At 41.9% G+C, this 243,793-nt stretch overlaps 1 protein-coding gene and 1 pseudogene across 2 annotated transcripts; both read left to right on the forward strand.

Moving 5' to 3' along the window:
* Positions 1 to 16,627: 16,627 nt before the first annotated feature.
* On the forward strand, positions 16,628 to 16,949 carry LOC118631888 (annotated as a pseudogene).
* A 94,349-nt stretch (positions 16,950 to 111,298) lies between these two features.
* SULF1 (sulfatase 1) lies at positions 111,299 to 243,290 on the forward strand. 2 transcript variants are annotated; one of them, XM_036264318.1, is made up of 20 exons: positions 111,299 to 111,399; positions 172,365 to 172,437; positions 172,771 to 172,992; positions 184,399 to 184,638; positions 193,981 to 194,132; positions 196,451 to 196,620; positions 207,402 to 207,552; positions 208,436 to 208,611; positions 210,024 to 210,152; positions 210,425 to 210,481; positions 211,231 to 211,360; positions 223,536 to 223,749; positions 225,910 to 226,162; positions 227,425 to 227,521; positions 227,907 to 228,001; positions 228,333 to 228,398; positions 229,303 to 229,475; positions 231,472 to 231,614; positions 231,709 to 231,832; positions 241,487 to 243,290. In XM_036264318.1, the coding sequence occupies exons 3-20, from the start codon at positions 172,821 to 172,823 to the stop codon at positions 242,266 to 242,268; spliced, it is 3,324 nt and encodes a 1,107-aa protein (XP_036120211.1). In that variant the 5' UTR covers positions 111,299 to 111,399; positions 172,365 to 172,437; positions 172,771 to 172,820; the 3' UTR covers positions 242,269 to 243,290. The 2 variants fall into 2 exon arrangements, with proteins under 2 accessions (XP_036120211.1, XP_036120210.1); XM_036264317.1 differs by having other exon boundaries at positions 172,808 to 172,992.
* Positions 243,291 to 243,793: the final 503 nt, after the last annotated feature.

Genomic DNA, 243,793 nt, shown 5'->3' on the forward strand with positions numbered 1-243,793 from the left:
AAACTAGAAATCAATTGCAACAAGAACATGCAAAGACATTTCAACACATGGAGGCTAAATAGCATGTTATTGAACAATGAATGGGTTACCGAGGAGATCAAGAAAGAAATTAAAAACTTCCTGGAAACCAATGAAAATGAAGACACAACACCACAAAATCTATGGGATTCAGCGAAAGCAGTTCTGAGAGGGAAGTACATAGCACTACAGGGCTATCTCAAAAAACAAGAAAAATTTCTAATAAACTATCTAACCTCACAACTTAAAGAACTAGAAAACAAACAAAAAGAAAACCTCAGAGCCAGTAGAAGAAAGAAAATAGTAAAGATCAGAGCAGAAATAAATGACAGAGACCAAACATACAATTCAAAGGATCAATAAAACAAAGAGCTGATTCTTTGAAAAGATAAACAAGTTTGATGGACTGTTAGCTAGACTCACCAAGAAACAAAGATAAAGAACCCAAATATGCAAAATCAGTAATGAAAGAGGAGAAATAATAACTGATACCACAGAAATACAAAGGATTATTAACAAATATTATGAACAATTATATGGCAACAAATTTGACAATCTAAGCGAAATGGACAAATTTCTAGAAACACATAGTCTCCCAAAACTGAACTGGAAAGAGATAGAAAACTTGAACAGACAAATAACAACAAACGAAATTGAAGATGTAATAAAGACTCTCCCAGCAAACAAGAGCCCAGGCCCGGATGGCTTCATGGGAGAATTTTACCAAACATTCAAAGAAGAATGAACTAAAACCCATTCTCCTCAAACTATTTCAAAAAATTCAAGAAGAAGGAAGTCTTTCAAACCCATTTTATGAGGCCAGCATAATTCTAATTCCAAAACCAGAAAAAGACACACACACAAAAAAAAAAAAAAAAAAAAAAAAAAGCAAGCTACAGGCCAATGAACATAGATGCCAAAATCCTGAACAAAATACTAGCAAATTGGATTCAGCAATACATCAAAAAAATTATTCACCGTGACCAAGTGGGAGTCATCCCAGGGATGCAAGACTGGTACAATATTTGCAAATCAATAAATGTGATACACCACACTAACAAAATGAAAGATAAAAATCATATGATCATATCAATAGGGGCTGGAAAAGCATTCGACAAAATCCAGCACCCATTTCTGATAAAAATACTCAGCAATCTGGGAATAGAGGGATCATATCTCGACATAATAAAGGCCATATATGAAAGACCTACAGCCAACATCATACTCAGTGGGCAAAAACTAAAAGCATTTCCGTTAAGAACAGGAACAAGACGGGGATGCCCACTATCACCACAGCAAGACAGGAAGAAAAAAAAAAAGAATCCAAATTGGAAAGGAGGAAGTGAAACTGTCATTATTCGCAGATGACATGATACTATACATAGAAAACCCCAAAGACTCCATCAAAAATCTACTAGTCTTAATAAATGAATTTGGCAAAGTAGCAGGATACAAAATCAACGTCAAGAAATTGACAGTATACTTATACACCAAAGATGAACTCATAGAAAGAGAAACTAAAAAAACAATCCCATTTACCATCATGGCAAAAAAATTAAGATACCTAGGAATAAACTTAACCAAATAAATAAAGAACCTATTCGCAGAAAACTACAGGTCATTGAAAAAAGAAATAGAGGAAGGTATAAAAAAGTGGAAGCATATACCTTGTTCATATATGTAGAGTGCTCATACAACTCCACAAAAGGAAGACAACCCAATTAAAAAATGGGCAGAGGAACTAAATAGACACCTCTCCAAACAGGACATACAAATGGCTAAGAGACATGAAGAAATGCTCAGCATCACTAATCATCAGAGAGATGCAAATTAAAACAACAAGGAGGTATCACCTCACACCTGTCAGAATGGCCACCATCAACAAATTATCAGCCCTGGCCAGTTTGGCTCAGTGGTTAGAGCGTCGGCCTGCGGTCCGGAGAGACCCGGGTTCGGTTCCCGCTAAGGGCACGTACTTCGGTTGCAGTTTGTCCCCGGCCCTGGTTGGTCGTGCGGGTGGCAGCCACTCGATGTGTCCCTTCACATCGATGTTTCTCTCTCTCTCTCCCTTCCTCCCTCTCCCTCCCACTCTATCTAAGCAAAAAATGGAAAAATGTCCTCGGGTGAGGATAAAAAAAAAATTATCAAACAAGAGTTGGAGAGGGTGTGGAGATAAGGGGACTCTAGTACACTGCTGGTGGGAATGCAGACTGGTGCAGCCACTATGGAAAATATGGTGTTACCCCAAAGAATTAAAAATTGATCTGCCATTTGACCCAGTGATATCACTTCTAGGAATATACCCTAAGAAGCCTGAAACACCAATCAGAAAGAATATATGTATCCCCATGTTCATAGCAGCACTATTTACAATAGCTAAGATCTGGAAACAGCCCAAGTGTCCATCAGTAGGCGAAAGGATAAAAAAGCAGTGGTACATATACACAATGGAGTACTATGCAGCTATAAGAAAGAAAAATCTCTCATCCTTTGAGACGACATAGAGCGACCTGGAAAGTATTATCCTAAGCGAAACAAGCCAAGCAGAGAAAGACAAATATCACATGATCTCACTTATTTGTGGAATATAATAAATGTAACAGTCTGAGGAATGGGGCAGTCCCAGAGACATGGAAATGGGGTACAGACTGACAACCCCCCAAAGAGGGGGTGGTGGGGGAGAGATAAACCACAGAGCTTATATGCATGTCTGCATGAACAACAGACATGGACAACAAAGCTAGGGACATGGCAGGGAGGGGTGGGGTGGGTGGTATCAATGGGGGGAAAAGGAGAGACATCTGTAACAAAAATTAATTAATTAATTAAAAAATAAAATAAAATAAAATAAATTTTTAAAAAACTTTTATTTGAATTTAAGTCTTGACTCTGAATTCTTTCTTAGCCAGACCTCAAGTACTGAGGTCCAATTGCCAGTAACATTCCGGTGCCATTTCACCATCAACAGGACCATGAGTTACTGATTTTCATTGTACTGTTAGAAGGATTTTTTTTTTCTTTTTCATTAAAACCATCTAGTGTACATCAGTATGTTGACAATATACCTTCTCAGAAGTTTGTGGCAATGAAATGTCCTGTTTAGAGGACATACTGATAATATTCATCAAACTTCTGAATGTTAATTAAAGCAACATTGTTTGTAAAAGAAAAGAAAGAGAAAGAGAAAACAACTTAAATTTCCAAAATAAGAATATGATGATTATATAAATTATGGCACATCCATATAATAAATTACCATGTAACCACTAAAAAAAAATAGATGTAGTTCTGGATGTGCTGACCTTGAAAAAGTCCATGATATATTGTCAAGGAAAACAAGTTTCAAAACTATGTAACTTATAGGAGCTCATTTTTATAAAATGTAATAAATAAATCATCTAGATATCTGTATATGTATAAATAGGCTATGGAAAAGATCTGGAAGGATATCAATTAAAGAGATAATAGTTAACTTTGGGTAGTGAAATTTGTGTAACTTTCACCTTGTACTCTATTTAATTCAACTGTATTACAGTTATGTATTAACAAAGAATAAAAAAAAATATATGTTATGGGAATACAAAAACAAAAGTCATTAAATTTAGATTCCAAAAACATTATATGTATTTAACATAATTACACATTTATTTTCCACAGATTATTTTTTAAAAATCACTTAAATTGTCTATATGCCTTAGTTTCTCCATCTGAAAAATGGGAAGGATGGTTCATATGTCTTACTTTTTAGATATAAATGAAAGTATTATATTTTGCCCAGAGACTGAATATGACTCTAAGCTATTACCACTTCAAATATTTAGTATGCATCTTAGTTTTAAAATAATGTAGTAATTTATAAAACATAATAAACTCATATGGGTTTCCTGATTTTGTCCTCTGGCAAAAGCAAAGCCATACCTCTTAGGCAAACACCACCTTCAAAGACTTTACAATTTATAATGAAAAAACAGGGAAGTGATATTCTAGGATATTTAACATGGAACAGTCTCATGTTTTTGAGAAAAAGTCCTTGCTATTGTTCCCAAAGATGTCCTTATTCCTTCAAAAAAAGATAAATGGTTGCAATTGTCCCCATTAGGGTGGAGAATAATCAAAAGGAAAGCACTTCCTCACTAATTCCCATCTCCATAGAAACCGCTCAGCTCCCCAAGCCTCTTGTCTACAGACATCAGTCCACAGTTTTCTGATATTACGCAGCCTGAGCCCAAAGCCTGCCTCCTCTCCCACTGTGATACCTTGAAGGGTACGCTGAAAGGGCAAAAAGACTTGTGCCACATTTTTAAAGACCCCACTACATCAAATTTAAATCCTTCTTGTAGTTTATTTTGTTTTTTGTTTTTTTAGGTTTCTTATAATCTGGCCCTAACATAAATTTAAGAGGCCCATATGGAATGTGTCTCTTATCACAGTGCCCTTAATCCCGAATATCCCTTTCTGTTTTTTACACTCAAATTGTGCATTGACAAGAATTTCCTCCCTTCCTTAAGTTGTTTTTTAATATGTATATTTTCCCGAAGAGTGCGACCTAGCAGTGGGAGCTTTGACTGTGAGAATGTGTCACTTTAATGTAGAAGTGATAGATAAGCAGCACTCACTCCCACATGTCCCTTTGTTCCTATTCAAGATCGCAGGTTGGGATGTTATGGTAAATAGCCTGAGGCCGACTGAAAATAATTTCACTCAGTGGCCAACTGGATCTAATAACTGCACCAGAGCCTTCAGTGCACTGAAGTCCATTGACCTGAAAAAGAATTATCAAACTAGAATTCTGGGGTTAGTTCGGCTGATAGAAGTTTAGAGATCATTTAAGTCAGAATTCTAAGCATAGGAACTTTAAAAAGCAAAACAAAACGCAGAATCAGAGACCTCCATCCCATATTCACTAAGTCAGAATCCACATGAGGAGGCTCAAGAATTTGTCTTTTTATTGCTATTGTTTCTATAGTTAACTAAACTTGGAAACTACTTTTCTATATTACTTCTATAATCAACTAAGTTTGGAAATTATTTCTATACTCAATTAAATTTGAAAAATACTTCTCTAGTATCACCTGTCACCCTCCCCACTGCCCATTTTACAGATAATAATATTGATCCAGGGATATCTAGCTCAGAGATTGCAAACGAGGACTAGGCCATGCAGACACAGGTGATAAATGAGGGAGCAGCCCAGGATGAGACAGTAGGGAGTGGTGAGGACCATGGTCACCGAGATAACATATGCTTCAGCTCAATGCAGGCCCAAGATCAATGGATCATCCTCTTAATTTTTTTCCCAAGAGAAACTGGAAATCCAGATTTTTAGGTAGAATCTTTCAGTTTCCTAAATGCTGTAGGGAAAACAAAACATATGTTTGGACTGAGTCTTGACCTTTAACTATCAGCTTACCACTCCCTTAGAGCAAAAAGTTATTCATCTAACATCATGCAAATGGGAGTTCACCAACAGGAACGCAACACTCAGAGATTAACTGAGGTGGTTTAGCTCTTCTATCCTGTGCTCTCATTTCTTCAAATTTCAGCAACTTGTGAAAGTCAGAGGGAGGACGATCTTAACATTTCCTCCCAACACTAGATTTTAGATCCTAGTCAACACCTACAGGTCTTTTTTCACAGTGACTTGTTATAAGAGACTTGCGTGGCATTTAAAAAGCCTAGTCTGCCCTGTCTAGTGTGGCTCAGCTGATTGAGCACCATCCCTGGCCAGGGTACCATGCTGAAAACAACTATATTTTCTAATTCATTAAGAACTGTAAAATTAAAGTATCTTCAAAGGATAAAACAAAAAAATAAATAAAATACATAAAAAAGCATAGTTTACCCACGGGTTCAAGTACAAGTTTATGTCTTAATGGAAGTATAGGACCCTTCCCCTAATTACGTCCTCTACTCCAGCCCAACAGTCAGAAGCCGGCTTCTCAGCGTCTTTGTTTTCATTAAACCTGTCTTGGAAAACAGTGAATTTTCGACGTTTATATTAACAAGAACAGGCTCTAGGGAATATTATTCGTGAGAAGTGTAAGTGAGAAGCGTAGATGCCAGCGCTGAGCAGGTCAAACACTGCTGTCCGCCCTGCTACGTCGGCTTCCCTGACACTTGGCGTGTAGCCATTTGTCACCAGCTCCTGCCCTGCCCACAGCCCCAGCAACACCATGTCCTCTGCTCCCTCCCACTTGCTGGGGTAGCAGAAACCCAACAGCAACACTCTGTGGCCGAGTAACAAGGTCCTGAGAAGTCTCCCAAGGCTGAAGCTGTCTCCTCAAGAGGCACAAAGTCCACACTTCACTTTCTCGCCCCCTGGAAATTCTACCCCTCAGATATGCATTTGAGTTAACTTGCCGACCTCTCTTCAAATGTGAAACCCCCTGGGAAGGCTGCACCCCAGGGTGGACCTGTTTAGCAATTTGCTTTAGTTGAGTGCTGCTGAAGTCGCGGGGTCACACGGCAGAGGAAAGGAACGAGGGGATCTGACTCACTGCAGAGGGTCACACACCAGCGGAGAACAGGGACACCGGGGAGAACAAACAGCAAAACTGGCTGGACACTTCGATGTGAAAGAAACACTAAGAAAAGAAACCAGATATAGACCCAAAGCAAAATTAATCTTAGCCCAAGTCTTACTTGAGGGTATCTCGTGGAGGACTCGGGAAGTCAGGCCTGGACACTGTTGCCTTCATATTGAGACAGTTTCAAAGCCCTAGAGTCCTGATATTTTCTCCTCATACACGTCTATTTTCCTCCCTGCCCACCATTATTGTTTCTCCATTTTGAGTCGGTAGCTCCGTTAGTCATTTATGTTGAAAATGTGCAAAGCTTACCAGGATTTGTTTTCAATCCATATAAAGTCCAGTTATGATTTTTCTATTAAGACCCAAACCAAGAAATAGCCTTATATCGATTACACAGGCACATTTAATTCATTTTTAAATTAGTGAATGATTTTTTTCCTTAGGAACAGCTCTGTATTATTGGTGTGCACTAGAAGAAAGAAAAGGCTCACCCCCTTTGTTGTTGTAATATCAATAAATGTCGAAATTACAATTAAAGTAGCTGACTTAAGAGAGCTTCTTCTTGCCTGGATGTCAGCTCAGCTCAGATTGACTCTTTGCTGCAAGGTGTTCCAAGTGCCTGCTGCCTATTCTTTTTTTAACTTAAAAATACTATGGGTTTGTCTGTTATAGTGAAATTGAATTCAATAACAATAACTTCCATGCTTGCTTGTTTTCCTTTTTTCTTTTGTTTAAAAATAATGTATTGAATGCCGGACATTGTTCTAGCTTCTTGGGATGCAAAAATGAAGAAAACATTCTTCTTGTTCTTAGGGAAATCGATGAGTTGATAAAAATCACCAAGCTGTTTGTTCGTTCCAGAATGAAGACATCAGCAAATTATTGTGTCAGAGAAGAGGAGAGAATGCTCACTCCCCACCAAAGGAGTCAGGAAAGTCTGCAGAGAACACCCGAGAGCCATGCTAAACGACGAGAGGGGTCTGCTAAGTAAAAGGAGAGAAAGGGCGTGAATCAGGAAGAGCAGGCTGTGCTGAGGCAAACTGTGGTCAAGGAATGTGTGTTGGTTCCATGTAATTGGAGATTAGTCAGAGACCATGGGAAGGGGTGTTGAAATAGCAATTGTAGCCTAAGAGGGAGATAGGGGTGCACAGATAAATTTGCCATGCTAATGAACTTGGACTTAACTCAGGAGAAATTTGGTAGTCATCGACAAATGTTAAGTGAGACCAAAACTGTATTTTACAACATTGCTTCTAGAGTGGGGGTGGGGAGCAGAGACAGACCAAAGGCAATATTTTCACACACATCTCTTTGAATCCAAAAAGAACTCTGAGGAAGGCAAGACTTCCTTCCCTTTCATCTCTGTGCAGATATGGGTTCAGGATAAGAAAAGGGTAAGCTACTTGCCCAAGGCCAAGTGGTAGACAGAGCCCTCAAACAAGATCATGTCCTTCTCATTCCAGTGAGAATCCCTGGTCCCTTCTGTCTTCAGCATTTCAATGGGACAGCAACAGCAATTATGGGCCAGGCACCGTACTGGGCACATCATCTTCATTATCTCTTCGAAATCACAAGCATATGTGAGGCATAAATTACTGTCTCCAATTTATAAATGAGGAAACCGAGGCCTGGAGAGAGTGAACAACTACTACATTAGTAGTCACAAAACTGGGACTCAAAATGGCTCCCTGGGATGGTGCCATTGTTTGTCCCCACGTTTAAGAACCATCAGTCAGACATGTAAGAGGCATTCACGAAGGTTGGATAGATGTTGATTGAAAGCTTGAATCATGTAGCAAATTATTGGCAAAGCTAGACCTAGAGAGAAGCCAGGTCTCTTCACCAGCTTTCTTCCCATGACCACACTTGGCAACAATCTACTTGGGTCCTAATTTAGCCAGACGAAGTTGTCAAACTCACAGAGAGAGAAGTTACAGAGTGTCTGATATTGGGTGCAAACCTCCGGTCTCTGAGATAAATCTTTCAAAACCTCATCTCCTTTCCGATACGCTGCCAGCTCAGTGGGGCGGCGCCGGCGGGAGCTGACCCTTCAGATGGCATCATCAGCCCTCGGAAAGTGCAGCCTCGCCTCTGAACGCTAGATGAGGTGGAAATAGCTACTTGTGACCTTAAAATAAAGAGCCCGAACCAGTTTTTAATTTTTCGCCTAAAATAGCCTCCGCAAAACAACAATGAGAGTACCTCACAAAGAGAGCCCTTTCATTTCCTACCAGACTTTGGACATTAGCTACATTTCTCATTAAAATGATTTAGAAACGTGATTATACCAGAAAACAAAACAAAATGAAGGTATACACTTAGGAGACAATTTGTCTTCTAGGGTTTTAACTATGAAATAATTAAATTCAACAGAGTGTGTAATTATACAAAAACAAAACCCAGTCACCCTAGAAATTTCCCCTCTGCTACCTCAGGGGATAAGCCAGACCCTGTGTTTTTTCTTGTTTGCATTTTCTGTATTAATCGTGTCATGATTTGTTAAAAAATAAAAAAATAAAAAAAGGATTCTGATATACGCAGATATCAGATATAGGCTTCCTATCCTCTGGAATTCCCATGTAGGAAAAAAATCTCTTCTGCCGTGGCCGCACGGATGGCATTTCAGGTGTCTCCCCGTGAGCAAAGTGGCGAGAGGCACAGTGACCCCTTGGCTATGGCCCACCTCTGGCCCTGAGACTGTGGCTCTTTGAAGAATAAAGACTTTTCTTATTACAGGTGCAGAAGCAATAAGAATGGCCTTTTTCAAAAACTACAAAATTCAGATAAATGTCTTTAAAATGTTCATGGGCTAAGCCCTTTAACTAACACAGAGTATGTCCTTTGAAAAGTATATTTCGTGATATCTTGTTTAACATTTAGCAGCTTGTTAAATGGGTAAGGAGATAAGAACGGAATTCATTTTTCAGATTCCAGACCGAATTTTTAGCCTTCCTGAAACTGTGCGATCCACCTAGATTTAGATTATATTTAAAAGGAAAACTTGATCTGCTTTTTCCTTTATATTTTCATCCGTACTTTGAGAAAAAGTCTTGGTCAGTATATATCAACAATGTCCCTGCATGTAATTGCTTTGAGTTAGTTTATTACTTAGGAATGAATATTTAAGCTACTATTTTCTCCCAGCTAAGTTTTCAGTCACTATGTGAGGAAGCGAGCAGCCTCCAATTAATAAGCATTTCTCTAAAAGCCATTCTTGGTTTTAAAAAAGGAGGAAGAGCCCGGCCGGTGTGGCTCAGTGGCTGAGCTTCGACCCATGAACTAAGAGGTCCCCAGTTCGATTCCCAGTCCAGGCACATGCCCAGGTTGTGGGCCCGATCCCCAGTGAGGGGCGTGTAGGAGGCAGCCAGTTTATGTTCTCTCTCATTGATGTTTCTATCTCTCTCTCCCTCTCCTTCCTCTCTCTCTAAAATCAATAAAGAAAAAAAATTTAAAAAAAATGGTGGCAGAACCATCTATTCTCTTCTCTCTGCTTGTTTATTTCCCCATTCTTATCCCTTTTCTCTATCTGTTTAGGGAGTGTTAAAACAGAAAAAAAAAAAAAAACTATTAATTACAACCCTAGCTCCAATAAGTGGAAACACTCAGGTACTGTACCACTTTTCTTGCATGGCATACATACCTACATCTGTCTTCCGATTGAAAGACTGGTGATATAGTAAAACAGGCATCACAATAATCTCCTATATCTATTTTCCTACTTTTCTTGAAAAAACATTACAGTAATTTGGAGATTCTAGAGGCCGCTGCTCTCAAACGCTAGGTGGGTTCTCTCTTCTCCAGAACTTTGCTGGATCTGCACCATTGGCTTTTCAGGACCCTGGCTTGGCCAGGAGAGCCTGAGGCCGAGTTTATAAATTCTGAAAAGCATTTGTAAAAACTTCCCATCTTCTCATCCCTCCCTAAGAAAAGCAGCAACATGGAGACGTTGGCCTCCAGGCTAGCTGCTTATCAGTTCCAGAAGAGACTGATTTTTAAAAAGTCCTTTGACATATATTTTAAAGCAAGACTTGGGAGTTCTCCGGAGTAAATTTTACACGGATATTTAAAACCCACAGAAACACTGACTAACCTGCAGCAATTGTGACTGTGCTACTGGAATGAATGCCCAAGTCAGACTCCTGCCTCCCTCCGGGAGGCCCGGCGTTTGCAGATTAGTCCGGTTGCCGTCAGGGTCTTTACTGCCATCCTCTTTAGGGAAATAAAAATGGCAGGAGCCTCTTGGCTTGCGCTGTTGGAGTGGGAACAATAGGTCTAATGAAGTTCTTTTTTTGAATGACTCCTTTTTTACTTCAGGGCAGAAAGTTTTCATGACAGACCAGGAAAAACACTCCTTGTTCTGTTTGTGGATAAGCACGTGTATTTAATAATTGTGGGTCCAACTGTATCATGAAAGTTTGGTCTTTTTTTTTTTTTCCTTTATTGATTTTAGAGAGAGAAGCAGGGAGAAGGAGAAAGATAGAAACATCGATGAGAGAGAACATCTACTGGCTACCTCCTGTCTGCCCCGCACTGGGGATCGGGCCCACAACCTGGGCATGTGCCCTGACCGGGAATCAAAACAGCGACCTCTTTGTGCCTGGGTCAACACTCAACCACTGAGCCACACTGGCCGGGCAGAAAGTTTGGTCTTTGGGGAAGGGGCTAAATTTCAGTCTGAAGAGGATGGTTAAGAGACAGAACTGTGGCCCGCTGCCTTGTCCTACTCTTCACAGGCCGAGAGCATGAGCTGTTCTCTCAGCAGGGGAAAAGGGTGTGTATTTTTATTCCTTGTCTTTTTTTTTTTTTTTTTTTTGATAAAAGAGTAAAAACTGTGAGTGAAGTGTCAAGTATGCAACGGTTGCTACACAGGTATCAACTGACTTTTTTCTGACTACAGGATGTCTGTGGGCTCTCAGCAATTTAAATTTCAGTTCCTCGCTGAATATTCCCTACATTACACTGTCTACATTTACCAGACCCCAACAGAGAACTCCTTATGCTGGTTTATGGTTTTCATACCTATAAATGTATCTATTAACTATTTTTTATTCATGAGCATCTCTGGCTAGAAACGAAATTTTCACATAGAGTCTAGTGAAGCTAAACATTAAATTTAAATGATTTAAAACTAGATGAGCAAGATCAGCAATAAATCTATTTTAAACTATTTCACTCCTGGACACTCTTCTAAACATATTAATTTTGTTTATCAATGTTTTCAGATTCTTAAACCACTATATTTCATTTTCTGTTTCCATAATTACATATACAAATGGTAAAACTTATGGTCAGAAATTGAGGGTCTGATTTTAACCTTGAAAAAGTCAGTTGTAGATTTTTCAATAGAAAGCATTCACATAGAAAAAAAATAATGAAATCCATTTTTTTTCCTGTTTGCTCATTTGATTTAAAGCTCTAAGAAATTTTGTAAGGCTGATTTAAGCCTCCTATGTTTGGTGTAACTTTCAAATTTTTGTGGATATGCATTACATTGATGTGCAGTAATTCAAGCTGATTCATTATTTGGTTCATAACTTCTGTATTCTTAGAACATTTTCTACTTGCTCTATCAATCACTATGAGAGTATATAAAAATTTTCCGGTTATTTTGAAGCTCTTGTCTGTTGACTTCAGATCTATATTATCTGTTGGCCTTTTGTTTGTTCTTTTAATTATCAGTCATATATTACTACTTCTTGGAATGATGAGTAATTCTATAATAGACATTGTATATGAAAGAACAGTAGAGACTTCAGATAGCGATTTCCTCAATTCAATTTAAAATAAAAAAGAATGCCCTGGTCAGTTTTGCTCAGTGGTTAGAGCGTCAGCCTGCGGTCCGGAGAGACCCGGGTTCGGTTCCCGCTAAGGGCACATACTTCGGTTGCAGTTTGTCCCCGGCCCTGGTTGGTCGTGCGGGTGGCAGCCACTCGATGTGTCCCTTCACATCGATGTTTCTCTCTCTCTCTCCCTTCCTCTCTCTCCCTCCCACTCTATCTGTACAAAAAATGGAAAAATATCCTCAGGTGAGGATAAAAAATAAATTAAGAAAAAAAAAGAACTGAGTCAAGAAGGAATTCCAGTCTTAGTAAGATGCATTTTGCCTCTGCATATTACCTTTCCTTGGGTATGGCCCACAGCCTCCTGGGTCTCTGTTTCCTTAGCCCTGAAAGTTCAAAAGAGAGTTAGTTCTGCTCTTTAGAGGTTTAAACAGCTCTTCCAAATGCTGAATATCTTGTCCCCCCAAAATTCATATGTTAAAAGCTGATCCCCAATGTGATGTTATTAGAAGGTGGAGCCTTGGAGGGGTGATCAGGGCATGAATACAAAGCCCTTGGGAATGGGATTAGTATCCTTACAAAATGAAGCCTGAGAGAGCTCAATCATTTTCTACCTGAAAACACAGCAAAAAGTTGGCCATCTATGAACTAGGAAGTAACTCTCACCAGATACCAGCACCTTAATTTTGGACTTCCCAGCCTCCAGAACTGTGAGAAATAAAAATATCTGTTGTTTATAGATAGAGATAAATGTATGTTGTATTTTGTTAAAGCAGCTTGAAGAGACTGAGACAGAAATTAATGGATTGAGCCTAAAAGGGGCTTGTTACTGTAACAAATACCTAAACACGGGGAAACAGCTTTGGAACTGCGTAAGGGGTGAAGACGGGCAAAGTTTGGGATGCATGCAAGAAAAACTTACATTGCCATTGTTACTGGAAAGGGGACCAGCCCCAGAGCAGGTCTGCCTCAGGCTGGCCTGCAGTGTGTGGGTTCTTGACTTAATGCAGGAAAGAGGTCACAATATGTCCAGAGGATTTCGAGAGCACATTTATTAAAGCTGGAGGCAGTGAAATAAGGAAGGGCCTAGGATAGAAAAAGCAATAGGAGAGCCCAGCCGGTGTGGCTCAGTGGTGGAGCGTCGACCCACGCACCAAGAGGCTACCAGTTTGATTCCCGGTCTGGGCACATGCCCAGGTTGTGGGCCCGATCCCCAGTGGGGGGCATGCAGGAGGCGGCCAATCAATGTTCTCTCTCATTGATGTTTTTATCTCTCCCTCTCCCTTCCTCTCTCTCTAAAAAAGATCAATAAAGGAAAAAAATTTCTTTTATTTTTTTATTTTAGTTATTTAATTATTATTATTATTATTATTATTATTTAAAGAAAAAGCAATAGGAGAGAGTCTAGGCAGGGCTGCACTGGCCCCTAGAAAGGTTGTGAGAAAAAAGTGAGCCAAGGCAGGGCTGCTGTCAGCCCACTGGGATTTCTGAGAAAAGGGGTCTTGGAGACAGGTTCGGAGTTCAGCCTGGGATGAGCTGCTGCTGCTCTTTGCTCCTCTGGTTGCAAGTCTTGGGAACCCTTAACATTTAGGATTTTAAAAAGTTCACTTGAAAAGGAACCTTGAGTGGGGGTGCCCCAAGGAGGGTGCACACTGGCTTCTTTGTCTTGAGAGGTTTTATCTGCTTTCCAAGTTAGGGATTTTAGGAGAGGTCTCAAGGGTGATCTTGATAAAATATTCATCAGCTTTTCCAGTTGTGCCCTTTCAGTATGGTGGTCTCCACTGATTGGTCAGAGCCAGGGCAGGGGGTCTTTAGTCAGTGTAGCTGGTCCCGGCATCAACTGCCTAGTTTGACTGCTGTTCTGGGCCTGGAGCTGAAATACAACTAAAGCTCAGATGTTATCTCTAGGAAGAAAAGGGCAATTGGGTCTAAACCGAATGACGAGCTACATGCCAAGGGAGGAAAGAGCACTCTTGGGGCCAGGTCTGGCACCAGCTGTGCCTGTTGCTAGGCACCTGGGGCTTTCCACCCTGGTGACCTTCTGTATCTGGCTGTAAACGGCTCGGCCAGTGTGTTCGGCGTCTGTCTCAGTCTCCCCACTCCGCTCGCCAAGGAACGTTCCTAGCTTCTTCCCACCCTGCCTCACTGTGAACAGACCTTTAAAGGTTATTTTAGTAAGGTCTCAGAAGGAAAAGAAAAATGCTGTAGAGAAAGCTTCAATCTTCTGAGAGAATACCTAAGTAATCCTGAACAGAATTTTAAGGATGAGTTTTCTGAATTGGCTCTTGGGTTTCTGGAATTGGCAATCTGATGTGATTAGATTTAAAGTAGTTTAAACCTATTACTAATAGTAAAGAGAACATTAATCCATGGTGTAACGAAATGTTTATGGAGCTATGCAAAACATCTGCATTGAATACTCCTGATCAGCTATTTGTAAGAAGAAAGAAGGAAAAAAGAGAGAGAGAGAAGGAGCAAGGAGTTAAGTGACTCTATATATACTTTCAAACATTTCTGGAAAATAAGGAATATTGTAACATTTATTAGTTTCTCCTAATGTTGCTGAACAAAGAAGTAAAGAAAAGAATGAATCAGTGATTGAGGTCCCAGCTCAAGGGACACAGATAACCCAGGAGCACGATGAGAGCCCTGATGAAGAGCCTGTCTTCTGCAACTGAGTGGCTAAAATTGCTAAAATCAAATGCAGACCCTTATCCTGGGAGTGGTGAATTACAACAAAACTTGAACTCCCAGACTGGCAGGGTATCTGTTAAAGGGAGGGCACTGATTAGGAAAGAATGGGATCCTATAAGGTGGGATGAGGGCAAGCGTAAGACCCTGATGAAGCTGGGGACCTTGAGTTCCTAAATTCTGAAATGTCTTCCTTGCCTCAATGGAAGAGGTCCTCCCCACCTCCAGGGGTCACCACCTCCCCACTCCCAGTAACATGGGCCTCAATACCTCAGTCTGAGGGGATTAATCCTGTATTGCCTAAGGGGACAATAATGGATTCCCCGAGGCTGTTACAATGCAAGACAACGCTGTTCTCCTCAAGACCTATCCACCCAACACCCCTCTTTGCTCTTAGATCTGTGATTAGACATATGTCTGAGAGGGCCCTAAAAATGAGGTACAAAGTGTGACCCTGATTGCCCTGGCCAGTTTGGCTCAGTGGTTAGAGTGTTGGCCTGTGGACCAGAGTCTCAGGTTCAATTCCGGTCAAGGACATGTACCTCGGTTATGGTTTGGTCCCCGGCCCCGGCTGGGGTTGTGCAGGAGTCAACCAATCAATGTCTGTCTCTCACATCAGTCTCTCTCTCTCTCTCTCTCTCTCTCTCCCTCCCTCTCTCTCTTTCTCTCTCTCTCTCTCTCTCTCTCTCTCTCTCTCTCCACCCTCCCACTCTATCTGAAAATAAATGGAAAAATATCTTTGGGTGAAGATTTTTAAAAAAGTGTGACCATAAGGAGGTACACTCCACTCCAAAATCACTATTTGAATTTTCTACATGTATAGAAGCAAAAATTGGGGGAACATGTGTGGGAATGGATACTAGAGATATTAGATAACAGTGGAAGCAACATAAAGTTGCATGAGGCCAAATTTGATATGAACTCACTAAGAGAGATCCTGCATTTAATGTGTAGCTTTGGGAGTTAGAAAAGGCTCTAACAGTTTGTTGGGTTGATTGGCTGGAACTTGGACCAAAAGATGGCCCACTGTTAACAAATTGGAGGTGTCCAACGTCAGGGCTGAGAAATATACATCCTTTTCCTCCCACCTTCTAAGTTCTTCAGGCTAATCGTCAAATTAGCAGAGCCAGATTTACAGGAGAAAATCAAAGTTTTAATACTGTGCATGAGGAATTCATGTAAGTGTGAAAATTTCAAAGACAGTGAGGCAACATTGGGTATATAAGACATTTTTGGACAAAGGAGAAAGGGGCATGGAGGATTGGGTATTAGATTTCAGAGGTGAGAATGGACAATTTGCAGGCAGTTGAGGAAGACAGGAACACACACAGCAGGGAAATTCTTGCTGGGTCACTCAGAGACCATGGGACACAGGGTACATTTACCTACCAGGCCCCTGCCTGACACCCTCTTACTTACCATACTTAATTCAAATTAGACCAAAGTGACATCCTAAATTCTCTTTCCTGAAGTGGGCTTCTCTGTCTGAATCTCTTGGGCAAGAAATGTGGGGAGTTGGGGTCAAAGGCTCCCCCTGAGTCTTATTTCTTAATAAAGAGCTTAAACTCTATATCATGCTTTCTTTGCATGCAGTAGCGCTCTGCAAGCATGGTGAACGTTCCTCACACCTGCCGAACTTTCCGTAAGAAGCGTGGCAAACATCAACCCCAGGAAGTAACACAGTACAAGAAGGGCAAGGATCCTCTGTGTGCACAGGGAAAACAGCATGATGACAGGAAGCAGAGTGGCTGCGGGTGGGCAGGCTAAGCCGATTTCCCTCAAAACGGCTAAAACTACAAAGAGGATTGTGTTGAAGCTTGAATGGGTTGAGCCCAACTGCAGATCTGAGAGAATGCAGGCTATTAAGAGATGCGAGCATCTTGAACTGAGAGGAGATAAAAAGGGTAAGAGCCAAGTCATCCAGTTCTAAGCTTCATATTTTGTTCTATTCTGACAATAAACCTTGAGGATCCAAAAAAAATAAAAATTAGTATCTCAAAAGGGCAGCTTCAGGGTGGCAGAACTTTCGCTCCCATCACAAACCTCCTTTGGTTTAATGTAGAAGAATTAGGCCACATTACGTTGGAATGATAGGGTGGATTTGTCATGTAAGACATACTTTCCCACACTAGGAGCATTCCGAAGACGTTCCTTTCACCAAGACTTTAAGAAATACATTTGTGAGGAGAACCCCCCCATCCTTGAAGAGTTCTATGACTGAATTTCCTGTAGGCCACACCTCACAGTGCAAACCAGAGCTACTCAACTGCAAAACCTAAATGCAATGGGGATAATTAGAGGGACAGGAACCAAGTGGTGGCACTCGACCTCCAAAGGCACAGTGGGCAGGACTCCTGGAGTGGAGAGTAGAGTCAAAGCAGCAATCAAAATAATCTGACTCTCACAGACCTATGGTGTTGGCCAATCATGGCATTCCTAAAAAGTGAAATAGACAGAAAGCCTACTAAATTCTTCTTTGATTGACATAAGCATAAAAGTTGTAGAGCAAATGAATAAAAAAAATCCAACTTGAATCATGAAAATAAAGAGTCAATGCCCATACTTGCCAAAGACTCTAAAAAACACACCATCACCCACCCACCCACACCTCTCTCCTGAACTAACTCCAGGCTTATATATGTAATTGCCTACTTGTTATCTCCACCTGGATCTCAAACATACATCTTTAACTTAATATGTCCAAAACTGAATTGAGGTTTTCCCCCAAACCTCCACCCACAGCCTTCCCCATTTCAGTTGATAAAATACGCGTCCCTGTGTCGCTCTGACCGAAATCTATGAAGTTTCCTTCACTCTCTTTTTCCCACACCCTACAACCAATCTGTTAGCAAATGTTGTTGTTTCTAGATACTATATAGGTAGCCATAAAAAAAAAAAACTTATCTTTTTAAAGTAATTTCCCAGAAGGCTCAGAAAATCATGACTATTTACATTTCATGGTATAGGACTTAGTCATATATGTGTGCCTAGATTCAAGGAAGGGAAGAAATGTGGCCCTCACTGTTCTTAAAAACAAGTCAGGTTTCTTTTGTTTTGAAGGAATCTAGGTCCTTAGAGTCAACCCCATCGCAGAGTCTAAAAATCATGAGCTTCTATATATTGATGTGTAAGCTGACAGTCTCTAGAAAACTAGCATTAAACCAGTTTTCTGAATATGAGATGTGATACTGGGTTAATATTACTGTGTATCCAGGACACTGTAGGAAGCTGATTTTTCTACCTATTCCTTGAGTCATCCAGACTTCCACAAGCTGTCCCCACAGTGGCCGATGCAAATTCCTAATCCTCACAATTCTTAAACATATTGTTTTATTCCACAAGTTTTAGGAACACTTATAATGTAGCAACAGTTACTAGAATAACTTTTCATCCATTAAAAGAAAGTATTGAGTTTCTAGTATGTCTTGGATGGGCATTTCTCGTCCCTACCAGGACCACTGGCTCTCTTTTAGGGAAATCTGAAAGGCTCTTCCTGATCCTCAGAGGACTTGCAGTGGCTTCCACTGCTATAAGTCTCCTTGGCTCTAGTTCTCAGAAAGTCTTTCCCTTGGCCCGGTCTGTCTTAGTACGTGTTGTTTGTCTGCAGCACAATAGCTATGCGGTTGCTAAGGCTGACCCACCCTCCAGTGATGCTGGGATTCTTCACCTATTATTCTAAGTTAATGTCAAAGCCAAAGCCTCTTGGTTGCCATTGGGTCCAGATGGGGAAAAACTCTTCCCGGGATTTTATTTGTCCAGCATGTTGCTTCCACATGCTCACTGCTTTTTTTGGCTCCATTGAGGGGATAGTTACAACTACATTATAGGATTATTTTGAGGGGTCAATAGGACACATATGTCACCTATAACATTGCCCAACACACTGTACGTACTCAACACATAATAATGTTTTTGATCCCCTCATCTCTAGTTCAAAAGGTCTCAAGTTCCCAAAGGATGTTCCAGAATATTCTTGTTTCTAATCTGAGTAATATTCTAAGTTCAAAGTCCATTTTCAAAGCCAAAATGATTGTCATGGTCTGTGACCAGTGTTCGATCTGGATAATTTTTTTTTAATATGTGGGGTCTCCACATATTTTCAGAATCACCCAAGCTTAGCAACATTATTAAATATTGTATTCTCGGCACTATGACAATCTTGTAAATAAAATTATTGCGCAGTGTTAATTCAGAGAAATCCTTATAAAGTTGATTTTAATTTCTTCACAGGCTACTTCTCTTATAGGGACCAGAAGTCCACAGACATGTTCTCAGGATCCTGAAGGAACTGTGGTTATTGTTTATTATTGTCATTGATGTTGTTTATTGTTGCGGTTGTAAAATGGACTTGATTCTTTAAATATCATTTTTTAGCAATGGTTTCACATCTGTGGTCACTAACTTTGAGAGGGACCAAGTCAGGGAAGTTCTTGAATCTATGTAGGTCCATCAAAACCTCAGACTAAATAAATAATATATTGCAAACAGCTTTTCTTTTATCCCTCAAATGTATGTAGCTAGTATTATAATTATCAAATTATTTTAAACTACTACTGAATTCATTCATATTAGTTTTAGCACAATTTATTTTTTCAGCCCATGGTTATGGAAAGTATAATAACTGATATAGAAACATAAAAAATATTTTCTGTGTGAAAAGGGTCCTTCTGCTCCCAAATGTTCCAGTGTCATTTCTACCCATCTCCTCCTTCTGATGTTAAAGATGATGGATTCAGTCAGCCACCTTAGGGAATAAGGGAGATTTCAGAATTACAGCTTTTAATACGAAGGTTGCTTAACCATACATAATACTCATAATATTCACCAAGGGAAAACAAAAGTTATTTCATAACATAGGCCACATTATATTGCAGCAACCCGACGTGCCGGGGGGAGGGGTGTGTTTCTGTACAGATCTCCGATTTAACGATATGTAATGTGATGGTGGGATGATGGGGGCACATTCATCAGTCTGTGCCTACCACCACAACACTGCCTTGAGTAAGATAGTCTTCACAGGGAAACATTCAGTTCCCCGAGAAAAGTGTTACTGTTAGAACAAGCCTGAGTTTCAGATAGTTTTTATCTTCCCACACTTACATGACAAAGAATAATGTAGCTAATCTTTTCCTATGATATTTCTGGCTTATTTCTTAAACAGAAGGATTCCTGTTTCAAGAAAATCTATAAATGTCCACTTTTCTCTCAAAAACCTGGGTGACCTCTAAAATGATTTCAGTTTCATGGGGGTGGGGCACAGGGAGGAATGGGTGATGGGAATCACTTAAGAGTTATTGGTTCGCTGCCATTATAATGAAAACCATGTGTCCCGGGAAATTTTCAGCCATAAATCTCTCAGTGCACATAACTTCTAATTAAAACCTCATAACAATCTTTTCCAAATAATGAACACAATTTTGAGATCTAGTTTAATTTCATTATTTCAGAAATGGTCGTGAGAAATGCGTGTCTGGGAATGTGTTGCTACAGTACAGTCACTGGGACACCAGAAGAGAAAGCCACAGCCACAGCCACTGTCTTTCCAAAAAATGTGGGATGAGGGAGGTTGTTGGCGTTTAAAAAATTGCATGTACTGCACACAATTAACATCCGGTGGGTCTCGGCTATCCTATTCAGTTAGAAAGGCACTGAATTTGGATGACTAGTCTTTCCAGTAAGTGAGTGTGCACACCCCACACAGAATTCATATTATGTTGAATGAAAAGAATCTGAACTATGTCTAGAACACAGCTCAGAGTATATGGTGTTTTGTTGGTCCAAGGGACAGAGTGTGTGTTGATGAAACCATGATTCCGTTCTTGGATCTTGACATCTCTTGCAGGCCCATTGGCCTCTTGGCAACTTCTTCTCACCAATTCAAAGAGTGTTCACACATTCCAGGGATGACAAGTGTTTTTCCAGAGGAAGACAGATTGCACTGAAGGGCACTCGATACAGGGTCAGTGATTCCAGGGTAAGCCAAATTTCAAAATCATTCTATGAATGATGAAGAAAAGATTTCCTTTCAGTGAGAATCTTAAAGAGAGAACAATAATGTGTCCCTTACAGTAGGATGTTAACTGCCTTCTTCATTGGGGATCGTTTCTTGTCTCAGTTGATATTGATAACAGTAATCAACATGTTTAATCTATGAATTTAAATGGAGCACTTATTCTGTCCTAAGGATTCCTCTTTGAGCTCCTTTTCTTTCTACTAAAAGTCATCAACAGGTATAAGTCACTATTCAAATACAGTAAATCTAATAGGTGTATATTAACATTAAGTTAATGCAACTATGAATATGCTCTAATAATAGTTGATAGATATTGTAAATGGTACTTTTATTGACGCAAAGTACCATTTAAGCATAGGTAATACAGGTGATAGACTTCCAGCACCAGCCTAACTAGAAAACATATGCACTGCCTCTGTGCCAACTCAAACAGAGTTTTATTGAATGCACCTGAGTTTAAGCCTCCTTTTAGTATTCCCTTTTAGTAGCTTAATAAGAACCAGTTATAGCCTAGCTAGCTAGTGCATGTGTGTTTAAAATTCAGAAAGCTACATCAGACAGACAAGCTTATCAGTTAATGGGAACTCATCAGAGGAGGCATAACATGGATTTAATGTTTTTTTTTAAAAGACCCTCTTTTTAAATTAACCTGGCCCTTTGTTGTCAATTATTTTCACAATCTGCTTAGAACATCTAAAGCCCGGCCTATCAAAGGTTTCCCAAGACCCTTAATTCAGGCCTGGACTTTACGTTCAAGAGCTCAAGCTGCTGTGTGCTCGCGCTGGGATTACGACTGAAGGAGGCTACCTAAGAGTGACCATTCTCCGCAAACATCTGCAGCCATTGAAGCAGTGACCGGCGCGGAGGGCCGGGAAGTGGGCCCTTATGGCCTGGCCTCTGTCCTCCAGCCGCAGGAGCACACGAGGGCCAGGTGCAGAAGCCTCGCTCAAGAGGAGACTATAGGCCAGGGTAACGGTCACAGCGACTGTGAACTAATAATTATTCCCTCCCTATTTCCCCATTTCAACCAACGGGTTGCTTCACTGATTATTTTCTCTTTAATGCGGCAACTGGTATCCTATGGCTCGAGGCTGATTACATTTTTCTTTCTGCAAGACTTTTATTTCAAAATTATGTAGCATGTAATTTGTTAGATTGTACCGATTAGCCACAACCCTGAAGAAATCACCCTATTGACTGTCTCGCAGTGGAAAGTTTGAGGATTAATGCAAAATACTATACTTCCATTTTTTAAAACTATAACTCCCTATGTGGCCCACTTGATTTTTTTTTTTTCTTTGAGCCTGATTGTATTAGTGAGCAAATGCTCAATTTATCTTTGTGGAGCTTTCCTCATTTTCAGACACAAATTTAAGAAGCTGTATTTTATTTCCACGCACCTGTTAAAGCTCGCCACTGTGCCTGCACCACAAACGCGGCACACATTCGAGCTGATACCATAAAATAAGCGTTTTTATAGTCGTGTGCTATATGGTCAGATACTAATTAAACACAGGATGGAGCTTTTATTTCCCCCATTAGAAATATGCGGGCCAAAGTGTCTTTAGCAGAACAATGCTTTTCATTGCTATGCAACATGGTTATTAAAGGCTGAACACAAGAGTGTCACATGAGTACGGAGCAAGTACAAGGGGCTCCTCGGTGATGTTAAACTAAGTAACTGCCAAAACTGAGTGCTGAAAAAGAAAGACGTTTGGAATGAGATGTTTAAAAAGTAAGTAATTGAAACAATTGTAAATGAACACAATGCTCTCACACAAGTGACTATAAATCCTTTCATCCACCCTCTCAAAACTCACCAACTCGTCAAGTTTTCCTCAGCGCAGGGAAAGCCCACATCTTACAGGGAGCTGCAACCCACGGCGTGATCTTCCACGGGGACTGAACGTTTCTGGGCATTTTGAAGCTTTGAGGGAAAAAACGTGTTTTCCATTTTTTTGTTTTTTTCCTCACTGTGGGAAGGAAAGAAGGGAGGGAGAAAGCAAACTAGTGAGAATATAAAAGTCAAGCACATTTTCTGGATCTAAGATGACTCTGCTAGCTCATGAAGATTACCTATAGTATGTAGAAGTTGGTTTGCTTACAAAACTATAGGTATTATATTAAATTTTAAAATGAATTCTTATCAGGCAGCACAAAGCAACGACTTGAATTTCTTTTCTTCTCTCTCTTTTTTAATAAATAAAAGCTCATGCTCTTGCACTGTATAGAATCCGACACTTCTTTTTTACTTAATTATTTCTAGAATATGAGAAGCAAACCAAGACTGTAATAAAGAAGAATCAATATTTTAAAATGTGCCCTACTGTGTCAAATGAATTCAGAAAACACTTATAAAATAAATAAATGGCCCAGCTGGTGTGGCTCAGTGGATTGAGCATCATCCCATGGACTGAGAGGTCCCGGCTGGATTCTGGGTCAGAGCACATGCCGGGGTTGCAGGCTCACTCCCCAGTAGGGGGAGTGCAGGAGGCAGTCGATCAACGTTTCTGTCTCACAGCAATGTTTCTATCTCTCTCTCCCTTCTTCTCTCTCTAAAAAAAAATCAATAAAAACATATATTTTTAAAAAATAAATAAAATAAAGTAAATAAATGGATTTGATCTCGGACATTTCTCATAGCAATGTTTTTTCTGATCTTGCACAAGGAAAACAAAAGAAAAAATAAACAAATTGGACTACATAAAAATAAAAAAGTTTTGCACAGCAAAGGAAACCATTAACAAAATGAAAAGACAACCCACTGAACGGGAGAATGCATTCATTGATACGTCTGATAAAGGCTTAATGTCCAAAATTTATCAGAAACTAATAAAACTCAACACCAAAAAACAAACAATCCAATTAAGAAATGGCCAAAGGACTTGAATGGACACTTCTTCAAAGAGGACATACAGATGGCCAATAGATATATGAAAGGATGCACAATGTCACTAATCATCAGGTAAGTGCAAATTAAAACCACAATGAGATATCACCTCACACCTGTCAGAATGGCTATCGTCAATAAATCAACAAACAACAAGTCTTAGAGAGAATGTGATAAAAGGAACCCATATACAGTTGTCCCTCACCACTTCACTTTGACTTTGGCAGCTTCACTCTATCAAGGTTTTTTCAAATATATTTATTAAAAAGTTGGTCAAGACAGTGAAAATGATACAGCGCATGCTCGGTTGTTTGAGTCAATTATAGACCCCTGTACTACAATTAAAATGAAAATTACTGTACATATGGACTGTAGGCCTATGTATTCGAGCACCCCGGGAATCCTTCAACACCAGGTGCAACTGCTCAACCACTCCTTGTGTGTGGGCAATAACCTTTTTCCGAAGAATCAGGTGTGGTGAAACCAAGCCAATCAGAACGTGCTGTTCACTGATTGGCTATCCTATCCTCTTCCTATCCTGGCCACTGATTGGCTCAGCCTCATGCAAGTTCATTTCTCTTATACACGCTTCTACATCGCTATGCATCAGAAGCATCTTTGCTCTTGTAAGTGTTTGTGATTTCTGAGAACCTTTATCTAAGCCCCATGATGGCTCCTACAAGTGCTGCTGCTTCTAAGCCTTCTGACAATGAAACTAAGTGCCGGAGGAAGATGCTTACCATCCAGGAGAAGATGAACTCTTGGATATGATCAAAGATGGCAAGAAAATCGTGGAGGTTGCCCGCCATTATGACTTGAATGAGTCTACCGTTCGCTCCATCCATAAAGATGAAAAGAACATCCGTGCTATGGCTACTGTCTCTTTCAACAAGGAAGCAAAGCAACAAATCGTAGTAAGTTCATAATACAAACAGAGTCTGCCCTAGCCATGTGGATCAGCGACAGCCACAAGAAAAACATTCCGTTAGATTTGCTGGTCATCCGGGAGATGGTGAGACAGCTCTATCAGCACTTTACAGTGGACGAACCTCAACCAGGACCCTCTTCTGCAATGTTGAGCAAGGGTTGGTTCGAGAAGTTCCAAAAGGGATATCATCTGAAGAGTGTCATTCTCCACAGAGAAGTTGCCTCTGCTGACCAGCCTGCAGCAAAGAACTACGTGAACAACACATTCCAGAAGATTCTTGAGGAGGGCAAGTATCATCCAGAACAGGTGTCCTTAACTGACAAGGATCTGGTGGAGATGACTAAGTCTGTGAGTGAGGAGGAGGAAGAGCAGCCAGAGGTTCCTGGGGGTCAAGAGGAGGAAGTTGGCCTTACACTTGAGTGTCTCTTTCAATTCGTAAGAACTATTAAGGTAGTACAGGACATTACTGGTGAATGGAACCCACAAATGATGCATGCATTGCGGTTCCAAAATGCACTTGATGGAGCAATAGAACCCTACAAAAGCCTCCTCACACATATGAAAAGACAGCGCCAGCAACTGCCTATCAAAATGTTCTTTACCACGGACCCAGACACCCACTGCCTACTCCTAGTGCTCCTTCAGCAGAAGACAATGACGACGCAACTGCTGAAGATACTGCACCACCTGAAGACTCTCCTACTGAGGTTGTGCCTTCAGAGCAGTAAACTTGCTCTTCTTTGCTGTGCAGTACATCTATTCATCTTTATCACTTCATCATCGAACAAGTTGCACTATTTTCATAGGTTAGTGGTTGTAAGAACTATGTGTGTGTGATTAAATGTACAATAATAATAATATGATATTTGTAACATCTAATATGTCTTATTTTCTCTAATGGGTAATATGAATGTAATGGTGACTAAAGGGTGTTATTTCGTGTCTAGAGGGCTCTAATAATGTTTAAAAAATGTATTTGGAAGGTCGTGAACAGGTTTTCTATGCTGTAACTGTGAAAATATTCAATTTATAAATAAAGAATCCTACTTCGAGGAAATTCATTAATCATGGTAGAGTCTGAAACTGATAAACTGTGATAAATGAGGGCCGACTGTACACTGTTGGTGGGAATGCAAATAGTCCTAGCCACTGTGGAAAATAGTATGGAGTTTCCTCAAAATATTAAAAATAAAACTGCCTTATGACCCAGCAATGCCTCTTCTGGGAATATATCCAGAGAAACCCTAAACACTAATTCGGAAGAATATATGCACCCCTATGTTCATTGCAGAGTTATTTACAATAGCCAAGATTTGGTAGCAACTCAAGTGCCCACCAGTAGATGAGTGGATAAAAAAGCTGCAGTACATTTACACAATGGAATACTACTTGACTGTAAAAAATAAGGAAATCTTTTGCAACAGCATGGATGGACCTGGAGAGTATTATGCTAAGTGAAAATGAGCCAATTAGAGAAAGACAAGTACCATATGATTTCACTTATATGTGGAATCTAATGAAAAATAAACTAACAAAGTGGAGACAGACTCATGGACACAGAGAACAGAGTAACAGCTGTCAGAGAGTAAGGAGTTGGTGGCTGGGTGAGAAGGGTGAAAGGATTAAGCAAAGAAAAGAAAAAGAAAGACTCATGAACACAGACAACAGTATGGTGATTGCCAGAGGAAGGGGGGGATAGGAGGAGATAGAAAAAGGTAAAAGAAGGGTAAATGGTGATAGAGACTTGACTTGGGATGGTGAATACACAATACAATGTACAGATGATGTATTATAGAACTGCACACATGAAACCTATTTAATTTTATTAAACAATATCAGTCCAATAAATTCAATAATAAATAAGTAAATAGAGTTGAGAAGAAAAAAGAGGAGAGGTACAAACTTCATTAACCTTTGCTATATAAAATACCATCTAAGACTCTCCATTGGAATGGTATAGTCCATAGGGCATTATTTTGAAATCTTATATTTTCTCTCTTGCAATGTGGAAATATTTCCATATGTTAGAAGTTAGTCTCACCATTTTGCTAAGGAAAATACAGCAAACAGCATTTTGTGGCCAACTTGACCATGAACACCAAACAACAAACATTAGGCACAAACTAGGACTCGTGACCTTTCAGAGTTAACTGTCCACAGCCCTGCAATTCCCCAGGCTCTGTCTCAGCTAAGATAGGCTTGTGAATTTTCCATACAACACCACATAGGAAGGGATTCCACTAGCACTTATATGTAGCTTGCAAAAGTGTGTGTTAATGAATTTAATACATATATTATGATTGTCTAATTCATATACTGTACCTACTATGATTCAGATGTCTAGGTGTTTTCACATACCTATTAATCTAAAGTTGATTTTAAAAAAGTATCAGAGGCACTTTTTTCTTTTCTTTTCTTTTTTATTCTTTTTAAATAAAAACAAAGTACCTTTTAGAAATATCTTGTAGGTCAACAGGCCAGGGGTAGAACGTTCCAATTTATTTTAGTATTTGCTCTTATTTTTCTGCCCTGGGTCATTTTTAGCAAACAAAGCAATATGTTTTTTTAAATTCTAATTTCTTCAAGAATATATGCTTATCATGTCCCTGACTTTCAGTCCAAGATCAAAACCTCTGTAAGTGCACTGAATTCTCCCTTCTTCCTTTCACGGAACGATGTGGCCATCATCTCTAGGCAGAGAAGCTTTGTCTCTGGCCATCTAGACCTCTGCAATGGTGTTGATACTCAGTGCACAGACTTTTATGAAAATGCATGCCTTTTGAACATTTTTGTTCTTTTCTCTCACTCTTTTATTTTCTTATTCTCTCATTGGAAACCAAACTGGAGATAACAACATCAACTCTATTTACGTTGTTTAAAACAGCACAGTTACCCTATCACACCCAAGTGCCTGGCATGCAATTCGGTAAGCAGACAAACTGCAGCACGCCACACCAAGGGAACCTCAGACTCAACATCATCTACTTACTGAGCAAATTGGGCTCCTTTAGCTACCCACAACTTCACTGCCTTGTAATTGGAAAATTACCCTTAACTACTTTTTGAAAGTAGTTCGTGCCATCTGTCACATTGTGATTTTTACTTCTTGCTGTATCTGGGGGTTGCCAGAGGTGGGGGATGCTAAACACATTAAAGTATGGAAAACCTTCAGAGGAAAAGTCTACTCTCATTTGTTTGTTGTGGACATGTTCACCAGTTAAGAATGCTAATAATATGGAAAGAATTCCCAGAAGCTTTTGGTAAAATTCCAGTTATATAGGAGTTAAAGATAATCAGTTGTAGGAGTCAAGTACAGGTCAAAAACAAACACTGTGCCTGCGAATTTGAATTAGCTGGTCTTTAAAGAGACAGTGTTAAGTGGTAACTCTTCCATTTAACCTATCTTGACCTCTACACTATGTGTGATTGGCAATTTTCTTAGTTCTAATGTCACAGTGTATTTTCCCTCCCACTTTCAGACCCAGATATATAATTAAATTACCCTACCTTCTCTCTCACCCTAGAAACACCCATACAATACCTCATTTATGAAAAACAGAATAATTACTTTGTTTACTTTTTATGTTAACTTGATGTCCTTGGTTTTCACATTTTCTCTGGAAATTCAGTGAGTTCCTCAGATTCACAAGATTATTACCTTTTCTGAAAAAGCATACATTAATAAGGTACTTGTTTCATTTAAATAATTAAATTTTATCTTATATTTTTGGGTGATCAAATATTAGAGTAGCCCTGGAGAGAAAAAATGGTGGCGGAGTGAATGGAAGCTACACAGACCATCTCCCAGGACCAAACTGGAATTACAACAAAAATAAAGACAAATTGTCAGGAAGGGGCAACCGAAAGGCAGCTTGGAGGACCACATAACCAGAGACACTGACTCAATCCTGGTAGGCTTGCGAGGATGCAAGAGGGGGCCGGGAGCCCATGTTCCTCAGCGGCCTCGGCTGGGACCTGCTGCGGCCTCAGCTGGGATCCCCGGACTTGGCTAGAGGCTGCGCCCTTGGCTGGATCCTGTGGCCTCGGCTGGGACAAGCAGCTGCCTCAGCTGGGACCTACAGCCACCTCGGCTGGGTGCTACGCCCTTGGCTGGGACCAGCGGCCTCAGCTGGAAGCTACGCCCTCAGCTGGGTCCTGTGACCTTGGCTGGGAGCAGCACCCTCGTGTTAAAGTCCCAGGTGACTCCACGGCGCAGAGCCCGGACAGAGGCTAAATTGGCAGCAGCCACTCACCTTGGGCTAAGGCAGAGGGAGGGCAGACTGGACTGAAACTGTGTGGAGACACTCGGGATTTGGAGGGTGCTCAGAGCTTTTGCTGAGTGCAGCCACACAGGACTGTGGTCATCTTACTTCTTCCCAGGGCACTGGGGAGAGGTGGCAGCCCCTCCCTGGGAGATTCAACCCCACCCAATGGCCATTGAAATGCTAATTGATCCCATTAACAACCAGCATCTGCCCCACCCTCTGAAAATCCTCATACACTGAGCACCTGAGGGAGTTTTTCAGTGAACTCAGAAACCAAGGTTCTTCAGGTGACCGCTACTAATAGCCGCCAGGCAAAAATACTAAAGGATAACTACCATTCCCTGGGCTAGCAACTCTAACCAGGAAAGTAAGACTTGACAGTGGTGTTTAAAGTGGGTCGTGCCCTGGCTGGTTTGGCTCAGCGGTTAGAGCGTCGGCCCGCAGTCCTGAGAGACCCCGGTTCGGTTCCCGCTAAGGGCGCGTACCTCGGTTGCAGTTTGTCCCCGGCCCTGGTCGGTTGTGCGGGTGGCAGCCACTCGATGTGTTCCTTTCACATCGATGTTTCTCTCTCTCTCTCTGTTCCTCTCTCTCCCCCCCACTCTAACTGAACAAAAAGTGGAAAAATGTCCTCGGGTGAGGATAAAAAAAAAAAAAAGTAAAGTGGGTCCTCCCTGCCTCATCCAAACCCAGGAGACGGAGCTACAAACAGCAGAACACCAACACCCACAGGGAAAATTTGGCAGCCTCCAAAGCTCACTGTGATAGCCAAAATGGTGAAAAACAAAAACAAAAGCCAAATGAAAGAACAAGAGACCTCTACCGAAGATGAGATAAATGAGGTGCAGTTAAGTAAGTTAACAGAACTAGAATTCAGAGCCATGATTTGGAGGAAGGTCAACAGCATGTGTAAGGACATGAGCACCATGAATAAAGACAGAAATGTTGAAAATCAACAAGTTGGAAATTAAAAACCATCAAGAAAAAATGAAGAATGACATATCAGAAATAAAAGTCACATTGGAAAGTCTAAATAGCAGAGTAGAGGAAGCTGAGGACCAGATCAGTGAATTAGAAGATAGAACAGAAAAAATCAACCAATCAGAAAACCAAATGGAAAAAATAATTAAAAAAACAGGAATACAGCTTAAGAGAACTGTGGGACAACTGGAAACATAATAACATTCGCTTCATAGGAGTCCCTGAAGAAGAAGAAAATGAGCAAGGGTTACAGAATATATTTGAAGAAATAGTGACAGAAAACTTCCCTAATTTGGTGAAGGAAGAAGGTATTCAAGTTCAAGAAGCACAGAGAACACCAAGTAAGAAGAATCCAAACAAGCCCACACCAAGACACATAGTAATCAAAATGCCAAAAATTCAAGACAAAGAGAGAATCCTAAAAGCACCAAGAGAGAAGCAACAGGTTACCTACAAAGGAAACCCCATAAGGCTCTCAGCTGACTTCTCTACAAAAAACACTACAGGCCAGAAGGGAATGGCATGAGGTAATCAAGGTCATGAAAAACAAGGATCTGAATCCAAGACTACTCTACCCAGCAAGGCTATCATTCAAAATAGAAGGTCAAATAAAGAGCTTCCCAGACAAAAAAAAAAAAAAAGGCTAAGGGAATACATGAGCACCAAACCAATAATGCAAGAAATGTTAAAAGGACAGCTGTAATTAGAAGGAGAAATAGGAAGAAAAATAGAACCACACTAAACAAAAATGGCAATAAATAAGTACATATCAATAATCACCTTAAATGGAAATGGTTTGAATGCTCCCATAAAAAGACATAGAGTAGCTGATTGGATAAGAAAGCATGACTCATCAATATGTTGTTTACAAGAGACCCACCTCACAACAAAAGACTCACATAGGTTGAAAGTGAAGGGATGGGAAAAAATCTTCCAAGCAAATGAAAAGGAAAAAAAAAAGCTGGGGTAGCAATACTCATATCTGATAAAATAGATTTCAAATTGAAGGCCATAACTAGAGACAAAGAAGGCCACTACATAATATTGAAAGTATCTATCCAACAGGAAGATATAACCTTGATAAACATATATGCACCCAATATAGGAGCACCAAAATATATTAAAAATCTTCTGGAGAACTTCAAAGGAGAAATCGATAGCAATACAATCATAGCAGGAGACTTCAATGCCCCACTGACATCACTGGATAGATCCTCTAGATCTAAAAAATTAGCAAGGAAACAAAAACTCTAAATGAAGCACTAGACCAAATGGATTTAATAGATATCTACAGAGAATTACACCCCAAAACTACAGAATACACATTCTTCTCAAGTGCACACAGGACATTCTCAAAGATAGACCATATGTTAGGGCACAAACTACGTCTCTACAAGTTCAAGAAGACTGAAATAATATCAAGCATCTTCTCAGATCACAATGGCATGAAACTAGAAATCAATTGCAAGAAGAACATACAAAGACATTTGAACACATGGAAGCTAAATAGCATGTTATTAAACAATGAATGGGTTGCCGAGGAGATCAAGGAAGAAATTAAAAACTTCCTGGAAACCCATGAAAATGAAGACACAACAACACAAAATCTTTGGGATGCAGCAAAAGCAGTTCTGAGAGGGAAGTTCATAGCACTACAGGCCTACCTCAAAAAACAAGAAAAATATTTAGTAGACTATCTAACCTCAAAACTTAAAAAACTAGAGAGCAAACAAAAAGAAATTCCCAGAGCAAGTAGAAGGAAAGAAATAGTAAAGATCAGAACAGAAATAAATGACATAGAGTCCAAAAAAACAATTCAAAGGATCAATGAAACAAAGAGCTGGTTTTTCGAAAAGATAAACAAGATTGATGGACCCTTAGCTAGACTCACCAAGAAACAAAGAGAGAGATCCCAAATACACAAAATCAGAAATGAAAGAGGAGAGGTAACAACTGACACCACAGAAATACAAAAGATCGTTAACAACAACTATGAACAATTATATGGCAACAAATTCGACAATCTAAGCGAAATGGACAAATTTCTAGAAACACATAGTCTCCCAAATCTGGACCAGGAAGAGATAGAAAACTTGAACAGACAAATAACAACAGAAGAAATTGAAGGTGTAATCAAGACTCTCCCAGCAAACAAAAGCCCAGGCCCGGATGGCTTCAAGGGGGACTTTTACCAAACATTCAAAGAACTAACACCCATTCTCCTCAAACTATTTCAAAAAATTCAAGAAGAAAGACTTCCAAACTCTTTTTATGAAGCCAGCATAATTCTAATTCCAAAACCAGAAAAAGACACTACAAAGAAAGAAAACTACAGGCCAATATCCCTGATGAACATAGACACCAAAATCCTGAACAAAATTGTAGCAAATTGGATCCAGCAATACACCAAACAAATTATACACCATGACCAAGTGAGATTCATTCCAGGAAAGCAAGGCTGGTACAATATTCGCAAATCAATAAAGGTGATACACCACATAAACAAAATGAAGAATAAAAACCACATGATCATATCAATAGATGCCAAAAAAAAAAAAAGCCTTTGACAAAACCAGCATTCGTTTCTGATAAAAATGCTCAGCAATCTGGGAATAGAGGAAACATATCTAGACATAATAAAGGCCATGTATAAAAGACCTACAGCCAACATCATACTCAATGGGCAAAAACTAAAAGCATTTTCCTTAAGAACAGGAACAAGGCAAGGATGCCTACTTAAACCACTCTTATTTAACATAGTACTGGAAGTCTTAGCCACAGCAATCAGACAGGAAGAAAAAATAAAAGGGATCCAAATTGGAAAGGAGGAAGTGAAACTGTCCTTATTTGCAGTTGACATGATACTATACATAGGAAACCCCAAAGATTCCATCAAAAATTTACTAGACTTAATAAATGAATTTGGAAAAGTAGCAGGATACAAAATTAACGTCAAGAAATCAGTGGCATTCTTATACACCAATGATGAACTCACAGAAAGAGAAACTAAGAAAACAATCCCATTTACTATTTTGGCAAAAAAATTAAGATACCTGTGAATAAACTTAACCAAAGAAATAAAGGACCTACTTGTAGAAAACTACAGGTCATTGAAAAATGAAATAGAGGAAAGTATAAAAAAGTGGAAGCACAAACCCTGTTCATGGATTGGAAGAATTAACATCATTAAAATGTCCTTACTACCAAAATCAATCCATAGATTCAATGGAATCCCCATCGAAATACCAACGGCATACTTCACAGAATTAGAACAAGTACTTCAAAAGTTCATATAGAACCAAAAAAGACCTTGAATAGCCACAGCAATCTTGAAAAAGAAGAACAAATTTGAAGGGATAACATTACCAGATTTCACATTATACTACAAAGCGACTGTAATCAAACAGCCCGGTACTGGCACAAGAACAGGTATATAGACCAGTGGGACAGAACAGAGAACCCAGAAATGGACCCAAGGCAATATGCTCAATTAATAATTGACAAAGTTGGCAAGAGCATACAGTGGAGTAAAGACAGGCTCTTTAATACATGGTGTTGGGAAAATTGGACAGCTACATGGAGAAAAATGAAACTAGACCATCAACTTATACCCTACACAAGAATAAACTCAAAATGGATAAAAGACTTAAATGTGACTCATGAATCCATAAAAATCCTAGAAGAAACTGTAGGTAACAAAATTTCAGACAGCATACACAGCAGAATTTTCACTGATTCATCACCTAAGGTAATACAAACAAAGGAGAAAATGAACACATGGGACTACATCAAACTCAAAAGCTTCTGCACAGCGAAAGATACAATCATCAAAACGGAAAGGTTACCCATTGTATGGGAAAACATCATTGCCAATGATATATCAGATAAGGGGTTAATTTCCAATATATAGAGAGTGCTCATACAACTCAACAAAAGGAAGACAAAGAACCCAATTAAAAATGGGAAGAGGAACTTAATAGACAATTCTCCAAACAGGACATACAAATGACTAAGAGACATATGAAGAAAAGCTCAACATCACTAGTCATCAGAGAGATGCAAATTAAAACAACAATGAAGTATCACCTCACACCTGTCAGAATGGCTGCCATCAACAAATCATCAAACAACAAATGTTGGCGAGGGTGTAGAGAAAAGGGGACTCTAGTACACTGCTGGTTGGAATGCAGACTGGTGCAGCCACTATGGAAAACAATATGGTGTTACCTGAGAAAATTAAAAATTGAACTTCCATTTGACCCAGTGATCCCACTTCTAGGAATATACCCTAAGAAGCCTGAAACACCAATCAGAAAGAATATATGTACCCCTATATTTGTAGCAGCACTATTTACAATAGCTAAGATCTGGAAACAACCCAAATGTCCATCAGTAGACAAATAGATAAAAAGGCTGTGGTACATATACACAATGGAGTACTACACAGCTGTAAGAAAGAAATATATCTTATCCTTTGAGACTACATGGAGGGACCTGGAAAGTATCATCCTAAGTGAAACAAGCCAAACAGAGAAAGACAAGTATCATATGATCTTACTTATTTGTGGAATATAATGAACATAACAGTCTGAGGAATGGGGTAGTCCCAGAGACGTGGAAGTGGGGTACAGATTGACAATCCCCAGTAGAGGGGTTGGGGGGAGAGATAAACCACAGAACTTATATGCATGTATGCATGAACAATGGACATGAACAACAAAGCTGGGGTCAGGGCGGGGAGGGAGAGGGATGGGGGAATCAGTGGGGGTAAAAGGAGAAACATCTGTAACAAAAATTAATTAATAAAAAAATAAAAAAAATAAAAAATTAGAGTAGCCCTGGCTGGTTTGCCTCAGTGGTTAGTACGTTGGCCCAGTCTCGGGTTTGATTCCTGATCAAGGGCACATACCTGGGTTGCAGGTTCAATCCCCAGCCCTGGTCACAGTCATGCAGGAGGCAATTGATTGATGTTTGTCTTTCACATGGATGTTTCTTTCTCTCTCTCTTCCTCCCTCTCACTCTCTCTAAATATCAATGGAAAAATATCCTCGGGTGAGGATTAACAAAAAATAAAAAATTAGAATAAACTTAAAACCTGAGGTTCTGGTAGACATGTACACCACTGTCTGGCCAACACTCCACTTTTTCCAGAACTACTCCTTTCCCTAATCCAACCATGTGGGTCCAAGAAAAAGCAGTGGTGATCTGTCATGACTCTACCAACCCCCCACAAACACAAGACCACAGCTGATTGTCCAGGAGTGGGCATCTGACCTGAAATAACCAATCAGATTTCTTCTCTAGGCCTTTCATAACAAATGCAATGTGGAGAGTTGGTCTATCTCTAGTGGTAGAAGCCACATAATGGGAAGCTCAGTCATTTTTAACACTCATGTGTCCTGCCCCACAAAGGAGCATGATCAGTTGTCCAAGGAAATGCAACTAATAGAGAAATAAAAAAGTGAGAGACTAAAAGAAAGACACCCGCCGGCATTCATGTCCCTAGTTCTGGTTTTCCTAAGACCCAGCCATACCTTTACCCTTGTGGTTTAGCTCTTGAACCCTTCCCTTTAGTAAGTCCCTCTGCCTATCTGAGCTAGTTCTGTCACAACTAAAACAAACAGAATTAACACACCTGTGCTAAATCTAAGTAATATAGGTTGTGAAGAAAAGGAAACTATGATCTCTATGGAAACCAATTCCTTGGCACTGGTGTTTATCTTCATTTACTCTTCAACACATAATAGAGGAAAAGCCTGTGAAAAACATCCCAGGATGTCGGAGGAGTCCAGCCCACTTCGCCCCCACCTCACTTCTAAAATCCTGTATCACACGCAGTGGGAAACAAGTCAGCACTTATCTGGTATTTTCTGTTTTCTCAACACTGGCACAGATATAAGAGAAAAATAAAATAGATCCCATTTGATTACATTTGCCTTGTAATATTCACTTAGTAAGGAGTTACTGCCTTAGTAATTTGGCTAAGGACACACAGGTAGCAAATTTAAACGTAAGCCAAGATTTAAATACAGGAATTATTTCAGAGTCTAGGTTTTTGGTTTGGTTTGGTTTTTAACCACTAACTGCACATTATCTCTTTCTAACCAGGATCATTTCACCACTCTTTTCAATTCCTTTTGTTTTGACAAATTTTCAACTCAAAGAAAAGTTGAAAGAATAGGACAATGAAAAGTCCATGTCCCCTAGGTTTGCCAATTGAGGTACATTTACTCATTCTCGCGATAGGTAGGTAAGTAAGTAGTTAATCAATAGACCAATAGATAGATTGATCGATAGATGCTAAACTACTTGAACATAAGTCGCAGATATGAAACCTCATGCCCAATACTTCAGGGTGAATCTCTGAAGACTCTAGGCTGAACAGGTTCCCTCCAGTAGCCTTGCCTTTCTTAGGATTATCACTTTTGAAAGGTCTAGGATAGTCGTCTTATAAGTGTCCTACAGTCTGGATTTGTCTGATCATTTCCTCAAGTTTAGATTCAGAAAAGGTATTTTTGGCAAGAAGACAACGAGTTATATTTCATGCTTCCCCCACATCACATCAGGAGGCATATAAATCTTTTTGTTTGATAGTAATGCTGCTAAATTTGATCACTTGGTTAATGTAGTTTCTGTCAGCTCTCCCATTTGAAGGTACATTTATTTCTTTGTAATTCATAAGTAATTTTAGCATCAATTGCCAAGCCTTGCCTAAATCAATTATTTTGCTGATGATTATAAATTAGTCATTATCTACTTGTGTTCTGCATTGCATTAGCTAGAGAAGAGTTTTTTGTCTCTACTCCTCACCTTATTTTAAGTATCATAATAGATTCGTGGATTAACTTGTGTTGAATGTGTTATGATCCCTTACCACTACTGTTCATTCTGAGGCTTGAATTTCGTAAGGGGAAGCCCCCATGAAGCCAGTTCCTGTGTCCTCTGACCATGTTTCCATTACTCTTCAAGCATTTTCTTTCTTTTTTTTTTTATTTAACTTAATTTTTCTTATTTTTATTGTTGAATGTATTACAGATGTCCCCCTTCCCCCCCCCCCCCATTGACCCCTTCCTACCTGGTCCTGCCCCGCTCCTGCCTTACCCACACTATTGTCAGTGTCCATTATTTATACATATATGCATATAAGTTTTTTTGGTTTATCTCTTCCTGCCCTCCCTCCCCCTTCATTTTGAGGTCCATCAGTCTAACAACCAATTTGTACTTCTTAATTCCTTCACCTTTTTCACCCATCATTCAAGCCCCCTCCCATCTGGCACCCAACAAATTTCTCTGTATCTATGAGTCTGTTTCTGTTCTGCTTATTCATTTTGTTTGTAGATTCAACTGTTGATAGGTATGTATTTATTGCCATTCTATTGTTCATATTTTTTACCTTCTTCTTCTTCAAGAAGACCCTTCAACATTTCATATAATACTGGTTTGGTGGTGATGAACTCCTTTAGCTTTTTCTTGTCTGGGAAACTTTTGATATGTCCATAGATTCTAAATGACAGCTGTGCAGGATAGAGTAATCTTCATTGTAGGTCCCTGTTTTACACCACTTTGAATATTTCTTGCCACTCCCTTGTGACTTAAGTTTTTTATTGAGAAATCAGCTGACAGTGTTATGGGAGCTCTCTTGTAGGTAACTAACTGCTTTTCTCTTGCTGCTTTTAAAATTCTCTATTTGTCTTTAACCTTTTGCATTTTAACTATGATGTGTCCTAATGGGGACCTCTTTGGATTCATCTTGTTTGGGACTCTCTGTACTTCCTGGACTTGTATGTCTGTTTCCTTCACCAAGTTAAGGAAGTTTTCTGTCATTTTTTTCAAATAAGTTTCCAATTTCTTGTTCTCTCTCTTCTTCTGGCACCCCTGTAATAAGAATGTTGGCATGCTTGAAATTGTCCCAGAGGCTCCTTACACTATCCTCTTTTTTCTTTTTTTTAATATTCTTTCTTCATTTTGCTTTTCTGAATGGGTATTTTTTGTTTCCTTATATTCCAAATTGATGGTTTGATTCTTGGCTTCACCTTCTCTACTATAGATTCTCTATAAATTATTCTTTAATTCAGTTAGTGCATCCTTTATTTCTGACTGGTCCATTTTTATGATTTTGAGGTCCTCACTAAGTTCCTTGAGCATCCTTATAACCAGTGTTTTGAACTCTGCATCTGTTAGATTGTTATCTTCATTTTGTTTAGTTCTTTTCCTGCAGTCTTGTTCCATTCTTTCATTTGAGATATGTTATTTTGGCTGCCTCCCTGTGTCCCTGTGTTTGTTTCTATGATTAGGTAGAGTTGCTATATCTCTGAGACTTCCTAGGGTGGCCTATTATAGTAGGTGTCCTGTAGGGTCCAGTGCATAGCCTCCCTGGTTATCCCAGCTGAGCCCTCAAGGAGGACCCCTCATGTGACTGTGCACCCTTTTGTTGTAATTGAGTCTTGATTTCAGTTGGCAAGTCAACAGGAGGGATTTACTCCAGCTGATCAGCTGCAAGGACTGGCTGTGTCCATTGACCACCGAACTCTACTTTGGAGGATCAGCTGTGCAGGGGCCCACCACACAGAGCAAGACTTACTTCAGCAAGGCTCTGAACCCACTAAATTTACTCCCTAAGTGTGTTGCTGGTGAAGGTGTTTGGGTGGTAGTGCTTCGACATGGTCTGAGGCAGTCCACTGGGTGTGCTCTGGGGCAAGGTCAGCCTCTGCCTGTGTCCTACCCAGGGCCATAAGCTACAGAGCAATCTGCAGATGACTGCTTCTTGTGCTCAGCTTGGAGGTGCCCAGGCAAAGCCAAGCTGTGAACCAAGGCTGGCTGCTTCTAGTGCCAGGCCTGGGGCCACTTAGCTAGAAAAATGGGGCTTGCTAAGGCCAGGTGCTGTTTGTTTGAGAGAATTTAGGAAAATCTGAAGCAGGATCCAAGACAGGCCAATCCTATGGTAACATTACTGGAAACAGCTTTGGGTGGGCCCGAAGGTTGGGTGGCGCAGGGCCTCAGGGAATCACCAGTGCAGGGCAAACAGTGTGCACCAGCTTGTTGGAGTCCCAGATATGGTGCCCGTCTGACTGCTCAGGGGTGGAAAGCTCATCAAAGGAACAACAGCCACCACCAGCACATCTGTCAGGAAGAAAGCTGCCTCTCCAGCTCTCACCACATTGCCAAACAACTCAGTTCTTGCCAGTATATCTCTGGTGCCTTTCAAGGTGCCTCCCCCATGCTGGAGCCTGGAGGGAGCAGGTCCAAGTAAGTCCAATCATGGGCCCTGTAGGACAAACTGCCTGGGGCTCCAGAAACCTCAGTTTCCCTGAGCCTCAGTTCCCTCTGGTTTTTCCAGCCAGAAATGATGGGGACTTCTCTTCCTGGCACTGGAACCCTGAGCAGGGTGCCTGGTGTGGGACAGGAACCCCTCACTTCTTAGGGAGGACCTTCACGGCCAAGGTGTCCTTCTGATTTGTATTTGCCACATGTGAGTGTGGGACCAGCCTGTCTGTGCTTCACCCCCTCCTACCAGTCTCGATGTGGCTTTTTCTTAATTTCGTAGTTGTAGGACCTCCATTCAGCTCGATGTCAGCTGGTTCTAAATGATGATTGTAGTTCAGTTGTAATTTTGATGTGGTTGTGGGAGGACGTGAGTACAGTGTTTACCTACACCAAGGTCCTGACCTTCTTTCTTGTTTTTAGTACAAAATATTCCAGGCTCACCTTGCACTTCCCTACCACACACCTGGAATCAGCCATTTTTCCTTGGAGCCTTGGTTTTTTTAATGGGGAGTAGTATTAGAGACCAAGATAGAGGTCTAGTTATGCTCATTGCTCCTGGAGTGGCATTCCTTTAGGCTCTTTCAGTGGACGGAGCCACGAAGTAAATTTTTATAAAGAGTTGATACTTACACCAGTAACTCAAATCCTAAACCACAGTGCTTTCCCCTCTTTCCGTGGCATGTTTGTGTATCCTCCCAGAGCCCTGGTTCCCGATGATATCAATGTCATTGACTTCCTTGCTCTATTCTACCATTCATATACAAGCAGTTAACTTCAGTGCCAACAACAAACCTGCTAAGTTCAAGTTGTCTTCGCAGTTGTCTTAGAATACGTACTGCTAACAGTACAGAAGCAGAGTACTGTGTATCCTGGGTGGTCAGGTTCTCGTTCTGAGATGTAGTCAGGTTCACGTGTCCATCACAGTCTTCCACATCATGACTTCCTCTCTTTTTAATTCTGAACTTTTGTCCACCTTTATTTTGGCTAAATTATGTCTCTAAGTAACTTTTTCAGAGCAATATATCTTTTCTCAGACCTTCCCATATCTCTGAACATTTTTGGCTTTCTTTGTACCTGAGTAAAAATGTGCATCTCCATGTTCCTTTTTTTTTTTTTTTTTTCCTTTGTATTGAATTTATTGAAGTGACACTGGTTAACAAAATTATACAGGTTTCAGGTGCACAATTCCACAACACATCATCTGTGCACTCTGTTAGGTATTCACCACCCCACACTCTTTGTGCATTTATTAATTTTATTCCAAATATGTTATAAATTTGATGAGATTGTTTAAGTGGAATTGTATCCTGTTGTTTTACTGCTTATAGTAATAGATATCAGTGTGTTTGTTTTGAAAAAGGCCACATTATTAAACCATCTTATATCTCAAATAGTTTTCTTTTTTCTTTCTTTCTTTCCTTGAAGATAAATATATCATCTGAAAATACAGAGGCCTCTCTACTTATGGATAGGCTCACTTCCAAAAAGTTGTTCATTGGCCAATATGTTTGCTAGTTGAAATTGATGGCATATGAACAGTTGTTAACAGCATCCAATGATGTCAAGAAGAGTTGAAGTACTGTTGTTTATGTGTTAAAACCAGCTCACACACATAACACTAAATTTACATGTTAAATACCTGCAAAAATAAAATCTGATAGACCTTGAAAGGAATACAAGATACAATTAGATCAAGTTAATTATTTAGTAGCATTGCCAGTGTCTTTAATAAATTAAACACTAGTAACCAACTGGAGTTAGGAAGAAAAATTAAAAACAAGCTAAATAATTTCCCAAATATTATGGGTATGTTCTTGACTTTGATTAACAAAAAATTAAAGATTTAGATTCTTTAACTTTCAGATCATTGCCAAATGCCAATGTAATATGTTTGCTATCTTGTTTGAGAATAGTAAATTGCTACAGAAAACAAGCAAAATAAATAGGATGAAGGAAACCCATAAGAAAGGTTAAGCATAGTCATTAAGCAAATAATTCATGAGTTATAAATGAAACTCACAGGATGTATTAATTATAGATAATGAGTAAGAAGGAAGCTGGAGAGACAGAGGCAGCATACATAAGATTTATTAAATATAGAATAAGTTTGTAACATCTAAGGTATGTTACGATACATAAAATAAATGGAACATAGGACAGAACAAACAAGAATAATACTTATAGATAAAAAGAGATGGAAAGACTAATAAATTATGGATCATGTCATCTCTATGCTGACAGCTATGTATGTCATGTATAAATTAGCCAGCTGTTGGTAACATCCCATCATGGTCCCATTCTGGTCCTACAAGTGCTTTGCTCAAGAAATCGAGATAAAACCCAGAGTTGTTCAGTAGGTTAACTGCACGTCACAGGACGGGTCAGCTATATTAACCTGCCTCTCTCAGACTTAGTAAATGTGTTGACCCTGTAAGTTCCCTCTGTTGGACTTCTTTAGAACCACACCATCAGCTCGAAGGACTTAGGAGTTCAAAATGATCAGGCACCAGGCAGTGTAAACCTTCCACCCTGTTTGCACCCTATCCTATGTGTGTTAACTTCCCCCACTCTTTCCTCTTGTTTCTCACCATGTTTTTAAGAAACCATGTGATTTGAGCATTTTAATGTGGTTGATGAGCTTCTCTGCTCCATGACCACTGGGATATTTTGCCTAGTTAAAATATTTTGAGGCATCGTTGCACAAGAGTAACTTTTCATGACAGTAAAATGACAAATTAATCTACAAATAGACTAATCCCTATACTTATTTTTAATCATTTAAATGGTAAATGGGCCTCAACTAAGTTCTATTTTTAAACTCTAAGCATTCCCTTTATAAGATAAACAAATTACCATAACAAATTAAAAGTAAATGCCTGGACAAACATAAATTAAGCATGTATTAACCAAAGAAATCACATTTGTGAAGTGGATGATAAACTAAAGTCCAAGGAAGTTGACTTCAAGTGTTTAGCAGGTCTCAAATTCTGCATTGTGTGTCCCAAATCTGTGAGCGAGAAAGCAATGGAGTTGCACTGAATGTCTTCTGCTCATTCATAGGCTCTGCTACCTGTCTTATCCAGACAGTGGCCAGAAGAAAACAACTCTTTCCAATGAAAGAAATGCCTGCCTTCAAAATGTCATCTCTTCAGCCCTGGAAAAAACACCTAAGTGCAACTCAACTGACTTTTGAAAAAATTAGAGAAATGTGACAATGGTTTAATATCAGGAAACTGAATAACAAACATCATCTGACAAAATAGATAAACTAGGTTAAAATTTTATTATTATTATTATTTAATCACCTGAGGATATTTTTCTATTTATCTTCAGATAGAGTGGGAGGCAGGGAAAGAGAGGGAGAGAGGGGGAAAGAGAGAGAAACATCGACATGAGAGGGACACATTGGCTGGTTGCCTCCCATACGACCCGACCATGGCCAAGGACAAGCCACAACTGAGGTATGTGTCCTTGACCAGAATCAAACCTGTGACTCATTGTCCGTGGGCCGACACTCTAACCACTGAGCCAAACCAGCCAGGGCAAACTTGGTAAACATTTTAATGAAAACAACAAAAAGTTACTGATGAATGTATAACACACGTACCTGAGATTTTTAAAAAGTCTAGGTTCAAAACTTTTGAAGAGTATATGTTGAATAGATCTTTTCTTGTTGCTCCAGCATTAGTGATGATCATGTTCTCAATTGGAAAATATACAGCAGGAAGTATTAATCAGTGGAGAGCTCTCCAGGTCCCAACCTGTTGCTGGTGGGAGTGGGCTTCTTGTGATGTCACAAGGAAAGGAATTTTCTGAGACTCACAAAGGAGGATAAGATATTGTAGAAAGCTTTATATCTGTGGAATTAGACCCCTGAATTTCCAAGGTCCCATTTCCCTTCATCCCACCAAGGAAAAAGTCCAGCTGTGTCTTTAGCAGCGCTAGGATTGAAGCTGTTGCCTAGAGTTTCTGTTCCATGCTGGAGCATAGTCCAATCCAGCATCAGGCTAGCTTAGTTTGTTCCCAGCTGCAGTCCATCAGTCCACTGTGTGTGGGGTCCACATGGCCGTGGGCCATGAAGCTATGGAAGGAACATGGGCAGGAGCAACGCCACAGGAACAAAAGAGCCAAGACAGCCAAGAGAAAATTCCTTTGTCTGGGGGATTGTGTATTTCCAAATTTCTGTGGGCTTGCCGTGGCTCCACCCCCTCTAGCCAGTCCATGGTTCCCCAGGCTAGATTGACAGGCCAGTACCTTCCCTACCTCGCCCTAACTTTACTGTGCATTCTTCCATCTTCTTCTTTTGTTGGACCTCTTCCCCCCAGTGATTTCCAGGGAATGGACAGTGGGTCCCAGGGGAGTGTGAAGTTGCTGCTTCCTGGTGAAGCTGCCCAGATAACACCTATAATGTCTGGCCTTTCTTTTGCTCCTTTCCTATTATTTTTTTTTTATTTTTTTTTTCTTTATTGATTTTAGAGAAAGGAAGACAGAGAGAGAGGAAGGGAGAGGTAGAAACATGAATGAGAGAGAACATTGATCGGCTGCCTCCTGCAGGTCCCACACTGGGAATCAGGCCCACAACCTGGGCATGTGGCCTGACCAGGATTGAACCAGTGATCTTTTGGTGCATGGGTAAACGCCCAACCACTGAGCTACACCGGCCAGGCATCCTTTCCTATTATTAATAACTAGCTCATTACACTAGTATCAGAAGTACCCACATTTGAATGAGAACTACCACAACTGGATCCAGGCAAGGCCCCTTTTACCAACTTTACTAAGAAACAAAGAAATGCACCTGATCAAAATCAAGCACCATAACCCCACGTTGTCCTATCCACACCAGTCAGTCTAAAGAAAGACCTAGGACAGAGAAAGGAATCAGTTGGGTCACCAGCATTAAACAGTTGCAGAGTTGATGAAAAGAAATTGTCCCCAGAGGATTCCAAAAGGCTGAGGAGTGAATGGAAGCTACACAGACCATCTCCCAGGACCAAAGTGGAATTACAACTAAAATAAAGACAAATCGTCGGGAAAAAGCAACAAAAAAGCAGCTTGAGAGTACCATATAACCAGGGACACTGAACCAATCCTGGTAGGATTGTGGAGGCATGAGAGGGGGGCTGGGAGCCCACAGACAGCAGCAGTCTTAACTGCGAGTAGCCCCTTCGGAGTTAAAACTCCCAAGCAGCTCCACAGCACAGAGCTGGGACAGAGTGCTAAAATAGCCACAGCCACTCACCTTGGGCTCAGACAGAGAGAGGGCAGACTAGACTGGAAATGTGTGGGGACACTTGGGGATTTGGAGGGTGCTCAGAGCTTTTGCTGAGTTGCAGCCACACAGGACAGTGGTCATCTTACTCCTTCCCAGGGCTCTGAGAAGAGGCAGAGGTGCTTCCCACAGAGATTCAACCCCACCAGGTGAGCTATTGAAATGCAAATTGAGGCCCATTAACAACTAGCATCTGCCCCTCCCTTGGGAAATCCCCTTACACTGAACAACTGAGGGAGTTTTTCATTAAACTGAGAATGAAGGCTCTTCAAGTAACCTCTACTGATAGCCTCCAGGCAAAAAGATAGAGGATAACTGAACCATCCCTGAGCTTACAAATCTATCCAGGAAAGTAAGACATGACAGTGGGGTTAAATGTGAGCGCTCCCTCACTCATCCAAACCCAGTAAAGGGAGCCACAAACAGCAGAGCACCAACACCCAGAGGGAAAATTTGGCAGGCTCCAAAACCCACTGAGACAGTCAAAATGGTGAAACAAAGAAACAAATCCCAAATGAGCCCTGGCCAGTTTGGCTCAGCGGTTAGAGCGTCAGCCTGTGGTCCGGAGAGACCCGGGTTCGGTTCCCGCTAAGGGCACGTACCTCGGTTGCAGTTTGTCCCCGGCCCTGGTTGGTAGTGCGGGTGGCAGCCACTCGATGTGTTCCTTTCACATCGATGTTTCCCTCTCTCTCTCTTTCTCTCTCTCCCTCCCACTCTGTCTGTACAAAAAATGGAAAAATGTCCTCGGATGAGGATTAAAAAAAAAAAAAGAAGTCAAATCCCAAATGAAAGAACAAGGGACCACTACCGAAGATGAGATAAATGAAATGCAGTTAAGCAAGTTAACAGAGCTAGAATTCAGAGATGTGATCTTGATGAAGCTCAATAGCATGTGTAAGGACATCAGCACCATGAGTAAAGACATAGAAACATTGAAAATCAGCCAATTAGAAATTATAAACCACCAAGAAAAAATGAAGAATGACATAGCAGAAATAAAGAATACATTGGAAGGCCTAAAGAGCAGAGTAGAGGAAGCTGAGAGCAAGATCAGTGAATTAGGAGACAGGGTAGAAAAAAATCAAACAATCAGAAAACGAAAAAGAAAAAACAATTAAAAAACAGAAAGACAGCTTAAGAGAACTGTGGGACAACTGGTAACGTGATAACATTCACATCATAGGGGTCCCCGTAGAGGAAGAAAATGGGCAAGGGTTAGAGAATATATTCAAAGAAATAGTGACAGAAAACGTCCCTAATTTGGTGAAGGAAGAAGGCATTCAAGTTCAAGAAGCACAGAGAGCCCCAAGTAAGAAGAACCCAAACAGGCCCAAACCAAGATACATAGTAATTAAAATGCCAAAAATTAAGGACAAGGATAGAATCCTAAAGGCAGCAAAAGATAAGCAACAGGTTACCGACAAAGGAAACCCCATGAGGCTCTCAGATGACTTCTCACAAGAAACACTACAGGCCAGAAGGGAGTGACAATGACATGAGGTAATCAAGGTCATGAAAAACAAGGATCTGAATCCAAGACTACTCTATGCAGCAAGGCTATCATTCACAATAGAAGGTCAAATAAAGAGCTTCCCAAACCAAAAAAAAAAAAAAAAGCTAAGGGAATACATTAGGACCAAACCAGCACTGCAAGAAATGTTAAAAGGACTGCTATAATTAGCTGGAGAAATGGGAAGAAAAATAGAACCACACTAAACAAAAAATGGAAATAAATAAGTACATATCAATAATCACCTTAAATGGAAATGGATTGAATGCGCTGATAAAAAGACATAGAGTAGCTGACTGGATAAGAAAGCATGAATCATCTATATGTTGTGTACAAGAGACCCACCTCACAACAAAAGACTCACATAGGTTGAAAGTGAAGGGATGGGAGAAAATCTTTCAAGCAAATGGAAAGGGAAAAAAAGCTGGGGTACCAATACTCATATCTGATAAAATAGATTTCAAAATGAAGGCTATAACCAGAGACAAAAAAGGCCACTACATAATATTAAAAAGATCTATCCAACAAAGATATAACCTTGATAAACATATATGCACCCCATAATAGGAGCACCAAAATATATTAAAAATCTTCTGGAGGACTTCAAAGGAGAAATTGACAGCAATACAATTATATCAGGGAACTTCAACACCCCGCTCACATCAGTGGATAGATCATCTAGACATAAACTTAGCAAGGAAACAGAGACTCTAAATGAAGCACTAGACCAAATGGATTTAATAGATATCTACATAGAACTACACCCCCAAACTGCAGAATTCACATTCTTCTCAAGTGCACATGGGACATTCTCAAAGATAGTCCACATGTTAGGGCACAAACTAAGTCTCTACAAGTTCAAGAAGACTGAAATCATATCAAGCATCTTCTCAGATCACAATGGCATGAAAATAGAAATCAATTGCAACAAGAACATGCAAAGACATTGGAACACATGGGGGCTAAATAGCATGTTATTGAACAATAACTGGGTTACCAAGGAGATCGAGGAAGAAATTAAAAATTTCCTGGAAACCAATCAAAATGAACACAAAATCTATGGGATGCAGCGTAAGCAGTTCTGAGAGGGAAGTTTATAGTACTACAGGCCAATCTCAAGAAACAAGAAAAATTTCTAATAGCCTATTTAACCTCACAACTTAAATAACTACAAAGCAAACAAAAAGAAATCCCCAGAGCAAGTAGAAGGAAGGAAATAGTAAATATCAAAACAGAAATAAATGACATAGAGACCAAAAAAAAAAATTCAAAGGATCAATGAAACAAAGAGCTGGTTTTTCAAACAGATAAACAAGATTGATGGACCCTTAGTAAGACTCACCAAGAAACAGATAGAACCCAAATACACAAAATCAAAAATGAAAGAGGAGAAGTAACAACTGACACCACAGAAATACAAAGGATCTTTAACAAATACTATGAAAAATTGTATGGCAACAAATTCAACAATCTAAGTGAAATGGAAAAATTTCTAGAAACACATAGTCTCCCAAAACTGGACCAGGAAGAAATAGAAAACTTGAACAGACCAATAACAACTAAGGAAATCAAAGAAGTTATCAAGACTCTTTCAGCAAACAAAAGCCCAGGCCCAGAGGGCTTCACAGGGGAGTTTTACCGAACAATCAAAGAAGAACTAACACCTATTCTCCTCAAACTATTTCAAAAAATTCAAGAAGAAGGAAGTCTTCCAAACTCTTTTCATGAGGCCAGCATAATTCTAATAAAAACACTCAGCAATCTGGGAATAGAGGAATCATATCTCAACATAATAAAAGCCATATATGAAAGACCTACAGCCAACATCATACTCAGTGGGCAAAAACTAAAAGCATTTCCATTAAGAACAGGAACAAGACGGGGATGCCCACTTTTACCACTCTTATTTAACATAGTACTGGAAGTCTTAGCCACAGCAATCAGACATGAAGAAAAATAAAAGGGATCCAAATAGGAAAGGAGGAAGTGAAACTGTCATTATTTGCAGATGACATGATATTATACATAAAAAACCCTAAAGATTCCATCAAAAACCTACTAAATTTAATAAATGAATTTGGCAAAGTAACAGGATACAAAATAAACATCAAGAAATCGTTGGCATTCTTATACACCAATGATGAACTCACAATGAGAGAAACTAAAAAAAAAAACCCCATTCACCATCGCGTCAAAAAAAGTAAGATACCTAGGAATAACCTTAACCAAAGAAGTAAAGGACCTATTTGCAAAAAACTACAGGACATTGAAAAAAGAAGTAGAGGAACTTCCGATCAAGATGGCGGTATAGGTAAACGCGGTATCACGTCCTCCCACATCAAAGTTACAACTAAACTACAGAACAGCCATCATTCAAAATCACCTGAAATCAAGCTGAATGGAAGTCCTACAACTACGGAATAAAAGCAGCAGGCACATCCAGACTGGTAGGACGGGCGGAGGCGGACGGGCTGGTCCCACACCCAAGTGTGGCGGATAAAAATCAGGAGGATACCTCGGCTGTGAAGGTCCTTCCTGAGGACTGAGGGGTCCCCGTCCCACACCAGGTGCCCCGCTCAGGGTTCCAGTGCCAGGAAGAGAAGTCCCCATAACCTCTGGCTGGAAAAAACAGCAAGAACTAAGGCTCAGGGAAGTTAACGCGGCTGGAGCCCCAGGCATCTCCTTCAAGGGCCCGCGCACGGACTTATTAGACTCTTTCCCTCTAAGCTTGGAGGGGAGGCAGCTCGAGGGGCACCAGAGACATACAGGGAAGAACTGAGCTGTTTGGCACTGGAGCGAGGGCTGGAGAGGGGGCTTTCTCCGGGACAAACGTGCTGTCAGAGGCCTTTGTTCCTTTGGTGAGCCCTTCCCTGGGGTGGCAGACAGTCTCCATACCTGGCACTCCAGCAACCTGGCTCACACTGGTAGGCCCACCCTGGTGATTCCCTGAGGCCCTGCCCCACCCAACTTTCAGGCCCACCCAAGCTGTTGCCACTTGCTTAACCATAGGATTGGCCTGTCTTGGATCCTGCTTCAGGTTTTTCCTAAATTCTTTCAAACAAGAAGCATCTGGTCTCAGATAGCCCCATACCTCTCATTAAGTAATACACAGAAACAAACACAGAGAGGCAGCCAAAATGAGAAGACAAAGAAACAGGTTACAAATGAAAGAACAGAACAAAACCCCAATAAAAGAACTAAGCGAAATGGAGATAAGCAACCTAACAGATGCTGAGTTCAAAATACTGCTTATAAGGATGCTCAATGAACTTAGTAAGAACCTTAGTGAACTTATTGAGGGCCTCAAGAGCATAAAAAAGGACCAGTTAGAAATGATGGATGCACAGTCAGAAATGAAGGAGGCATTAGCTGAAATAAAGAATAATTTACACAGACTCAATAGTAGAGTACGTAAATCCAAGAAGCAAACCATTGATTTGGAATATAAGGAAGCAAAAAACACCCAATCAGAACAGCAAAAAGAAAAAAGAATCCAAAAAAATGAGGATAGTGTAAGGAGCCTCTGGGACAACTTCAAGCGTGCCAACATTCACATCTTGGGGGTGACAGAAGGAGAAGAACAAGAAATTGAAAACCTGTTTGAAACAATAATGGCAGAAAACTTTCCTAACTTGATGAAGGAAACAGACATACAAGTCCAGGAAGCACTGAGTGTCCCAAACAAGATGAACCCCAAGAAGCCCACACCAAGACACATCATCATCAAAATGCAAAAGGTTCAAGACAAAGAGAGAATCTTAAAAGCAGCAAGAGAAAGGCAGCTAGTTACCCACAAGGAAGTTCCCATTAGGCTGTCAGTTGATTTCTCAAAAGAAACTTTGCAGGCCAGAAGGGAGTGACAAGAAATATTCACAGTGATGAAAAGCAAGAACCTACAACCAACATTACTCTATCCTGCAAAGCTGTCATCTAGAATCGATGTCCATATAAAGAGTTTCCCAGACAAGAAAAAGTTAAAGGAGTTCATCACCACTAAACCGTTATTATATGAAATAATGAAGGGTCTTTTTGAAGAAAAAGATAAAATATATGAAAAAACAAAATGGCAATGATACATATCTATCAACAATGGAATCCACAAACAAAATGAACAGGTAGAACAGAAACATTCTCATAGATACAGAGAACATTTTTTTGGTTGCCAGATGGGAGGGGGGTTGGAAGAATGGGTGTAAAAGGTGAAGGGATTAAGAAGTACAAATTCATTGCTAGACTGATAAACCTCAAAGGAAAAGGGGTTGGGAGATGGGAAGAAATAAACCAAAGAACTTATATGCATAACCAATGGACACAGACAATAGTGTGGGAAAAGGCGGGAGGGGGCAGGAGTGGGGAGGAGGGAGTCAATGGGAGAAAAATCAGGAACATCTGTAATAAAAAAGGACTACATTCAACAATAAAGATTTTAAAAAAGAAGAAGAAGAAGAAGAAGAAGAAGAGGAAGATATAAAAAAGTGGAAGCACATACCCTGTTCATGGATTGGAAGAATTAACATCATTAAAATGTCCATACTACCAAAAGCAATCCATAGATTCAATGCAATCCCCATCAAAATACCAATGGCGAGACTTCCGGTCAAGATGGCGACGTAGGGAAACGCAGTATCGCGTTCTCCCACAACCACATCCAAGTTACAACAAAACTACAGAACAACCATCATCCAAAACCGCCTGAAATCAAGCTGAATGGAAGTCCTACAACTACGGAATTTAAAAAAAAGGCAGCTACATCCAGACTGGTAGGAGGGGCGGCGGCGCGAGGGGTGGCGGCAGCGGCACGGCGGCGGCGCGACGGGCTGGTCCCACACCCAAGTGTGGCGGATAAAAATCAGGAGGCTCCCGAGGCTGGGAAGGTCCTTCCTGAGGACTGAGGGGTCCCTGTCCCACACCAGGTGCCCCGCTCAGGTTTCCAGTGCCAGGAAGAGAAGTCCCCATAACTTCTGGCTGGAAAAACCAGCAGAAACTGAGGCTCAGGGAAGCTGACCTGGCTGGAGCCACAGGCAGCTCCCTAAAGGGCCCGCGCACAGACTGGTCGGACTCTCTCCCTCTAAGCTCAGAGGGGAGGCAGCTCCAGGGGCACCAGAGAAATACAGGGAGGAACTGAGCTGTTTGGCACTGGAGCGAGGGCTGGAGAGGGGGCTTTCTCGGGGACAAACTTGCTGTCAGAGGCCTTTGTTCCTTTGGTGAGCCCTTCCCTGGGGCGGCAGACAGTCGCCATATCTGGGACTCCAGCAACCTGGCTCACACTGGTAGCCCCGCCCTGCTGACTCCCTGAGGCCCCGCCCCACCCAACTTTCAGGCCCACCCAAGCTGTTGCTACTTGCTTAACCATAGGATTGGCCTGTCTTGGATCCTGCTTCAGGTTTTTCCTAAATTCTTTCAAACGAGCAGCATCGGGTCTCAGCGAGCCCCATACCTCTCATTAAGTAATACACAGAAACAAACACAGGGAGGCAGCAAAATGAGGAGACAAAGAAACAGGTCCCAAATGAAAGAACAGAACAAAACCCCAAGAAAAGAACTAAGCGAAATGGAGATAAGCAACCTAACAGATGCTGAGTTCAAAATACTGCTTATAAGGATGCTCAATGAACTCAGTGAGGGCCTCAAGAGCATAAAAAAGTACCAGTCAGAAACGATCGCTGCACAGTTAGAAACGAAGGAGGCTTTAACTGAAATAAAGAATAATTTACATAGCTTCAATAATAGAGTACGTAAATCCAAGGAGCAAACCATCGATTTGGAATATAAGGAAGCAAAAAACGCCCAACCAGAACAGCAAAAAGAAAAAGAATCCAAAAAAATGAGGATAGTGTAAGGAGCCTCTGGGACAACTTCAAGCGTGCCAACATTCGCATCTTGGGGGTGCCGGAAGGAGAAGAGAGAGAACAAGAAATCGAAAACCTGTTTGAAACAATAATGGCAGAAAACTTTCCTAACTTGGTGAAGGAAACAGACATACAAGTCCAGGAAGCACAGAGAGTCCCAAACAAGATGAACCCCAAGAGGCCCACACCAAGACACATCATCATCAAAATGCAAAAGGTTCAAGACAAAGAGAGAATCCTAAAAGCAGCAAGAGAAAGGCAGCTAGTTACCTACAAGGGAGTTCCCATTAGGCTGTCAGCTGATTTCTCAAAAGAAACTTTGCAGGCCAGAAGGGAGTGGCAAGAAATATTCAGAGTGATGAAAACCAAGAACCTACAACCAAAATTACTCTATCCTGCAAAGCTGTCATTTAGAATCGATGGACATATAAAAACTTTCCCAGACAAGAAAAAGTTAAAGGAGTTCATCACTACCAAACTGTTATTATATGAAATGATGAAGGGTCTTTTTAAAGAAAAAGATAAAATGTAGGAACAAACAAAATGGCAAGAATACATATCTATCAACAATGGAATCTACAAACAAAATGAACAGGAAGAACAGGAACATTCTCATAGATACAGAGAATATTTTGTTGGTTGCCAGTTGGGAAAGGGGTTGGGGGAATGGATGAAAAAGGTGAAGGGATTAAGAAGCACAAATTCATTGCTAGACTGACAAACCTCAAAGAGAAAGGGGTTAGGGGGGTGGGAAGAAATAAACCAAAGAACTTATATGCATAACCAATGGACACGGACAATAGTATGGGAAAAGGTGGGAGGGGGGCGGGAGTGGGGAGGAGGGGGTCAATGGGGGAAAACTGTGGAACATCTGTAATACATTTTACATCCAACAATAAAGATGTGGAAAAAAAAAAAAAAAAAAAAAAAAAAAAAAAAAAAAAAAAAAAAAAATACCAATGGCATACTTCACAGAATTACAATAAGTATTTCAAAAGTTCATATGGAACCAAAAAGACTCCAAATAACCACAGCAATGTTGAAAAAAGAAGGACAAAGTAGGTGGGATCACGATACCGGATATCAGGTTATACTACAAAGCTACTATAATCAAAACAGCCTGGTACTAGCATAAGAACATGCACATAGACCAGTGGAACAGAACAGAGAACCCAGAAATGGACCCGAGGCAATATGCTCAATTAATATTTGACAAAGGAGGCAAGAGCATACAATGGAGTAAAGACAGCCTCTTTAATAAATGGTGTTGGGAAAATTGGACAGCTACATGCCAAAAAAATGAAACTAGACCATCAACTTACACCATACACAAGAATAAACTCAAAATGGATAAAAGACTTAAATGTGACTCATGAATCCATAAAAATCCTAGAAGAAAATGTAGGCAACAAAATTTCGGACATCATACGCAGCAGAATTTTTACTGATATATCACCTAAGGCAAAAAAACAAAGAAAAAAATGAACACATGGGACTACATCAAACTCAAAAGCTTCTGCACAGGAAAAGATACAATCATCAAAATGGGAAGGCAACTCACTGTATGAAAGAGCATAATTGCCAATGATATATCAGATTAGGGGTTAATTTTCAAAATATATAGAGTACTCATGCAACTCAACAAAAGACAAAGAACTCAATTTAAAAAAAATGGGCAGAGGAGATAAATAGACACCTCTCCAAACAGGACATACCAATGGCCAAGAGACATATGAAGAAATGCTCGACATCACTAGTCATCAGAGAGATGCAAATTAAAACAACAATGAGGTATCACCTCACACCTGTCAGAATGGCCCCCATCAACAAATCATCAAGCAAGTGTTGGTAAGGGTGTGGAGAAAAGGGGCCTCTAGCACACTCCTGGTGGGAATGCAGACTGGTACAGCCACTATGGAAAACAACATGGTGTTACCTCAAAAAATTAAAAATTGAATTGCCATTTGATCCAATGATCCCACTTCTAGGAATATACCCTAAGAAGCCTGAAACACCAATCAGCAAGAATATGTGTACCCCCATTTTTATAACAGCACTATTTACAATAGCTAAGATCTGGAAACAGCCCAAGTGTCCATCAGTAGACAAATGGATAAAGAAGTTGTGATACATATACAGAATGGAGTACTATGCAGCTTTAAGAAAGATCTCTTAACCTTTGAGATGACATGGAGGGACCTGGAAAGTATCATCCTAAGTGAAACAAGCCAAGCAGAGAAAGACAACTATCACATGATCTCACTTATTTGTAGAATATAATGAACATAACAGTTTGAGGAATTGGGTAGACCCAGAGACGTGGAAGTAGGGTACAGACTGACAAGCGTCAGAAAAGGGGTGGTGTGGGTAGGGAAGAGATAAACCACAGAACTTATATGCATGTATGCATAACCAATGGACATGGACAACAAAGCCAGGTATGGGTTGGGGGAGGGGGAGGGTATGGTGAAGAGGGTGTCCGGGGAAGAAAAAGAGAAACACCTGTAACAAAAATAAATTAATAAAAATTTTTTTAAAAAAGAACTTGTCCCCCAAGGGAGACAGGGCACTGAGGGTAATCACTAGTAAGACTGGGTTCGAGGATTGAATCTGCAACTCAGGTACTTGCCCTTGACTGGGAATTAAACCTATGACCCTTCTGTCTGCAGGCTGATGCTCCAATCGCTGAGCCAAACCAAGGCCGGCTTTCCTTCCTTCCTTCCTTCCTTCCTTCCTTCCTTCCTTCCTTCCTTCCTTCCTTCCTTCCTTCTTTTCTTCCCTTCTTCCTTCCTTCCCTTCCTTTTTTTCCTTTTTTTGTTCCTTCTTTCCTCCTTCCCTCCCTTTCTTCCTTCCTTTTTCTCCTTTCTTTCTCCTTCAACATACATTTATTTGAGTACCTATTAAATTCCAGAGACCATGCTGAGGCTCAAAAATATAGTGTTTAGCTAAACAAACAAGTAATTTCCTTCTCCTCTTGGAACATAACATAGGGTAGAGTCTGGCTCTAATTAAATAAGCTCATAAATAAAATTAATAGCAAACAATGCTGATAAGTATTGTGGAGCAAAGCCCATGGTATGTTACATTGAGCAGGGCTGACATAACCTAGCCTGGGTTGGGGTAAAGGGAAGGTCCCCAATGACCTGAGAGCTGAAGGAGCATTGCCATGAACTTGGGGCACAATGACAAGAGCCAGGAGGGGCCTGGGCAGAAGGTAAGTGTTTGGAGGGAGGTTCAAGGTATTCGAAGGTGGGTGTAGGTGAGAACCGAGGGCAAGGGAAGGGTGCTGCAAAAAGAAATTTGCGCATTGTCCATTTTCATTTAATCTTTTCATTTTTTCTTGTCCTTTTTCTGTTTTGGTTTTTCTTTTCTTGTGTGTTCTTTTGTTTCTGTTAGTTGATTTTATTTTTATTTTTTGATAGCCCCAAATTGGAAAACCAATATAAGATCAGTGCATTTAATTGCCTTCCCAAGATTTAGGTGTGTGCCCTAAATGAAGATTTTGGAAACCTTGGAACTTGGAAAAGAGTTCATGGGGATTTATATTCTTAAAGGCTGAAATTACATTTTAAATATTTGAATAATTTATACCTTAAAGAGTAATGATTTAAGAAACCCCATACATATTGAGGAGGATGTTTAGTGAATTAGTGAGGAAAATTTTAAAACCTGTTTATGTTTCAGTTTCTTTTGATTTTCCATCCACCTGTACACCATTATCAACCATGGAGCTTTTGATGATTGTGCAGGTTTTAATTGTTTTGATGCATGGTATATATTGTTCAATTTATACCAATAATGAATTGTTGAAAATCTAAGAACTATAAGAAACACATGTTCAAATATAGAACATTAATGAAGACCATAAAAATAATAAAAATTTTGTCTGGCCTGTGTGACTCAGTGGTTGAGCATCAACCCATGAACCAAGAGGTCACTGGTTCGATTCCCGGTCAGGGCACAAGCCCAGGTTGTGGGCCTGATCCCCAGTGAGGGGCATGCAGGAGATGGCCAATCGATGTTCTCTCGCATCAATGTTTCTATCTCTCTCTCCCTTCCCCTTCCTCTCTAAAATCAATAAAGAAAAATAAATAAATAAAATAATAAAAATTCTGCACAGTCATCCCAATATATTTACTAATTATCAGATCTGTACAATGAATTTAGTTAATCAAATTGTTTACACCAAATTGTGTCTGACAATTCAGAACTAGGAATAAAAGAGTGAATATAGCGATTAATATTTTTAAATTGACTTTACATTTATTATAAGTAAAAATTATATATATGCACAATATATAATTTGTGGATAGCTGTATATAAATTTCTTTACAAACTTTTGAAAATGTTTTAGATTCATAAGAAAATAATTTTTTAAACTTCTTACAAATTTCTATCATTTAAATTTTTAAATGTATGAAAATAAATCAATTGATGAATTAAAATTTACAACAGACATTTCAAAGATGTTACAAAAAATGTTTCTCTATATTTTGAATGCTGAACTATATCAAATATATTTCAGTCTACTTTTTAATATGTGTTAAATCACTAAATTTTAAGTAATATATTATGTTTGTTTACAAATCATTACTTTTCTTTCATATTTAAATTATATTAAATAACATGGTTCTCTTGAGAAATGCAGACATTTTGAAATTTACCTCTATCTTATGGAAACTAAACTTTATAGATATAATTTAATAATATGACATATAATATTTTTACCTAAAATCATTTCTTTATAAATCACTTCATAAAAATGATGGAATAATCACAAAAATTCATAAAAGGGGTCTGTGAGATTATATATTATAGTGAAAGAAATTCACTAATCAAAAAAGTTGGAAAACCGTTCTAATCTTCTTTAATTACTTTCCAAAGAGTTTGAGTACACACAGTAGCTACATCATTGAAGAACCAAGCACACCTGCTGAGCACATAACACTGTCCACAAACTACCACCAGTTGTCTTATCTTTTCTAATATACTTAGAAAGTTAAAGTTTAATACACATAAGCATATACACCTCAGTAAATAAAAAGGAACTCTGAAAAATCTTTAAGGGCATAATCATCCTGGAAACTCTTTAAAACTTGAAACAATAACTATAGAATTGATTTATGCTCCAAGTATTCAAGCAGACAAGGTCAAGGTCAGCCTTGATTGGCATGTAGAATTTTATGTATTTCAAAATGTGTATAATTTTAATTAAGTCCTAAGTCACTTTAGATGAAAGTATGCGAAGAAAATTATTTTCCTACTACAAAATCACAGAGATTTAGTGTGGCTCCCTGAGGTCTGTACAAATCACTTAATCCCTTTTCCTCAGTTTCTGGTTGGGAATTACATCCCCACCATAGAGAGATGGGGTGATCAAATACTCTAACGCCTACACCAAGCTTTGAAGTTTGGTAATGCCGATGTACTGGTTGGGGAGCAGCACTTTTGTTTTCATTGTGTTTCATTACTTTTCTGACCCAGGCTCTCTGTGGATCTGCACCTGCCACAAAGCATTCACGGTGTGTGTCTTTCAAACGGCCACATTGGTGGCTGCCTGTGTTTACACACAAAGCGTCCACTTGCTCTTCAGTGAACTTGCTCTTACTGCAAACTATTATTATTGGATATTTTCCACTACGTTAACTTACCTCAGAGTCATCAGAACTATTTCATTAATACAGCTCAGAAGTGCTCTTGATGTGCACTCCCTACATTGGGTACAACACTTATTTCACAGATATAATTTGACCAAAAAATAGTGGGACTTTTTAACCTACCAAATGACTATGTCATCAAGCAAGGCTGGTATTTAAAGTGGCTACATGATGAAGTCAAATATTGCCAAATCTATATAACTTCCTGAAATCCCAGTAAAAATGAAAGCGGGAAGATTATTTCACTGACATCCATTAGAAGAAGTACCTTAATAAAATAAGACATATTTCTCTTCTCCTTTCTTTGTCAATTTTCATTTCAGAGTTGTATGAAGGCTCATGTTTTAAACTCGAACTGAGAAACACCTCTCTATTACCATTGAAATGTAGACCATTTTGTCAGACCACTCTTCCACAGGACTCACACAATCCCTTCACCTGCAGTGTGTGTGTGTGTGTGTGTGTGTGTGTGTGTGTGTGTGTAAATTTCATTAAATTAGTTTGTCACACAAATAAGCACTTATTTAAAATATTAATCTATTTAAAATATTATTATCTTTTTTATTCCTAAATTACATTTACTCTGAAACTTTACACTAATGATAATTAAAATTGGTTTAATTAGATATTTTTGTTTATGAGAAATGACAATATACTGACTGCATTCTACATAGAAAAAATGAATTCAGTCACATCAATGTAATCTTATTAGGAAACTACACATGTATTCTAATGGTGTTATTTGAAATAGTTTTGTAGCTTTTACTTTGTTTATATCAGGTGTTCATTTCTTGCTAAATGCTGAAACATGAATGAATGAATGAATGATGAATGAATGAATGAATGAATGAATGAATGAATGAATGAGTTGTGTGGCTTAAATAGCAGAAATGTATTTTCTCACAGTTTGGAGGCTGGAAGTCCAAGATCAGGGTGTCAGTGTGGTTGGTTTCTGGTGAGGTTCTCTTCTGACCTTTCTGCTGAGTCATCCATGGTGAAGAGAGAGAAAGTACTCCGAGCTTTCTGATGTCTCCTCTTATAAGGGCACTAATCCTGTCAGATCAGAGCCCTGTTCTTATGATGTCATTTAACCTTATTTATTTCCCTATAAACCCTATTTTCAAATGTAGTCACATTGAGGGTGAGGACTTCAACATACAGATTTTGGGGGGACACAGACATTCAGTCCATAACATCATGTAACCACTATTATAATATCATAAAATAAAAATAGAATAGTTTCAGTATATAGTTGAAATGATATGATATATATAGCCTTTTCAGATTTGCTTCTTTCACTTAGTAATATGCATTTAAGTTTCCTTCATGTTTTTTCATGGCTTGGTAGCTCATTTTTTAGCATGGAATAATATTGTATTGTTTGAATGTACCATAGTTTATCAATCTATTCACCTACTGAAGGACATCTTGGCTGCTTCCAGTTTTTGACAGTCATGAATAAAGCTGCTATAAATATTGTGTGCCAGTTTATGTGTGGAATAACTTTTCAACTCATTTGAGTAAATGCCTAAGAGCATAATCGCTGGATCAAATGGGAAGACTATGTTAAGTTTTGTAAGAAACTAACAGACTCTTCCAAAATGACTATGCCATTCCACGTTCTGATAAATGAGAGTTCCTGTTGCTACACATCCTCACCAGCATTTGGGTTTTAAGTTTTTTGTATTTTATCCATTCTAATAGGTGTGTAGTAGTACTTCATTATTTTAATTTACAATTCCCTAATGATATATGTTGTTTAACACCTTTTCAGATGTTTACTTGCCATCAATACATCTTCTTTGATAAGGTGTCTATTCAAATTTTATGCCCATGTTTTAACTGAGATGTTTTCTTACTGTTGAGTTTTAAGAGTTCTTTGTGTGTTTTGGATAAAAATGCTGTATCAGATATATGGTTTTCAAACATTTTCTTAGTCCAAAATTTGTCCTTTAATTCTTGTAAGTGTCCTTTATTTTTTTTTTTAAGGGTCTATTATGTACCAGGCTCTGTAACTATAGAGACCAACACTACAAAAAGTGATAAGATATAGCACCTGTCTTCAAAAGATCCATAATCAAGTTGGGGAATAGACATTAATAACTATTGACATAGTGCTTTACTCTTATTTTTATTTATTTTTTATCCTCACCCAAGGACATTTTTTCGATATTTTGTTCAGATAGAGTGGGAAGGAGAGAGAGAGAGAGAAACATCGACATGAAAGGGACACATCGAGTAGTTGCCACCCACATGACCCAACCAGCCGGGGACAAACTGTAACAGAGGTACGTGCCCTTAGCGGGAACTGAACCTGGGTCTCTCCAGACCGCAGGCCGACGCCCTAACCGCTGAGCCAAACCGGCCAGGGCATGACATAGTGCTTTAAAAATATGTATGCAATGTGTTTTGGCATAAAAACAAACTTAGGGTTATTGATAATTTTTCTCAGAGAAGGTAAAAATAAAGTAGATTTAAAGAATGAGTCAGGATATTTTAAGTAGAGAAGGGAAACGAGCATTTTAACAAAGAAGAGCATGTGCTAAGATGGAAACATAAAAGAAAACGGGATTGTTCAAGGTATTGCACATAGTTTTACATCCCTAGAAGTTAAGGATAACCCATATCATGAGAGGTCTTGATCAGTATTTTAAGGATCTCAGAGTTATCTTGCAGTGGACCAAGAGTGTTCCAAACATAAACTTGTTATAGAGGGGGAGAGACATACATGGTCAACTCTGTGATCACGTGGAAGATAGGACTGTCAAAACAAAAGGAACAGAGGGGCCATTTAGGCATTAACAGTGGCAAGGAAGAGTATATTTTTTAAATATTTATAAGATAAAATTGACAACATTTAATAATCAGTTGAATGTGAAGGTAAAGAAGAACAAATATTTGAAAGCATCATCAGGGTTTTAACTTGAAATGATTGATGGATAGTGTTGCATCTAATAAAGAAAACAAATCCTCTTGAGTTAAATTGAGATCGCAGTCTCCATTTTCCAAATAGTGAGCTTGGGATGCCTAGTTCGGGGTCTAGAGCTTTTTTGTCAGGGTCCCAACACAAGATATATGGTATACTAAAAAACGGTCTTTGAATTGACTTAATGAAGAAACTACTTACAGAGCTGTGAGTAGCAGTAGAAGAAACCAACAAGAAATGATGAAGCACCCAGGTCTAACAGTCAGAGGTAAGGCTCCTCCACTCTCAGGCATGAAGGGATAAAGGAAGGGAGCAGTTACCAGCCCAAAGAGGCCTTTAGCTATAGCTGTAGACAAAAGTCGTGGCCATTGGTATAGGAACACAACCACTAACAACACACTGGCTGAGAAAAAGGACACCAAGAAATGAATATGCTCTCTTCTCTGCTCTCCCGCAATTCCTTGTCAGTGGTTTTCATTGACCAAACTCAAATGGAAGGAGAGAACAGGAGAATCTGTTCATGAGCCACAAAGGTGGGCCTCCTGGGGCCCATAGCAGGGTAGGGAAGAGAGAAGGTGGATCTGGAGATTCAGAGATCTGGAGAATATCATCCACAGAGAACATTCTAGAATACTCTAAGTCAGAGGGAGATTGATAGATTAAGTTTGGGGGTTTATTACCATGTAGGTTGCAATTAAAATAATGAAATGAAGATGAGGCCCATTTCACAGATTAGAAAACTTAATTCATAAATAATTAATTCATAAAGTTTCAAAGTTATAATCATTTATAATACATAATATAATAATTATAATAAATAATTTTAAATTATAAGTACAATTCATCGTTATTTGCCAAAAGACTATCAGGTAATAAAGACCCTGATCTCCTGGATCCTAGTCCTCTCTCTCTCTCTCTCCACTAATGATCTTGAGCGATGACAACAGGCATTGACCATAAACTCGTTGATGCAATTTTTTGTTTTATGCATTAGAATATTTTTTTTCTCCTCTATCCCAGTCTTCATGGATCAGATGGAGATGAGCCTGTGTCCTAACTTCAAGAATGAGTTCTGGTCCCAGACTTAGCCAATGACAATATCCCATTCCTCAGAGCATGCGTAGGTAATTGATTCAGGAGTCACTTGTCCCAAACTATCACAATCAGAATAAATGGCTGAAAATGTTGACAAAGAGGCTTTCTCCTGAGATTACTAAGGTTTAAAGATGTCAGCCCAGAGTTACCAAAGGCCTCTCCTGCCACTATTGGGAAAAAAAACATCTAAGATTAAAACTGAAACACACATCTAAAAAGGAGGAAAAAGTGGAGGAAAGAAAGTTTCTACAGCCTGCACTAGTGAAGCCAATTGAACCTCTGGACTTCATAGTCATGGAAAGAAGAAAACATGCCTTCCTTCTTGTGCCAATGCTGGGGAGGGTTTCTAGCTCTCACTCACAACCGAAAGAATGTAGGTTAATATATGTATGTTGACTTTCATTAATATATAAAATTGGTTTCAAAATTGTATCTGCAATTAACCATTGAAGATCTTCTATCAATTCAAGGTTATATAAGTTGCTATTTATTTAAGAGATTGTCATTAATTCATGAGCCCTTTAGTTATGATCCACAAGGCGGAATCCACACAAAAGTCTGAACTAATGAGCTCTCCCGAAACTTCTGGGCCTGTTCATTCAGGCAGATTTCATAATAAAAGAGAAAATGGAGAAAAAAGCGTCTTTACAGAAAATATACACTTCAAAACATTTGGATAAATCTGTCCATTTTATTTTCACGCTTTTGTCATGACTTAGAACCTCAAAGCCTAAATAACATAAAGCAAAAAATGCAGTAATGAAAATTCTATACCCTGAAAAATGTCTTCTGGAATATTTAAAAATTCAAACAAACTAATGGCTCTCCGTTTTCCATTTGCTTTTATGTTTTCAAAATGCAAATGGGACTCCATTGTTGACAGACTGCATTGTATAATTTATTAATTTATATATAAAAATAATTCATGATATTCACAGTTGAAATATAATGCCTGATATAGTAGATCTCATGGCAGCCGAGTTCCTCTAAGTCACAGAAATGTCTTTTAAATTTGCAGCGCAAAGTTATTGCAACATTATAAAAATACGATTTTGTTGAATGTGGGTAGAATTACTTTTAAGAATGTGAGATGACTTCAAGATTTGGGAGGGGAACGAAGGGTAAAGTGATGTTTCTTGAAACATGTTTTTCTTCCTGACCTACCAGTGACAACGTTGAACCTGCCCTCTGTAAATTGTGTCCTCTGGTCCTGGCCAGAAGAGGCCCCTGCCTACATGGCGGCCACAACCTTCTCCCCTTCACGCCAATTTTCTGGTCTGAGTGCCCGTGCTCTGAGGCGTATAAACTGCTTTACTTTCCTTATTAAGACGTTGACACAAGTGTCCCCGCAATAGTGAAGAAAGACTTCAAAACTGAAATGAACCGCCCTTGGGGGTTCATGTTCTTGTCCTGTAGGGTTTCTTCTTTTCTTTCTTCTGTTCTCTTTTAATTTTGATGAAGACGATCACAGCAGGGAATTTACAGACCCTGAAATCGCTAGAAAACAATGTATTTCCACAGCACTAAGAGGCATTTAGTGTTAAGACAGAAATTCAGGTCCTTCTATTGTTCTTTTGTAAGAAGTTTTTTAAAAAAACACAAATGAAATAGAAATAATTTCAGGGTGATGGGAGAGCCCATGTTCCAGGACATGCTGCTCTCTTAACATTCTTAGGATGTTAGGTGATAAAAGAAAATGAAGAAAAGGGAAAATTGCCTAATCAAAGTCCCATCAACTGAGTGGATAAACATGAAAATGGACAGTTTTTTACTGATTAAAATGACTTCAAAAGAAGAGATTTTGGAATCAGTGATACTGAGCACCTGTTGCTAAATTCATTGTTAATTGTTACTTAGAACTGTTTGTCTTATGTTCCGTTCTCTGTTTTCTTCTTCTGTGGCATAGATTCATAATATATATGTACATAAACATATATACACATATGGCTATATCTTTTTCTTTCCTTTCCTTTTTTTTTTTTTTTTTTGCTTTCAGATTGCTGATATTTCATTGTTCTAGTAAATCACTTTCAAAAGTAATTTAGGAGGTTACACTTTTTTAAAGCAATGAATAATTCAATAAATAGATTTTTTATTAAAAATATATTTATACATTTATTCTCAAAAAGTTCTCTGATATTTTTCGTGGGAGGGGGGAGGAAGAAGGCTGTTGGTCTACCTGAGCATAGACAAAAAAAAAAAAAAAAAAAAACATTTTAAAAACATCGCAGACAGTCCATAAAAATAGAAAAGCCTAGTAGATCGGTGTGTAGGAGGAGTAGGGTGAGGAATACTCAGGGAGCAGAGCACAGGTAGATCAGGAAGGTGAGCCATAAAAACATAAAATTCAGGAAAGAAGGGTTGGCTCTGATAATTCTGCGCATCTTGATTTACTTTTCCCCATACCCTCTAACTCCTAAATTACTCACTGCCTGCTTTTAGGCATTTTGAAAGGGTTTTAAAAGAACAATTCCAATTCTAAAAATGGACTTGTGCAGAAGCAAGATGCCTCTCTTGGTTTTTCTGCTAGAGCATCTGACACCTGGCAAGGTGCTAGGTGGATGACCTCATCGGTGCCCTGGGGTGAAGAAACCCTCCCAGAACCCAGCTGTGGACCCTTGCGTGATGGTCTACCGCTTCCCTGCTGATGCCTTTATTCATTCTGAGGGCAGAAATGGGAAGTTCAATGTTTCAAGGGTCACCTGTGTTATAGCATGTGTTAGTACTCTGTTCCTTTTAATGGTGAATAATATTCCACTGCATGGATAGACCATGTTTGTCTCTCCATTCATCTGTTGATGGACATTTGGGTAATTTTTACCATTTAGCTGTTGTGAATAGTGCTATGAACATTCGCGTACAAGTTTCCAGAGGGACAGAACTCAGATCAGTGGTTGCCAGGGCCCGGGGGAAGGCAGAGTGGGGCGTGACTGTTTAACGCATTCAGGGGCTCCTTTTGCAGTGATGAAAAATTTCCCAGACTAACGGGGGGCTTGCACAGCTTCCGTGAATCTGCTTAATGCCATTGAATTGTGCCCTTAAAATGGTTAAAATAGTCAATGTAATATTATGTGTATTTCACTAAAAATGGAATAGTTTACCTTTTCATCTCTCTGTCAGAAGTCCCAATTCCCGCCCTGGCAGGTTTGGCTCATTGGTTAGAGAGTCGGCCCTCGGACCAGAGAGTCTCGGGTTCGATCCCGGTCAAGGGCAGGAACCTCGGCTGCGGCCCTGGTCGGAGCCCTGTGCGAGGCAACCAAGGGTGTGTCTCTGTCCCGAGGATGTTTGTTTCTCTCCCACCGCCCCTCATCTGAAGACAAATGGGAAAATATCCTCAGGTGAGGATTTTTTTTAAAGTCTCAATTCCCTGCTTGCTCCCACCACCTCTCCCCTGCCCGGGCTCCTTCCTCGTCCCGCCCTCAGTGAAGGAAGCTCTGGCCCTGGGCGCACGTCCCGCACTGGGAGCCCACTCCCCGCCCTGGCGTTGGGAAGAGAAGCGCCCTGCGTGCCGCTGGACCACGCGCCCTCCCGGACCAGCGGGCGGACCGGCGGGCGGGCCGGCTGAGGACCCGCGGTTCCCGCACGTTGCCAGCAGCAGTGGGACAAGGAGCTTCGTTCCCTCCGTTACCCGGGATTCACAGGACATCAGCGCTCCTCCCGCCTCCCTCCACCGCGAAGTCTTTTCAGAAAAGTGACAGTAAACTACCCGGCCAGCTCACTGTTTGTCAGCGTTTGCCCTTTTCTGCTGAGTGGGTGAGACTGTTTCCGAGGAGGGTTTTTTAACCACCGTGGGTAAGATTTTTCACGGTGCCTAATCATTAGAACAATACTAGCCAGAAGAATTACAGAAGGATGTTTAGACACTTAACATTAATAAATACATGACTTGCAGTTACCTGCTACACACATTATGGTAAAATCAGTGTAAAATTAGTCTCCCGGGTAGGTTTGCAAGACAAAAATATATTCTAAAACAGAAGTCGGAGGTCCCAGAATTAGCTATTTATGTGTCTGCAAAGAAGGAAGAAGTAGACAATTACCACATAAACTCATAGATTACTTGGGTTGGCTTTATCAGTAAAGAGTTTTGTCTTTAGGAATTACAATAAAGTATTTTGAAATTTTAAATTTCGTGAAGATCAGTTGTAATGGTCAGAATCCTCAGTCAGATTTATTTATTTATTTTTTTTGTTATCCTCACGCGAGGATATTTTTCCACTTTTTGTACAGATAGAGTGGGAGGGAGAGAGAGGAAGGGAGAGAGAGAGAGAAACATCGACATGAAAGGGACACATCGAGTGGCTGCCACCCGCACGACCAACCAGGGCCGGGGACAAACTGCAACCGAAGTACGTGCCCTTAGCGGGAACCGAACCGGGTCTCTCCAGACCGCAGGCCGACGCTCTAACCGCTGAGCCAAACTGGCCAGGGCCAGATTTATTTTTATTTATCTCTAGGGAAAACCTAAGATTCCTTTGGCTAGTTACCTTAAATTTTAGAGTAAGTTCCATATTGCCACCTACACAATGACAGAATTCAGTTGCTGATATCCTTCTGCTTTTGTCTCCAGCCCTCTGAAATGACTTCTTTTGTCCTTCACAGAAGACACCAAGATCTCTTCCTGGCTCAGTGTTGACTTATATTTTGAGACCAGCTTGTTTTGTATCACAGGAAGCGCCTTAGAAACTTAGGGGGAAACTGAATGAGTCACCATTTTGTTCATCATCTTTTCAACTAGAATTTTTTTTAACTAACAGCTTTATTGACTTATAATCAATCCACATACTGTACATATGAGCCATTTAAAATGTACATTTTAAAACTATTTGGTACAGTCACAGAGTTGCACAACCATCATCACAATAATTTTAGAAAATTTTAATCACCTCCAGAAGAAATCCCATACCATTAACAGTCATTCCTCACTCTCCCCTCCCCGAGCTCCTGGCAACCACTAATCTACTTTCTGTCTCTATGGATTTGCCTATTTTAGACACTTCATATAAATGAAATCATGCAGTATGTGCTCTTGTGTGACTGGCTTATTCCACTTAGCATAATGTTTTCAAGGTTTTACCATATTGTAGCACATAGCAGTACTTCATTTCTTTTTATAGCCAATTAATAGTGCACTGTATGAATATTTTATTTATTCATGCAGAACTTGGTGGGCAGTTGGATTGCTTACACCATTGGCTATTATACAAATGATGCTCTGAACATTTGTATACAGGTTTTTGTGCAGACATATGTTTCCATTTTTCTTGGGTTCACATCTACATTTTAGCTTACTAGAGACTAGACTTCACTCTGAATAATCTGGGCAGATACTCCGAGTGTGGGAGCGAGTGAGAGCCCGAGAAGAGTGAGAAGACGATTCAAAGGGTGGCAGTAAAGAGCAAGCGATGAGGCTTAGTTCACTGGTTTCCCAATTCCAAATCCCTCTAAGATAATACCATCTAATATCATAGGATCTTAGAATCACAAATTGACATGTGGGAAACTGAGGCCCCAGTAAAGTTGAATAATTTGCTCAACAATTTGTTGAAGACCAAGAAGGACCCAGGGCTTGTGGTTTATAGTTTCTAGAACACTGCTTTTTGTGCCACCGCGTTGTATCAGCACACTTCGTGATCTAGCTGCTGTGGAATTAGACAAATTTGCCAAGGATCCTATTGGGGGGGGGGGGGGCTGTAAAATTGGGTAGGCTTGTCTTCATTTCACCGGGAAGAAAAATAACAATTTCGCTGTTAATCAAAGATGTCTCTTAGGAAGGCTTACTGTGTACTGTGTACCAAGCAAAATGCTTTGCTTGAACTACCGTATTTAATTTGGAGTCATTTATTGAGTTATAATCCACATACAGCCCCATTTTGCAAATGAGGAAACCAAGGCTTAAAGACAGGAGTTTACACCGTTTAATACATGATGAAGAAGAAAGTTGAAGCCAGAAGCATCTCAATCAACATGATTTGGTCCTTAAGTGTTCTGTTATGCTGCTAGAAATAAGCAAAACATTTTCTGCCTGCCTTCCTTGTCCTCCCACTCCCTACTGCTGTCTTCATAGGTTATGAGTTTTAAACAACCCACAGACAGAACATTTGTAAATTGGGAATGTCTTACCTATACAGTTATAATTATGTTTAAGCAAAAATACAAGTCATTCCATTTCTAAATAAAATCTCATATATCCTTCTTCAAAATCATCAATAGAATCAAAATGTTCTTCCTGTAAAGCTAATAGGCAAATGTTTATTACACTCGAGTGCAAACCATAATCAAATGTTACTGTCTCCTGGAATATTGTGTTAAGAAGGATTCAGAAGTCTTGACCAAGTTTAGAAGAAGATTGCCGAAATCTGCTTATGAAGTTCCATCGGTGTAGGAATGGGCACACAAGACATGTGTTTGCCTTTCCCTGGTGTTTAAAAATTTCTCACATCATGTTAAGAACAGTAGAATGTAGTTTTATACATGTTTCTTCTAAACATTAATTTTTCCATAGGTATGATCACTTGTATTTTTACTTTAAAAAATAAGGTTCTATCGATGTTTCCTTTGGGCATGTTGTAGCTAAATAAAGAAGAACAAGAAAACCAAGGGTGGGAAATAAATAGTGTATTAGCTAAAAATGCCTCCAATGAAATATTTTAATAATTTTTATGGTGATAATAGTAACAGCAACCAATTTAATGAAAAATCTGTTTGAGCATAGCTTGGTTGTCAAAGGAAGTCTGTGAACTAGTACAGTGACCATATTTTCTTTTTTTTTTTCAATCATTACCCAAAGATATTTTTACATTTATCTTCAGAGTGGGAGGGAGAGAGAAACATTGATGTGAGAGAGACATATCGATTGGTTACCACCCACACGACCCCAACCGGGGCCGGGGACAAACTGCAATGAAAGTATGTGCCGTTGGTGAGAACCGAACCCTGGACTCCCTGGTCCACAGGCTGACGTTCTAACCACTGATCCAAACAAGCCGGGGCAATGGCCATATTTTCTTAATCTAAATTGCAACACACAATCCCATAATGATCTTTTTTTAAATGAATAACTAAATGTATTGGTATAAAGATATTTTGCAAAGATACTAAAATTAAACAGCATTCAATCATACTTTAAATAAATCACCTTTATATTAAAGTTGATATTAAAAAGATATACAAATATATTTGGGAAAGGAACTGGAAAATGCAGGACTGTTGACTTAAATAGCAGAACAAGGATTATTGAGCCACTGCTCTCTGATTTCCCCAAAGTCCCATTACACTTTGCCAGACCCATCAGCTCCCAGAAATTCACTTACTCCTTTAGCTTCTGGCTGAAATCCACATATAGAAGACCAACGTTCTGATTAGCTATAACCATACACTTCTCTCCAGAATGAGCTAATATTCTTAAGAACATACTGTCAGTCAGTTTTTAGAGGTATAAGAACACCACTTCCTATATGAGCTGTAATTCCAGGATCACTCACATCAAGATTCTAGGTTCTCACCCTTTCATCCTCCTTAATTCCCCCTTTTAATTATTTGCTTATTCTCCAGGGTTGGCTTAGTTTTAGCTTTAGTTTTAGTTTTCTTTTTCTCTGGTGACTAGGCAATCTGTTGTTTTCATGAGTGGTGTAGGAATTCTTCAGTAGAGTATGAATTCCTCCAAATTCCAGGTCTATTGTCCTTGCTTATGACCTTTAGCCCCAGTTTAAGTCTTTTTTGGTAGTCATCTGCATTTAGCTTCAGGACACTCTGCCAAACCCAAAGGCATCACTTGTCAGCCTGACCCTGAATGACTGGGTTTTTTTTTTCTTTTTCTTACAATAAATATAAAAATGGGTGCCAGCTTAACTAAGTTGAACCTCAAGGTAAACTAACTATCCTTACTTTAATGCCCATCAATAATCTTTTTATTTCATCATATTTTCTTGCCTCTTTCTAACCTGTTAGATATTTGTGCTTAAAGGTTAAATCAAGCTTCTCTATTCCTCGACTTTTTTTCTTCCTATTCTTTGATCCTGCATTGAAATCATACTGCTGGATTTGTGACGTCACTCTCAATTGTTTCCAGATGGTTTCTCATGATCAAAAAGAAGGTGAAGCCAATATATGTTAGTAAAAAAAAAAAAGTAGATCTTCAAAAAGGGAGACGGTTGAGAAAAAAAAAAAAAGTATAATTATAATAATGTTGAAAACACAAAACAACTATAGGTAAATTGCCTTTTCTCTCCGTCTTAAAATAAAGTCTTTGATCAATTGTGCCAATGTATGAAAATTTGAACTCTAAAGAGGCTAGGCAGCTTTCTAGACTCAAACATCAAAAGCTTTGCCTCCATTAGAAAAAATTAAACCCATGATACTTTGAATGGATTTGAAATTCTCTAAAATGAGCTCTAATAATAACCTTTACAAACAGAAAGGAAAAAAACAGTAGGTTATGTGGCTTCGTGCTACCATTTTCTCTGGTACATTAGTTTTCCAAAGATGGCATTTTGGCTTGTACCAAATAAAAGGGCAAAGGTTACCAAATGCAAGCCTGGGGAAGCCAGGAGAGAAAACAGCTATTACAATGGAGGGGGAAATCCAAGCTGTTGGCTCTGAATGGACAGAAATAGCATGTGTGAAATTGACAACCAGCAACAGCATGGCACCTTAAGAAGGGCCAGGAAATGAATTTAACCAGCATTTCTATTTACTGTAATAGAGTTGCAATGCTGGTGGAAATTTATTCAAGTGCATAAAGAGAAATGTCCTGGTCTTTGATAACTCTAGTAACATTCAGTTGTTCAGAAAGCAATTTAAACAAATAAAATACCAGAATAAAAATGTTAAGAAAATGATACTGAGGAAAACAGAAATAATGAATAAAAATCACCCCTCATGCTTCCCAAGAGGCTCTGTTAACAATCTGGTACATTTGCCTCCTCCTACACACCTTTTTTCACAAAGTTGAAATCAACTTGTATATATAATGTTGATTTCTGCCTTTTTATTCAGTATTATACCATAAATATTTCCCATCTCATGAAAATGTCTTCATAACCATTGTTGTTAATGTTTATAGAACATTCTGTCATATGAATATACAGACTTTAATTTACTTAACCATAATTAATTCAGCTACTCTTTCCCCATTCTTCTGTTCTATTCCAATATATTTTGCACTTAGCAACTAGAATGATTTTTTAAATTAATTTATTTATTTTTGTTACAGATGTTTCTCCTTTTCCCCCCACTGATTCCCCCTTCCCCTCCCTCCCCACCCTGTCCCCAGCTTTGTTGTACATGTCCATCGTTCATGCATACATGCATATAAGTTCTGTGGTTTATCTTTACCCCCCCACCCCCTCTTCTGGGGACTGTCAGTCTGTACCCCACTTCCACGTCTCTGGGACTACCCCATTCCTCAGACTGTTATGTTCATTATATTCCACAAATAAGTGAGATCATATGATACTTGTCTTTCTCTGTTTGGCTTGTTTCGCTTAGGATGACACTTTCCAGGTCCTTCCATGTCATCTCAAAGGATAAGAGATCTTTCTTTCTTACAGCTGCATAGTACTCCATTGTGTATATCTACCACAGATTTTTTATCCTAGAATGATCTTTTAAAAACCCAAAGTTGATCTTGTTATTCTCCTTTTTCAAGCCATTCAATAACTAATTGCTCTTAGAAAATATCACTACCCTTAACAGGCTCTTTGGGGTTTTATGTCCTTGCTACTACATCAGCATCAGAAACTTAGAAATATAAAATCTCTACCTATTCCCAGACTTACTAAACACTGAACTTTTTAAATATATGTTTTTATTGATTTTTTTAGAGAGAAATAGAAATATCGATGTGAGAGAGAAACATTGATCAGCTGCCTCCTGCACACCCCCCACTGGAGACCGAGCCTACAACCCAGGCATGTGTCCTGACTGGGAATGGAACCAGGGCTTTTCAGTCCATGCGACAATTGTCAATCCACCGAGCCACACTGGCCAGGCAAAGCACTGCATCTTCATGAGAGCCTGGGTGATTCTTATGCATGTGAATTGAGAAGCACTGGTCTTCATGACCTGGCCCTCCTGCCACTGCACTCTCCTCACCGAGCCATCATCCTCCGGACCTCTGTGACCCAACAGCAGGCATATACCTTCAATGCCGCACTCTTATGCCTCTTTGCCCAACAGAGCCTTCGAAGGTGCTACGGACGGAATGTTTGTGTGCCTCAAAATTCGTATGTTGAAGCTATACCCCCAGTGTGATGGAATTTGTAAATGGGGTCTTTAGGAGATGATTAGGTTTAGATGCAGTCATGAGGTTTGAATCCTCATGGTGAGATTAATGCCCTTATAGAGCATATTCTCTCCCCCTCCCCCATGTGAGGACACAACCATCATTGAGAGAAGGCAACCATCTGGAAGCCAGGAAGAAACTCACTAGAACCTGACATTGCTGGTACTCTGAGCTCACAATCCTGGCCCCCAAAACTGTGAGAAAATACACGTTTGTAATTTTAGCCAACCAGTCTTTGGTATTTTGTTATGGCAGCCTGAGAAAACTAAGACAGCAGGTATGCACTGCACTCTCTGCCCAGGAAGATCTTCCCAGGACTCTCTACCAAGTTAACTTCCACTTTTCCTTCAGAGCTGAGTTTAATAGGGGGAAGGGAGGTCTAGTATCCTGATTACATCAAAAGCTCTTACAACTCAACAGCAAAATCTCAAACAACTCAGTTTTAAAATGAGCAAAGAACATAAATAGATGTTCAAAGACCATATCAATTGTCCGACAAATATATAAACAGATGCTCAGTGTCATTAGTTATCAAAGAAGTGCAAACAAAACCACAATGATGCACCACTTCACACCTACTAGGATGGCTAAAATTAGAAATAAAATAATACCAAAATAATGAGAATTGGTGAGAATGTAGAGAAACTGAAGCCTTCATACATTGCCAGCAAGAATATAAAATGTGAAAAGCAATTTGGTGGTTCTGCAATGAGTTAAACAAAGATTTGCCATTCAACTCAGCAATCCCACTCCTAGGAAATACAGACATATGTCCACACAAAAACTAGGATGCAAATATTCAGAACAGCATTATGGGTAATAGCCAAAAGGTAGACCACCCAAATGTCCACCAATTTATGAATGGATAAATAAAATGTGGTATATCCATACAATACAATATTAATTGGCCATAAAAAGGAATGAAGTACTGATACATCCTACAACATAGACAAATCTTGAAAACATTATGTTAAATAAAATAAGCCATTTATATTAAATATGCAAAATAGGCAAATCAATAGACAGAAAGCAGTCTATGATTGCCAGGGGCTGTGGAGAGGGAGGAATGGGGACTGACTGCTTTATGGTATTTTGCTTCATGGGTGAGAGGCTACCTCTTGAGGTAATGAAAATGTTCTAGAACTAGATGGTGATGATGGTTGCACAACATTAAGAATGTAGTTAATGTCAGTAAATTGTACCATTTTGAGTGGTTAAAACAGTGTTGTGTATATTATACCAATTTTTTTTAATTAAAGAAATCGGGGAGAAACAGAAGGAAAATAAAAAAGAGATTAAAAAAAAAAAAGAGAGAGACCAAGATAAAAGAAGATTCTAAAATAATTATCTATTTACTGTGAAGCCCAACCATCCTCATTTTAGGGGGGTGGGGGTCAACTATTAATATTTCCTACTGGTCATCAGAGCTTCTTAAACTTTTCCTGTGTTCTCCCATGTGGAAAAGAAATGCTTCTTTCCATCTCAGTCCTTGGACAGAGGCCTGCTCTTTCTGTCTTCCCTCCCTCAAAAGCTTCAACTCTTCACATGCAATCATCCAGCAGGCATTTTTAGTCCTCACCTCTCTCCTGAGCTCAGAGACAGATATTTCCAACTTTTCACCATCATCTCATGCTTAACACATTCATAATTTCTCCCTGAAAACATCTTCCATCTGCTACTTTTCTCTTGTACCATTTTAGCTAATCATCTGAATTTACAGAGCCCAAAATCCAGGAGATGTGAACTGTTAAAGCCACAGACAGCTGCTTCACTCAACTCTGAAAGGTTGCAGTCACCTTTCGCTCAGTATTTTCCTTCATCAAGAATCACCCCTGGTCAGTAAATGGTGTTGATCTTTCCTTCAAATGGTCTTTGTATCTACCTACACCCTTCCATACCCACTGCCAAGTCCCAGATTCAGATTTCCAACACTCCAGCCTCTTTGCCTGTGGTACCCTCCGGGCAGGTTCCAGTGAATCCATCCTGTACTGAGTAACCTAAGGACCATATCTGAAATCACAGCAAGCTTGCGTAGAAACATTATGGGAGATCATCAAATATGTTTAACTAAACAGAGAGAATGTGTATGCCAGAGCAAAGCTGTATATCCTGTTTAGGTCCATGTCAATTCTCCAACTATTAAGATAAGGGAGGGAATAAAAAGTAATAAAGGATGAATCTCAAGATAATCATGGCCCCAGCCTGTCAGTAGGGCCATCTCTGCTTGAAGGGACTACACAGTCACAGAGTCCTATAGAATCACACAACAGTGAACTTAAGTACACCTCTGTGTGGGGTTTGAAGAACTTCATAATCCAGGCACTCACTACGTGTGCTCCTCCCACTGAATGGGTCTGCAATATCAGTACAAAGGAAATATAAAATTTGACCCAAAGTGAAAGTTCCCAGGATTAGTTGTGGGGGAATTTGGGAGCCACACTTTGATAGTATATGGCTGCCTAGTGAAGACTCCTTGAGCGCCACTGGGTACCAGAAGACTTTACAGTGGAACTTGAAGTGTTCAAACATTTTCATTTTAAAATGCTAGACCCTTTACATTTACCTTTTGGCTCCCTTTAAATCTAATATCTAATCCCATAATTGAGTTCATAATAACTTAAACTGTAATCAAACATCTTTTGGGGAATAGAACTCACTCTGATCCAAATGAAGTATCACGCATAATGTAGTCCTGAGAACGTAATGCATACAATTAAAATCCCCCTGGGATTAATGAAAGGCATTGGAATGACTAAGAATGGGATTTAAGGATTGCCATGGGGATACTTACCATATTTTAAAATGTCCTAAGCATGTGGCTATAGGCCCTGAAAAAGATGTCGAGGCTTAGAAAAATGAAAGATGACAAAAGATCTAATATAGGGAGTACAGGTGTACATAGACAGATGTACTTTCCTCCTCATTATTTAATATTACTTGAGCATCTTCTGGCTCCTGAGTGCTCCACTGCCCTGGGGTTGGCTAGATGGGGGAATGAGATTCCTCCCACTGAATGCAAAACTTAGATCATTCATTGTGGAGAAATTCTTCTTTAAGGTTGTTAAGAAAATTCAACTGAGTAAATTTTAAAGATCTTATTGATTTTATTTAATGATTCATAAATTGGGCAGCATCCAGATTAGCAGATAGAAAGAAACTCCAAGGAGCTGTAAAACAAATTTTTTAAAAGATTTTTTTCATTGATTTTTAGAGAGACAGGAAGGGAGAGCGGGGAGAGAGAGAGAAACATCAACGCAAGAGCAAAACGTCAATCGGCTGCCTCCTGCATACCATCTACAAGGGATTGAGCCCAAAATCTGGGCATGTACTCTGACCAAGAATCAAACCAGAAACCTTTCTATGCATAGGATGATGCCCAGCCAACTGAGCCACACCTGCCAGGGCAAAATGATTTTTTTTATAGGCAAAGTAAAGCAGGAACAAGGAAGTTATTCTAAATCAAAAATACAGGTTGCTTATTGCAAGGTTATTTTTCTTTAAGGAATGGCAGAGGTTTGCCAGGCAGACGACCTCATCAGTACTGATCAGAGGACTCCTAATAGACTGGTTTAAGATGTTATTCCTGAAAGGGCCAAAACTGTAATTCAGTTAACTCTCAGACTGGTGTTGGGGGGCTTAGCATAAGTGACTCTATTTGGGGCCAGTTGTCTTGTTCTGACCGGGTTCACTTGCATCCCTCTTTTCAGAGCAGTAATGGCTGTGGTAGGCTGTCAGATTGGCATGAGCAGAGCAGGACAACAGGCCAGGTACAGAATGTCACCAGGGAAGAAAGTCCTGGACATACCTGGCAATGGGCAGAACTGGGAGAGCGAGTATTGGAAATAAGTATTGTTAAGTAAGATCTTGCCCCTGAGGTACACTTTACTCCCCTAGATCCCTGGTCATGTGGGTCAAAGCCTCCTCCTCTTCTCTCCTGGCATGTAGTTAGTCATGCAGTAGAGTCCCCACCCCACCCCCTTGGAGAAGAACAAGGTGACTGGAGAAAACGCCATCTGACTTCCATACAAGGACAAGAGATGATGGCACACGTCCTGATAGTTCGGCTTAAAGAAGAAAGCAGTTAACATTCCTCAAGGGTTTAGAAGGAGACCGAAGTCCAAACCAGGGGCAGCTGTTTGAGACACCTGCTGGAAACTTTATTTTGAGTGTACTTTTGCTTTGCTTACTGAATAAACTTTCTCTTGCGAGTTTGAGTCTTGTCTCTGAATTCTTTCTTAACCAGAACTCAAGTACCAACGTCTACTTTTGCCATTTACATAGGAGTTATTTCTACAATTTATAGAAAGCTCTCCTTGGATAAGGTTCCTTTAGACTTACTTAATAAACACATATAGAAACACGAGGAGAGTTAGGCTTTAGCAAAGTGATAGAGACTTTTAATGAATGATCCTACCATCTTGAAATTTGCATAAATAGGAATTACAAAGTTGAAACAAGAACAAAGTCATTAGTGATATAAACTCTGAAGGTAGGGGTTCAAATCCAGAATCTGCTTCTTGCTGGATGTTTGACCTGGAGTAGAGCACTTTATATTTCTAAACCTCAGTCCCTTTTCTGTAAAATACAGATACTATAGGATCCTCCTCATTGGAGTATTGTGATGACTAATTAAATTAACCTGGTGAATGCATTAAAAAACCTCACTGATAGTGAGTGTTCCAAGACTATTAGCTATTATTACTATGGTAAGAATTGGAAGAAGAAAGTACTTTTAATGATATAGGTCAGGGGGAAAAAGGCAAGACTAAATAAAGAGCAATAGCCTTAAATGAAAAGGTCACTGCTTTCAAGGTTTACTTTATTGAGAAAAAAATGAAATAAATATTTTAAAAAATAAAATCCTTTTAAAGAATAAAGTTAAAAAACCAATTTTATTTGTTTTTGTTTTTTTTTAAATGAAACCTATACAGTGTGTTTTATAGCTTCTGGCCTTAGTGTTGTAATTGATGACGTTAGCGGCAACTATTAATTGGAAATCTGCATTGATGCAAATCAGAGGAAAAAAACTACTTCAACTTGAGCTTCTGACTTATTTACGCTTGAAATCATGGCTTTTGTTAAATTAAATCAGAAAGAGCCACTTAGCATAAGAAAGAGTTAACACTGGTTTAGGGATGTCCTATTTTTAAAAGAGTTTTATTGAAAAATACTTGACAAATTTGCCTTTTAAAGCAACTGCAAAAATATTGTGACTACTCTTTTGACAGTCTTCCTAGGAAACTTAGTCAATGTGAAAAATAATTGTGGTTGTCAAAATAACAAGCAAACTACATTTTGCAAGTATCCAGAAAAAAAGAAACAGGGTTTTCTATTTTATACAGTTGTGGGTTTTGCATATTTTACTGCGTAGTAACTAAGAAAAATTAGCATGAAGGATGAGTTAATAATCTCAATTTGTTAGATATCTTTCTAAAAAGATCTAACAAAATCAAAGCTTTTATGTAGCTTGCAGAAATTACATTGGCCTACTGAGTAAGCAACTGTAGACTGATGCTCATTTTAAAAACTATATATTTATGGAAATAAATGTTTTTATTAACATCTGTAAGCTTTGGTTTCTCAGGAAAGACTGGAACAGTAATAAGTAGGCGTGTGCAGCTGTTTTCCATCTGTTACTCAGAAACTTTGCACAAGTACTTACTTCCCAGTAATGTTAAGTGAGTACCAGACCATATTACTCTCTTTAAAATGAGAAAGACAGGTATGTAAAGGACTAGACTCTGCTTTTGAACAGCTACGGACTCAGCAGGTCAGCGATGTGCTCAGAAGTAAGGGTCTTCAAGCTAACTACTTACTCTCCTTAGACAAGCTGAGCTATGTTGTTCAAGCAGCACTTGGAAATTCGACCAAGACAAGCGACCCACTAGCATTGGAAACTTTTCATTGCAGATGTGTTGTTGACGAAAGAACATCCAGCCTAAGAAAAAGTCTTATGAGTTTATTTGAGCCAAATGGATGACAATTGCCAGGAAGCAAAATCTCCACAGATTAACAAAATGCTCCAGAGAAGGGCAGCTTTGTAGCTCATTTTATACATTGGGATCAAAGTAAGAGCCGCGAAGAGGGTTATATGAAATTTATAGGTGGTAGATTAGGGGAGCAGAAGAAAGCAAACTGGAGAAATCTCTGGGTTGGATAAAAAGCTAAAGGAAGAGACACATACTTCTTTTACATTGGTGGGTATAGAGTAGTTAATAATTCACATTTCCTGCACACAGAGGTGGTATTCGGGGAACGAGATAACAATGAGATTTCTGTGGTCTCTTGCTCTGGTGGGAGGTTGTGCTCTGAAGGGTCTGGAAAAGGAGATTACTCTAACATTTCAAAGATATGTTATCTTAGATGCACAGAGACATTAGATAATTTCAAAGGTAAAGAAACTAAGGCCTAGGACGTGACTACTTACCATGACCAACTTTTAGTTAGAAATTTTTGCATTCACACCACCCTGTGAAATTACTTTGGTCTCTGGGTTTGTAAGGCCCCCCTTGAGCTTGTCAGGTTCAATATGTGGCCTCTCTTTAGTCCACACTCTTTATGTAAATGCACTGTGCAAAGTCCTAGACAGAAGGGACACAAAGATGAATAAGACAGTTTTGCTCCCAAAGACTTTGTGATTGTAAAGTGGACAGGCTTGAGGACCCAAGAGAAGAAAACTCTCCCCTTTTTTCCCTCTAACAATGGTTATTTATTTTTATTTTTTATTTTAGGGAATTGCTTTTGCCCTATGTGTCTATTTTTTTTAATTCTCTTCTATTGTATTGGTTCAGTGATTACTGGTTTGCCACTCAATTATTTCACTTCTTCCATTTGTTTCAGGCTCAGCTTTACACTTTAAAGTTTTCAAATACATGTCAGAAAAGCTGTGAACTCTACTCTTTAAAATATGATTCTAGTTGAGGGCCAATGCGCCTGTGTTAATTTTCCAGACATTAGGCAAATGACAGGGACATGCTCCTGCCCTAAGTTCCAGTTGTCGGATGGCCCTAGCAAGGAAAAGTTTCAATTTAGAGTCTGATGTCTATTTTTTCCAAAATCTGTATAGCATTATCTCGCTGACATATCCCCGAATCTACAGTCCTGTATATTGAAAACAAACAAATGAAAAACATGAAAGTAAGACATGAAGACGATGTGTTCCATTTTAAAAGTGGGATTAATCTCACTTTTTACAATAAAGCATGACCGCAAGAAAAATAATTTTATCTAGTAATTATTAATTAAAGCTCTGTGCATATATCTATTATATCTATCTGACAATTCTCATGTCTTTAAGCATTCTGGAGGCTTAAAGAAGAAATACTGCAAAAACAAAGGTATTCTGTGCATATGAATTCATTGTAACTTCTCAATTATGTAATGTAACACCAATAAAACATAATTACTCCAGTTTAAGAGAATCTTTGCATTTTTAACTTTGTTGCTAATAAAAGTACATGTTACCATGGAGAGAAAAACATGTGAACTAATAGTTGGAATCATAGGGTTTATTCCCTATTCCAATGACTTAGACATTCCTTATCCTTCCCAAGCCTCACTTTTCTTATCTCTAAAATAAGAAAATTAGATTTTTTGATGGGGGACAGAGGTGGGGAGGAGCTTTACTCTACCCTCTGAGGTCCTTTGGCTGGCCTAATAATTAAATTTACATTTAACAGATTAGCAAGAGAAAAGCATCAAACTGAATTGCATACATGCATTGGAAAACCCTACATACATGAGAGAGTTAGAGACTCCGCACATAGGAAAGAGGCGGAGACAGAGGGGAGTATGAAGTATATATGGCATTCGGAGCCAAGGATGAGGTAAGCACCTCGGGGCTTCAGAGGGGAGCAAGGTCATTCTCAGGATGATAAGAGCAAATGTTCAGTAATTAGAAGTTTGCCCTGCCCTATAGATAGGTCATAAAAAGTTATTTGTGGTAATAAGTCTTATGGACAAGCCTCCTAATTTGAATTCTTTAAGGGAGAGGTAAAAGTTTCTCTGGAGCCCATAGGGTCTTAACTGCCTTCAACTCAGAATAATCCACATGTCAAAATGGCATATCTCGGAGAGACCTGTTCTGAGCCCCCTCAATTTTATCTCATTTTTTCCCAAAGCAAAATTCTTCTGTACTCCATCTCTCCATCCAGTTTTATACCTATGAAAAATAATTATCTGTTTTTGACTCACTAGATTTAGTATATAATCCACCCCAAATATCCTCAACCCTACCTCCAGGGAGATCAAACAAAACCTCAAGTTCTTATTACCAAAATTCACATTTTTCTCTTACGTGCTATCCATACTTCCCAACATTATGTCTTATAAATGTAATTATCTGCTCCAATGAGGACTTATACCTGAGGCCCCAAACATTGATCTCCACTGATATGTATTTAAAATAGATTTTTAAAAATTTTACTACCTTGTTGCCATAGTCTATTGGATCTAGTATCTTTCATTAAACTACCTTATTTGTGGGTCACTGTTTTATTGTAAGTGCTTTAGCACCCCACATCTTCCTTCTAACATTATTTACAGGTCAGCTACACATGCCTTTTCTGCATTCTTAGGCTTGTGCTTCCTGGAGGAAATACCACTTCAGTGATAAAACCATTCATCGGGTATGAAGGTCACCACTGTCCCGGTCACCTCCCATACAGATGGCTTACGCAGTCATTGAAACTATGAGCAAATCTAATGCTTGCCCCATAGCATGTGATTTAATTTAACAAGCAATAATTTTTCCTTTTTTTTTTTTTTTTTTTAGAAAGAGTAGGTTCAATGTGAATAAAGGCAGTAAAGTTTAGTGGAAGGACAGTAAGTAAGTGTGTGTGATTTAGAAGTGCAGGATATTCCAAATGACAAGATTTATTGTGTGTCTACAGACTCTTTATGTGATATGAAGAGCAACGGGCTAATTGTTAGAGATATTTTTAGCATCCTGAGATTTTAGATGACATTTGTCATTTGTTTTAAAGAAAAAAAAAATCAAAGGGAATGTTAACATCAAAGAATTCATGTGTATAAGAAGCTTCGCAGATTTCCATATCCTATCAGAGAAAACACTGGTGATCAGAACTTGTCCTTGACTAATACTTAGATCACAGATGACTTCAGACTCAACCTCAGACACAATTTTAAGACTAAAGCATTTCACCAGAATTAGGGGAATCTTATTCTCTATCATTATTTGTATGTCAAAACAGGTGTTGGAAAATTGGTAGCAGCAGCGGTAACATGAAAAGGAGAAATCTCATGTGACCATTTGGTCTTACTCTATCCAAGATGAAACACAGCTTCTAAGCTGTTGGTATCTCCTGAGTTCTTGTAAATAAGAAACGGTTTACCTCAAAATAACACTGAACAGAATTGAGTTGTGTCCAAAGTGAAGTTGTGTCCAAAGCACAAATAATGAGCTAAATTATGGCTTGCTGATTTCTCACAATTTCAACCATTTGCTGAAGCCCCACCCCCACCCCTACACACACACTCTACTGCAGATTCTTCCCTAATCACACTACCTTCCAGGGACTCAGCAGCATCGCCGGCCACAGTCCCATGGCACAGGGCAGCCTGTGACAGCCAGGGTGCTGTAGGCTCTGGTTACCTCCCTCCCCAGCAAGTGAATGGAGTGCTTCAGCCCCGCTGATCATTTGTTTACTGGGCTAAGTTGGGATTCTTGGCCAACAGGCAGCACAAGGGGAACCCGTGATGTCTTAAGTGCATTAAATCTTCATATTAGCCCCCTGGCTTGGTCAATCTTTATGTTGGCTTTGTTCTCTTTTTTTGAAGCATGACAAACAAGTGGTTTTTCTTTTTCACTTTAATGATTCTTTAAACAAAAAGGGGTAGTTTAGGGCTTTCTCTGAGGCTGATAGGTGTGTCTGTTTAATGAGGTTTTTATTGTACTGTATTGGCTTCCCTGAAAAGAAATGACAAGCAGCAAACAGCTGATAATAGAACAAGACTGGAAGAAACAATAACCAAGAGGGGAGAATTAGCGCAGCAGCAGCAGAGGCTGCAGTGCAGGTTGGGATTCAATGCCACTTGCATTCTCCCTCGGCCACTGTCCTAGTAATCCAGTGGACATGGGCACCTATGTGCCAGTTATGGGTGCGCTGAAGATATGGTTATAGATACAGACCCAGCTAAACTGCCATCTGTGGAGGAAGAAGGGTGATGAGCTCAGTCTAGACAAAGATGAGTGAAGCTCAGAGTGTGGGTTTACAAGGGCTGGTCGGTTACCATGGAAACTAATTGGCGCTAATAAGTAAAGGGACATTTTAACTGTGGGAACAGAATAGGAGGGCCTATTTTTCCATATCACTGTTACCTATAATTAATCTTTCATTTTTAGGAGTTTCCTTACTTAATTCCTAGGAGGAAGCCCTTCCCTCCCTCCGCACACAGCCTCACCCTGATCAACAAAACATCACATTCGAATGCGGAACGTTGTTTTTTAGAATGCGCTGTAGTTCGGGTTTAGATCTTTTAAGACAGAATCCATTTCACTTTTTTTTTTTTTTCTTAAAAAATAAACTGTTTGCAGATGGCAAGGAGAAAGGAAGGAGGTAATGGAAAGTTCTTAACTTCTAAACTGACACTGTTGATCACTAGAGGCGGCTGCAGGGAGAGGGAAGCTGGGACCTTATCCTACAGCACCAGCTTCAGGTTTTTCTCTGCGTTGATTTTCCCTAACAAAAGCATTTCAGATCCTCAACCAAAAAAAAAAAAAAGGTCACTGTGGACTCATTTTGCAAAGGTAATGTTTACAGACACTGAAGAGAGCGAGAATTAAGATCACAGCAAATAGACAGTAGCTATTGCCCAAGGTGTACTTTTTTTTTTAAGCAAGTTTTAAGTAGAACAAATAGCTGAAGTTCTCAAAGAGAAGTAGTGACTATGATTTAATGAAAAGATTTGCAATTAAGTTAGAAGCCAAGTGTGTCAAAAAGCACTTTCAACAACAATGTGGGTCAGAGTCAGGGACACTTGGGAAATGGCTTTTAAAAGGTGTGTTACGAGTACAGGGTTGATAAAACATGGTTCAACACCTTCCCAGTTTCTTAGGTTTTACTTTTGTAACTCGATTTCCAGTTTAGGAGAATGCAAGCTACCTTAATAATGTCTCCGGGGTCTTCAAAATCTATGCAGTTGAGGTAATCCAGATTTCCAGACGTGAGTCTGGTTGGATTAACCAAAAAGAAAAAGAAAGAAAAACTTTTTTAAAATAAGAAAAAATGCCTTACATTAATTGGCACAATTAAAAATGTTATGGTGCCTAAGAGAAGTTTTAGCCTCCTGGGGCCTCTTGCCATTGCTGTCTCTGCATTGATTATGTATTTGGATTTAGCTGATTAGTTGGTGTGGGTTTAGTGAATATCCTATATATTGTGAAAGGAACGCCTCACGACCACTTCTGGGAAGAAACTGAGCAAATGAGTCAGGACTCCAGTCTCTGTCTAATTCTGCTTTTCTCTCCTTCTTCCCTACAGCCCATAGAAAATTATGGTTCTCTAATCTTGTGCCTCAGAATATTGCACCAGGAATCATTTTTAAGTATTGTAACATAATATCACACAAAATTCCTTAAAAACAACAACAACAAATAAACATGCTAGTCAAGTCAGTTTTGCTAGATATTGAAGTAATTCTGTTTGTGATACTGGCACTCCAAATATTAGATAGCTATCTATTTATAGTCTAGATTTCACTGTTTTAGGCACGTTTAAAGGTTTTTTGGGGTTTTATTTCAGTGATTCCCCCACACACACATTTCAAAGAAATTCAAATTTTTAAATGTTGGCTTCCCACACACACTGTCAGGGAGTTGATAATATTTCAAATTCCTGATTTTTAAAATTCCTTAGAGGTCTGATCAACTTTTCAAAAGCTGAGATTTGCATCAATGAGTTTATTTTCAGATACCTCTTAAAAGTGGTGTAACGAGTATAGCCATTTTCTGGTTCGGGCGACTATTAAAGCAATTTGTTCTATAAAACAGTTTAAAGAAAGAAGAAAGAAAGAAAGAAAGAAAGAAAGAAAGAAAGAAAGAAAGAAAGAAAGAAAGAAAGAAAGAAAGAAAGAGAGAGGAGAGAGGAGGAAAGGAGAGGAAGGAGAGGAAGGAAGGAAGGAAGGAAGGAAGGAAGGAAGGAAGGAAAGGAAGGAAGAAAGAAGAAAGAAAGAAAGAAAGAAAGAAAGAAAGAAAGAAAGAAAGAAAGAAAGAAAGAAAGAAAGGAAGGAAGGAAGGAAGGAAGGAAGGAAGGAAGGAAGGAAGGAAGGAAGGAAGGAAGGAAGAAAGAAAGAAAGAGGAAGGAAGGAAGGAAGGAAGGAAGAAGGTATTGAAATGACCCAAAACCGAAAACATTTCAAAGCAAAATTGTTAATGAGCTGTTTGAGCGATATGGACATTATAAGTGCAATTAACCAGAAGCCAATAAACATAATCGATGACAAAGTGCAGCCCTCTGGTACCAAGTGCTTTTACAAAGAGATGTCTGTGAAAGCAGCAAGTGATTTAAAAAGCCACCTCTATCTCTAGGCACGCGTGCTATTTTCCACGTGTAGAAATGAAAATGATTTTCACTGACTGTTCCTGAAGTTCAGCCTGTGGCGAACAGTGAAGCTGTATGTGGGAATAGAGAAGTTTCTGCTCTTAGCTGCGCCCCCACCCCCATCCTCCCAAGGAATGCTGGAGGCAGCCACGATTTAATCAAAGGAAGGTAGGAGTTTAGATTTCAAAATGTAGATGTCACATTTCAGTGCAAACTGCTCCTACATGAACACTTTATCGGGATGTCAAGATGAATCTTTGATTTCAGAGGTGGGGAGGGAGCGCTCTCGGAGGAGATTGCCCTCGCTAGGTCGGCAAGAAATGATTTTCAGGGTTTCTGTGCATCCCGCAGAGGGTCCCAAACGTCCCCAGGGAGCGCGGGGAGTTGTGAAAAGTAGCACAACTGGCCACCAGGAGAATCCATTCCCCCCACCTTCTCTCTAGCACCTCCCACTTCTCTTTTTATAGCAGTCCTTTCTCTGAGCAAATCTCAGGTTACTTGACCGGGAGTTCTCAGACCTCCAGTTTCAGCCCTGCCCTCAGCCCCCGTCGGTGGGAGGCACCAGCCCCAGCAACTGGATTGGGCAGCCCGTCTTGACACACCACTGTGCTGAGTGCTGGAGGACGTGTTTCACCAGATGGTTGGGGTTAGTGTGTGTCATCACGTTGGAGTGGGGATTAGGAGCAGGAAGGCTGCCTGGCTGGAGCTGTGTGGTCTCCTCCAAGGGAGAGGTGCAGGCATCAGAGCGACTTTGCTCGTGGAGCAGGAGGAGGGATTCATTTTCTGCAGCCCCAAGAAAAGCAGGGTTTGTTCCCCAGGTAAAGTCAAAGAATGCCTCTCTCTCTCTCTCTCTCTCTCTCTCTCTCTCTCTCTCTCTCTCTCTCTCTCTCCCGTTTGAATGGAATGCTAGCACAGGGCACTTGTCAAAGCCGGTTGTTACTATCTGCTCAATGCTGCTATTGTACGGCTGACAGATAACAGGGAACGTCGCTTGTGCTTGGCTGTCTTTGCAGAACTAACGCTCCTCCTGCCTGGCTCTTGAAGGTGTAGCTAAGAAAATGTCTTTGGGAGCCGTGTTTGTATCCTGTAACATCCTCGGTACCTACTCAAAACGGGAGTTATACATTGTTCATAAAGGATGACGAGGCCAAGAAAGCCTTTCTTTTAGCTTTCCAAATGAAAATTCCCTTTCAAACTGTTGCATTTCACTACTCCGGTTATAGAGATTCTTGTCAGGGGCTATCACTGTCTGGCTCACAGAGATGAAGTGCTTTCTTAACCGATTTTTGTTTTGTTGATGGTGTCGGATTTGTGACGGACCAAAGTGTTTTTAAGCCATTTTGGAGATGGGGCTGTAAAGTTTGAAAACTCCTGAAGGGCGGTGGTGGCCCTCTGAGCAGCTGATAGAATAGCCTTAAAACAAAAATGCTTAGAGCTGGGAGAGAAACAGGAAAGGAGGAAGTGGGAGCAGGCGTCTTACCTTAGCCCTCAGCAGCTGCAGGGGAGCAGTGGGCGGCAATTCTTTTGCAGATCTGTTTGCGAAAGTTTTACAAGTCATTGAAAACTGAAGCAGCATCTCTGTAATAGATCATTAAAGTCACTACATTTACGGGCTTTCAACGGGCTATCTGAAGTGTTAATTAAATGTAAGTAGATTTTCTGGCTTGGTTATAAACAAACTTTTTTTTTAAAAAAAAAAAAGGTCTTAATAATAAATTAGTCATTGGAAATGAATGGTCATCCGGTGCCTGAGCAACAGAAAATGAGTCGTCATCATATATGTGAGGAGCCTGTAACATAACCACTCTGCCCAAAGCACCCACCAAAATTAAATCGAACCGAACACAACAATGGAGTTTCTATGCTATGTTTAGTTTGTGGTATAAAGAAGGCCTTTCGAATGGATGGCCTGTTTTCACAGGAATCAAAAAATAAAAATTTCAGTTTTCAAATGTTTGATCAAGCGAGGTGAGTCAGAGTTCCTCTTTTGCATCCGAACAGACTTGCCTTCCTACATCAGTATTCCTGTACCTGTGGTGCTCATGACTGGCTCCCACTGGACTTGCACATTTGCTGGAGAAACCCAATACTATTCTCACCCGCCGCAGGTGAAAAGATTCAATGAATAATACTGTACATAAGCTATTCTGAAATAGGAGCTGGTTAATAGGTTGTATAACAGGATTTATGGCTCGTGCTTTGTGATTTTTATATTCATCTGAATAAAGATGCCTGTAAAATTATGTTTCAAGTTGCATTATGTATGCTTTTTACAACCAGACAGTCAATATGTTGAATTCCCTTTTTAAAAAGTTATGATTCAAACAATATTTTAGTGTAATGTTTACTCGTGCGTCAGAATGTTCTCCGGTTATGGTCTCAGCAGTTCAATGAGAAAATCGCCTCATAAATAACCAGGCAGCTATTATGACTGAGCATTATCCGATTCCCAATATTACATAACCATATCAGGACTAAGTTCATCAGCTGATGTCTTTTGGAATTCCAGCCATTCCATTTGGCTTCACAACAGAACTGATGTGTAAAAAAATAAAGGCAGAAAGGCAAACTTCTGGCCCCTGCTCTGTCAGGGCCAGGACTCTATACCGCGCATGGCAGGTGGGCTGCTGACTAGTGATACCATTTTGTCACCATCGCAGAAATATTCAGAAGAAAAAGGTCCTCCTCACAGATGGGCTTCTCCGTGAGATGCGGCGTGATGGTGCAGCGTGATCTACCAAAGACACGTGGCCTTTTGCCACAGGAGCCCCACAAGCGTATGTTGTTAATGTTGCAGCCTGACCACCAGGCTGCCTGTCCAGGATTCTGGCAATAATGGAGACTCGCTCCACTCCAAGTCAGTTGTATGCAGGACTAGGCAAGATGGAAGCAGGAAAGGAAGTGTTGAGGAATAATCAGTTCACACCTTGAGAAGGCAAAGTTGTGTGTTAGTCCCCCTACTATGAAATAACTGAGCAACACTTGAAGGGTCTGCTTGAAAGACAGTGCCCACAGGGCAAGCCCAGTCTCTTGTCACATTTTGAATCAACTGTTCCAGATGGTCGGCATTCAGAGACATATTTATGGTGACTTCTGCATACCTCACTTTGACATTTGGTTTCTTCCTGACAGCACTTGGGCTGGTAACACACATGAATTTCCCATCAGTTTTCCAACAGCTGTAAAAGTGTTTGAGCACCGGGGGTCTCTGGCTCCGGGCTTGAAGAACAACTGGGGTGCAGATCTCAGTTCGCACTGTTGGCGCCCCGCTATGGTGGCGTGCAATTCGAAGACGCATCCTCAAGGTGAAAAGCGATCAGAAAGCTGGATTCATTAAGCTACAGAACCCATTTTTATGGTGGGATGGAAAACTAAGACACATTCATCCAGGTAGTCACTGAACTCAAAGTAGATTATGAGTAGGGACCTTCATCAAAAAAACTAAAAGTGTTCTATTGTTTCTAAGGAAATTTATGTGACGCCAGGGACATCGTTGTGGTCATTCCCACTGTAATAGTAGAGACAAGTGGCAAATGTGAGACTTTGCTTTTTTTTTTTCTTAAGTATACCTGTATATGCATATAAGAATCAAAGAGCTTGATTCTTTTGTGTTTAGATTTAAAATGGTTTATTTTTAAAGATTCATGAAGTTGATTTCTGATACTGGGTATTAAGCTCTCCCCAACCATTGTCATGTGAATGGGGCCAACCAATGGGTCAGGTCAAGACACGGGGTCCTTTTTTTCCTCTGTAGTATTTTTGTATGGAGAACATGGAACAAATTTAAGGGGATTAAACATTTTTAAGAAGCCGATTCTAAATAGATTCTTATTTTGATTATAATTATTGACTTTGAGGAAAAAGAGGCTCATGTATGAAATTAACATTTTGGTCATATGGTAAATTTATCCACTTTAGGTTAGATCCATGAGGGAAAATGGTATTTGAAAGAAGATATTTTTTGGAAAAAGTTTGTCCTGAAATATGTTTCCTATTTAAAATATTTTCAGTTCTATCTCAATACACTGGAAAGGAGAATTAGCCTGTTAGCGCTCTCTCTCTCTCCTCTCTCTCTCTCTCTCTCTCTCTCACCCCCATAGCTAATCTGTCATCAAATTCTGTGAGTCCTTCCTTTCAAATGCCTCCTACATCTGGCCCACAGCTACTGCTCCAGTGTGATGAGCGTATCACACGTGGCTCATTACAACCTCCTCACTGGTTCGCTGCCTCCATCTCCCTCTTCTGTCCCCCTGGTAGACTGAACTTCCAGAACACACCTTCCATCAAAGCCTTTCCCAGCTGAGAAATCCCACATGGTCCTCAGTACCCACAGGATAAAGTTTGAATTTCTCAGTCTGATGGGCTGGCCCTCTGTTATTTGGTCCCAATTTTCTGATTGTTCCACCAAAGTCCTGTAGCAATAGCAGTCCATCCTTCCCTGCAGCTCAAGGGGCCAGCTCAAGGTCTCCATTCCTGGTTCCTAATCCCTAACCCCTCTGGTGTTCTACAAAATGAGAATTTATCATCATGTACATGATTTCTTCTAATTCTATGTTTATAAGACTGTGTGTAGAATATCCTCCTCACTTCTACATCCTCCAAGAAGCCTCCTCAGACTACTGAATCTCCTGGCGATATTTCCCTTTCCTTGAAGCAGACCATTAGTTATCTATGTGTTGCACTTAGTTCAATTGCCCTGGGGTTTTTTCTGTTGTTTTCTGTTTTGTTAATCCTTAAACGGGGATATTTTTTCCATCAATTTCTAGAGAAAGTGGAAGTAAGGAAGGGAGTGGGAGAAGGGAACATCAATGAGACAGACACACCGATAGGTAATCTCCCACATATGCCCCACACGGACCCCAACTGGGGCTGGGGATCGAACTTACAACCCAGGTACATGCCCTTCACTGGAAATTGAATGCGTGACCCTTCTGTGCACTGGCTGATGCTCTAACCACCGAGTGAGCTACATTGGCCAGGGCACAACTGCCCTGTTTTTTCCTGCTTTCTAAAGGGTGAAGTCTCCTAAAACACAGACTGGCCTGGTCCACTCTTGGGCTCCACAGAAGACATTCATAAATGTGTGTTGACAAGCTCACAGGGACATTTAAACATCCCAGGCTGTTTTCCCTCTAGTTCCCCTATGACTTGACTGGTTGTATTTTGGGGTAGCTTAGGGAAAATGCCACTTAAGCAGAATGTAAAATTATTGCCCCAAACTAAACTTGTGTATTATATGAAAAGTCTTATATATTTCAATTTTCTACAACTGTGGTAGAAATGACATCTATTAGCTGCCCTTCTGTATTATAACATTTCAAATATGATTTTGGAAGCAGGAAAGTGCAGTCTTTGGGTTGAGACAGACCGGTGTTCTAATCCAGGGACCACCTGTCACTAGCTGTGTGGCTGTGGACCTGTGACAACCACTCAGCTCCTGGTCTGTAAAGTGGCGATAGGAATACATCCCTTGAGGATGTTATGCAGAAAATACATTAGGCACCTGGCTCAGCGTATGTGCAATAAACGGAAGAGAAAGACGGTTGGTAGGTGCATAGAGACTGATCTAGGTTGCATGAATGCATTCACCTCAATTATGTCCATCATGAATTCTGTCTGTTTATGCTGTGTCTTTAGCCATTTCTTCTGCCACCAAAAGCAGGGGAATGGGGAAGAGAGAGAGCCAAGAGAGTGAGAAAAAGGGAGAGAAAGAGAAAGCGAGTGAGAGGGAGGGGGCTGCTTTGGGCATTTAAGGATTTGAAGCAACTGAGTTAATGGATCTGTAGGGACAATGGTGACAGCTGAATACACTTTGCTGGAAGGAGCAGAGTCCTGGGTCCTGCACGAAAGGATGATAAAGGACAGGCACTGGGCCGCAGTGCTGGGGACACAAAGGACCGAGCAGTGGACCGCAGCAGGGGGTGGAATTCACCAAAGGGTCATGTGCTCCTCTTCCTTCCTCCTGGCCTACTATTTAGAAAGAAATAATAACTTGGCAAAACATTGTAGAGAGTCAGGTCAAGCTTCCAGAAGTAATTGGTAAAGCAAGATACCATTTAGACAAAATGAGGGGCTGGGACCTTTGCTGTCCCTCACCTCCAAACCAAATTTAATAAACAGCTGAGCTGGTCAGCTCCCAAACTCTGCCATCAAACATGCCTACAGTCGTGGCTTCCCTACAAGGGCAGCTGGCTGAGAAATCACCCAGCAAAGCGCTAAGGCCATCGAGGAAATAGGTCCTTGGACACTGGTCATTCAGTTTCCGTTTTCAGGATCTTGGGTTAGATCAAAGGATATTCTTTCTGATCCTGATCATCTGGTCTGCACCTGCCCCACAAAGGGCAAGGCAGTATTTCCAAAGACCCCTCCTGCTCCCCAGCAAATGTGCCTATAAACCTTTCAAGCCGAAGCATTAACAGTTATGGTGCTTGAACTCATCTTCAGCTGTAGCATCTAAACTGGTTCTCATTGCCCTCAAAATGTGTGATCCATGTTCAATAATGTGTTAAAACCTAGTTAATTAAAAAAGTGGGGCTCTCACCCTGGCTAGTTTAGTTCAGTAGTTAGATCGTCAGCCTTTGGACCAAAGTCTCAGGTTCAATTCCAGTGAAGGGTACATGCCTCAGCTGCGGTTTTATCCCCGGCCCTGATTAGGGTCGTGCAGAAGGCAACCAGTCAATATGTCTCTCTCACATTGATGTCTTTCTCTTTCTCTGTCTCTGTCTCTGTCTCTGTCTCCTCTGTCTCTGTCTCTCTCTCCCCCACTACTCTATCTGAAAATCAATGGAAAAATATCCTTGGGTGAAGATTAAAAAAAATAGTGTGGCTCTCACCCTGACCAGTTTGGCTCGGTGGTTGGAGTGTCAACCCACAGACCAAAGGATTTCGTGTTTGATTCTCAGGCAAGGGCAAAAACCTGTGTTGCAGGTTCAATCCCCGACCCCAGTCGGGATTGTGCAGGAAGCAACCAGTTGATGTGTCTCTCTTGCATCAATGTTTGTCTCTCTCTCTCCCCCTTCCTTCCTCCCTTTCTCCCTTCCACTCTATCTCTAGCAAAAAAAAAAAAAAAAAAAAATCAATGAAAAAATATCCTCCGGTGAAGATTAACAACAACAACAAAAGAGTCGCTCTCAACTTTACCGTCAAAGGCAAATCCTTTTCTAATCTGATTTTTTCAAATACGCAGCTATAGATCGGTAGGAAACTATTTCTACATTTTCTAAAATGTGTATCTAAGTGACTGGGACATGTCACGGTTTAACAGTAGTGGGTGAGGTTGATATTAAATTGTGATGGTGAATAAGTGAATAGTCACATGTTTCTGGGTAAGAAATCTTCATTGGAAAAGGTAGAATCTCCCCACATTAATCTATGCCATTCATGTAATAGTAATCACATCTCACACGGTCAGGTGGCGGGCCATGGGAGCAGAGCTTGGCAACTGGAAAAGCGCAGATGGCTCTGGCTGAACGTAAAATAAAGAGGTTAAGTTTCATCTGGATAATAAACTCATGAGCAAGCTCAGACACTTTCATGAGAGAAGAGTGCCATAGTCACAAGGGGACCTGATTTATCACATATCCGAGCACGGTATTTTCTGTTCCTAAGCAATTGACTCCAATGGAGATTTTCATTTACCTTCGTGTATTTTTCTTTCATTGTATTCTCCTCAGTTTCACCTCTATCATTTGTTGCATTGTCCAAATCTTCCATTCAGCTACAAATTGCTGTTGCTGGATACTAGTTATGTTGCTACAATTAACTGAAACCCTGAACCAGCTGCTTATTACTTTGTGTTATGGTTTTCCCCATCTGCAAATAGGGCTACTAATGAATATATGCAACATGTCCATGTAATAGAATACAGGAAAGGCCGGAACAGGTTTGCCTCAAGAACTCAGGAAAATCCTTCTGAATCCATTCCCTTGATGAAAGAGGACCACAATATACCAATGTGTGCATCATCCCATTTTTATGAGCAATAACAGGATGTTCTTATTAAACAAAATGGAAATCTGAATTACTGAGAGTTTTGTGTATTGGCCAATATTGTGGTGTGGAGGTATAAGTCAGAGGCAACACCTGCTATATTAATTTTAAATAAAACAGAAGGTTAGACCCTTATAAAATATCCCAAGGTCATGGTGAGAAATGATTAATTGCATGCCGAGTGTGCCTTTATTGATAAGTTAATTTAGAAGTGTGCACCTGTGGATATTATCTTCAAACTCATATCACTAGTAGAGCTTAACACCAAAATCACCTTTCTATAATCTAGCATGTCCTCTGAGTAGACTTCCTGCCAGTTTAAGCCTCCCCTTTAACCCTCACCTGCCAATAATCAATCTTCCTCTAAATAGAATGTCCTAGTAAACAGATGTGCTTGGCATTGCATCCAAAAATTCTTGAAACTTCGGCTTTTAACTTTCACGTAAAAGAAACGCATCCCAGAAAAGAGAGGCCCCTGCAAATCATATGCTCCTTGTTTCCTCTTGAGAGCGTCATGCTGCTAAAAGAAAAGAAAGTGTTCTGAACATAGCAGATGAATGAAAGCACAGGGTATGTACTATTTTTCATTTGAGACACCTCAAGGCTTCACATGTGTTATCACCTTCTTTTACATATGTGACATCTATATTTAGTTAAAGAGACTTGGGGGAATATACTCAATATCAAACAGCTGAAATTACTTTTTAGCAGTTGAGTTGTTGCCCTAAGGGATAACCATAATGTACCTTCTAAATAGAATCAGAGCCAAAAGGGACAGGCTTAAGAAAGTTCCGTCAATGTGTTAATTCACTGATTCCACATGGATTCGAGAACTTCCTCTGTATGCATTTCTGCCCCAGTGCAGAGAGGAATACCTTGCTCCAAAGACATATCTACCTTAGCTGTGAGGGGAAGACATGAACACTAGACAATTCTTAGTCATCATGAAAAGAATTTTGTGGTTAAGTATCGATTATTAGTACTAATTAAATAAAGGAAGTAAACAGAGCTCCCCATTGGAGAAGCTGGAACCTAAATTGGGCAAGATTTTGCTCGATGTTCGTAAGCAGTTGAATCAGAACAGTGATTCATTTCCACCTGTAAACTGTGTGGGAACGATTTGTTTACCCTCTTTTTCATTGTTTCCTTCTCTATAAAATGGATTTGCGGTTATCACAAAAGGCTGTTACAAAGGTTAAATGAGATAATAAAAATAAGATGCTTAGCACAGAACATAGAACATAGTAAGCACTCAAATAGCTGTATTTTTTTCCAAGTGAAAGAAATGTCTGGAGCTAGAGCTTGGAGTTAAGCTGAGTATGGCATTTTCAAATAAAGACATGGTATTTTTTAATCAGAGGACTGGCAGAGATGCAGTTTGGGGACACAATGAAGGGAGGCACTGGGCACAGAAGAGAAGGAGGGAAGGATGGAAGATTGGGAGAAAAGAGGAGTGATGGAGGACAAGAAGAGAGAGAAGAGAAAGGAGGAGGTGAAGAAAGGATATGGTCCTCTGATACCACCACTCTGTGTCCTTTTCTGTTCTAGTTAATGTCATGTCCTAGCTAAATTAGAACAGATTATAGAGTGTTCTGACACAGCAGGTAGAGAGGCTAGACTTTATAGTTAAACAGATGCTTAGGACATTTAAGCAGCAGAGTTTTCAGAAATGTCTAAACAGACATAGACATAGACAGACATAGACAGACATAGACATAGACATAGACATAGACATAGACATAGACATCAACATAAACAGACATCGACATAGAGAGACATAGACATAGACATTGACAGACATAGACACAGACAGACATAGACACAGACAGACATAGACACAGACAGACATCAACATAGACAGACATCAACATAGACAGAGTAGACACAGATATAGACACTGACAGACATAGACACAGACACAGACATAGACTTAAACATAGACACAGACAGATATAGACATAGACATCAACATAGACAGACATAGACATAGATATAGACAGACAGACATAGACATAGACAGACATAAACATAGACATAGACATAGATATAGACAGACAGACATAGACATAGACAGACATAAACATAGACATAGATATAGACAGACAGACATAGACATAGTAAACATAGACATAGAAATAGACACAGACAGACATAGACAGACATAAACATAGACATAGTCATAGATGGACATAGACATAGATATAGACATAGACACAGACAGACATAGACAGACATAAACATAGACATAGTCATAGACGGACATAGACATAGATATAGACATAGACACAGACAGACATAGACAGACACAGACAGACGTAGACATAGATACAATTGAGAGGGTATCAAAACTTTTCAAAAGTTGCCTAGTCTCATTGATGACATTAACAATGAGGTAAGGGTGGATGTAGAAATTTATGAAGAAATAAATAAAAATATCAACAACTTGGTGATTGATCAAATAGAGGACAGCAGAAAGACAACTGACACAGAGACACTGACGTACCAAACCCGGGAAATGAGAACGGTGATACCACCTAAGAAAAATGGGTGCAGAATTTCATTTTGCAACACCATAAATTCCCAACGTGGCAATAGTCTTTATGGAACAGATGTTTATGTTATTTGCAAATTAATAGCTATGCTTGGGATAAGTTTATAATGCAAACATGGTAAACATACGTGTATATAAATGGTTAATAATATGATTTAAACAGATAAAATCTAATTTTCTGATCATCAATAGACATTAGAGTACATAACTGTAATTTTTTAATGACATATTTCTCGTTAGATTAAACAAAAGATATTTTCTCAGATTAAGAAAATGGTTGACCAAATAATTCTAGTGTTTTTAAACTTTGGGGAAATAATGAATTTTCAAGTCAGAACAACAAAGTATTTTCACAAACTACCTATAATTCTCTTCTTTCAACTAAGAAAATGGTGGTGGTGGAGAGGGACATATAATTTAAAGAGAGTCTAGAGGCAAGAAGAGATGAAATATTTAAGTTGCTTCTGCTCATAAACCTTCAGCCTCTATTTTGGAAGAGGGGGGTTGGTATCCGGTTGCAGAATATATGAATAACTTATTTTACAAATGACATAGGCACTTCTCTCTTCACTCTGACAAATCATTCTGAATTTTAAGGTTTGAAAAAGGTTTCCCCACCCCCACCCCTCTTTTCTTTCTATTCCCTCGTGCTTGGCCTATTCTTTTATTTCCTTCAGCCACACTTTATTTTAAGATCCTTTTCAAAATGGGAGAGCTAATTTTTACTCACCTTATTATACGATTTTATTAGATGTCAAAGATGGTATTTGCCATTTCAAACTCTTGCACTAGAAGTTGGGGAGCAGCGCGACTGAAAGACCACGCTGCTTGACTCAGCAAGATTTGGAATTAAAATGTAGCCCGATTTCTAGAAATTTGTGGGAACAGCACCGACCTGTGGAGGCTTGACAGCATTTTGGTTCCTCAAAAGAGACTTGGGTTCTGTTCAAGTTTTTAATGAAGACTTTGGCCTGATTTGTTTTACTCAACTGAGTTTTCTGAACCACGTTCCCTGGTGCCTATGGGAGAGATGCCAGCCCGAGGATCATTACCTGTGATCTGTTTCTCGTTCAGGGTTGCCACGCATGAGGGTCTGATTAACATGAGCCAGTTTATATTTGGAACCTATATGGGGCTAATGACAGAATTGGTAATTCTTGAGATCTCCAGTTTGAGAAACCAAGGGGGAAGGATACATACAAGTTAGAGGAACGCATGTCCTTGCCAGCAAGCTTAGTGCTAAATCAGCTCTCTTCCTCTGGTGCCCACTGGGGTCAAATGCCTCATGTGCTCTCGTGGATATTCGGGTGTGGACTGTGAGCAGATATCCCTAAACTACTTAATTTCAGACTTTCTAAATGTATATTTAAATCCAGGATTCTACTCATACATGTTCACCATCTAGACCTGTCTCCGAGGTACTGAGAAGCGTGGTCCTTGTAAGAATCAAAAAATAAATAAGTAGAGAAGAAGGGAGAAAAAAGAATATCACTGTAGTCAAAGCATGTTCTGTCAGTGAGTCACTTTTTTGACACAAGCAAAGGAGCACAAACAAAAACAGAGAAATAAGCTATATGCTTCATGCACAGTCATTGTCATTCTCATTAGCCATTTTGCCCCCCAAACCGCAATCCACTGACGTGCATTCTGGTCCCCCCACAGCTGTCTCAGACGTGGAATCGGAGGTGTTCCTGCAACTGTTTCTGCCGCTGTCATACCCCTTTGCAAGCCTAGGACACCTACTGGACCGACTGGTCAGCCGCATCAGCTTCAGGTAAATCATATTTCATGCCAGGCAAATTATAAAGTAAAGTGTTATTAGCAATGAAATAAGGTTGGCTGAACAATGGGAGCCATGTTATGTTAGGAAAAGGAGGCAGAGTGGTGCAGTGGAAAAGCATGGAGACCTGGATTCCAGACCTCGCTTACCTTTAACAGTCTGATATTGAGCAAATCCGTTAACCTTTTGGGAACACGCCACCCACCAACACCTTTGCCTTTATTTTTCCGTTCCTTCCATGTAGATTACATTATTCTCCTCTACTTGGGAACTCTGTTCTTCCCTTAAGACAAACCTAAATAAATACAACAACCCCTTGAGACCAAAAAACATGGGGGGGGAGGGGCTTTGATCCAGTTCTGCATCACTCATGCTTCTAAATCTGGTTTTATACACTATTTCTTTCTTACATGCCACTGTTAAACTTATCTTCCTTTAGCACTGTTGCATCCTGTCATTCTATTACTCTAAAACAGCCGTCCTCCAAATTCCTACAGCACCCAGTCTAAATAAAATACCAGCATTTAAGAACTTGCGTAATCTTTTCCACTATAACCACCCCTTTCCCCCTAAACTTGCTGTCTGCTCTTTAATCAGCCGGTCCAGCATTCCTGAACTGACACCACTCACTCACTCTACTAAGCATTTGCTCATACTGTACTGTTCTCTAACAGAGCTGGGCTGCCCTTCCATCACGGTTCTGAATGTCTAAATCTCAACAGTTTTCGCTCTTAATTAGGTCCAATTTTGCATTTATTGCTATTCTTTATAGATGTTTAAGGGTCGCAGGGATAGAAAGTTGCATTTTAGTCAATGAGAAAGTTTAGGAAACCGATCAGCAGCGAATCCACAGCTACAGCAGGCCATCCTTTGACAATGCAGAAGGCATCCTCTTCTGCTCTGCGTCTCTGGCTTAATTTCTTTTTCGTCTTCTGTCCACATCCCTCCCCAGGGCTGAATTTGAGCCAGCTGGATGCCAACGGATTCAGACAGACAAAAAGTCACCTAGAATTCCTATCCTCCTCGATTAGATATGAAGTGGTATGGCCAGTGTCACTCACATGCCAGCCTCTCAGGGTCCTATGTTACCAATTAAGTTCTCTGGAGAGCTCAACAGAGGAGATTGTGAGAGCTGTTTGTAAGGACCTGCGAAATCATGGCTACACCAGAATTTCAGAGAGGGCGCCAGATTATAGACCTGTCCCACCTGAAAGAATGTAGTCACTGTCTGTGGCATAGTGAAAAATTAAATGCCCGGTAAACGCCATAATAAATCATCATTTTGTGGTGGGATCTGACTGTAGAACTTCTTTTGGCAAGGACTCACAATCTCATCTGTAGGACAATTAGTCAATGAGATGAGCAGCTTTAAATTACTTAGAAGCAAAAGAAAGTTATTGCACATTCTGCCAAAGCTACCGGATCTTATTTCTTAGAATTTTCTTAAATCGTTTAGAATTAGGGATGATTTTTCAGGTAAGGTATGTAAGATACCATAGAAACAGAGTGTTAGAGGCATACCTTAGAGATCATGTAAATAAAGTCCCTTTTTTTTACGTCAGAAATCTGAGACCTGGGCAAGGGTGGGGGTGGTGTTCAAAGACTTGCCTAAAATCACAAAACTCATTCTCACCAGAGAGTTCTACAAGCTACACTTTTTTTTTTTTTTTCAAGTGCAAATCAATGAAATTCTACCAGGACTAAAGGGAGTTCATGTGTCACTTGTACTTAGGACCTAACAAGAACCTGAAGGTAGGAACGCAGCTCTCTCTGTGACCATAGAACTTCTTGCTGAGTGCTAGGATGAATAATTAGGTACTATCGTGAATTCTGGGGATTGAAACGAACACCAGAAAAAAGCATTTATTGTTCATATGAATTCCTTGCGGAAAAATCCATCCCAACACAAATACCTGTTGCTATGGATGGTCTGAAAGTATGTCGCTTCATTACAGAGAACCATCTTTTAAAGGCATTTTCTTTAACCCTTGCCAAAAGAATGCTACCTAAATTACGATGACAATATTAGCTATGACTCATACGCCACTTGTGCACACCAGAAAAGTCAATCTCAGGAGAGGACGAGCTGCGTCTAAAGAACTAGTGAGTGGAGTAATCAGTGTTATAACTCACGTCTGCTAACTCCTCCTTCCCTGCCCCATGCTTCAGGTGGTTCAAAATGCATCACATGTTCTCACTGTTAGGGAACCCTCTTCTGTTAGAACAGTTCAGCCATTTCTCAGCAATGTCACCTCATTGAGAAACACTTGAAATACTTCCTCCAGTATTGGCATTTTCCCAAGAGAAGTATAAGAGCAATAGTCTTTGTAGCTTAATAAATTACATGAGTTGTATATGTCATTATGTATCTATATAATTTATGTTTGAAACTGATTTATTTGTCAAGGAAGTAAAATCAATCATTATTGGATTATAAATGTATTTCATAGCAATTCATTTACATTTTTTTATTTTGCACCATAAAGAATAACAATTTAATAATTCAAAATAAAAGACTCATTTAGACTACTTAAGTGTGGTTTTGACTCTTTGAAAAATAGTTTTGTTTTTAAAACATGCTCTATATTTCTTTGCTGTTGTTGTTGTAAGAATCTAAATGAAGCCATTATGATTGTCAAAGCAGTGAAAGAAATATGTCACAGAAAAAACAGGATTTTTAGTCATATTTTTTTAAGTTATTGGTCATATTTCAACCCACTGGAGAATGTGATTGCAAATCTGGTTAGAATTAGAATAGAATCAAGCTTAACAGCATTACATCTTCTGATGAAAGGGAAGGACTCTATTGAAAATGTGAAGATAATGTGGCAGAATTATTATCTGTTTATCATATAGCTAAATGTATTATAGTGAGTGCTGAAAAGGGTCTCCATGAATAATGATGTCTTTGGTCCATAAGAACACTTTGTTCATACTATTATCAATTAAGCCTCTGCACTGAATACTTCATAAAACATGCTTTCCTATTTCCTATTTGTAGCCTGGTTGTTGTCTTCAGTGAAAATAAAGCAGGACACTTTCACTGCTCAAAGGGAGGACCAGAAGAAACAAAGCTGAGCTCTTATTAAACTCTTTGGAGTTCTATTGTTTGCCATTGAGTAGCAACTGCCCTTCAGTTTCTATAACCTTTTCTCAGACATGCTCAAAATCTCCACCCAAAATACCACCTAAAATGACAAATTGTTAAAATAAAAACAGCACCAAAAAAGATGCAAGTCCTGGCAGGAGAAACATAACTCAAAGGTATGACACAGTCTGAGAGCATCTTTCTTGTCTTTCTTACTCATCACAAGGACTCTTAAGTAGCTCTAATCTTGTTATGCACAGAGACAATGGGCTTTCTTGGTTTGCAATCAACTACAGTAATTTGTGAGTCCTCTAAAGTTTTATGTAATTTGATTTTTCTTAAGTTATAAACCCTACATCCTTTAATTTTATATAACAATGTCTACTTTCCAAAATGCTTTCACTTGATTTTGACAACCCTGTGAAGCATGTCACACAACTAAGTACCTGTTTCCCTTTTAAGGGATAAGAAACTGGGACAATCTCAGGTAATATACACTGAAAAATATTTATGGTATAAGACCATAATGAATCTAAGTAAATGGTATATGAGTGTTTTTTCTATTATTCTTGCAACCTTTTTTTTTTTTTTAAATTCTTACCTGAGGATATGTTTTCCATTGATTTTAGAGAAAGGAAGGGAAAGAGAGAAACACTAATGCGAGAGAAGCATTGATCAGTTGCTTCCCCTACACATCCGGCTCGAAATCTAGAGATATGCCCTGACCCGAAATCAAACCCACCACCCTTCAGTGTATGCTCCATCCAACTGAGCCATTCCAGCCAGGGCTCTTGCAACCTTCCTATGGGTTAGCACAACTCTCTAAACTTCAGGGGTATTTGGTAATTATTTTCAAATATCAATTTTTTAAAAAAGATACTGAGACACAGGGGAGTTAAATAATTTGCAGAAGCTAATAGAGCTCATCAGAGGCAAAGCGAAGAGCCAGAATCCAGGTCTTTTATTCATCAATATTTCCTCCAAACCTATAATCCATTTCTGTATAAACTAAAAGTAATTTCCACTTAAAAGTATTTATAAACCATAATCACACCTTTTGCCAATCAGTCATCAATAATCTATACCGTAGCCCAGGGAAAACTCATAATTATTATTTAACTGTAACTTTTATTTATATATCATATTACCATTGCAAATCATTTTTACAACCCTGTGTTATTTGATTGTCATAGCGCTTTAAGTGAAGTAGATAGCACAGGCATTGTGATTGGAACCCCTCTCCAGATTAAAAATCAGACTGTAAAGATTACTTGTATCATTATTGTTCCTAGCTACCAAATGACAAAGTCATATTCTGCAGACAGATACTCAAGTCCTGAAATTCCAGCTCCAGTACCCTTTCCAACACCTCTCCTGACATTCCAGTGCCTTTTCATAACTCTAACGGCATATCTAAAACTTCTAGAGCTCATGCTGTATTTAGCAATAGAAAAAATAACATTATCTTGAAGAACAAATCAAAAGGATTGAGAAGGATGCCCATGTTTTATTTACTAATATTATATGTAATAGCTAAGATTTATTAAGTACCTACCTGCAGTGTGCAAGTAAGTGCTTTATATGCATTATCTAATTTAAATTTTCATCATCTCTGTGACATGGAATTCTCATAGTCCCCATCACACAAGCAAGGAAACAGGGTCTGAGAGCTTGAGCTTGACTAACCTTTTTTTTTTTCCTCCAATTTTTGTTAATTAATTTTTGTTACAGATGTTTTTCCTTCCCCCCGCCCCAGATACCCTCCTCGCCATCCTGCCCCTAAAACCCCCTAACAGTGTTGTCTATGTCCATTGGTTATGCATACATGCATATAAGTTCTTTGGTTCATCTCATCCATCCCCCTACCTCCGTACTCTGAGGTTTGTCTGTCTGAACCATACTTCTTTCTATATCTCTAGATCTACTTCGTTCATCAGCCCACCTTGTTCATTATATTCCACAAATAAGTGAGATCATGTGGTATTTGTCTTTCTCTGATTGGCTTATTTCACTTAGCATAATACTCTTGAGGTCCCTCCATGTCATCTCAAAGGATAAGAGATCTTTCTTTCTTACAGCTGCATAGTATTCCATTGTGTATGTGTACCACAGCTTTTTTATCCACTCATCTATTGATGGACACTTGGGCTGTTTCCAGATCTTAGCTATAGTGCTGCTATGAACATAGGGATACATATATTATTTCTGATTGGTGTTTCAGGCTTCTTAGGATATATTCCTAGAAGTGGAATCACTGGGTCAAGAGTTTGACTAACTTGAGTGATGCGATTGACCTCTAGGGACCAAGGCAAGACTGGACCACTGCAGAGAACTTACCATTAATTAAATAATCCTTAGTCCACATTTTCCCTGTTTTTTTCCTTTTAGCTCAGGTAATGTTTTAACCAATTTCATTTCCATACACTCAGTACTTTTTAAATTCTGTAATTAACAGAATCCTTTTCAGGAACATAGTTCGTATGGGAAAACATATGTATGAAAATCAGGTGCCACCTCTTATTTGCATAAACGTCAGCACTTGGCACACATTAAGCATTCAATAAAGGTTTGTTAAATGAATGAATGACGTTTGGAGTTCTCGAAAGCTTTTAAGAAGTCATTATGTAAATACTTAAACACAAGACCTAAAAATTAAGTTGGTTCAGTTTGCCAAACCTCAGATTTACAGCAAAGCACAGTTTCAAAGCCAGAAAAAATAATAATAATAAAAAAAATTCTCATGGGTTTAAAAACAATTTTTTTAAGCCATCCTTGGAAAGTTGAACTGCTCTGTCGATAATCTGACTGCCTGGGTAACTTCTTTGGGATTATAAACCCTTGTCTACATGACAGATTTGATGCTCAGTCTCACCACTGGCTGGACTTCATGATTTTTCCCTTTGCTATAACCAGTTCGGATAAAAAGAGATGAGCATGGCTGGCTTCCTAAGGTGCCCTCAGAGGTGCCTACTGAGCAGTGAGGCAGGAAGGGACCAGTTTAGGAAGACATGAGGTCAAGATCAGTGGCAGGATACACGGGATACCATTTTCCACCCCTTCTCTTCCAACCCAGGCTTCCCACCATCCTTTTGTGGTTTCTTCCCTCTCCAAGGTTTCTGATAATATTCATTTGTCTACATTTTTCAAACCAGATTGGCTAGGTGAGCTGAGATGACCGTTTTCACTCCCTCCTTCCTCTGTTGGTAACACGGCCTCCGCCCTGCCCTGTGCATTCCGGTACTGCAGACATCTAAGTGCACAGCTCAACCTCACTGCAAAGGAAGGGAATTTCAGGGTAAAACCTGCATTCATGGAAGTCAATCACACATCGCTCTCAGGTTACTCAGCTTGGCACCACTTTAAAGCATTAAAGCAATTCCTTTCAGGCGCTGCCCCTTATCACCCTCTTGCTGTCCATCACCCCTGCCTCAGGCTCAGGCTCTTAGCCCCTGGTTCTCCTTACTAATGCACCTGCCAGCCTCAGACAGGAGTACTTGCAGGTTCTGCAGAACGAGGTTTTTTTTCCTAACTGGGTCTCAGCACATCCTCTAGCAGTGGCTCAGGCAGAGCAACCTCTGCCTTCAGCTGTGTCCAGGGCCTGTCCCCACACCTCCTGCTTTCCCTTCATTGTCTCTGCCCAGTCTGTGCTCCTATCCATTGCCCCAGCTTCCCCTCTCTGGCTTCTTTGTTTTTTCACTTGCAATTTATTCCCGCACCTGCTCACAAAAAGACTAGAGGGGACACACTGGATTCGGCACATACCAAATTTCTTGGATGGTATTTCCTCTGCTCATTTTCTCTCTCTCTCTCCCCCAGTGTTTCCTAGTGAAAGCTTCCTTAGGATGTCTCACACCAATCCTGCTTTCCCCGAATAACTGTCTGTCCCAGGGGCTGACGTCACAACAACAACATTCAGGTTATTGTTAATGATCACCAACACTGTCTTAAAGAGATCCCTATCGTTTTTCTTTGTCATTTTATATATACATATATATGTTTTCATTGATTTTAGAGAGGAAGAGAGAGGGAGAGAGAAACATCAATGTGAGAGCAGGACATCAGTTGGCCGCCTCCTGCTCGCCCCCTACTGGGATTGAGTCCACAGCCAGGCACCTGCCCTGACCAGGAATCAAACCAGTTGATGCCTCTTGGCGCACAGGACAACACTCAACCAACTGAGCCACACCAGCCAGGGCTAATATTTATATTTAAACACAGAAAGAAACCTAGGCAACTGTTGTCAGGGTCGCCCTTTGACTAATGCTCAGTGAAAAAAGAAACAGATTTTTTACTTGGGGCAAATAATCCTGAGCTGGCACTTAGGACATGAACACCCCAAAAGGCAATCAGGAAAGGAAGGAGAAACTGCATGTCACTGAGCACCCACCACACGCTGGACACTGCTATTCACTTCCAGACTAGGTTATTCCTGTTCTAGTCATTCCAGTTATAAGTAACAGACCTAGATTAAATACTATCACACACTGACCAAGCTAGGATTTGAACCCAACTCACTTTGTCTCCAAAAGCCAATGCATCTCTGAAAAGAAAGTTCGATGTAAATGCTAAACAGTAAAATGCGGTGCTTAATTACAGGGAGGCAGTTTACATTTTCCTGTAATTCACACCTTTTTTTCCCCAGACTAATTAATTTCCAAAGCTGGTAAAGTGCTTCTTCTCACAATTTACTAGGCTTTGGGGTAAAGAGCTAAATGAAGGTTGGCTGGGAAGCTGGCGAGCCGGAGAAGACGGAGACTCCCATAAAAACGTGTTAACTGGTGTACAACACGGTGCCTATTAAGCCAGAACAACTGCTCCAGAACACAGACGGGTCTATACCTTGCTCGGGAAGGGCTGGCCTTCATGCTGGTCTCTCTTAGACTTGCCCCCTGGGCGCAGGCGCAAACCAGCCCTGAGAGGGTTAAACAACCCCCCGGGGAAACACTTGGTTATCGAGAATCGAGGGCATCGCAATGAATGTGCTGCTCAGTGCTTCCATGAGACATCATTACTACTGCTCCAAGTAAGCCACGCATAACGCTCGCTTACTTAATGTGTTTCCCGTCCATTTACATGTCCTTCTTAAATCATTCCAGAAAGTCTTAGGAAATGTGAAAGCAATTTATCGAGTAAATGTGTTATCTTTTCGCCCGACAGCATGTCAGCTCACTTCTTGAAAGATCCTTTCCAAATTCTTCTTCGGCTCCAACCGATTTTAATATCCACACCGTAATTAGGAAGCCAATTTATTCAGTTGATTTGCATCAGTCTAAATAATTTTTCCTGACAGACGACTTCCGTTCTGAGTACCAAGTGCTTTTTAATCCCAGTCGGGTTATTGCTAAGAATAAACGATTTCACGTTTCTCATAAAGATGCCAGTCATTAAGAATATTAACACAAATTCCTTCCCCTTGAGCAGAAACGAGATGTCATTTTAGCAATGTTGCTGCGTCAGCCTTTCTATTGTCAAACACAACAAATGACGAGAAAATCAATTTACCCTTTAGAATTAGTCAAGTGAGGAATCCTTTGAAGTGGGGGTGTAGGGTTTTGCTTGGATCCTATAATCACAGCAAAGCGAATACTGTATATCTACGTTGGTAAAATGTTGTGAAATTTATTAAGAATGATTTGCTGCCATAGACCTTCCAAACAGACTCTATCTCTGGAAAAGAATTCCCCACTCCTAAAATAGACGTTTCATGAGCAACAGATGTGGTTCCAATGGACCCTTGTTCAGCAGAACTAAGAATATATTTTGATCTGTATGAAGCACAGTCCAGAAAAAAGCGGAAGTGACTGTGGCATGACCTTGGTGTTGAGGTTGGTTGTGGAGTTTGAATATAGTTATTTACTCCATAAGGTTTCTCTCATAAGGCAGAATGCAAATGAATTTGTCAATAATAATTGCTAAGCATCGGAGGGTGCCATACGGGTTGCTTACGAAAAAACGTACAGTGTTTCGTAGTCTAAGAATGTGTGGAGAAAAGCAAGTCAATAGGTAGCAACAACCTTCCAAGTGATGCATGTCCTGGCAATGATTCGCAAGTTCCACAACTTAGTTTCTCCACCCATTAAGGGAACATTAGATTATTGTTCAAAAATGACAAGCATTTAAGATTTGGAAATGAGTAAATAATGAAGTGCCTGGACTCTATAGAAATGCTGAGAAGAAAAGACGATTAATTTCAAACCAGAAGCTAGTACAAACATGACCTTCTTATTGTAAATCTCATGAGTAGGAAAAGAAATTACATCCTAAGCTTTGTTCCTAGGGCTGAGAATTTGAAAATATATCAGTATTAGGGTGTTACAGATGGGGGAAAAAAAAACCGAAAAAGATCTGTTTATTATAATCCCTTTGTCTGTGGAGATGAGAAAAATTATTTCCTCTACCTTTAACTGAAAGAATGCAGTTAGTAAAGATTTAAATGACAGGACTGGAAGGGTCAACTTTTTATTTCTTTGCCTTTAGGCAAGACTACAGTTAAGCCATCTCAGGAAAGAGAACAATGCTTTGCTCCCAAAAATATCCAGGTGAGAATGATAAAAATTAAAAAGAGCAGATGGGAAAGCCCAGGGGCCTTTAAATTAATAAAAGTCAGTTCCAGCTAATATAATTTCAGTTAAAATTCATTTCTATTTGCAAATAGCCTGACACTTAGCAAAATTCCAAAGGGTGTGAGATTTGCCTCTAGTTCTCTGAAAATTCCATTTAACATTCGTACTAATGCCTGGCCATTGTTCTGGTCATCTCGTTGGTGAGAGAGAGACCGGCTCTTGGGTCCTCAGATGACCAAACACAGGACATCTGACACTGGACACATGGGATAAACAGCAGGTTATTAGTCACCTGTACTAACAGCCAAGGAAGGAGGGAACTCCATGCCATGTAGTGCCACACAGAAGATGAATTCAGGAACAGTGAACAAGAAGGAGCAATTGGGGGCAGGCTTTGTAGTAACAAGAGGATGAGGTGTACCGTTTTCAGTGGAGGGTGTGATTGGCTTGTTTCAGTGACTTTGGGTTGTTAGGGAAATGAAACCTGTTTGGTTGAGGACCAGGTGAGTGCAACTCGTCTAGCTGTAGAGGAACGAGCCATGCGGGGAGCCTTTTCCACTGGAGTGGATATCAGGAAATCACAGGCCTAGGGCCCCCATGAGGCTCCAAGATGTCAAGGCAGCCCATGAAATCTTAGGCCTTGCAAGCTTGTCATTCATACAAGCTATATTGGCATATATGGTCATCTTCCTTGGGTATACCTGACTTCTAAGAGGAATGTCTTTGCATACCTGTTAAGTCTCATGTGAACAGAGTTGCATCTGACTAAATAACTATAAACATGGGGACTCACACAGTTTTGTAGCAAGTGTGCTCACAGGCTAAAGCTATGTAATTAGCTAGATGATTCATGCTTTGACATGAATGAACACAGGAAGAGAGATCTAAATCACCCAGACAAATTGTATGTTTAACTCCTTACTTGATTTTAATTAGTCATGAGGTGAATGTTGACCAACTTCAGGCTTACAGCCAAGGGCCAGAAAATGGTCTGGCTTGCCAAAATGAAGATATACCTGCCTTTTCAGATGGAATATTGTCAGGAAACACAATCAGGTCAGACTCTCGTTTCCCCTGAGAGTTCACAAGTGAGGAGAACGCCATGAAGAGGCCAGCCGTTTCAGGCAACCCTGGGCATCTGACGTTAATGGTGGGCCTGTTAGAAAATCTCAGGTAGCCCTGGCTGGTTTGGCTCAGCAGTAGAGCGTAGGCCCTTGGACCAATGAGTCACGGGTTCAATTCTGGTCAAGAGCATGTACCTCGATTGCAGTTTGTCCCCGTCTCCAGCCCTGGTCGGAGTCATGTGGGAGGCAACCAGTCGATGTGTCCCTCTCACATCAATGTTTCTCTCTCTCTCTCCCTCCCGCTCTATCTGAAGATATAATAGAAAAATATCCTCAGGTGAGGATTACAAAATAAATAAATAAATAAATAAATAAATAAATAAATAAATAAATAAATAAAATCTCGGATGAAGAATTTAATCTCTCTGGCCCTGGCTGGTTTGGTTCAGTGGTTAAGAGTGTCAGCCTGCAGTCCAGAGAGACCTGGGTTCAGTTCCTGCTAAGGGCACGTACCTCAGTTGCAGTTTGTCCCCAGCCCTGGTTGGGGTTGTGCGGGTGGCAACCAGTCAATGTGTCTCTCTCACATCGATGTTTCTCTCTCTCTCTCTTCCTTCCTCTCTCCCTCCTGCTCTATCTGAAGATAAATGCAAAAATAAATGTCCTCGGTTGAGAATTTAAAAAAAGAATTTAATCTCTCTGGATCCCAAGTTCTGTACCTTTTTAATGGGGAAATGAAACTAGATCAAGAGTTTTAAAGTATTTTTAGTAGCCAATCTCTTATTTCAAATACAACTTAAAGTCACTCTATAAAACAGATAGAAATGAAGCATCTTTGTTTGAATCTAATAAAGGGAGCCCAAGCCCAATTGACCTGGCCTCCCCTTCTTACATATGCTCCTTCCCTATCTGCCTATTCACCCCAAGATTCCTGAAACACTTCCTTGAAAGCTTAGGGCTCCTTGGAACCCAGTTTGAAAACCAACAAGTGAGATACTCTCCAAGGTTCCTTCCTAGTTGCAGTGAATGGAGAAAACCATAGACTATGGAGTCAGACAGATTTCGGTTCAGATCCTAGTTCTGTCCCTTCCTAAGCTCCATGACCAGTTTTCCCATCTGTAAAGTGAAGGTAAAAACAGTTCTACTGTTTACATTCAACAATAAAGAGGAGTTAAACAATAAAATAAAGAAACAGCTCTATTGTAGGACAATTGCTAGGTTAAGAATGCATGTGAAGCATCTCGCCTCAGCGTCTGCAACCCGCGGGGACTCACAAACAGTAGCTGTAGTAAAGGTTACGACTCTGACTTCATAGAACCAAGTGTGGGAAGATCCTATACTTGAACTACTAAATTGCAATAAGACCCGTCTTTCCTGAAGCCCACACCTCAAGAAATTGAGGCTAAAACGCCTCTGTAGAACCTGAATTGGGTTTTAATTGTTCCAAATTAGTGGAGGCAGGAAAATTCTTCTAATTCACTGAACAGTCTGTCTACCTGGGAGAACATGTACCGTGTATACACACCCCAAGTCTCTTAAATGACACTACAGTCAATCCCACCACCACTGATGGAATTTAAAGCACACTGCTTTCACCAAAGGATACCAGGGGAAATGTCAGTAAGAACCTTTAAGGCTAACCCACAAGACACTCGGTACCTAACAGCTCATGTTCAATAATTCACTCCGGGCCATAAAGCAATGCAGTGGAGATGCCTCCGATCACTTGGCAGGCGCTGCTGTGATGTAGCCTGCATTCTGCCAGCAGGGGAGGAGTTCCCCCAGAAAGCGCATCCCAGAAAGTCCGTGAGTCTGCAAACCGTCTTTGGGGATCTTCCTGGCATTCTGTTAAGCAGGCGCCTCTTCACAGGTCCCGTGATGCGCGGTACAGGGCCCGGTCGCTGCTGGCATTGCTGTTCCCTCACGACCTGACAATGTTTAGACACCCTTCGCCAGGGAAGTTTAGCCGCTCCTTGCCACATTTCAGAAAGCTTTTTGTTTAATTTATGAGAATTTGTAAACAGACACAAAAGTGAAGGCTGTCACCCCCCAACCAAGCCTATTGCACAGTGTCAACATCAATGCTTCACCACATGTGGCACCCTCACCTGAGCCCACGGAGGTGACTGATGGCCCAGGGAAGACCAGGTCGGCTGTCAGTCAAAAGCAGTAAACACATGAAGTGCCTGCTTCAGACAGATCCCAGTCCTAGCCACCCCGGAGAACCACTCAGGTCCCCAAACCTATGAAGTCAGACATAGGTTTATTCTTTTTTTTTTTTTTATCCTCACCCGAGGACATTTCTGCATATATCATTATATAGAGCTGGAGGGAGAGAGGGGGGAAGAGACAGAGCGAAACTTCGACGTGAGAGAGACACATCGACTGGCTGCCACCCACACGACCCTAACCTGGGCCGGGGACAAACCGCAACCGAGGTATGGGCTTGAAACTTGCCCCGGCTTGTGTACACTCTGTGGGCTTGAAACTTGCCCCGGCTTGTGTACACTCTATGAAATGCTACCCTTAGCGGGAACTGAACCGGGACCCTCTGGTCCACAGGCCGACGCTCCAACCGCTGAGCCAAACCAGCCAGCGCCAGACATAGGTTTATTCTTTAAATTCCGTCAGTGCTGTGAGGAATGACAACAGAAAAGCAGAGTGGACAGGGAGAAAAGAGAGCCTATTTGAAGGCTTTTGTGGAAAAGATGGGATTTGAGCTGAGCTTTGAAGGAAGTGGGAGGGAAGACATTGCAGGCTGAGGAGGGGGATGTGAGGAAGGGTGGAGGTCAACTGTTGGGACACTGACCCCACCTGAACGTGCTGGGTCAGATGACAGCGGAGTCAGTGTGGAGGCCGGTGGACGCTCTGAATGCCAGGGAAGGAAGGTCCTTGCTGCTGCGGAGCGGTTCCGGGAACCAGGATAATAATAATCTAAAGAAAACAGGAGGTCCACGGTTGGGGCAGGAAGGTAGCAGAGATGTCCCAGGCTCTGGGGTAAAAAACCCTCCTCCTGGGTTATTGCTGCCACCAAGAAAAGAGCAGACACGGATGCAGGATTAAAATAGAGGTTTGGCCCCGGCACAGGGAACTCCCCACAAACCGTCATTAAGAAAACAAGAGGCCAGGAATCCAGAGAAGCGGCAGAAGCACCTGGTCTGCCTCTAAGAAACATCAGTGTTTACTAAGCACTTGGTGTCTGGAACGCCCGCCTTTCCAAATACCGCGTCTTCCTCATCCACTCGTCCTGCCACAGGCAGCTACTGTGCAGGGTGCGGGGAAGGGGCCAGACCTGGAGAGCTGACGCCCCTCCCTCCCCCGCCCCCAGCAGCCTCCCCACCCCAGCCAGCGGCCAGCTGCAGCTCCGTTTGTTTGCAGAGGTTTGCATACACAGATTGAGTTGCCTTTTTTCCAGTCAGTTCAGCAGTGTCCCGAAATTCACCCCCAGTGTAACTTCGCCTCTGCTCCTCCTCTTCTTGGAACTGCCTTTTGTTTGGCAGCCTTGGTTCTATGGGGGTGTGTGATGATAATAATCCTCAGGCTTATATAACTCTCTTCATCTTGCAAGCACTTGGCAGACAGTCCCTAATGAAGCTTTGGGCCAGCGTCGGGCCTGGTGGCTGTAGCGGCAAATAGGAAACCTCAGCCCGAGGCTGGAGGCCAGGAGACCAAGAGGGAGGGCAACGAGGGCCAGAGGCCAGGCCTTCCTGGCTCCAGGTCCAGGGAGGTCAGGGCAGATAACAATGACTCTCGCCTCCTGGAGGAAGGAGGCCCGGCTGCCACCTTCTCTCTGCTGCTCTGCAGGCTGCCAGTGCCCAGAGCTTGTCCTCTAGAGAAGATTTTGAAGGCGGCCCTTGTAAGTATGATGCTCGGTTTTTTTCTTTAAAGAGGAAAGAAACAGACTTTCCTTGCTGTCTAGTCCATTTTATGTTATTTATTCACTAGAGTCGTTTTCCTCATTCATGTTCTTAGATGATGAAAAGTGTGTTTCGGGCCAAAGTTCTCTACCTAATTGGGTCCCTCCAAAAAGGATTAGGAAGGGGATGAGGTTTCTGTGATCATTCACTTACCCAAATAGCACCCAGGAGAGGTGCTGGAATTGGCCGCCTTCACCGAGCCCCGGTGGTGCCCGAGGGCCGTCCACACTCCTCACCCTAGATCGGAGCTCGGTCGTCGTCTGGCGGGTCAGGCAGGAGAAACAATGCAGCAACTTTAGCTTCAGGTCTCTGCTCTCGTGCTCACAATGTCAGACAAATACAACTCTTGGAAGTTTCTCTTCACACTGTGAAATAGATGCCATCTTTCCTTATGGGCTTGAAACTTGCCCCGGCTTGTGTACACGCTATGAAATCCTGTAACTCTGGTGGACCTGCGAATTGCTAGGTTTTTCCCTGCATAGCCGAAAGGAACACAGATAGACCGGCAAAACCCAAGTCTCTGTTACTAAGGCTCTGTAAAGAATGCTGAATTAACAGTGCTTTTCTCAGGCACCATGCTTGTTGCTTTTATCTTTCAACATAAGGGGAATTTAAAACTTTTGAATAATACTGAGAAAGTGTGCAATCTCTGCACACTTAGGAAGTATGGTTTGCCTATTGAACAAGCCAAGAAAATAAAGTTCTGTTTGGGGTGGTTGTATAATTTGCCTTTATAAAACCACGATGATAACTTGGTGCACTATGAGAAACAGGAAATCTGACTATTTCAGGTTAAAAATATAATTTGGTAATAACGTAACAAAGTAAGACCTCTCACTTTTAGTAACATAGTGCTATAATTAATTCACTGAGCTTGTCTTTCTCTTTAGATAAACAGATGTACAAACTACATATAATGTATATATGTGTGTATGTGTGTGTGTGTGTGTGTGTGTGTATACATAAAATACATATATTTAATTATCCTGAACTCTTCCATTTGCTGGATCTGTCTCATGCTCAGTATTTTGCATGGTAGTATAATATCCAAAATGGACCAAGTGGAAAGTTTTCCTGCTAAGTTTCAGAATGCCGTAAAGCCATTTTTTCATCATTTATTCAATAAACATGGGAAACCTAATAAAATTATGTCTATGTTTAAGAGTCTGTTTATATGACATTTCCACTTAGAATTCTCTGGGGCTTCCAAGAAATTCTAAGGCATAATTAAAGTTGAAAATGAGACTGGATTTTAGTTGTTTTTACCCCTAAATTTAAAAGTGATCTGTCAACACTAAATTCTATACTCTAGCTAATTTAATTACCAAGACCAGCCACATAATCTCCACGCTAGCCTTAAAGGCATACTTAGTCATAGGAGAAAGAACACAAACTCTGATGGGATCTGAGCAGAGGCTTATTTTTGCCATCACCTGATTATATGACCAGCAGCACGATCTTTAAGATTTTCAGTTTCAGGTTTCACATCTGTTAAATAAGATCAAGACTATTAACCCCAAGGAGAGGATTGTTGAAAGGAATTAAAGGAAGTAATATGTGTAAAATATCTAGCACAGTGTCTAAAAATTGTAGTGTTTCAGTCCATTTTAGGGCTTTTCCATTAACTGTATTTCTTCATCTTTGATTCAATTCCTCATTTATTGAGCCTCTACTATGTACTACATGCTAAGCTGAGCACTAGTGAGTCAAAGGTGAATAAGATTAATATCCTGCCCTGGAAGAGCCCATAGTCTGAGGAGACAGAAAACTTTCGTGACAGTATAATACCTACGAAAACAGAAGTGAGTTTAAGATTAAGTGGCGGAACTGAGGCCAGAGTGATTCTCTCTCCTAGTGAAAGTCAGAGGAAATGTCACGGAGGTGATGTTGATTGTGTGCCTTGTGAAGGATCAGCAGGAGCGTGGAAGGACTTCCCAGGTGGGAAGAGCTTTGGAGAGCAGAGAGTATGAGAAAGTCTGGGGACAGGAACTGGTTTTAATCGGTGCAATCGGTGCTCAAGTGTTGAATCTAGCGGGGCTGGAGATTTTGTCAGAGGCCCAATCTTGAGTGTTGTGATGCTTCATGCTGAGGTGTTTGGGTCAGTTACCCTAGTGAAGCTCAAACTCATGCATAGAGCAGATCATGATTCACACACACACAAAAAAAATGCGTGTTTTATAAGTCCACATCCATATAAAAAGCTTGGCTAAAATGTACGTCAACTACAGCGCATTGTTTGCTTCAATGGACTGTTGTTTGTTTGTAGCAAACCCATCTCAGTGATGGAAGCATTATAATGCCAGCTCTTAACTAACTCAGGCTGGGCACTTCCAGGATTAATAATCATTGGAGAGACAAGGGAGGACTTGTCATGGGGCTGAGCGGGTGCAGAGTAGATATTATTGATGTTTTAGGAAGATTTTATATAGATCATGTCGTATCCAGTATGGAGTGTGGGTTTGGCAAATGCATGAGAGTGACAATACTATAAGCTAAGAGACCAGTTAAAAGAAGGTTGTAGGGTACGAGCGAGGAACGCTGAGATCCGAGCAGGGTACGTAGACAGCAGGGCAGAGATCCAGAGATGTTTAGAAGGTAGAACATTCTCAACTTGGGGACCAAATAAAGGAAATAAAGGAAAAGCAAACATCTGTGATGTTAGTTTGGGCTTGGGCAACTGCGTAACTATAGTGGAATACCATAAAACTAGCGGAGGCACAAGTTTATAGGAGAAAACTGAGTTAGTTGGGTTAATGTTGGGTTGAGATGTCTTTAAGCAGTTAGATTGCAACACTGAGTAAAAATTAAAAGTAGTCTTTTAAAAAGCATAAAATTGCCAGATATTTCTTGTAAATTTTAAAGAGAAAGAAAGTCTGGGCTTTCCTTATTATGCTCAGTGTCCTCAATAAATGTGCTTGAATGGTACAAAATAGGTAACATTTGCAAATTTTTAAAAGGTGACAAGTAGAAGAACTTTAACATCTAGACTGAATAGAAAACAATCTCATTAGCAGACAGGAAGCTGTGACTTTTTAAGTCTTTGAGGTCTGATTACCTGATAACCTTAGTTTTCTTATAACCTTACACCCAGCTCCACTCAGCACTTAATCTTCTATAGCAAAGCTTCTATCAGATTTCCTGGATTTCAGAGTTCTTACCCCACCTAAACACTTCAGAGCAAATGCCACTTATTATGAAAGGGACTTAGTCCCAGACTTCATGGCTAGTCTCAAAAAGTCATATAAAATTTCTTTCTGGTGGGTAAACTGTATCAACACATTTACAAATAGATTTAAGAAACTCTGTCTACCTGCAAATATAAAGAGTTTCATCACTCATCAGAAAAACAGTACTCGGATAAAAAGGGAGGGAAAAAAGGGATAGTATTTGGTTAAAATCTGAATTGTATCTGGCTTCCGATGGCTCACTTCCAAAATTCCCAAACTCCAGAAGTTATCTTTGGCTTTGAAAAAGGTTTATATTGTTGCTAAAATACTTTTTCCATGAACCAACAAAAAAATGAAGAGTCCCCAAAAGGAACTATTGCTATCCCAGTTATACAAAAGAATCACCAAATATATACTTTAGAATAAGATGCATTTGCATCATAGGAAAACTTATTGTTTAAAGAAGGAGAAGATATACTTGGGGAATTCCCATTAGCCCAGTTGAGAGTATGAAGAACATACTGAGCTTCCATGTATGGTGCTGGCCATTCCACAGTGAAAGTCTTGGCTTCGTCAGCAAGGGCTACATTTTCACAATCTTTTTGAGTTTGCTGACATAATGATTGCCTCCAGGCTGGGTGCCGCCTGAGCCAGTGTCCCTGTGCAGTGTCTGAAGAGAGGAGAGGGTGCAGCCCTGCTGTCCCGCAGACACCTGAGTTCGGAATATTTTTGCATTTTGCTTTCTTTCTGAGCACTGTGGAAAGCTGGAAGCTCCTCAGCCCTCTTGGGTTTGGCTTCCTGTCCACATGTTTTCTGGTCTCATGTCATTGTGCATGAAGTAATGGTCCCACGTGCATGCACCGTCGCAACGGCAGGATCTGTGCGGTTCGCTGCGACATTTCTAACGAGGACATTGTGGACCTTCCAGCAACTCCTTCGGGAAAGCAGTTTGGAACTGGCTATTTCTTCCTTACCAAGGCCAAGGGAGCAAGGACAGAGTGCACTTCTGCACCAAGACTAAAGCCATTTGTAGGAGACAATTAAAGGACAACTGCCTAAGAAAAATAAACTTTTACCTTACACATCTGTCTCAATGTATATATGTGTACAGCATAGAAAAATGCCTCCAGTTCACAGTTTAAAAATATCAGTTACTCTTTCAGCATTTCACTCTGAATGGTGCTAGTGTTTTCCACTGAGGACTGTTATTTTAGTGACATTTTTCTGCAGCAGAATCTGATGAGTTTACGGAGTTTGAGAGCCAGGAAATGCGGCTCAGTTTCTGAACAACTGAGAAAGCCAAGAGAGTGGAGTTCAGTCATCAACTTGCTTTATGGCCTGGATCCCTGAGTGCTAAGTGCAAGAACACTAATAACAGAGAGAGAAGCCAAACCAAACTTTTAAAGTACAGCTCTTAAACCATCGAGCTTAACTTCCCGCCGTATTATCAGCAGGTGAAATTCTGGCACACCCACACATAGTTGTGGATGGTAATGTCAAATCAATGGGCGTACGTGCCAAAGTTTTACATAATTCTAGAGCAGGACGGGATTTGGAGGTCTTCCAATCTTACACTTCATTTTACCAACAGAGAAACTGAGACTCATGAGCGTTCTCTCTCTCTCTCTCTCTCTCTCTCTCTCTCCCTCTCTCTCTCTGAACACGTGCAGACACAGACACACACACACACACACACACATTTCTGAGTCATGTGCTGAGTCATTGCTTAAGAAAAAGAAAGGCAAATGACCCAGAGCTAGGTCAGTGTTCCCCTGATCCATTCAGGTCTGTGTGGCCCGGCTTCAGAGCTGTGGACCTACAGTTGATCGAACCATTCAGGGTCTCAGATTACATATTTTTTGGCTGAAACTTGAGTAAACGCCAAAACAAACTAAGGATCAATATGCGACGAGGTCCTGACTTTCCAGCGATGCTCAGTCAGTTCATGGAAGCTCCTGGGGGCGCAATGTGGTGAGAGTGTAACGTAGACAAAGCCTGAGATACAACCCTCACAGTGAGGACCCTTAGGACCTGCCTGGAGGAGATGAGACCTTCATTCACCATGCAGGTAGCGGAGACTATATAACTAAATTCTACATCATGTGGCCCAGATTTTAAGTGTTGTAGGACTTCTAGTGAGAGAAATTGCAAAATGCAAATTGAGGTTGTCAGGATATGGGACTTCAGCTGATCCCAGAATAGTTCTTACGATTTGCATATGTGGAGAAAATAACGGTAGACTTCTCAAGGTGAAAACAACAGAAATAAAAGCCTGAAGCACTCGCAGGTGGAACCCCAGGGGAGCCAGGCCGATGGTGCTCCCCAGCATTGCCCAACCCGATCCATGGCCACGAAACCCCAGCGCTGACCCACGTTATTGTCCGCTGAAATGTTCCTGAAATAAGTACCCCCTAAACCTAAATATAAAGTACTTCTATTTTATTTATATAACTATAAATCCACAATAATGATACCATTATATTCAGGTCATTGAGAATTCAAAATAAATTGCCAATGAAATAAAAACAAAACCATAAACCAATAATATTCTGTTGAGTAATACTAATTATTTTTCCAGATGATGCTGTTTTACTGAAACTAAAGAATAAGTTTGTTTTGGCCAAGGGTTCCTTAATGAAATTATAAAAATAAATATTGTAATAAACAGTTCTACTGCACATTTAGTACTCTGCTCGTTTATAATGAATTATCACAGGTTGGCACATATAAAGGAGGAAAGGATCCAGGCAGGGCACCTGCTGGGGTTGAGACTACGGATCTGGGAGCTGTGAGGTCTCAGTCATCCCATCGTCTTACCCTGTTCTGGCAAATAAAACTTCATACAGCACAGCAGGGCGTGTTTGGTTCTTACGCGCATACACATATTAAGCAGATATTTAAGCTGCCTCTATTCTTTCTTTAATAGCCTATAGCAATTTAATTATTATGTTATTCTCCCATCTGTTATAATTTTCATAATGATAAAACAAAGACTCCATTTTTACAATTTATGAAAACTCTGGTCTCATTCAATAAAATGTCTTTATTGCAAATAACCCACTACAAGGGAAGTTGCATAATTATTAGTGGCTAAAAAATAATAATAATTCAACCCAAGTAATAATGATTGTCAGTGTCTATTGAACAATTAGGGTTGGTTAGGGTTAGGGTTAGGGTTAGGGTTAGGGTTAGGGTTAGGGTTACAGTTAGGGTTAGACTTATCATGGGTCACAAACCCTTCTAAATTTTTTCATACGAATGTTTGCATGTAATTCTCACATCAACCCTATGGAGTAAATATTATATTTAATCTCTTTTTTTCAGAGGAGGATACTGAGGTACAGAGAAATTAAGTAACTCATTCATGGTCACACAGCCAATGAATGCTATAGCCTGGAATTCAGGCATCTAATTCCAGGGTCTGCTGCTCCCTGTAGAAGATTCAGAATAATCGCAGAAAGTTGTTATTTTAACTTTGGGCTGTGCCAGCATGACCACAGCCAGATGCTTATAGCATCACATCCAAATGTGTGCTTTTACTTTGGGAAATCTTGAAGTGCCACGCATAACCATAATACAAGCATTTATATGTCAGCCTGGAATGTATTTAAAAAGTAGACATCTGCCTGATGCTTACAATAATTTGTAATATTATCAGAGACACAGAACTAGAGAATATAAATGTTCTAGAGCTCATCCACTCCCAAGAGAGAAGCACAGGGGCATGATCAAAGGGCCGACTGGGCTGGGCGCACCAGATGACAGAGGGTAGCGTAAGCGGGCGGAGGAGTTGAGCTTCCCGTGGGAATGGAAAGAGATGTGAGAAGGGTGGCATGGGAGGAAGAGTCCTGCAGCAACAGATCAGCGCCAGGGAGGCCCTGCTGCAGCAGTCTGCCCGTAAGAGAGAAGCTTCTAGAACAGAGGGGAAGGACCTGGGACTGTCCACATTTATCCTGAATCGCCAGGGCCGGTTCAGAACAGGAAGAGATTCCAGGTCTATTGTACTGAGGGAAAGAATCTCCACCCACACCTCATTACCTCTGAGATTCTCTGTATATCAACAGTGAAGAGGTAGTAAACAATAACAGAAAACTCCCAATGAAATGTTTTAATATTTACATGGGCAAGAGAAATGTTTTTTAAATGTAAAGAAAATTTTGAGCTGTGTTTGTCATCTTCCTATTCTTATATCTTATATTTCCTTATAAGATATATGTTATATATCTTATATTTCCTCTTCTAGCTCATATATCATATCCACATTTATATATACGTGTGCGTGTTAAAATGTGCTATTCGTGGCAGTAAGATTGCTTCATCAAATACTTAATGCGTTAAAATAGGTGTTTCCTCTTAGCCAAAGTATCTAGGTTGATTTTAGTCACTTACAGTAATTTTCCAACTGCCACAAATGCAGAAAAGAAACAAAGCTAACCCACTGCAAATGCTTACTTTGCCGTTCATCAAATGATAGCTCGCAGCCACTAGATTTTATTATTCAGCACATTGTACTTTAAAATAGATCTCATACCCTAAAATGAGGCATCACTCAACTTTTAAACCTGAAACACTTTGTAAACTGTTAACAAGAAACTTTTCTTTATTGTTTTTATGAAATCCAAAGAGTAGTATGAAATGAACTGAATGGATAGTTTTTCCCTTGAAGAGAGAGTCACATGGAAACGTCTACAAAAGGACTGAATTACCCACAATGCTTCAGAGTTTCTGGCAAGTGATTGTAAAAAAAAAAAATTTACTCTGGATGAAATTTGGAGAATATTATTGCTAATGATGTCCTCCCTTGAAGTTGTGAAAGGGTGACATCTGAAAGATAAGAGAAATCATGAATAAAACGGAACTGAATGCACTTGCGTCCTCCATTGTAGGTGTGGACGACCACCTACATCATCTGAAGGTGAATTAGGCAAATAATATGCAAGTGTTCCATGACAGATTAATTACAGAAAACCTTCAAAGGTACTCCTATCAAATATTTATCTCTTAATTAATTGAGCCAAGGCACCCCCAACCAGAACTAATGCAGTGGAAACTGCTGCATTCCTCTTGATTTCCAACGGCAGCTCTTCAAAACCTTTGCCCTATGCTTGATTTTATTCAAACCATGTATTGGCTCAGGTTGGCTTGAAAAAAAAGTCTTTTAATCACTAAAAGGTTCATGAACTTCACACAACAAAACAAACAAAACAAAGCCTTTAACAAGTCTGACCTGAATTTCTGGTTTGTCTTTTGAAGAGTTAGCCAACTTCTTTTTCCAATACTTAAGGAAGTAAACATCGTGTCCTCAAAGTACAAATGGCAAGTGAAGGCGGGAAATGGCTAAACATATATGGGAGGCTGGCGTTAGTTCCTTGACATAAAATCATGATCACTTGCAGTTTTTCTGTAAGTCTCAGAGCTTTGCAGGTGGTCTGGGGAATCACCAGCAATGTATTGGACACTGGTTATCCACAAGCTCAATCAACAGTAAGAGAAGACAAATTGAAGTTTAGGACTTGTTACTTCAAAACTAAACAGGAGAGGGAAAAAAATTCTAAAACAGACACTGAAAAATATACTTGTTTAGGAATCATTTCAATAAACAGGAGAACTGATTTCTTAGGAGTTCTTCATCTTCTTGAGTCCGTTTTCCAAACCTTTTCCTGTGACCCTCAAACCCAACACATCTTTAGGAAAGACAGAAGGGGCCTTCAAGATCATGCCTTTTAAAAGTAACTGTACACGAGGTCTGGAAAATCCTTAGTACTGGAGCTCCCCTGTGTCTTCCCAAGAGGTCGCCTGAGACCTGATCTGTCTTAGTTTCTTTGTATACTGGGAGGCCAGTTTCCAGGGATGCCGTGCTGTTTCCTATCTGGCCAGTAGTCTTCCATTACACACTCTCCTCCCTTCAGTGGGTAATTTCACCACTGTACGCATTATGTCCTTTTCCTATCTCGGCATGTCCTTATAATGAGAAAATAGAAATGTGTTTACTCAAATATTGAATCACTTTAGAATCACTTGTTCAAATTTAACACATATGATACTTTTTTTTTTCCCCTAAAAATCTGTGGACCTCCTATGAGAGCAAGCTCCAGTCTGCTTTTTTTTTTTGTCTTTGGACTGGAAAATTCAGAGTCTGACCAGCTGCCAATGTTAGAGATCTCTGCCCTTCCTCATCTGTCATTTGAGAAGGATTAGATAGGTAGCTGAGTCACTTCCTACCACCACATCTGTATTCATAGATCTACAAGCCTCCCATTTGGTAAATCCTATAGAAAGAAATCAGTCCTTTCTGTACACGCTTCAACAGTCAGGTTTATAAAATAAGGATCACTTTGTGGGCCTCAGAGTTCCAAAATCTGCCCCGTGCATTTTTGATTGCCTGTCTGCTCATGTCATCTGGATGTAAAGTTCTTTCCTTTAATATTTTCCAGCTTTAAAAACTGCTTACCTGCAGTTCATTGAACTTGGCCTCACCTCCAAAATACACAATGCAAAAAACAGAACCAGGAGATGTTATTAGTAAATCTCAGAAGCTGTCCAAGGGTCTCCTGACTGTTTCATTTCCAGAAGATACTCTCTTGTTCCAAGCAGAAGTAGGTGGTATTCACCTAGAATAAGATACCAAAAGGACAATTAAATTTCACAGTTTGGGGGAGATGTGTGGAGCCTAGTTTTTGGCTTGAGATACACCTGCCAAAATCTGAATGGCCACTATTGTCCCTCTGGACTCAAACACCGCCCGGTCAGACAAGGTTGGGTGTACACAGATGGATAACTTAGAACAGCAACTATGTGGTTTGTAAGGAGACTAAGATGTTTCCTAGCCCTATTGATGCCTACTCGGGATGGAAAATTTTATCCTAAGCCCACCTCAGTTGTGCCTGCCTGGTACTTTATTATTTTTTTATGTTACTTTAATTATTTCAGTTATACTCAATACATTAATTGCAATTTAAATGATTTTTTAAAATAGTCCATAGACTATAATAGTAAACTAAAGGTTGACAAGGAATTGATTTCAGATGTGGACCCTGAAAACTACTAAAATTTTCTTCATCTTGGTATCCAGTGAGCATTAAAATCTTGGTGCAGAATATTAGGAGCTGAATTGGGGTGCCAAGAAATAGTCTCTTAACTTTGTGATCACTTCTCATTAACATTTCTCTATAAGATGGAAATTTATTACACAGAATCCTAATGTTAGTTAAAATAATGTATTTGCTGCAAAAATATAATATCTAGCTAATGTGTAATTTTTTAAGAGTTCAAAAAAAAACCACACACTTAACCCAAGACCATAAGTCTTTCCTATATGATTATATGTTATGTGGAATCATAGAAAATTGCTGTTATTTGACTATTTTTGATTTACAAAAGCAGCAGTTTCATAGGGTGCCCCCTAATATTTCACATCATGGAATCTTGGAGAAGGTACAATTTTATTCTGATTTTTTCATTTACCTTGACATCAAACCGTTGTCATTTCTGCATTGTCTACACGGTTCACAGTTAAAATGAGTGCATCATTTTCACAATGGATATGGGACATATAAGTCGATGTGGGACATGGTAGTTGCTGTTGCCTTTCTCCTGTGAAAGATAACACAGAAAACTCCACCATCGATACTTTCCTTCACACAGCCATTCTATTTGGTTGCCTTCTTAATGCCAGTTTTTAAACTCCTGTCTTGGCCTGGGGCAGCCTTTCATCCCTCTGAAGCTGAAGACTTTCATGTGCGAATCTGTACACAGACCTAAGTGACAAGGCAAGTGTCGGTACGCACAGACGCACACCTGCACACGTGGGCAGACACAGTTAAATGGGTCTGGTTAGACGATACATCCACAAAGCCAACCAGTTTGTGTTTAAAGAAAGTACCAAACTCCAACGGGATGAGAAGCGTTGTCCTCACCAGGCTGTGTGCCTTTAGCTGGATCCTCTCCACCCTCATCTGACCGAGGAAGTCCCAGCAGATGGCCCTCAGTATGCTTGGGCTACCAATAAAATGGTGCTTTGTCTAATATGGCGAGGAAGCAAACTCTGGGGACGTGGACCGACCAGAGGAAAACCCTTTTGTCTTGTACTAATGATACATTCAGGCAGGAAGTGAAGAAGAAAATAGCCATTCCCCTGGGGATGAGGGGTGGAGAACGGGAGGGAGAGAGCCAGCAGTTTAACTATGATGAGGGTGGGGGCTTGGGGACTTGGGGACGAGACAGTCACAGTGGAGATCAAGCAAAAAGAATGGGATGATGTCATTCTTTATACTGAGACAATCACATAAGTGAAATCAGGTCACACACAATGGTCTTATTCTATGCCCAGAACCATAACCATTACAAGAGATTACTCTGTAGTTACACTTTTTAAGAAGGGTGGAAGGGCCCTGCTCACATCGAGACAGCCCAAGGCCACTTTAGGACGCACATGGAGGGCAGAATCAGCCCATCCCGTGCTGAGGTGGCCTGCACTAAGTCACAGCATTTGTTGAAGGTCCCTGAGCCACAGTACAGAACAGAAAGTGTCTGGATGGCCACAGCACAGTGAATTTCAAGAAGCAGAATGCTACTGGGCAACATGGTATTGGGCCAGATAGTTTAAATTGGTGCCTTTTTTTTTTTTTTTTGCAGGATAATTTTAAAGGTAGTCTAAAGTTAAGACAGAGCATATCTCTCAATACAAAGTTGGCACTTCCTTGGGGGAGGAAAAATGCCTTGTGCCATATTAGGGCAATTTTAGGACTGATTAATTCTGCTTACAGAGAAAGCATTTGATCTGTGTTATCTTGAGTTCCTAGAGCCACCGGGGTAGACATATTCAATTTTAGGTTCCTTCTTCTCGATGGTGCCCTAATGTAACCTCATTCATCTGCTTAGATTTCACAAGAGGGCATCACCATTACAAATGAAGATTTTCTGAGAAGTTGTCCCTGGACTGGTTAGGCGATAGGGTCAAATCTTGTTATTAAGATTCTGTTGTTTTTGCATTAAAAGGGCTTAAAACAAGTAAGTCATTGGTGGAGGCTTTTTTTTTTTTTTAGGATATTTTTGCTGTGTGAAACTTTCTAATGGTAAAAGTGGAACAGTGTAGGCTTTCTGCATTGATATCCACCGTTTTGAGAATTTGCAAAACACAATGGTCAGGTTTGGTAAACCACAGGTCTTCAGGTGCAAGCACGTATTCAGGAATGGGGGCCTTCTCTCTCGTAGACTATACAAAAATGTAAAATAAAATTGGACTACAGTGGGAATTCATAGTTCTGTGATTTTGCTGTCAAATGATTAGGGAGTTTTGTGTGGTGACCTAGGATGAAGGGAACATAGGTGGTAGATTGTGGCTATCAAAATGGAAAGAGGCACATCTTGAAGGAAACTTTTTCTGGGAAGTCTGCCTCCCTTATTTTTTTTTAATCTTCACCCGAGAATATTTTTTCCATTGATTTTTAGAGAGAGTGGAAGGGAGAGAGGGAGGGTGAGAGAGAGACAGACAGGCAGACAGAGAAACATTGACGTGCGAGAAATACATCGATTGGCTGCCTCCTGCACGTGCCCCATCTGGGGCTGAGGATAAAAGAAGCAACCCAAGTACGAGCCCTTGACCAGGGATTGAACCCGAGACTCTTCAGTGCTCAGGCCGATACTCTAACCACTGACCCACACTGGCCAGGGAGTGCCTCCCTTACTCTTAAACTAAAGGTCATTAGGCTATAGGGCCTTTGAAATAGAATAATTATTTAAAAATAAAAAGGTAACCAAAATATTTCAAACAAATGGTCAGCACCATCAGAAGTTTGCAGGTTTCTAGTGTTTCATCTTTTTTTTCTGTTTATTTTCTAGTAGGCTTGAAAGAAATCTAAGTCCATTGCCCATAGCCAGTTGAGTGTAGCATCTAAAATGCAGGTGTTACTTTAAGCAAATCCGTTATATATAAAGCAAATAAATCAGCCATGGCTTCTTCCAATGGGATTCACCATAAAACTAATTTGAAAATTAATTTGTTTTTAAAATTGCACACACCCCCTCAAACGATTTGATGCGTTTTCTGCATTAAAATGTACTTAGTTACTACATGAAGCAAGACTCCCCAGCAGATTCCCCATCCTGTGTATTCCTAGGAGTCGGTCTAAGCAGACACAGCGGTGCTCGGCGGTGCTCAGCCATGCTCAGCGAGGCCCGCCGGCCGTGGAAGAAGGCCCAGCGGCCATCTGGAGCAGTCAGAGCTGGTGCTGCAGGGGTACAGGTGTTTTGAGTATCTGTCCCTATGGTCACTGTGCCATAATGTATCCAGTCATGAAATTCTGCTGTCCAAAGAACACTGCTCTGAGAGTTGGCTCCAATTTTAGACGTTTTATTTACTGTGTCGCTTTCCACAAAATTAAAATATACTTGTTCCACTGCCCTTGCCGGGCTGTTGTAAATTTCAGGCAGGTACGTGTGCATTTGGAGGGAGGACGGTCGGAGCCGCTCAAACACGACCTAGCGCTCGCAACATTAAGAGGCTACGGTATGCACGGCAATCGTTAGTTCCCATCACACTGCTATTCCCAGCACCTTATTTCTCCCTCATTATTTTTTTAGTTTTATGTCTCTGCCGGTAAACTAATCCCAGTGTGTATTTTTGATGGTTGGCAAAAATTCAAAAATGTTTTGCGAAGAAAGTAGGCTATGGAATCGCTCAGATTATAACTATGTGTTCAGCGCATTTTAAAGAAAAGCTCCAGAGTGAAGGTTTTTTGGTTTTGTTTTGTTTTCTTTTGCTGGCTGAAGTTTTAGACATACAAGTGAGAAAAAAATTAGCATGTACTGTGTGACACACTTGCAGGTGTTGGAATTCGTCTAAGGAGAGACTCCAACTAATCTTTATGATTAGAAGGAAGATGTGTATGATTAGCTCACCACAGAAGGGTGCTGCTGCTTTTAATATCTTGATGATTGTCTCCTGTTGTGCCGGAACACGGAGTGAGAAATTGTCATCATCTGTGTTCTGCAGGCAGAGGCCAGAGACAGAAATTGACATCACGCTGTTGTCAGCGCCCATCACAAGACAGCCTTTCTCGTAGGGAAATCTTCAATTTTCTGGTTGCGTTTTCCACCCTCCAGCGTTGATTTATAGAGGAATTTCTTTCAAATGCCAACTCCAGTCTCGACTTAGTAGTTTGTAAGTGCTGAAATGTCCCTTCTGCGTTGAAGGAGAGGAGTGTAATTTACATTTCTCATTTGGAAGTTCATCTCCATTTAAAGAACTTTCCCTCTGGTTTGGAACTATCAAGACAGAGTTTGTATGGTGACCTGGGTATATATGTATGAATAACTTCCAGTGACAACCAGTTACTAAATGTGACAATAATTCCACTATCAAAACACTGATTTTTTTTTTTTATCCTCATCCGAAAATATTGTTTTGCATTTATCTTCAGATAGAGCAGGAGGGAAAGAGGGAGGAAGAACGAGAGAGAAACATCGACATGAGAGAGACACATCGACTGGTTGCCACCCACACGACCCCAACCAGGGGTGGGGACAAACTGCAACTGAGGTACGTGCCCTTAGCGGGAATCAAACCCAGGACTTCCCGGTCCATGGGCCGACGCTGTAACTGCTGAGCCAAAGCGGCCACGGCTGATTTTTTTTTTCCTCCGTGACTCATGTACGTTCATGAGTCTTCCTGGCAATCATGAGGCTGAACCTTTGCGGTGGATGTCCAAGAATGCACTCTGTGATGTTAGGGTTGATATAAAAAGAGCCTTTCCTACCTGAGGGAGCCTTTGGGAGAATATCAAGTGCTATTACCAGCAAGGTGATCTTGTCTTCTAAAACACAAAACTCTTTTTTCTAATTTGTAATGACACATGAAAGAAGTGTAGTGTAGTGGTTAGGAGCACCGATTAGGAGCCAGACTGCCTGGGTTTGAGTCCCTGCTATGCCATTTGTTAACTATCATTGAATTTATTGGTGTTGCAATCAGGAATATGGGGGCCAGTAATAATACCAACTTCATTGGCCTGTTTAGGGAATAGATGGTTTCATATGTCCAAAGGGCTCTAAATATTGCCTAGCACTTAGTAAAGAGCTTTATGTACATTAATTATTATTTGTGAACATTTTAAAAATCCACAAATGCACAAAGTAGGTAAGTCTTCATAATGTTATTCTGCCCACGATTCCATACACTGTAAAGAAAACAGTCACAGGCCACAGTCCCCACCCTGTGGAAACTGTGCTGGTCAGGAGTAGAATATACATGCTTCACAAAATAGCACTGACAATACTCTACGTCCACACAGTTAAAAGGTAATTTGCACACTTGTAACAGTTGTTGAGAGAGTCGGATGACATGATGAATGGGAAAGTACTTTGGGAGTATATTACCAGCATACATATGGAAAGCTTTTTTTAAACCAGATTTTAATGTTCTAATTCCTGATTTCCCTTTAGATTTGTTTAGCCTTGGATTCAGCTTTTCCCACCACTCGACCAAGATTCGGCCAACACTAAGTAATAAAATCTAATAATCACTCAAATCCAGTGCAAAGAATCTCCTTGTGGAGTCTCTGATGATTCCTTGCTCCCTGATTCTAATCCCCAAGCAGGCTGGACATTTATTCCCTAGTCTAGACTCTCCTTTACAGCAGCTTTATGGGGCTGGATGCTGAGATCCACAGAAGTGTGAAATGGGTTTGCCTTATGAAAACTTGACTTGGTCCTTTATTTGTAAATTATATACAATTGATGACTTCTTACAGCTATCACTGTTTAAATGATGATGTAATTTCAAAGCTCCCAGTTGACAACTATAAAGCATCCTATTTTTCTATTTATGCCATTATTAAAATTCCTTTGTTGAAAGGAGAAAAAATATATATATATTCTTAAAAATTATGGACAGAAGTCTCACAAAGAGGGGTTTCCGATTTATTTCAGACATTTTTTATAGTGGAGAACACTAATTCTGCTTGTATTTTATATTTCTTTTTTGTTTTTTTTAATTGATTTTAGAGAGAAGGAGGAAAAGAGAGAGAGAAACATGGATCTGTTGTTCCACTTATTGATGCATTCATTGGTTGCCCCTTGTATGTGCCCTGACTGGGGATCGAACCCGCAACATTGGTGTATCAGGATAACACTCACCAACTGAGCTACCCAGCCAGGGCTATCCTTCTTAAAAAGGATATATATATATATAATTCAAATTTTTAATTGCCACGGAATCTTAAAATAATAAACTTGGGGTTTGGTTTTTCCACTTCTCTGCCTTGACTGTCTTGACGGTGAAGTATGTAGGTGTGCCAAGCGCCGGCGAGCCTCTGCTACATTGAAGGAAGTAGAGCGAGCACTTGTGAGCAAGTGTTGTGCACCCCATCAGCTCGCCCTGACATCTCCCAAGTGCATGTTGAAGGTGACCATTAGCATGGCTCTACACGAGCAACAGAGCAGCAGCTGCCCACGTGTCAAGACGATGCAAACCTGAATCAGGCCATCTTAGTATGAGAGAGGAATGTGGTGCTGGGAAAAGATGGGAGATGCTCTGCCATTTAACTGTAGGGTGGAGCTGGGCAGGCTGCATAACCTTTTGAGTCACCGGGTTTTTTTTGGTAAAATGTGGGCAAATGCATTTAGCTCCTAGTGTTATTGTGAGGGACCCAAAAAGAAGGTGTGTGCAAATGCCAAGCCCAGGGCCATGTGGATAGCATGCATCTGAGAAACACTCATTTCTCCCCTCCGGTCTTAGCACATAGCACCCCTCCTCCTCCTTCCCCACTCATGACTTAGCCCTGCATTACTTCCAGCCTGTCCCTGCAAGGATCCCTGTGCCCCTCCCTCCCCTCCAGGCTGCTCAGGCTTCCTCAAGCACATGCTTCATAGACCAGAATGCGCAGGACCACAATGCGCTTTCCTCCACGTTCTAGCAAAGCTAAAATGCCATACATGCCCTAGTCAGTTTGTCTCAGCGGTTAGAGCTTCAACCCTCAGACCAGAGAGGCCCGGGTTCGGTTCCTGCTAAGGGCTAGTACCTAGGTTGCAGTTTATCCCGGCCCTGGTTGCGGTCATGTGGGTGGCAACCAGTTGGTGTGTCTCTCTCACATCTGTTTCTCTCTCTCTCTTGCACCCTCTCTCCCTCCCACTCTATCTGAAAATGGATGCAAAAATGTCCTCAGGTGAGGATAAAAAAAAAAAAAAAAACATATATGACCTTTGTAAAACATCCCTTGATTCCCTCACAGCCAGAATTCTTTTCTTTTGAACTCCTGTGGACTTTATACTTTAATTATGCTTCATATTTATGTAAATCTTGTTTGTATCATACAGGCACTTGCCATATGGGTTCGTACCATTTCTTTCTACTTTTAGCACAGTGCTTTGCAAGTTCAGTGCACAACAAATGCTTGTTTTTTATTTCAAAAACAAAGTTGCAACTTCTGGTTTAAAAATATTGAGATTTGTGACTTGCCCAAAGGAGCCATCCGTGCTTTGGTTCACCTAGTGGTTAACTGCAAAAATCACTTATACGTTTTTTCCTGTATTTGTTTAAGTATCTGAATACTTACAAGGCTCCTGTGCAAATAAACCCAGAATTAAATACTGAGCAGGCCTGTGGCCTGGCATCTGTCTTGTAGAATTTAGTGAAAGATACCAGCTACAGACAGAGCTGTTATGAAAGGCAAGAACCTCATGGAATAATGAATGAATAATCCCCCAAATCTCTTTGCCATACATCAATGGCTCTTAAAAGTAGCTTGTTACAAGGGATCACTCTGAAAGACCAGAATCTTTGGACATGGAACACTGCAGAGACAACTACAAGCCTACTGGAATCACCATTCGTGGCTGAGAAACACCAAGATGGAGGCGGTAGGAAAGCCACTTGGTGGTCAGTGCCTGACGTGGGATGATTTTCAGTGCACGAGCACTCCAGGGCTAGCTGGCCCTACTCTTGAGGCTTGACCGTTCTGAGTACTAGCATGGTACCAGTTACTCCCTCTTGATGGGAAGGGAGTCTCACCACATTTGTATTCAAACTTGCTTTATCTTCCCCCTCACTAGTCAGTAAGACCTTTCAAGGCAGAGACAGGGTCACATTCAACTCTGTTTCCATTGCCTAACAGAGTTTAGCACATAGCAGACATAATCGATGTTATTGAATGAGAGAATGAATGACTCCTGTTCAATTGATCCCTAATATTTAAGGTGTTTATATGTAGTTGAGACATTGATGTATCTAAGAATGTGCTTTTTTAAGCAACAGAGAAAAATCAGTTAAATAATTGAATTCATGTGAGCTAGAGATCAATGCTAAGGTGGACTAGTCCCGTGTTAAGCCTACTTACCGTCCCTTACAGCTGTAACATGTCAGTATCCAGAAACAGATCATATGTTTTCAGGTACCCGTAGGATAGTAATGACAAGTTATCCTGGAATTAAAAGCAGTGTTGCCTGTTTTTAATATTCAGTCCATGAAGTTGACAAATGCAGTTATATCCCTTTAGGGACATCTGCCACTATGCATATACCAGGATTATAAAGTTTCAGGCTATAGTTTTACTTTTTAGTCTTTTGAAGAGACTGCGATGGCTTTTCATTTAAATAGCACAATGCATTGAGTTGGTCTTTCAAGATCTATCTAGCTTTCTTCCTATGGTCAGAAAGTAGATTTACAAATTAAAATTATGATCAAACTGCTATTAACTGCACAACTTGAGTGAGAAAGAAGTCCTGCATTCACATGCTAAAGATTTCTCTCTGAAATCTTAATATAATACCTCTAAAAAAGTTGTATATTAAAAAATCTGTATGTGAAAGTGTCTTAAAAATTGATGATACTTAAAATCTTTGGACATGGTTGCATTTCTTATAATTAGAATACTTTTACTTATTTAAAGAGTTCCAAAAGTTTGGAGTGTTCCAGCCCCATGCATGTGTGTGCATGAACAAATCACAGTACTGATAAGTTATTCCTAATCTGTAAGTCAGTTCAGAGTTTGCACATCATTTTATTATTAAAAATAAGTCTTTTAATACTTAATCTCATTTGATCACAGGATTTTTAAACTTAATCTCATTTGATCACAGGATTTTTAAATTTCCCTTTTGTTTCCTTTTTAGTGTATTTCTAGTTTCTTGCAATGAAAAGCGGTCGTTTTTGGGTTAAGGAACTCAACTGTGAATGAGGTAGCAAATCAGTTGGTTCATCCTTCTAGTTACCTTCGGCAAGTCACCTTTTCATCTGTGTTCTTTGATTACACAACCAATCAGGTGGAAATAATAATTTGATCTCCACATGAGAGTGAAGGATGCCTGAAATTCTAATATAGGATAACAAAAAACTGGTTCATTATTGAGGGAACCTTTTCAAAATAATGATTGTACTTGTGCAAAGCCTGAGTGAGATGACGTTTGAAGAGCAGTGATTTAAGTCTGTGGTCCCAGAGCTGTTTGGAACGAAAGGTTTTATTTCACTTTGTTTTTCTCCAGCATTTACCCCCTTGGTTTACATTCCCCAGTTAGGAATTTAAAGTGAACCTTTGCCAAAGCCTCAGGTTCCACCTGGTTTGGGGTTGAAACCACATGAAGCCACTGAATTTTACATAGTTTCCATCTGAAATGATATATCAGCTTAGGTTCTTTTTCAATGTGAGCCAGGTTTGCAAGAAACTTGGCTAAGCTTTAGATGAACCTGCTCTGAGTTTTGATTTTTATATCAGACCCTAAAATGAGCCCACTCACCTAGTTCAGTCTTTTAAAAAGCTCTTATTATAATGTCCCCAGAGTGTATATAATCGTGACTGGAGGCTGAGGTGCGGCAACACCTTGTTTCAGTGTAACGTGGGGGAGACTTTCTCAGCTGCTTGGAACCCATTCTAATTGGGAAACCAGACAGACTCAATAATAGAGGCTCTAGCGTCGGGCATAACATTTAAGCGAAAGAATTTCTTTTGAAGTCTCAGCAAAAGGGTTTTCAAGTAAATAGCTCAGAGAGACCAGGTTAATTCACTTTTTCCTTTGTCCTTTCCTTTACTTATGCATACACGAATTCAACAAATATTCACCGAGCACCTACCACGTGACATGCCAGGCCCTGTTCTAAGGTCTTCATGATACATCAGTGAGCAAAATATGTAGAAATCTCAACTTTTGTGGGTCTTACCTCTAATAGCAGAAGATCAAAAATAAAACTAAGCATAATATATAGGTCAAATATATATAGTATATTAGAAAGTGGTATTAGTTTATAGTAAAACAGAGCAGGGGGTAAAACTAGGGGTCAGGGTAAGTTGCAGCATTACAAAGAATTCACAAGGAAACCTCAATGAGAGGCTAAGACTTGAACAAAGGCTTAAGAGAAGTGAGAAAATAGAAACCAGATATCTTGTGGAAGAACATTCCAGACGGAGAGAACAGCTGGAGCAAAGGCCCCAGCGTGGAATTATTCCTACGTGTGGTATTCCTACCACAGTGAGACCACTGTGACGGACAGAAAGGATTGAACAGACAGAAGTATGGCAGAAAATAAGGTCAAACAAGCAACAATACACCAGCACGTGATCTGCGGGCCAAGAGAAAGATTTTGACTATTTCTCTAGATGAAAACATGGTCATTGAGGGATTTTTGTATAAAGAAATCATGCATTTTGACTTCTATTTTAAAAGGCTCCCTTTGTCTGCCATGTTGAGAGTAGACTAGAGATGGGAAAGGTAAAAAGAGAAGATTCATTACAAGACTGAGAAAAGAGTGCTGCAGATTTAGTGATAGCCACGGAAGTAGGAAAAAGTAGTCAGATGCTAGCTATTTTTGAAGATAGAGGCAACAACAGCATCGCCTAATTGATTGGGTGTGGTAGGGGACAGGTGGGGAGAAAAGGAAAGAATCAAGGATGCGTCGAAGGTTTTGGCCCAAGCAACTGAAAGGATAGAGTGACCATCGACTGATTGGAAAGGCCACAGTTGGAAGGGTTCTGGGGAGTAAGATCAGGAGTTCAGTTTTCGAAATCAAGTTTGAGGTGTCTAGACCTCCAAGTGGAGATAGCATTGAGTAGGCAAGTAGACTGATAGACTGATGAGTCTGGATTTGGGAATAGAGGTTTGCATTTGAAAGTCATTAATTAGTGTGGTATCAGCAGAGATGTGAGTATAGACAGACAAAAGAAGACTAGGTACTCCAACATTAAGAAGTCAAAGAGAAGAGGAGGGATCATCAGCAGAAGACCCTGAGGAGGAGCCCAGTTAAACAGGGAACACAGCCCTGGCCAGTTTGGCTCAGCAGTTGGAGCGTCGGCCTGTGGACCGGAGAGTCCCGAGTTTGGTTCCCACTAGGGGCACGTACCAAAAAAAAAAAAAATGGGGAACACAACAGGCGGGGGAGTTCCTGGTTTCCCAGAAGTTGAATGAAGACAGGGTTTCAAGGAGGAGAGAATGACCAAGTATGTCCAGTGTGATGAGGATTGAGAACTAACCATTAGACGGATCTCCTTGGTGGTCATTGCTGACATGTATGAGAGCCACTTTGGTGGAGCAAAGGGCGAGAAAGCCTGATTGTAGCAGTCAGAACAGAGAATGAGAGAAGAGAAAATACGACAGAAAGAATTATGATGGCTCTTCCAAGGGGCTTGCTGCATGGGGAGCACAGAAATGGGGCAGCAGCTGGCTGATGAGAGAAGCTAGGTCCAGAATGTTTTTGAAAGGTGGGAGAAATAACAGCATGTTTATATGCTGATGTAATTTTTGGAGGAAAATGATGATCGGAGTAGAAAAAATGGGGGAGCATTGCTGGAGTATGATTTTTTGAATAGGTGAGAAGAAACAGAACTTAGCACAGAATTGGCTTCAGACAGAGCATGTAGGTATTTCACGTACTTAAAAACTTAGACGGCAGAATATAGGGGAGCAGATGCTGGTAGATGAGCAGCCTGAGGAATTGGGGAGAATGGAAATTCTCCTCCAATTGCTTTTGTTTCCTCGGTGAAGTATGAACTGAGATTATCTGTCAGAGGTGAAGGTCAAGGAGGAGTGCTGTGGGCTAAGGAGGGAGGAGGTAGTGTGAAAAGGACATAAGACAGAGAGAATGGAGGAGTCACAGCACCGGGGACATCAAGCGTGGTAGCCTGGCAGCACTTAGGGCCTCCTTGAGGTTAATGGCACTGAATATGGCGTAAGACCATTCAGGCTAATGTGTTTGTCCCCAGGCATGTTCAGCTGCACAGGTGCAGCTGTGGAGGAGGCAGGGAGGTGGGTTTAACTAGGACTGAGGTGTGCCAAGAAAGGATGGCAAAGTGAGTTGAGAGTATTCACAAAGGACTGGTTATAATGACTAACTGGGATTTCGTCTGATGAGGAGGGGAGTGAGGACATTAAGGGGAGGAGGGCCAGTAAAGGAGTGGTAGGATCAAAGGCTCGAAGAGCCCTGCTGTGGCAAAGAATCGTTGGGATTGGCACATGCAGAGGCCAAGAGTAACATCGGGAGGGCAGGATGCCTGAATTTGAGATGACAGGAAGGGTGGCAGCTACCAGTACTGCTAAGGGCTAGGGATTGACTAGGTTGGCCTAGAGATTGGAGGGCAGCTGATCCAGAGTCCAGAAAGAAAGAGGCTATGGTGCTGATGAGCTCACATTCATGAACTTTGAAATCTCCAAAAATTCAGGCAGGGTTAATATTGGAGAGAGTGAAAGTGAGGCAGGAGCTAAAATCACTTGCTAAATGAGGAGAAATATTCTAGGGTCAGTCGATAACTATGGAAGTAGTAGGCTAATAACATGAGCTAATTATTTTTATTAGAGGAGAAATAAGAAAGCACACAGATTTAATTAGAGGGAGGGAGGAAGGGAGGAAGGAAGGAAGGAAGGAAGGAAGGAAGGAAGGAAGGAAGGAAGGAAGGAAGGAAGGAAGGAAGGCTTTAAGAGAGAATTTAGCATTACACTAGTACAATGGATAACCCAAAATTTTATTCAATTTTCTAGAATTATGTTATTCAAAAATAGTTATACGCAAATCTGGACAAAGCATTACATTTCGTGTAAAGGAACATTTTGCCAAAATGAGCTTTCTTCCCTTCCCGACCAGAAACTATCAAGTGCCCAATAATTTGCTCCTTCTTGTTTTGTAATGAAATAAACAAGAAAGTCCTTAGAAAAGTGTCAAACAATGGCATAGAAGAAGGAATCCAATTGAAGTATAGATGGCCCAGGCTTGCTTTATGGCAATAATAAACCAAATTATCTTCCCTGGAAAAAAGATCTGAAATCTCCAAAGGACGATGGATAGTGCTTCATATGTATAGTGGTGGCTTTATTACCCCTTTTATGGCTTTGAGTCTTGTCCTTACTTTGACAGGAGATCATTCCGATGTGAATTTATTTTGATGATGATCCCTATACAGACTTTAGGCCTGCAAAAGTAATTCATAGTATTCATCCTGGTGAAGGCTCAGAGAAGATGATCAGATTTTTATATTGTCATGGTTAACCCACATTGCATTCTTTTTTGTTTTGTGTTATTTCTTGCTTTTGTTTTCTTTTTGTTTCAACTTTTTTAAAATTTAACTTCATTGTTGAAAGTATTACAGATGTCCTTCCTTTTTTTGATGCCATAAGAATATTTGGAAACTATTTCCTGGAGGTCAGGAAGAGCCCCTTGGCCAGGTTCTGTCCCAGTCCGACCCCACAGGGGCTCAGAAGGTGCTCAATGGCACTAAGTCACTTGCCTGTCAATCTTGTTGTCAGTTCAGTTTTGTAGTGGAAATGAAGCCTATTTTCTTTGGACTGAAATCGAGAAAGATGTCCAGGTAGAATTCCCCTGGAGTAATTTTTCTTTTCGTGCTTATGAGTTATCTCTTTGCCTGTGGTGATTGATGGCAGGGATGACACCAGGTATGCGTGTTACGTGCCATTGAGTCGGCCTCCACTCCTGGAATGATGTCCAGGGTCCTGTCCAATGGCCCTGCTCAGCTCCTGCAGACTAGCCAACGGCTTCTTGTGTGGAGTCAATCACGTCATATTTGGTCTTCCTCTGTTCCCGCTGTCTTCTATTTTTCCCAGCATTATTGTCTTTTCCAGAGAACTCTTCCTTCTCATGACGTGCCCAAAGCAGGCCAGCTTCAGGTTTGTCATTTTGCCTCCAGCCATGTTTCAGACCCTTGTTTCAGGTGGACCGATTTCTCTCCTGCCAGCCATCCTCACTGTCCCACGCTCGCACCGGAACTGAGAGTAGGAGGCTGGGGTGATCTAAGCCTTGGTCTGTAGTGACACATCTTTGCTCTTAGAGATCTTCCCTAATTCTTCGGCTGCTGCTTTTCCAGTCTCAGCCATGTTTTGATTTCTTGCTACCATCTCCATTGGAATTGATGACTCAGCGGAGGTATGCAAAATCTTCAACGATTGCAATGGCTCATTTCAAAAATCAGTCAACCAGAGGAGACCTTCTTTCTTGTGCTTTTCTAGGCAGTCGGTGGGGAGAAATAAATATTAAAAAGGAAAAAGAAGGTTCAGAAGAGGATTTTTAATAAATTAGGATCTTTACTATAAATGGTAATAATATTATAAATTGCAGTAAACTTCCCAGGCAGCTGATACTATGTAAAGTGGATTTGATGGGCTTCGCCTGAAATCGCAATTGTCAATCATTCATTCACTTAACAGGTATCAACACATGCCTTCCATGTGCAGGATATTGTTCTGAGATCAGTGACATTACTGAGGTCATAATGTCCGATGTGACCTGTACACTCTGTTCTTGGGGAGCTTACATTCTAAGATGACCACAAGACTAAAGGTCCCTGTCGAATTGACTGCTAAGGACCAGGCATCTTTAAAAGGGTAATGAACAGTCTTCAGCACTTAATACATATATATATATATTTTTTTATCCTCACCTGAGGACATTTTTCCATTTTTTGTTCAGGTAGAGTGGGAGGGAGAGAGAGGAACAGAGAGAGAGAAACATCGATGTGAAAGGAACACATCGAGTGGCTGCCACCCACACAACCGACCAGGGCCGGGGACAAACTGCAACCGAGGTATGTGCCCTTAGCGGGAACCGAACCCGGGTCTCTCAGGACCGCAGGCCGACGCTCTAACCGCTGAGCCAAACCGGCCAGGGCTGATACATATTTCTTAAGCTCTTCAGAGAATGATAACTCCAACTCCATTGTCTGCTAGAATATATTTCAGAAAACTGATAGAAATTAATAATTAAAATTTGCCAGATCCTGCCCAGACCTACAAAAAGTTTGTAAGTACAAATTGCTACATAACAAACACGAGGCTCCTGCCCACCCTTACCAGCTTAAGGATACTTAGGAGATAGCCGGAAGAGTGTCCCAGCCCGAGCAGGTGTTTTGAATACAGTGAAATCCTTTCCCTCATATGGCCATGTTAGAGGAGCAAACAATGTCCTGTGCAGAGAGCTCTCCTTCAACACTCTTCAAATACAAAAGACTGCAACCCAAGGCTCTTGGCAAAGGAGAATTCAAATGTATGGACTTCTGTTCCCAACGATCAACCTACCTTTTCTTACATTTTATTTTACTAGTCAGTCTGTTAAAATGATTGACCCTTAAAAAAAATAACATGCTTCTAGGTCCTGGCTCGGTAGCTCAGCTGGTTAGAGCATAGTCCCAATATGCCAAGGTTTGAGCTCCAGTCAGGGCGCATACAAGAATCAATCAATGAATGAATAAGTAAGTGGAACAACAAATCAATGTTTCTCTCTGTTTTTCTCTCCTTTCCCTCCTCTATCTAAAATCAATGAATAAATTTTTTTTAATTAAAAAGGCCCTGACTAGTGTGGCTCAGTTGGCTGAGTGTTGTCCTGTGCACTGAACAGTTGCTGGTTTGATTCCGGTCAGAGCACATGCCCCGGGTTGCAGGCTCGATCCCAGTAGGGAACGTGCAGGAGGCAGCCATCTGATGCTCTCATATAAATGTGTCTTCTCTCTCTCTCTCTCTCTCTCTCTCTCTCTCCGTTCCGCTCTCTCTAGAATCAATGAAAAACATATCCTTGGGTGAGGATTAATAAAAAATTTTCTTAATGTTTCTATTTCAAAATACTTGTTTCCTGAAACTAATAGAAGCTTCTTGAGTTCCATTCAAGTCATAGGATTTTGCTTCATGAGAAAGATAGCAAAACACAAAAGTTTCTTGTACGGATCTGAAAAGCAGGGCTGATCCAAAAGGACTTTAAACACTCTAGAAATACAAATAATAAACTGTCAGCGTGCACAGTTTTTGTCTGCCTTCAGCGGGTGATTTGACGTTCAGGAGAAGTCCTCTGGTCTGCCGACCGCGCCTTGCCCCAGGATGCCATCACGGCAGGCAGGGCGCGTCCGCGCTGCTCGGGACGGTTCCCACGCACAACAGGCTTGTATTCAGAGCTTTATTTTATCAGTTTACAAACATATTCTCAGTCTGTAAGGTGGCTATACACAGAAAAGACATAAAAAGAAAATAATGGAGAAAAAAACCTTTAGTTAGCAATAACGGAGGGGAAAAAACCTCTAGCTAGCAGATTGTTTCATAGTAGAAACCAAAATAATACAAAAACCTTACAATAGCCGTGTCATTGGGGGACAAGGTGAATGGCCAGCAGACCCGAGGAAAGAACCAGGGGTCAGGAAGACAAAGGGCTCTGCGGAGAGGGCGGAAGACTCATTCCACATGCTCCGAGACTGGGGCTAAGCTCAGGGGCTAAGCAGGCACAGGGTTTTGCTTTACGTAAAACACCAGTTAGGAGAAAACCAGAATCGCAGGTGTCTCCAATGCGTGTATTTCTCTACACATTCCTGAGTAAATAGAGGATAGACAGATTAAAGGGAAAATAAACAACCATTATCCATACAGATTTAAAGACTTAAAAACGAATGTGATTCTCATTGTGTGGTTGCTGTCCATGTAGTGTGTGTGTGTGTGTGTGTCTTTTTCTTTAGAATTGCAGGGAAAGTGCATGATGAAAAAGTATGCTTGACTAGCACATCCTTCTGTGTTTCACAGGAGTGGGGCAGAGAGATAAGGATAGGGGAAATCGGAAAAGGGAATTTGTAAATAGTTTGGTTAAAAACTCCTCACCCCCGGTATAATGCAACAAACTAAAGGATAAAGCTTTTACGTTATATAATAAAAAGGTGATCTATCCAACCAATTTCTTGCTTTCTCCACTAACTCCTTATGGTCTCTGTCTTCCTCTAATCCTTTCAGCCCTCTTGCCCTTTGGCCCCACGTGACCTTTGGCACATTGCCTCCTAACCTTAAAGATGAGGAGTTCAGAGTTTCAGGGAGCTTTTGATGAAGCCACCTGCTGCTCTGCTCTGCCCTAGCTCCCAGGCTGAATTCAAAGAGAACGGAAGAGTGTATAAATATGCTAATTCGCTGACCCAGCCTAAATCCCCAGTTCAGCATTCCCATAAGATAAGACAGTTGAAGTGATCAGTTGGATCATAGTTCTCCCACGACTACCCAAATAGGAGTGAGAGTGAAAGATCACAGTAAGAAGTAGATTGTTTTCTTCTCCCAGGTAGAAAAAGTAAAAAAGACCAAATTCTCCAAAGGTAAGCCAACGTAATGTCGTGCTTTGGAATTGAGGTGACTTGGTTTTTTGGGTTTTTTTCTTACAATATTGAGTAGAAAACTAGAATATTCAGTTATCTAAAATATTCTTTCAAAAATTCAACAGTGGCCCTGGCCGCTTGGCGGTTAGAGTGTTGGCTCGCGGACCAAAGAGTCTCGGGTTCAATTCCGGCCAAGTGCACATACCTCGGTTGTGGTTCATCCTCGGTCCTGGTCGGGGCTGTTGCCCAGGAGGCAACAAATCGGTGTGTCTCTCTCACATCGATGTTTCTCTCTCTTTTACTTCCTCCCTCCCCTCCAATCTATCTAAAGATAAATGAAAAAAACACCCTCAGGTGAGGATTACAAATAATAATAAAATTCAACTGTGGATGTACAACTCTTAGAAGAGAGTCATGCCTGTATTCTGAGAGACGGTGTCCTTTAGGTATGGGACTGAAACAAGACTAAACATGACTTCTGACCTGTCACTGCGATGAGACACACTGTCAGCTGAAGAGGCAGGAAGAAGCCGACGACATGGCTGAGGGACCACAGCGGCCCTCTCAAAGAGGACGTTGTCATCTATGTCGGTTGCAGATTCAAGTTGGAAAATATTCTAGCTGATTGAAAGGCACATGAATTCAGCTAAAATCTGGACACGTAATCTGGTCCCTTTCCCTTAGGAAGAGGAAAATCTAACTAAACCTCGACACTGGCATTGACCCATATCTAAATGAACTTTCTGTCCTCTTTGACCAACGTATTGAATTCGACAACTGTGCTTTCCAAAGGAGTTGGAGCTGTTGGTGTCCCGCAGAAGTGGGTGCTGGGGCGGGGTGCAGCAGGGCCAGGAAAGGAGAAGTGTTGAGGGCCTCCTGTGGGGGAGGCGGAATGCTGGCTCCCTCATACCCATGCCAACTCTTTAATCCCCACAAGAGTGATATGAGGTAGTAGGTGTGATTATTATCCCATTTTACAGAAAAGAAAGCTGAGAAGGACACTCGGAGATCAAGAAGCAGATTTGGGACTTAAGTCCAGGTCTGCCTGGGCCTGTATTCTTACCAGCCAAGCTGTCCAAATACAGGTTTCCCCCACTATCCAAAAGTAGAAACTCGTGAAACCTTTCGTAAACTGAAATGGCCTAAAGCAAAGAAGCAAATACCACATTTTGCCAACAAATGAGAAAAATAAATTGAGATGGAGCGCAGATGCTCACAGACAGCTCCGAGCTCCGGCGGTTTAATGCTGAGCTGCTGAGAGTGGTCCCAGGAAGGGGACGGGAGGCCACCTGCTCCGGGTCCGAGTGCCTCTACAACTGCTCACTGCCTGACAAACGCTGAACACTGCTTTCACTTTCTGCCTTTTTCCGTAAAAGTAAAAATTCTCTTTGAATTTCTGTTGGTTAAGGAAAACAGGTGCCAGTGTAGGTCTTTCATAAAAGTAAAGTGGCATGAAGTGAACTGCTGAAAAGTGGAACACACCTGTCCCCCTCGACACTGGCTTCTCAGACAGGCCCTGCTCTCTCCTCAGAATGCCCCATGGTGCTCTGTAAGCTTTTGAGTTTTCAAAAGCAAACTTATCTTCATGCTTGCATATAAGTATCAGTGAATTTCCAAATATATTGCCATCTCTTCAATAACAGTATTCCTTGTTAATTCCCCTTTTCCTCACCAGTAGGGCACTCTGGCCACAGTGAGCTTTGAAAACAGCTTTTGTTCTCATGGCAAATTTTCACCCAAACCACTACTATCTCCATCATCTCCGTCCCAACACACAGTGTTCCCTTCTAGTGGAGAAAAGAAGTGATTTTTCATTTTTTAAGGTTACGTATTTCCTCCCGTAACTTGTACATATTGTGCATCCCCCCCAAAGCCCTTCTTAGACAATACGTTCGTCTGCTTCAGAATTGTGATTACAGTAATTAATATGGAAGCTGAAAATCCCATTGCATTGTGACCAAGAGATCCCTACGGAAGGAACCCTAGCTCTTCATGTCATCTTAGAAGTATTATTTATTCTGGAATCACTTTTTAAACGCAGGCACATTATAATCAGTGCTTTCTCTTTCTCTGTAATTACCATGAAGACGTTTTCTTCTTTGTTTCCGTTTGTGTGGTGACCCATAGCTCAGCATCAGCACAGGAAAGAGAAAATTCTAAGCTGATGAAATACACCACCACCCGTCTATGGGGGGCGTTCTTGCTGCCAAACTCAGAAATCCACATCCTTCAGGGCGGAGGCAGCCCTCAGCGGAGGACCTGAGACTCACTTCCGGCCGATGACTCTCGATGGGGTACTTTTTAGTTAGTGTTGTTGGGACTCCGACAGGAACCCAGGAACCCGGCAGGGGTGAGAAGTGTCCATGAAGTCGCTGCTTCTCCATTAAGGGCCAAGGAGAAACAAGCCTTTCAAGGAGCACATCCATTTGGATTACAAACTGGTCTTCAGGTCATCATATAGCCTCAAACTTTGGATCTTCCCATTAAAAAGCCTTTTGCCCGAGGGTCTTGCAAGGAAACAAGTCCTTTCTATGTTTTAAAACGATTGTTTCAAAGCAAACACATCCATGAGAAAGCTTTAAGCTTCACTGAATCTTAAAAGAATTTTTAATATTTAGGGGGCAATAAACAGCCTTCAACCTTTAAAAAAAAAAACTGAGCAGCAGTATGAATAGAATAGATTCATTAGCTTTGTGAAAAACAGGTCACTGACTCCTTTTCCCCCAAACAACAACAGATACTTTGCTGCTGTTAATAACTGTTAGAAAAGTCTGCTCATAAGCAAAAAGGGCTCAGTGCTTTCAGAGCCGGGAAGAAGAGAATACACAGTAGCATCTGTAAGTGCATTCTCCAGTAAGGAGTTGGAAAAAAGAATCCAACAGGAAAGTAGCCAACTACCCACCGACCTGTAGACTTGTAGGTTTATTACGAATTAGAATAATTATGAGTACAAATAAGATTTTAAGTGTGCAAATTGATTAATCAGGATGAACAAATATTAAGGGAAAATATCATGAATTAGATCCCCAATTGGTCAAGTGATTTAAGAATGCTTCTTTGGTTCTTACGGTTTTTCATACAGTCCTTTACGTGCTTGGTTTTGCGCAAGAGCTGTTAAAAAATCTGATCACGCCCCTGGCCGGTTTGGCTCAGCAGTTAGAGTGTCGGCCTGCAGTCCAGAGAGACCCGGGTTCGGTTCCCGCTACGGGCACGTACCTCGGTTGCAGTTTGTCCCCGGCCCTGCTTGCGTCGTGCGGGTGGCAACCGCTCGATGGGTCTCTTTCACATCGATGTTTCTCTCTTTCTCTCTCTCTCTCCCCCACTCTATCTGAACAAAAAATGGGAAAATGTCCTCGGGTGAGGATAAAAAAAAAAAAAACCTGATCACTGATACCTATAATCAGCGAGGACAGTCACATTAGGCTGCGCAGAATGGTGAGACCCAGCTCTCAAGGCCTTTGGGCCATTTGTTCCAAAACCAAGCTAGTTGGAAATAATATAGTTATTTTCACTTCCAATCTGTCTTCTCTTGTGACATTAAAATCAAAGGCTTATTGGGAATCACCCAATAAACAAAGTTAAAAGTCAAACAGACTAAGAAAGAGTATTTGCAAGATCACTTGTAAAGTTGATTATTTTCTCTGGCCTAAGGGAGTTTTGTTCTTAGCTGCTCTAGTAATGACAAAAACCCGTGACTCAGAATGGGAGTGATTAGGAAGCTGTGGAAGGTTTCGGGGAAATCTCCTGTTAATGACGTTCGTGAGAGCCACATGCTGGAAGTTCATCGTGAGGCTGTATACACTTGCTAATGTACATTTCACATTATCGAGCTCTTGGTTTGCTTACTTGCATTTCTTGCAGGAAGTAGATATTAATTAAATACACAATCTTCAAGTCCAGATGAAAATGGAAAAAATTCAAGAAGCATTTACCAATGGTCTAAATGTCTGTGATGTAATAGCACATCTTGAGAGCCAAACAGCTCTTTAAGAAACTCTTTAATTTAGAGGTACACAATATCTACATTCACTAAATCATGCGTGCTCAATTTCTGGGTGATTCACCATAACTCAGTTTTTAAAGGAATTATTTGTATGCCAGAAGACACAAGAATCAAGGCACTTGAAGATGCCAACTCTGAAGGATAGAGATATATTTCTGGAAACATCACCAGTCGTTTGAAGTTTTAGAATACTTAAAAATAAGTGCCAGAAAAGCAGGGATATTCTATTCCTTTTACTTATATCTGTTTTATTACCAATTCAAACCTCAACATTGGTGAGGTCAGCTTGGTCTGTGTTCCCTTGACAAATGCATACATTTTAAGACTTTATTTTACCACTCTTTTGAGACTTAAGAGAAATGAGACCAGATAGTGGTATCCGAAAGGCAATTTGAGAGGTTGGCAAGATTACAAATTTCTCAGACCTGTGAAATTGACATAATTGATGTCATACATATTTAACATGAACTGTATTTTTATGTTGTTCTAAACACAAAAGTCATTCATAGTTCATTAATACTTAAGTGAAAAATGTTTAAATAATTCAGATAAGAATGTGCTCATTGGAAGCTGAATAGTATTAGACTTCATAAGAATTATTTCTATGCCCTGGATGATTTGGCTCAGCGGTTAGAGCCTCGGCCTGAGGTCCAGAGAGACCCGGGTTCGGTTCCCGCTAAGGGCATGTACCTCAGTTGCGGTTTGTTCCCGGCCCTGGTTGGGTTGTGCAGGTGGCAACCACTCAACGTGTCCCTTTCATGTCGATGTTTCTCTCTCTCTCTCTCCCTCCCACTCTATCTGAACAAAAAATATAAAAAAAAATGTCCTCAGGTGAAGATAAAAAAAAAAATTATTTCTATAACAAAAGCAAGCTGTTTTTTAAATTCAAGTTTTACATGGGGTGTGTGTGTGTTGATTAGAATGCTTTGAGTTGATATAGGGGGGAAATTGGCCCAATTGCCTTAGGCAACAAGGGAATGTTTGTGCTCACAAATGATAATTCCAGGGAACAGGGCTTCTGTAGCTGGAGCTGGGCTGTAGGTCAACATAACTCTCCTACTCTGCTTCCTTTCCTACGTCCCTGGACCCCAGGAGGGCTCTGTGTATAGGCATGTTTACATCCTCGTGTTTGCAACATGGCTGTTGCAGCTCCAGATTCACACCCTCAGTCTTAGCTCGACAACAGAGCACTGTCTTCCTCCGTGGCTCAAGCAACAGAGCCTCTGAAGTGAGTCCCCTGGCTCTGAATGACCTGGTTTTGGTTAATTATGTCTTTGAAACAATCACTTTTGCTGAAAGGAGGAGGAAAAGCAGATAGTGTGCCCTATGGAAGAAGGGAGGGAGGTGTAAATACTCCTGGAAGCACACGCAACACCAAGGGGGGAGAAATGAGAGCAGCCCCGGATGGTTGGGCTCAGCAGTTAGAGTGCAGGCCTGCCAAATGAGGGTCTCAAGTTCAATTCCAGTCAAGGGCTCATACCTGTGTTGCTGGTTCCATCTCCAGCCCTGGTTCTGGGTCGTGCGGGAGGTAACCAATTGATGTGTCTCTCACATTGATGTTTCCCTCCCTCCCTCCCTCCCTCCCTCTCTCCCTTCCACTCTATCTAAAAATCAATGGAAAAATATCCTCAGGTGAGGATTAACAAACAAAGAAGAAGAAGAAAGAAAGAATGCAGTAAATCAGGGCCAGTTACAAGAATAGGCTAGGCCTATGAGGTAGGGTCCAACCTTATTTATACACCTCTTAATATGAAACTGGCTTAGATAAGACTAAGGTTCCAACTACAAAGAGCCAGTTCAGAGCAAGTACTAGAAAATGCATGCATTCTGTCAGGGAACAACACAGCCACCCTCATCCAAGGCGAAACCACGCGATTCCTGCGCACGATCACCAGCAACTCGGTCTTCTAGATGATGAAAATCACTGGCATACTAGAAAATGGCACCGATTTGATTTGATCTTGTATGTTTGTATAGTATTCATGCCCAGGTGTTTTACATGCATCATCTCACTGGTTCTGGTGGTCTTCTGGTTCACAGCCCCACCCTTTCGTATGTGGTGCGGAGAATACCAGCAGCTGTCCCTGTGGGTGTCAGGGAAGCCCGTGACGTGCTTAGCACATAGATTCATCTTGTACCTCATCAGAAGGGATCATCTAGCTCTTACTCAAACAGTGTTTAGAGGATCAGAAAGCCCACGCTCTCCCCTCTCACCAGATGCTACAGAAATTCATTCTGTTTATACTTTGTATAAACTCCGGGATCCTGAGTAGCATTTGCTATTTAAATTAAAAATAGCTGATGTCCTACCATTAATATTATATATCAAAGGACGTTTGGATTTTCTTTGCTGCCTGCTATTTGTGTTTATTCGTATCTGTTGTAAGCAAGACACCTCCCCACGAGGTACATTTGGTGGGGGGAGTGACAGAATGCAGTCCATTAGCCACATTCTCCAGGCTAAAGTGGTTGCACTTCAAAGTAATCATTTGACAAACATAAAATTACTGACAATGGAGCCCCAGAACAAAGACACTGGGGGATATTTCCTTTTCCTAGGGGGCGCTTGGTATGGTGATTCACTAATTTCTATTCATTTAGAGCAGTATGGCAGATATATTATCCAATTTTTATGCCAGTGTCTCAGGAGAATAAGCCACAGAAGCAAGACCGAGAATGGTAACTGCCAGGAAGTGTAGTGAGAGGAAGAAAACCATGTTCCTTCTGCTGGAAGTGCAGAAAGCAGTCCTACCTCCTCGGCTTGTGGGGAGTTACTGCACCGTTCCCGGCACACGCTGTGTTCAGTAAATGTCAGCTTTGATCACTAGCATGTCTGACCCCCATTGTGAACCTCTTTGCAGGCATCTGTGCCGTCGGGAGACAGCGAAGTGCTGGAGTGGGGCCTTTTGGAAGCTTCTCTGTTTCTCTCTGTAGGTGGAAGGAGATTAGCCAGCAAATGGGGGGCAAGTACTTGGATTTCTGGGCATCCCTGACAGCACGTGGTACCTAGCGGGGCTCCTTGGAGGTTTGTTGAGTGAATGCTGCTACTCTGGCTGAAAACTGCTCCTCATTTTGTATCAATTGCTTGATAGATTCATACATTTCATCTTAATAACCTCAATGACCCTGATGTCCAACAAATGGATTTCTATTGCCAGAAACTATCATTAAATATGTATAATTCTGTTAAAAGATTTTCTTCATCCAGCTTCTGGTTGCCAAGATCAAGAGTATATACGCCATAGGAAATGTACAGATTTTGAGCTTTATCTCAGCGTGGGTGTGGGCTTGTGGGGGTACCTCGGAATGTGAGTCATTCAACAAGATTCCCCTTCATGACCAGGACAGGTGTGTGCTTCCCTTTCTACACTCAGTGGCTGTGGCCTGCAGAAGTGTGCGTGTCCCGCCAGAGCGCCAGGGGGCATCGAGGCCGACGTCTGCGGCTCTGGAGTGAGTCTGTGAAACGCAGTGGTTTGTACGATATAACAATATAAGATGGCAGCTTTGCCCTTCACTTCTGGCTTCGAGGAGGGGAAAGGAGACGTAATTAGCCTGCTTTCTGTTTTTGTTTGTTTGCTTATTGGCTTTTGGTTCATTTTGCCTTTTTTTTCTTTGAAACAGACATTGCAAAATGTCCAATAGTTTTAAATGCAAATTGTTCAGGGAATTTTTTCATCCATCTGATGTGGAAAAAATGAATTTATGTTCAACTTAGAGGAAGAGGGTGGAAAGAGAAGGGGAAATTCACCCACCCATGAACAACAGCTGGTGCACAAGGCTGAAAACTTGTGGCTTCGGAATCTCCACTTTCAAATGCCTTCTGACCACACTGTTCACACGATTTCCCATCACGTCTCTCCAACTTGTTTTATTTTTTTTTAAGACATCCTCTCTCTTTTTAAAATTTTTTAAATATATCTTTATTGTTGAAAGTATTACAGATGTCCCTCCTCTTTTTTGAGCTATTAAGCTCCTTTTCCATGCACAAGCTTCTCACCCCGACCTCCCAGACAAAGTGCTAAGGGCTCCACACCTAAGCAGCCCGCCCACCTGCCTGCAGCGGTGACTGTGACCGAGGCTCGAGATCTCCAGGCCAAGCGTGAGGATGCTCTAAGGCCACACCCCTTTCTGGACGACGTGAGCAGGCAGCAGTCTACCCTGCGCAGTGGGGAAGCTTAGGGAGTTTTGAAAGCACTTGTCCAGAGGGTGAGGGAGGGATACTTAATAATGGTTTCTATGGAGAGGAGCTTGGAAACCAAGTGCGGAGCAAAAAGGAGACAATGAGAGAAAAGAGAAAATCCTGCCAGGTCTAAGCCTTCCCGCACTAGTCTTCATTTCTTTTGCGAGCTTCAGTTTATTTCCAAAACAAAGTGAAGTAAGCCGGGACTGAGCCCTGCAGCTGGGTACCTGCTCCTGCCCAGGGCTATCTCTGAGAGAGACACATCTGTCAGTGAGTGCGGCCCACAGCCCACACCACCTGCTGTGGGCCAGCATGCAGTCCAGCAAGGGGCCTGCATCGGACTCCAGACACCTGAGCCTGTCCCCTCGGAGGGTCAACCTAAGACCTAAGAAATAGTTTTCAAACCCATTGGGGGAAAAGTCAGCCTTTCACAACTTTTCATTCTTTTTTTTTTTTTGAGTCTAGTGGATGAAAATGATCTTTTAGAGAAATTGAAACTCATTGAAAAAAGAAAGGCTTTTAAAGATAAAAGTTCACACGTTATTTGAAAGAAGCATTTAAATGCCCTGGTTGCTCTCACATGACACTATGATATGCAAATATGAAAAGATTTTGTCCTGTTTAGGTGTGACTGAAAATACCAAAGGTTGAGGTAGCAATTCATTCTTTAAAATATTTTACATTCGGTTGAAGAAACCCCTCTAAAGCAGTCTATTACCATCGAGACAATTACTTTCGTATTCCACAAACATTTCCTGAACGCCTGTGTTGTGCTCGATCCTGGGTGGGCTCTGAAGGCACAGTGGCAGTCCGGATGCACAGGGTCTCACTCGAGTCCAGAGGAGGGACACAGAACGTCTGGGAAGGGAAGTAAGTGGGGGGCGGCAGAGGAAGGAAGACTTGGTTGATGTCGGAACTGTCTTAGGGAATACAAAACAGTGGGAGTGGAGTTGGTTGGGCAGGTATCGTACTCGACAGTCAGCAGGTGCTTGAACCTAGAAGGTGTTTCTGGTACGAGGGCCGTGGTAGGGAAGACCCTGAATTCGAACCAGGGAAGAGACGTGGCTGGCTTCTAAGAAGCTTGCTCTCATGCGTGGGTGAACTGAAGATGAGTTCAGGAGGAAGCAGACAGGAGGCAAGAACGACCACGTGAAGTTGTTACAATGATCTGGAAAAGAGATGGAGGTATGAACTATGGTAGTGTAAAAAGGAATGGAGAAAAGGGAACAAACAGATATTTAGATGACAGAAGTAGCGGGGTAAGTGACTGATTGGATCTGATGACTGGGGAAGGTGCCAGAATGGGTGGAGAGAAGGGATGCGGACCTCCATATTCACCGGGGATGTGGGGATGTCATTCACGGAACGATGGTCGTGCCACCAATGGAGACAGAGACACTGACAAGTCACTTTTCCCCCTTGACATAGTGACATGGATTATTTTTTGTAGACAGAGACCAAAACATTAGACTGCCTAATATTTATAAGGCATTAGCGTGTTTCTCAAGTACTCTGCTAATTTTAAGCCATTTGACAATAATAGCAACCCTGCAAGACAGGCAGGGCCATTCCATTTTGGAGATGAGAAACTAGGAGACACAGAGAATGTTGCCTTCTCCAAAATCTTACAACTAGCAGGTGGGAGAGCAGAAACTCAGAGTCATAACTTTCTTCCAAATCCATCCCCCCTTCTCCTACAGCTGCCGAGTTCTCCGGCGAGGGGCAGTGTCCCCACCAGGACAGGCCCCAAGCTGTTCCTGTCGTGGTATGGCGCCTCCTGCCTTCTTGCCCAGCTTGCTGGGCCTGGTTGCATGCTTTGCCGAGCGCGGTGAGCAGTGTATGTCCCTGCTCTAGGATGTCACTTGAGGTCTCCACTCTAAAGAGATACTTGTTATGCCTTCTTTTGCCTTTTGTCGGATAGAATATACAAATGAAAGACCAGTGATAAGTTCCTAGAGGAACTATACTCTGTTTAACTTTCACAAGAAGTGGCACATAGTAGGTGATGGCAAGCATTTTATATACCTCTGTTAGAATCCCTCTAACTCAAATTAATCTGCACATCAAAACTCTGTGATTTCAGTAGGAACCTATAACTGAAAATCTCATAGCCTTACCTGCATGGCACAGCTCCAGGAATCCTGAAAAGGGGAAATTCGGGAAGAGAGGAGGGAAGAAACAGAAAGTGTGTGTTTAGGGGAAGGGAGATGGATAACGCAGGGACGAGAGTGGAGAGGACAGGGGAAGAGTTTCAGGGAAGACAGGACAGCGTCTCCAGGTCCGTACAGTAATTCCCCACTGCATGCAATCAGATAGACATGACATCCACGTGATGCAGAAATGCGACATTGACTGGACATGCCTGCCCTGTGACCACAGCACACCGTGTAGTCTTACCCGAGGTAAGGGCAGTTCCTCGAGAAGCATGGTGCCCGCCAGCTTGCCCGGTGTCGGGGACAGTGTGCAAGGCTCTCGAACTTGATCTGCGTCTTTACTCAGAAAAACTGAAGTAGTGGAAGTAAGGGAAATGCAGGGAAGTGGAGGATTCACTATTATATATTTACTCTTCTAGCAAAGGAGAGAGACAGACCTGGCTCTGGTGAGGGAATATATGACCTTGTTTTCAAATCAGATGTAATAAATGAGAAGGAAGAAAACATAACATAGACAGGACAGATACCACTTCTAACTGTTATGTTTCTAAGACAAGCACAGCGATTCCCGAACATGGGTTTGAAAGCAAAGATGGTCCTGTGTAATCAGGGTGTCCCAGCTCGCAAAGGCAGGAGAACCTACAAACGGTCTTTCCTTCTGAATATTTGTTAGGGGAACAAGACATTTTATAAAACCTGTGGGTACTGTGAGTAGGTGCGTGTGTGGCTAAATAGTGACATTTGATTTCTAGAGCAAAAGATTTTTAAAAAGAGAGATGGAAATGTTTTGAGCTCAGAACTGTGGAGCCACTGGTTTGCAGATCACTAAAAACATCTGACTTTCCATTCTTCTTTCTCAACACCCCTGGATTCAAGCCATTGATGAGGAGAAACTGGGGAAGGGGTGGAGGAAAGAGTATGAGGGAGGGGTGTCTGTCCTTAAACTTGGGGCTTACCGACCTGTAATCGTGCACCTCCTTTGCTACGGAGCCGTTACCTGGAAGGAGCAGATGCTACACGCTCCCGAACACCTTCTGTCCAGAGAGCTGACACCGGCATTTCCTTTCCCTCCTCTCACACCTTCTGCACTGGTGTAACTTCCCTGGGGGCCCCTGCTTTCAAACCAGGGGAGCTCCACATACTCTGAGGAATGTTGGGAAGGGTGGCACACACTTTAGGTATTCAGTTTGCTCCTTGGAGCACGTCCATTCCCTCGAGACGAGCTGGCTTCAGTGGAAATAGTCACAGAACTAGAAGGAAGCCGCCCTCGATTCGTTTTGCATCAAGTGCAATGGAGAGCGTGAATGGTGATGATGGAGCGTCCTGGGCCGGCGCAGGCGCAGGAGAGAAGCACCCGGACGTGGTGCTCCTCCTCCACGGGAGGAACCGGCATCTGGCGTCAGTCATTTAACCTCTCAATGCACCCGAGGGTGTATGTGTTCATCCGAGTTTACGAAATCTTCATCTGAGCTGATATACCTGAAACACAACGCGAAGCAGATCGTTTTTACATTCCGAAAGCATAGAAACCTTGAGTTTTAGGACTTTGAATTTTTTAGGAAATCCTTGGTATTCAAGTAAAGGTAGAATCCTATTTTCAACCAAAAAGTCCTATCTGCACGAGTTAGAAGGGAAAAAAGGGAAGGTCTGCAGGTGAGGCAGATAATTAAGAATACGCATGTTCCGACATTGCTGCAGAGGAGTTGTTTTGTTATCTTTGTGTCCAACATTAACATTTTGCATTTAGGTAAGAAAATGACAGAATATCTTAACCAATGTTGTCTGAAAATATGAAAATTCCTCCTTTGGGTATGAAATACGCAAATCCATCATTGGTGGTGACCATTTTTTTTATTATTATTATCAATTAATTTTTGTTACAGATGTTTCTCCTTTTTTCCCCCCACTGATTCCCCCTCCCCCTCCCTCCCTACCCCTTCCCCAGATTGTTGTCCATGTCCACTGTTCATGCATACATGCGTATAAGTTCTGTGGTTCATCCCTCCCCCACCTCCCCACTTTTTAGGGGATTTTCAGTCTGTACCCCGCTTCCGCGTCTCTGGGACTACCCCATTCCTCAAACTGTTATGTTCATTATATTCCACAAATAAGTGAGATCATATGAAATTTGTCTTTCTATGTTTGGCTTGTTTCACTTAGGATGATACTTTCAAGGTCCCTCCATGTAGTCTCAAAGGATAAGAGATCTTTCTTTCTTACCGCTGTGTAGTACTCCATTGTGTATATGTACCACAGCTTTTTGATCCATTCGTCTACTGATGGACACTTGGGCTGTTTCCAGATCTTAGCGATTGTAAATAGTGCTGCTACAAAGATGGGGGTACATATATTCTTTCTGATTGGTGTTTTATGCTTCTTAGGGTATATTCCTAGAAGTGGGATCACTGGGTCAAATGGAAGATCAATTTTTAATTTTTTGAGGTGACACCATATTGTTTTCCTAGTGGCTGCACCAGTCTGCATTCCCACCAGCAGTACACTAGAGTCCCCTTTTCTCCACACCCTCGCCAACACTTGTTGTTTGATGATTTGTTGATGGGGGCCATTCTGACAGGTGTGAGGTGATACCTCATTGTTGTTTTGATTTGCATCTCTCTGATGATTAGTGATGATGGTGGTGACCATTTAACCTATTTCAAGAAAACTCATGTAGCCTTTTCCTGTTGCATCTATGAAGGCAAGATGGGTCACCAGCAGCTCAATAAGAGGCCTTCGAGAAAATTCAGCCAGGATTCTCACGCATTTGCTCAGACTGCCACAGTCTCACCTAGAAACGTGCAGAGGATGTAGGTCCGTGAGCTAGAGTAAGTGAACTTCCTTGAATGGTCATGAAATACACCTACCTGCAGAAATAATGTTAGCGGCTCTTTGTACATGAAAAAAAATTCTTGAAGACTTCAATTCTGAGTATTTTAGTGTGAATGGAATTCTCAATTGATTATAGAAATCTCTTTTTTTATAATTTACTTTTATCTTCTCAACGGATTTACCTTCAAATATATGACTTATTTCCCCTCAGTAATATAGAAGCATTCATGCTGGGGAAAAAAAAAAAACCTTCAGGTAACTACTGGTATATTATTTATATAAAGACTACAGGCTTGTTTTATTTTTAAGAAGCTAAAGAGCCATTTATGCCATAATAAAATGCTTTGAATCCCAAGAAATTGCCAAAACATAGAAGAATCTATTTCTGTTTTTTATTTCCATAGCTAATGAGAGATTTCTAACATTCTTTAATTGACCCAGAAACCTTAAACTGGCTTAAATATTAGTTGAACATTAGTTTGGAGATTAATGCCTGCTGAGAGAATTCATGTTTCCACTTGTCCCCATGGACTTCATAGCACTTACCACAAGTTGTAATTACACTTTTATTGGTGTGGTTCTTTATTTCTTCAAATCTCTCATTTACCACAGGTTTTGTTTTTTCCTATTTCGAAAATAAAATCTACTGGTTTGGATTTAAAAGGCCCAGTTTTTTTAACACTTTGAGTCAAGGAAGGTGGTAGAATTAGGGGAAAAAACAAGCATGTTAGTCAAAAGATATAATTGGGAAGTTGACTATACCCAGCAAAAATCAAAATAGTGCCTTAGCTACAACTGGATTCTCCAATAAAGAATCCAGAGTCGGACGGTCAGGGCTGGGACTGTTGTCCCCAGGGACCAGGGCTTCCTTTCTGTCTGCTCCTCCATGGAGCATCCCATCAACGAGAACACCTCATGGTCCAAGATGGTGCAGATGCTCCGGCTGTGTCACATGACAAATGGCCACTCACAGTCTTATAGAACCATCCCAGAGGTCCCACACAGTCTTTTTATTACATCTCATTGGAAAGAATTCAGTCATGTGGGCCCATAGAGTAAGGAAGGGAGCAAGAAGGTGTCACCGAAAGCTGGGCATTTTGCCACTGCAAATAAAATCGGGATCTTGTTGTACATGAAGAAGGTAATGAATGATTAAGTAGGCAATGAGAAGTCCCTGCCATATAATTTGGAACTATTTACATTCGTCAAAAATAAAAATTCATTGCCTGTCCGGTGTGGCTAAGGGGATTGAATGTCCAATGGACTGAAAGGTCCCAGTTTGATTCCCGGTCAGAGCACATGCCCAGGTTTCAGGCTTGATCCCCAGGAGGAGGAGTGCAGGAGGCAGCCAATCGATGTTTCTCTCTCTCTCTCTGTAAAAAATCAATTTTAAAAAATATTTTAAAATAAAAATGTACTTTTTCTTTCAACTAATAGCAACAAAAATTATATAAGCTCAGAATTTGGAGAAATATAGGTTGTTTCCATCAGACAAAATAGAGATAAGTTGTGCCTTATCATTATTGTATCGAATACTGCTTTGGCCTCTACATTCAGCTCTGTGGTTGGGCAAAGCAATGACTCCAGGTGAGGCGAATTTCCAGGAATAACCAGCACTTTCCCACATTCCTGCCTAGAAAACTACAAGTTTTCCAGCCGCTGTCCACTGAGGAAGGTGCTAACTTCCTATACACCAGCCCTTTCCTATCGGCAGTCCACGGCACATACGAATGCATGTTTAGCAGGTTATCAATCTAACTTTCTAGTCCGTTTTTGTAAAACGACTATCAAAACGTTAAAATCAACATATCTTCAAAGGTTTCTTCAAGTTATTAATTGAGTAATTAATCCTTAAATTATTTAATCTAAATTATCTCATAGACATAGTTTACTCAAAAAGTTGTTTTTCTCATTTTCTAAATATAAGATTCTATGAAGGGTACTCTGATCAACATAATAGTGTTGCTAAAATTATTAGAGACCAGCATTCACACTTTAACTCAGTCCACTCCCATTACTAGGGACATTATTACTTCTTTGTATTTTTAATGGCTGGTGGGTTTGTGCAGAAAGAATAAGGAACCCTAAAACCAATATTCTATTTGCTTGAGTTGTAGTGAAAAGTAGCAATGAAAAGTTTTGAAACTAGGGCAAACGCATTTTTCTTTGCCTGTTTGTACATTAATTGTATGTTTTTAACATCTATGACCATGGGTAATCGAGTTGGCAATCAGTCATAAAATAGCAAGATAAAATGGAAACGTATTGATTTATTAGGGTGAAAAGCTGTCAGCCTCAGGAACAGAAGATCTGAGTGTGAGTTTCAGCCTCAGCTTTTTGAGCCTCTTGTGGGGGGTGGAGATGGACTGGAGGAAGAATGATGATGCCTGCTCTTCCTTCTTATATGAGCAAGAGCAAATACTAAAGAGGGAGTTTGATCATTTACACCAAAGTCTTCCCTAAGCTGTGAACATAGAAGGAGTTATTTTATCCATGAAAGAACAAATGTTTCTTCTAATGGGACTTTGGATGCAAGAAACCGCCTAAGCATATGAAAAATCTTGTTCACAGTTCAGCTATTATCAGGGTAAGGTCAGGAATTCAGAGGATAATTAAAAATATATTGGAGGAAACTGTTAGCTGAGAAATAGATGTCCACTCACCAAGCTGGAAACATTTGACTTTCCTGTGCCTTGACTGGCTAATGGGGCTCTCTGGGGTTTATTGTTATCAGACTCCTCTGTGGCGTTTAGGGTAGTATCGACCCAAAGTGAGTATCGTGCACAATCCGGGGTGCCCTGTGGCCTTTCAGAGTGTGCTGTCTGACCTACCTTGACAAAGAGGACAGCTGCTGGCACCACGTGGAACTACGTCATACCCAGCACTGCACTAACTATCCAATCGAGAGCACAGTTCTTCTCTCATCCACTCATCCATTAGCTCCAATAGAGCTGAGCAAAGTACCTTACACCGGTGTTCTACCAAAGGATGTTGAATTAAACATGGATGGCAATGGAAATCAATGAAGTTGAACAAGAAATAGCAGGTAGTTTTAACGCTTAGTCAACATCAACGCTCTAAAAAAGAATTCCTGTTAAATATTGGAAATAGCAAAACAGGATGTTCTTGTGAAACTTAACCCCAAACCCAGTGTCTCCTAACTTCATTGATCTAACACCCTCAACTAGCCAGACACAGACAAAAAACACCCCCCCACATACACACACATACACACAAAGAAATCTAATAACCCTATGAAGCACCCAAATGTTTGTCACAGAGTCGGTGCACCAATCATAATTGATAGCAAAGGAAGTAAAAACAATGCTATGAAAAACATCCACAAAGAATTCTGAACAGTATCGTTCCAGTGTCTTGGGCAAACAGCTTTCTACACCCCAGTATTCCCCTAAGGGAACGTCTGAATTATAACCAAGGGCAATATTTACATGAACAGTGATGACCCAGAGCCATAAAACATAACAAAACAGTGACATCATTCCCAGTATTCTTTAAAGACAAGGAAATACTTGATTAACGTTTGCAAGTTCATGTGGTAGATTAAATCACAATCCCCAAGTATCCCCGCCCCTCCCCCTCCAGAGAAATGCACGTAGTTTTAATATCCTCACGCACCACAATGGGACTTCAGAGCCTTCTGGGGAGCCACCCCTCCGGGGCTCCACCACATGGTTTGCCTTGGACAATGCCAGGTAAGCAGGTGTGCCGGATGCCGTGTCCAAGCAGGTGTTTGGGGTGGCATCCAAGTTTCCACCAGCACTCTCGCTGCTGGTGTCTGTCATGGGGATGGCACATCTCGTGTAGGCACTGCTGTCTGGGGTGAGAGATCTGAGTCCTGGAGTGAGAAGACTCTGAGCGCTACAGCCTGAAGCAGGGCCCGGCCACCAACCCTGCAGCCACCAAGGGACCCAGGGAGCAAGCATCCCTTTCTGTGATAAGCCGCCGTGCTTTGGGAGGCCTCTGTGCAAATTCAGGTGCTCTTTTTGGTTCCTGTTGGTTGGTTTGAAGCACCACCTATAAAATAGTTCAAGTAAAATACCATGGAATTTCACATATTTGGAGACCCTCCTTCCCCCTACTGGGATAGATAATTGAGGCATTTTTGTGGCTAGCCTGAGTGAAAATTGCACTTGAGGACATGTTGGGAGAATGGCCACAAGCAGCCACATGCAATCAATTAACCGGATAGTGCCTCCTCCACCCAACAAGTCAGGAAGCCGAGCTCAGGGAGGGCTCCCATGGGCATGCCTCCTCGGGGCTGGGCAGCAGGCCTGGGGGGGAAGGGGTCCAAAGGAAGGGGTTTCCATGGAATGGGGATCTTGAGGATGATGTCATAAGGGTGTGGGGTAAGGACAGCAGGCAGCCACCTGCCCTCCGGTTAGAAAATGTCCAGGGTTCCCGGGTGAACCTCTCGGATCAGAGGCACAAAGCAGAAAGTCAAGTTCAGTCTCCTTTCTGCCTCTGGAAAACGCAGCCCTCCAGCACTCCCTCGGAGCCTGAGAGGACCAGCCGCGTGACTGTGCACAAATTATTTCACCTTCTGCCTCAGCACCAAGGATTAATTAATCACTGCAAGTTGTCTCGCGACTCCACAATGCTAAATACAAACAGAGGAGACCCTCGAATTCACGGAGTTGTGACTTGTGGTCTTGAATATTCATGTTCAGCCACGCCAGTCCACTCCCTCACCCAGCAACGACTCTTTGTGTCATCGCGCTAGGAGGGTCCCCTCTGTGTGTAAGGTGAAAGGGGACCTGTGCGTGGTGTGTGGCTGCCATACTGATGCCCTGCTTTGTTCTGGGGCAGATACCGTGAGGCACCACGGCGGATGCCTGGAAACACCAGCGGCACCTGACCCCCATTTTCATCCCCCACATTTCTCCTCGTGAATTCTGCCAGTTTAGAATTCTTCAGGCACACTAGATCTTTTAAAGTGAACGTGCACTTCAGGAGGAAAAAGCAGACAGGGAACAGTTAAGAACAAAGATGCTGGTGGCAGTCCCAGTCCTACCCTTGTTCTGTGGTTTTGGACACACTCCCTCTCTTCCCTGAACCCCAGTTTCCCACAAACAATGTTAGTACCTACTCCATAGGTATGCAACTGGGATAAAGCGAACTGAGGACCACGAGAGGTTTAATCCAGTCATGCTCAGTGGATATTCACAAAGGTATTGACTTCTCGATAACATGTAAGGTTTCCTCCACATGCTGGAAGTGGTGGAAATTTGGAGACTTGGGAATGCAGAAGAAAAGAGTGGAGGACTTTCGGTAGTCCAGGGGGAAGAACGGGATGGTAGTGTCTGAGGAAGGAAGGAGAAACAGACGATAAAATGAGGAAGGGGGAAAGGAAAAGGAAGAAAAGGCCTCAGATTCCAGATGTGCCATTTCTCAGCAGCGCCCGGATCCCAGCAGCAGTCCACGCGGTAATGAAATACACTCGCTGACGTCGGACACCTGGGAAACCGAACTCCAAAGCTCTTGCACCTTCTCAGCGGGACAGCCGACAGAAGGTCCTGATCTGGGACTCTGAGGAGTGGCTGCTGCAGGAATTCAGAGGCACAAAGTCGTTCGGAAGGTTGCAAACCCAGCATTTGCTCTGTTTCTACCCTCTCTACACCCAGCCCCAGTGATTTCTGTGCAACTTTCCAGCTCATTTTATGTGACCACACATCTTTCCCAACTCTTCCATAGTGTAAGGAGAATCCAGCATGGGGTTCCCTAGAATCCCTAATGTATCCTGCACATCACAGTGGGTTGATATGTATATTTTGGTTCATGTTGCTGAATTGAGGCCGTTTGTTTTTTATGGCAACTATATCTGTCTACCAGAGTCTTGAGGGAGGTGATGGATGGGGTAAAAGGCCCAGGGTGGGTGATTGGGACAGAATTGGAAAAGTGAGGAAGGGATTCATGAAAACAAAAGCAAGGCCCTGGCTGATTTGCTCAGTGGTTAGAGCCTCGGCCTGTGGATCCAAGGGTCTCAGGTTCTATTCCAGGTTAAGGGCATGTACCTGGCCTCTAGGTTCGACCCCCATGCAGGAGGCAACCAAATGTGTCTCTCACATTTGGATCTTTCTCTCTGTCTCTCCCTCTGCCCCCGCCCCCCTCCACTCTATCTAAAAAATCAATAGAAAAATATCCTCAGGTGAAGATTAACAACAACAAAGAAAGCGAGTAACTCACTCTGCCTCCTTATCTCTAGGAATAATTTATTTACCTAACGATAGAAAATAAATCATGGTGATGGTAAACCTATCTTTGTACATCACAACTGTTTAATAAATGTTGAAATTGCACTGGGCCACGGTTAGACTCCATGAGTTCATGGATGTCGAGGATTTGTGGAACCTAGTTTCTTCAGACATTGAGAATACGTAGAAAGGGATATTATTAAAGGGTCGTTTGAAAGCGGCTCGGTGGAACATTTCTGTTTATTTGCCGAGGGGAGTTTGACGGCCTTCCACGGATAGCTCTTCCAGTTGCCGAAGCCTAGCAAGGACCGAGCGCACTGGAATGTTTGCTTTCCCGTCAGCTGCGCAGACGACGGCCTTACAAAAGTCCTCTCAGCTATGAAATCACTGCAATAGCAACAGTCTTGTTTGTGAGTGCTCAGCTGCTCCAGCCGATGCAAAGTCCTGAAAGATCAACCTTCATGAAAAGACTTGAGCACCTGCCCCAGGCTTAGCACTAGCCATCTTCCTTCGTTCGTGCTAGTGGATCGATTGCTCTACCCTGGACCAGTACCAACAGCATCAGCATCACCTAGGATCTTGTTAAAAATGCAATTTTTGCCCTGGCCGGTTTGGCTCAGCGGTTAGAGCATTGGCCTGCGGTCCATAGAGACCCAGGTTCGGTTCCCGCTAAGGGCATGTACCTCGGTTGCAGTTTGTCCCTGGCCCTGGTTGGTCGTGCGGGTGGCAGCCACTCGATGTGTCCCTTTCACGTCGATGTTTCTCTCTCTCTCTCTCCCTGTCTCTCTCCCTTCCACTCTATCTGAACAAAAAAATGGAAAAATGTCCTCGGGTGAGGATAAAAAAAAAAAATGCAATTTCTTAGGCCCCACTCTTGAATGGGGAACTCTGGAGTAATTAACAAAATTATGATAGACCCCTGTTCTACCTTATACATTAAGTACTTGAGCTTAGGCCTTGGTTTAATAATGGAATGGTTGTTCTTATCTTACATAGCTCTTGTAAAGTAGCCAGTATCCCGAAGCTGGAAGTCAAGTGTGGTGAAGTTGGAAGTCAAGTCAGAAGAAAGGCTTTCTCAAAATCTAGAGAGACATCAATAATTAAATTGTCAAGTAATGACAAAAGTCCAGTGCTTGGATTATGACTCTTAGCCTGGATCTTCCTCTTTCTTTTTTTTTTTTTTTTTCCTCACTCGAGGACATTTTTTGTTCAGGTAGAGTGGGAGGGAGAGAGAGGAAGAGAGAGAGAGAGAAACATCAACGTGAAAGGGACACATCGAGTGGCTGCCACCCACACGACCAACCAGGGCCGGGGACAAACTGCAAACGAGGTACGTGCCCTTAGCGGGAACCGAACCCGGGTCTCTCGGGACCACAGGCCAATGCTCTAACCGCTGAGCCAAACTGGCCAGGGCAGATCTTTCTCTTTCTTGTCCAGCTTTACTTGTCAATAAAACTGATTACCAAGTTAATTACACAAATTATGGAACCTTTTAAAATTAAATTTAGTCCAAACAAGAAAGTAGTGGTACATAAGAAAATTTTTCTTAGTGAATTTGAAAAACATGGGTTAATAGTCTGGTAGTCCAAATTCTTTTGAGCCAGATGGGCATTAAATATGCAAAACTCCTACAGCTCTGTAGGAGCTATTGATCCAATACTTAACTAATCAATGGCCAAATCCAAAATAACCCCTTCACCACTCTCTCATAATTTACCACTAAACTACCAAATAATGTAGGTATGTTGTGTAACAGAAGAAGATTTAGGAGCTAAATGAAAACAATCTTTAGATATTGAAAGCATTTGTTACATACAGAAGAATATAGAATTATTGTGTGTGACTCCGTAGAACATGGTTAAACATAAAGAAGAGAGGAAGGCAGGTATTTGTTCTATAAAAGGGAGAATTTTCTAACCTTAAATGCTGCCCCAAAACAAACAAGTGGCCTACTGAATTCTGTGTTACCTAGATGGGCATTTTCACAGATGCCCTAGAGATGTTTTATTCATTAGTTAAAAGTTGATCTAGGTAAACTTTAATATCCCTTCTGTTTTAGCCTCTTCGGGTTGCTATAACAAAAATACGATAAACTGGCTGGCTTAAATAACATTTATTTCTCACGTTTCTGAAAGCTGGAAGTCTAAGATTAAGGCTCCAGCCAAGCCAGCATCTGGTGAGAGCCCACTTTCTCAGTTCATAGACGGCCATTGTCTCAGTGTCTTCCGACGGAACGGGGGTGGGTGAGCTCTCTGGGGCCCCTTTTACAAGGGCACTGATCCCATTCATAAAGGTTCCACTACTTCTCAAATGCCCCCACCTCCTAATACCATCACATTGGGGGTTAGGAAAAGCAGCTTGTCTGTGTGCAAGGTGTTGCTTTTTGCTAATTTCAAGACTGGCTGATGATTATGTACATGGGGTGTGTGTGTGTGTGTGTGTGTGTGTGTGTGTGTGTGTGTGTTTCAAGGATATAAAGCTCTTTGCAGGAGATCTTGAAATGGAGAACCAGAAACATACCAAATCTAATCTTTTGTATTCTCATCCATGATTGAAGTGAAGTACAAATAGGAAATAGGAAAGAGGTCAAGAAAAACTAACAAACAAAACCTCCAGAAATCCACCAAGACTGGAGGTCTTGGTAAACTTCTTAGGCAGCCAGACTTACTTAGTAAGTGTATGAATCCAGTTCTACAAATCATGACAACAAATATTTTGTAGTTGTCAAATGCTGTTATATGACACATTTTGATCATTTTTCACCATAGCAAGCCAAAAGAATGATCAACTGGGGATTCACAAGTTTATAAAGAATTTTCTAAAGCTCCTCACTGTTTATAGTTATAAAATAGTTCTGTGCTTTGCTAATCCATCCATCAGTGAAAACTATTTGAATTTCTGTCCCATTTTTACATGCAAATTTAAAATTTAGGTAACATTCTTTTTTTTTCTTAATAGTCAATACCATCTACCTCTGTATACATAATGCTTTAGTAAGCTTACAAATATAATTAAAAGTTGCTTTCCTTTCTGAAGACTCGGATATTAAAATCAGCCCCACCCTGTTGCGTTATAATCTATAATATCACATCAGGTTTTAATAAACCTCCTTTTTGCAGAACACATGTGCTTAAGACTTCATAGAAACCAAATCAGTAGAGAGAAGGGATTACTGTAGATTACTTTGAAATATGCATTGTTTGAAAGAGCCTCTAGTGACCAACTTTTATGAATGGTTGATTTTACTTGTAGGGTGTATACTTTGGTTTAATTACATCAGATTCTTTGACAAGTACTGCTCTTGTGCGTGCTGAGAAATGAAAGTTAAAAACAAAGTAGAGTACTTAATGAAAAAATAAATTGTGGAAGTGGAACACCATTGGCTATCTGTAGAATAGAAGTCTAGATGAAACCTAAGAACTTGTCCAACTATAACTATATAATAAAGACACTCCAATGACAATAAACAAATTTGCCCCAAATGTCCATAGACATAGACCATAATCTGAGTCTTTTAAGAAAGATTATTTCACAAATAACTGTTTGGAGTGATAATATGGCCCTTAAAATTTTTCACTCTATAAATTTTGACAGTTTATATTTTCATAAAGTGCATTCTTTTATTACAATAGAGGAAAATATTAGTTTTCATGAGCTAAAGTATTACCCAACTTCTCTCCAGACAATAAACTAAGATAGAAGTCATATTTTAAATTTCAAGTTACTACAAGTCTGTTGATGCAAACAGCACCATGCGAATCAGTAAATTTTAGTGAATTTATGGTTCTAAAAATCTCCTACTATATCTCTTCAGGTGATAATTTATCTGAAGACATTGATAAATAATGATTTGAGGGTAAGAAGATAAATTTGATTGGGCAAGAAGGCCATATATCAGACAGATAGCAACAAAAATAGACAATTAGCATTCATTATATGCATTACACATACTTTATGGCTAAGATTAATAAATTAATTTCCCTAGAAAGACCTCTAGTTACTTACTTTGTTTTGCTGCAGTGATATTTTCCAAGATTACAGGCCTAAATTTCACTTGAAATTTTAATGGAGTTGCTCTTTTTTTTTCATAAATGTACCACTATGCAAGTTAATCATCCGGAGATAGTATACAGCTAAAGGAAAATTGGTCATGGGAGGATAGTACAGGGATTTACGTACATATAAAGCACACTTTTAAGATGATTTTGTCATTGAAAGACTTGGAATTATATATTTAACCAATAGTAAAAAAAATTGCAACATAATATTTTCCAGTACAACTCATGAAAGTATGTTTGAAATATCAATACATGAACTAATCTGAATCTTGGTTTCCTTGGAAATGTCTCTGAGCAAAGGAGTTGACTTAACTATCGATGTTTGATTTTTTTAAAGGTTCTGCTGTAAGTAACATGTTATTTTTTAAAAAGAAACAGAGCTATTTACCATAATTTTTACCCCTAAGACTTAAACCAGGAAGTAGACTTGTCTTTCGTTGTCTTTTCAAATGAGTATTCATCCCTTACTCTCCATGGCCCACACTTCTTTTTCTTGATCATCACATGTGAGGCCAGCGGGATCCCTCAGAAAGAATTTGCATCTCCACTCTTCTGTATTTAAACCCTTAGAAGATGATAAAGAGCATTATTGGTGGTGAGCTGGACCACACTGAAGGTAACCCAGTGAAACTCTCTTGACTGTGGATTCATTTAGAGTCAAGTCAAATGTTCTCTTTCTTCACATAGATTTTAACTACAAGAAAATATTTGGAGAAATGCTTTTGAAATATAAATTCAGCATATAATTATCTTTTTCAAAATATTTTCTTAAACTTAAATGTATCACAAGAATTGTGGAATTGCAAAAACATGTGTATTGTGCCAGACTGTGTATATGGTAGGGGGTGGGGAGGACTAGAAGGACACATATCCAAAAAAATCCCCAAATATGTTAAAAGTGCATTTTTGGTACCTAGGAATGGTTGAACTTTAAGCTGCCAAGAAGGCTATATGTTTCTTTATTACTTGAAATATGTATCTGTCTGTGTGTAAATATCTATACATGTATCTTAAGTGTACATGTACACGTGTGTGTGTGTGTGTGTGTGTGTTTCAGACAGACAGATAAATGCATAAGGTACTGGTGAGACCTGATGCTTGTGGCATAGTGCTAGTGCTCAACACACACTTGCTCCGCTCCACCAAATGCCCTGCCTTCTGGTGGCTAGTTGGGGCCACGTGACTAGTTGCAGCCAATGAAATGTTAGAAGTGATTGAGTCACTTTCAGGTTGAAGCCAAGGAAAACTCCTGCAAGATTCTCCAACATTTTCTTCTTCTACTTCTTGGTCCAGTTACTGTAGCAACAAGACAACAGTGCCCTGTCAGCCAGCATCCGTGCTGCTCCATGTGTGACTTGTAGTATGAGTGGTCATTATACTTCTATTGTGTTAATCCATTTGATATTTGGAGTTTATTTGTTATTACAACAAACTACTTCTACTGACCGACGCATTACCTCAAGATACTTCAATACAACTAAAGTGTACGTATGCAAAACCAATGGTAAATTTAATGAAATTTAATGTAATAAGCCACGCACTGTAAGGGCTAGCTAAGATGCCTAAGACCACATCAGTAGTTCCTTTCATCAATATTGCTATTGTTTCATATTGACTGAAGTTTTCAGTGCCCCCCCTTTTTAAAACTCCAGAAATCTCTTTGTTCTCATTCTTCTGGATCTCACTGCCACCACTGAAACTAGTGACCATTGTCAGACCCTTTACCCTTTAGATACTTGGTAGCATTTGCTTTAGAAATACCAGCTCCTTCTGGTTCTTTTTATAATTTTAGATCATTTTGTTTCCTTGTTTTTTTTTTGGTAATCCTATTTGAAAGAAGTCAGACAAATCTGTCTTAGACTTCGTGCATTTGTTAAAATGCCCTCGGTACACTCGTTTTTATGTAGTTTTAGGTACACTCATTTTTGTGTGGTTTTAGTTCCTACTTTGTAGAACTACATCTCAACACTACATTTGCTGCTACAGCCTCTCACTTCATTCTTATCACCACCCAACTCCTATTGCTTTTCTTCCTCCATGAGAAGACAGAGGAAAACCTAGAAAATTTAAATGTACTTATTTCTATTTTTATAATGCAACAGAGCATTTAAAAAAAAATACAACATAGGCATGAATGAAGTAAAAAGAAGTTCGCCTCTCATCCCCACCATACCCTACAGATAATTGGCCTAATGGTTTTGTGAATAAATGACTTTTCAAGGTTCCTTCACCATGTTGGGGGCAGGAAGAGGAGAAAGGGAGAAAGGGGAGAAAAGCAAACGTTATTCAAGGAGGAGCTCATCATTTAGCCAAGTATTTTCCCGAAGGTGCTTCAGGTCAGAGACGCACAGTCCTCAGCCGACAATGGCTGTTGGGAGAGATTTATGGTGAGAGGGTACAAAAATGTTACTGCACCAGGAGACTGTGGTCTCTCTTCTTTGCTTGGAGTTGTAATAAATTAGATTGGGAAACAGGCTTTCTAGGGATTAACCGTAGATGAACTTTGCAAGCGAGGGCGTTTTTAAAACAAAGAAATTAGCTCCTTCATGGTTTCACATATATCATAAAGAAAACAGCACGTCCTGAAGGCTTTCGCTAAAGAAAAGAAGTCACAATTAAGGGAAAGGGGCTGTGCAAACTGATGTTAAGAAATGTGAATATGTAGATTGGCAGTGAGTGCGGACAGATATGATTACCAGCTTTTGCTGGTATAATCCTATTTTGCTTCACTCTGACCCAAAGTGACACGCGTTCTGGCTGAATTCAGCTTCTAAGCATTGCATGTTACTGGCCCAATTTCTCTTGCTGTTTCAATGTCTCGTTTTTTTCTGTCCTAACTATGGAGTGAATTGCTTTGTTCTAGAAACAGTTCTTTGCTCCATCCCTGGGAGGTGTGTGTCTGGGCTGAGTGGGTGTCTGATCCTGCCTCTCGTGAACTTCAGCTGAGTGGGCATTCATTTGTAAGGTTTGGTGTTACCCTCATATTTTTTAAAAAACACAGAATGTCATCACTCATTATTAACTCCTATGTGACACCAGGCATCTATGTGAAACTCAGGACAGTTTCAAGGCTTTATGGGGAAAAAAGTGACTGAGAATTTTGTGAATGGGGCCAGATCTATAACTTTCAAAATGAAAGTCTGGGCCACACGGTGGAACCCGATACACTGTACCCCAGCAACTCTCAAACCCTTCGGACTCAGGACCCCTTTATATTATTAAAATGCATTGAAGATCCCCATGAGCTTTTGTTTATGTGGATTGATACTTCAGGCATTAAAGCTGAGAAATGAAAGCATATTCGTTAATCCTTTTGAAAATAACAGTAATAAATATATTATATGTTAACGTGAATGGTATATTTTATAAAAAATACCTGTATTTTTCAAACCAAAAAAATATTGGTGAGTAAAGTGGCATTGTGTTACATTTTTGCAAATCTTTTTAAGTTTACCTGAATGGAAGAGAACTAGTCTGGTACCAGCCTCTGCGTTCAGTCTTTTGAAGTATGTTATTTTGGTTGAAATACAGGAATAAAATTCACATGGATAAGTAGTTGGCCAAGGAGAAATACATTAATAGCTTATTCAGATACCTAGAGATCTTCTTTGATATTAGACCAAAACTTGACAAGTAGTATTTTTTTTTCTAGTTTCTTAAAGGTTAGAAGTGGTAAGAAATCTGAAACCAAATCAGTGATCATTTCAATACTCTATTACTTTAAAATCCAACGGTCACCTCACACGTTGATTGTAAGTTTTTACTCATGTATGATTTTGTAACATTATATTCGGTCATCTGGGAAATATTGGGTCACTAAATTATGCAAATATTCTAAATGTTGACATACTTCATTTTACCCTATGAAAAAATAACACTTGTTAATATCAACACCAATGTCATCAGAAACATTCTATGTGTCGGGAAGCAGCCAAGCTGACACAGGCCCATACAAGTTTTCCAAAATTCTGAGTTTAACTTGAAAGCTAGATTTCTATCCTTGGCAACAAACACAACAAATCCTGCCAGTTGTTTTCCTTGAAAACACAGTCTCATTTCATTCACTATTTGAGAAAATGCCTGCCAAACATCTAAGCCCAAATAATTCTTTCAAGTAAAAGTGGTGTTTATGAAAAAAGCTGTGTCTAGTTCAGCTTGCAACCTAGTCACACAGGTGCTTTTCCTCGAGACAGTGGTCACACCTCCACCGGCAGCAAAAGCCTTGATACGTGCCTCCCACCTCCTGACCCAGAAAATGAAAGAAGCTATGTGCACTCAAGGGTCCAGGTTTAATAAAATTAATCATGTTACTGCTACATCTTAAGTGAAACTGGCTTTTTAAAAACTGTGTATGACACGCCCTTCATTCATATTGAGACCAAAAAAAAGCAACTAACGTCAGTATTTATTTTAACTTATATTTATTGTTGAATGTATTATAGATGTTCCTCATTTTTCCCCCATTGACCCCTCCTGCCCACTCCAGCCCCCCTCCCGCCTTTTCCCACACTGTTGTCTGTGTCCATTGGTTATGCATATATGCATAGAAGTTCTCTGGTTAATTTCTTCCCTCCCCTCAACCACCTTCCCTTTGAGGTTGTCAGTCTAGCAACCAATTTGTACTTCTTAATCCCTTCACCTTTTTCACCCATTCCCCCAACCCCCCCCCCCCCATCTGGAAACCAACAAAATGTTATCTTTATCTATGCGAATAATTCTGTTCTGCCTGTTCATTTTGTTTGTAGATTCAATTGTTGATAGATATGTATTCATTGCCATTTTGTTTGTTCATATTTTTATCTTTTTCTTCAAGAAGACCCTTCAACATTTCATATAATAATGGTTTGGTGGTGATGAACTCCTTTAGCTTTTACTTGTCTGGGAAATTCTTTATATGGACATCAAATCTAAATGACAGCTTTGCAGGATAGAGTAATCTTGGTTGTAGGTTCTTGCTTTTCATCACTCCGAATATTTCTTGCCACTCCCTTCTGGCCTGCAAAGTTTCTTTTAAGAAATCAGCTGACAGTCTTATGGGAACTCCCTTGTAGGTAACTAACTGCCTTTCTCTTGCTGCTTTTAAGATTCTCTCTTTGTCTTGAACCTTTTGTATTTTGATGATGATGTGTCTTCGTGTGAGCCTCTTGGGGTTCATCTAGTTTGGGACTCTCTGTGCTTCCTGGATTTATGTCTGTTTCCTTCACCAAGTTAGGGAAGTTTTCTGCCATTATTGTTTCAAACAGGTTTTTGATTTCTTGTTCTCTCTCTTCTCCTTCTGACACCCCCAAGATGTGAATGTTGGTACACTTGATGTTGACCCAGAGGCTCCTTACACTATCCTCATTTTTTTGGATTCTTTTTTCTTTTCGCTGTTCTGATTAGGTGTTTTTTGCTTCCTTATATTCTAAATCGATGGTTTTCTTCTTGGCTTTACCTACTCTACTATTGAATCTTTGTAAATTATTCTTTTTTCTTTTTTTTATCCTCACCCAAGGACACTTTTTGATATTTTGTTCAGATAGAGTGGGAGGGAGAGAGAGAGAAACATTGATGTGAAAGGAAGACATCAAGTGGTTGCCACCCACACAACCCAACTAGGGCTGGGGACAAACTGCAACTAAGGTACGCGCCCTCACTGGGAACCGAACCCGGGTCTCTTTAGACCACAGGCCAATGCTCCAACCACTGAGCCAAACCGGCCAGGGCATAAATTATTCTTTATTTCAGTTAGTGCCTTCTTCATTTCTGACTGTGCATCCTTCATTTCTGATTGGTCTTTTTTTATGCTCTTGAGGGCCTCACTAAGTTCATTCAGATTTTCACTAAGTTCATTGAGCATCCTTATAAGCAGTGTTTTGAACTCTGCATCTGTTAGGTTGCTTATTTCCATTTCGCTTAATTCTTTTCCTGGAGTTTTGTTCTGTTCTTTCATTTGGGACCTTTTTCTTTGTCTCTTCATTTTGGCTGCCTCCCTGTGTTTGTTTCTATGTATTGCTTAACAAGAGGTATGGGGCTAGCTGAGACCAGACGCTGCTTGTTTGAAAGAATTTAGGAAAACCTGAAGCAGGATCCAAGACAGGCCAATCCTATGGTTAAACAACTGACAACAGCTTGGGTGGGCCTGAAAGTTGGGCAGGGCAGGGCCTCAGGGAGTCACCAGGGTGGGGCTACCAGTGTTAGCCAGGTTGCTGGAGTCCCAGATGTGGCGACTGTCTGCCACCCCAGGAAAGGGTTCACCAAAGGAACAAAGGCCTCTGAGAGCACCTCTGTCCAGGAGAAAGCCCCCTCTCCAGCCCTCGCTCCAATGCCAAACAACTCAGTTCTTCCCTGTATGTCTCTGGTGCCTTTCAAGCTGCCTCCCCTACACTGGAGCATGGAGGGTGCGAGTCCAAGTAAGTCCGTGCATGGGCCCTTTAAGAGAAGCTGCCTGGGGCTCCAGCAGCCTCAGCCTCCCTCAGCCTCAGTTCCCACTGGTTTTATAGCCAGAAGTTATGGGGATTCTCTTCCTGGCACTGGAACCCTGAGCGGGGCACCTCATGTGGGACAGGGACCCCTCAGTCCTCAGGGAGGACCTTTCCAGCCGAGGTGTCCTCCTGATTTTTATCCACCACACGTGGGTGTGGGACCAGCCCTTCAACCTCCGCCCCTCCTACCAGTCTCGATGTGGCTGCTTCTTTAATTTCGTAGTTGTAGGATTTACATTCAGCTTGATTTCAGGCAGTTTTGAATGATGGTTGTTCTGTAGTTTAATTGTAACTTTGATGTGGCTATGGGAGGATGCGATACCGCGTTTACCTACGCCACCATCTTCAACATCAGTATTCTAATTAATATAGTTGTAGCCTTATCAACCCCAAAATTCTCAGGTTACGAGAACTGCTCTGTTGGACAAAGCAGGACATTATCAGAATAAGGCCACCTCAGCCCCAGCTGCAGGGACAAGGGGGGCTTGGTGAAGACAGCGATTCCCTTAATCCCACTGGGACACTGAGTGTGGGGTATGGTACCTGAGCAATTGTGAACTCAACTTTCCAATTAGCTTAAACTCTTCCGATCTTTTTTTTTTCTTTTCGTTTATATGTAACTTGAAACTTTTAATGTCACATTCAGAGTTTGGCTTACTGCCCTAAACAAAGTCCTGTACACTCTGCCCACTGATTGGTCTTAACGACAATTGGTATTTTCACTCTAGGGCTTGGAGACCGGTCCTCAAGCTCCCTTCCCATGTGAGAAAAACCTCTTTCTACATTTCTCCCATTTTCTAGTATTTCTCAAGACAAATCGTTAGTCTCTAAGGACACTTGTCGTCCCCTGCAAAGTATCCAATTCAAACATTGCATCCTTGTCTCCTTTGTCAAGTTCTGCATTTTGTCTGATGGTTTTTTTTCTTCTGCTTCTTTACTTCTTTTCCTGCTGGAGCTGGAAACCAGGCAGTGAGAGGATGACAGGTTTGAAAAGGTCATTTTTGAATAAAGAATTGTCTGTGTGCGGCTTGCGCACAGTGGTGTGTTTTGTGTGTCTGAGCGAAGGGGGTGGGATAAAGCAAGGAGCGCTCCTGCTGGCCAGACCTGTCGGAAAGTTCTTTACTGCTCAGCTTCCCGTTTTTACACACAAATCCCCTGAATCAGTAACAAGCCGTGGCAGAAGGCATGTAGGTCTCTTCTGTACCTTCAACTCTCCAGAAGGGAAGGTCACTTTATAGGTAAAAAAAACAAAACAAAACAAAAGAAAATAAAAACACTCTGTCTCCCTTCTCTTTATTAGGAAATGATTTTCAATGTAATTTATATAAGGGATCATTAATACTAATTTCCTCTTTCCTAAAGGAAGAAGTAAAGTAAATAAGATAAAGAGAAGAATAGCCAGTAATGTTGATTGGGTTCCAGGGAATGTTATCAGCATCTTAATTGTCAAGACTTTTCAGTTGCCGGTGTGGCTGATTAGTTAAACTCCGCACAGTGAGTCTGACAGGGCCCTCCCAGGTCACTTCCATCAGCAGAGTTTGGTTTGTAGATAGTGGATGCAAGGAAGCCCTGCTCACTCTCTTCACACACCCTTGCTTAAAGGACTGACCCTCTGAGACATGCCTGTATTTAATGGAGCCTGGTACATGCTCTGTGGGAGAAAGCCATTGTTTGACACCTTGTCTTTCGTTTTCCTGCCCTTTTGTGCTCATATCAGTTTTCTCATGATTTAAAACAAATGGTCAGAAACCAAAAAGTCAGTTCAGAACAATTGTGGGCTTCCAGTGTTCAGCATGCCCAGCAATCCCTGAAATAGCTCTGAGTTAGTACCGAGAAAACCCTTCCACGGAGCCACAGGGCCAGTCGGGACTGCCTTGCTGCAGACACTAGATTTTTGTTTAAAAACCTATTTCTTGTTGAGTCTCTCTCTCTCTCTCTCTCTCTCTCTCTCTCTCTCTCTCTCGCAGTAATTACAGGCTGCAGAGTGAAAAGCATTAGAAATGTTTACAAAACAGCTCATAAAGTTTAAAATAATAGGGGGATGTGTTTATGTAAACAAAATGCTGTGTGTGTGGCTGGGGCAAAGAGTACACAGTCTTTCTTCTTTCGTGGCCCATGCCACCCTCCAGAAGTAAGGCGTGGACGTGAGCGAGGCAGGCCCTTCCCTCCTGCTACGCTGTGCTCACACTTAATTCATTATGTTTACTTATCTGATGCAGATCAAAATACAGGCCCCTCAGGTGTGTGGGGACAGAGGAACTGATGAAGGGGGCTGGAAGGGGGCTGCCATCTAATTAATTTTAGGGCAGCCTACATTCCCATACAGACGCTGCCTCCAAGAGACAGATTTTTTTTTTTTTTATGAGCCCTTTGCCAACTTTCAGAAGCCTAAGAGAAAAGCTTGCAGCAGGTTAGCGTTTTAAAGTGAGAGGGGCATTTCCAGCCCTTTCAAACTCTCTCCTCTTGTACAGACTGGCAGAGACTGTGCTCTCTCTGGATTTTATTTATTTTTTTTAATGTGGGAGGGTAGCCTCTAACCCCCAGCCTTGGAGCCAATCAATCATTTCGCTTTGCAGGTTTAGATCTGCGGCAGCAAAGCACAACCTCTGTGCTGGCGGCGCTGCACCGGGTCTTGATAATAGTGAGGCTGGTGCTGACAGTCAAAGGAGGGCTCTGTCCCCTTAGGCGCCAGCGCACTGAGGACACGGGCCGCACAGAAGGACGAGCCTTGCTCGGACGAAGCGCCTCTTCCCCTGGTGATTGATGGAGGACAGTGAGGATGTTTCCAGAGGCTGGGAGAAATTGCCCTCCTTTCTGTGAAGTCTTTGTCAGCAGAAAGAACTCTCCTGGGTAGTGAGAGACATAGTGCAGATGACAAATGACAGCTTTGTGTTTCATTCTACTAGACAAGTGCTCAGGCTCATGCGGGCGAGTGAGCGCTCCTCCAACCCTCCGCTCGCGCCTGACTGCCCACCAGGTGCGCTCTGCACATGCGCAGCTGGCTCTTCCCGGCCCTCCTTTGCCTACTGGGGAGGTTTCAAGTGTAATTAGGGTGTGAGTGGGGATACCCTTATCGCCGTTTTATGGAGCTGATTATGGAATGAAGATGTTTGAGTCATTCGTTAATAGTTCTGAGTGTTGTTTCCTTATGTTTCTCTCTTTTGGAGTGCAGATGGAAAAAATACATATATATTATATATGCATATTTTATATATATATTATATTATGCTGTTTTAAGCATACCAAAAACCTGTATCAAAGCCCTTGACCAATGTTTTCTTTGTATTTTTTTCTCCCCCTTCCAGGACCCCATCTACAGATGTTCTGAACACCTCCGAGCAGAGAAATTTATTTTTCAACCAGGATACCTAATTCAAGGTATTCGCTCTTATCAGAAAGCTTTTGCATTCGAGCCCTGTGCTGGAAGTGGTATTTTGGCAATGCACTGAAATAGGAAAAGTTGGAATGAGAATAAAGGACAAAAGTGAATTTGCAAAATAATCAAGTGCTTAAAAAAAAAAAAAAAAAAAAAAAAAACCGACCCAGCGCCTCTGAGGGTTTGCCGGTTCTGACTCATGCGCAGCCTGTTCTCTGCCTGCAAATGTGCCAGGTCTCACTTAGCTGAAGCCCTTTTTCTGCAACTGTGTTTGGGGTTTGGATTTCATTTCTGTCTCTCCCTCTCGCTTTTTCTCTAACTGCTCAAACCTGCAGAAACCAGGAGCTGAGACGTTTTGTCTGTTTTCGACAGTGGACCAAACATAATGAAGTATTCTTGCTGGGCTCTGGTTCTGGCTGTCCTGAGCACGGAACTGCTGGGGAGCCTCTGCTCCACTGTCAGATCCCCGAGGTTCAGAGGACGGATACCGCAGGAACGAAAAAACATCCGACCCAACATTATTCTTGTGCTCACCGATGACCAAGATGTGGAACTGGGTGAGACCCCCGATTTTTCTCTTGTTAGTCTCTTGCTCAAGTGATTTGCTGACCTTTTTCATGATCAGTAACTGTCAGTGAACATTTGGGAATTTGGCATGTAATTATACCATTTTAACCAACGACCTAGTTTGTAAAATGAACTTGTATTGAATATGAGGCATTTGGTTTGTGTTTCAATGTTACTTTTCTGGTCTTAAACTTTTTTTTTTTCCTATCACTAATTTAAGTATTTTCATAAGTGATCTTAAAGTTTTGAAAGAGTCTTGGGAAGGGACTTGGAGAACAGGAGGATGGAGGAAGGGAATAAACCCAGATTAAATGTTATAGAAGTCAAGGATTTGATGGTGGACCTTGGGAAATCTTGGTCAAAAATTGTTTTTTAATATTTGGGCAAAGTTGTTTCGAAGACTATGAGATTATGACTGGAATTCTATGCAGTATAGGTGAACATAGATATAGAGGAACTGTCGATGGTTTATTAGTATTAGAGCAAATGATTTACTCACAGCTGGTAATAATAGTTAGGTAACTGAAATTTACAGTATTCTACATACCTGCCGGTAGTTGTTCACGACTGCCACCTTAGATGTGGTGCCTTTCTGAAGACTTAGCTCATCTGGGTTAATTCTAGAGCACTTGGAGAGCCTGCCAAAATCCAGTGGTTCCAGCTGAGCTTCTGTATCATCTAATTGGGTTTCTCATCTTCTCACCTTCTGTATTAGCCCAGCCCCAGGGTGTTGTCTGTAAGCATAGGGTCAAGTTCTTCAGGTTACCCCAGGACAGATTTAAACACTTGCCCTGAAAAGTTGTCACCACCTCTCATTTCCATTCCTGGACCCAGATTCCTCATTCTCAGGCATCACTCAGCTGGGCTTATCTATCCACCACACTCAACTCAACGTCACTAGAATCTTCTAGCCACAATGTTAGCAGAGCACCCACCTTCTTTATAGACCTTTGTAGCTTGGAGTTTTGAGAGATAAAACCCTCCATGCTGGAACTTGATCTACATGTAAGAGAACTTTGACTTCCCTTTTGAAACCAAGGCATGGAATTTCATCAAAGTTAATTCCTCGGGTTTATCGGGAAGCAAATGCACTAGGAGTCAGCAGAGGTAATGATTGTTGAGGATGAGTCACAGAGTCTGCTCTTTGTCACTTCACTCTTTAAGTGAGAGCATAGTTTTCAGGTAATGTGCCAACATGAAACATCTTGCAGATATGACTTTAGTATGCATGTGGCTGGTGGTTCCAGGTTTTAGTCACTTACAGAGCAACTAAAATAATGTGAACACATTTGAATTCGCCACCCTCAACATCTCTCATATCCATCCTGTTTGCTACAGCCAAAATCTATAGACCTTCCTTCCCAGCTTTTTCCTTACTTCTCTGCAAGCAAATGAGCTCCAGGTCATCTGGCTCCTGCCTGTGCCTGAGGCTACTTTCCTTCCTGGCACTTTGCTCTGTGCTTCCTGGAAACAACGGACATTTCCCTGAAGGATCTGGTGGTTTCATCTCCCTCACCTGTGTTTCATGCCTTTGCACATCTGGTCCCCACTGTCTTTTTCCCTTTCTCCACCTGGAGAAGCCCTATCTGTTCTTCCTGACCCAGTTCAAATGTCTTGCCCTCGGGGGGTCTTCCCTCACCAAAACCATCCTCTCCTCCAGCAGGGTTGATGGACCTTCCCTCTGCACCACCTTGGATGTGCATCCAGTGTGGCCCCTAATGCCCCATGTGCTTCCATACTTGTCTCTTCCACTTGACTGGGAGCAACTAACGGGCCGGGATGTATTTTGTTTATGTTGTAGTGCTGATGCTGAGACTGTGATGGGAATATAGTAGGTGCTAAGTAAACTTAAAATAGACCCACAAGGGTCTGAAAAGCTAAGATAATTCCCAGAAATGAATACATGTTCCTGTCATGATCTACTGAGTCCTTGTCTTTAAAATAAATTAAGGAATTATTTGATAAATTTATGTTTAACAGAATTCAGAATTTCACCCTTATCCTATAGTTCATTAATTCATTCAATAATTATTTACTGAAAAAATTACTAAGCACTGGTGTCTTCTGGAGGTACATGGATATAATGGTAAATGGTCATAGACCAGATCCAATCAACCCAGTTGCTTCTTACATATTTACCTTTACCTCCTTCCTTGATTTTTCTAGCCAAATACTATGCTAAGCAATCACCCATTTAATCTTCACAAAAACTCAGTAATGAGGCCTAGAGAAGTGATGTAGGCTGTGGTCAGCTAGTAAACTAAGACCTGTGTTAGGTCTGGATTGCCACAGTTACACATGTAATCACGGTCCCTTCCATCAGTCAGTCCACCGACAAGTATTTATTGAGCCCTTCCTAGAAACAACCTGTAAATGCTTAGTAATGTTCCAGGTTCTGAGAGAGACAACAAAAGCACATATGGGTCTTAGTACCTTGTTGGCAAAATAAGTTGGTGATGAACCACGTGAACCGTGGATAAAACATTCAAGAAGACCTCTTTTAGCAGCAGAAAAGCTACGCTTGTGGTCGTGGGTGCTGCTCGATGGAGACTTTGCCCGGCTTTTGTAATATCCTCATAATTTTATATGAACCTTAATGCTCTAGACTTCATTTGGTTTGGGGGTTGCTTTTTTTTTTTTTTTTTTAACTATCTTTACCATTTTTTAAGTGTATAGTTTGGTAGTGTTAAGTACATTCACATTGCTATATAACCCATCTCCAGAACTCTTTTCATGATTTTTTTTTTTTTTATTCTCACCTGAGGACATTAGAGTGTGAGGGGGAGAAAGAGAGAGAAAAAAAATCAACGTGAAAGGGACACATTGAGTGGCTGCCACCCACACAACCCAACCAGGGCCGGGGACAAACTGCAACTGAGGTACATGCCCTTAGCGGGAACCGAACCCGGGTCTCTCTGGACCGCAGGCCAACGCTTTAACTGCTGAGCCAAACTGGCCAGGGCTCTTTTTATCTTATAAATTTAAAATCCCATACCCATTTAAGAGTAACTCCCATACTCCTAACTCTTAGTAACCCCCATTCTACCCTATGCCTCTATGAATTTGACCATTCTACGTACTTCCTATCAGTGAGCCCTACAGTATTTACCTTTTGATGACTGGTGTATTTCATTTACCATGATGTCCTTCCTCAAGATCCATCCATATTGTAGCATATATCAGAATTTTCTTCCTTTTAAAGAACACATATTATTGAATTGTGTATGTATAGACCACATTGTGTTTGTCCATTCATCTGTTAATAGAAATTTGAGGTGCTTCCACTTTTTGACTATTGAGAATAATACTACTATGAACATAGGTGTATACATATCTTTTTGAGACCCTGCTTTCAACACTTTGGGTTATATACCCAGAAGTGGAGTTGATGAGTAATCTGATCATTTTATTTTAATTGCTTTTGAGGAACCGCCATTGTGTTTTCCACACCACTTTACAATCCCACCAACAGTGCACAGGGTATCCATTTCTCCACAACCTTGCTAACATTTGTTATTTTCTGGGTTTTTTTTATAATAGCCATCCTATTAGGTGAGAGGTGGTGTCTCATTGTGGTTTTGATACGGGTGGGTTTGGTTTTGTTTACTTGCATGTAGTCATGTTCAGGTGCTTGAATAAATCTTCACCTAAGCAAAACTTTTGCACCTGTAATGCTCCGGGCAGTTTTGGCTACTGTGCCTCCAGAAATATAGAACGGACTTAGAAAAGGCTTAGAAAAACCATTTGGAAAATTGTTTAACAGAATACTTTTCCTTTGGGGAAAAAATAAAATAAAACAATTCTACCTCTTCGTCTAGAAAGACAAGGACTTAGAAGAGTTTTACCCGAAGTTTATGAAATCAAGCTGGGAAGGAAAGCTCTTGATCAGGAAGAATGGGGGCCACTCTGTCAATTCTGTCTGAACACCAATAAAATAAACTGGTACTTTGTGAAGGGAGTTAGACATCCAAGGAATTCATTAATAAAAGTCTTAGAACCTTGCAGGTGGGCGATGCTTTATCTTTTTTCCAAAGAACATTTGTTCTTATTATTGCCTTTTATTGTCATCCCATCCAAGTTGGGTGGATCATCATTCCAAAAGAAAACTTAGTACATGGAAAGATTAAATAAGGCCAGTGGTCCCCTTACTTCTGGATTTGTTTTTCTACATCATAAGAGGTTGTTCAGGTTGTGCCTATACCTGTAAATAGTTTAGGTTTTTAGACTAAGTTAATGGGCAGAAGAGTAACACTTTTTTAAGCCAGGAAAACATTCATGGACATGATCAACATGAAGTTTGGGGTGATGGTGCCTCTGGGGCAGGAGTGGTAACCAAGAACATTGACAAGATCCACATTTTATTTTAAAATTTAAATATGTATCTGAAATAACTATGATGTTAAGCTTTGATCAAGCTAGGAGACGTGCTTTTTATACTGTTATATCCCTACACTTGGAATATTTGAGGAATCAAAAAACAAGAAAATCAGAAATGGCCCTGGCCGGTTCGACTCAGTGGTTAGAGCATTGGTCCTTGGACCAAAGGGTTATGGGTTTGATTCCCAGTCAAGGGCACATACCTGGGTTGCAGGTTAGATCCCTGGCCCCGGTCCAGGTCATGAGGGAGGCAACTAATCGATGTGTCTCTCTCACATTGATCTTTCTCTCTCTCTCCCTCCCTCCCTCTCTCCCTCTCTCTCCATAACCTCTTTTCCACTCTATCCAAAAACCAATGGAAAAATATCCTTGGGTGAGGATTAAAAAAAAAAGATAATCAGAAATGCCTATGAGACTACCCTAACTTCTAACTTTCGGGGACTAGAGTCAAAGAGATCAGTGTCTAAACCTATCCTAAATGCTTCCTTGGTGCCACTCTGAGAAACAAAATATTGAACCGATTGAACCATTGATGCGACTCACTATAGCATTCTTTATATTCTTAGGAAATCGGACTGATGCTAACATCTTAGAAATGCTGACCCCACCAATGCTTCTCATGGCGGAACTGAGCGACCATGAATATGTAAAGCAGAGGTCACAGATGGCATCTAGAGTGCCGAGCTAGCCTGTCGATCTGTTTCATTATTATTATTTTATAATCCTCACCCGAGGATATTTTTCCATTTATCTTCAGATAGAGTGAGAGGGAGAGGGAGAGAGAGAGAAACATCTACATGAGAGGGACACATCGACTAGTTGCCTTCTGCACGACCCCGGCCAGGGCTGGGTTTAACCGTAACCGAGGTACGTGCCCTTGACCAGAATGGAACCTGTGACTCATTAGTCTCCAAGCCAACGCTCTAACCGCTGAGCCAAACCGGCCAGGGCCATAGATGTGTTTTACTTAACCAGCACTCTTTTTAAGATCAAGGCAACATTTTAAAAATCATATAATTTTGTGTTTTAAAAAAATCCAGCCCGGCCAGTGTGGCTCAGTGGTTGAGCATTGAACCATGCACTAGGAGGTCACCAGTTCAACTCCCGGTCAGGGCACATGCCCAGGTTGTGGACCTGATCCCCAGTGGGGGGCATGCAGGAGGCGGCCAGTTGACATTCTTCTCATCAATGTTTCTATCTCTTCCTCTCCCTTTCTCTCTCTCTAAGATCAATATAGAAAAAAGAATTGTTTTTAAATCCAGATTTCTACTTTTTTAAATTCAGAAGAGTGAGGGCTTGCATTCTTCTGAGGCAGCCATCTGTTAGATGCTTCAAGGGAAGCTGTAGCTGCCCCAGTGAGTGGGCATGTTGGGGTAGAAGGAAGTATACTGTTTTATCATGTTATTTTCTCTTACGCTTTCAGAACCAAAATATTCAATAGACCAATAAAACCATTTTTAATATGAGAAATGTCACTGTTTACATCTCCTTACTGCATGAGGAAGTAGCAGTGATGTAGTCAGTACTGCCCATTTATATGTTAAAGCATTTGTCTTTCTTCATCACATCTAGAAACAACCCTGTACAATTAATAAGAGTTGTGTTTGCTTGTTGTCGTCACCCATCAAACCATAAGCTGCTGCAGTCCATGCAGGGACGTCTCTGTAGGAAGCCAGGTATATATGAATCCCCAAGCCTGGGATTTCCTCCAGGGATAGCAATGACAATAGTTATTATTGAATTTCAGGTTTTGTGAGTTTCCTGGACAGGATAAATAGGCTGGATGAAAATTTCAATGTTTGACAGTATAATATATTAAATAATCAAATGCTAAGATAGTTGAATCAGGAAAGGTAAAGCTTTGCTGTAAAGTTGAACATGTAAATAAGTAATTCAAGCTCTCTCTGTGAGTTTGGTCAAGTCATTGAGATTAGTGGGATGTCTCCTCTGTGATCTTTGCACATAGGTGATTTGGGAATAAACAAGTCAGTGTGTAGAGAATGATTTGAGTTCCTGGCCATGGTTCCGTCCAGCCCTAGTAATCTGTCACTTAGTCCACCCGAAGGACTCCTCTTGGAGCCTGGATTTGTAACCACCAAATGTGCAGGCCTGGGGATCCTACAGGATTCCTGGGGAGTGCCATGCCTCCCTCCCAGTCCCCGTGGCCCAGCAGAGTCCTGGTCCACCCGGATGCTGTCACAGCCTCCCACCCCCGCGGCAGCTACGGCAGACGTCCCCAGTCCCCACCTGGAACTCAGGCACCGGGACAGCTTTCCCTGGCAGCCGGACTCAGCTGTGGCCTGGCCCTTCAGCCCTCACCAGCTGCTGGACCGACCAGCAGCCCTGTCATTGCAGCCCCGCCAGGCTCCGCCTCCCAGGACAGCCCTAAACCAGTGCCCTTGAGCTTCTTGCGCAAATGTGGGTGGCAGGGGAGAAAACTGATGTTTTTAACTGTCAGCCAGCTTTAACACCTAAGACTTAAAGAGAAAAAGTAGTTGATCTCTGTCTTAGCCCATGTGGGCTGCTATCACAAAATGCCTGTGTGGCTTATGACTTATAAACAAAATATGTTTATTTCTCACAGTCCTCAGGCTGGGAACTCCAAGGTCAAGACTCCTGCTGTGTGGTGATAACCCTTTTCCTGTTCATAAATGTCTCTCTCCCCTGTGTCCTCACATGGCTGAAGGGGCAAGGAAGCTCTCTGCAGTCTTTTTCTAAGGGTTCTAATCCCATCCACAAGGACTCCACCCTCATGACCTCCCGAAGGTCTTACCTCCTGCTGCCATCACTTGGGGCCTTACATTTCAACATGTGAATTTTCAGGGACACATTTCATCTGCAGTAACCTCCCTGCTCTTATCCCAGCTTCTGGCGTTGAGAGGTAGAGCACAGTCAGGGAGATGGGAAGCCCAGCCCCCCGCGCCACAGGCTCCTCCCACTGTGAACTAGAACAGGGAAGTGCCACGGGCTCCATCTCACAGGTGAGAAACGCAAACCAGAAAAGGACACGTGATGTGCTCAAGCCAATCTGTGGCAAAATCAGATGTTGCCCCACAAGTTCAAGTCCAGGGCTCTTTCTCTTCTCATTCTTATCGTCCTAAGCCATGGTGTGGGAATATCGTTATGAGTCTTCCATCTTAAATTTCATATCATTTCTATGAAATAATTGTTCTGATAACTACAGACCAGCATGGCTTGCGTTGTAGGCAACGAAGTCCTGAAACCCAGAGAGGTGAGGAGCTTCAGCTAAAACAAAGGACATAGTTGCCCTTCCAACAACAGGACAGGATATTGTCCCATCCACTCCTCTCAGCATCCGTAAATGCATACTCTGGAGTTTTATTACAGAATAGTCTGTGTCAGTTTCCCAATGAAAAGTCAGGGACACCGTCACATGGCAGTGTTGATACTGACCAACATTAATCACTGCGCAGCCATAAGGAAGAGGAGCTTTGTGCTTACCTCGGGTGCACGCCAGCTCAGCAGAGGGAAGAGGCATGCTCCCTGCACTCCATCCTCTGCATCTAGCCACGCAACCCCCTGAGATCAGAGGCCATGCTCAACACCCGTGTGGCTGTCAGCTACTGAAGACAGACCCATGTCTGTCTGCTGAGATCCCTTCAGCCTTTAGGAGGGCAGGAGGCAGGCATTCTTGTCAGTATCTCCCCTAAGAGATAAGATGAAGCAAAATATGAGACTACAGAAAGGGAGGCATATCTTGACTACAAGCAGACATCATTTCTGTTTCTCTGTCTTGAAAACATCAGTGTTACAGCCAGTGCTCAGCCTCCACGGAGCTGAAGAGATAGTCTTTGGAGAAGGCTGTCTGTATTTGCACCTGGGCTCCGTGTGGCCCTACACGTACTATTTAAACCTCTACATCTCAGTTTTAACATCCTTAAAATGGGAGTAATAAATAATAGCACCACTACAAAGTGTTATTGTCGGGATTAAATGAGATGCTGTGTGAGGAGCCCGAGAGGAGAATCGAAGAGTAAGTATAAAATCAATGTTTTCTTTTTCTGTCTACAGCATCCTATAGCCTTGGACATGGTGTAAGCCACTTAGATCACTTAAACAAGGCAGCCACAAAAGTCTCTTCCAGCTCCAGGCTTCCCTGATTCTGTGTCCGACCTAGAATACTTCTCCAAGCATGTCCACAGACATGGAGCTTATTAGAAATGCAAGTTCTCAGGTCCTTCCCTGGTCTTACTAAGTCAGTATCTTCAGGTAGGCCCAGAATTCTGTGATTTAACATATTCTCCGGGTGATGGTTACAGCTGGGGAAGGATGTCACAGAATCTTCTCTTTACTGAAAAGCTTCAAGCCAGGTGCCCACTTTCAGGAACCCCAAAGATGGAGCTGTGGTGGTCACAGTGATGGCAGCAACCAAATGTCTTCATTGATCACTTCGAAATGGGGCTAGTTGGAAGGCGAGCATTGGCAGGGATTGGTAAGAACATTTATAATGAGGCGAGTCCTGGCTGGGGCAATTCCTGAGATTTGAATTGGGCTGTTTTAGCCTGTTTTTATCTTATCTGACCTTAGATCAGATTCCCACCTACCATCCCCTATTTGCAGTCTAAATGAGTCTAAAAATTGGAGATTGTAGCTTTGTGATTCGGGACCTTAAAAGATGGCTTCTAGCTGCATTTTTTTTTTTTTTTAATTTGACTTCAGCTAGTCTCATAAAGGAAACTCTGAGAGCTCATTCTTTGAAATAAAGAGATTATGAGGCAATGAAAATTCATCAACATGTTTGCTGAGTTTTTCCAAAATTCAGGATATTACAATGAACAAGCACCTTGGATACCTGAAGAGGAGAGGGCGCTAAGTGACAGACTTTAGCATGTACCTGTCACTCTCCCACGCCCATGTCCCTCGTCATCTGTTCATCTCCAGGTGCTTCCCCTGTAGGATCAACCAGCACAAGTGCAAAATGCAACCGTTGCAAAGTGACCTTCTTTGATCTATAGGGCATATTTCTTTTTAGATATTTTTTGACTAACAGTGAAATAACTGTTTTTTCAGTCTTTCTTTTCATACAGGAAACTTTGAGGTATTAGTTCAGTCATAGCCTTCTGATGCATTACAAAGTCTCTTGGATCTGCTTCATAGAGCTGTTCTATTTTAGTGACACAATCCATTTCAGATTCTTATCACCTCGTGGCCTGATGACTTCAGCAACCTCTTGGCTATACCCTTGATGGACCAGCCTATTCCTTCCTCTGCACGTACCCCCATTGCCACATTGCCACAGCAACACCTCTCAAAGACTTGTTTCTTACCGTGTTATTCATGCCTTTGGCAAAGAACCGCCTCTGCTTTATTTTGCCTATTCTATCCAATCCAAATATCTCTATCCAGCTTCCAAGCTCTTTGCTAGCTCTGCCTCCCACACTTCAAGAGAATGCTCCATATTCTTTCTGATTCCAGGAAACCAGTGTGATGTACTCATCACTCCACTTCTTAGCATCCTCCCCATTCTCCCAACAATCTGCTTCACCCATCGCACATTTTTCTCCTTCCCTCTGTCCGTTCCTCAGCTCTCAGCTCTCAGGACCCTTATTCAGTACTTACTCCAGGTCCCCTCTACCCTCAGAGGCACTGCGACTGCTGTATCTCACTCTTATGTGGACGTTGCTTTGCAAATATCCCCCAGGATTTTTATATTAGGTTTTCTTCCAGGTAGTTTACTACTGAAGACCAGAGGCAGCAGAGAATTTTCCATTTCCTTTGTTAATGTACAGCTTCACTTGGGGACCAACCCAGAGTGCAAGGATGATAGAATGTTTAGCATAAAATAGGTACTCTTGACGTTATTCACTGATTACAAAAAGGTTGTGGGACACCCTAAAGACACCCAGAGGGGAAGAAGCAGTTGGGATCCTCCTAAGTGAAGCCTATTTTAGGGAATTCTAATGAGACCCAATTAGTAAACCTCCTCCGTTTGCATGTTTCATGTGAATGATAAAAGCTGGTATGTGAAAAAATCAGGCAAACTGGCTTTTTGGAGGGTGGCACGCTTCTCTTCTGCTGTGAATGCTCGCCTGGTTTGCATTACGATTTCCTTCCTTGCTGGAAAACTACACAGACTTTCTCCCTTTCTTTGGAAGAAGTGGGACCTATTGGAAATGTGAGTCTCCAGGATTCAAATGCAGTGCGCTTGGCTGCGGTGCTCTGTAGTGCATTTCTTGACAAGTCCTGAAAAGACTATTGAATTCTGGCCTGTGCTTTTCTCTGCAGTACTTGGATGGGTTTCAGCTGCAGTGTTTGGCTGGATAGAGTAATCGAAATAGATTTTTTTTTTCTTCCTTGGCAATCTTATGTTACAATTTAATCTTTTATCGTTAAAACTGAATATTTTTTCCACCGTGCAGATACTTTCGAAGGCACTAGAATCATAACTCTCTCACAAACAAACAACCTGTCTTTTAAAATTACATGCAAACAGGTGAAATAGAAACGGGAGTCCTCTCCTCATAGGAAAACAGGCAGGCACTCGGTGAGTTTGGTAGAGGATACCAAGTTACATTGAGGATTTTTTTTTTTTTAATTAAATACAGGCATTTTGGAAGGACTTTCACTTAGTAGAAAAAACTGTTTTCCTCTTTTATTTCACATGATTAAAACACTTATCTAGTCCTCGCGACCACGTCACTAGCTCTGTGCATGTGTGGTGGGCTGGGGTTTATGCTCTGTGTAACAGTTCGTACTCTTCAAAGGGCGCTCGCCTTTGAATCTGCTCCGTATCTACAATTCTAGCTTTAACGATCAGATTAGCCTGCATTTTTTTTTCTCCTTGTGATTAAGAAGGGGAGAAGCTGAAATGTGTTTATTGCTCTGCACAGTGTTTGAGGTGGGAGGATCCCATATGTTTTAATTTTGTTCTGGAAATGAAAGCTGGTCAAATTATAGACTTCTTCCAGCCAAGGCAAGGAAATGAATACATCAGGGGAACAGAGTCACTGAGCGATAAGACACAGAGGGCTAAACAACACCGGGATTGTGCCTTCCAGGGTCCCTGCAAGTCATGAACAAAACGCGGCGGATTATGGAGCAGGGCGGGGCCACCTTCACCAACGCCTTCGTGACCACGCCCATGTGCTGCCCGTCCCGCTCGTCCATGCTCACCGGGAAGTACGTGCACAACCACAACGTCTACACCAACAACGAGAACTGCTCTTCCCCCTCGTGGCAGGCCATGCACGAGCCTCGGACGTTCGCGGTGTTTCTTAACAACACTGGCTACAGAACAGGTAAAGGGTGAACTTTCTGGCCCTGAGACTTTGACAGACGGCTTAGACAGGGGGACGTGCAGTGTGCCATGAAGTTCCAATAAGTTCCGAGATGGAAGAATTTGGGCTGTTCTCTGCTGTATGGGTATCCTCCCCACCCCCCCACTTTTTCACTCTGGAAGAGGTACCAGTGGGGGCGCCCTTAGAAAGAAGTCAAAGTGGTTCTCAGTGGACACATTCTGAAAGTGTTTTCCCCAGCAACTGGAATTTTCCAGGGGAACCTATATCAGATGAATTTCCATCCCATTTATTTACCTGCTTACCTCAACCTCCCGCATCTCAAGGGATCATGGCCCAGCTGAGGCTTATCTTAGATGTTGTTAAATTTCGGCTGATTGTTTCAGTAAAAATTCATCAACTGCTTAGCCTTCCCCCAGGGTCTGGTCCACAATAGGTGATCACAATCATTTATTGAATTAATAAATCACTGAAGGAATAAACCAGTGATGTGTACTTTATTGGTGCATGTATTTATTCACTCATAATTAGGTCAGATTTGGAATTTCTTTAGCTTAAATTGTGGCCATTGGGTCTCAAATGTTCACCTTCGTCTTCCAAGAAAGGAAGGCAATTGCTGGACCTCCTGCCATTGTTTAGCCTACTCAAGGCAAGAGGAAGGTTTGCATTAGTTGGTCTTTTAAAATTGGGGCCCTCTTTCAAGAGAGGTCATGAATATCATGCCAATCTTTCTAAGAAAGAAGCAAGCCTCTTTCTAGTAAGCCCACCCCCACCCCCATGCCGGCCAAAGTGCATGTAGATGCTTTTAGCATCTCTCCACGAGAGGACACAAGGATGTTTCTAGAGGGGCTACAGTGCTAAACAGATTCAGAACTACGTAGACGTAGTCATAAGAATGAATGATGTTATCATTAAAGCTTGTTGGAAATGATTTTACAGCTTCTCTATTCCAAAGATTTAAAAGTAAAGGATTTCAGATAAATGTATTCTGTTAAATGTCTTCAAAAAATGAAATTAACTTTTTCCACTAATCTCAGGAAATATGTGGCCATTTGCTGCTTTGCAGAGTGCCACGTGGGCCCTTAGTACCTGTTATTTATGGATGAAAGTATTCTTTGTGACTGTGACAGCATCATCATGCATGGACATCTCAACATTGTCGCTCACAGAGGAAGCTCCTCCCATGAATCCCACAGGTGTTCGCTTATGCTTTGGAAAGAAACTGGGTTACTCAGAGCACCTTATTCTGACTATTTCTCACATAAGTGATTTAAATTTATAGCAACTCTCAGCTGAGAGCTCTAAAGCAATTTGCAAATCCATCAAGCATCCCTATAGGGTTCATAGACAGCAAATGTACTTGGCTCTGTTTTATGACTGAGGTGAGGATTTCAAAAATTGTGTGACCAGCTCAGAAGTAAAATCAGCAGTGGTCTCCTAATGTCTGGATCCTGATTTTAACCACCCAATTCTGTTTTGTTCCCGGAAATCATGGTGTGAGATCAGGGCCTTCTTGCCACTCCCAGGCTCCCTATAATTTAATCCTTCGCAGCGGACATGCAGCTTGGAGGGTTGGGACTCACCATCTTCAGAGCGATATGGACGATGTTCGTGATAAACAGAGATGCAGGGTGGTGACCCAGGGCACCCTGACAGGACGGAGAGCAGCCAGCCCGGGTTTGCTCACTTGTTTCAGAGCTAAACCAAGAAAGAGGGGGAAGATGAATAAGTTCTGGAAGCACGGCATACAACAATGTGACTATAGCTGGTAATATTGTATTGTGTACTCGACATTTGCTAAGAGGGTCGATCTTTGGTGTTCTCACCGCAGAGTGGGAAAAGGACAATGGTAAAGGTGTGAGATGATGGATATGTTGATTGGCTTGGCAATGGTGAATATTTCACAATATTTACTTATGGTGGGCCATCAGGTTGTATACCTTAAATATATACAATTTTTATTGTTAATTATATCTCAGTAAAACTGTGGATGAAAAGAAAGGGGAGGGGGGATTAGCTACCCTATTCCAGGCATTTTAGCTAAGTTTTCTAACCTAATTCTTACAGAAACCTTGAAAGAAAGGATTTGCCCGTGTTATCAGTGAAGAAACAGTTACTCAAGAGAGTTCATTGTTGCCCTGACCAGAGTTGCTCAGTGGTTAGAGCGCCGGCCCAAGGAACGAAGGGTCTTGGGTTCAATTCCCAGTCAAGGGCATGTACTTGGGTTGCAGGTTCAATCCCTGGGTTGCAGGGGAGAGTGCTGGAGTCAACCAATCAATGTGTCTCCTCTCTCTCTCTCTCTGTCTCTCTCTGTCTGTCTCTCTCTCTCTCTCAATCTTCACTCCCCTCCCTTCCACTCTCTCTGAAAAGAATCAATAGAAAAAATATCCTCTAGTGAGGATTAACAAACACAAATAAAAAAAGAGAGAGAGTTTATTGTCTAGGAATACAGTCAGTGAAAGAATGAATCCAGCATATCTGATTCCAAACTCTCCTCTTCCCATTGTCTTATTTCTTTGCATGTGTTTCTATCATGCCCCACTGCAAAGTGCCTTAGAGAGACACATTAAACATCCTAGGATACAGTGTAATAAGGACCCTGACAAATGGAAACGAAGAGAAATAGATCAAGTCAAGGCAAAGGGTGGTATACAGCCTGCATGCCACGGAGTTGTAGAGAAAGGCTGCATATTGGAAAAATAAGCTTCCTGGTGGCAAAAACAAAAACGGAAACACCATCCATTTCAAAGTATACTGGGTCACCAAGATAAAACCATCTTGGCGGCTTCTAAGAAATATGGTGTATTCTACTAGTTGTTTCAATTATGCTATGCTGTATCCACCCTACAACAGATTGCAAGAGCTTGACTAAAACTCAGATAATGTAGTTCAATTCCCTTATTTTCAGATGAGCAAACTTAGACCCACAGGGTTAAGGTGACTTGCTGAAGCAACACATCTGCCTTGCAATGGGAAGGCCAGGTCTTCAGGACCTTGGTCTTCAGGGCTCTTTCCAGGGTGCCACCGTGACTTGTGGGTAGGTCTAGGACGAGACTATACATTGTGAGGCTTTGCCCATGACAGGTGTCTGACCTTTTGTTCAGCTCAGCGGGCCTGCTTCATGCAGTTGACTTCTCCAAGGAGAGATTTGTTCTTGGAAAATAAGCCAGATTCTGAAGCCAGCCTTCTCCCCAAGGGTCTAGATACTTAGGTAATAGTGGAATTTACAATGAGTCACCCTACAAAATGAAAGAAATTTTTTTCTAAGGGTAACAAGGATTTATCCAAATACTTAATGTGGAAAATAAATCATGGTGTGCCCATTAGTAAATCAGAAAAATTATAAACGGAAGACTAAAGTGGCAGTGATAGAGAGCTATAGAGTTTTAATTAATCTTTAATGGGAGCATATCGAAGTATATGAGACAATTAGAAAATAAAGATGTCTTTATGATAATAATTATTGATCTAAACAGGGACAGTGACACATTTGAAAACAAACAAAGAAGCATATCAAGATGACAGGCACCTTAGGGAATTAAGAGAATTGGTGAGTAGATATTAAACCAGCACGATTATTTATGAGCCACTAGACTAGTCGGAAAAGAGCCAACGTATAAAGATCTTATTGTTGTCTTAATAATGAATGCATTATTTGGAACATTTTGCTGAGAACCTAAGAAAAATAATGAAGGAAACTGAAATATGTATTATACACAAATATCCATTGAGAGAAAAATACAAAGCAGCAATTAGATTTACGAAGAACAGCTCAGAGAAGACAAATTACTAAGAGGCTTATTTTGGGAGGAATCCAGAATTCACGGATTTAAATGAATCGAATTGATCCAATATTATATTTACTGTTGTATGACATGATTTTTCTTTTTCAGAACTGAGGCATATTTTTGGACTGGCTAGAGCCTAAATTTTTCTAAACTTACTCATGGAAAATATGAGCCCACAACAGCTTAAATGTTTGAGAAGGGGAAAATACAGTAACATGTCTATTGCATTTTATGTTCTGACAAGTGAACTGGGAATGACATTGGATTATCTGTCATAAAAATGAATATCCTGCCTGACTCTATGCTCAAAATTATTTTAGTTTAAATTTTGTGTGAGGGTACAGACATGCATGGGAAACCCAGCATAGTTCTAAGGTGAAGGTGATGATCCACATTTTAGAGGTAGCATTGCGTGTTAGCAAAAACCCTGAACAAAAACTGAGGACCCCTGGAGACACGTCCTAGCTCTACCTTTCACTTGTTTTGAGAACTTCTAGAGAGGCCAGTTTTCCAACCGATAAAGTGCAGAGATTGGACTAGAATGATTCCCAAGTATTTTTTCCTGTCCAAAATTATACTGTAATTTTATTATAACCACACTTTAGTTATTATAAAATTGTAGTATTTAAATTAAAATCAGAATACATGAAATCACATGTGAATTAAATTTTAGTCTTGTTAATTCTACGTATCACTGGAGTGGAAGGGACAATATTTAATAGAGATAAAACTTTTTGTAGAGAATTCTTTTGTAGCAAAACAATTTAGACAAAGTAGTCAACTTTCTAATGTTATGTATTTTTATATTATAAAGCGTATTTATGTTCCTTATGGGAAATATATTCTGTAATATGGAATTTTGTCAATGTAGAGTTTACTTAAAGTAAGACAAATTAATATTCTTATTTTTATGAATTATATGATAGATTTTCAATAAGCACATAAGACATAGCACACCACACTGTACTATTTACTGAACCACAGCATTCTTAGACACTGGGATATGAAGAGATATAGACTTACAATCTAATTGGGGAAACCTGGCCCATGAATACAAGTTGACATAAAAGGAAATCGTAATTTTTACTTGATTTAAAATTATGTATATTACTTGTTATGGCTAGCAAAATCCTGTGATCCAAATCTATCAATTACATAGAGTAAAAGCTCAGTTAGTATATCATTTGTCATACTGAATAAGATTTAACTTCTTCACAGCATCAACAGTCTTTTGTGTCGTTACTATTGCTGATTTAAAATAAATGTCTTTGCTTCAGATAGCTCAAGGAAACTGTTCTGTGCTTTATGGCACAGACAGTCCTGGACAGAGTAGCATGGCCTAAAGTCAAAAAATGTATAATCAGGTCTTTGTGATCTTTCTCCTGGTGCTTAACCCACCGCCACCTTCTTGAACAGCTGTGAAAGGATGTATTCAGTGGCATCCCAGAGAGAAAATGGTACAGAAGGGCAGGTGGATGGCATGTTAGTGATCTGTTCAGGTAGCATAGCAGCAAGTCACGTTGAATGGCCAATGCCAAAGGAGAGAACAACTTCAAACTACACATAATGGCAATATGGGCAAGAAAATGAAATTCACCTTAGGGAGGGAGGAAGAGATTTAATACATCTGGAGGGAAATAATTAGAAGCCCAGATAATCAATTGCAGAGCCTGCCAGGGGTGATTACAAATGAGTCTCAATGTCAGGAGGCAGCAAGAAAGGCCAGAGTCGCTGGAAGCTGCCAACACTGGGGTGTCGCTTAGTGACGCATGAGGTCCTGGTCTCTTTTGGAACAAGTGTGAGGAGTGAGGGCACATCTGGAAAACGGTACATTCTTTACACTCCATTAACACAAAGACACCCAAAACCTGGAGGGAGTTCTGACGTGAATGACAAGCCCAGTACAGAGACTTGCAGAAATAGTTTATAAAGGGAGGACGAAAGGGGAGGCAATAGCCATGGCAATGGGTAGAAAACAGTACAAAATAACTTCGCGAAGGAAACGATGAAGGAAGGGCTTGGCATGGCTGCCCGGAGAGGGAAAAACAAAAAATAAAACTAAGAGGAGCAGGAAAAGTTTTAAAACCAATCAAGCAGGGACATGGAAGCCAAATGGGAGAGAACGTGTTGCCACAAAATAAATCAGATTGGGAAAGAAAAACACTGGAACTTCTCAAGACACGTCTTCCAGCGCGCAAGGCAGAACCCCAGGACGAGCATCCCTCGCTGCAGGACGCAGCTATTGATTGACAGCCAGAGCGCCCGGTTGCAAGGATGGAGGGGATGCCCGTGCTGGTAATACCAGTAACAGTAGCAGCGCTTAACAGGCCCTTGCTATGTGCCAGGCACTGTGTTGACCATTTGATGTTTGTATCAACTCACTCAATCCTGACAGCCATCCAACCACGACTGTTGTTAGCATCGTCAGGGTTTTAGGAAAAGGGAAGCGGAGCGGGAGAGAGAGGTGGCTTGCCCGCGCACGCGCAGATAGCAGGCAGCAGGCCACGACTGGAGCCGGAGCAGGCTGGCTGCAGGGTTTGCATCGCAAACACTATGCTCTTTTCCTTCTTTGGAAACGGAAGGAGAGGAGGATGGAATCAACTCCAGGGATGAGGCGCAGGCCGCAGGAAAGAGCTGGGCCTGAGGTTATTAAGTGGAACTTTCTGGAAACAGTCCCCTTCTGGGGTGACGTTGTTGGGGTGTGGTGTTGGTCAGCTGCCTGTGACTCCGAGTCATGTTGCTTCTGTCGGAAAAGGAAACTCCTCCTGTGGTTCTGTGTGAGAAGGTGGTTAGTGTCTGAAGACAAGAGCCCGTCATTAGAAGAATTCCTACCGCGCGGAGTCAGCTCGGAGGGAAGTCCTGAGTCACATCTGACGTGAGCGCCTCCGCTCCTTGTCCTGCGCCTGTCATCTGCTCTGGGCCCTGGCACAGTCCTCAGGCAGTGGGCGTTGGACAGCGTGATTCACTCACTCATTCACAGATTCAACAGATAAACATTCATTCAACAGATAAGTCAACATTGCCTAGTTCCTCTGACCAAAGTCAACTCTTTAAAAAAAAAATCAATCTGCAAAACATCAACTTCAGCAACTCTGAAGCCCTATTCTATGAATGTATTTAGACCAAATCAGCATTAAAACTAGAATCCAAGTGAAAACAAAATGTATCAAGTTTGGAACCTGTAGAATCCCCAGAATACATGGGGGTCCATGAACCCCAGTTCCAGAAACTAAATGTATGGAGCCCTGCACTATGTGCAAGGCTGGGTTAGTACAGAGATGAGGCAAAGGCAACGATTGCCCTCAGACGCCTTCCCATCTGCGAAGGGGTAGGCTTACATGTGAACGGGACTCTACCACTGGGAAGAGAGGGAAGATGGCATTAGAGCCACAGACACAAAGTGCTGTGGGGTTGGGGCACAGACCGGGAATGATAGGCATGTGCTCCGGCCTGACACAGAGGGGGAGATGGAGACAGTAGCGCAGGCAGTGGTAGGGGGTGCAAACCAGAGCTGGAGGGGGGACATGAACAGAGAAATACTAGATGGCTGAGAGAGAGAGATTTTGTGCCGACCCAAGGAAGGCCGTGGATAGCACTCTGTCAGATTAGTCTGGATCCTGCAGGTGACAAGGGTCTGTCTAGACTGTGACAAGAGGATGATGTGACCAGAGATGGTCTTCAGGAGATGGCAGTGAGCGTGGGGAGACCCAAGCGCCTGGCAAGGAAAGCCAGCCAGGAAGCTGGGCACCTGTGGAGGTGTCACGTAATCAGGAGGAGGCCAGGTCCGAGAGCGTCACCCGGGTGGAACCCACAGGCAGTGGCGACTGCCGGGCGAGGAGCAGGTAGAATCAGGGAAGGCTCTGGGTTGCCAAGTCTGATTACCTGGCAGGAGAATTATGCCACCCAGAGAATTAAAGGACAGCTGAGAAGTAAATGGGAAAGGGAAAGGGATTCATTCCTTGGGGATGACTGTGTTAAAGGGCCAGGAAAACATTCAGCTGGAGATAAGCTACAGGTAGTTGTGGATCCAAGATGAGAGCAAGATACACAGCTATCCCTTAAAAACACAGACGTGACGTACAGTGGGTGAGTTTAAGGTGCAGAAATGTGTGTTTGAAGAGCGCACCAGGGAAGGGCCTGCAGTCTAGGGTCCGTTTTCATGACCCCAAGCCAGACGTCCAGGAGCTACCTTTCCTCATGTGTGTAAGGGAGGCACCTGCAAAACTGGCCTAATTAAGCTGGACAGCAGCTTTGGCCTGGAAGGCAAGAGCACATGGTCTCTCCCTAAGTTAAAGATGAAAGCCTTCTAAAAATCAGAAAAGTTAAAACTTGCATGCACGTGTGTATGTATGTGTAGATATAGGTGTGTGTACACACACACATACCAACACACATGTATTCCTATATGTGCATATATAAAATAACATGTTCTCTTGTCCTTCATACTTGAGGGCAAGGCTATGTATGTGTCTAATTATTACTCATAGGATGATCAAACATTTAGGTTTACCCTGAACAGTGTTTGTGTATACTTGTTTTCCTGGTGTAATTACTATAATTACAAATGGCAATCTCGTTCTCTCTCAAAAGTGTACCAACAATATACTTATGGCCACCTTCTGATAGTTATAAAGGTGTCTGACTTCAAGATCGAACACATTTTGTTCCTGCCACCCCAACCCACCTTACTGTCCCCCAGCCTCTCTCCGATCGTCATCTTTGGCAGAGGACCATAGCTGCAGTTTGGCTCTCTGAGAGGTCAGCCTTGTTGCACAGTGGCCTTTCCTGGATGTGACATGCTGAGGTTACAGATGTGAAGTCCTTCCGGTGGCCTTTTCAATGAGTATTTGTCGAGGAAACACTTCAATTGGACTATTATTCTATGAAAATCAGTTATCTACGTAGCAATTCTGTGCTGCCAGAATTTTTGATGTTGAAGAGGTAGACATGCACATTTGTAAAATACACATGATGTCAACACAGATGACAAAATACATGACACATGAGAACTCTGACCATGTCCCATAAAAACGAAATGTACCACAGTCCCTTGGTTTAGAAAATCTGTACTCTCTGGATATCCAAAAAGAAAGACAAGCTTTTCAGTAGTGTTTCTAATATTCACAATTCTTTAACAGCGAGTTAAAAAGCATAATTTAGTACAAGGACTGAACTCTCGCTTCTCCGGGGGTAGCGTTCCCAGTCTCCCACGGACTGCTTCTCTGAATGCTGCGTCAACTCAACAAAAGGCGGATTCTGCTGGTATCCCAGTAAAACCACAAGAATAGCTGCACCCAGAGTACCTTGATCATTATGGTGTTTATTGAATTATGATCCATGTATTTGGGGGCTACTACTTTTATTTACTCAAAAGGAGAATGTGTCTATGTCACTTTGCCAAAGGACTGGAGTATGACTCTAACGTTATTTTGGCATTCACTGTTAACTTTTCTTCTACCATCTCTTTTTCAAGCCATCATTTCATATTTATGCATTTATACATTTATTTATGATTAATCATTTCGCATGAGAAAATAATCCTTTTTTCCCATTGCAGCCTTCTTTGGAAAATACCTCAATGAATATAATGGCAGCTACATCCCTCCTGGGTGGCGAGAATGGCTTGGATTAATCAAGAATTCTCGTTTCTATAATTACACTGTTTGTCGCAATGGCATCAAAGAAAAGCATGGATTTGATTATGCAAAGGTAATTTTCAGGCACTTTTACACGCCATCAATTTACTTTGTGCATAATGGGGAACAGCCATTTCCAGCAAATTAACCTATCCACAAGATTGGCTTGCTATGTTCTCACAATGTTAGATTGAGAAATTTTAAGGTAATTTTCAACTCCAGGCAAGAAAAGACTCTCAAGGAACACTGACTTTATATAGTGATTTTTTCCCCTCATTAGAACACAAGGCAATCAGCCTTTGATGAAAGTAGCATCAAGAAAATCATAGATGCCTCCACTCTGTCTTATGATAATTTTTGGTTTCCCTCCTACACCCAGAGGACTGGTCCACATAATCAAATGTTCATCTTGTACTGTTTGGCTTTTCATTGGGATGAAAGTCAATTTTGTCTTCAGATTTATATGTAAGAATAAGGGCAGACAATTGGAATAATCAAAGGCTTGGGAACCCACACTCCTCAATTTTACTCCCGTCTTGCCAAACTTAGCTCTGAGACAAGCGCACCTGTCCATGGCAGCTCCAGCCCAAGTGTCTCTAAAGCTACCAATCCCAGGATTTCCATATCAGTTCACAGACACTGGAATTGACATGCCCCACAGCCCTCTAACAAGTGGATCCTAGATTAGACTTCAAAGTTCCCCAGGGCTCTGTGATTGCCAGTATAAATAAAACAATTTTCAGATCACAGGAGCGAAGGGGAAATATCCTTGAATTCAGCCTGCTAATTAGCCCAAAATACCCCCTTCCTTTCCAGCAGTACTCATCTCTTCCTCATTTACCTAAAAGAAGGCGGAATCTGCTCTTTCCAGCACAAATCACTACAAAGGAGCTACTAATAGCAATGAGAAAGAGGGAACATGGTTTAATTTGGACATATTGCTGTCTTTAAGCTTGGCCTGATTTGAGCATGTGGGAATTGGTGGGAGACAAGGTGGAAGCCTCCTCTTTTATCCCCTTCGGAAAACAAGGAATGCAAATGAGTTCACAAACATTGCCGATAGGTTTCCAGACTCATCAAAGCTGAGAGCTGGCAGGGACCGCGGAGGCAGATTTGAACTGCATCCTGCAAAGTGTACTGCTTGTCACCGCTATCATTTTTCATCTGTGGGGATGCTTTGCATGTTCCTTGTTCAAGCTATTAACCTTTCTCTCCCTGTTGTCCTAAGGAGAGCAAAGTAATCACGATTCCCTCCAAAGACTAAATCAGCGTAACTTGCCTATTACCACAGTTGATTAAGTGTCAAAGACAACTGTGTCCAAACAGAATATATATATATATATATATATATATATATATATTTTTTAGTGAGGAAAGAAACAGCAGCTCCCACAGAAAAAAGTGATAGCCTGTGGGCTTGTCCTAACAATGACATGGGACACAGATTTGGTCCCTTGGGCACTGCTTTTGCAGCTGTTCTGGTCCTTAAATCTACATGTGATTCGTCATGCCTCGAAGCCTCTGCCACTGTGAACAGGGCCTGGGCACTTTGTAAAGTTTATGCTAGAGCTCTAGGCCATTGACACACACTTGGAAAGGCAGGTGGTTTAATTTAAGTTTTCATCTTTTCTTCCCTTTCCATCCCGTTTCTTCCCTCTGCTTGTAGCCTAGCATCAGCCCCTGGGACTGAAGGTTAAGTCGTTTTATTAACATCAGGCCCTAATCCCAGCAGCTGGATCACTTTAGTCGTGCAATTAACAGAGGATAATCTGCAGGAAATCAACTGCTTCCCATATTTAGTGTTTCAAGTAAATTAATTGATAAAATGTTGCAGCTTTTTCCTATGCACCCAGATTTTCACCAAGGTTTTCCTTAGCAATTATTGTGTAATTCCCACAGGTGAATTTTTAATTTAAAGAAAAGAGGTTTGTTCGTGTGTGTGTATGAGTGTGTGTGTGTGTGTGTGTGTGTGTTCTGCAACTGTGAATTTGTAGTGGGTGTGGGTGTTTCCTGCCCTTGAAGTAATTAAATTTTTAGTCAATGGATTACATCAACAAAATCTGAGAATGAAATATGTATCCGGTGTTTCATGTGCTCTAGCATTTGGGTTGCCAGATCTGATCATTATCTTGGGCAAACAGGACTTGACTTTTTTCTTTCTTAATTGCTAAGTTGTGCATTGCTTAAAATACATTTCTTACGTGTTACCATGCTAGAAACCCTAGAAAGTCCCTGCAAACTGACTTCTGCCTTGGGAAGTCCAGGGTTCCCTCCTGCTCTAGACTTGACCTCGTCATTCAGGGAGTTGCTTCTGAGGAAAGCAGTATTCAAATGTGATCTGATGAATGTCACCTTTTGTAATTTCTGTTTTGTGTCAAATGTATGTTTCAGGACTACTTCACAGACTTAATCACTAACGAGAGCATTAATTACTTCAAAATGTCTAAGAGAATGTATCCCCATAGGCCCATTATGATGGTGATCAGCCACGCTGCGCCCCACGGCCCCGAGGACTCGGCCCCACAGTTTTCAAAACTGTACCCCAATGCTTCCCAACACATGTGAGTAATACCATCGGCTCTGGGACCTGCTGAACATGGGCCTCTCCTTTGCTCCCCACCTTGCCTCTCTCCTCACCCCATTTCCTTCCACGTGGCAGGAATACCAGCTTCCGCCGGGTCACCACGAAACAGGCCTGAAACCGAGGGCCTGGTCTCGGTCTGACTAGGAATCACATTTCCAACATTTGTAGGTCGCTCAAAGGAAAGGAAGAGAAGCACACAGGGTGAACGGGGCGATTTTTATCAAGCAGAAGCTCAGTTGTCTTAATATTCATGAGAATCATCTCATTTATAATAATGATCAAAGTTTGCTTTTCATAGCAGCAGAGTGGTGACCCGGGTCTGGTTAGAGAAACATGGTTATTTTCTAGGAGAAAACTGGGGCAGCTTTGCTGCAGATGTGCAATTAGGATTGTTCCAGAAAGCAGCTGGGGGCTTGCCCAAGGGGCCTGCCCAGGTCACGGCTTTAAAATAACCTGATGTTTCTTTTTGAGACAGGCGGTGGGGAGCATGGAGACTGGGGGGACTGGACGGAGAAGAGAGAGCTGTGTTAGGCTGAGCGTTCTCAGTCGCCAAGGGTGGGAGAGTCTGGGTGCTTCGGCAGCAAAGTTCATGATTTTGTTTTTGATTCTGTTGACACATTTTCTTCCTACTTGTTGTAATAATAGGCAGTCTTCCACACAGAGCCGTTGGCTCTGGGTTTGCTGAAAAGTCTGGCCCTCAGAGAGGTCGGGAACAGGAATTGATGCATGTTTATCATTAAACCTCCCAAGTCGATGCTTAATCAGTTAGTGTTTAACATCCCTTTTTATCCACACTGATTTTTTTAGCGATGATCCCAGACAAAAAGAAAAATAGATTCAATGTACAGTTGACCCATGGAGGTTGAGGTGCCGAGCCCCATGCAATAGAAAATCCGTGTGTAAGTTTTACCTCCCCGAAAACCTAACTACAGTCGCCTCTCATTTTCAGGGGATTGGTTCCAGGACACCTCCTCCCCCTGTGGCTACCAAAATCTGTAGATGCTCAAGTCCCTTATATAAAATGGGGTAGAACTGTGCATACAGTAGACCCTCCATATCCACAGATTCCCAACCACGGATTGAAAATACCGTTTTTGATCCACATTTGGTTGAATCCATGATGCAAAGCCAGGGATACAGAGGACCAGCCATTTATCTATTGAGTAAGTGGACGGGTGCAGTGTTGTTCAAGGGTCAGCAGTAATTCCTTGTGTAAAGAGAGACACGACTACTGCAGGCAGCCTAGTTGCTGGTCATCACACATTCCTGCAGGACATTCTTATGTTCTTATTTTGTGTCTGATTATAACTAATAGACTGATGACGCCCAGTCAGCAGGATATAGATCATCTCTATGTCTCAGCTGATTTAGAAAGAAGAAGGGAGGTCAGAGCTGATGGAGGACAGGAACTAACCATATATATGGAGCCAGGGTGGGTACCCTACCGAACACACCCAGGAACTTGGAGGACAGAAGTGTTTTAATGCATAAAATATCATCAACGAATAAAGACGGGCAGCCCAGCCCCTGGGGAATATGGTGGAGGGGAGCCACTGTGTTTTGAAATTGACCCAGTAGGTGGATATACACACCTCTGAAGATGTACCCTGATTTACCCATGACAGTAACTTCAGGAGGGGAGCCCGAGAGCAGCGAGCGCCCCCCCACGCCAGATCACTTACAAAGTTAGGAATTAGCTGGCTCCGTGAAAGAAAACGGGTTTTGTGAGCTTCTCCCTGCGCTCGGGCCCACTTTCCCTCTCCCTGGAGTCAGAAACCACCTTGTGTAGCTTCCTCTGTTGCATTGGCAGGTGACCAGCATAAGGTGACTTTCTACAACTGAAAACTTTACTGGTGTTTTCTCAAATTTGAGGAGAAGGGGTTGGTCCAATGGGTTTTGTGGCTCCTTAGGAGTCCCTGCCTTCGAAGCTCCAGGCCAAGCCTACAGGAAAATCAGCCACAGGTCAAGAGGGTCCGTCTGGCAGCTCAGTGTCGAGCACAGACAACAACCGCAGAAGGAGAGGAGTCTGCAGAGTTCTCAGGGCCTCAGTGACAGCTAAAAAAAAAGCATCTCTGATTCCAACAATTAAAAATTATATTTAGTTCCATTAATATCTATGACACTCTGCCACACAGCAGGTAGACATGAGGGAGACACAGCTGTTGACCTTGGAGAACCAATAAGCTTAGACAGGGGTTGGCACACTGGGGCCACACCCATCTTGCCAGTAGTTTTTGTTAATAAAGTTTTATTGAAACACAGCCATGCCCATTCATTTGGGTATTGTCTGTGGCTGTTTTCACAATACAACAGCAGAGGTGAGTACTTATGACAGGTACCATGTGGTCTGTAATGCCTAAAATATTTACTCTCTGGCCCTTTGCAGAATGTTTGCTCCAGGTCCCAGCTTTAGGGGGAAGACAGGCAACGCTCCAAGTAGCCATCACCGGTAGGACCCGAAGTGCTAAGGCAGGCATTCAGGGGGCTGTTGAAGTTTGTCCATATCTTTTGTGGGAACCAGGAGAAAGTCATGGACCAGGAGGCATTCAAAATAGGCCTCAAAGAATGTTTAAAATTCCTGCAGCCGATTCTACAGACTGGGTTGATGATTTCAGTAAGAGAACGTGGCTTGGACATTTGGTCACCACGTAAGGAAGGCGATCTGAGATATGACTTGGGAAGTAGAGTATGGGAACAGGGGAAGCAATGGGGAGGAGGTAAAGCTAGAAGGGGAACCAGCAGAATATTGAGGACTTGAGTGGATTTGTACCTAACCGTAAGCGGAGAGTCACCGGAGGGCATTTAGTAGGTAGTGACATGATATCTGACTCGGTCATTGTTACATGGAAGTAGTGTCGGTTATTCTTTAGCTTAAATGAACCAGCTGTGAGCCTTACTAGTGATTTCACATGGCAAAGGGAAAAGTATTCAGGCCCTAGAGGCACACAAGAGTGGGTTCCCACCTCAGCCGTCCTCACTAAGTCTGGGGCACTTTCTTTTTTTTTATGATTTTTTATTGATTTTTTTTAGAGAGAGAAACATCAATGTGAGAGTGTAACCTACAGCGGCTGTCCCCCACACGCCTCCCACCAGGGATCGAGCCCCCCTGACTTGTACCCCGATGGGGAATCAAACTATCAACCCTTCAATGCACAGGATGACGCCTAACCTACTGAGCCACACTGGCCAGGGAAGGGGGTGCAGTTCCTTTAGCCTCTCAGAAATTCCTTGGTCTCATCTGTAAAATGGGGATAATACTAGCACCTTGGCATGATGTCACTAATGAAAATCAAGAGAAGTAGCAGAGCTAAAGTCCCCATCTAGGGCCTGCAACATAGAAGTCACTTCACTGATGTTAATTCTTGTCACTTCTCTCTGTTAAGGTGAACCCTATAACACTGCTCTTTCTTGTTTTATCTTTCTTGACCTACAAAAAGCACAATTTCATTGGGTCCACTTAACGTTCAGGGGAAGCAGCTAGAGGAGTGACAGGCTGATACTTGCACGTCGTGACATGACAGATCCCTTGACACGCTAAGACTCACGTTGTGATGCGCCCCCCGCACCTGGCCATTCTGCAGACACAGACAGGATAAGCACCACGGTGGGCTGCGTTATCTCGGCCAGGTGCGCAGCGTGTGCTACGGGCAAGCTCCAGTTTGGAGAAGAACCTTAGCCATAGAAAGTGAAAATTCGTGGGGTTGGTTGAGTGACTGAGCTTCTATCTGCTGCTAAGCTGTGGGCTTCGGTGCCCCTAGAATGCGGAGATCCGCCGTCACCCGCAGGCCTTCGAGCCTTGGATTGCTGGCGTCTTTGTTGTCGAGGTCTCCCAGCTGCTGCTGCAGGAAGGGGCTGGAGAGAGCCAGTGTGCATCTCTTGTCACTGTGAGTGACGGCACAGGTCCACGGTTCAGTCTGCAGACAAAAGCAGTGAGACAAATGGAAGACAAGCTGCCATTTGTGGTGCACGGAGCTCCTGAATGGCCCGTGTCCTTAGCGAACACATTAGCAACACATTGAAGCAAAGGGATGGAAGAAGTTAAGGGCTGTACAGAAAGATCTGGCAGGCCAGTGAAAAGAAAGCAAGAAGCTGTAGACTCGCCCCCGGTGCGGGGACCCAAGTAATGTAAAAGCTTCCCTTTAGGTCACCTTCCTTGGTGGTCAAGCATTATTGAGATGCCTTTCATCCGGCTTTGGGCTATGGCTGTGTGACCCTCAGCCCGGAGCGAATGTATCGTGTTTCCACGGTGCTTGCCGTTCCCAACAAAGGAAGGAAGCCAGGCCAACATTGGCTTGTTGGCTTTACAAACTGAGGCTAGAGGTTATGCCCACCAACTAAGAAGGAGAGCGGATTAGCGGCCACTCGTGACAGAGACGTCGTTTAATCAGACAGGAGCCCAGCCACTCCTGGTCTCTGACGTATCTGAGGGCATCCGTCATAATAATACACAGAAGCATCCTTATCGATCACAAAGCCCTTCACTATGGCTAAGACCCTGTTGTACTTTTCAGTAAGTTACCTCTCCAGTATCCTCAGAGGAATGCTTTATGCTCCTGGCCTCAGCGACGTCATAATATACACCGGTGACAGGGAGACCCCACTGACCTCCAGGTGATTCAATGGGAACCTGCAAGGCTCCCTTACCACCTCCCAGCCAACGATGCCCCTCCCGACTTAAAACATTTTTTTTGTTTCAGTTCTTTCTTCCCATACCTGGGAATGTGTCACTGTGTGTGTGAACACGGGATCTAGAGAAATCTAAAATCTCCATAGAACAATCCGTGTCCACTAACAGGCAAGAATCATTCTGAAAGTGGAGCTTTTGGGTAAACACAGTATGTTAAATGGAAAACTGTCTCTGTTCAAACAAAAGCCTTCAAACAAAGCTTTTGAAACACCTTTGTTATCTAAAGTTGGAAAGAAATGTCTTACCTTAAAAAGAAGTTGCATGTTCTTACTTCATTTCTTCCACGAATGCATGACAGGAAATTCTTTCGAAAATGAGAGAATTTTTAATTCTCTATAAAAAATTTCTGATTTGGGCTGAACTAACTGCCCCCTTTCCTGTGTTCCCATTTTCTCTCCATCTTTCCTGCTCATCCCGTTCCCTGAAGTCGAATTACACAACTCCAGGGGGCAGCATTCACACAAAATACCATGTAAATGTCCTGGACCGATACGAGGTCGCTTTTTCCTGAAGGCTGGACAAGTGTTTCATCTCTACCTGCCCGTGAACAGTGAACATTGTTTAGCAAATGAATAAACGTATTAACACCTTCAACTAGCTGACATTAAAACATATTTTAAATAATATACAAATAGTTAAGTAATTAAAAGGACGCTTGAAGATAGTATCATTCCATAAATTTTTAGATTAACAAAATGAAGCTCTAAAGTCGTCTTTTTTTTCTTTTTCTTTTTTTTTTATCCTCACTCAAGGACATTTTTCCATTTTTTTGTTCAGATAGAGTAGAAGGGAAAAAGAGGAAGAGAGAGAGAAATATCGATGTGAAAGGGACACATCGAGTGGCTGCTACCCGCACAACCCAACCAGGGCCAGGGACAAACTGCAACCGAGGTATATGCCCTTAGCGGGAACCAAACCCAGGTCTCTCAGGACCACAGTCCGACGCTCTAACTGCTTAGCCAAACCGGCCAGGGCCTTTTTTTTTTAAGACCCCAAAATGGCTTTGCCCTGGTCACATAAGTAGATAGGGACAAAGCTTGAGCCAGGATACCTTCCCAGCAGGCTAGCTCAGTACCCATCACAGTCACAATTAATATTAGAAGTGGCCCCGATGTGTATATTGGCAAAATTCTAATTGGCGTTTGCAACATTGTTAGAAGACTGTTTAAATTCGTTTGATGATATTGCTATAATCAAGATCATTTGGTCTTATTCTGCATGTGTTCAATTTTACCGAAGTGAAGACATTTGAACTCATGTGGGGAATCTCTCCACAAAGTCAATTAAGTAAGTTCAATTTTAGTGAAAGCTGAGATGGTGTGGCCTGGGAGATTAGGTATAGAATTTCCAATTTTATGCCTCGAGTGTGTGTCTGAAATCTGTGTAACTGGCTCATTCTGGGAACTGAGACTACTATTTTACTTCACAGCAAACGGTGGTTCTGCTACCAATACCCTTTAAGAGTTAGGTCATTAGGGCTTTTGTTGTTGTTTGGGACTAAATAACAAACGAAGAAAACACATATTCAACTATAGCACACTAGAAATATATTTATTTTCACTGGTGACAACCAAGGCCACCAGCGGTAAGAAAGAACTGCTAAATTCTTTGCATTTCCCCAAGTATGGATTTAATTTACAACACATGCATTTCTTGAAACTATTTCTTTACTAGGAAGAATTATTCTCCTAAAATACCCACCCATCAAAAAGAAAGGTGACATTATTGATTTTCAGAGTTCTAATTCCTGTTACGTCAATAAGCAATCCTGGAAAGAGAATCAAAGGCCAAAAAGAATTGGCATTGATGTTGAAGGTTGAATTTACAATGTAGCGGGCTACAGGCTGAGCCATCAAGTCCAACGAGTAATGACTAGAGAAAAGAGAAAAACAATGTGCAGGGAAGCTTGCCGTGAAAGGTAAACACTGTCAAGTACTGGCATAGCCTATTGAGGGCTTACAGGTATGTTTTCTTGACAGTCTAACGCCTGGGGTGCACAGTTCTGGGCAAAACTTGGACCTGAAGAGACAAGAGAAAGTCTCACCAGCCCAGGCACACGTGACTATAACTCACACGGATTTTTGGTTTTGGTTTTGTTTTGTTTGTTTTTTAAGGAAAGCAACAGAAACCCCAAAATGACAGTTTGGTCCTTTGCCCTCTCGATTTTCAAGGAAATAGCCAGCGTTACCTGCCTTCCCGCGGACGCACCCAGGGTGCCTGCGGGGTCAGACGCCCCACATCTGGTGGGAGCTCTGAATGGGAAGCAGAAGCTGCTAATGTTTTACATCAGGGCGAAGGCTGAGGGCTCCAGGATGTGCTTTCCTGCAGAAAGAAATGTTTGTATCACTTCTCCTTTTCATAACTGGGATTTTGAGGTGCTTCTTGGGGACTGTGGTTCCTGACTCTGGTCATCGCGACGTCACGGAAGGAGCACAGGCCCCAACACGTTCTTTCTGTTCCCTTCACTTTCTCATTTATAGAATGAGATTAAGATGCTCAGCCTGCCCCTCGGGGCTGCCACAACAGTCAAATGAACTAGACAATAGCTTTTTCCCAGGTACCCGTAAGTGTGGGTCTAATGTGGTCCCAGGATTTGTTCTCTTTAACCCTCACGAGAAGTCTTTGAAGTTGTTATACCCATTATATAGATGAGGAAACAGAGGCTTAGAGAAAAAAGTTGCCCACAATCACACAGTAGTCAGTAACAGAGCGGGGGTGAGAATTCGGGAGTGATTTTGGAACCTTCTGGAACAATTGGATCTGTGGTTTTCCACTCTTGCTTAAAAGAAGTACCTGCGTCTTTCCCTGCCTTGTGCTCCAGCTGACTGCTCCAGCCGGTTTGAATAATGTTAAGTCAATTCTCCGTTAGGGAAGCGATCCTTAATTATCACTGGGAGACAGAAGGCCGCATCCTCCAGGAATTTGGCAGACCCCAGCAGGAGGCAACCACAGGCCTTTGGCAAAAGATCACTTTTCAACAACATTGTCAATTTCAGTGACCCCCGACCTTCCACCTGCAGGTCCCTGAACAGCTGCTGTGCTGTGGGAAGCAGTGGCAGTCTGTCTTCCTTTAAAAGGCAAATGCCTACCCCGCCTCCCCGCCCCCTGCTGAGATCCCACCTGGGATTGCAGTCCCTGGGCTGGGGGTCATCTCCCACATCCCGAAATTAAGGGGGGGAAAAACGCAGGGAGTACAGCTTTGACAACTACCTGAACTCTCCCTTTTAATATAAGCCAGGTTTAACAGATGTCATTCTGTAAATCCGGGAGTCCAATTTGAAGCTTGTAATTTGCTGTTCCTCCAAGTGAGGTGGAGCCATGCCAAGCACATCAAGGTAACCGAGGGAAGATATAATTTGCCCACTGTGAGCCCCAGTTTCAGTTCCCTATTGTAATTTTTATTTGTGTTGAGGTTTTGCGGTTTTAAAAAAGTCAACTAGATTTATTTTAAAATTAAGGCGGGCCAACATCAAAGGCAGTCGGAGGAGGATGTGTAGGTATTATGAAGAAAGCCTGTGAAATCTTTTGTAGCTGTGTTCTTTTCCAGGGTACATATCACTAAATGGTTAGGGACCTTTCACGGCCAACTTGCTGTATTTCTCTGACCTCAACCTACCCCCACGGGTGAAAATCCCTTTCCAATGGGATTTAGAAGCCCCCTGTCTCCTCCTCAGTCACTTACTCTAATCCTGTTTGTAACTCGACATGCTGTGTGAAGAATGAGAAACTCAGGCTGACGTTTGCTTTGGCCTGTGGTTCGCATTGAGATACGAGGAACCCTTTCAGGCCTCCCAAAATGGGACCCTTTGGTGCATGAGTCATTTACTTGGTAAAAAAGAAGTTTATATTGAAAGTTACTCTTAAAAAGAATGGCAAGTGATACCTGAAGAGCCTGTTTGTTTTTTAATGCTGCAGGGGTTTTTTCAACCCAGATACTTTTATAAAATGTATTTGTTTATTGGCTCATGTAGGAAACTCATGGACTTTCTCTGTTCTAGGAACTTTTAAGTGATAGAGGTAGAAGGGTAGATAGAGAGTAGATAGATAGATAGATAGATAGATAGATAGATAGATAGATAGAATGTAGTAGGACATAGATATATAGATGCAGGCAGACAGACTGATAAAGTTGTCCCCCAAAAGAGCTTTTTAGGAGAGGTGCTATTATCCCCAATTACAGGGGAGCAAATTGAGCCACACCAGCTCCTCCCCCTCTACAAACCTGTCTCTTTGAGAAGGAGTTGACTTCCCGCTTCTGAGCGCGAGTTGCACGGTGTCTTCGGTGCCCAGTGTGATGTTGGCTCTAGCGCAGTTGCCCTTCCCCAGTCGACCAACATCGTGCAAACCATCAGGCCCCCTTTCAGTTCCAAGAAGGCCAGTGGTGCCAAAGCAACATCCTCAGCTCTTCAAAGAAAGGTTCTGCAAATCCACTGGCAGGAGAAAGTGTACAATAACAGGCGGCATTTTACAGCTCAGTGTGCATGGAAATGCCCCAGGGCACAACCACGACTCACAGTGACTGATGGTTTCTCTGGTCTTATAAATAATGCCCCAGGGTCACCTTCAGTCAGTCATTATTATGCACAGTCTTTCACTGATAGTATCTTCCCGGAACAGCCGGAGATGGTAATCAAATCTTTTCAATCACCGTAGACTGTTTGCTTGTTCTGGCTATTGGTAAAGTGGTGGTTCTTATGAAGAGCAACCTCCGAGGTAGCAAGCGGCCCTCCCTTCACTTCTCTTTGTTAAAGGAAATGTGCTTTGAAATCGAGTCCTGGTCCTTGCACCTGCTAACTTTGTCAATCTGAGGAAAGTATTTAACTTTGCTAAGCCTCAGTTTTCTGAGCTGTAAAATGGGAATGGGAAGCCTATTTCCCAGAAGAGCTGAGATCATTAAAGGAGCTAGTGTATATAAAACACTTAGCACAACACCGGACACATGGTAACTACTGTTTTAATAGTAAATTGATTCCACATGCTCAATAACACCTAAGGAGAAGGTTCAAGTACATTAGAGTCTGATGGCAAGGTCAAATATGCTCAAATAATTCTCAGTGTGACAAGTGCTGTAGAGTACACATGTTCTCTGGGGATAAGAGGTGGCAGCATCTCCTGGTTGAGGGAGTTGGGTAAAACTTCAAAGAGAGGATGACATATTTTGTGGGTCTCCAATGGGAAGCATGGGATGCCCCTGGGGTCTCTGCAATAGATTAAATACAGGCCTGAACCGACCTGCCTTAGGACACAGGGACCCTCTTCCCTGTAATTAACAAAAAATATGCCTTGCATAGCTATTGATTTGTCTATAAAGTGAATAGCTTTATTGGTAAACGTGTATTTTGCAGAATAGACTTGGTTATAATTCCAGTAAATACAATTAAATTAATGGTATCTATATACAAGGTTAAGGATGAGAAACACTCATAGAGGTTAGATATACAGGGGTGGGCAAAAGCAGGTTTACAGTTGTGAGTTTGTGAAACACGGAGCTTATTTTAATATTATTATTTATTAATTATTTTATTATTTCCATACAAACAACTGTAAACCTACTTTTGCCCACCCTGTATAATTAACAATATAAAATACCCTAGTAAATTCAAGAGAGAGAGAAATGTGTTGAAATTATGATTCATCATACCACATATTTGTGACCATATTTAATAGCCTAATTAGCAATAAAATTTTACGAGCGAACATCACCATGAGAACATTCCCTTCTACATTACCGAGTTTTATCTGTAGATTTGTAACATTACCATAATCATCTTGATGTGTTTCTACACATTTTGTTCCGTGAACCCAAATGAACTTGCACTAATTAGATTTTTAGCTGCCTGTCTCGGTTTTTATAAGGGTGAATCCATATACCTTCAGAGGATGTTGCTGTTTGGGGTGGTGAAAGCTTCAGAGCTTCCTAAATTCACTGCAAGAAGACACATGGGAGAGGAAAATACTGTAGTAGAGTCTCAATTATCTTTCCTAAATGATCGTTTCACAACCGTTCCCTTGAGATATTTCTCTAAGAGACTAAAACATATAGAGTAAGACTCCTTTCTGGATATTTTCAGAACTCCCAGCTATAACTATGCCCCAAACATGGATAAGCACTGGATCATGCAGTACACGGGCCCCATGCTGCCTGTCCACATGGAATTTACAAACGTCCTGCATCGCAAAAGGCTTCAGACGTTGATGTCAGTGGATGACTCTGTGGAAAGGGTAAGCACATGAACTTGCCTCAGTTACAGGTTTTGGTCCAGCTTCCCATTCTGGCCCATCCTGTTTTGTTGTTTTGTTTTGTTTTATTGAGAAGTGAAAGAATGTATCAGCCCTCCCTTATCTTGTGCCCCCTGTTACCTCACCACACTTGGTTCTTGTGGAGCCAGAAGCAGAGAGGAGAAACAAATCAAAACATCGTAAACAGTGGGCTAGCCCCACAAATACCTTCAGGAATCAAGCAAATAATGTAGATAACGAAAGCAGGTCCAGTATAAGGCAATAGGTGAAGACTGTGGTGGACTTGAAATTGAGCAACTACTCAGCTCCAACTAAGATTTGCCATGTGAATCCAGTATTGTCAAGCCTTCTGACTTTTTAAAAGAAGCCAGAACTACAAACATTTTATTTGAAATTTCATGAATTTTAAAACATAACATAAGCCAAGCAAGACCTGCCTAAAGGCTAGATCTAGCTGGATTGGACTCAGAAGCTGCCTGTTTTTAACCCGTGATGACTAGCTGTAAGAGTGATGATATTAAAATCTGCCTTAACAATGAATTTGTCAAAGTCAAAGCCCTAAGTTTGGTGGTGGAGGTTGCTTTGTAGGGTTTTTGTTGTTGTTGTTGTTGTTTCTCTCAAATAAGTGAACAAAGACATGTAAGTCGCATGTGCCAGATTTAAAAAATGTTACTTTTCAACTGTATTATTGGACTTTTTTCCCCCAGGATTGTAAGCAACAAGAAAATGTAGTTAACGTTTTGTCTGTTGGTCTTATAACAGCAGCTCTTGGCTTTGAAAAATAATGGAAAAAAGATTCGGGGGAAATCAGTGCTGTCTTGGGCTCTCGCGGTTGCTTCTGATGGGCCCCCGTGCTGTGTTTCAGCTGTACCACATGCTGGTGGAAACCGGGGAGCTGGAGAACACGTACATCATTTACACCGCCGACCACGGCTACCACATCGGGCAGTTCGGACTGGTCAAGGGGAAGTCCATGCCTTACGACTTTGATATCCGTGTGCCTTTCTTCATTCGTGGGCCAAGTGTAGAACCCGGATCAATGTACGTATTTCTCTGTTTGCACATTCACCTGTCGTAGCTCATGTACATCTGAGATCATTCGGGTACCAATCTCAGTGCCGGTTTTCTTTCATCCAAAACAAAAAATGGTGTATGTAGGTTGGTAACTTAGAAGACGAAAACCTACACCTCAACCGCCCCCCTTGCCACATGTTAATTTAACTAAATTATACTCTTTAAAGAGAAAGGAAAAATAAGTGTATCAATGATTAATTCTCTCAGATTGATCAGAATCCATGTCACGTGGGCCTGTGTACACAGATAATGACAGGATCCTTAGGAACATGACCCTTACTTTCTTTGAATAAGAGATACACTGTCTTTTGTCAAAACATGTGCCATCTTCTCAGTTGTTGTTGTTTTTCAAAATCATTTTTTAAATTAAATTTTTAAAAGCATGAATTTTTTAAAGACAAGAAGCCTAAAGGGCTGGACTTGAATTCCTCTACCTTACACAGCCTCTGCATCTCCTCGTCTCTCTTCCTGTCGTAAAATGAGTTTCACGTGCCCTGCCAATCACAGCAGAAGGTTATGTATAAACTGAGAACATGTGCACGAAACAATTACGGAAGGAGTGAAAGAAAAGAATGCAAGTAGAGTCAACAGCTGGCAGGGCCTGAGGAGCCCGTGCCTGGAGCCCTGGGTGACGACGAGGAAACAGCCGGCGTTAGTGCCCCGCAGGGTCCGTCCCCGAGGCAGCAGGCTCGCCCGGGTTCGGATGCCGGATGTCTGAGTCTCTGCCTGCCGGGTTCCACCGCCTCCCGGGCCGAAGGCGGTGGCAGGAAGAAGGTTTCTAAGAAAAATGTTATTACGTCTCTCAGGTCATTAGAAACTTCTTAGGAATTGTCCAATCTAAAATTAGAAGACTTTATGTTTGAAGGTCTAGGTGGCATGATTGGATTTAACTATAAAAACCTTGGTCCTTCCTTAGAAGTTGATTTTATTTTATCGATTTATTATTAAATGTATTGGGGTGACTTTGGTTAATAAGAGTATATAGGTTTCAAGTGCACATGTCTGTAATACACGATCTGTATATTGCCTTCTGTGCGACATAGAAGTCGATTTTAGAGCCTTGGTTTAACAGAGAAGTTATGGCTATCGGGTTTTAGAAGTATGCATCCTGCAAAACCAGGCCATGATTTGTGGGACAGTGTGGCCAGAGCGTAGGGAGCTGGGCATCTCTCCAGGGACCCCTGTGAGAGACAGTTAATCCTGCTGTGTGCCATCACTGCGGACCACTGAGCCGCCCTGCCCAAAGGCAGCTCCCCTCCCTAGGAGTCGGGGGGGGGGGGGAGGCACGGAAGGCCAGTGAGCCATGGTGTGGAGAAGCGGCCTGCGTGCCACCCTCCACTGGTGTTGGGTCTGGGGCATAACCCTCTGTCCCGTTGCAGAGTCCCGCAGATAGTTCTGAACATTGACCTGGCCCCTACGATCCTGGACATCGCTGGGCTTGACCCACCTCCCGATGTGGATGGCAAGTCTGTCCTCAAACTTCTGGACCTGGAAAAGCCAGGTAACAGGTGTGTCAATTTTCTTCCCCGCAGCCAGTCCCAAGCATTCTGGCTCCCAGAGCCAGCCAGCAGCGGAAGGAAGGAGAAGCCAAATAGCTTTCTTTGCCCGTGTGGATCACCCCAAGCTGAGAATTTCTTGGTTGTTTGTATATAGCATGTTGACGGAGACACAGTCATGGTCTGCGGGAAGTGAGAGGTGTTCCTTTAAATAAACTGTTAGCACAGATTCGTTTGGAAAGACGTCCAGATGCCAACTGTAAATATTATTATTTTGCTTGCAGGTTTCGAACAAACAAAAAGGCCAAAATTTGGCGTGATACATTCCTCGTGGAAAGAGGGTAATTATTGGTTTCTGGGGTGCTTCTGGGAACCAGTCCTAGTGGGCAGCTCTCCCTGCTGGGTATTTTTCCCCCTTATTTTGGTTTACTAAGCATACAGATTTCGTAAGTCTAGTAACACAGTCAAATGGTTTGCTAGTCATGCTTCTCTGGCCAGCAGAATAATGACCGCTGCATCCGAATTATAAAGAATAAATTCTCACAGATGGGACCAAAGCCCTCACATGGCCGTGGACCCTGAGCCTCGGTTGCTAATGGGACCGGTCACTTTCTTAACCACCCTTCCCGAGTTCTACCTAGAGCTTTTCTGCTTCTTTTCCTGAGCTTTTCTCCGTGTTAAATACACGAACACTTGACATTGTGATTATTTCTATAGTTGCTTCTGGATTTCCCCTTTGATTCATAATGCTCAATATCATTGTTTTTCTCATATACACATTGAGAGAAAGCATTTCTATAATTGCTTCTTAACAAAAAGAATGTTGAGCCTATAAAGCTAAACATCGATGTCCACAGTTCTGAAGTGAATGCTTTGAGGGGGAATGATTCCTCCTGTCCTGACCTCTCGCCTTCATTAGTACCCAGCTTGTCACGAGGGACTCCTCCAATGTCGGGCCCCTGTGGTCAGAGCCTTAACATCCATTTCTCGCTGTCTGAAGAAAGTGCAGGGGAGAAAAAGAGAGCAGGCAGGCCATAGGGGGTAACTCAGATCGCTTCTCACATAAGGAGCTGTTCCCTTTCGGTCACAGGAAGTTTCTCCGTAAGAAAGAAGAATCCAGCAAGAATATCCAGCAGTCGAATCACCTGCCCAAATACGAGAGGGTGAAAGAACTGTGCCAGCAGGCCAGGTACCAGACAGCCTGTGAGCAGCCTGGACAGGTGAGTGCCGCAGCTGTTCTTCAGCACCACGTGTGCGTCTCCATTTCTGATTTAAAAGATTTCCAACATACAGTGTACATTTACATGTAAATAAACTGTTCGTGGTAGCCATGGAGTGCTCACAGGGACCCCCTCCCCTGACTGACAATCGTCTAACTGGTCCACGCTGGGCCTCCTCATCACTGCTTGGGCTTCCTCCAGTTAAAGGAGATGGTGCTGCCAGAGAAGGTTCTAGATCCACCCAACTAGACAGCAACCATTCAGGATACCAGACACAGCCCTGGCCGGTTCGGCTCAGCGGTTGGAGTGTGGGCCCGCAGTCCAGAGAGACCCGGGTTCGGTTCCCGCTAAGGGCATGTACCCCGGTTGCAGTTTGTCCCCGGCCCTGGTTGGGTCGTGTGGGTGGCAGCCACTCGATGTGTCCCTTTCACATCGATGTTTCTCTCTCTCTCTCCCTCCCACTCTATCTGAACAAAACATCAGGAAAAAAAAAAAAGATACCAGACACATGAAATGGTAGCCCAGTTAGAAAGACCAGAGACTCGTTCCGTCTGAGGACAAGGCACCCTCCCTGGGGCTTTTAACTGGCCGTCAAGAGCACTGAAAAGCTGCTTAGTCAAGTTCACGGGTAGATGCTGAGCCCCAAGAGACATGATGGGGTCTCCCTACCCTGGACTAAAGTCAGACATTCTCGGACTCAGAGAGGAGACCAAGGTTAGAGAATGACAAGGGAAACTACATTCTGTCTGTTTATTGTTTCTACCTCTGCTTTTGAAATTTCTGACCTCAAATATTTCATTAGAGTGGATCTCCTTCATTAATAAAATAGTAAAGAATTCAGGGCTACCTAGAACATCAACTATTATCAATAAGAACTAAAGGAATACCAGGTGATGAGCGAACACAAAACTGTATTTAAGGAAAGTGAAAATGTATGAACACAAATTATTTTAAGCACTTTTTTTCCAAATCCTCACCTGACGATATGCTTTTTTTTAATTATTATTTTTCTAAAGAGAGAGGAAAGGAGAGGGAGAGAGAGAGAAACATTGATATGAAAGAGAAACATCAATCAGTTGCCTCCCACATGCGCCCTAAGTGGGGCTCAAACCCGAAACCTGGGTATGTGCCCTGACCAGAAATCGAACCCTAGACCCATCAGTGCATGGGAGGATGCTCTAACCACTGAGCTGCACTGTCCAGGGCTATTTAGAGCAATCTTGATTGAAATCTCCACTAGCTCAAAGAAATGCTGTGTCACGATGAGAGGAACTGAATTTCTGCCTGAGTCATGGCAACTTAGACAAAAACCGGAGGAAAGAGAAAAGTAACTACTATTTGTCAAGTAGTTGTCTTATGTGAGGCACTGTCCATGGGCTTTATATGCCCAGTTACTATTAAAATGGCCTGGTTCATTGCACTCCTTTTACATGGTATCCAGCTTTATATGCATCAGCTCAGTTTAGTCTTCACCATTTGACCAGTGGACAGCTGGTGAGTGGCAGAGGTGGGATCCAAATGAACTGTCTGATTGAAAAACCCAGGCTACTTGCTGTCTTCCAAGGTAAGTCACGTTAACTAGGTGAGGAGAAGTTCAAGTCTTCTGTACGTCCCCTTTTAAAAAACGTATCCAATTTGACCCTAGCTATCCACACAACTAGCCAACAGTAGTCCGAGGTATCAGACGCATGAAATGAAGAGCCCAGTTACTATTAAAATGTCCTCGTTCATTGCACTCCTTTTACATGGTATCCAGCTTATTGAAGTGACATTCATAATAAACAATGTGATCCTCCTGCTCTTTGTATTTCCTCATGTCTTTTGTACCCAGGGATTCCTTTGAAACAGAAAAGGGTGAAGTGGGAGGGTTGTTGAAAGAAGGGATAACACCAATCCTTCACATAAGAAAGAAGTCTCCTAGTAAGTCTTAATTTTCAAGTGTTTAGTGGAGAAGCTTAGACCTATTCATTATATTTTAATTTGAAGTCTTCAAATACTTCTTATGGAAGCTCTAAGTATTATTATGACTAAAACCTCAGAATTGTCTTGTAGCTCTAGAATGATTTCTATGAGCCAACCTCAGTAGGCTCATTTACTTCTATTCGGTCACTGGAGATGCTTGGTGTTAAATGTATCTCATGCAAATGGGTGATCCTGGGACAGTCTGAGCCCTCTAGGTGGCCGGCATTGTTACCACTTGAGAATAAGGTACACTGCCTACCTTTCAGTATACAACTCTGCAACCCTCTCATAGGGCTCGTGCTGAAATTCAAATGTATGCTCCAAAAGGCAAATGGAGCATAAACTTGATGATGGTACTTTGGCCCGAGCTCTTCACGCGCGTGCTGAATGCTGTGTTAAAAACTCCACTTCGCTCTTTGCCCAAGACATGCTCCAATATCTGGCTGCCTGGAATTTTCCGCTGCCGCTTGATTTCTGTGTTAAGCAGTTTGAATTTAGATTCTGTCACATGACTATATGAGGACTTCAGCACTGCTCTCTTTTAGAAGAGCCCACAGTCATGGAATAAGGAATTCGACTACGTCCCCGAAGGTCATTTCTTTAAGAGTCTGAGAGCGTCAAGAAAAAGTTGAGCCTCCTCAAGGTGATTATTGAACCTGTAGGTCAAACTTGACATAGCTTAGCTATGTTCTATGGAAAGGTTATATTTTGGCCTCTTTTGTTCTATCTGGCTACTTTGAAGATGATCTTTTTTAGTTACAATATCACTGACTTTATTTATTTATTTTTTTATCCTCACCCGAGGACATTTTTTCCCATTTTTTGTTCAGAGATAGTGGGAGGGAGAGAGAAACATCAATGTGAAAGGGACACATTGAGAGGCTGCCACCCACACGACCAACCAGGGCCGGGGACAAACTGCAACTGAGGTACATGCCCTTAGCGGGAACTGAACCCCGGTCTCTCTGGACCGCAGGCCGACGCTCTAATCGCTGAGCAAAACGGGCCAGGGCAATATCACTGACTTTAAAAAGGAAGAAAAATGTTTAGCATAATGAAATTGTACTGTTCAGGGTCAAGTCAACAGTTAAGGATAGGACTAACTTGCTTGGAATCTCTTCTCTTGACATTGATTTCACACCTGCGTCTCTTCCTGTAACCGGGGGTAACTGCTTTCATTCAAAGGCAGCATGATTAGCCCCATCCCCTTCACTCCTGGTCCCCCACAGAGAGTGTGTGCCCCTCCCACACACCTCCATGCTGGTCTCCTAAGGATCGTGTGGGAGGATCGATGAGGATTCATGAAGGAAAGCAAATTTTAAAAAGACAAATTGAAATCACAAGGTTGGGGTTAGAATTTTGGCACCCACTACTTTTTAGTGATGCACTCTTGGGCCAGACACCTAGTTTGCCCTGAGTCTCTGGTTTCCTGTCTCTAAAAGGAGGGAAATTCATCTCAGTCTTACGAGGATAAAGCAGTATTGTAGGTGCACAGGGCTGGATGGACTGTGAAGCAGCGTACGGGTGTTGGGTGGCGGTATCGTGCCAGGCAGTTTACCCGTTGTCTTCATTCCCCGGAAGCCAGAGGGAATGCAACCAGGCTGGAATCCCAGGCATTGGCATCCCTTCTCCACTATGTCAACCCAGCAACCAGCAGGGCCTACATAAGACAGTGTGGACACGTGTGTGCGCGTTAATTCTATGTTCCTGAATTCATACGAGGCTGGGTGTGAATTCCTCGCACTCTTTCAGCTGAAATTTCACCCCTAGCACATCTATGTGTAGATGAACTACACACACTCACACACATACATGCACACACACACTCGAACAAATCTCATCTCCTGTCTGAGAAGACTTTGGTTCAACAGAGAACCTAAACCCACGATGCTCAATCCTGGTTACACTTCAGAATCACCTGGGGAGCATTGGAAGATACTGATACACAGCCTCACACCAGACCAATCAGATTACAGCGTCCGGAGGTGAGGCCAGGCATCATGTTTTCAATGGGGTTAAGAACCGCAGGCCTCGAATAAGACAATGCCAGGGGCAGCAGGAGTCTTAGAAATCTTCTAGTGGAATGACATCATTTTCCTAATAAGGACATTTAGAGCTAGAAAACCTAAGCTGCAAACCCTGTACCTCTTCATTTCATGTTTGATCTTTTCTTCCCCAGAACATGCAAAAATATTAGTACATGTTCCCTCAGAAATGACAAATGGCATGTGCCTGGCTGAAGGCGTGGGTGTAGGGCCACTCTCCATGCCTAAGACCGTGGTTCTCAACCATGGCCACATGTCAGAGTCACAAGGCACCTTTGGAATTGCTGCTCTGCAAGCCCTACTCTGGAACAATTAAGTCAGAGCCTCCAGGGATGGGACCAGGAATCAGCGGTGGTGGTTTCGGTTTCTGCTTTTCAAGCTCCTGAGTGATTCCGATCAGCAGCCAAGATTGAGAATCAGTCGTGTAGGGTGAGCATTCTTTTTCCCTTTTTTTTTCCTAGGTATAGCTATTAACTCCTTAAATAGGAGTGGCATAGAAAAGAAACTGCCTGCACGCTCAGTTCTGGAGTACGTCTTACATGTGTTCTGTCATGTCAGAGGAAAAGTTGTCTTGTTTTCACACAGTGAAGGCCAGCTCCCCATGTGGAGTTGGCTGGTGCTGGCATCTTGACAATGCAGTTCGCTTTCTACCCTTGTGTCAATATAAAATCAAAGATTCGTAAAATTCTAAAAGGATCCCAGCATCGAGCAAAGGAAATAAGAACGTAGTCTGTTGAGTGTAAACTGATTTAGCTTCAGTATTCATGTTCTCATCCAAAAATTATCCCTCTGACCTTCTGAGACCTGCTGGAGATCAGAGATAAAAAGACGTTTACCAGCAGATCTGGTTGGAATTGTTAGTTTGCCAGAAATTGACAGCCTGTTTCCAGGAACTCAGTGAACACTGGTTAAAATCACAGCAGGGCTCCCAGACATTTCCCCGGGTTCTCCTGATTCCAGAGGGCCAGGTCAGAAGGACTGAGCCCCAGCTCCCTCCTCTGGCTGAACTGTTGTCCGCACCCGGCCCCGTGTGTCAGCCACCTTGCCTCTTCTCCTCCACCTGCGCCACAGTCACACACATCGACTTAGATGTTCTGGCTTCTGTGCGTTTTCCAAAATACAAACTGCAGGGTTAAACGTCAAACCGTATTTAATGGTGTTCCCAACGAGCTAGACAAATGTAAGAATAGGCACTACTACTAAACTCCATCCTGCTGCCCCACCCTATTTGATTGATGCTGCTGTATCTTATCTCCCACTACTCTCTAACACAGCTGGGTTAGGTCTGCCCCCTCCTGAATATAACTTTCTCCTCTGTGTATAAGTGGTCGCCTCTGTCTTCCCAAATGCCAGCCCCTCAACTGAGGCCCATCTGATGCCTCAGGCTCTGTCCCAAATCTTTCTCCTTTATGATTGGTGTCCTGGTCAAGATGCCTTAGGATTTCATCTCGGGTCCACCACTTACTTGATATGTGACACAGGCAAGGTTCTTAACCTAATTCTGCCTCAGTCTCTTTATCTGTAAAATGGGCATAATAAGAGTACCTGCCGCCAAGGGCTGCTACAAAAGTTAGATCTGTTAAAGATATTAAGCATCTAGAACAGTACCTGGCGAATAGCAAGCACCCAACCAATGCTGGCTATCAATTATTGGCCAAGGTCAATTCACCAATTTTATTTTTCCCTGAACTGCAAGAACCATACTTCTTCCAACATTCCCACACTGACTTTTACAAATGATTATCCAGATTAAAACATCGAGAAGGAAATGTTCTCTCTCTTCTGCTTCTGCTTCCTTTCTCCTTTTCCTCCCCCGTCCGCATCTCAGAGGAAACAGGAGAAAAACCACCTTGGCATGAGTAACTATTTCCTCTGTGTGAAAAAAAAGTTGACAGTGGCCTGAGCTAAGTATCAGTTTGAACAAGGATGTGTATATGGTCTTACGGTCCCCAGTGTGGAGATAAAAATTCTAAATGCATGTCCACGAGCAGGTAACTGTTTTGCATGCTGTCGGTACTGGCCTGAAGGGTAGTCAGGTTATCAGAAAATTGCTGTGTGGTTGTAACATTTCAGAGAACATGGTTTTATGTGCCTTTGGACCAATTCACATAACAACAAGGACTTATAACAATGGGGAAATAATCTGCACACGCGTGCGAGCATGTGTGTGTGCGTGTGTGTATGTGTTGTGTGTAAAATTCAGCTTTCGTTGCAGTGTGCCTTAGGAAAAGTTATAGCCAAATTTTTGTTTCTTACTCATGAAGATGGGCATACGGTGGTCTAAATAATACTACAGGACATTCTTAATGAAGTTGAGAAATGTATGCAATTCAAAATGTAGAAACTGCAATGATTACCTAATGGTCACTCAGGAAAGAAAAATAACCAGAGTTCTATCATCTCCTAATATTTTACATGGACCATTTACACCTGAAAACTATTCTATAAAATAGATAGTATGTCCATTTTTTTAAATAATTTTTTTTTCTTTATCAATTTTCAGAGAGAGAGGAATGGAGAGGGAGAGAGAAATAGAAACATTGATGAGAGAGAACATTAATTGGCTGCCTCCTACATGCCCCCCACTGGGGATCGGGCCCACAATCTGGGCATGTGCCCTGACCAGGAATTGAACCCGAGACCTCTTGGTGCATGGGTCGACCCTCAGCCACTCAGCCATACCGGCCGGGTGACATTATGTCCATTTTAAATATGAAGCAACTGAAACTCAGATGGGACAGTAACTTGGTCAAAGTCATACAGCTCGAAAGGTGACAAGTATGAGTTCAAACTGAGATCTATGTGGTTCAAAGCCCCCATCTCCCCACTACATAATAATTACTATATTATACACAGTTTACACCTGGGAAACATTAGCTTATCCTAGCATTGGATAACCATTTGTAATTGATTTTTTAGAGAGAGAGAGAGAGAGAGAGAGAGAGAGAGAAACACATCGATTTGTTGTTCCACTAATTTTTCCATTCATTGGTTGAGTCTTATGTGTGCCCTGACTGAGGATCGAACCCGCAACCTTGGCATGTGGGGACAACACTCTAACCAACTGAGCAACTCAGCCAGGGCCTGGATAACCATCTTTAAGGTCAGTTAGAATGGTACTGCTCTGTACTCATATAGGGATCTTGTCCTCAGAACTCCGAAAACACTCAACAGTGTATTCTCAGGACAGATCCTCGAGGCCAGGAGGAGCAGGTATTACTTTACCAGATGTGGAATCTGGAAGAACAAAGAGATTCTGCAATTTGCTCAAGGCCATAAAGTTAGCAGCTAAAGAAAATTAAAATTGAGGTCTTCAGATCCCTAACCTAATACTTATCCCCATTAAAAATGGCTACCTCTCATCAAGTTTACATTAGGTCAAATTCTTGAAGTCATTACCCGTATAACTGAGTGTGTGTGTGTGACGATGATGATAATCATAGCAGTCCTGCATTGCGGACCTACCCTGTGCTGAATTCTTTCTGTGTGTTATCGCTAATGCTCGTGACCCTGCGAAAACAGGTTGTCTCGCTAGCTGACTTGCCCAAGGCCACAGACAATGTGAGAGAGCCAGTGTTCAAATCCAGACTCTTCTAGCTGGAAAGTCCAGATTTTTTCCACTAAGCCGCATCCTTATGGGTGTAAAATGCCATTGCCAAGTTCCAGGCAGAATATAGATGATAGTCACCACTCCAATAAATGGTATTCCTACTCCAGCGAATGAATTTCAGCAGCACGCAGGTTGTGAAGATTCAGTGAACGAATGTGTGTAGCATGCCCGAGACCAGTGCCTGCCATCAAGGAACGAGTTCAAGAGCTAATGGTAATGATGGTGCTGATGACTGTGTTAAATCGAATTATTTGAAAGGCAGTTGACCTATTTCTCATCAGGTTTGATTCCACCAAACTGGCTGCTCACAGGAATCCTTGCACAAAAGAGCCAGCCTTCTGTTCTTCATTGGATGTCATTTACCTGCAGGTACATGCAGTCCATCAGAAGCACTGAGACATAATTACTAAACGGAGTGATTCAATCCCAGGTTCCACGGTAGTTGGAGAGGCTAAAGTAAAGTAACAATAATTTACGAAATTATTTAAATAGTTTACTCTAGCACCTTACCCACAGTAGGTGTGCAGACATACGAATGTGTGCTCAATGCCTAAGTCCGAGAGAAAGGAGCAGATTCGAGGTGATGTTCCACAGAGCAGGGAAGGAATTTACAGAGAGTGAGTGGTCAGAGAAGCTGGAGACGATCGCATTTGGCAATGAACTGATGTGCTGATAAAGCTCAAGGGTGTGACAGAAGTGAGACAGTGTGACGTCTGTACTGCTGCAAGGACCCTTGTTTATCAAAGCCGTTTCTGAGGCTGCTTCAGCGTCCCCGCAGCAGGCGCCCGGCCTCGTTCCTGCCGCCATCTGATTGCTGACACTTCTGCAGTGCAAAATCGTCTCCTTATTTTGACCATTTGAATGGTAGGTGGCATGAGTTTCAGAGCAATTCCTTTAATAATTCTCTTTTTTCAGCTCTGTCTATACATGCACTAAGACGACCATTTTAGCTGCAGCTATTCCAAGGTTTTATTGCTCAGCCATAAAAATTGTCATGATATTGAACACTAAAATGACTGTGGCCAATGTGTGGCAATTATATTTCATTACAATTCCTAGTACACTTGCCACTAAGATTTTCAAAGCCTCTAGCTACTTACTCTATCTTCTAAGGTCTAGGGTTGTTCAAAGGGTTCCTGGTATAGAAGGTAATTGGCATCTTTGTCCAAGGCTTTGGTTTTATACAACAGTGAGAGTAGCCCTGGCAAGTTTGGCTCAGTGGTAGAGCGTTGGCCCACGGACCAATGAGTCATGGGTTTGATTCCAGCCAAGGGCACGTACCTCAGTTGCGGTTTGTCCCCGGCCCTGGTCGGGGTCGTGCAGGAGGCAACCAGTCGATGTGTCTCTCTCATGTTGATGTTTCTCTCTCTCTCCATCCCTCCCACTCTATCTGAAGATAAAAGGAAAAAATATCCTTGAGTGAGGATTTAAAAAAAAAAAAGAATGTGGTAGGTATATGTATATATGTAGTATATGTGGGTACATGTGGGTGTGCATGTTTGTACATATACATGCATGTATATATGTATGCATATTTGATTTTGCATACACAGTATCAGTGCCAAGGACAGTGCTAGACCTCGGGTGTGGTGCAATCCAACTCTCTGGGAAGGAAACAGCCTTTCCTTTCATCTCTGTCCCACAGGAAGTCGGCAGGAATTTGGCTAATGGAAAAATGCAGGTTGTATTCCAAACAGGCTAAGTCACTACAGATTCTGCCTACGCTTTTGTGTGCTACAGGCATCGACTTGTACCCTCAGCTCCTCCAGGCCACAAAAAGGCAGAATTTTTTTAATGCATTGTGATTATCAAAAGGAAGGTTTTCACTGGAGTTGTGTGTTTTAAAAATTAGAATTTGTACTCAAGTTGATATAAATTGGGTCCACAAAAAAGATGGAAGGCCGCGCTATTTTTCAAGAATCAAATTACCACATTTTTCTGTCTCATAGAAAGTGGAGCACTAGGCTCGGACTGTGAGCCCTGACGCTTCTTTGGCTGCTGTGAGCATTCAGCAGACCACTCTCAGTTTTTGAACACACGAGGTAGAGATGACCCAGGCGGACGGACACGCCTCATCTGTTCATTCACATGTAAGACAGATATAGACAGTCACTCAAGCACCACTGGTCCCTAACTTTAACGAGCTATCATTTATTTTGATGACATTTTTCACCAGCAAGAATTCTGCATGGCATATAATTATTTCTTAATGGAGTGGCCTATGAGTTTCTGAGAATGTTTTGTGGCACCTCCTCAAGCTAACTGGACATAAGTGGGAGTGGCCTGGGCATCGCTGGTCTCCACCCAAGAGGGCAGGACTGTGGAAAGGCACACGCTGTGTTCAGCTAAGAGTGTACGAAGACTCCATTCCATCACTCGTCAGCCAACTGTGGGGAGACAGTGAGGAGAACGGGCTCCTCTTAGTTTTGGCAGCGGAGATGAGCTGGTGGTGTTCATCTGTTCAGCCAGAGTCATTTTCTCACCTGGTGCATTTCTAGACACAGATTTCCATCACACCCCCACCCAAGAATAGTACACACCTCTCAAAGACTCATCCTTCTCAGACCCAGAGAGATCCCTTCCGCCCTCCTCACGGGAACCAGATGCAAAAGGTCCAGTAACCAGATTCTGCGACTCTAAAGCTGTGGTTCTTAACCCCAACTACATACACATTAAAATACATCACCAGGGGCCTTTTGAACATCCCACTGTAGAGCCAAGTGTGAGAACCACTGATCTGCCATAACTCAGTGTGCCTAGTCAATCTGATGACCATATTTGGGGGGTTGTTTCTGTTTTTTTTTTTTTAGTTAAATTATCTCTGAGTCCATCTTTAGACTGTTCTTGTATGCATAGCTTTCTCACAGCTTTGCAAATAGGTGTTTGGTTACTGTGTGTCTTGAGCTCCTGCCTCTCAGGATGATGTTGAACATCCCAGACATTCTGTCCAAACCACAGACGAGGGTTGTAACCGGATGTGGCTTGAAGTAATCAAATTCAATAGCACCACGTATGTGGGGGCTAAAGCAAAATCACACAGCTAGTCCTCTGTATCTGGGATTTGAGAACAACTTGGTGGAAACTCAAAGGCAGCTGAGATCATTCAACACTTACTGAGGTAAGAGGACACAACCCGTGACTTGGTCCACTGTGAGTGGTTCACACCATTTCTTACACGAGTGAGTGTCCTTTGCCTGCTGACCAAGCCATCTGGGACCCTTAACCGAACTTCACCTTGCCTAGGGCACGCTGAAATCAAAAAGTCACCCAAAGTGTGGGCAAGGGCAGGAGCTATATGAGATTATTTTATGTGGTGCATGAAAGAACCTCTCTTATTTAATAATTTTTCATTTGTTTTAATATATATGTGAAAATATATAGCTGGTGCGCCAAACACATGATTTTACTATTAGCATTGCTTTGGCCGCAGTTTAGAAATGTGTCCATTTAAAGAAAAGTATCGATAAATAATTATACACAGATGATACTCATATACAGAAAGGAAAAGAAGCAGAAGTTTGATAACACTACATGATAGCATTTTGTAACAACCGTGGCCAACTTAATATTCAACATTCTCTCTGCTTCCCAATTAACCTTTTAGGGAGGGAGAACGGGGAAATAAAAAGTGAAAGGAAGGTAAGCAGGTCTTTCAGATTTGGGGGATCCTATGAAATGACCCCCAGGTGAAGCACTATTATTTTAGTCAGATTGATTCTCCAGAAACTGGGACACCAAGACCCCTTGCTGTGTCGTATTTGTCCAAAGTTACACAGGCAGTATCTGCAGTGGTCTTTTTCTTTTTCTAAGTTTTTGGGTAGATTAAAACTTTTTTGTTTTTCAGTTACAGTTTACATTCAATATCACTTTGCATTGGTTTCAGGTGCATTCAGCGTAGTGGTTTAGACAATCATGTAGTTGACAAAATGTTCCCCTGATATTTCCAGTACCCAGCTGGCACCATACACAGTTATTACAATAGCATTGATTATATTTCCTGCGCTGTGCGGGAAGACGCAGACCAGAAACCCAGCGCGGCCCCTGTGCCTCTTGGGAAGGGGGCGATGTCCCTTTGGGATAAGAAAGGACAGAACGCAGAACGGGCACGGCTGGGCCGTATGAAAGAAAGTTGGCTCGCCGTGGGGTGGACTCGGATTAATCTCTCTGTCTTCCTAGTGAGCCGCTCTTCCCTGGTTTACATTAGAATTTTGGGGGGCAGAGAACAAAGCTGCCACGTCCGTGTTTCCAGAGAAAGAGGGGTCCGGGGAAACAGCCCTGGCCACGGTGCCCCCTGCTTGCTGAAGGAAGGGCTTTTCCGCGCGTTTCATGCAACACGGTTTAGTCTGGATGCTAAGGGTGTATGTATCCATTTTTGGCCCTGGTGCCACTGAGGCGGTTCTGCTTCCGATGATTTGCCGTCACCCCAATGCAAGAGGTCTGGGACCCACTTAGCACAGCCTCGCGGCTCGCCGTTCTTCGTGCTCTCGAGAACGGGGTGCCAGAGCTTCGAAAACCAAAGCGGCAGGCCTAACAAACACCACCTGGTTGGCTTTTGCAGAAGTGGCAGTGCATCGAGGACACCTCGGGCAAGCTGCGCATCCACAAGTGTAAAGGCTCCGGGGACCTGCTGGCCGTCCGGCAGAGCACGCGGAACGTGTACCCTCGCGGCTTCCACGACAAGGACGAGTGCAATTGCGGAGAGGCCGGGTACCGCGCCGGCAGGAGCCAGAGGAAGGGCCAGAGGCAGTTCCTGCGAAACCAGGGCACCCCGAGTAAGGCCCAGGCCGGACCCCTCGGATGGGCGCTGCGAGAGGAAAGGCTGCCTGCATTTTAGATGTTAGCGATGCACAGTGTTAGAGCTAAAAGCGAATGATCGTTCTGTTTAAAATACGAAAGCTGGTATCATTTGGGCGTCTGCTTTGTAAACATGCACTTAAGTATAGAATGCAAATATTCGGTAGAAGCACCAGACCCCCCCCCACACACACACACACACACACACACACAGCTATCAAGGAGTGAAGGGTATGTAGTTCAGGTCAGTTTTATGTTACGTTAATGCTAATGTCCTGACTTGTCTAAGTTACTTTTTAAAAAAGAAAGAAAATAAATTCAAGATTTCAGTGTTTGTGCATTTAACTAACAGGAAAAGCATAAATACTATTTTTAAAGGCATATCTGGTTTAGGACAATATATATATGTACATATATATATTTAATTCCTCTTTGACTGTCAGAGTCAAACTTGTTAAATTCAGTGCGAAAATCACTGCCTGGTATTTTCTTTATAAAAAGTCTTATCAGGCGGCTATGAGATTGTTGTTATATAGATATAAAAACTGTCTCCTACCTTCCATAAAAGAATGGGAATCTAGTGACATCTAGTGGCATCATATGAACAGTGGCTCATTTCTGTGGTCATTCCTTTCAATACCGATTTAGAAATAACCAAGATACCTTAAATTCAATGCTATGTCCAAAATTGGGAAATCAAATCATTCACTAGAACAATGGAAGCCCTTAAAACAGGACTTTTTAATCCTGGATTCCACAAATGGACTTCAAGGGTTGTGAGCCCTCTAATATTTTATCCAAAATTTTAAATACATTTTATGTGTACATGTGCATTTTTCTGGATGCTCAAACCTTCCAACATCTCCTCAAAGGATTTCATAACCCAGAAGTCTGAGAACCATTAATTTGGGAGATTTTCTTTCCTCCCTGAGAGAAAATGCTAGGTTTAATAATTTACGTGAAGATATCAAATGGAAAACCCACAAGGGAACGGACCCCTGACCTCTCCCAGGACGCTGGGTGTTGCTCCCCAAGCACTGTCCATGAAGTGCATTGCTTTTTCAATACTGAGCACAGACTGAAGAAGTCTGGGGCACCTTTCCAGGCTTGTGGAATCGTATGTGTTTGAGGGCAGGAGGCGGTTCCTCATCTGGAAACTGCCCTCAGAGTAGGAGAGAGAGGCGGTCCTGAATTTGCAGCCAATATGCTCCCCTTCTTCCTGTCCTGGGAGGGGGGCCACGTGGGCATGCCCCACAGAGTCTCTGTGTCTGAGAGGCAGGGGCCAGTGTTTGCACGTCAGAGCTCTTACCCAGCACACTGCCAGCCTTGACGGCGGTCTGTAGTAGCCAAAGGGCAGGCAGGCCTCCTCTGGCTCGACCCCTATCTGCCAGGTATTAAGAGTCAGCTGGCTGATGAAAGCATTTGCCAAATTTAATTTTTCTTAGAGTAATTCTCTATTATTTGTGCAAATAGCAGGAGTCTGGAGCATTTGCCTGTTTGAAAAAGCATCTCAATGTAGTAAGGAGACTCTAGTTTTTAGGATCTGAATTACTTAGAATCTGAAGCCACACGTACTGGCTTTGTAACCTTGCCAAATGGATGCAACAGTCAAAGCTTCAGTTTTTTCATCCATAAAATAAGAACACCAAATGTATCAGCCTGTTTGGATAATCTGGTGTTTTTGTAATGTAAAGATTTATCATAATAATACCTATCTTTCAAGATTAGAGATCAGAGATAAGTACAAGATGAATGCTACATAGTAAAAGCTCAAAAAATGATAGTCATCATTATTAATACCATAATGGGGGCTATCGTTTTATTCAAACTGCCTTAACAGTTCATGTTGAAAACTCAGTGGGGAGGTTCACTGCCTGCCTTTAGTGCCTCAGCGCTCACCCAGACCTGTCCTCACTGGGGGAAGATTAACCCGGACACGTGTGGCGGCCATCACGCCACCGCGCAGTGCAGAGCCAGAGCCCACCCCTGCCAGGGGGATCCAGGGGGCTGTTCACACAACCGCGGTGCCCTGTGTACTGTTTGCCTCTTTCCAAAATGCTCACGGAGCCAGGCAGTCATTTCTTGCTCTCCTTGGGTACATCTGGACAACATATTGACGTCCCTTCCCTTATTTCCAGAGTACAAGCCCAGGTTTGTCCACACTCGGCAGACGCGTTCCTTGTCAGTTGAATTCGAAGGCGAAGTGTATGACATAAACCTGGAAGAGGAAGAATTGCAAGTGCTGCAGCCGAGAAACATTGCCAAGCGTCACGACGAAGGCCACAAGGGGCCGGGAGGTCGCCAGGCCGCCAGCGGTGCTCACGGAGATGCCGTGCTGGCCAGCGGCGGCAATGCTGTGGGCCTGCCCACCACCGTCCGGGTGACCCACAAGTAGGAAGGCTGCGTGTGTGCACCGGGGTTAACGTCAAAGTCATCCCCGCATGTTACCACTATCTGGTTCCTTTACAAAAAGTAATGTCCCTCAGCCAGATGATGTCAGAGGGCTGGTCTACGTAACAATGGGGGTTGAAGCAGCAATAAGGAGCCCAAACGATCTCGTAGCCTTAGATGTGCTTTGGGGATGTGCTTTGGGTTCGAGTTCACATTAAGGCTGATCAGCTGGGAATTTGGGCAGAGTGATTCTGTCACCTCTTGACTTAGCAGGCACGGATCTCTGCCATAATGCATCTAGAAAATAGTGGAGACCGCTGCCTGGACTGGTCAGGGGCTCCTCGTGCTGGTGGTCACTGTGGCTCCGAGCTGTTGCAATCACAGTCTCAGAAATGAAACACAGATCAAGGGAGAACTATGGGTCCTGGCGCAGCTCCCAGAGATGGCGTAGGATGGGAATGGAGGTTAGATGCAGAAACACCCACCTGTCCAGATCCCAGGGAGCACAGAGGGCCTGGGGAGTCAGGGAGACGGGAGGGAGATGGAACCCCACTACTATCATGGGCTACCTTGATTCTTCCACTCCTTCCAAAATCCACTTCCTCTCTTGACAGAGAAATAATTTCTATCTGAATGTATTAGAAAATTCTTTGTTTTGTCTTTCATTTCATCACTTTGGGGAGGCGGGATACCATGAGTTCTGCCAAGATGTTTATCTCTGGGACTGGTCGCCAGGTCCCTGTAGTCTCTGTAGCTACATGCTCAGAGAGTCAAGATCTGTTTCTCTTACGTTATCAACCCGCCTCATATCCCACCAGCCCTCCATCCCTGGGGCTGCTGCTTTGCTTCAGATGTAACGGGGTACTTCAAACAGGCTCTTTGTAATGAAGTGAAGAGGATGAAAGACCCCTTCTAACTGCCTTTCGTCAAACAAGTCATTTCCATTATGACTGAAAATATTTTACTTTTTTTTTTTACAATATTTAATGGGGCTTTCAAGACTGGACTTTCTGAGTGTTATCTTTTCATGGGGATGGGAACACTGAGAGCTGACTGGAGAGGTGGTCTGAGTGCTGGTGGCTGCTGCCCTCAGCCGAGCCGGGAGACTCCCCGCTTCTCCTGGTCTGTGGCTCAGCTCCAAACTGCAGCTTGTATCCAAATTAAGAGTTCTGAGCACAATTAAGTTCTCTTTCCTATTTCTAATGTTTTGCTTAAGATTAGACTCCACACCTATTTCTAATGTTTCTTATTTGTTTTTGCAGGTGCTTTATTCTTCCGAATGATACAATCCACTGTGAGAGAGAACTGTATCAGTCAGCCAGAGCGTGGAAGGACCACAAGGCATACATTGATAAAGAGGTGAGCCGTGTCCAGGAGAACGCGCCAGCCCCACCGGTGGGACGTACTGTGTGTGCACCTCGCTGTTTTGTAATTATGTGAAAAGTAGAACAGCAAGGTGTTTCTCATTCTCCAGTGATACAGTGATAGTCCTGACTAGAAACAGTGTGAGGAAAGAATGGGAACTGACTCAATGACCTTTTGCAATCGCTGTGAGAAAATAATTCCGTTGTAAAAGAGACATCTGTTCATGTTTCTGACATCAGTTGGAATATGCAGGGAAATGCATTGCATTGTTCCCAAATTAATTATCGTCTCAGATGAACGGCTATGATTATGGTGCAAAGAAAGGTATTTAGTGCAGAAGATCCTTAGAAATATAATTGTTGAATTGCATGTTTTCCAGATTGAAGCTCTGCAAGATAAAATTAAGAATTTAAGAGAAGTGAGAGGACACCTGAAGAGGAGGAAGCCGGAGGAATGTGTCTGCAGTAAACAGGGGTGAGCATGGGCCCCAAGCCCCTTTCCAAACCCATCTTGTGCAGTGCACAGGCTACACTGATTAGTATCAGGCTTGTTTCTGTCTTTTACCAGTAGATAGCTTAATAAAATGAATGCATTATCAAATACTTGTAATGACCAAAATTATTTAGGTCAAATTAAATATGTCATAAACCTAAACAGTTAAAGAAAACAAATCATTAAGTAGTCCCATTAAACTAAGATAGTTACAACAAAGTAACTGCCTTCAATTTTGCTTTCTTTTTATAAAATAAGTTGCTTAACAAGTGCGTGATTTCGAAGACTCACTTTCTCGTCTTCTTGCCTGTAGCTATTACAATAAAGAGAAAGGTGTAAAAAAGCAAGAGAAGTTAAAGAGCCATCTCCACCCATTCAAGTAAGTGACTCTGTTTCCCACATTTGCTGGGAGCGAAGGGCTGTCCGCTGGGCTCTTCTCAAAGGCTGCGGGGACTCCTGTGTTCTGGGGGAGCCTGCTTGCAAAAAAGCAGATGCAAGTGGGAAGGAAGGCATAGCCCCAGAAGGTGAAAGCAAGCCCCCACCTTGCCAAGGGAACATGGCAGTGCCAAGGCCTCCTCTGGCGGGGTGGGGAGGGGGCATGCGATTCTGCTCTGGCTTTGTGTGCGCTCTTGCCGATCCACACGTGGGAACTGGGTTTTAGTCTGTGCACGGCCTGGCTTTCTGGGCCCGGTGCCTGGGAGATGGCTTAGCTCGGTGTGTTCTATGGAGCAGCCAGCCATGCTGGAGAATGCTAAAGTTGGAAGAAATACACATATTTTGTAAACAATAGTAAAATTTGCAAGGGAAGGGAAGTTGGTATTTGAGTCTCAACAAAATGTGAGCCCTTCTGGAAAAACCAAGATAATAAAAAACCGACGACTCTTCCCAAGCCTATATTGTCGAATTTGTCCAAGAATTTTAGGAACCTTCTAAGGCAAGCTGTCTCACCCAGCCGTTGGCTTCATGGCTGACGGGTACTGAGCCACCAGAGAGTGAAGCCATTTATCCAAAGAGCTAGCTAGCCGCATGTGCTGACCACGTGTTCACCTGTAAATAAGGAAGGAAATGTTCTGCTCAGGCCAGCAGAGCTCTGGGAGAACTGTCACAGTGAGTGTGTCCTCACTGTTGCTCAGGTGCAGGAGCCTGGAAAATAAAGGTTGTCTATTATTGCTTATCTATTATGTGTCTAAATAGTTTTTCAAGAGTCATAGCCATAACCCTGTTTTTAACTAAGAACGTGCTTTGTGGTCATTAAAAAAAAAAAATCCCTTGTCTGGGAATAGGGAGGCGGCTCAGGAAGTGGACAGCAAACTGCAGCTGTTCAAGGAGCACCGCAGGAGGAAGAAGGAGAGGAAGGAGAAGAAGCGCCAGAGGAAGGGCGAGGAGTGCAGCCTCCCCGGCCTGACCTGCTTCACACACGACAACAACCACTGGCAGACGGCGCCTTTCTGGAACCGTGAGTCCCTCCCCTTCCTGCGTGCCACCGTGCGGGACGCGGCCGTCACGCTGCGGTCTCCTGGGCGAGACTCGGCAGCATGCAGCCAGGACTAGAATCACCCAAAGGAAGAGCATCGGATTATTTCCTACACTTGCAACTAGAATCATTTTGCCAAAAATAAAAATAACAATTTTTGGGGGGTTAATCCTCACCTGAGGATGTTTCCGTTGATTTTTAGAGAGAGTGGAAGGAGAGAACGAGAGAGAGAGAGAGAGAGAGAGAGAGAGAGAGAGAGAGAGAGAGAGAAACATCAGTGTGAGAGAGACACAGTGATCAGTTGCCTCTCTCATGACCCTGACTGGGGCCAGGGATCGAACCCAAAACCCAACTACACACTCTTGACCGGGAATCGAACCCTTGACACTTTGGTTCGTGGGCCGACGCTCTAACCTCTGGACCCAAACCGACCAAGGCCCAAAAGTTACTTTTTCCTTTAGAAACTTGTTTTGTATTTTGTTTGAAAAGGCCGAACTCTCCCTGGGTTTTTCTCCTGATGTTTCACACGGTACCCAGCCCCTGACGGAGTTGCTGCCCAGGAAAACTGCCTGCAACTAAACAACTAAATAATAGTCAAACAAATTTGCCCCAAATATATGTCATTTCTGCTCTATTTCAGGTGCATACCGAGTATAATAAAGGAAGTAAAAGATCTTTAAATGCAGGGACTATATTTGCCCGAGCCTGAGTCCCCTTCAGCACCTGGCACCGTGCTTGCAGAATGTCAGGGATGCCACAAAATATCTGGTTTTACATAGAATCGCTGAGGATATGGAATAGGCACAATTATGCACTTTTAAAAGCAATGTTCATACTTGCTGCAGTGGCCTGGGCCCCAGGGAAAGAACACCCTGATGCTTGTGGCATGTTATCTGATTGAACCCTACCAGCCCGTGGGGTAGCGGAACCCCACCCCACCCTGGGTCACTGTTCTCAAACCGGGATTTGGAGATGCCATGCGGACAGCTGGGGTCTGCTCTCTGCCAGGCCTTGGGCTGAGCCCTGCGGACACACCAATGAACCAGACGCACCTCGTTCTCTGCCCTCGTGACACTTACATTCTAGTCAGGGGTGAGGTGTCATAAAGAGAAAGTGAAATAGCCCTGGCTGGTTTGGCTCAGAGTATAGACGTCAGCCCGCAGTCCAGAGAGTCCCAGGTTCGGTTCCCGCTAAGAGCATGTGCTTCGGTTGCAGTTTGTCCCCGGCCCCGGTTGGGGTCACGTGAGTGGCAGCCAATGTGTCTCTCTCATATCGATGTTTCTCTCTTTCTTCCTCCCTCTCTCCCTCTCGCTCTATCTGAAGATGAATGCAAAAATGTCCTCGGGTGAGGATAAAAAAAAAAGTGAAATAAAATAATAGCAAGGTGTAGTGATCAGTGTAGGAAACAGTGGTCAAAGCTATTAAAAGGGACCCTTTTCAAGAGGGTGGGGGTGGTGGGCCTTTCTGAAGAAGTGAAATTTAAGCTGAACCTAAAGGGTCCAGAGAAGCAGTCTGAATGAAAGGGGGTCATAGGTGGGGGGCAGCACCCCAGGCAGAGGGAATAGCAGGAGCAGGCGTCCTGGGGAAGTAATGAGTTTGCTGTGTCAGAGCTGGCAAGCCCCTTTGAAGATGAGGTATTGAGAAATGTGAAGTTATAGTTTGCTTGTCACGTATCAGCTTCGTCCTATCTGAGCTGAGACCATCCGGCCCGAGACCCCATTTCTTCCTTCAACCTCTGCAAAACTTCCCGTGTGTCTCCCAGCCTCCTCTGTTGCTATTGCCAATCTGTTCTGCTCAGTGGATTTAGAGTCATCATTTAATGACATTCTGTTTGTCCCAGAGCAGAGGGGGGTATAGTTACTTTTAACCCTCCACACAGAGTACTTGCAAGAAAGAAATGTGAACCGCAAAGCAGACAGATAAAGCCTCGCCCGCCTGTTTCCTCACCCTTCCGTTGTGTCTCCTTTTGTACCGACAGTGGGGTCTTTCTGTGCGTGCACGAGCTCCAACAATAACACCTACTGGTGTTTGCGTACAGTTAACGAGACGCATAATTTTCTTTTCTGCGAATTCGCCACTGGCTTTTTGGAGTATTTTGATATGAATACAGATCCTTATCAGGTAAGTCCATGTGGTTTCGTTCTGTAGAGGTTACAGACAATAGAACAAGCAGGACAGGAGCTGAACTCTGTCTCCCTGGCCTCTCCGCCCACAGCTCACGAACACGGTGCACACGGTGGAACGGGGCGTCCTGAACCAGCTACATGTCCAGCTGATGGAGCTCAGAAGCTGCCAAGGGTATAAGCAGTGCAACCCAAGACCTAAGGGCCTGGAAGCGGGTAAGGAAGAGGAGTGTCTCCCTGTTACCTGGAAAATTCTTTGTGCTGTCAAGTTTCCTGCCTTTGAAACGTTTATATGCGTAGAAACACAGTTTGGGACACTTACGGGGGGCTCTGTCCAGGCAATTCCAAACACAATTTCTCTGAATGTAGCTCTGGTGCCTGAAGGAAAACTTGAGCGCACCAAACGATTTGGTGAGCGTTTTGTTCCCGTATTTCCCCCAGGACTTCTGTTGGTAAACCTCGGGTCCCGACAGAAGCATCCGTTGGGAGATGGGATGAAAACGCGGGGGATGTGTTTGATTTTGCCGTCAGAAGTCATAGGATACCATCTAAGTAACTCAGGATGTCCTATTTTTTAAGAGACTGTGGTTGGAAACACACAGTGCCCCCTTTTTGCCTGTCACAATTTGGAGCTCCCCCGTTGGGCCCCTGCCCATGACCCAGCACTGGCTTCCTTTGCCGGCATTTTCCATGACGCTGGTCTATTGGAGCCATTCGTTGTGCGAGATCTAAAAGTGTGAGGGGCAGCATGGAACCGAGCAGATGTTCCCTCCCGGTCTGCAGTGTTTGATTTATTCCTCCTTAGGCCCAGGAGGAGGCATTGTCTATCCCACGGTTGATGAGAATACTTATTTTCTCATGATTCGTGTAGAAATGTAAATACCAGCTGTCTGGAGAAGGAAGGAGCTGCAGCCAGCTGAGGCCACTGCATGGGCATAGCCTACCAACCCCAAAGGGTGAAGAGCTGGGCACTCAGGCCTTGGGGTGCTGTTTGCAGGAACCTGTGTCCTTCACAGCCTGTGTCTCTGTGGATCCCGTGCAGAGATCAAAGTTGACAGCTCCCTGCAGCATGTGACTGGAAAGGGTGGGGGCATCCTGCAAGGGCCAGCAGCCCCACCTGTCATTTGCACCATCGTAGGTCCTGAAGGCTTTTGAGCCATGAGAGTCCCGTAAGAAATTACAAATCCCGCCCGCGAGGCTGCTCTCAGCTCTCCGTCAACACTTCCCAGTTAACACCCTCGGGAAGGGACCTGTGACTGTGACGGAAGAGCCCCGTCCCCACTTGCAGACGAGGTCTTTGGTCACTGACCCCACTCCGCTCAAATCTTCTCAGATCTCCTACTTATCTGTTGACCTTTTCCTCAAATCTCACAAAAGGGGAAAAAAATCCCACAAAGGCCTGGAAACTAAACCAACTCTTAAAGGCACTGGAAACATTACACCCAGATATTCTCCCCCGAAGAGCACAGGACTCTTCTTGGCGATGACATAACAGCTCCACTTCGTGAGACCTGACCGGGCGCATTCATGGCAGAGGGACTTGCCAGGGGGGGCCCAGTCCCTGCCGCGAGACTTCACATGTCCTCTCCACTTTCTAGATGATTCCTAAGGGAGGTGATTATTGGCCCATGTTTCCAAGGGTTTTGTCTAAAAATAACCAAAATGTGGCTTTTACTGAGGCTTACACAGAATTCTGGAAGCATTTTCTTACTGCTTGGACGTGGCCTCTCCTCCTTTCTCAACCCCACACGTTTTTCATGTGAAAACTTATATGTTTTATCTTAAACCTTTTTATTTATAGCTTTCCATCGTCTTTTTGAGCCTGTCTAATAGAAAACTCTGTTGGACTTCGGCACTGCCTGTATTTCACACAAGATGTTTCTTTCCAGGACGTAGATGTTGTGCGTGGAGCACTACGCAGTGGATGGTTTTGTGAGTTCTGACGCTAACATAAATTACTCTTGTATTTCTCTGTATCAGGAAATAAAGATGGAGGAAGCTATGACCTACACAGGTATTCACCCTTATTTATTCTCCCCGGGAACTTCTTTCCTAATCACTGCATGATCCAGCCGTTTCAACTAATTTCCATTTCTGACCGCACTGCACGGAGCACAGCGGGGTGCACGCATGGCCTCCGGGCTCTCGCCGCCCCGGGCATGGGCTGCACTTGTGTCATTGGGTTCTCACCGTCACAACACGACGTCTCAGAGCTTACGCCTGTGTTTGTCGCTTGGTGAATGATGCTTTTCAGCATGAAATGGTGTGAGGGGGGTAAAACAAAAAACGTGTGGGAGCTCTGGGGAGAGGGCGCAGAGTCAAAGTGGTGCTTACACGCAGATTCGCTGGAGAGGCTTCCTGACCACTGGCCAGAGATTTTATGAAATATAACATCAAGAACACACAAAGAGTCATGGGGGTGGTAAGAGCATTCTGGAGCCAAAGCTGGAGGAAGTAGAAGAGGCTTCTTGCTAACGTCCCTAATTATCGAAAGTAGCAGTGCTGTGGCTCAGAAGGCGGTGCAGCGGGTGGGGAATGAAGAGCAGGTGCGGGATGGGGACATGCAGCAGGGTCTCAGCGTAGCTCGGAGACAGTGCTGCCTGACACGCAAAAACTTCCTACACAGGCCTCAGCCCAGTCATCTTATCCCCTCACCCCCACCCATCCCTCTTATTTCCTCGTGCTCCAGATGGGGGACCCAGATACCTGGTGGCCATGTCACTGGGTCACCCGCATCGTCAGCCCTTGCCCCTTTTCCACTCTAAGTATAGACCTCGGGCAGGTTTGTCAGAAATGTGCCGTGAGGGACAAGAGGGTCTGTCCTTACCACCTCTATTTCGGGGAAACTGAGGTACGATGTGTCAGCACCCTAGTTAATGAATTTGCTTGGGAGAAGAATTTCCATCAGAGGCATGTGGACTTCACTGGCCCATCCATACTGATACCGTCTCAGAAACTAAAGAATATCGGAGTTTCAGGGCTCCGTGTCCACCCACCACCACTGTCCAGCCTCCTGGGCTGCCATCTCAGATCCCTCCTTCTAGGGGGCGGCTGGCTGACGGGACCAGAAGCAAAACCACAGGAAAGGTGGCGGGAAGACGTAAACAAATAAAACAAGGAAAGCTGGACTTTTGAGGCTACTTGATAACATTTCTGTATCTCTTCTTTTTCTCTTCTGTCTCTTCTTTCCTTTCCTCCCTGTGCCCCCACCCCGACCTGCATCACCGTAGCCCACGTAGGACAGAGCAGAAGAACCCACTCTTAAGCTGGTCTCACCCGGGATATGGGCTGACGAGGTAATACCCCACACGCCAGCACTGCTTCTTGGCACTTAGGACAGCTCCCAGTGGGACATTTTTAAATAGACCAGACACCAAATATTGACTTTGCAGGGATTTCGTGATGCACTCAGACTTTACAGCTCAGGGGTTGTCGGTGTGGCCTTCTTTGATGTCTGTCACGACAGAGGTAAAGGACATCAACAGCTTAGTTAGGACAGTCTGGTCAGAGCTGAGTCAGCGTTTTTCTCCACCAAGCCATCCCTGGTCGTCTCTTGGATGAAGAATGCTTACCTGCTCTCCAGTCAGAATTAAACAAAGCCTCAGGGACTCTCCCCTCCCCGATCCCTGCTGCCTCCTCCAAATGGGGCCAAATCCATTGTTTCTGGGTCGACAGGCACAACTTTGATAACCTTAGTTGTCAGTGGAGTCCCCTCTCTGGTCAAGAGGCCACTGAAAGCGTGTGTGCAGGGTGAATACCTGTTGCTTTTTGTTTTTCTTTTCTCCTAAATTCTCTACCAAAGGACAGATCTAAGGATATTTTCTGACGACTGGCATCTTCATAATCCGCCATTCCTTAGTTGGTGAGGCAAGCTACCTTTCAATCGATGATACTGTTACAGGCAGGAAATCATGGAACAGAGCGACTGAGAGCATTTGCCTGTCACACCTGGGCACTCACTGGACACCCAGGTGCAGTGCGGGCTGTGGCCGTCGCTGCTCACTGTATCCTGCGGACTGCAAGGGGGCAGATGCAGGACGAGCTGCGGGTGTGCAGCCTGGAAGCCGCTGCGGAGGGTTTACCAGCACGCCGCCTCCAGCCGTGGCGCTGTTCGCGTGCAGAGAAGCTTTGGTTCTTTAAGACTTTTCTTTCTTTTTTTAAAGAAAACTAATTAAGATGAATTTTTAAGTGTGAAATATTATTTCAAAGCCTTTGAGAAAAGCAATACGCAAACCTGAAGAATTTGAAACTTGAAAATTGAAGTGAACTTTAGAAAATGTATTTCGTACGAGATGGACTAAATAGGAGTTTCCGAACTGCCTTCGGTCGTGTGGATTCTCAAAAATTAATCCTTAGACTTATTTACAAGGTCTTCCAAAAGCAAGTCCGTTTCCTATTCATCTTCATTATTCATTTAGGTACTTTTTGCTGCGGTGTATGTGTGAGGCGGGCAGCTCAAATGCTTTTACTCACTCACTCTGGTCCTTCTGGTTGGGACAGGCTTGGCGAGGACACAGCTCAGAAGTGGCCCCCGTGACTCAGGAACTACTTTCTGGCCTGACTTGAAAGCAGTAATTTCTGTGTTGCAAAACAGTATAGGATCGATAGGGTGCTGCTGGGTGTTTATTTTCCCCACTGCCTATGAAAGCAGCCGCTGCCGCCCTGTAATGTGCAACGGGAGCTCCTGGCGGCCGTGGAGGATGTTGGGGGGCACATGCCCAGTGTGGGGGGCAGACGGTCTCTGCATCCTAACCCCGCAGGGCTGCTCCCTGGTCCTCGGTGCCACACCCTGCAGGCTAGCAGACCACCTCATGTTTCTCCCCAGCAAGGAGCACTTGTCGGCTCACTTTTGATTCTTTGATTCATCTCCCCCTATACCAACAGTCCAAGGCTTGCAGACGGATGTGGGTGACACAGCGTGTGTCAGAGGCTGTATATATGGTTAGAGCACAGACACCGGAGCCAGACTGGGTTCAAATCCCAGCCGTGCTAGTAAGAAGCTGAGACCAGAGTCTGACCTGTATCAAACCCCAACAATAATGGGCATTATTAGTAAGGTGTGCTGTGGGATTACAACATTTAAATGAAGGAGACGGCATGTGAGAGGGACTAGTGATATTATAACTTCAAAGCATGTTGCCAGTTTATAGGAAACACAAAAAGATATATTACTCATCAGCACCACGCCATCTCCATCATCACTCACCGGCACGCAGGTATCCGCACACAGATCCATTCATTCATTGTCTGAGCTGAGGGAACCTCTCAGACCTCAGCCCTGCCCAGCTGCCCTAAGGACCTTCCCGGCATCCGCTCTTGCTCTCCTCTCGGGACTCCACTTATTTTAGCTCCTTGCTGGCATGGGTGGGCTTTTCTGTTAAAGTACTTGACCAAGAGATGAGTCAAGGTCAGGGTTTGGGGTTACAGGGGCTGGAAGTGAGGTCGGCCTCCCAAGGCAACGAAGGGACTTAGGGTCCAGTTGTTAGGATGTTTCTGTCTGAGGTTGGATGAGAATTACCTGTGACTTGAAGTCATCTACATTTATTTCCAAAATTCACTTTTCTGAGCAAACTCATTCACACCTTTCCTTCCTGAATAAAGAACTTCAGAATGGCTGAAGAAAGAGGCACTGCTTTGTGGAACTGGCAGAAACCAGGGCAGACATGCATATGAACAGCTATTCCTATACCTACAGACACAGCCATCTAGACATATTCAAAAACGACGTGCTGATACTGACACCTCTAATCGAACTCCAATGCAGCAGGTGGTTCACTGTAGTCTTCCTAGTTTTGATATTACAACTTTCTTTTCCAGCAGTGAGAGACATAGTTCCGTTATCCAATGGATTAACTCCTTCATTAAATTCGACGGTACACAGAAGGCAATTTCAGCATCACTAAATCATACACTACTGCAAAAAACAAATCCGCTAACTGGAGTTCAGACTATTTGTTCTTTCTGCCTGTGTTCATAGTTAGCTGGACTCTTCCATGCCACCCCCACCCTCCCACCCCCGGTTTACTCGCTTGTATTCCATTTTAGGTCGATTTTCTTCTTATCATTGGTAATTGAATTTTGTTTTTTAGTATGTAATTCATTAACACAGTTCCAAAAACCAAAACTTAAAAAGCCTGTGGCGGAGAAATGTTACTGGTTCCCACAGCCTCTTTCCGCCATGTGCTGGAGATACGCAGTCTCATCTGTGTCTGCTTCACCTTGCCTGTTTCTTGGTGCAATAATACCCAGATGCTGTATTTTCCCCCCTCTTTTTACAAAAAAGTAGCATACTAGCTCGGCCAGTGTGGCTCAGTTGGTTGAGCACCATCCCAGGAGGTCACCAGTTCGATACCTGCCCAGGGCACATGCCCAGTTGCAGGCTCCATCCCCAGTAGTGGAAGTGCAGGAGGAATCCAATAGATGTTTCTCTCTCGTTGATGTTTCTATCTTTCCCTCCCTCTCCCTTCCTCTCTCTCTCTTAAAAAAAAAAATCAATTAAAAAATATGTTTTAAAAGGTAGCATACCTTATATACTATATTGCACTTGGTCTCTTTTTCACTTAAAATGTGATTTTTACTTTAAAATATGTCCTCTCTATCAGTTCAGAGAGATTTTCCCATTCTGTTTTCACACTGCATGGTACACCACTGCATGGATGTAGCATAATTTATTCAACCTCTCTTTCATGGATGGGCATTTCAGTTATTCTCAGAATTTTGCAATTACGGCTAGTGCTGCAGTAAAGAGCCTGGGGCAAGTATATTTCATATTGTTCAAGATATCTTCAGGGTAAATTTCTAATCGTGGGGTTACTGAGTCAAAAGATAAACACATGCATGGATGTGTTAAATATTGCCGAATTTCTTTTCATATGGTTGTATCATTTTCATTCCCGTCATCAATGTGTGTTCGCTCTTAATAGCCATCAAACTTTTTAAATTTTTCTAATTGAATGAGAGAAACGGTACCTCAGTATAGTTTTAATTTGTATTTCTCTTCTTATGAGTAAACTTGAACATCTTTTTGAAAATTTAAAGGCCATTTTACTTACTGATTTTTATTTATTTTTTATTATTATTATTATCTGGCCTTGTCTTCTGCCCACTTTCTGTCTGATTTTTGAAAAAATTATCAGGAAGACTTGATAACTTTATGATACTGAGTCTTCCATCAAGAACAAAGAATATCGCCCTGGCCAGTTTGGCTCAGCAGTTAGAGCGTCGGCCTGCGGTCCGGAGAGACCCGGGTTCGGTTCCCGCTAAGGGCACGTACTTCGGTTGCAGTTTGTACCAGCCCTGGTTGGTCGTGCGGGTGGCAGCCACTCGATGTGTCCCTTCACATCGATGTTTCTCTCTCTCCCTTCCTCTCTCTCCCTCCCACTCTATCTGTACAAAAAATGGAAAAATGTCCTCGGGTGAGGATAAAAAAAAAGAACAAAGAATATCTTTCCACTTGGTCAAGTGTACTTCTGGGTCTTTGGGGAGGTTATTAAAATATTTTCTTTTCTGTGTTCCACAGTTCTTGTTAAGTTTATTTGTAGGTGCTTTAACTTCTTTGTTGCTGTAAATATGCTTTCCTTCATCATTAAAACCTCTGCCTGATTATCGTTTGTATATTCTTAGTTATTTTTAGTCTACTTGAATTGTGTATCTCTTATCATTATGTTTCTATGTATTTCTCATTGTATCTTCTATAGATAGCTTCTTCTTTATAAAGCAGGTTGCCCTATTTTTTCCCTTTGGAACTTAGTAGGGTTTGTATTAGTGTCCAATTGGTTGCCTTTGAACTTATACCCGTTCCACATCCCTAGTCTCTGTTTCATATTTAATGTTTTATAATCTCTTTGGTTAGTTTTTAATGGTGGTCTTTGGCTCCTAACTGTTACTTGAACTATATTCTCAATGAGTTCATTCTCTTTCAGCTTTTCTATTTCCCCCTCATCTCTAGTTGCGTTATTTCTACTTTATCATATAAAATGTATAAATATATTTTCACCTCCCCCCACCTTTGTTTTACTTCTGGATCTGATCAATACAGGGTGGGGCAAAAATAGGTTTATAGTTGTGAGTACAAGAAACAGCTTATTCTTATATTATTACTTATTATGGTATTACTTTCTACACGAACAACTGTAATCCTAGCGTTGCCCACCCCATATATTCAGTGCTCACCACCAGCCATTCTGCTGAGGTTTCCCAGTGATCCTTATAGTAGAATGAAACTCATCCTCTAGAAGACTGTTTGACATGTACAGTAATCCCTGCATTCTTACACTTTTAAGACTGTTTTTCTAGAGTCTTAACACTTACAGGAGGGCTCGGCTGGACATAGAGCCTTGGCTCATACTTTAATTTCTGATTGAAGGTGGTTTTCACATCCTCAGATGTTCAGTTTCATTTACCTGACAGTGTTGTGTTGTGGCTTTTTCACTTTATCGTTTATTTTGGCAGGGGCATTTTCATAAAACAACAGATTTTTTTCATTCTTATTACTTTCTTTTATAATAATTTTGTGTGTCCTTAGGCTGCTTTGAGTAATTTCATGGATTTGAAGTAATTACAAGATTCCTAATTTAAAAAGATCTTTTTTCACCGGGGTAGCCACATACACTTTCTATTTACATTTTTACTTTCTTGGTTTGGGGAGGGTGGGAGTGGGAAAGATTGTGTGTCCTCCAATTTTTTGTTTTTCTATTTTTCTTGCAGGACCTGAAACTTCCCTCCTTTTGCTTCCTTTTTCCTTTGTCACCCAGTTTCCAAAGGGTGTGTCTCTCATCTTTCATATCCTGCTCTCCCTGAGGCACTGCCTCTCAGACAGCCACCTCGATGCACGCACAGTGAAGTCCCTCCTGGGGCACCTCTGTGATTTACCAGAGCTCTACAGTGTTGATACTTCAAGCTGACGTTCTTTCCAGCGATGGTTTCGATTCCTAGTTCCATCCTTACTTCCTTCTTCTCTCGTCCACACTGATTTCTAGGGCTTGTGCCCAAAGCACGACATACAGCTCTGCTGAGACTTGGTATTAACTTTTTTTTACTTACAGGTGATTTGAAGGTTATATAATGTTCTGTCTTCTGGTTAAGCTGAGATTTGGGGTTTTGTGTAGTCTTCCCGCCGAGCTGTGTGCTTGTAGGTAGTTCCCGGCATTCATCTTGGCCACCTCTTTAGAACAGTACCCGGCACAACTAGAGAAAAGATGGTATTTCTGCAGGACTCTGGCCAACTCGGTGCTGTAGAGAGATCTGGGAGAGCGAAAGTGGGTGCACTCTCTGCATACTGTGAGAACCACTGAAAGACTGATTATCTAGGGCATAGAACTTTTAGGAGGGAAAACCACCAACAATCAAAGAAATAGATTTAAGTATTTGATTTGAAGAGTTTAATTGCATTCAACTTTGTTTTTATACTAAGTACCCGGGAATATAAGATAAAAATATCTTACTAAGCACTGCCTAGTACATTAAAATACTTCCAAATCCATCATTCACCCAGCAACCCCATAAGTAGTAAAGGTTTTATCACACAAGTATTCCTACGTTTGACAGATGCGGGGCCCAGATTCGGAGAGACTCACTCTCATGATTTCCTGATTACAGAGTTGGCTTGAGTAGAGCCACGAATAAAACATGGGGCCCCTGCCTGTGCCTCCTCACAGCAGTTATCACTTGTTTGATCGTCTTCCCAAGTTTGTGTTATTGTTCAATCACTTTTGCAACCTAAGGCCACTCCTTGATAAGAAATTAGTAGGGGAAAATGCTCTTTAGTGCTATACTTCAAATTGATTTGCTCTGTACAAACAATGTAAGTTGCTGGCCTAAGAATAGAATATCTTCTCTCCACTAACGATCCACCTTCATCTCTCTCCACAGAGGACAGTTATGGGAGGGATGGGAAGGTTAACCTTCCCCGTCCCGCTGCAGAGGTCAGAGGGCAAGGCCTGGAGGGTTTATACAGCCTGAACGAAAGCGTCTATGAGTACAGACAGAACTACAGACTTAGTCTGGTCGACTGGACTAATTACTTGGAGGATGTAGATAGAGTATTTGCACTGCTGAACGGCCACCACGAGCAAAATAAAACAAGTAAGACTGAAACTGCTCGAAGTGATGGGCTCCTGGCTGTCTCTGCCGAGCTCTCCGTGCCGGTCGAGATGGCCTCCGCGGACTCAGATGAAGACCCCAGCCCTATGGTTGGGGAAGCCCCTCATTTGATCTTGCCAGCTGACCTTGAAACCCTGCATTTGAACCGACCAACATTCAGTCCGGAGAGTAAACTTGAATGGAATAACGACATTCCAGAAGTTAGTAGTTTGAATTCTGAACACTGGAGAAATCATAAAACTGACAAACGGATGGAGCGCGAAGAGAGGAGTCATGGTGACCTTGACCTCAGCGGCAGTGACATGCCAGAGCTGGTGCGCCAGCCCAGCCCGCGGCTGCAGCCCGTCGGCAGGCGCCGGGAGGGCCTTCCCCGGGCCGGTGGTCCAGGAGAAGATGTTTCCGAAGATCAGCTCGCTCTTCCTGTGCATTCCCACGTGGATCCCACTCATCAGATGATCCAAGCGTCCACCTTGGGGCAGCCTGTTGACTCCGGCAGCACGGAGAGCATGTGGAACGAGGTGGAGCCAAGTCACAGAAGGGGGACTGGTTAGATGAAATTGTTACCTTACCCTAAACACAGTATTGTTTTTAACTTTTTATTAGTAGACTAATAAAGGCGATCAAGACAACCGACATTCCAAGCTACCCGAGGTACCTCCGCGCAGTAGAATCAGTGCGCACGGGCGGACGCACAGGGACCGGGCGGTGTAATTCACTGTGTGTCCAGAGTAGAAAGGTGATTTGCGGGGATTTCTGTTGGGGATACTGAAACAGTGTTATCTTTGGAAAGTTGTAGGGACATGCGTATGTACACCTATCCGATCGAGACGGCTGGAGGTGTGCCTTCCTGCGTTTCTGAAACTGGACAGCCTCGGTGATTCTTTCAACACACTTTCCACCGACTGCCTCCTGTGGTTTGGATTCATTTTTAACCACTGGAATCTTTCGATGCCATCACTTTGAGTTCAATGATTTTGCACTTTTAGATCTAAACGCCACGTCTGTTTGGCTAGTCTCACTTTTTTTTTTTACTTACAGGCTTGTCACAGTGTCACTCCTTGTTCTCATTGTGACAAAGTAAAATAGACCCCCAAGGACGACAGGCAGTGTGGATCCCGTTTTGTTTAACATAGGCTTTTGCCAGAAAATATTGCATGTGTTTTCCCTCGACTTGCTAAAATTGATTAGCAGAAAGGCATGGCTAATGGTGTTGGCAGTAAAAATAAACAAATAAGCAAAACAAAGATCACCTGCTCTCTCTGTGCCTAGCCTCAAAGTGTTCACCGTATACTTAAGATAGCTACATTTTTATTATCTTCTTCACAGGATAAAAGGACTGAATATTACTCCTACCCCCATCTTCGTTTTGTTTTCTTGACCTGGCTAAGAAGCTGAAGTGTTGAGGAAATATATTTCATTTTGAATTTATATAAGGCATTTTTTTCCAATTAAACACACTCGTGAATGTTTCATAATTTAAACACACCATATGTATTGTATGATTATTTTGAAAACCTTCACCAGTTCTGATTTTTTTAAAGGCATAGTTCAAAACTGCTTTTCAAATTGTGTTCTTGAAAATATTCTTGTTATGTATTAGATTTTTAAATATGAGCAAAAGGATTACCTCATTGAAAGTTATCAGTATCCCTATCAACTTCCCAGTAATAGCCTAACCGTGATTTTCTTTATAGATAATTCGAACACATAGGTAAATGATGTGTTCTTTAAGTGTTTAAGGTAAACTCTTTTAAAGAAAATTGAATATGTTATAGCTGAACCTTTGATAACTTTAAGTCCTTATTATAGACTCTGTACATATGTTAAAATTAACTAGCTCTTTATCCGATGCGTGTGTCACCGGCTGAATGGCAGAGGAAACATATTTATGGTCATGAGTGATGTGCTTTGTAAAAAGGCTTCACATTAGTAGGAAGCATACTGTGGTTTTTTAATCTTGTGTAATATTCTGTAATACTTTTATAGAACAATTCTGGCTTCAGGAAAGTCTAGAAGCATTATTTCTTGAAATAAAAGGCGTTTAAACTTTACCTGTTTCAGAGAAATGAACTTGAC

Source organism: Molossus molossus, unplaced genomic scaffold (assembly GCF_014108415.1).
Source record: "Molossus molossus isolate mMolMol1 unplaced genomic scaffold, mMolMol1.p scaffold_m16_p_16, whole genome shotgun sequence".
NCBI classification, from domain to species: Eukaryota; Metazoa; Chordata; class Mammalia; order Chiroptera; family Molossidae; genus Molossus; species Molossus molossus.

Bases quoted from the DNA above. Each gene is read 5' to 3' on its own strand.
- SULF1 (XM_036264318.1), top strand. From the start codon at position 172,821: ATGAAGTATTCTTGCTGGGCTCTGGTTCTGGCTGTCCTGAGCACGGAA. The intron at 184,639-193,980 runs GTAAAGGGTGAA...TTCCCATTGCAG, and splicing joins CAACACTGGCTACAGAACAG to CCTTCTTTGGAAAATACCTC. The intron at 210,482-211,230 runs GTAATTATTGGT...TTTCGGTCACAG, and splicing joins ACATTCCTCGTGGAAAGAGG to GAAGTTTCTCCGTAAGAAAG.